Source organism: Geotrypetes seraphini, chromosome 9 (assembly GCF_902459505.1).
Source record: "Geotrypetes seraphini chromosome 9, aGeoSer1.1, whole genome shotgun sequence".
Taxonomy (NCBI): domain Eukaryota; kingdom Metazoa; phylum Chordata; class Amphibia; order Gymnophiona; family Dermophiidae; genus Geotrypetes; species Geotrypetes seraphini.
Genome location: NC_047092.1, coordinates 8847264 through 9056673, shown reverse-complemented (window position 1 = coordinate 9056673; position 209410 = coordinate 8847264). Strand labels below are relative to the sequence as shown.

The 209410-nt window shown below is 43.1% G+C and overlaps 1 protein-coding gene across 1 annotated transcript; it reads left to right on the top strand.

Annotated features, from left to right (window-relative positions):
* Positions 1 to 8613: 8613 nt before the first annotated feature.
* TAF3 (TATA-box binding protein associated factor 3) lies at positions 8614 to 187487 on the top strand. Its single transcript, XM_033959039.1, has 7 exons — positions 8614 to 8978; positions 12268 to 12510; positions 131503 to 133259; positions 142184 to 142266; positions 171785 to 172046; positions 184183 to 184289; positions 186898 to 187487. The coding sequence occupies exons 1-7, from the start codon at positions 8813 to 8815 to the stop codon at positions 187010 to 187012; spliced, it is 2733 nt and encodes a 910-aa protein (XP_033814930.1). The 5' UTR covers positions 8614 to 8812; the 3' UTR covers positions 187013 to 187487.
* Positions 187488 to 209410: the final 21923 nt, after the last annotated feature.

The window sequence follows — 209410 nt, the reverse complement described above, 5'->3', positions numbered from 1 at the left end:
GCTTTCACATGTTCATAATCAACCATTTCCCCCCCACCCATCCAATAATCATTCAATAAAACACAAAAACATATATTACCATAAAAACCTTACCCTATTCTGAATATTAATATCTTCCCACCCATCCCAAGTGTGAATATTCAAAAACTCAATTTATGACATAAATAACCCCCTCCCACCGCACGGCAGCCGCTAGTGCAGCTTTGTAAAAGAGGCCGTTAGTGGAGTCGGGTACATTATTCCGTTTAAGAACCTGAAACTTTCATGATATATTATGGGTGCTAAATAAAAGTGCTTCTCAACCAGTCCACTTGGATATTCAATGAATATGCATATGAAGAGATTTGCATGCACCATCTCCTTGTTATGTAAATCTATCTCATGCATATTCATCCTGCATATCCTGAAATTCAACTGGCTGGGTGTACCCTAAGGACTGGAGGCTGATTAGAAAAATGTCAGGAAAGGAACAACATTTACACTGGGTTTTACTAAATGGCGGTAGATGTTTCTGCTGCAGGCCGGCGAGGAAAGTGCTCTGACGTTCATAGAATTCCTGTGAGTGTTGAAGCATTTACTTCACCGGCCAGCGGGAGAAACCTCTACCGCTGTTTAGTACAAGGAGCCTTTAGAGACAAGACATTCAGGATCCAATGTAATAAACTATGTAGTTCACTGCACAGTTTTTAATGCAAGTAATTTATATAGCCAGTACAGTCAACAAATTGCAAATTGTGCATTAAAAATACACATAATAATTGGTGAACATGCTGTAGTGTAGAGTAAACAATTCAGGCAGGCCCCGAAGGGACAGTGTAGGTAGAAAAATACAATAATAAGAACATAAGACTTGCCATACTGAGACAGACCGAAGATCCATCAAGCCCAGTATCCCGTTTCCAACAATGGCCAACCCAGAATACAAGTACCTGGCAGGAACTCAAGAGTAGCAACATTCTAGAGCTCAGATTGTGATGTCATAATGCCTCATTCCACCAATGCCTAAGCTCCGTCCTCATCTGCACAAGCCTCAAACACTTTTAACATCATAAGTAGCAACATTCTAGAGCTCAGATTGTGATGTCATAATGCCTCATTCCACCAATGCCTAAGCTCCGTCCTCATCTGCACAAGCCTCAAACACTTTTAACATCATAAGTAGCAACATTCTAGAGCTCAGATTGTGATGTCATAATGCCTCATTCCACCAATGCCTAAGCTCCATCCTCATCTGCATAAGCCTCGAACACTTTAAAATCCTAAGTAGCAACATTCTGGAACTCAGATTGTGATGTCATAATGCTTCATTCTACCAATGCCTAAGAGCCAGCCTCATCAGTGATGTCACAATGGTTTGATTGCCCTATACTTGGCTCACATAAGTATTGCCATACTGGGACAGACTGAAGGTCCATCAAGCCCAGTATCCTGTTTCCAACAGTGGCCAACTAAGGTCCCAAGTAGTAAAACAGATTTTATGCTGTTTCTCGTAGGAATAAGCAGTGGATTTACTACTACTATTAATTATTTCTATAGTACTACCAGACGCATGCAGCGCTGCACAGAGTCACTAAGGATAAGAAAACAGTCCCTGCTCAAAAGAGCTTACAATCTAATTTCCCCAAGCCATCTCAATAACGGCCTATGGATTTCTCTTTTAGGTAGCATGACTCTTTACAAGTAATCCTGAGTTTCTACCCCCTTATCTGTTTACTACTAAACTGAAAAGTAATTTTATGTAGCCAATATTTCATAAATCCTGTCACCTTTTCATACATCCCACCTAAAATAACAGTATCATTCATCTTTCACAAGACAAAACTTATTTTAGTGATATTTTGCAAAGTCTTCAGAAGTGCCAGTTGCTAGCCAAGTTTTCTATGGCTAAACAAACATTGTTAGAACTGGCCTCGTCATCAGACCTGCTATTTAATATTTTTTTTGTATTTTACTCTGTGCTCATTAAATATTTATAACTTATTGTTGTTTCTATATCGGGAAGGGACCTGTCAGTTTGACATGTATTTCATGTTTTGATAAGCCCCTCGGGAATAACAACATAAAGGCTCCAAGAACTAACTATTCTTTCAGAACTGCAAAATGTCATTAAATGTGCAAAAAAAAGCAGCCAGTACAGGCAAAATAGGAATAAAAATGATCTTAGCTTTCATGTAGTGTAATGGCAACTGGAAACAAAGAAGATTAGCAAACTGTCATTTTTGTTACCGCATACAAAACCAAAGACAGTAGACGGGTCAGTATCAGTTGTGGAAGTGTTTCTTTAGTAAGCCACATGCCTAATATCCATGCTGAAATACTGAACACTGTTTAAGGGGTATTGCAGAATGTCATGTGTTAGAAACTTAAATGACTTTCCCAACAACAATAAAATCTTCGCACTTATTCAAACAAAAAGGCAGAGTGCTTAGAATCAAAGCTTGAAGGTTGTCTGTAAATCAGGCAAAATGCTTTTGAGTCAACCGTGAAATGCCTTTGTGAATCCTGCTAGCATATGGCATCACTGAGCATCTAATTAAGCTGTCTCATGCATAGTCATGGTTGATAGAAAACGACGAACAGACTGAAGATAATGTACAAGATGCAGGTGTTGTTTATTAGTAAATGCAGTAACATATACAACCTTATAGCCAACCAAGGGACCTGACACGGTCCGTGTTTCGGATAACACGCCTTCCTCAGGGGTCCATGGTGGTTAAGGTATAAAGAAAACTGCATAAAAGATAACAAACACACACCAATCACGATCAAATGGGGTCAAGCAAGTCTTACACAATGGCAAAAAAGGTTACTCCACAGTGGGCTGCAGGCTGAAATAGAGATCTACCAACCAATCGGCTATGCCCACATCGCTGGTAGATCTCTATTTCAGCCTGCAGCCCACTGTGGAGTAACCTTTTTTGCCATTGTGTAAGACTTACTTGACCCCATTTGATCGTGATTGGTGTGTGTTTGTTATCTTTTATACAGTTTGCTTTATACCTTAACCACCATGGACCCCTGAGGAAGGCGTGTTATCCAAAACACGGACCGTGTCGGGTCCCTTGGTTGGCTATAAGGTTGTATATGTTACTGCATTTACTAATAAACAACGCCTGCATCTTGTACATTATCTGCAGTCTGTTCGTCGTTTTCTGGTTGCTGTTGTTTACTGCAGACTACGTTGGATTTTCTTTCTCCCTTTTGTGCATAGTCATGGTTGATACCCTGAGAATTACTAGCTCCAGGACAGAACTTGAAATGGAAGGAATGGTAATAAAAAGACAAAATGAAGACTTATTTGCAGTGATAAACAGTAAGCAGCATAAATAAAGTATCCTTAACACTGACCAGGATGTTAGGGTACATTCCAATCCAATCTCATCAAGGCTGTATTTATACTCTTTCAACAAAACTACAATTCATGATTAAAATAGAAAAGAGTTGTCTTTGAATGGCAGGAATGACATGAAAGAGAAAGACTTAACGTAAAAGTATGTATGTAGAGGTACATTATGAAGATATTGGGTGTAACATTGGACCAGAGTCTAACCATGAAAGACCAGGTGGACTCTTTAGTTAGAAAGGGTTTTTTTTACTCTCTGGAAGCTTTGGTCCATTAGATCATATTTTGATGTTTCATCATTTAGAATCCTAGTACAATCCCTTATACTGAGTCAACTAGATTATTGCAATATCGCCTACCTGGCAATTTCCCAGAAGAATATGCGGTGATTACAATTGGTGCAAAATGTGGCAGTCGAGCTAATTTTTGGGTTGAAGAAGTTTGATCATATAACACCTTCCTACCGACTTCTACATTGGCTACCGATGGAGGCACGCGTGAAGTTTAAGTTGGGATGCTTTTGCTTTAAGGCACTATTCGGTTTAGCCCCTAAATATATAACTGACCTCTTCTCTTTCTCAAACAGACATAAGAGAAGCTCACACTTGAATTTTGTTTCCCCACCGGTTAAAGGATGTAAATTTAAAAAACACCATCAACATCTTCTCTCACATCAAGCGGCATTATGGGGCAAAGATCTGGAACAATTGCTCACGCCTACTACTTATAGAGAATTTAGGAAACACCTAAAAACATATCTGTTCCTGAAGTATTTAGGCAACTAACCTGTACAATTCTACTCCACAATAACTGATCTCTAGCGATGTTAATAACTAGCTTCTAACCTTGTTAATTCTAATTAATTTGTAACATCTTTTAACCATTGTAAACCGCAAAGAACTTCACGGTCCTGCGGTATATAAACTTATTATTATGGGCTCCTTTTACAAAGGTACGCTAGCGTTTTTAGCGCATGCACCAGATTAGCACGCACTACCTGAAAAACTACCACCTGCTCAAGAGGAGGCGGTAGCGGCTAGTGTGCGCTAAAACAGCTAGCGCGCTTTTGTAAAAGGAGCCCTATGCGTTTTGCTTCTAAGAATGTCCTGCGATCAGTTGCTCCAGAGTCAGAAAGCCAGCCGAAGACCATGGAGAAGATGGTAGATGTCATCATGGATACTCTGAAGAACAACAAAAGATGTTCTTGCATTTCTGTACCTAATATAGTGCTTCTCAATTGGGTCCTCGGCACACCCAGCCTGTCAAATTTTTGGAATATCCACAAGAAATAATGTGAAAGTGATTTGCATTTGCTGCCTCCTCTGTATACAAATCTCTCTTGTAATGTGGATATCCTGAAAACCTGAATGGTTGGGTATTCCCCAGAGGAGTGGGCTAGAAGCACTGACCTAATGAGTCAAAAGATTTTTATCCAGAGCCCTGCATTACATTGCCCGGACAATATCTAAGCATAGTGGTTCCTAAACCTATCCTGGGCGACCACCAGCTAGTCTGGTTTCCTGGATATCCACAATTAATTTGTATGCTGAGGCCACAGTGCATGCACATCTCTCATGTTTATGCAGTGTGAATATCTTGAAAGCCTGATGTCGGAAGCTCCCTAGGCCAGGGTTGGGAATTACAGCTCTAGCACTGTGTGTTCTTATTAATCTGGGAGTTTCTTGCCTGGCTAACTTCAGTCCCAAGAGAATGTTCAAGTCTTCCTTTCACAATCAAGTGATTTCCAATAAAAGTGTACCCAATCATCCAATGCAATAAAATTCATAGAATTGTCTAGCAGCTGCGGTCTTGATAGAATAAGATTATTTTACATTTATAGACCACTTAAATTGCATATAAATGATTAGCAATGAATATGTATAATTGAACTTAGGGTTACCATACTTGTAAAGAAAAAAAGATACATGACCTCACCCTTACTCCACCCATTTCCTTGGTTCCCCCTTCCTATTCTCTGTACCCTTTCAGTGCTTCTCTCTCCCTCCAACCTTCCTCCCCCCATGGATGCTTCTCTCTCCTTCCAACCCCACTCTCCTGTGGGTGCTTCTTCTTCCTTCTTCCAACCCTCTTCCCCCTCCCGCAGGTGCCCCTCACTCTCCTTCCAACCTCTCCTACTGTTTCTGTCTCCCCTCCCATCCAGCACTACTCTGCTCTATGCTCTTTTCTCCAGCACTCTCCATAATGCTTCTCCAGCCCTCCTTCCACCCTCCATGCTGATTATCCATCCCCCCTCCCTTCATCCATTCTGTTTTTCCAGCCCTCTCTCCTTGCTGCTGCTTCTGCCCCTTCCCTCATTCCCTCCCTCTGTGCTGTTTCTTCCCTCCCTTCTTCCAACACTGTTTCCTTTCACGACCTCTCTAGCCCCTGACTTTCCTCCTCCCTGGGCCCGGCCACTGTACTTGAATATGCAGATGCACTCCAGACTCGGCCCTGATCTCAACAGTTTTTCAAAACCCAGACAAAGTGCTGGGTTTTGAAAAGCTGTCCGGATGCCTGGACAGTCCTCTAAAAAGAGGACACATCTGGGTAAATCCTTCCTCGAGTCCGGGCCACGTCTAGAGGGCCTATGAGCATGTGCGGCCCTGAGCATGGGGCCTTCCAAAACCCAGAGAAACTGCCGGGTTTCGAAAATCTGTCCAGACACCCAGACAGTCCTCTAAAAAGAGGACATGTCTGGGTTTTCCGGGTAATCTGGTAACCCTACACATAACACAGTTTTTAAATTATCAATTCATAGAAACATGATGGCAGATAAAGGCCAAATGAACCATCTAGTCTGTCCATCTGCAGTAACCATTATCTCATTCTCTCTCTGAGAGATTGCACATGCCTATCCCAGGCCCTCTTGAATTCAGACACAGTCTCTGCCTCCACCACATCTTCTGGGAGACTGTTCCACGCATCTACCACCCTTTCTGTAAAATAGTATTTCCTTAGATTACTCCAAAGCCTATTATAAGAACATAAGAATTGCCGCTGCTGAGTCAAACGAACGGTCCATCGCGCCCAGCAGTTCGCTCACGCGGCGGCCCCCAGGTCAAAGACCTGTGCCCTAACCAAGACCAGCCCTACCTGTATTCGTTCTGGTTCAGCAAGAACTTGTCCAACCTTGTCTTGAATCCCTGGAGGGTGTTTTACCCTATAACAGACTCCGGAAGAGCATTCCAGCTCTCCACCACTCTCTGGGTGAAGAAGAACTTCCTTACGTTTGTACGGAATCTATCCCCTTTTAACTTTAGAGAGTGCCCTCTCCTCTCTACCTTGGAGAGGGTGAACAACCTGTCTTTATCTACTGAATCTAATCCCTTCATTATCTTGAATGTTTCGATCATGTCCCCTCTCAGTCTCCTCTTTTCAAGGGAGAATAAGCCCAGCTTCTCTAATCTCTCACTGTACGGCAGCTCCTCCAACCCCTTAACCATTTTAGTTGCTCTTCTCTGGACCCTTTCGAGTAATGCCATGTCCTTCTTCATGTACGACGACCAGTGCTGGACGCAGTATTCCAGGTGAGGGCGTACCATGGCCCAGTACAGCGGCATGATAACCTTCTCCGATCTGCTTGTGATTCCCTTCTTAATCATTCCTAGCATTCTGTTCGCCCTTTTTGCCGCCGCACATTGTGCAGATGGCTTCATCACCTCTTCATCCTATGCCCTCTCATTGCAGAGTTTCCTTTCAAATGAAAGAGACTTGACTCATGTGCTTTTACTTTACATTATTTAATGAATGATTACCCCATGTGGAAATAGCAGCACTAATTGCAACCAACTTTCTATAATTTGATAGCAGTCTTTCAGATCACAGATGATGAATCTCAGCCCACTCTGCAGACCTGCTTTAAAATTCAGACACCTTTGTAGGTTTTTATTTATGAACTGTTTCTCAAGTCCTGCTACATGCACAGAACATAAGAAAAGCCTTACTGGGTCAGACCAATGGTCCATCTAGCCCAGGATCTTGTCTTCACAGAGGCCAATCCAAGTCACAAGTACCTGACAAAAACCCAAATAATAGCAGCATTCCATGCCACCGATTCAGGGTAAGCATCTCCATCAAGTTCAAATCAGGCTAGGGTTACCAGACATCTGGATTTCCCCAGACATGGTAGGGTGTCCAGATGGCTTTTCAAAACCTGGAAAATTAAACACAACAAAAGAATAAAAGGAGACCCAACAATCCACAGTAGAATCAATCCAATGAGAAAAAAAGACTGTGGATAAATGTTCTGGAAAATGATTTATTTACTTTACACACAATAAAATTATAAAAATACAAATGTACACGTGTTTCGGCAAAGACGCCTTCCTCGGGACTCTTCTCAAAGAAAAGTATATTGCATTTAGTCTTTTTTTTTAATGTGTCTTACATCCTATGGACCCCTGAGGAAGGCATGTTTGCCGAAACACAGACCGTGTAGGGTCCGGTTGGATTATTACATTTGTATTTTTATAATTTTAATGATGTTTGTATTTGAACTTTTTCACGTAACTGTTATTGTAAGGATAATGTTTCTTACTTATGTTGCTATTACACTTCTCCCGTCGTATTTGCTGTGATAGGGGATTAACAGAACTGCAAATAGAGAAAAAACGCAAATAACTTTTCATATGTTGTTCGCTGTTTTCTATTAAAAACCATCGTGAATATGGTGAAACCACGAATAACATGGTGGACCGTTCCTGAAGGAGAGGCAACACACAGTGAAGAAAGTGCCGGGAATCAGCGATTTCTCTATGCAAGCTGATGTAATTTGGGGGGAGGAGCCAGAAAGCGAAAAACTGTGAATAATCGAAACCGTGAATGCTGAAACCCTGAATACGGAGGGAGACGTGTAAATATACTCTCTGTACAAAGTTTTCTTTTCCTTAACATTGGTGGTCGATTCTACTTCTTGGCTCTTATTTTGAGGACTTGAGCTGAAGTTAAGCGAACATTTTCTTATTATAGTAGAAGATTATAGCTGTATTTTATTTTCAGCTTCAAGTTTCAAGTTTATTAAAATTTTGATATAAATGCAATATCAGATATTTTCAATGCGTATAAGAATAAAAAAATTATTTTTCTATACAAGTGGATACTTGGTAAGATATTGAAAAATAATTTTTATTTTAAAAGTTTTCTTTTCAATAAAGCTACAAAGATTTAAAAAAAAAAAATCGGGGGTGCCCCCGGCGGGCCACCGTAGGAAGTACGTCCTTTGGCTCCGCCTCGTTACGTCACGTCCTGCGCCGCCCCAATCACTATAGCGACCCCCCCTTCCTTCAGAAGCCGCTTCCGCATCGGGCGCGTCACAGCTCCTCGGCGCGAGCGGGAGGGGGGGCGGGGTCGCTGCCGCCCCGCCCCCATCGAGCCGCTCGGCGCTGCCCTGGCACGGCCTGCCGAGCTCGGCCGGGACGCCAATGGCGGCGCGGGCTTAGCGGCGCCCTTCCTCCACCCCCCCATGAGGCCATGTGTGAGAGCTTCTCGCGCTCGCTGCTGCGCGTGTCGGTGGCGCAGGTGTGTCAGGCGCTGGGCTGGGACTCGGTGCAGCTCACCGCCTGCGACCTGCTCACCGACGTCCTGCAGCGCTACCTGCAGCAGTTGGCCCGGGGCTGCCACCGCTACTCGGAGCTGTGTGAGTAAGGGGGGGGGGGACTTGGCGTGCAAACGGGGCTACGTCCAGGGCCAGTTGGAGAAACACTGCTGCCTCAGCACCCTGAGGTGGTGGCTTTGATCCCGGCCCCGCTCCTTAGGAGCCTGGGCAAGTCACCATGGCTAGATGGTGAGCCCAGGGCTGATAGATACAGAGGAAAGGCGGTATATACCAACCTGATGGGAGTTGAGTGGCCTAGGGGTTAGAATAGCTGCCTCAGCACCCTGAGGTGGTGGCTTCGATCCCGGTGCCGCTCCTTATGACCCCTGGGCAAGGCATCATGGCTAGATGGTGAGCCCAGGGCTATAGATACAGAGGAAAGGCAATATATACCAACCTGATGGGAGTTGAGTGGCCTAGTGGTTAGAATAGCTGCTGCCTCAGCACCCTGAAGTGGTGGTTTCAATCCCGGTGCCGCTCCTTATGACCCCTGGGCAAGGCATCATGGCTAGATGGTGAGCCCAGGGCTGATAGATACAGAGGAAAGGCAGTATATTATCAACCTGATGGGAGTTGAGTGGCCTAGTGGTTTGAATAGCTGCTGCCTCAGCACCCTGAGGTGGTGGCTTCGATCCCGGCCCCGCTCCTTAGGAGCCTGGGCAAGTCACCATGGCTAGATGGTGAGCCCAGGGCTGATAGATACAGAGGAAAGGCAGTATATTATCAACCTGGTGGGAGTTGAGGAGTGGCCTAGTGGTTAGAGCAGATGCCTCGGCAGCCTGAGGTTGTGACTGCGATCCCGGCGCCGCTCCTTATGACCCCTGGGCAAGTCACTCTGCCCCAGGTACCATGGTTAGATTGTGAGCCCAGGGCTGATAGATACAGAGGAAAGGCAGTATATTGTTAACCTGATGGGAGTTGAGGAGTGGCCTAGTGGTTAGAGCAGCTGCCTCGTCAGCCTGAAGTGGTGGCTTCGATCCCGGCACTGCTCCTTATGAGTCAAGTTGGATAAAATCTTGTCCTGTAACTATGGCAAATTGTGACATGTTAACTGTATATTGTGTATGTTTACCTGTAACCCGTCCTGGGCTCTTTGGGAAGGATGGAATAGAAAACAAAATAAATAGTGACTAGAAGAGCTGCCTCAGCACCCTGAGGTTGTGAGTTTGATTCCTACTTGCAGCTCCTTGTGACTCTGGATGGAGTCACTTAACACTTTTTTGCTCCAGGTACAAAATAGTAGCTGTCTAAAAAAAAAAAATATGTTTACTGCTTTGGTTGTAACCACAGGAAAAAAAAAAAAGAGGTGCGAGTATATCAAGTCCCATCCCCATCCCCCATAAACCGCATAGAACTTCACGGTCCTGCGGTATATAAACTGTTATTATTATAGATTTGTGTTCTTTGGGCCAGGAGGGAAGTGATGACATCAGTCCTAGTGGCTGGATCTTTAAGGCTCATATTTACTAGGTTGTGGAGAAGAATTTGCTTGCCCTAGGAACGGATTGAAGTCTGCAAAATCCTGAGTGGAGCAGAACGGGTACAAGTGGATCGATTTTTCACTCTGTCAAAAGTGATAACGCACTCGAAGCTACAGGGAAATACTTTTAAAACCAATAGGAGGAAATTTTTTTTTATCACTCAGAGAATAGTTAAGTTCTGGAACATGTTGCCAGAGGATGTGGTAAGAGCGGATAGCGTAGCTGGTTTTAAGAAAGGGTTAGACAAGTTCTTGGAGGAAAAGTCCATAGTCTGTTTTTGAGAAAGACATAGGGGAAGCCACTGCTTGCCTTGGATCAGTAGCATGGAATATTGCTACTCCTTGGGTTTTGGCCAGGTAGTAGTGACCTGGATTGGCCACTGTGAGACCATGGGTCAGACCATTGGTCTGACCCAGTAAGGCTATTCTTATGTTCTTAAGTAACCTGAAGGGTCAGACCAAGGGGAGCACTGTCTGATATCCCTTGAAAGTACATAAGGCTGCAATGAGTGACCCGAATAGAGAGGGTAATGTGAAAATAAGAGGCCACCATCTACCCCACTGCACCCTTGCAGTTGACAGCTCATGGCGTCATAGTCTTAAGTAAGGTCAGTTATTAGATACCAAGGAGACCAGAGTTGCAGGAGAAAACTGCTAGGCCAAAGAAAGACATCTGTAGCTAGTTTAATATTTTATTTATTTTAATCATTTATATATCGCCTATATCCTAAGCCGTTTACATATGGGGTTTGGAGTTAGCTCATACTTTTTCAGTAATAGCTGTGAAAGTGAGTTACCTTCAGGTACAGCGAGAGTTTTCCTGTACTCAGAGGGCTTATAAACTCCGTTTATACCTAACGTAGTGGTGGGTTAAATAGTGTAAACAAGATCACAAAGTGTCACAGCAGGATATAATACACTCACGCAGACCTGCTTCAGCTCCTTGTGTTCCAACTATGCACCGGCACTCACTCTATTCAAAAAGAATTGAGAAGAATTAAATTTGTAGCAGGATATAAACCAGACTTCTTGGTTTCTCAGTCCACTGCTTTAGTTATTAGGTTGATCCCAGAATCCTTTTTTCCAGTAGTGGCCAATCCGAGTCATATTTATCTAATAGGATCCCAAAAAGTAAATTCTAGGCTCTGCTCTCTTCCTCAGTTTAGTCACTGTTTCTAGAGAAAGTACAGAATCCTAGTAGGCAAATTGGCCTGACATGAACTTAATTCTGTGTTTTCATTATGATTTGTCAGAACTTGGAAATCTGTATAGGTCCTTTCTTGAGAGCTGTGTAGAAAGCATATATAGTGTCGTCATTTGAGATTTATTTATTCAGTTTTGTATACCATTCTTCCAGGAGAGCTCAGAACGGTTTACATGAATTTATTCAGGTATTCGAGCATTTTTCCCTGTCTGTCCTGGCGGGCTCACAATCTGTCTAATGTACCTGGAGCAATGGGGGATTAAGTGACTTGCTCAGGGTCACAAGGAGCAGCGTGGGTTTGAACCCACAACTTCAGGGTGCTGAGGCTGTAGTTTTAACCACTGTGCCACACTCTCCCCATAAGAAAAATCTGGATGCTTTTGAGGATAATGCACTTAGGATCATGAGCATAGTGAACATAAGCAATGCCTCTGCTGGGTCAGACCTAAGGTCCATTGTGCCCAGCAGCCCGCTCACGCGGTGATCCAACAGGTCCAGGACCTGTGCAGTGATCCTCTATTTATACCCTTCTATCCCCCTTTCCAGCAGGCTCCCTGTTACCCTGAAAATGGGTCTGAGTTAATATCAGATAAACTTCAGATCTGATGAAAGCCCTTTTTTAATTAGATTTGTTCTTTGTTTTTCAGATGGGCGAACTGATCCAGTTTTGGATGATGTAGGCGAAGCCTTCAAGCTGATGGGGGTTAACCTCCAGGAACTGGAAGATTACATACACAGCATTGAACCTGTCACCTTTCCACACCAGATCCCATCATTTCCTGTCAGTAAAAACAATGTCCTTCAATTTCCACAGCCTGGAAGTAAAGATGCTGAAGAGCAGAAGGAATACATCCCCGATTACCTCCCTCCCATCGTCTCTTCTCAGGAAGGTGGGGTAGTTGTTTTCTTTCTTTCTTTCTTAGTATTTTACCTAAGAATTATTTCAGCATCCTGGGTATTGTTTACCACTTTGGAAGGTTGGTGATAAATGGAGTAAGAACGTTCTGTGATTTAAAGTATAGCAACTACAACCTCAGGTGGTGTATTTTTAAAACTTAGATTGCATGGAAACTTCCTCAGGGCAGAGAACATTGTCACCATTAACCAGTTGTGGTTGGTTGTCCGCAGCACAAGGAAATGATTTCCCTCTGTGACAAGAGGACATTTGAAATTGATTCCCATATATATTTTTTTCTTTTTGAGCATCTCCCTACACATTTTAAACACTTTACAGAGGAAATACCAGTTGACCGCTATTGGCATTCATTCACTTCAGTATCTGAACTTCAAGTTTCTAGATTGTGCCAAAGGATGAGAAAGTGTAAGTGTTCATTGGATCCTTTCCCATCTTATTTATTTCTTAATATCTCTTCTCAAGCTATAACGTGGCAGACTTAGATCCTACAATCCCTTCTCACTATCGCCCAATTGCTAATATACCTTTATTGACAAAAATGTTAGAATCAATTGTAGCCGGTCAACTTACTGGCTATCTAGAGAGATTTTCTTTACTTCAGTCATTTCAACATGGGTTTCGTTCTAATTTTAGTTCTGAAACCCTACTGATTTCTCTTCTCTCAAAAATTTAACAAATCAGTCTCCAAAGTAAATATTCTATTCTACTCCAGTTTGATTTATCTGCAGCGTTTGAAGTAATCCATCGTGGCATTCTCCTTCAGTTGCTTTCAGATATAGGTCTCCATCAGGCAGTTTTGGACTGGTTCTCTAAATTTCTTTTCTATCGTTCCTACTCAGTGAATTTTGAAGGTAATACTTCTAATTTCCGGCAGCCTCCTTGTGAGGTTCCTCAGGGTTCCCCATTCTCTCCAATCTTATTCAATCTCTTTTTTTTTTTATTATTTAATATTTATTGAATTTTTCAATATAATCAAGCATAAAACTTGTACAGAAAGGAAATTCAGCATGAAATTAATACAATTGAAAAGATATATAAAAGAATATCAAATATAAGCATAAATTTCTACTCAAGTCCTCAATCAGATCCAAGAGGGATAATAGGCGAATCAAAGTAATTATATTTAAACCAAGCAATAACTAGTTGAATGAGATTAAAGCACCCTTTCTTAAACTAAGCACTTTCTTTCTCCAGAGATGCAGTTGAGAGAAAGGTTGTCAGTTGAGATGGCTCAAAGAAAACATATTTATGAGAATGATAATTAATAACACATTTACATGGATGTCGCAAGTAAAAGGTCGCCCCCAGAGATATAACACTAGGTTTCCTTAACAAAAATTCTCGTCTCCTTCTCTGTGTATCCCTAGCCAAATCTGGGAACATCTGAATTTTACAACCTAAAAATTCTTTGTGTTTATTTTTAAAGAAGAGTCTCAGCAACCAGTTTTTATCTGGTGCGAGAGCTACTGTCAAAAGTAAAGTGGCTGGGGTCACCAATTCTCTATCAGACATTTCCAAAATATTAGATATGTTCATTAAGTCAGGTCCCATTTTCTGTTGTTGTTGGTCTTGAGTTTTATTTGGAAGGTAATAGACCTGCGTAAATGGTGGTAACGACTCTTCAGAAAGTTCCAATACTTCCGTCATATAACGTTTCAACATTTCCCTTGGGGCTATCATAGAAGCCCTAGGGAAATTTATCAGTCTGAGATTATTATTACGAGAGAAATTTTCCATTGCCTCCATCTTCCTTCTTAGGTTAGTATTGTCTTTAATTAATGAATCAGTAATTTGTTGGGAGACTTTTAATTCTTGACAGACATTCTGTACTGAAGTTTTTGAGTCCTCAAGTCCAGTCTTTAAATTTTTAATCTCAATTTCATGGTTATTAAGTTTCTTTTCTAATTGTTGTAGTTGTGGGTTTATAGATCTTGCCAAATTGGCCACAAGATCCCACAGAGAATCTAATGTAACCTCTCGGGGCTTCTCAATTTGAAAAGGTTGTAAAGGTTGTAATTTTAATTTGGTTAGCTCACCCTCTGGCAGCGTGTCTCCTACGGCAGTCTGTCGAATTCTCTCATCCCCCACCGCTTCCTCCTCAGTCTCCTCGCTCAGACTCCTCTGCACCGGCAGGGAGTCCTGCCACACAGTTCCCCCGTTGTTCTCCTTAGCCTCCGGGAGGAGGTGAACTCCAACCTCAGGAAGTACCTCCTCTCGCGGGGAACTGGTTGACTGAGGGCGTGGGGGAGGTGCCCTTACTTCGGGGCTCAACGATGTCTCCGGCCCCATGGAGAGCGACACAGATGCGCCTCCACCATGCGTCTCCTGCGGGGAACTCCCCGAAGCTGTCGGCGTGCCCTGCATTCTCCTCATCAGCTCCTCGATGTTTCCGAAGACGGCCGTTCTGGAGCGCTGCGAGGCTCCAGCAGCGCTGCGTCCCCTCATCTTCGGCATTATAAACCAGGTAAATAGTTGCAGTAGACAAAGATATTTTAAGGAGCTTCAGGGAGAGTGAAGCTCAAACAACTCCTCGTGCGGCCATCTTGGATCCTGTACCATCTTATTCAATCTCTATATGACCACCTTGAATATTTTTAAGCTGTCATCTTGGGAAACTCTATTCACTTATGCGGATGATATTTTTATATTGATGGAGATAGATCTGGACATTACTGACCTAGCATCTAAAGTAAATCTTTGTATCTCAAAACTTCAAGCCTGGGCTCAGTTTGTCTGGATGAAGTTTAACACAACTAAAACCAAATTATTATGGTTAGGCCCAAAATTGGACTGTCTCCTTTCTGTAGCTTTAGTTTCTGGATCCTCTCTACAGATTGAGTTTTCTGTCATGGTTTTGCGAGTCCTTTTTGACTCCTTTCTCTCTTTTAAGGATAAAATTAACTCTGTGGTTAAGAAATGGTTTTTTTAATCTACGTATGCTGAGGAAGGTTAGACATCTCTTTCATCATCGTCACTTTTCCACCTTACTTCACTCAATTATATTATCTCGCCTCGATTATTGCAATGTTATTTACCTTAGTATTACAAAAACTTGCCTTTATAGATTGCAATTAATTCAAAATACTGCTGCGAAATTGATTTTTTGGGAATGTAAATTTGATCACGTGACGCCGTTGCTTCACAGTCTTCATTGGCTCCCGGTTTGTTTTGGAGTTCAATTTAAATGTACCTGTGTTGTTTTTAAAATCCTATACGGTATTTTTACTCCTCTCCTTCCTCTATCTTGGAATGCTTATAGATTCTCTTTTGCAAGAGGTGACCAACAATTCAAATTATCTCTTCCTTCTAAAAAAGGGATTAAAGGAGTCAAGTCTTTTAGTCAATCTCTGATTTTTAAGCTATCCCTTCTACTTCTTTTAAGGAGTTCTGGTTTACTTAAATCTTTTTGCAAATCTTTAAAAACCACTTTATTTGCTAAACACTTTGAAAATGAACTTCTTCAAATTTAGTCTTGTTCTTTTATGGCTTTTATTTGTTAATTTAACTACTGTAAACCGAGTCGAGCTTTCCTTGAATGATGATTCGGTATATAAAGTCAAGCATTAGATTAGATAATTAAGTTCTGCTACCACTGCTCAGTTTTACTATTTCCTGTTGAAATGTGCCTTTTGAACTCATGATCCTTGTCATCAGAAATAACCATTAATGTATCAATTGTGTGCACAGATAATAGATATGTATGAACTCCACATTAGTTTTGATTTGGGCTGCTTTTCCAGTAATTTCAAAGACATGCGGCATGTGACTGTTTATACAACAGAATAAACCACTCTTCTTCCTAATACCACCATGGAATCATGCGTTCAGCGAACCACTAGCTAATGACTCCAACAGATACTGTCTACCTCATGACTCCTTTCTTCAAACCCTCTAGCTCTCTTGTAAGTATTCTCCCCTCAATGCTTCTTTCAATGTACCTTCAGCAGCTCCTCTGAGTTGAACCAAAGTACCTCTTTAATTGCTTAGTATGATTCCAAAAGGTCTTAATGTATCTCTAATGCACTCTTGAACTGTAACGACTATTCATACCTGTTCTGTAATGCATTTTTAATTCTCTAACTGATTAGACCTCTGTAGGTACAGTGTGACTTATAAATCCAAGATTAGATTAGAATATAAAAATCTACTGTTCATAGAGCATTGCTGCTAATGACTATAATTTCTTTGTGAAAGAGGTGTCGATGATGTGACTTACCCTACAACATAGAAACATGATGACAGATAAAGACCAAATGGCCCATCCAGTCTGCCCATCCGCAGTAACCTTTATCTCTTCCTCTTTCTAAGAGATCCCACGCTTTCTTGAATTCAGACACAGTCTATTTTCACCACCTCTTCCGGGAGACTGTTCCACGCATCTACCACCCTTTCTATAAAGTATTTGAGCTTATCACCTCTTAACTTCATCCTATGCCTTCTCATTCCAGAGCTTCCTTTCAGATGAAAGACTCGACTCATGTGCATTTATGCTACTTAGGTATTTAAACATCTCTATCATATCTCCCCTCTCTTGCCTTTCCTCTAAAGTATACATATTGAGATCTTTAAGTCTGTCCCCATAAGCCTTATGAAGACCACACAACATTTTAATAGCTTTCCTCTGTACTATCCTTTTTATATCTTTTTGAAGGTGCGGCCTCCAGAATTGTACACACTATGCTAAATGGGGTCTCACCAGGGGCATCAGTACTTTCTTTTTCCTACTAGCTATACCTCTTCCTGTGCACCCTACCTCCTAGCTTTTGCCATCACCTTTTCAACCTATTTGGCCACTTAAGATCGTCACATACAATCACACCCAAGTCTAGCTCTTCTATTGTGCACATAAGTTCTTCATCCCCAAAACTGTACCGTTTCTTTGGGTTTTTTCAGCTCAAATGCATGACCTTGCATTTCTTAGCATTAAATTTTAGTTGACAAATTTCAGACTATTCAAGCTTCACTAGGGCTTTCTTCATGTTGTTCATACCATCCGGGGTTGTCAACTCTTGCAGATTTTGGTATCATCCGCAAAGAGGCAAATCTTACCCAACAGCCCTTCAGCTATATCAGTTATAAAAATGTTTAAAAGAACAGGCCCCAAAACAGAACCTTGAGGCACACCACCAGTAACATTCCTTTCCTCGGAGCAATCTCCATTAACCACTACCCTCTGTCGTCTTCCATTCAACCAGTTCTTGACCCAGCCTGTCACTTTGGGGCCATGCTCGGTAGGACCACACCGACAGTAAAGATTTTCAGTGGGAAGTGAGTTTTGCAATTTGGTAGTTAAAGATTTGCTATAAGTTAGGAATGTCCCCCACTCTGTACAAACAAGAAACTTGCATTGGTTAGGAAGTATACACAGCATCCATTCCAATTTGTGTTTTCTTGTTCTCTTAATGAAAAAAAAAGTTAATACTCGGGAAATCTAAAAGGAAAAAAGAATAGCTGTGCATTTTCTGTAACTCAAGAAAGTGGTAGAAAAAACACCACAGTATTTCTTAGTTCCTCTTTCTCCTTGAGTAAATTGAGTTGTCCATGGCCAAACTGCCAAGTTGCTTGTTTTTGAAGAAACTGATGTCATTTTATAGATCTCTTGGCATTTTCTCGTATGCTAGAAAATGGAAACAGCCTTACTTTATTTAAACTTTTTCTGGTCTAGTTTTTAATAGATCTGGTAAATTATATGTATGCATTCTCGCCCTTTCCTTTCAAGATAACTTAACTTCTGTTATCTTTAATTATGTAGTAAGGAGACTGCTTTATTTTCAGGACCTCATTCTGTGATTGATGAAGGGAGGTATTTGGAGCTGCCTCTTCAAGACTCACACTACAGTTCTTTAATCCCTAGAGCAGGGGTCAGCAGCCCCTATGCCACTGGCCAGATATATCATGCTCATGTAATGGCATCACTATCATTTTCAAAATTCACAAACTGATTGTACTAATTTTGCCAAAGTAGGGATGGACCAATAAAAATGAATGGTGGAACCTTGGACAAGAGCTAATAAAACAAAATTTATTTTGATGATAAAGACAGTAGTCTAAAATCTCTAAAAGATGGTGGAAATTCAGAAGATAGGCACCGTTAATAGCGTCCACAGATTTACTGAACTATTAGGTAGATCTACTAATCATCATAATTTTGACCATTTGAGCCTGTTATTCCCAACTTATAGCAAATCTTTAACTACCAAATTGCAAAAGTATGGAACTCTCGTCTCACTGTTCCACAAAAATCTAAAAACATGACTTTTCAATAAGTCCCTGTTAGGGGCCTAAGGAGACTCGGACTTTGTCATTCTATTGAGTTAACATTTATTACAATGTTAGTTACTTAACTGTTTTAGATGCTTTATCTTTCATTAAAGGTATAACCGTATGTAACATGTATGATTCTATCCTATATAATAAAAAGCTAGCCGCGCATGCGCACTCAGACCTGCATGATCTGTCATCCCTGATCCGTAGGTCCGTGGCCAGAGTGCGTATGCGGCGGACAGATCGGGAAAGCACAGCACAGCCGGCGACTCCCCCCCCCTTCCGCCCTCACTCACTGCCAAAACCACCACCTCCTCCTTCTCGCCGGCTCACCCGATTCACCCGCTTTTAAAAATAAAGAGAAAAGTGCTGCACTGCGCTAACGCTGGCATTGCTGTCTTCTGTCCACTGCGGCCCGCCCTCTCTGACTACTTCCTGTTTCCGCTAGGGTTGGCCGCAGTGGATAGAAGACGCCGAAGCTAGCGGCTGTAGCCGCCGATCTCCGTTCCTCCGGGGGGGTGGGGGTGGGAGGAGAGGGTTCGCGGCCACTGAGCGCCCCCACCGAGAAGCCCTGCAACTTTCCATTGCCCGGGACCCGAGTCATTTGCCGCCCCCCCTCTTCCCTTACCGCGGGCCCGACTGGCGATTTAAACAGCGTGTCAGCAGTCTTCACACGCTGCTTCGGGCCCTTCTACTGCCCTGATTTGCTCCGGACGTGCCAGAGTAAATCAGGGCAGTAGAAGGACCCGAAGCAGCGTGTGAAGAGTGCTGACACGTTGCTTAAATCGCCAGTTGGGCCCGCGGTAAGGGAAGGGAAGGGGGGGGCGGCAAAGGACTCGGGCCCGCGTTTGTAGTCACGACTGTGGGAAGGGAAAGGGGGTAGAGGAAACGCTACAAGAAGAAAGACACAGGGGCAGGTGCACAGGGAACTGGTGTAGGGGGAGGGAAATGGAGGGGGAGAGAATGCTGCTTCGGACAGACAGACAGATGGAGGAAGGAACACAGAAAGAAAAGAAGAAAGACACAGGGGCAGGGAGATATACAGAAAGACAAACAGACAAAGGGGGCCAGGAACAGAGACAAACAGAAAGAAAGACAGCGGGAGTCGCGTCAGGAGGGGTGCGGGATGCCGCAGAGGGAACTTTTCCAATGGGTGCAACTGGGCGGCTGTCGGGAGCCTCTGATCAGAGGCAGAGCAAGGCAAGTGTATCATAGGGATAAGAAGGAGAAGGGGGGGAGAAAAAGGAAGGGATGCCTACTGCTGGACAGGGGGAGAAGGAAAGAGGTACTGATGGACAGGGGCGGGGTGAAGAAAAAGGAACGGAGGCCTAATGTTGGACAGGGGGAGAAGGAAGGTGCTGCTGGTCAGGGGGGAGGTAAAACAAAGTGAGAAGGGCTGCTGCTGCATAAGGAGAGCTGTGAAGGGGTGGTGGTGGACACAGGGGAGGTAAAAGAAAGGGAGAATGGACAGGGGGAGCAGGCAAGGGGTGGTGATGGACAGCCAAGGAAAAAGAAAGACAGAAAGAAAGAAAGCGGCTAAGGAGAGAGAGAGAAAGAAATAGAGAGACACACACACATATATTCTAGCACCCGTTAATGTAACGGGCTATAAGACTAGTATAGCAATATGCTTGTAATCCGCCTAGAACTCCGATTTGCGAGGATTCAGATTGCACATAACATTTCCATGTTTGGCACTAAGCGCCTGCATCTGAATGATTTAAAAGACAAGTGACTGTGATTGGGGATTAGGTCATTTTTGAAAGGAAAGAATCGGTATAAATATTTTTCTCTGCTTCGAGCTCTGAGAAAATTCAGTATAAAATCTTGTATTTTCTTGGAGCTTGAATCAGAGAAAGTATTCTAATTATTTTCTTTTGAAGATTGTTGTTGTAGATTTGTTTTATTGTAGACCCACAGTTTTTTTTTTTTTTTTTAATCAAACTTTTTTTTTTTTATTAGTTCTTCATTGTTCCACTATTTATTTTTATTGATCCACCCCTATTTCCTTGTCTCTTGGCATTCCCCCCGCCAACCCCCCCCCCAATCCCACCCCCCATACCTTGAAATCTTTGGCCGGACGGACAGGTGCCAAGCCCGTCCGGCAGGCCAGCCAGCTCAGGAATGGAGCCGGATTGGCCCAGGCGGCTCAAACCCCGCCCACAGATGGGGCCTGAGGCACCTGGGCCTATTCTGGATGGACCGTTCAGGTCTTTATCTGCCGTCATGCACTATGATACAATTCCTCATAGTTTGTGAAGCCGAGAAGAAATGCTCCCGTATGTATTTATCATGGATTTCCATCTTGTTTCAAGCCCACTTAGAGTAGACCATTCAGCATAATGACAGTATTCATAGCTAATGTAACTCATTTTAAAATGACATTCGAGTCTTTTTTTGTGTGTTTGCTAGATTGATGTGCTCTATATTTATCCACTGGGAACATAAGAACATAAGAAATGCCGCTGCTGGATCAGACCGGTGGTCCATCGTGCCCAACAATCCGCTCACGCGGTGGCCCTCTGGTCAAAGACCAGCGCTCTAACTGAGACTAGCCTTACTTGCGAACGTTCTGGTTCAGCAGGAGCTTGTCTAACTTTGTCTTGAATCCCTGGAGGGTTTTTTCCCCTATATCAGCCTCCCGAAGAGCGTTCCACTTTTCCACCACTCTCTAGTAGCAAACCTTATGAGCTATAGATGTGAGTATGGTATGGATTAGTTTAGACAACTTTTCTGCCATCAGTTATTGGCAGATGTTTTTTATATATCATAATCCAGAGATCATGGAGGACACTTACAGGGTAGTTTGATAAGAGGGTTCCAAACACTGCCTACAGTATCTTAAGTCTTTTTTATAAATAAAAGCAATAGAAACACAGTTTATGTCAATCACTATGATTTTTTATGAATCTAGGCCTAAATCCTCTGAATAATGACCCCAGAACTTTTATTTTCTGTAAATCAGTGTACAGCACTGCTGAGGCTTTCTTTGTGAATGATCTTTAAACAGAAAAAGTACTCCATTGATTCTCCAGCAGGTCTAGGAAATACTCTTGAACTTCCAGGATCCATTCTTAGTTCTGAGGAGAGTTAAGTCTCTAGAGCAGTTGGCTTCGGGTTTGTTTCAATCCCGGTGGGCTCCCACTCTAACTAATGTACCTGGGGAACTGGGGATTAAGTGACTTGCCCAGGGTCATAAGGAACAGTGCAGGATTCAAACCCACAACCTCAGGGTGCCAAGGCTGTAGCTCTAACCACTGCACCACACACTCCCCAAAACCAATAGGAGGAAATTTTGTTTCACTCGGAGAATAGTTAAGCTCTGGAACGCATTGCCAGAGGTTGTGGTAAGAGCGGATGGTGTAGCTGGTTTTAAGAAAGGTTTAGACAAGTTCCTGGAGGAAAAGTCCATAGTCTGCTATTGAGAAAGACATGGGGGAAGCCACTGCTTGCCCTGGATTGGTAGCATAGAATACTCCTTGGCTTTTGGCCAGATACTAGTGACCTGGATTGGCCACCTTGAGAATGGGCTAAAGGGCTTGATGGGACCATTGGTCTGACCTAGTAAGGCTGTTCTTATGTTCTTAACCTCCCAGTCTTATTGCTGTCCTCAGAGGGATCTGAAAATGCTGTATCCTAGCCCATTCTCTGCTCTCTTCCTTCAACCCCCCTAGCCTTCCTCCCCATCCACACCCCCTCCATTCCATTCCCTACCCCACCTTCCAGTCCTGCCCCTTCCCCCAATCCCAAAATGCAGCTTTTCCCGATGTGGATGAAGGCCGGACTCCTAAACGAAATATGTCCGTTAGGCCAGTGAATTTAATGTCTGTACAATTTATATGGAAGGAAGGTTAGATAGGTTTCTGTGTTGAGTTTTAACTTAAATTCGATATTAGTGCTGGCCTGTGAGTTTTGAAAACAAGATGTTGATATTAGAGTGTGAGTGAAGTAATGAAATCAGGAGGTGGGTGAAGAACATGAACAAGATTTGATTTGCAAAAGATTTTGTGTCTGGAATCAGTGAGGGGAAACTAGGACAAGATTTTCTCAATCTTTCCTTTATTTTGTTTCACCTCCACAAGAGTGAAGGGCCAAAGTAGGCCAAGAGATGCACCGCTAAAATGAATAAAGAGCAAATAAATTGATGATTAATAAGAGGATGGATAGAACCTATAAAAAAAGTACGTTCATCGTAGAAAACTTTTATAAAAGACGTGACTGTGCCATGTGTCAACACTTTGCATAAATTGCCACTTAAAACGATCACCATAGAAAAAAAAAATTCATCCATTGTTACAGCTTAATACTAGTTAATATCTAATAGCTTTCAGAATGTCAACCAGCAATTATAAATAGTAGAATATTATTGTTACAATAATTTTACCCAACACACTGTAGTGGATCGTAACAGAATCAACTACTGAACGCTGTCGCATCACGCAACTTAAAAAGTAACCGTTAACATTTAACTTCCCCCTTCTCCTATTGTATTTTCCTTTTTATGTATTCTTTATAAGAAATTGTAGCTCTTCCCTTTTTTCCCAATGTTTTCCGGTTATAAGATATACTAGTGTTTTAGCCTGTTACATTCGTTACAGTAACGGGTGCTAGAATAGCCCCACCTATACCCTGACTCTGACCCCACCCATGGCCCGCCTCTATCATGCCCAGACCCTGCCTCCCATTGATCCCAGTCCCACCAGCTCAGCTTTCACCATTTCCTGTGTACCCATTTGGCCCTCATAGATCCCCCATTGCATTTATCACCCGACAGGGTCTTTACTTACCCGAGGCGGCAGCAGCAGTCCTGACGTACCAACCTTTCCTCCCTCAGTGCCCCAAAGCAGCAGTGGTCCTACCATTTCCATCTCTCCCTTTCCCCCTTTCACACCCTCTACCATCTCTCTCTGACCCTGTTTCACCCCTTTTGCCATCTTTCCCTTTCATGTCCCCCCCTCTGTCCTCCCCCAAGACCATCTGTCCCTCCTGCCCCCTCCACACTCCCTGAAGTCTATCTCTCCCTATCCCCTACATCTCTCCTGGCCCTCCTAGTAGCCCCTCTGTCCTTCTCATCCATCTGTCTCTGCCTCTTTCTCCTTTCCTCACTTGAGTTCAACATCTCTTCCTTCTCCCACTCCCTCCCCCGAATCTGGGGGAAATCCACTGCTTTATTTTAAGCAGCATAAATTTGTTCTATTCTTTGGGACCTGTGGTCTGTCTCAGTATGGTAGCTGTTATGCTTCTCTGGCATACTTCCCTCCCTTTACCCCTCCTATGGTCTGGTATGTTTATCCTCTTTCCCAATCTGGCATCTCTCTCCCCTCTTTCTCTTCCCCCCCCCCCTTTTTGGTCTGGCATCTCTGTCTTTCCCTTCCCCTCCCCCTGCCCTAGTCTGGAATCTTTTCCCCCTCCTTCCTTTCCCTGGTCTGACATCTCTCTCTTCTCTCTCTCCCCCACCCCCATCCCCTTTCCCATCCAGTAGTCTTAACATCCCATTTCCTTCCTCTTCCTCCCATGGTCGTTATATATATAACAGAACATTATTCCAGTTATTAGGGCTTTTGTTAGGAAAAAGCACCTACTCTCTACTCTCACAAAGTAATTTACTGTAATTCTTCAGCTCGCAGCTTTTATCTTCCCCAGAGCCGTTCACAGACAACCTGTGGCGTAGTAAAGGGGGGGGGGGGGGGGTTGCGAGGGTGGTCAGTGCACTCCGGGCGCGATCTTCCTCTCCGGGCGCGATCTTCCTCTCCAACTCCCCCCTTTGCACTCCTACCCCTACCCCGTGTCCGCGCCTCTTCCTCATACCTTTCTAACTTTGGCGTGAGGAGCTATGACATCAGAGAAAGCAAGCGCCAAATCTGACGCAGGCGGCAGTAGTGTGGGTAGGCAGGGGACCTCTAGCCGCCGGCAGCCTGCAGCCGCCGCTGCCTACAACCGCCGACAGCCGCCGCGGCCTACAGCCCCCGACAGCCGCCGCGGCCGACATCCGCCTCGGGGGAGAGAGGGGAAAAAAAAGAATCACGCGCATGCACACTCCTACTTGCAGTGCCCTACATCTCACGGAAAACAGACGCACGCAGGTGGGAGTGCGCATGCGCGACTTAGCATTTTAGTCGGTGCATGTCTAATAATTTAAACAGTTTGTTTCCCAGCTATTTTAAATTATTATGTATAACGCTTTGTATCGTTGGATAAGCGTTTAATCAAAAATTTAAATCAACTTTGAAACAATATAAACAGATATTGGAAAAAGTATGTACATATGCACCCACTTACATGCTTTTTTTTAAACCTAATTTTCTGTGACCACTCCCTCCCTCCCCCCCCTCTCCCGATTCAGGAAAGCGCCATGTCAGATCTATTATGAATTTGATAAGATTTGTTAAAGGGTTTTTGTTTTTTGTTCTCTTGTCATCTGTGTATTTATACAGTTGAAGATCCTATTGCTAACCTACAAGTATGTTCATTTTGCTGCCCCTCAATATCTCTCCTCGTTTCTCTCTCCTTATACACCTCCCAGAGAACTCTAAATCACTCTTAGCGTTACCCTTCTCCTCCACTGCCAATTCCAGACTTTGTTCCTTCCATTTAGCTGCCCCCCCTATGCCTGGAAAAAATTACCTGAGTCTGTCCATCAAGCCCCTTCCCTTGTTTAAAAGCAGACTGAAAACCCACCTTTTTGATATAGTCTTCAATCCTAACCCTACTCCTCTGCCCTCCAACCCAGCCAACTGATTAACCGTTCCCCTTAACTGTATCCATGACATCCCTTTTTCCATTGTAAGCTCTTTGGAGTAAGGACTGTTTTCTTTGTGGCTGTGTGCGTCTGGTAGCGCTATAGAAATACTTAAGAGTAGTATTTATTATTTATGTATTTTCTTGGTACATCTTTTGATCTATCTTGGCCTTTCCCTCTTCCAATCTACAGTAAAAATACCAAAGAAGATGATATCACAAGAAATGTTGGAGGTCAGAAACTTGTCTTTTACTGGTTCAGCTAACTGGGCAGCCATAGCTATCTCGAGCTCGTAACCTGATGAAAAGAGTAAGGGATCTAAGCCTTAAACTCTGATTATCAGAGAATCTGGTATAGGAAGCTCAAGGCAGTGACATTCTCTCCTGTCCTGAGACTTCTGAGTAGCTTTCCTTTGATAGCCGTCTGATTTCCAGGTCATACTTAACTAATAAAAGGGTCCCAGGAATGTACTTATTACAAGAATAAAGTAGAGCATCTGTCAGTCTTCCAAAATTATACAACATTCTCAAAATGTTCCATGCTTGCTTTGGTTATGTTGTGTGTTAGTGCGAGTTCAATTTACCTAAGAGATTCAAGCAGATTCTCAGATTTTCTTAGTTTGCTGCACAGGTTTTGGATTTTCTGGGAAATGCTTATCTAATGTAACTCTCTCTTCTAGCCTGTTGGGATACTTAGGTGAGATCTTGGTGCTGTGTTTTGTTTCCATTAGCCTTGTCCTTGTAACTTGGTATGTAATACACAGTTTAGCAGTTGTCGTGAATACAGGTAATTGTGTCCTCTTAAACTTTCAGATATGTCTTCTGAATGAAGTTATGAAATATGCTGCAGTGAGTGGTTAATGCTAGATTTCTAATATTTCATTACGACACCAAATGAGTTTTGCAACTCCACCATTTCGCTGTCCTCAACGGAAATTGTGAACATTTTTTTGTCCCCCTGTATGTCCTAGTTTTCATATACCGTATTTTTCGCTCCATAAGACGCACTTTTCCCCCAAAAGTGGGTGGAAATGTCTGTGCATCTTATGGAGCAAATAGTGTCACAAACCGTGCAGTCTTTTAGCCGGGCGCTCCGCCCAGCTAATTTAGATCAGTGCCCAGCTGTCTGCCAGGGAAGCTTACAGTATATATCTTTTTTTTGCCTTTTTAAATCCTGGTGGTCCAGCAGTGTATCGGCGGGAGCGAGCTTTTCGCGCTCCAGCCTGGCCCTGCGCCGCTCCCTGAATGGCTACCGTCAGTTCTTGCGAATTCCCGAGAACTGACAGCAGCCATTCAGGGAGTGGTGCGGGCCCAGGCTGGAGCGCAAAAAGCTCGCACCTGCCTTGTGTGCCGCAGGCTGAGAGATCTGAGGCAACCATCCAGCAAGGGAGGGGCTCAGCGCGGGGCAGGAGCACATAAAGGTTGCTCCTGTCGATACATCACTGGACCACCAGGATTTAAAAAGATACGGGGGAGTGGGGGGTAAAAAATTGTTAGGCGGCTGGGACGGATCCCTCCTGTCCCAGCCTGCCACTAGACCACCCAGAGGGGGGGACAAGGTACAGAACCTGGCAGGGAGGGGGGCTGGGTGCAGAGCCAGGGAGGGGGGCTGAGTGCAGAGCCTAAAAAACTAGAGGAGTGCTTGTACCTTAAAGTCTCTCCTCATTTGTTAATGACAGTGATGTTGCTTCTTAATACTGCTGTTGACTTTACATGGTGGAAATATTATTCTGCTATATTTTATTAAATATATTGGTACACCATTTGGTTCAGAATATTTTTTTTTCTTGGCTTCCTCCTTTAAACCTAGGTGCGTCTTATGGTCAGGTACGTCTTATAGTGCGAAACATACGGTATCTGCTGATCCCAATGGAAGATCATATTGCTTTCCAAAGTTTGAAGGCCACCAGTGAATTTGTTTTCCCAAAATTATTTACTAGTGTTAATAATTTAATAAGTCTCAGATTAGTTTTTATTTAAGCAAATTAAAATTGTAGGTACATAAACCAAGCATATTGCAGCTGTGTATCATTGAGATTGGGATCAGCCTTTTGTAAGGAATGATTTTTTTGTTTACTTGCTATCCTATCCGATGTAGCTCAAACAGCAAGAGTGCATGTAAAGGCGCATGTTCAGAGATGACTGGAGGATAATTTCTCTTTGCTCTAAAAGCTGTATAAGGAAAGATAAGAATGTAGTGTCTCTTGAGTGTGTTTTGGGAAAGGGGATAGAGAGAAGGTTGAAAACAGGAAGAAGTTAGTGTGATCATTGATTTATAACAGTTTGCTGATGACTGTCTTCAGAATATTAGTAAAGTCCAGGACAGGTAAAATATGAGCAACATGTCTTTCATTTTCCTGTCTTTGGGTGGAATAAATACTCAGTAAAGTAGCACATTTGGAAGACTTCTCTTAGAATTTTTAAATGGAACGTGTTCTTCTTGAAATACTATTGAAAGTGTGGCTTTCTCATGCCACAGGGTTTGCAAAACCACTTGGAGGAAAATGAAGTACCTTTATAATTGAATATAAACTGAGGTTTGGTTTATATTCAGATCGACACCCGTGCACCCCCTCTCAGACCTGTTGCAGGCCTCTACCAGGCCTGCCATAAGACCTGATGGTCCAGCGGTGGGCTGGGATAGGAGGGATCTTTCCCGCCTCCTGTCCCAGTCGACTCTTAACAACTCTCACTTCTCTCCCGCCTCCCCAATTAGTAAAAAGTGTACCTTTAAAATCCCTGGTGGTCCAGCGGTGAACCGGGGCAAGAGTGATCTTCCTACGCTCCTGCCCCATGCAGAGCCTCTATCTGAATGGTTGCTACAAGTTCTTGTGGCAACCTTGTGAGAACTCGCAGCAGCCATTCAGATAGTGGCTCTGCACGGGGCAGGAGCGTAGGAAGATTGCTCCTTCCTTGGTTTACTGCTGGACCACCAGGGATTTTAAAGGTACGCTTTTCAATAATTGTAGAGATGGGAGGGAGAATTGTTAGTCAGCCAGAACAGAAGGCGGGAGAGAATCCCTCTTATCCCAGCTCACTGCTGGACCACCAGGTCTTATGGCAGGCCCAGTGGAGGCCTGCAAGGCATTGGAAGAGAGGGGGGTCAGGATGCAAGGAGGGAGGGGGGCAGGGTGCATAGCCTGACAGGGGAGGAAGTGAGGGAGGGGGGCTAGGTGCAGAATCTGGCAGGGGAAGGGAGGGAGATGGGCAGAGCCTGGCAGGACAGGCACTTGAATATAACCCCCCTACCCCACCCACTGGTTTATATTTGAGTCAACCTCTTTTCCTCACTTTTTTTGTGGGAGAAAGGTTACCTCTATTTATATTCAAGTATATACGGTAAATATTAACTTTAAGAGAACATGCAGACCCAGCTTGCTGCTCTTGTATTTTCATTGATGAGCAGACAGACTTGCTGGAGGTGGTGTATGCACTGGCACTAGGGAATATGTAGTCGGAGAGGGAACGAGTGTGTGTATGGGGGAGGGGGAGGAGTGCACACGGGGAAATGGAAGGGGGATGGAGACTGGGTCAAGTTGGTGGCGTTGCCGCTGTTTTGGGCTTGTCTGTTAATATAATAGCTTATATTGTAACACTGGCTGCCGAATTTAAAGATTAGAGTTGCATCTTTTTAAAAGTGGCTTTACCTCTATGTTTATAATTTAGTTCAGTGATGTCGTTGGCGAGACATAGTTTGTTTATATATTTTTTTCATATTGTTGTATTAATAGAATTTAAACACGGGAGCTTTTTTTGTGTTCTTTCTGAGCGTTGACTGTGTCTGGCAGGCTCACTTGGGAATCGTTAAGGGAAATAGCACTTGACCAGTCGTCAGTGAAATGAAAAACTCAGGAAGTCTTGGTGCCATAGGAAGGGAGAAACCCACACTTTTCATTTCCTCTGAAGTTCAAGAAATGGATTAACTTTAAAGGCTGGCAAGATGCAGTTCGGAGGCGAGTTCTGCATGTGTGGAGCCCAGCTCAGCAGTCTGCTAGCCACCAGTCAAGAAAACATTCTCCTGGTGGGCTGTCTGGTATCCTGTTGCAAATTAAATATGGAACAAGAAGACTCTTGGTTTTCTAGAAAACAGTGGAAAGCATCCATTAAAATACAATGCAAGCATCATATGCACTACTTGGTTTACAATCATTTTCTTATGAACACAAAATGGGGTGTGGGTATCTTCAAAATACCGTATTTTCACGCATATAACGCGCGCGTTATACACGATTTTACCGAGTATAACCATGCGTGTTATATTCGTGAGCGCGTTATCCCCTTTTTTTTTTTACATAGTCCCCCCCCCCCAACGTCCGATTCACCCCGCAGGACCGCTCGCACCCCCACCCCGAAGGACCGCTCGCGCTGGAACCCGCACCCCCACCCCGAAGGACCACTCGCACCCCCACAGCCTCCCCACCCCCCCCATCATGTAGAAGCTGCCTACCGTCGTCCTGCTGCTTCCTCTGCCAGCGGTCCTGCCCCTTCTCTTAGCCCTGCGTCTACGCTGCTTCCTCTTCCGGCGGTCCCGCCCTTTCTCTGATGTCAGAGAAAGGGCGGGACCGCCGGCAGAGGAAGCAGCAGGACGACGGTAGGCAGCTTCTACATGATGGGGGGGGGGGAGGCTTTGGGGGTGCGAGCGGTCCTGTGGGGGGGGGGAATCGGACGTCAGGGGGGGCATCAGGCTTTCAGGGTGGGGACAGGACTTCAAGGGGGAGAGGAGAGTCGGGGCGGGCGAAAGGAGAGTCGGGGTGGCCAGAGGAGAGTCGGGGCGGGCGAAAGGAGAGTCGGGGTGGCCAGAGGAGAGTCGGGGCGGGCGAAAGGAGATATAGGCGGTATAGGGGTGTGTGTGGTATATGAAAATTTATTTACATAAATTACAGTTTCCTGCGCGCTATACCCGTATGCGCATTTTACACGGGTGTGCGGTATATAAGTGAAAATACGGTAATAGTATCGGATAGATAAATACAGCATAATCTGCGTGGAGGTTGGTAATATCTGGAAGGGAAGAATGCAGCATGTTAGTAGAAGTGTTGGGATCTTAATCTCATTTTCCCTGGTGTGCTAGTGAAGCAATGAGGGTGAAAACAGAAACTGATATTCGATCAGTGAACAATTGTACCGCTGACAGCTAAGATGAAGTAGAGTAACTGGGGATAAGTTTCTAAACAGACTCCGACTCCTAATAAAGTTACATTTTATGTCATGCAAATACAGTACTTCCCCGATATTCACGGGGGTTCCGTTCCAGGAAGCCCCGCGAATCTTGAAAAACCGCGAATGCGGTTTTTCGTGGGGGAGACGGCACAGTGCGCAGCGGCCGCTAAGAAGGCAAATAGAATGCTAGGCATAATCAAGATAGGTATTACAACCAGAACGAAAGAAATTATCCTGCCGTTGTATCGTGCGATGGTGCGTCCGCATCTGGAGTACTGCGTCCAATATTGGTCGCCGTACCTTAAGAAGGATATGGCGTTACTCGAAAGGGTTCAGAGGAGAGCGACGCGTCTGATAAAAGGGATGGAAAACCTTTCAAACGCTGAGAAATTGGAGAATCTGGGTCTCTCTTCCCTGGAGAAGAGGAGACTTAGAGGGGATATGATAGAGACTTATAAGATTATGAAGGGCATAGAGAGAGTAGAGAAGGACCGATTTTTCAAACTTTCAAAGAATAAAAGAACAAGAGGGCATTCGGAAAAGTTGAAAGGGGACAGATTCAAAACAAATGCCAGGAAGTTCTTCTTTACCCAACGTGTGGTGGACACCTGGAATGCGCTTCCAGAGGACGTAATAGGGCAGAGTACAGTACTGGGGTTTAAGAAAGGATTGGACAACTTCCTGCTGGAAAAGGGGATAGAGGGGTATAGATAGAGGATTACTGCACAGGTCTAGGACCTGTTGGGCCGCCGCATGCGCGGACTGCTGGGCACGATGGACCTCGGGTCTGATCCAGCGGAGGCATTGCTTATGTTTTTTTGAGACTGGAGAGGGCAGCGGGAGAGGTAGGAGAGAGCAGCCGGAGTGCACTAAAGTCGAACCTCACTAATCAGGAGCTGCTTTGACACGCAGCTAAGAGATATAGAAAATGTTAGCATAAGCATTTGTGAGCTGAATCTCATATAGCAATTATGCCTATGGAAATCCAGATGTCTTATGTTTTTGTAAAGAGACTTATGGAAGAGTAGAGTGGTCTTTTTTTTTTTTAAGCATCATTTAGTTTTGCATTGTTTTTTTTTTTTGCGACAAATTATCCCTTAACCTTTCATTTTCACTTTCATGTATTCTCAGGTTAGACCATTGTCTCTCAAACTTTAAGCAACAAAGCAGTCAAGGCTTTGTTACCGTTTGGATCTTCTTATCTTTGCAAACTTAGATTTTCAGCTCTGACAGAAATTAAATTGAATAAAAGAGAATGACTGCAGATGGTGGATGATGAAATGCGTGTTTGCTTGTCATCTCTCGAGCCACATTTAGAGTTAAATTTGCACTCAAAAACAAGCTCATCCATCGCATTGATTAGAAATTCTATTTTTTTTTTTTTTTAAAATTTAATTATTTATAGACCACTTATATACTCAAGTGGTTTACATTCAGGTACTTTATCATATTTTCCTATCTTTCCCGGCAGGCTCAAACTCTATCTAATGTACCTGGGGCAATGAGGGGATTAAGGGCTCCTTTTACTAAGCTGTGGTAGCGTTTTTAGCGCGTGCTGCAGATTAGCGCGCACTAACCCCTGCCCTACGCGGAAAAACTAATGCCAGCTCGATGGAGGCGTTAGCGTCTAGCGCAGCTTAGTAAAAGGAGCCTTAAGTGCCCAGGCTCACAAGGAGCAGCGAGGGATTTGAACCCACAACCTCAGGGTGCTAAGGCTGTAGCGCTAACTACTGTGCCACACACTATCTACTTTAGTTTCACCATTGTTACAATTGCCCATACTTAACTTAAAGAACATTAAATAAATAACTCTCAAATTATTATTATTTTTTTTGTAATTTTATAATTTCAATTAAACTGTGCTACAAAAACATTTGCTCAGTTTAGTGTGGCAAAGCTAACAAAAGTTTGAAAGACACTGCCTTAGACAAATGGACCAAACTTTCTTTGACAGTAGAGGTTAAGCAATATTTCTCTGTTCCAATAGAGGGCACTCTTGTAGCACTGAAGACAAAGCAATCTCCATGCCATCCTAGGTGCTTTTTAAAAGTAATATTCTCCATGTAATTAAATTCCGTTGCTGGTATGATTAATACGGTGCTTTATATTTTGCAGCGGGGCTGTGGATGGCATTATTTTTCAGGCATTTGGTCAATATTGAAGACAAAGTTTGCTAATCAGGATGTTGCAAGTTTAATTACGGTTTATCCCAGCCTGCAAAATCAAAAGGTGGAAATATATATAACTGTAATGAGTTTGTTTTAGTTGCTGTGACTCAATTGTTGGATGGGAAAATGTAAAAAGTCCTAGACAGAGCTTGAAAAATAGAACTGATCTTAATTTAGTTTTTTAACCAGGACCATTAAAACTAGATTATCAGTCAAAAAGACCTATCGCTAAACCTACAGCCATAATACATTGTGTGTTTGTGGTGATCAAACATGTTTTGGTTTTTTTTTTTTTTAATATACTCCCAGCATATCAGTGAATTAATGTGTTTAATTACAGGTGATTTAATTTGATTCTCTTAGTCCTCTTTCTGTGGTTTGTACAGCTTGTACTTTTAATTTTAAAGTGTACATTTCCTAATTTAAATAAAGTGAACCAATGGCAGTTCTCTTTTTATGTTGCAGTTATTACAAACCTGCCATTTATAACGAATAAGATTTTAATGATCCTGTAATTTAATCTAATTAATATGTTTGGTATAGTAAGCATTCCCATCTGCCCAAAACCAAATGTAACTACATAAGAATGGCCTTACTTGGTCAGACCAATGGTCCATCAAGCCCAGTAGCCCATTCTCACGGTGGCCAATCCAGGTCCCTAGTACTTGGCCAAAACCCAAAGAGTAGCAACATTCCATGCTACCGATAAAGGGCAAGCAGAGGCTTCCCCCATGTCTTTCAGACTATGGACTTTTCCTCCAAGAAATTGTCCAAACCTTTCTTAAAACCAGCTGCGCTATCCACTCTTACCACATCCTCTGGCAACGCGTTCCAGAGCTTAACTATTCTCTGAGTGAAAAATATTTCCTCCTATTGGTTTACAAAGTATTTCCCTGTAACTTCGAGTGTCCCCTAGTCTTTGCAATTTTTGGCGGAGTGAAAAATCGATCAACTTGTACCCGTTCTACTCCACTCAAAATTTTGTAGTCTTCAATCATATCTCCCCTCAGCCTGTCTCTTATCCAAGCTGATGAGCCCTAACCTTTTTAGCCTTTCATCATATGGGATGAGTTCTATCCTCTTTATCATCTTGGTCGCTCTTCTTTGAACCTTTTCTTGTGCCGCTATATCTGTCTTGAGATATTGAACCCCCCCCCCTAGTTAAATTTATTTTTGTGGTGGATATTATTATTATTCTGCAGGCGCCTCTTAACCAATAATGCTGTTTAATTCACCGCTTCACCTGCAGTAACTTCACTGTTCCACAATTCATCATACTTCAACTTGAGAAGTGATTTTGCTCTCAGGCTTCCAAAAAAAAAAATCACAAAAATGAGAGTAAATGTAAAATAACATAAGCAGTAGTATAAAACAATTCACCCGATGGCAACTTACTGGCAACATAGAACAGTCACAATGAGCTCACAAAAGCCAAAAGACACCAGTGTATGCTGAAGAACGTGTCGCACTGTTGGTGGGGAGAAATGCAACTGGAAGTCATAAGTTGGAGTTATTGCTAATTGATAAATCTAAAAACCCTCGTGCTTTTTTTTTTTTAATAAATTTTTATTCATTTTTAAAACTCACAAAATATATTCATTTTATACTTTAACATCACTTAGTATATCATCAAATTATAGCTCTCATCAAATATCCCCCCCTCCTTTATACCCAGCAATTAATCATAAGCAAAAAAAAATCATAAAATATCCCCATCCCACCCTGGACGTGTATGAACAAAAAGGAAAAAAATTCATATTTATTCTATACATTAATTTCAATCTTTACAGTATCTTGTTAATGGCTCCCAAATAACCTGAAATTTCTTAAAATTTCCTTGCTGCATAGCAATTATCCTTTCCATTTTGTATATGTGACACAGAGTTCCACCAAAAGCTATAATTCAGCCTATGCCAATTTTTCCAATTATTCGTAATCTGTTGTCTGGCAACCCCTGTCATAATGAGTAGCAGCTTATTGTTATTAGAGGATATTTGACTTTTAGCCCTCATTGACATGCCAAACAATATGGTGTCATAGGATAATGCCACCAGATTATCTAGCAAACTATTTGACCCCATATTGATTTCCAAAAGGCAAATATCAGTGGACAATAGAATAATAAATGTTCTAATGTCCCAGCTTCAAGATGACAGTGCCAGCATCTATTAGATTTAGAACTATCTAACTTCTGTAAACGAACCGGGGTTCAAAATGCTCTATGTAACATAAAAAAAACCCTCGTGCTATCAAAAATGTACATAAGCTCCCACTGTTGTACAGAAGTCAAAAGAAAGCCCGAATGAATTGTGAAATTTTCCTCAACTGGTACGACAGTTGCTTCATACCGGAAGTGAAAAGATTTCAACTTCATAGAGGAAAAGAAGGAAACGTCATTTTATTGTTGGACAATGCACTGTCACATCCTATGGCTGAAAGCTTAGAGCGAGAGGAAGGTGGATTCAAAGTGCTTTTTCTTCCTCCAGATGTGACACATCTGTAATGCAGCCAATGGATCAAGGAGTTATTGTTTCCTTGAAGCAACTTTACAGGAAACAGTTGTTACAGAAACTTCTATTGGCTGATATTGATGAATGTGGTATGATCCAATTCATAAAAGAATTGACTATAAAAGATTGTTCATACATGGTTGCTAGTGCTTGGAAATCAGTTAAAAATCAAACCCTAAAAAAAATGTACGGAACATTATTCTAAACAAATCAGAAAGACATGGTGATGGAGAAGAACTTGGTGTCCTTAAAAACATCACAGAGGATGTTTTATAGGTTTCTGGCTGCTCTGATTGTGATGTAGAGCAGTGTTTTTCAACCTTTTTACACCTATGGACCGGCAGAAATAAAATAATTATTCTATGGACCGGCATCAGTCTGTGGACCGGTGATTGAAGAACACGGGGCTAAGTCGTGGCCAGACTCCACCCATCTCTACCCAATCTCCACCCCAGACCCCGCCCCCATAATAGTACTAATTGCACTTTGCACATCCCGTGCCTCATCTGGAAGCCTTCCCTCTGACGTTGCAACGTCAGAGAGAAGGCTTCCGGTTCAGGCGCAGGATGCCCGTAGGAGCCACTGCCCGTGGCTTTGTGCACTGAATCAGTTAGGAAGAGGGAGCTGGCTCGAAGATAACGCCGCATCGATCGCACCGTGGACTGGCGGTTGGAGAACACTGTTTTGGGCCTGATGCACGTGCTGGCCCTGTGGACCGGAAGGAAATTTCTGTGGACCGGCACTGGTCCTTGGACCGGTGGTTGAAGAACACTGATGTAGAGAATGTCAGCGAATGGATATGCAGCGATGAAATTGTGGAATCGGTACAAGACAAGGAGCAGGAGGAATCAGAAACAGATGACGACCAGCAGGTTACTGCTGATGTGGGACCAACACGTGCAGAAGCCTTTGACTGTTTCAATACAGCAATGACTTGGCTAAAAAAGCAGGAAGAGAGCAGTGTGACCCAGCTCCTTTGTCTGGAAAGTCTGATCTTGCATCCCAAAAACGAAAATCAGCACTGAAGCAATTAAGAATTACTTCCTTTCTTACAAATACAGTACTGTAGTTTGATATTTTTTCCCCTTTCTTGTTGAAAATAAAAAATAATGTTCAACATGCAACGCTCAGAATGTGTGCTGTGTTCAAAAAGGTATGTCCAATCTGGATTTCCCTTTAACTAGATTACGTCTGGATAATCGGTGAAGGAGTGAACTTGGTATTAGAGCCCCCACCAATTGAGGGTAAATTCACTCCCATGGTGTTATAAGTGGCTAGATATCCTCTCTGGAAACTTTGAATTCACCAAATAATCACACACATTTTTTCTCCACTAGAAATCAAAATGGGGGGAGGGCAACTCCTGAAACACAGTATGCACATTCAAGAAATCTCAGTGTTTTTGAATTACCATATTTTTCGGACCATAAGACACACCCACCTGTAGAAGAGGAAAAACCAAGAAAAAAAAATTTGGTTCAGAATTTTTTCTTCTTGTTTTTTCTTCTTCTACACGTAGGTGCATCTGGTGCTGGGAAGCCCAAAGCCCCTCCTTTCCCCTGTACCTTTTTTTTTTTTTTTAAATAAATCTTTATTCATTTTTATCTCTTACATCAAGTGAAGATACACATATTAAATCAATTTTTACAAAACACTTGAAACTACAATCATATAATCTTATAGAATAAGAATAAATACCCCCCCCAATGATCAATACTTAATTGACAATATTATACATATATCCCATCCCTATCCAAGTATAAACTATTCATGTGCTTAAGATGTCTGATCACTAGAATAAGAAATCAATGGTCCCCATATTTTTTTAAAGTTATGAAAATTTCCTTGTTGTAACGCAATCAACTTTTCCGTCTTATATATGTGGCAAACTGAATTCCACCAGAAGGTATAATTTAGCTTAGTATAATCTTTCCAATTTTGAGTAATCTGTTGCATGGCGACCCCCGTCAATATTAATAATAACTTATTATTATTTGAAGAAATCGGACTCTGAACTCTCATTGCTGTACCAAATAATATAGTGTCATAAGAGAGTCCAACATGATTTTCTAATAATTTATTAATTTGGGGCCAAATTACTTTCCAAAAAGCAATTACAGGGACAGAAAAAAATTAAATGATCTAACGTCCCAACTTCTAATCTACAATGCCAGCATCTATTGGATCTAGTGTTATCTAACTTTTGTAAACGTGTAGGGGTCCAAAAAACTCGATGTAACAAAAATAACCACGTTTGACTCATAGATGCTGACCTTGTAGACCTTAATCTCCAAGACCAAAATCGTAGCCATTGAGATGCAGAAATTGTCTGTCCAATCTCAATACTCCAAATATTCCTAAGGCCAGTTTTCTTTTTTTTATTTAAAAATCCATATAATAATTTATACCATTTTGCGGCTTGGTGTCCCAAGAAATCCGCCTGAAAGCAGAGGAATTGTAAACTATATTGAGTATTAAGACCTTTCCATTCAGGGAACCCTACCTGAATATCCTGCTTCAATTGCAACCATTTAAAATATTGTGTTTTGTTTAAGCCAAACTTATGTTGCAATTGTGAAAAACTAAGCAATGATCCATCTAATATAACATCATTCAAAGTTCTAATACCTGCAATTATCCACTGCTTCCAGACGATTTGAAAACCCCCAATTTTAATCTTGGAGTTTACCCAAATGGATTGATTTAATGATTTAGAAATTGGATCTTTTTTAATGGCAGTGGTCCAACGCGGTCTCCTGGACGGCTGCCTTTGTCTTAGAAGAGCAACACAGGAGCGCGACCTTTGCACTTCCTGTCTGGTCCCGTGCCGCTCTCTGATTGGCTGCAGTGAGTAACTGTCGCTCTTCTAAGACAAAGGTGGCCGTCCTGGAGACCGCGCTGGACCACTGCCACTAAAAAAGGTACTGGGGGGAGGGTGCGCAGTGTATTCGGTCCATAAGACATACTCCCTTTTCCACCCCCTTTTTGAGGGTGGAAAAAGTACGTTTTATGGTCCGAAAAATACGATATATTCTGAATCAAAAACAAACTTAAGAATAAGGTAAAACCCATACATCTGTACACTGGAGTAAATCATTTTCAGAAATAAAGAAAATAATGCACAAATGCCTGAAGAGTGCACTTGGGGAAGAAGATGCAACAGATAGGATGTAGCCATAGTGAAATATGTTTGCCTTTTCATACTTAAAAAGAATTTTAAAACCATAAGAAAAGATATGGGTCAGGCAAAGAAAGTAAACAATGGTATAACACATGGGAATAGAAAAACCATTGAATAAGAGAAAGCAGGCTGATATTTTGAGGAATCTAATTAGTTCTTTTTTTTTAAAGCTTTTCCCATGTCTTATAAAATCTTCAGTCCTGCAGCTTCATAATGTTACATGAGGCAGGTTGTTTCATTTATCTTTATTTGAGCTTCTTAGATAACTTACTGCAGTCTGGTCCATCATGACTCAACATTAATACTAGTAATACTGTTCCTGTATCACCTTTGTAAGTGTTATCACTGCCTGTTTTCCCCACGAGAGGCTAGAGGGGCCTTTTAGTACAAGACTGTTTGTATTCAGCAAGGTCAAGATAAAACTTATCTCCACAGATAACTCAAGTGCTGTAGGATCGATACAGTTTCAGTGAGATATTGCCAATATTTATTGCAAGGACCCTAATGAATTTTTGAACACGGTCAAAGGTTTGGATTCAGAGTTCCCTTTTTGTACTGGGAGACAAGGCGCCTGTTTCCTTGAAACTCCAAATCGTGTTGCAGAGCAGAAATCTACTCGTCTTGGGGTTGGATTATTGAGCAAAAACACCATCATGGTGGTTGGTTAAGGAAATCTTTTGTTATCTCAGTGTAGCTGACTTTTTTTGCTGGCTGATGTTACTCCTGGGGGAATTTCCCACAAAAAAAAAAGTAAAATTCCGTGCACAATATTTGAAAATTCTGCAAAATCCATACTTTCTTTGTAATCATTCTGATCTCATGATAAAAAAATGCTTTGTGATCCTTTGGAAATTGCGAACTATTAAAAAAAATGTTTTATTTTGTTTCTTTTAGATTATTGGTCCAATCTTTAATTCTATCTGCTCTTGATTATTGCAACATTATCTACTTAGCATCTTACAAGAAAACATTAAATCACATTTGAGTAATACAGAATACGGCGGTGCGTTTGATCGGTTCATAGTCTAAAGCGTGCGAGGACAAAGGCGCGCCGATAACCCAGCGCACACAACTGAGCGCAAGGCTTGATCATGCCAAAGAAAAACCGTATTTTAAAGGGCTCCAACACGGGTGTTGTTGGGGAACCCCCCTTCTTTACTTAATAGAGATCGCGCTGGTGTTGGGGGGGGAGTTTGGGGGGTTGTAACCCCCCTCATTATACTGGAAACTTAACTTTTTCCCTAAAAAACAGGGAAAAAGTTAAGTTTCCAGTATAATGTGGGGAGTTACACCCCCCCCAACATGGCAGCATGAGGCAGCACGATCTCTAATAAGTAGAGTGGGGGGGTTCCCCCCACACTCCCCATCAGAGCCCTTTAAAATACGGTTTTTCTTCGGTGCGATCAAGCCTTGTGCTCAGTTGTCTGCGCTGGGTTGTCGGCGCGCCTTTGTCCACGTGCGCTTTTGACCCGTCACCGTTTGATCTTTGGGTTAAAAAAATATGATCATGTGAGCCCTTTTTATCAGCAGCTACATTGGTTGCCATTTGAAGCGGGAATTCTCTTTAAATTCGGCTGCACTTGTTTTAAAGCTCATTTTGGTCTGGCTCCAGGATACCTATCCTCCCAATTTAAATTATATAAGTCGAACAAAAATACTTGTAATGTTTGCATGTTTATGTTTCCATCTGTTAAGGCTTGTTGCTATAAAAGATTTTTAGACAAGATCAGAGAAGGTTATCATGCCGCTGTACCGGGCCATGGTGCGCCCTCACCTGGAGTACTGCGCCCAGCACTGGTCGCCATACATGAAGAAGGACATGGTACTACTCAAAAGGGTCCAGAGAAGAGCGACTAAAATGATTAAGGGGCTGGAGGAGTTGCCGTACAGTGAGAGATTAGAGAAACTGGGCCTCTTCTACCTTGAAAAGAGGAGACTGAGAGGGGACATGATCGAAACATTCAAAATACTGAAGGGAATAGACTTAGTAGATAAAGACAGGTTGTTCACTCTCCCAGGTAGGGAGAACGAGAGGGCACTCTCTAAAGTTAAAAGGGGATCGAGTCCGTACAAACGTAAGGAAGTTCTTCTTCACCCAGAGAGTGGTAGAAAACTGGAACGCTCTTCCGGAGTCTTTCATAGGGGAAAACACCCTCCAGGGATTTAAGACAATGTTAGACAAGTTCCTGCTGAACCAGAACGTACACAGGTAAGGCTAGTCTCAGTTAGGGTGCTGGTCTTTAACCAGACGGCCGCCGCGTGAGTGGACTGCTGGGCACGATAGACCATTGGTCTGACCCAGCAGTGGTAATTCTTATGTTCTTATGACTCAGTTTCCAGTTAGGAAAAATGAATTCCTGGTTAAGTCCTTTGATTTCCCAAATTCAATCATATCATGCCTTTAGAAACTTATTTGTTAGATAAGTTTGTACCATGTTAATTTTCTTGATTCTGTTTAACATGTATGCTTCACGGATTGTACAGTCCTTCTTGATTGTTAACCGCCCGGAACTTATGCTTGGGCGGTATACAAGAATAAAGTTTATTTATTATTATGTTGTGCAGAATTTACCCAACGTGTGGTGGACACCTGGAATGCGCTTCCAGAGGACGTTATAGGGCAGCGAACGGTACTGGGGTTTAAGAAAGGATTGGACAATTTCCTGCTGGAAAAGGGGATAGAGGGGTATAGATAGAGGATTACTGCACAGGTCCTGGACCTGTTTGGGCCGCCGCGTGAGCGGACTGCTGGGCGCGATGGACCTCAGGTCTGACCCAGCGGAGGCATTTCTTATGTTCTTATTTCCCCATAAGAGCTGGCATCTCCCCTCCAGGCATGCCATTTCCCATGCACCTTCCTACATACCTCCACCACATTCCCATGGCATGGTCCCCCCCCCCCCCATATTTTTCCAACTCTCCCCCTCCATCTGTGTTTTTCCATACCTCCCTTATTCTCTCCCCACTCTGGCACAGCTGCACATCGAGCTGCTCTTCTGCTGTCCTGTGCTCGACTGTTCCTTTGAGCCTCTCGGTCTCCATGCAATCGTGCAACCTAAAGGACCTGTTGGGAACCAAGGTGGCAGAGAAGGAAGCAGCTCAGCCTATGGCTGTATAGCTCCTTCTCTTGCCACAGTGAAGTGAGTGTTCAGTGAGAGAGGGAGGCAGCTGGAAAGTAGAGTGCACAGAATTCTGCGCAAATTCTGCATTGGACTAATGGCAAGAATTTCATGTTTCTTATGTAAATAAAGCACCTGAAAACTAGGCTATTCACAAAAATGTAATGCTCCTTTCCTCATTTACTCAACCTCCAACCCCATTATGCTGTTCCTTCCTTGTATTAAGCTCTTGTAAACCGTGCCGAGCTCTATAATTATAGAGAGGATGCGGTATATAAACTTAAAGTTTAGTTTAGTTTAATCCTCCTCTTTATAGTTGGAAAGGTGTAACTTTTAGATTTTTTAGTTCAATAGATTTTTTAAAAAATTTTTTTATTTTCAGTTATCTTTCCCCCTCCTGCCGTTGGACTTTCCTCTACTACATGCAGTGCCATTTCCTGTTAGTTTATCTAGTCTGACTAAAGTACCCACTACCACTAATTTCATCAAGGGACTCAGTGCCTAATAGTTCTTTCCATATCCTACTCCCCCAAATTATTTCCTTGAAGAGCTTTCCATCTTCCTTAGCGCCTCAGCGCAGGACAAGTATGGCACTAAGAATTACACCTGGATTCTATAACCGGTGGATGCCGATCATGTATCAGTCATTTGAGGGCACCGGTTACAGAATCGGGCCTGATTCAGCCGGGCCTACATTTTAACCGCCTATCTTTGCCGCTAGACTGCAGCAACCATAAGCTGATCACAGTAAGGAATCTGCCCCCCCCCCCCCCGATCAGCTGAGCTAGCAGGGCTCCATGAAGCTGCAGCTTTGGGGAGGTCTGCTGGCTCAGCTGATTGGGGGGGGAGGGTATTTCCTTGCCGCTGAACTGGCTGTGGTGGACAGAGTACCCCCCCCCAAACTGGCAGGAGGGATGCCCACTCCCTCCTGCTGCTGGCACCCCTACACCCCTCTTTCTAGACATACCGTGTTTTTTGCTCCACAAGACGCACCTGACCATAAGACGCACCCTAGATTTAGAGGAGGAAAACAAGAAAAAAACCCCCATTCTGAACCAAATTCTCCCTGCCAGGCTCTGCACCCTGTACGCCCTCCCTGTCATTCTCTGTACCCTATTCCACTTCTGGTGGTCTAATGGTAGGCAGGGACAGGGCACAGAGCAGGCAGGCCTAGTGGCCTAGTGACAGGCAGAGACCCCACCCCCGAGGCAATCAAGCGGGCAGGGCCCCCCAAAGTGCATAATCTTTCTTCTCTTCTTCACTATCCATGTGTACCATTTCCTCCCCTTCAATTAAGTATCGCATCTCTGTATCCTTATTCCTCGCCTTTCCAGCATTATTCCACGTCCCTGTCCCTATGCTCCCTCCTCCTTCAGCATATCTTTGCTCTGTCTCTTTCCCTCCCCTGATTGCCCTGGTTCTTATGCTGGGATTGTCATTTCCTTCCTCCTGTACCCCGTAGCCCCCTCCGACTTCTCCCCTGTACCTTTAATTCCTGTGGCGCAGCTTGATGGGCCCGTTCCTCCATGTCCCGCCCGAACGCGAAGGGAGTCAGAGGTACGGCAGTGGAGGCAGCTGAGGCCCGGATGTGCCGCCCAGCGCTGCCACGGGGGAAGGGAGGAAGGAGAGCGGGAGGCCGGAACCAGCCGCTGCTGCTGCTATTGCCTTAGCCACTCACTCTCTTCAGGGCTGCGCTGCCATGCCGGGAATCCCAGTGGCTTCCAGTTACAATGGCTGCGGGGAAGCTGCTGTTCATGTGGGAAGCAGGACTTGCTGTTTCCAGCTGCTTCTCCAGCGGCAGAGCGACATGCAGGCTGTCTGCATGGTTGGCTGACGCAGCTGCCTCCTCTTCCCTTCTGTAGCGGCAGAGCGGCCCACAAGGCTGCCTTCCTGGTCCTGCGCCACTTTCCGTGAGAACGGAAGGGGTGTGGGACCAGGCAGGCAGCCATATCAGCCAACCAGGCAGGCAGCCTTGCGAGCTGCTCTGCCGCTGGAGTGGCAGCCGCATCCAGAGAGGGAGAGCACCAAAATTAAAATAAGGTATCTGGGGGGCTGGGGGGGGTGGTGGTTTGGGTATTCATTCCTTAAGACGCACCCTTATTTCCACCAATTTTTGGGGGGCAAAAAGTGCGTCTTATGAAGCGAAAAATACGGTATACATTATTCTTTGAAATTGACAAAAGTTTGTCTTAAATTTTTGAGTTTTTTTTTTCTATTTCTTTAGATTGTTTCAAATGATCTGCAGGGTCTCCTCTTTTAAAGATTCTTTGTACTTCTTGTAATGTGGAATCATCCGTTTTCCCTCTCTCTCTCTCTCTCTCTCTCTTTTTTTGCTAAGTGTTTACAATTGGTATTGATGAGATGTTTGTTAATGCATTATTATTTTTAATGTGTTTTATTGTATGAATTGTTCTATGTACGAGTTGTACACCACTCTGATATTATTTCCAGAGTCGTGCATCAAATATTTTAAACTATATCCACAGCTGGGAAATATTTTATGAAACTCTAGGATGGTGTATGTTTTAGCATAGTTCAGTGCTTCCTAAACTTTTATCCTACGGGAACCTATTTTAACACTTAAAAAAATCACATAACTTCAGAAGATGAGGAAAATAAAACAGCAGACCTCCCTTTCCCTTTTCTCACTCATCTATTTCCTCCTATTTCCATTTCCTCAAGGCATTAAGGTAGCCGTACAGGTTGCAATAGAAGAAGGGCCCTGTGTCAGTGTGCACTCGGATCCTGATGCTCTGCGTGAGGAATGTGAGGGCATCAGTTAGTTTCTCGCCTATGGCCTTGGCACTGGGGAGGACAAGGCTACAGTGGAGAGATTTATAAACTGTTTGCTTTAGCCATTACTAAGAAAGATGTAAGGGAGCTACCCTGCTGAAAAGGTTTTTTTAAAGGCAATAATTTGGTGGAACTAAAATATATCATAGTAAACTGGACGATGCAATAGGCCAAACAGACAAGCTAAAGAGCAGAAAATCACCTGGACCAAGTGGAAGTACACCTGAAAGAACTAAAAATGAAATTGTATTTATTATAACCTGTAACCTGAGATCATCAAGATCATCAGTGATACCTAAAGACTGGTGGATGACCAATGTAACACTAGCTTTTAAAATAGGCTTCCAGGGTGATTGGGGAAGCTACAGATTGGTGAGCTAGATGTCAGTACCAGGCAAAATAGTAGGAACCATTATAAAGAACAGAATTACTAAACGCTTAATGGGACAGAGTCAACCTGGATTTAGCCAGGGGAAGTCTTGCCTTATGAATCTGCTACGATTTATTGAAGGCACGAATAATCGAATCTAATCCTTAAATTTATATACCGGGTCATCTTTTAAAAATAAAAGCACGACTCAGTTTACATAAGATACTTATTGAAATGGAAAAGTCAGACATAGTTTACAAAAATAATAGACATTATAACAAAATCCAAATCTCAATAAAAAATAACTGAAAAAGCGTGTTTTTAAAGATTTTCTGAAAGTTGGAAGCAATGAAAGAATTCTAATCCCAACATGGTTCATTCCAAATAGATGTGAAAATATATACAAAGGATCGAGAAATATAACCTGGGGATTTTATTCTTTTAAGAGATGGAAAAAATAATTTATACATCTGAGAAGTTCTAGACTTTATAGATTGTAAGGAATTCAAAGAAATTGAAACTAAAGGCCCAAAAATTCCATGTAAGATTTTAAGTTATGCTCACACTGAAGAGCTTTTAAGAGAGGACACACATGGTTGTATTTCTTCTTACCATAAATTAGTTTGGCTGTTGTGTTCTGGATTAATTGTATCCTTTCTAAATTTTTCTTACTTAAACAAGCATCAAGAGAGTTACAATAATCTAATTGAGCTAATATAAGGCTTGTACCAGAATAGCAAAATGTTGTTGATAAAACAGATGAAACTTTCCTTAATATACGAAGACTAAAGAACCATTTCTTTGAAAGATTGTTAACCTGACAGTGTAGGGAAAGTGAGGAATCCAACAAGAAGCGTAATATCTTAGAAGAATACTCAATATTTAAAGAATCTTCAGTCGAGAGGAAGACGAATAAACATATGGATAAAGATGGGGCAGTTTATATTATATCTAGGTTTTCAGAAATCTTTTGGCAGAGCTTCTAATGAGGAACTCTTGAGGAAATTGCATCTAGTCCCATAGTTTTGTAATGTTTTCTTAAAGATTAGGAACAGTGTTACATGGCCAATTCTCTCAACTGAGAAAGGTGAATGGTAGAATACCATAGGGATATATACTGGAACTGGTGCTGCTTTCTAACATTTATGGAAATGATTAGTTAGATAAAAGATTTGCAAATGATGATAAAATTATTTGAAGTTGTTAAATCACATATGTGGACCATGAGAGATTGCAGGATGACCTTAGGAGATTAGAAGACAGGACATCCAAATGGCAGATTAAATATATGTCCAAATTACAGTTAAATGATGCTATACGTTTGGAGTTAGAACCCAGGGAAAGGATCTAGGCGATCTTGGGCAAGTTGCTTAATCCTCCAGTGCTTAGGTAGAAACTTAGATGCAGGTACAGTAAGCATTTTCCTATCCCCAAGTGGCTTACGATCTTAACATACCTTGAAATACTATTCCGTCCTATTCTGGAAAACCCTACCCTTTGACAATTAATATCTACAAGATCACCACTTGCACCTGTTCTTTTGCTTAGTATAACTAGGCTCTTCTCCTTTATCCACTTTCCTTCCTCCCCTCTATGCCCAAAATATCCTTTTCCTTCTACAAGTCGCCTAGAGCCTGTTTAGGTGTGTACCACACACAAATATTAGATTAGAAAAATGCATGAGCCAAATCCAGATTCCCTCTCCTTCCGTTCTATATGCAGAGTGGCTCAAAAAGAAGAGATTTTGTTTTGGATTATTCAAGTCAAAAGTTCCAAACTAAATCCAATGAAATACTGCAAGACTTGAAGCAAAACTGAAATTGCATGAAAGTCGTGAGATTGATCAGTAATCACAGGAGACATTTAATTGAAGTTACTGCTGCTCAAGGAGGTGCCATCAGTTACTGAATGAAAGGCCCATATATACATTTTACACAAGACTACTTATTGAGCCCTTGTTACTAAATAATCAAATTATTTTATTTTGTTTAAGCTATTTATTCACTTGTTGTTTTCTTCTCCCTGGAGTTACATTAGGATCTAATCATTTTTTCAATACAAATTGTGCTAAAATAAAGACCATCCTGGGAGGGAGGGATTCACCAAGTTTCGTAACATATATATTTGCCACTTTTTGGAGAAAAGTTATCTTTTATGTTGTCATGCTGAGGTTTGGATGGCTATAGGTTGTTTACAGCAGTGGTTCTTAAATCTGTCCTGGGGGACCTCCAGCCAGTTGGGTTTTCAAGATATCCCTAATAGATATGCATGAGTTAAATTGCCTATAAAGTAGGTAGTAGACGTGCAGATTTCTCACATGTATATTCATTAGGGATATCTTGAAATCCCAACTGGCTGGAGGTCCCCCAGGACAGATTTAAGAACATAACATAAGATGCCTTACTGGGTCAGACCAATGGTCCATCAAGCCCAGTAGCCTCTTTTCATGGTGGCCAATCCAGGTCCCTAGTACCTGGCCAAAACCCAAGGAGTAGCAACATTCCATGCTACCGATCCAGGCCAAGCAGTGGCTTCCCCCATGTCTTTCTCAATAACAGACTATGGACTTTCCTCCAGAAATTGTCCAAACCTTTCTTAAAACCAGCTACGCTATCCATTCTGGCGATGCATTGCAGAGCTTAACTACTGTATTCTCTGAGTGAAAAAATATTTCCTCCTATTGGTTTTAAAAGTATTTCCTTGCAACTTCGAGTATCCCCTAGTCTTTGTAATTTTTGACGGAGTGAAAATTTGATCCACTTGTATCCATTCTACTCTACTCAGGATTTTCTAGTCTTCAATCATATCTCCCCTCGGCCGTCTCTTTTCCAAGCTGAAGAGCCCTAACCTTTCTAGTCTTTCCTGATATGAGAGGAGTTCCATTGCCTTTATCATCTTGATCACTCTTCTTTGAACCTTTTTCAATGCCGCTAGACCAGAATTGAACACAATACTCCAGATGAGGTCTCGCCATGGAGCGATACATGGGCATTATAACATTCTTAGTCTACACCATTCTACAACTTTTCATCTCTAGGGTACTGATTCATCAGCAGAAACGTCAAAAAGCAACCTCTCTGCAGTGAGCTGCTGGTGTCCAAGAGGCCTACTGTGGAAACATTCACATCAGAGCCCCTGCCAGATTACTACAAATTATGTATTCTGCTGCATACCTTGTCATTGATTCAAGACAGAGCATGAAGGAAATACTTGGTGTATGAAAATTGCCAAGACCTGAGGCTAATTACTTTGAACACTTGTCTGTTGGCATTTAACAGAACATGGCCTATGTTTGTGGCATCTGTACTGAGTATCTTGTTTCAGTGAGATTGGCGCCATTTTAAGGATGTTTTCGTACATGACATGAATTAGGATCTGTAGTGGATATAGCACTGCCCTGAAAATGTATGATCATCTAAGATCTATGTGTTTGGCAGCTTGAGAAGAGTTAGAATAGCAGATTGGACAAACCTTTCTATGTAATCAAGGCTGTCTGAGCTGTTTCACTCCAGTAGTGAATAGTTGATGAGAGAGCTTTGGCGTGTTATGTTTGCTTATTCGCCTGCTAGTCAAGCAGAGGTAGGGGTTCAATGGTGAGCTGCTACATATGCTGTGATACAGTGGGCACAGATGCTGCAGTAGACTCTGAAATAATGAGGCATTACGCAAGAACTTGCTGGGTTAAAGCCAGTGATGGAATAAGCGTTGGTTGCTTCTAGTTAAAGGTTATCTTGAATGAGTAATGCCCAGGCAGTGCTAATCAAATATTCAGAGACAGATCTTTGAAATGCTTCTTTTAAATTGTTTAGTTACAAGTATCGCATAGAACTAGGGATAAATTATCAGGATCTAAAAGAAGAAGGTTCTTAGTAAGGAAGGTAATGAATTGTCACTGTCTTTAGGTAAGTGTTTAATTCTGCTTTAATTGTCGTCATGTTAACAAAGCACCTTGACTCTGCATAGCAAACAGAAGAACGTGGTCTCCTCATAACCTAAAAACCAATTTTAGTGGCTCAAAACCAATAAATAAGAAGATAGTGACATTTCCACGGTGGGAATGCCGCATCATTTCTATTTCTATTTATTTTGAATGGTATAAATTATAATTATGCCAATTATTATGAATTTAGGATATCTATAAACTTCATTTTAGCCTCTTGCTTTTGTCCTCAATATACTGGTATATTAGGCTAGACTTGATGCTTTGGCATAAATTCAATTCTTGCCTCTTGAGACAGAGCAGCACGTCAAATGCCAATTTCTGTTATTAAATCAGTTACCCACTATTATCGCCTATTAAAGGCAAATGCTAGATCAAGAAGATCTTTGTTTGATCGTATCAGAAATAGAGGCTATGGATCTCCAGGGCCCGCAGCCAATTGCCTTTAGAACACGTCTTGGCTGTTGGCCTGCTTGTGGGCTATCATTGATCCAATTGCTTCTCTCTTTCTTGATTTTTAATCTTTTTAATGACTACTTTTTACTATTTACTATTCTTTGTACTTATTTACTTTCGTTCTTTTCGTACTACTTAGCTCAAATGGCTGCGGGCCCTGGAGATCCATAACCTCTATTTCTGATACGATCAAACAGAGATCTTCTTGATCTAGCATTTGCCTTTAATAGGAGATAATAGTGGGTACACTTGAAAAAATGAAGGACATAAGCAGTGCCTCTGCTGGGTCAGACCAGAAATCCATCTCGCCCAGCAGTCCGCTCACGCGGTGGCCCATTCAGGTCAAGGACCTGCATAGTAATTCTCTATCAGTAACCCTCAATCCATTTTTCCTGCAGGAAATCATCCACTCCTCTATCTATACCCTTCAATACCCTTATCCTTCAGGAATTCATCCAAACCCTTCTTGAAACCCTGTAGCGTACTCTGTCGTATCACACCCTCTGGAAGTGCATTCCAGGTGTCCACCGCCCTCTGGGTGAAGAAGAACTTCCTAGTATTGGTTCTGAATTTGTCGCCTCTTAACTTTTCCGAATGCCCCCTCGTTCTTGTATTTTTTGAAATTTTGAAAACTCTGTCCCTCTCCACTTTCTCCATGCCTTTCATGATCTTGTAGGTCTCTATCATGTTCCCTCTAAGCCTCCGCTTCTCCAGGGAAAAGAGGCCCAGCTTCTCCAATCTTTCAGCATATGAAAGGTTTTCCATACCCTTTATCAGTCGCGTCGCTCTCCTCTGAACCCTCTTGAGTATCGCCATATCCTTCTTAAGGTACGGTGACCAGAATTGGACGCAGTATTCCAGATGCGGGCGCACCATTGCCCGATATAGCAGCAGGATAACTTCTGCCGTTCTGGTTGTAATACCCTTCTTGATTATACCTAGCATTCTGTTAGCCTTTTTTGAGGCTGCTGCTCACTGCGCCGACGGCTTCATTGATCTGTCTACCAATACCCCTAAGTCTTTCTCAAAAAAGTTTTGTGTCGTCTGCGAATTTTATAACTTCGCACTTCAGCCCTGTTTCTATATCATTTATGAAAACATTGAACAGCAGCGGTTCGAGTACCGATCCCTGTTGGACACCATTCGTGACCCCTCTCCAGTCCGAGTAGTGACCCTTCACTCCTATCCTTTGCTTCCTACCTGCCAACCAGTTTTTGATCCATCTATGTACATCCCCTTCCACCCCATGGCTCCTTAGTTTCCTTAGCAGGCGTTCATATGGTACCTTGTCGAAGGATTAATAATTAATAGTTAAATCAGTCACAACAGGGGTCTCAAAGTCCCTTCTTGAGGGCCGCAATCCAGTCGGGTTTTCAGGATTTCCCCAATGAATATGCATGAGATCTATTAGCATACAATGAAAGCAGTGCATGCAAATAGATCTCATGCATATTCATTGGGGAAATCCTGAAAACCCAACTGGATTGTGGCCTTCGAGGAGGGACTCCCTTATTTAGGGCCTATGATTCCAGGGTTCTAGGAGAAGCCCCAGCTGAGGTCTGTCACTATGTTAGCTATGCTGTGGGAGGAGAGAAAAATTGTGTCATTTTATTTTTTTAAAAATTATATATTGTATATCCCAAGATTCTGAGGGACTTTCAATCTAAACTAAACTAGCTTTGTATACTGGGTCTTCGACCAGAAAGGAGCTTGACTCGGTTAACAATAATAATTATAAAGACACAAAAGATGGAAAGAAAAAACAAAGTTGGGAAAAATGTTAATGTGGATGGTTTCTGAAATATCTTGCAAACAAAATAGTTTTTAAAGTTTTACGAAAAAATTGAAAAGGACCGGAGCCCCTTAAGATGAGAGGAATTTCGTTCCATAGATGTGTTAATTTGAAAACAAAAGATTGACTGAGGTTTTAAATCCTTTTTATTCCCTTTAAACATACGTTCTCCAAAACATATAACATAACTTAAAAACAAAATACAATAGCAATTTTTTATACCATCTGCATTAGGAGCTCACAAATGGTTTACAATAGACAAAATTCATGCAATAGCAAAAATACATAATTAAGCAACATAAAATACCATAGCAAATAAACGAATATCCATTAAAAAAATCCAATTCAAATTTTTAAATACTTATCAATTAGCCAACTCGTGGCAGCTGTTTTCAACAGCGAGTCTGCATGGGCTCCTGTCCCGGTTCACCTCTGGACCACCAATGCATCAAAAGGTAGGTTGTGGAAGAGTCGGGGAGGGGGGGGGGGATGGGATGCGAGAGGGATCACTCCTGTCGTGACTCATCACTGGACCACTGGATAAGGCAGAGCCATGGAAGTCCTGCAGTCAGTTTGGGAGGGGGCAGAGGAGGGCTCAAATATAAACCAAGATCCCCCCATTTTGGCCCAAAAATCTCAGTTCATATTCGAGTATATACGGTACATGTAAAACTATATTTAAACCAAATCGCCTTTAAACGTCTTCAAAACTCTTCAATATTGTTTGGAATTAGTCTCTGGACATTCAGCTGCAAGATGACCTCTTTTGTTGCTAATAGCAAAAAGTAAAAGCTATATATTTTTTTTACATTAACCCTGTTATTTCTAAGTATACCCAAAGCACTGCATGACTTTAGAAAACCAGTAGCCAAGTATGCAGTTCTTGGAACAGAAAGTTTATTTAGTAACACCATCATGGTCTCAACATTTTCCTCTGAGGAGGCACTGAATGTATTATCCTGGAAAGCAAATATTATTTTAAGCAGATGGGGTAACTTTCAATGGCTGTTGCATTGTACAGATGTCTCTTTCACCTCAGACTTGCCACTGTACTGTTAATTCTGGACCTAGAGAAGGAAGTGTCTTTTGACAGCTGCTCTGTTTTCACTAGCATTTCATTCTTTTGGCAATATGTGAAAGAAGTAGATTTGTCTGGAAGGCACTGACCATTTTGCTTTAGTTTGAGTTGTATCAGTTGTTCTTGGAAAAATTAAGTTCTATACTGCACTCAGACCATTTGCTACAGTGGAACCTTGGTTTGCAAGCATAATTTGTTCCAGAAGCATGCTCGTAAACTAAAGTGCTCCTATATCAAAGCAAGTTTCCCTATAGAAAGTAAGGGAAACTCGGATGATTCGTTTCACATCCCAAAAAGACCCCCCCCCCCCAAGGCCACTGGCGCGCTTCCACCCCACCCCCGGAAATCAGCATTGCCTGTCTGCCTGCCCAAACCCTTACCACGATCGGGCACTGGCATGCAGCACCAACCCACAGGACGTGCCGGTGCCGGAAGAGCCTGCCGCTGATCTCTGTTGGGCCTTGAGCATCTGCGCATGCTCAAGACCTTCTGGCTCCCGCGCTCTCCGAGATTCTAATGAGATTCGTAAGTGCCAATGTTAACGTCTCATGTTTTTCAACTACCGCATGCAACATGGCTTCCTCGATATTCACCATTAATTTTTTCTTTTTTTTCCCCCATAAACATGTCTGGTTTAGTAGTCAAGTGGTCTCGTAAATTGTGATCCCTGAAATATGCTATTCTCAGTCTTTTGAAGTTCAAAACAGGGGTGCATTTGCAAAATTCTCCAATGAGACCATAGTATAATTTGGAAACTTCCTTCAAATCTGAATTGAATCGTAAAATACAAGTTTGTTGGTCACCATCATCTTCTTTATGGACTTTAGGTTCCAAAATCCATTCACAATGAATTCACTTTGCTCTTTTGTACATAGGTCCAAGAATACTTTTTGAGATTGTTTGCCAAAATTTTAGAATGGTGTTTAAAATTTTCTATTTTAGGCAAATTCTCTGATACTGAAGGAATTGGGCAAAAGGGAATGTGTTAATGTGTTATAGCATTTTATTTAGCAAATAGGTGTAGAGAGTAGTGGATAAAATGCATCTTTGATATACAGTCGTTATTGCTACAGATATTTCAGAATTAAACCACTTTCAATTCAATTGATAGTCTGTTAAACTTTGATATTCTATATCAAGATATACACCTCTCTTTCTCTTGGAATAGCTTCCTTGTTATTTATCTTATGGGATGTAAGTTATTCTCAAGTACCCGTCTGATTCTTCGAACCTGTTGATAGCTACTTTTCCAGTCCTGCAGTCTTGTCAACCTCCAGATGTCAACTTTACTTAGAAAAGTCATTTATATTTTAATCTCCTAAGGGAAAGAGTAAAGAAGCAGTATACTGTAAATGAAACTTGCATCCTTGGGGAATGATTATACTTAATTTTACTTCCCTTCCCACTTGTGGGGTTTGTCGTCATCTCTCGGTATACAGTTTATTACCCTCTCCAGCTATGTTATTGATTGTATATTCATGGTGAATGGTTTTCTTGAGATTTTAATGCATTCTAATTAAATCAGAAGATTGCTTCTATCCCTTCTTGTTGCATCTAAATATTTACTTGGGTGACTTACTGCTAAATAAAACTGCACAAAGCAGATGCATACCATATTTTCTCATGGAAAAACTAGAACATTCTATTTAGGGACATTTTGCCTACCCCAAAGGTATAAATCATGCCCCAAGGTAAGCATTGTGGGTAAAAAGTTCTAGAACAAGGAGTCATCGAAGGAAGCATTTCTTCACAGAATGTGTCGGGGACACAGTGATAAAAAGGACTGGTTGAGCTAAATATATATCTCTAATAGCAATAGAGAAATGAACCATTTTTATTCTTGCCCATCACTGGCTAAATTCAGAGGGAATTAACTAGTTTAAAAGTTTACTAAGCATTGCCATGTTAGAAGCAAAACAGCTGTTCAGACTGGTTTATCTGATATTTGTTTTTCCAGTAGTGATTGTGCCCTTGACAGTAGGCTTTTATCGAATTGACCTTCCTACATCATTGGAGGCCCCGCTCTTCCATATAGAATATCTGACTTTCAACCCACATTATTATTTTTTGATAAGTCCTTTGGCTGTGAATTGCCACCACTAGCAGAGTGTTTATGACCAGTGCAGCAGGTGGAAAATAAAAATGCTAATTATGAAAAGTAGCTTTTTGTCATATTTTGTATTATCTTTCTGTATTTCTTGTACAACCTCACACGACTCCTGAACTCTCGAGTAGTCAATTGCATCTTGCAAGAATAGGAAGCTTCATTTGCATAGCTTTGCTCTTCCTTCTAGACCAGTGGTCTCAAACTCAAACCCTTTGCGGGGCCACATTTTGGATTTGTAGGTACTTGGAGGGCCACAGAAAAAATAGTTAATGTCTTATTAAAGAAATGACAATTTTGCATGAGGTAAAACTCTTTATAGTTTATAAAACTTTCCTTTAACAGTTAATAAGACATTAACTATTTTTTCTGCGGCCCTCCAAGTACTCTATTTTTTCTGCAGCCCTCACATTTAAAGTTTAATATCTTTTCTTTCTCAAAACTGGCACATATCAATCACTATATTGAAAATAAAATCATTTTCCCTACCTTTGTTGTCTGGTGACTTTATTTTTCTGTGCTTTCAACTATGTTTCCAGGGCCTTCTTGTCCTTTGACTGTTTTTCTCTCCGTCTTCACTTTCTGCCTTGCATCCATCTTTGGCATTAACTTAATGTTCAATTTTTCTGCTTTCTTTTCAAAATCTATGTTTCCATGTTTTACCTTCCCTTCCTATCTCTCTCTTCTTCCGTCCTATTTCCATGGTCTGGCATCTCTTTCCTTCCTTTCTCTCCCTCCCTCCTTCCTTCCTTCCTTTCCCCTGGTCTGGCATCTGTCTCCTTCCCTTCCCCCATGCCCTGGCATCTCTCCCTTCCCCTCCATGGTCTGATATCTTCTTTCCTTCCCTCCCTCCCATGAACTTGGCTTCTTCTCTTGTTCCTCTCCTCTCCCTTCTTCCTTCCTTCCCTCTCTTTCCCTAATTGGGTGCAGCAGCAACAGAAGCAGCATTTCCCTTCCCCCTTCCCCTGTACAGCAGCAGCAGCATTTCCCTAGGGTCCCCCTTTCCTATATAGCAGAAGCATTTCTCTTTCCCCTCCCCTTTTGTTCTCTTCCTTGTGGAGCAGCAGTGTCTGGCCGGCTCGTTCCGTTCAAAGCCGCGGGTGGCGGCTCCTTGCGAGATCCGCGCCTGCATCTGAAGCCTCTCTGATGTTGTGACGTCAGAGAGGCTTCCGATGCAGGAGTGGATAGCGCAAGGAGCCGCCAACCCGCAGCTTTGAACGGAACGAGCCGGCCAGACACGCTGCTGCTCCAAAAGGAAGGGAAAGGGGAAGAGAAATGCTGTTGATCGCGTCTAGACCGCAGGCTGCAAATAGCACCTGGAGAACCACATGCGGCCCGCGTGTTTGAGACCGCTGTTCTAGACTGTCCTCCAACTTCCAGTTATCTTCCTTACAAGCAAGACAGTAGGAGGTCATCTTTTCTTTTTTTTAAAAAAAAATTCTTTATTCATTTTTATACTTTCAACAAGTGGATTATAATAAAGTACAAACATATACACTTTAATATCACTTTTTGATCACACATATATTGAATCATAATATAATCTTTTCTGCTTCATGTTTATTTTTCTTTTAACTTTAGTAATTTGCATGATTTATTTTTCGTGCTGCAGAGGATTCGGGAGCTCGGGGACTGTTCCCTTGTGAGCATTGGATAATGGGTTTGAGTGCAGGCTGCATGGCGGTTTATCCAGGATCGGGGCCAACTTCATTCCCCTGCCTCCCCTCATCCAACCCCAATTTGTGCACATAGGCCCGAGAGGCAGACAGTTGTTAGCATAGCTTACCTATTGAACTTGTTCATTCAAGCTAGAAGTCTGAAAGTTTGCAGTTTTTCATCTTATGTATTGGTCTCCATTCTGGTGGATTATTATCAATTTCTGAAAAAGTGATATGGGGAGGTTTCCAAATTTTAGTTGACTTGACATGGAATGACCCATAAGAGAGAGAGAGATGTATGTCCTATTTCTTCCACTGTATGCAAATGGGATATCCTGAAGACTTGAGCAGCAACCTTGAAACAGTGAATACCTATTCCATAAAGAGAGAATGGGGAAACAGCCTTAGTATATGTCTCCCAAGCTTTATCGCCGGCTCACTGGCTGCCTATAGCCAAATGTTGTGTCTTCAAGGGCCTGATGCTAGTGTTAAGATCATTGCATGACATGGCGCTGGGTTCCATGGTGACCAAGCTTCCTCAATATGTGCCAGACAGGACCCTCCACTCCCAGGATGAAATACACCATAAAAGTCCCCCTGGTCTTGCCCTTCAATTGCAAACCTCTAAATGACGTTCCTACTCCCACTTCATACCGAGCCACTGGAATCAACTGCCCCCACAGATCAGATTCCTCGAAGGACTCCTGAACTTTAGGAATGCAATAAAAACATACCTCCTCACCTAACTCCCTTGCCCATAACCAGTGGATTACAAAGAAATATCTATTGCTACTAGATCCTTGGCATGTATTGCGTTAGGAAAAAAACTTGTACTGAAAAATTTTTCACTGTAAAAATGGCAAATTGTAACCTGTGTAGACTATATATTATGTATATTGGTATTAGATCCCTAGTATGTGTCAAGTTAAGATAAAAACTTGTATTGAAAAAACTTGTTAAACTTGTAACCGACTAACTATATGTTATGTATGTTAACTTGTAACCTGTTCTGAGCTTATTGGAGAGAACGGGATAGAAAACAAATGAATTAAATTAATAATTCCCCTAATGATCTGTGACAGACCTTCAAGATGGGGACAACAGAGGGACAGAGATGAGAAATTCTCAGATGCTAGCTCTTAAGTTCTGGTGCTAGCTCCTAAATTCAAAGAAAATGTCGCTGCTGGCTTTAATAATATAATTTCCTGAGTGTGTGAAAGTCCTGGTTTACAACCAACTACCCTGAAATATATTTTTGTTATAACAGTTGATAGTAGTGAGAACTCCTGGGTGCCTAGTCTCTTAGGCAACTTAGGTCCAGATGCTCAAAAATAGCCTGTGAAAGTAATAGTGGTTAAAACTAGTCTTACTTGCATGGGTTCTCTGGGGCTTCTACCGATAGCAGTACCATCCACCAAGAACCCTTGCGTTTTCAAGACTGGTTAGCAAATATCCCTTGCCTAGGGGATAAACTTTTCGGCGATTCCATTGAAAATGCAATGAAAAAGCTTTCTGAGCATGAAAAATCTTTTGCCTCATTGCTCAGGCCTAAAGCTAAATCTTCTACCTCCAGCGGGTACAAATCATCTTCCTCATACCAGAGGCATTATCCCCCGAAGTCTGCGCCTTACTCTAGACCGCCACAGAAGAAGCAACACCAAGAACGTCCTCAAAAGGCTCAGACACCTGCTTCGTTCAAGCCAACTCAGCCTTTTTGACCATCTTATGCAGAGCATAACTTCAGTCAACATCTCTCTGTTTCCCCCTGTTCCCATTGGAGGCTGTTTAATCCACTTCAATCACCACTGGAGATTAATCACTTCCGATCTCTGGATTATCACAATCATACAAGAAGGTTATTCTCTTCTTTTCCTTCACGTTCCCCCAGATCACCTGCCAAGAGAGTTTCCTTCCAACCCTGTGCAGGCCTCCCTTCTTCTCCAGGAAGTCGAAGCTCTGCTTGTTCTTAATGCCATCGAGAAGGTTCCTCTGGAGCAGCAGAATACAGGATTTTATTCCCGGTATTTCCTTGTTCTGAAGAAGATGGAAGGTCTCCAACCGATATTGGATCTCAGAGCTCTCAACAAATTTCTCGTGAAAGAAAAATTTCAGATGCTGTCTCTGGCGTCCTTGTATCCCCTTCTGGATCACAGTGATTGGTTATGCTCCCTGGATCTCAAGGAGACTTATACTCACTTTCCCATTCATCCAGCCTCTCGATGGATGAATGGGAAGGATGGAATAAAAAGAATAGAGCAAATAGAATGCTAGGTATAATCAAGAAGGGTATTACAACCAGGACAAAAGAAGTTATCTTGCCGCTGTATCGGGCGATGGTGCGCCCGCATCTGGAATACTGCGTCCAATATTGGTCGCCATACCTTAAGAAGGATATGGCGTTACTCGAAAGGGTTCAGAGGAGAGTGACGCGTCTGATAAAAGGGATGGAAAACCTTTCATACGCTGAGAGATTGGAGAAATTGGGTCTCTTTTCCCTGGAGAAGAGGAGACTTAGAGGGGATATGATAGAGACTTATAAGATCATGAGGGGCATAGAGAGAGTAGAGAGGGACAGATTCTTCAAACTTTCAAAAAAATATAAGAACAAGAGGGCATTCGGAAAAACTGAAATGGGACAGATTCAAAACAAATGCTAGGAAATTCTTCTTTACCCAGCGTGTGGTGGACACCTGGAATGCGCTTCCAGAGGACGTAATAGGGCAGATTGGACAATTTCCTGCTGGAAAGGGGATAGAAGGGTATAAATAGAGGATTACTGCACAGGTCCTGGACCTGTTGGGCCGCCGCGTGAGCGGGCTGCTGGGCACGATGGACCTCAGGTCTGACCCAGCAGAGGCATTGCTTATGTTCTTATGTGAGTGAGAGGGAAAGAGATGGTACACATGGGGAAAGGAAGAAGAAAATTAGGCATAGAGAGGAGTGAGGTAGAGATGCATGGGGAATAGAAGGATGAGAGGGAGAAATGTTGGATATGGTGGTGGAGAGGGAACAGAGGAATAGATTGAAGGAGATGCAAGGGGGAGGAATGTTGGGCATAGTGATGGAGGGAGGGATGTGGCATGGTGTTGGAAAGGAGTGATAGAAGGAGAAATGGGCATGAGGCTGGTGGGCAGTGGTGAAAAATGCTGCACACGATTCGGGGGTTGAGAGAGGAAGAAAAGTTGTACTCCTGGAGGGATAGAGAGAGATGTTGGTTGGGGAACGGAATGAGGTCTGGAGGAAAGGAAGCATGCAGGAGGCAGAAAGAAATATTGGATGCACAGTCAGAAGGAAGTGCAACCAGAGACTCATGAAATCACCAGACAACAAAGGTAGGAAAATCACTACAGTAGTAACAAAGGTAGGAAAAATGATTTTATTTTCAATTTAGTGATCAAAATGTGTCAGTTTTGAGAATTTATATCTACTGTCTATAATTTGCACTATATTTGTCTATTTTTATGTAGTTGTTACTGAGGTGACATTGCATCTTTTAAGGTCATCTGTCTTGACATCTTTGAAAAACCCTGAATATAAATAATTAACATTTTCTCTGCGTACAGTGTGCTTTGTGTTTTGTTTTTTTAAAATTTTGTGGTTGCCATTATGTATTAATAAGATTATATTGTGTGTACATGAAAAATGGATGGAAGAAATTGCATTACAGTTAGTACTATTATTATGGGGGTGGAGTCGGGGACGGAGTTCGGGTAGGGGTACTTGGTTGGTATTTGTTAGGCTTAGGGGGTACTTGGCTTGAAAAGGTTGAGAAACACAATCTAGCCCACTTCCTATAAAAACTGCTTAAAAGAGAGCCAAATCCCGATGTGTCCCTAATAAGGGGAGAGATTGGATAATCCATAACGGGGTTGATCTCTTTTATGGTCATGATCCCATTTTAACGGGAAAAAGGAAAATTCAATCCTGATCCCTAATTTGCTGTATGTGCCTCTGCATCTGGCCCTTGTACAGCATGAGCAGCAGAGCTTTTGTAATCCCACACTTTCCATAAAGCCGTGTAGGCCAATTTATGGGGTCCCTGCGTGAACTGATGATATGGCATTTTCTTCCTCACATGATAACGGCCCTTAATGTGAATTTGTGACCCACATTTGGGGTTGTGACTCATTTTGGGAAGTCTAGAATAGAAGCAGTTCAGAGAAGGGCTGTCAAAACAGTGCAGAGACTGCATACTAAGTGACATTTAAGGACTGTAAATGGGTGGGCTGGAAAAATAGGAAACTTGAGTGCCAGCCAGAAGTTTCATGAGCTGGAGTAAATATCTACTTTTTAATTTCTGTTTTTCTTCATTCTGTTTGTGCTGTATCCCTCGCTTTGCTCTTTGTCACTTTTCGGAGGTGGGTTTGCTTTTACATTCCTTTCTTCTCTTTCTTCCCCTTCTTCCATTCTTAGTTTCACATCAGTCTGCCAGTCTATATAGGCAGTGCCGTCTCTTTCTTTGTATGGACTGGTGTCGATGACATCTTTGGACTGCGGTTAGGTCTCCCTGCATGATCTGGCAACGGTGGCTGCTTTGGTCTCTCCTTCGCTGTGCTGCTTGATGACAGACATCCACAATGAAAATTTTGGCTGCTCGGACTCCTCTAGAGTACACAGGGATAGAAAATTCTCAGGAGAGAAGAAAGAGAAGGGGATATGAGGCATTTAGATACTTCAAGGAATAGGGGCATAACTACCATTGAGCGAGCTTGGTAAAATGCCTGGGGCTGCCTGAAATTACATCCCCTTCATCTCCTCTTTCACGCTCCCCTGGCCCTCCCCCCAGGCCAGCATCTATCTGCTCACATTCCACCCCCCCCCCCCTCATCCGGTTCTCCAAACACAGGTGGGTCACAGCAGATGCAGCACTGAAAGCTGCTCTCTGCCCAACGGAACCTTTTCTCTACCGCTTTTCGCCCACAGGAAGTTGCATCAGTGAGGCGGGACATGGCAGAGGAAAGGTCCTGCCGAATAGAGAGCAGCACTACCTCTACTGCAACCTGTTGCAGCATTTGGAGGACTAGTGGGGAGCATGGGTAGACAGATGCTAAATCAGCATTGGGAGAGGGAGGTGGAGAGATACTGGCCCCAGTCATGGGAGGGGGGAGCAGAGAGAGTAAGGAAAGAGCAAGAGAGACCTACATCAATGGAGAAGAGAGGGAGAGACATCTGGAGCATAAGGGAAGAGAGGGGTAGATGCTGGACTGGAGAGAACGGAAGTGAGAGAGAGCCACACAGACTGGACTGGGGAAAAGATGCTGGCCCAACAGAGGGAGGGAGAGATGCCAGACTGTGGGTGGAGGGTTAAGGGGCACAGAAGGAAGGGAGGTTAAAGGAGTGAAGCTAGCTATGAAGAGGGACAATGACACAAAAGAAATGTTGGTTCTGGAGGGAGCATAAAGAGAGGGACACAGAGGGATGAGACTGTACAGGATGGATAGAGACACACAAGATGGTTGGTGGACATAGAGAAGATATATCAAAAGGACAGGAGACACTGGCGAGAATGAGAGATTTTTTAAAAAGCATTTTTTTTCAGAATGTATTAATTGTAATGTGTCTGCTTTGGGAAATGTGCCATCCTCCCCTTGTCCCTATTACCTTGGGAGGGAGGTGTGTTGGGGGCCCCATTTAATCCTAGCTACGCCACTGTCAAGGAGATGTATGTGTAATGAAAAGAAGCAGACTTCAGTGAAAGGAATTTTAGCATAAGAAGACAAAGCTCACAAAGAGTGCTGGATGTATGGCAAAATTCACAAAAATATGGGATACGTTTATAGACTGCTTGGGACCAAATTTACTCATGCATGCTAGTAAATCAAGCTGTTAATTGAGAGCAATAATAATAATAATAACTTAATTTTTATATACCGCATATAAACAGTTCAGAGCGGTTTACAGAGGAAGAGACTGTATACAGACAGCGATATTACAGGTAAATTGTAGGTAAAAGCAGAAATTAAGCTGGCTGGCCCTTCCTTTAACAATACTATAATGAGCAGACAAGAGAAGCCTGGTAGCCTCTATGTCGGGGGTGTCAAAGTCCCTCCTGGAAGGCCGCAATTCAGTCGGGTTTGAGAATTTCCCCAATGAATATGCATGAGATCTATTTGCATGCACTGCTTTCATTGTATGCTAATAGATCTCATGCATATTCATTGGGGAAATCCTGAAAATCTGACTGGATTGCGGCCCTCCAGGAGGGACTTTGACACCCCTGCTCTATGTGCTGGACCATCAAGCCTAGTATCCTGTTTCCTAAAGTGGCCAACTCAGGTCCCAAGTAGTGAAACAGATTTTATGTTGCTTATCCTAGGAATAAACAGTGGATTTCCTCAAGCCATCTCAGTAATGACCTATGGACTTCTCTTTTAGGAAATTATCCAAACCTTTTTTAAACCCTGCTAAGCTAACTAATTTCACCACATTCTCCAGCAATGAATTCCAGAATTGAATTTCACACGTGAAGAAATATTTTCTCTGATTTGTTTTAAATCTACTACTTAGTAGCTTCATCACATTTCCCCCTAATGCTAGTATTTTTGGAAAGAGTAAACAAGCAATTCACATCTAATTTTCCAAGTTTATTTCAGTTTTGATATACCACTAATTGTGTATCTGAGCGGTGTACAATTTAAAAATGGGAAAAAAATAAAAATGACTTATTTTATGAAAACAAGACATTACGATGACATATAGGAAACAAGAGAGCCGGGGGTGAACTACATAGTATTGATGGTAAAGGAAAATACAAAAGGGGAAGGTGAAAATCTTAAATCTGTCAGTAACCATCATGATACTGTACTAATTAGAGGTTAGTAAGCATCTTAGTTTCTAGTCATATCATTGAATAGAAATGTTTTAAGATTAGAGTTAAGAAGGATATGGTGACACTCGAGAGAGTCCAAAGAAGAGCAACGAAAATGATATGGAAAACCTTCCATATGCCGAGAGGCTGGAGAAACTGGGGCTCTTTCCCTGGAAAAACGGAGACTTAGAGGGGACATGATAGAAACTTACAAGATCATAAAAGGTGTAGAGAGGGACAGATTCTTCAGACTGGCCGGGGAAACAAGAACAAGAGGGCACTCAAGAAAATTGAAGGGAGACAGATTCAGAACGAATGCTAGGAAGTTCTTCTTCACTCAGAGGGTGGTGGAAACCTGGAATGCACTTCCAGAGGAAGTGGTAGAGCAGAGTACGATTTTGCGTTTCAAGAAGGGGTTGGACAGGTTCCTGAAGGAAAAGGGGATTGAGGGATATAGATAGAGGGGGTACTATACAGGACAAAATGTCTTCAGTAGAGGATCACTTGCAGGTCACTGACCTGGGGGGCCGCCGCGAGAGCAGATTTCTGGGCACGATGGACCTTTGGTCTGACTTGGTAGAGGCGATGCTTATGTTCTTATGTGTTAAATTTTGTAAGAGATGTATCAAGACGCATCTACTCCACTCAAGGTTTTCTAAGTTTGGCTTAAAGGATGGTTTTATGTCTTCATTATTGTCTGTCTGTGTTTAGTTTTATGGTTATGTATTATGTCATAGGTTTGAGTCTTGACACAGGCTTCATAGCCGAAACATGGCCGTGTCAAGTCTCCTTCCATTGATTTTTTTTTTTTAATTTTAAATTTTTCTTTACTATATCAACTGGTAGCCTTCTTTGACTTTGTTACCCCAATTTTTGTGGGCCTTTGTTGGTATACATGGACATTTTTCTCCTGTTCTTTTTCTCAGCCTCTGTTTGCTGTCATATTCTAGATTTGTGTTTTTATTTTCTATCACTTTCACTTAGGGTCATGTTTCCTCTTTTGTGTTGTCTCACTCGCCACTGAAAATCTCAAAGAAAAAAAAAACGACCCCCCCCCCCTCAAAAAAAAATAAAAAAAGTGGCCCACTCTAAATACCAGATCGGACATATTGTTTATTGATCAAAAATTCTATGCAATAAAATACTGAACCAACATGTATTGATGAAAAGGAGAGTTATCTTAGAGAACATTTTCTTATGGGCCACTTACGCACCTCAAAAGTGCCATTAATTGACAGGTGCCCTTGGGGCTCATTTTCAAAAAAGAAAAACATCCACAAGATAATGGTTACTGTGGATGGGCAAGCAAAAAACTCCCATCTGGAGCACAACACAGCAGGGTTCAGTATTCTCGAATCTCTGGTACCCTTGCACAGTTGAGTGTGATTAATATTCAGTTCTGTTTGCCATATCTCGAAAGAGACAGAATTTGAGAAGGTTTAAGGAAGAGCGACCAAAATGATAAGAGCTGGAACGCACCTCTTAAGAGGAAAGGCTAAAATGGTTAGGGCTCTTCAACTTGGAAAAGAGACGGCTGAGGGGGGATATGATTGAGGTCTATAAAATCCTGGTTGGTGTAGACCAGGGGTGTCAAAGTCCCTCCTCGAGGGCCACAATCCAATCGGGTTTTCAGGATTTCCCCAATGAATATGCAAGAGATTTATTTGCATGTACTGCCTTCATTGTATGCTAATAGATCTCCTGCAAATTCATTGAGGAAATCCTGAAAACCCGACTGGACTACGGCCCTCAAGGAGGGACTTTGACACCCCTGGTGTAGAACAAGTAAAAGTGAATCGTTGTTTTGTTTTTTTTTTCTCTCTCTCTTTTTCAATAAGTACAAAGACCAGAGGAAACTCATTGAAATTACATGAGTCTTTACAAACATTCTGTTCATCTATCATGTCTGACAACTCTTCCTTTTCTCTGCAGAAAGATGATAAATGAGTAAAACTTTGGATTGAATCATATTAACTTTACTCTTTCTCTGCTGGACCAGCCTTATCCTTTCTTTCAAAAGATGTTGACTGACTTCACATTATTTTAAAGGACTTCTGATTAGGACCCCTCAGTTCACAGAGGTAATACTTGCTCAGAGACACATCTTTCTGGACCTCATAATCTATTATTCTCCATAGATTTAGATTTTAAGCAACAAGAGCGTTCATTGCCACCTTCTCCTGATATCGGAGGCCTCCAAACATATCCTTGGGAAGTTCTCAGATCTAGATTTGGAATTAATTCCAAGACAATGGCAGCCACTTCTGATAAGAAAGTTTTCAATAGAATTTTTTTTTCTGGCCAACCCCTCCATGCTTCCACTTAGAATGAAGACAATGTCTGTCCAAGATTTGTACAATGCATGTCGGGAAAGGCCTCCTTTCTTTTCCATCAGGAGATAGAACTTTAATCTTTTGACTTTGAACTAAGATACCTGAGGCCAATGATGGTGTCTCCAGTATAAACAACCGCTTCACGTGTGGCAACGAGTAACAAAATTGTACCAGGTCAGCTGAACTACTTTTCTACATCTAATTCAAAATACTGCTATTAAGATCATTACCAATTCAAAAAAATATGACCATGTTACCCCTCTTAAAAAAACGCACTTTAGTGGCCGATCCCACATAGAATATCATATAAAATTGCTCTCCTAGTATTCAGATCCCATACATTTAAAGATCCAGCCTTCATAGATAAACTCCTCATTCCACATGACCCTTTAAGAGTGTTAAGATCTGCTACTCGGCATCTTTTCGTGGTGCCCTCACTAAAAATCATTGGTACCCGTCGTGCAACTACCTTTTCCGTAACTGCCCCTATATTCTGGAACTCACTGCCTGTGCATATCAGAGCAGAGCAAAATCTAGATAAATTTAAAGGAGCATTAAAGGGCTTCCTGTATAAAGATGCTTGCGAACAATGATTTTTTCCCTTTATGCTTCTCTGAGGTGTTCAGCGACAAAGAAGGTTTTCCTACGCTATCCCTGTTGTTTACCCCTTGAATGTTTTCTTTGCTATATTGTAGTTCTCCCCTCATTCATTTTGTTTAGATGTGTGTCAAGTTTGCGAATCTTGTTTGTTCTCGTCTATAATTTGTAACTTTTGTAACCCATTTTTGAATGTAAAACACCTAGAATCTAAGATAGGCGTTCAATCAAATTTTTAGTAAACTTGTTTAGTGGCTGAGTTTGCAAGGAAAGTGAGAGTATAGAGGGTTTTCCCAACATATCCCCTGGAAAAGACCTCTTTTGTGAAAGAAGGTCTTCTCGGGGGCAGTGTTTGTGTTCCAGGATTGCAGTTCAACTATATATGATGCAATACATCCACAAGAGCATGGCTTAACTACCCAGTTGCAGGCCAAATTAGCTGGCATTCTATTGGATATGAATGAGTGTAGCGCACAGCTTATCTGTTGAGCTTATGATGTCTGTGACATCTCATTTCTAGAATTTCAGAGTCTGGATATCCAATGTAAGTCAACAACTTATATATGAGTGACACTTTGGTGACAAAGTTAAAAAAAGAGACTGTAAATGCTAGTCATTGTATTATTACAACTATGAAAGATTGTACTCTAGATGAGCTGCTGCCTCTTAGTATCGAAGACTTTGCTACCTTGGGAAGAAGCCTTTCATACTCTTTTCCAGACAACCACAAACTTCCTAGTATCAACCTCTTCTCCTAAAGGCTGCAACCTGAAGCAACCACTGCTGTGCAACCTAATCCCTTTGACTCTTTTGGGTATGCTGGGTTCCTTTTAGAAATGCACCTTCAGCCTCTTGTTACAGGGAGTTGGGTACAGATTTTTCTTCAGGAGTGGCAGATTCTTGGGTATCCCTTCTTGTCTGATCAGGCTACTATCCCCACTTTAATAATAAGCAATACTAAGCAATTCTTTGAATGTGTTATATGCCACCACAAAGTGATAATAAGTTGGTCCAGTACAATAGTAATCAGTTCCTGTCACTTTCTCCTAAAAGGGATTTGGATTTTGCTCAGGCCTTTTCAGTAGTAGTTAAAGGCAAGTTGCATCCAAGTGCGTTAGGTAGTTCTTAGCCTCCCAGTAGAGCTCACAATCTTAAAGCATTGGAGGGTTAAGTGACTTGCCCAAGATCACAAGGAAGTAGTATTCTCACTTATAGAAGTGCCTTTGCTTCAGCTACATCAATGTACTTCAGCCTCGTGTCAACCCACACTGTTTTCACCAAGAGCCTGACGATTCCAGGGGTCTCTAGTTTTTTCTATATTTCAATGACTGGCTGCCGACCTCTATCTGTACCCTGCAATCCCTTTCGCTTCCAGGAAGTCATCCAGTCCCTTTTTGTCCTATCACCTCACTTGGAAGCGCGTTCCAGGTGTCCACCACCCTCTGAGTGAAGAAGAACTTCCTTGCATTCGTTTTGAATCTGTCTCCTCTCAGTTTTTCTGAATGACCTCTTGTTTTTGTTGTCCCCACTAGTCTAAAGAATCTGTCCCTCTCCACCTTCTCTATGCCTTTCAAGATTTTGTAAGTCTCTATCATGTCCCCTCTTAGTCTCCGCTTTTCCAGGGTAAAGAGCCCCAGCTTGTCCAACCTTTCGGCATATGAAAGGTTCTCCATTCCCTTTATCATCCTTGTTGCTCTCCTCTGGACCTCTCAAGAATCGCCATGTCCTTCTTAAGGTACGGCAACCAGTATTGGATGCAGTATTCCAGATGAGGGCGCACCATCGCTCGATACAGTGGCAGGATAACTTCCTTCGTTCTGGTAGTGATACCTTTTTTGATAATGCCCAACATTCTGTTCGCTTTCTTTGAGGCCGCTGCACATTGCGCTGCCAGCTTCATTGTTTTATCCACCAATACTCCCAGGTCTTTTTCTAGGTTGCCTTCCCCCAGTACCCTCCCTCCCATCGTATAGCTGTACATGGGGTTCCCCTTCCCTATGTGCAAGACCTTACATTTCTCCACATTGAAGCTCATCTGCCATCTTTTTGCCCACTCACTCAGTTTGTTCAGGTCGCTCTGCAGTTCTTTGCATTCCTCAACAGTTCTGACCCTGCTGTAGAGTTTTGTGTCGTCCGCGAACTTGATAACTTCGCACTTCGGCCCCGTTTCCAGATCGTTAATGAATATATTGAACTGCAGCGGTCCCAGCACTGACCCCTGTGGGATACCACTCGTGACCCCTTTCCAGTCAGAGTAGTGCCCTTTTACTCCTACCCTCTGCTTCCTCTCCGCCAGCCAATTTTTGATCCATCTGTGCATGTCCCCTTCCACCCCGTGGCTCCACAGTTTCTTCATGGGGTACCTTGTCGAAGGCTTTTTGAAAATCCAGATATACGATGTCTATGGGGTCACCTTGGTACAATTGTTTGCTTATCCCCTCGAAGAAATGCAGTAGATTCGTTTGGCATGATCATCCTTTACAGAAACCATGCTGGCTTGTTCTCATCAGATTATTTTTTTCTATATGCTCATTGATACCTTCCCTGATCAATGATTCGGCCATCTTCCCCAGAACTGAGTCAAGCTCACCGGTCTATAGTTCCCCGGTTCGCCTCTTGAACCTTTTTTGAAGATAATAAAACCAACAATACACACAGTGAAATAGTCGGATAGTAAAAAAAAATACCAACCCATTTAAAAAAAAACCAACCCATTTAAGCAACCAGCGCTCAAATATACTACAGGATCCTCAATTCCTATACTTCATATTATAGCAGGGATAGGCAATTCCGGTCCTCGCGAGCCGGAGCCAGGTTAAGTTTTCAGGATATCCACAATAAATATGCATGAGATAGATTTGCATCTCAAGGAGGCAGTGCATGCAAATCCATCTCATACATATTCATTGTGGAGATCCTGAAAACCTGACCTGGCTCCAGCTCTCGAGGACCGGAATTGCTTACCCCTGTTTTACAGAATAAGTACCTTATCCCAGGACAAGCAGGCAGGTATTCTCACTAGTGGGTGATGTCATCCGACAGAGCCCCGATACGGACATCTTGAAAGCATGTCTTGCTTGAAGAAACTTAGAAGTTTCGAGATGCCCGCACCGCGCATGCGCCAGTGCCTTCCCGCCCGATGTACCGGGCGTGTCTCCTCAGTTCTTTTCTTTCCGCGGAGCTGAGAAGTTTGTCTTCATTCTGCGCTGACTGAATTTCAGTTTTTTGCCTTCTGTAACCCGCGTTTTTGTTTCTTTCTTTGAATTTCTTTCACTTTGAATTTATTTTTCTAAAAAAAAAAAAAAAAAAAGTTAAAATTATTTCTTCCGGCGGTTCGGCCGGGCCGGCCTCGTGGCTGCGGCCTAGCGCCTTCGACCTTGCAGCGTCGATTTTCCGGCCTATGTCCCGACCAATCACCGGTTTTAAAAAGTGCAGCAAGTGCCAGCGTGCGATTTCGTTGACGGACCCGCATCGACGCTGCCTTCAGTGTCTTGGTCCGGAACACGTTCCGAAATCGTGCCGGCCTTGTTCCACGCTCACTGCGCGCTCGTTTAAACGGCGCTGCTTGCTCTGGGAGTCGATGTTCAAGATGGAGACTGCCAAGGATATGTCTGCTTCTACGTCTGTTGAGGTTTCGCCGGTCCATTCGAAACCTGCATCGACGACTCCTGCATCGAGCATCGTGAAGCCAGCATCGTTTGCACCGGCTTCAGCATCGAGTTCAGCATCGGCGCCTGCCTCCGTCTCCTCGGTTCAGGTACCGCCTTCAGCTGTCCCTCCCGTGGTCATTAAAGTGCCTAAAGCTAGCAAGCAGAAGCACTTGGCCACGAAGGAACGCGAAGACCGTGCAGGAGGACCCCCTTTCGGTGCGGATCCCTCCATATCGGCTTCACTTCGATCCCTGCTAGAAGCTCAGTTTGTCGAGCTTATGCAAACTATGGGACCCCGGCTTATCGCCAACATTCAAGGGGAGAGTCCGACCCCGATTTCAGGGGGCGGTCCGCCCCCTCCCCCTCCTCCTCGTCGTTCGATCTCTCTGCTCGACGAGGGGGATCGGCGGAGGGCGGCGGAATCCTCCAAGAGGGCTTCCCTTCCTGAGATGCCGCCTTTGGAGCCCATCACACCTCCACGACAACAGGGTGCTAGGGCGGCTCCGGATAATCGTAGTCCTGGGCATACTGCATCGCAGGAGGAGTTCTTCCGCACTCCATACCAGACATGGGTGGCGCTGCGTGAATCCGCATCTCTGCCACCTCTGCGATCCACTGCGTCGAGTCCTATCCATTCCTTTGAGGCTTCGAAGGATCAATCGATGCATAGAAGATCTCGTTCTCCATCCCGTCACCGGGAGGGGCATCGATCTCGGCACTCTTCTCGGCACTCCTTACGTCATTCGGAGGTGTCTCCGCAGAAAAAGATGCAGCGTTTGGGGTACTCCTCGTCGGATGTGTCCCAGCCGGAGGGACCAGAGTACGAGGAACCATCTACCTCCTATTCTCCATGCCGATCTCAGCTCTCCCTAGACCCGGAGGCTTCCACTTCTTCTAGTCCGTCTCGTCGGCCGGCCTTGGCAGACCAACTGTCTTTCTCATCCTTTCTCCGACAGATGGCGGATGACTTGGATGTGACTTTGGACACTGGGTCTAAATATTCTAAAGAGTATTTGGACACCATGCATTTGCCTCACCCTCCGGCGGAGACACTTCGGCTTCCTCTGCATAAACTGCTGGACCAGACTTTCATGCGCTGTTTTGAGACACCGTATTCTATGCCTGCAGTTCCCAGTAAACTGGATGCTCGATACCGCATCGTTCACCACAAGGGGTTTGAGGGAGCTCAACTTTCTCATCAGTCCCTTCTAGTCGAGTCCTCTCTCAAGCGTTCTCATCCCTCCCAAGTCTACGCTTCCGTGCCTCCGGGCAGGGAGGGGAGAACAATGGATAAGTTTGGTAGACGTATCTATCAAAACTCGATGATGGCGACTCGAGTGCTCAATTACAACTTTTTCTTCTCTTCGTACTTGGATTTCTTCTTGCCGGTGCTCCGCAAGTTCATTCCTTTCATCAATGCTCAGGCTCGTTTCCAGTTTGAAGAGGTGGTGGCGACCCTGTCCCAGTTACGTCTTCAACTGATGCAATCCTCCTACGATGCCTTCGAGCTCTCGGCTCGAGCTGCGGCATGTTCGGTCGCCATGCGTCGCCTGGCGTAGCTTCGAACCATCGATATGGATCCGAACCTCCAAGACAGACTTGCAAATGTACCTTGTGCAGGAGCGGATCTGTTTGATGAGTCTATTGAAACTGTTACTAAAAAGCTGTCGGACCATGAAAAGTCTTTTCAGTCCATTCTGCGTCCTAAACCGAAGCCTCAGCAGTCTCGTCCCTCTAGACCGCCTCAAATTTACCAGCGGCGTTATCAACCGAGGCAGACTCCTCCTGCGAGACAGCCTGCGAAGAGACAGCCTCCTCAAAAGACTCAGCAGAAGCCTCAGATGCCGGCTGCACCCAAGGCTACTCAGCCTTTTTGACTCTCTTCCAGGGAGCATAACCGACGTTCTGTCTTCCCCTGTTTTTCCCATAGGGGGTCGTCTCCATCATTTTTGTCATCGATGGGAGTCAATCACCACGGACCTTTGGGTCCTTACCATCGTAAGAGAGGGATACTCTCTTCATTTCCAACGGGTCCCCCCGGACCACTCTCCAAGAGAGTATCCTTCCAACTTAACGCAGACCGCTCTTCTTCTCCAGGAGGCTCAGGCTTTGCTTCGGCTTCGGGCCGTCGAGCCGGTCCCGTTAGATCAGCAGAACCAAGGGTTTTACTCCCGGTATTTCCTGGTCCCGAAGAAGACGGGCGATCTGCGGCCCATTTTGGACCTTAGAGTCCTCAACAAGTTTTTGGTCAAGGAGCGGTTCCGTATGCTGACCCTTGCCTCTCTCTATCCCCTCCTCGAGCAGAACGATTGGTTATGCTCTCTGGACCTCAAGGAGGCCTACACTCACATCCCGATTCATCCGGCCTCCCGCAAGTTCCTCAGATTTCGGGTGGGACATCTACATCTGCAGTATCGAGTGCTTCCATTCGGCCTTTCCTCTTCGCCCAGAGTCTTCACGAAGTGTCTGGTGGTGGTGGCCGCTGCACTCCGGAACATGGGTCTCCAGGTGTTTCCATACCTCGACGACTGGCTCATCAAGGCACCGTCGGCTCCAGAGGTCATTTCGGCGACCTTGACTACGATTTCTGTCCTGCAGAACTTGGGCTTCGAGATCAACTTTCCCAAGTCACATCTTCAGCCCACCCAGACTCTCCCCTTTATCGGGGCGGTCCTGGATACCATCCAACTTCGAGCGTTCCTTCCTCCTCAACGCATGGATGCTCTTCTTCTGCTCTGCCAGTCGGTGTCTTCTCGCCCGTCCATCTCAGCGAGACACATGATGGTCCTCTTGGGTCACATGGCATCCACAGTTCATGTGACACCTTTTGCCAGACTACATCTCAGAATTCCTCAGTGGACCTTGGCATCTCAGTGGACTCAGGTGTCCGACCAGTTGTCCCGCCACATTGTAGTCACTCCTGCTCTACGGCAGTCTCTTCTCTGGTGGATGACCTCTTCGAATCTATCCAGAGGTTTACTGTTTCACTCTCCTCCCCACCAGAAAGTTCTCACCACCGATTCATCGAACTATGCATGGGGAGCTCATCTGGATGGTCTTCGCACTCAGGGGTTCTGGACCAGTGCGGAACGACTCCATCAAATCAATCTTCTGGAGCTCAGAGCCATCTTCAATGCTCTTCAAGCTTTTCAACATCTGCTTCACGACATGGTGGTCCTAATTCGCACCGACAATCAGGTCGCCATGTATTATGTCAACAAACAAGGGGGCACGGGCTCGGCCCCTCTTTGCCAGGAAGCTCTTCGAGTCTGGGATTGGGCGGTCTGCCACAACACCTTCCTCAGGGCTGTCTACATTCAGGGGAAAGACAATGTCTTGGCAGACAAATTGAGTCGTCTTCTCCAGCCTCACGAATGGACGCTCCACTCCGACCCTCTTCATCAAGTCTTTGCACTGTGGGGGACGCCTCAGATAGACCTCTTTGCAGCCCCCCACAACTTCAAACTGCCTCAGTTTTGCTCCAGGATCTACACTCCCCATCGCCTCGAGGCAGACGCTTTTCTACTGGATTGGGGGAATCGTTTCCTATATGCGTTTCCTCCTTTTCCTCTCATTCAAAAGACTCTAGTCAAGTTGAGATCAGACCATGCCACCATGATTCTAATTGCTCCTCGGTGGCCCAGACAACCTTGGTTCTCCCTTCTACTTCACCTCAGCAGCAGGGAGCCAGTACTTCTTCCAGTGTTTCCTTCACTACTCACTCAACATCAAGGTTCACTTCTTCATCCCAATCTGCAGTCCCTCCACCTGACAGCTTGGTTCCTTTCAACATAACTCCTCACCAGTTTTCTCAAGCAGTGAGGGAGGTCTTGGAGGCTTCCAGGAAGCCTGCTACTCGACAATGCTACTCCCAAAAATGGACTAGATTCTCCTCCTAGTGTATTTCCAATGCCACGGAACCTCAATGAGCTTCCCTTTCTTCTGTATTGGACTATCTTCTACACCTCTCTCAGTCTGGTCTCAAATCTACCTCCATACGAGTCCACCTGAGTGCTATTGCGGCTTTCCATCAGCCTCTACAGGGGAAACCTTTGTCTGCTCATCCTGTGGTTTCCAGATTTATGAAAGGTCTTTTTCATGTCAATCCTCCTATCAAACCTCCTCCTGTGGTTTGGGATCTAAATGTTGTCCTGTCTCATCTAATGAAGCCTCCGTTTGAACCACTCAACAAGGCTCCTCTTAAGTATCTCACCTGGAAGGTGGTTTTTCTGGTGGCCCTCACGTCTGCTCGCCGGGTCAGTGAGCTTCAGGCCCTTGTTGCGGATCCACCGTTCACTGTATTCCATCATGACAAGGTGGTTCTTCGTACTCATCCGAAATTCCTGCCTAAAGTGGTCTCTGAATTTCACATCAACCAATCCATCGTGCTTCCAGTGTTCTTTCCAAAGCCTCATTCTCATCCTGGGGAAGCTGCTTTGCACACTCTGGACTGTAAACGTGCTTTAGCTTTCTACTTGGATCGCACAAAGCCTCACAGAACTGCTCCTCAACTTTTCGTCTCCTTTGATCCGAACAAGTTGGGACGACCTGTATCGAAGCGCACCATCTCTAACTGGATGGCGGCTTGTATCTCTTCCTGCTATGCCCAGGCTGGATTATCCCTTCCCTGTAAGGTCACAGCCCATAAAGTCAGAGCAATGGCAGCCTCTGTAGCCTTCCTCAGATCGACACCGATTGAGGAGATTTGTAAGGCTGCCACTTGGTCCTCGGTTCATACGTTCACCTCTCATTATTGTCTGGATACTTTTTCCAGATGGGATGGACAGTTTGGCCAAACAGTGTTACAAAATTTGTTCTCTTAAAATTGCCAACTCTCCCACCATCCCATTGGGGTTAGCTTGGAGGTCACCCACTAGTGAGAATACCTGCCTGCTTGTCCTGGGATAAAGCAATGTTACTTACCGTAACAGTTGTTATCCAGGGACAGCAGGCAGCTATTCTCACGTCCCACCCACCTCCCCTGGGTTGGCTTCTCAGGCTAGCTACCTGAACTGCGGAGACACGCCCGGTACATCGGGCGGGAAGGCACTGGCGCATGCGCGGTGCGGGCATCTCGAAACTTCTAAGTTTCTTCAAGCAAGACATGCTTTCAAGATGTCCGTATCGGGGCTCTGTCGGATGACATCACCCACTAGTGAGAATAGCTGCCTGCTGTCCCTGGATAACAACTGTTACGGTAAGTAACATTGCTTTTTCAGTAATCTTTTAAAATTATTGAAGTTTTCCTGCTGTCGTATAATATAGTACGGAGGAAGATAAAATTTACTGTGGTCATTCTTGTATTGTCCTTTCTTAATGCCTTTTTTGTTTGTGTGTGTGTTGCCAGTTGCAAGAGATTCATAACTCTATTGTTTGTAAAAACATACATTTTGATATTTTCAGGAAGTGAGGGGAAGGAGTCCTCTGGGCACATTGGAAATATTGGTTGATTAATGTGTATTGAAGCTAATTTCAGCTTCTGTTTCTCACTGCCTAGCTAAATTGAATGAGAAATTCCAGTTGAATTACCTCCCGAGAGAGCTTTGGGCTCCAAAGCTAAAAGCTAATCATTTTAACTATGTTCCTCTGGGAATATGAATAGAAAAAAAGAATGCATCTGAAAAGTTTGCTTGCGTTTTGGAGAATGCTATGTCCACTGAACTTGGCTTTGTTGTTAATGGATAATTGCCAGCATGAGTGAAAAATCTTCTTACTCTGCTACTACAGTTTTATATTGCATGAATAAGAATCTCAGTTAAACTACTTAGGACAGTATTCTTCAATGCAAGGCCCAAGGGCTGGATGCAACACCCAGAAACTTCTGGAGCAGCCCCCCATTGTCTTTGGGATCCCCCCTTATTGTGTATATTATATATGTTAACCTGTAACCCGTTCTGAGCTCTTTGGGGAAAACGAGAGAGAAAATTAAATTTAAAAAATACTCTGCTTCTCTACCCAGACTCAGGATAGAAATACATGCTTGAAAGACAAGGTATTTCTCATGCATTTGGAAATGCTCACAACTTTAAGGATACCCCCCCCCCAGTGAAATTGTAAGGTAAACTGATGGGGGTGAATGTCATTCATACACACCGGTCAGCAGTGTTGTGGCCCAGAATGGAAAGTTATTTGGTGGCGGTTCTTCAGCTCATTAAAATCCAAAGTGGACCCAGCTTAAAAATGAATGAAAATCACTACTTAGGGGCTGGTGCTTTCCATCTAGGTTTAAATGTACAGTGGTACCTTGGATTACGAGCATAATCCGTTCCAGGAGCATGCTCGTTTATCAAAGCGAGTTTCCCCATAGGAAATAATGGAAACTCGCTTTGATAGGTTCCCACCCGCCCCCCTTCCCGAGGCCAGCAACGCTGCCCCCCCCCCCACGAGAACCGGCATTGCTCCCCCCAAAGGCCCCCCCCCGCAAACCGGCACCCTCCCCCCCCCGCTGCGACCTGAGGTCCCCCCAACCCACCTGAACCCTCTTCTTACTTTGATGTAGCCTCCGCACCGGCACCAGCATGTCCTGTGCGTTGGTGCCAGTGCCCGAAGATCTGCCTCCTGTGCTGGGCCTTGAACATGTGCATAAGCTCAAGGCCCAGCACAGGAGGCAGATCTTCGGGCACCAGCACAGTACATGCTGGTGCCGGTGCGGAGGCTACATCAAAGTAAGAAGAGGGTTTGGGTGGTTGGGGGGACCTCAGGTCGCGGCAGGGGGGGTGCCGGATGGCGGCGGGTGTGTGTGCCGGATGGCGGCGGGTGGGTGCAGATCCTGAGGGGAAGGGTGCCGGTTCGCGCGGGGGGGGGGGGGGGGGGGAGGGGGGGCACTCGCAAATTGAGGCATGCTCGGTTTACGAGGCACCAAGTTTGCAAATGTTTTGCTCGTCTTGCAAAACACTTGCAAATCGGTGCACTCGTAAACCGAGGTACCACTGTACAGCCTTTTTCTTTTTGGAGAACGAAGAAAATAGGTTAATATTTTAAAAGATCAAAAAAAGTGTGCATGCAAATTCGGCTGTAAACTTTCATTTTAAACACGGTGTTTAGAAGTTAGTTCCCTCAATCTGCTTATTTTTGGAAGTTTGAGATGAACTGAAGCTGTGCCAGAAAATCTGTTTTTCATCCCAAAGCTACATCAAGCAGTCCTCGCTCCATGCAGTAATATTTTGATTCTTGTCTTTCCATATACAAGGTCGAATCAAAATTTAAAGGCAATTGTTAAATTATGTGATAACCGGAACAGAGCTAGCAAAATGCAACATATACTGTATACTCATACATTGCCTCTTGGATAGTTCATCCATGCAAGGTACAAAACTCAGCCTTTAATCATGTGTCATCTATGAGGTCAGAAACATGGACACGTCATTGGAACAACATGCTGTAGTGCCCTCCTCCAAGAAAATACTGTTAACCTTCTTTTGGGACATGAAGGGGCCTATTCTGGTGCATTTCCAAGTGCACAGGCAAACATTAAACAGTGAAAATCACTGTGCATTGCTGCAAAATGAACTTAAACCTGCAATTCGTAGCAAAAGAAGAAGGTTGTCCAAAACAGTCTTGCTGCACCATGCAGCAGCAACAAAAGACACAGTGCAACAGCTTGGGTTTGAACATCTTCCACATCCTCCTTAGAGCCCAGATCTGGTGCCTAGCGATGATCATCTCTTCGAGCCACTGAAGGAGACGCTGTAAGGTTGCTGATTCACCTCTGATGATGAAGTAAAAGAAGTGGAGTTCACCAGGCTTTGGGAGTAGCTGAAAAACTTCTTCTACAGGAATGCAGAAGCTAATTGAACGATACAACAAATGCGTTATCTTGCAAGGGTACTGTGTGGAAAAGTGATATGTTCAGTTGCTCACAGTTACTTCTATTAAAGCCGTTAAATGTATTTTTCCTTTACTTTTTGATTTACGCTCATACATTGCATTACTTGTTGCATGATGGCAATGTAATGTTTCTCTACAACCAATCTTTTTCTCTTCATCTAACCTTAGAGAAAAACTAAGAGCTTCAATTAATACTTACAAAGTCTGTTCTGTTTTGTGTGTGTGTGTGGGGGGGGGAACGGGACATTAAATAGAAGAGATGGTAGATTATATTTATTTAGAATATGCTTTCTGCTCATATTGTTTCTTGGGAAATCAGAATTAGTGTAAGGCACAGGATTTCAAACCTGTCTTTAGCCTGTGGTTCTCAACCCAGTCTTCATAACATAGCATGACACTTTTTTATTCCGCAAAATCTTCTATTCAGGTAACAAAATAAGAAAAACTATACAAACACAGTGAGCTTCGTAATCAATATAGCAAACCATATCACCCAGCCATCATTACTTCCCAAGAAATTTTTCAAACAGATAACAAACTAAACTAAAACTAAACTAAACCTTAAGTTTATATACCGAGTCATCTCCACGGAAGTGGAGCTCAACACGGTTTACAGGAATTAAAAGCAAAGAGAGGAACTACAATGGAAGGAGAGAGGGCTTGGTGAACAGGGACGGAAGAGGGTACTTAGAATAATGGAGAGGGAGGGTGTGGTTACATTTTGGAGAAAAGCCAGGTTTTCAGATGTTTTCTGAAATGTTGGAGGGAGGTCGAACTCCGAAGATGGGCCGTAAAGCTGTTCCACAGCTCGGTGATCCTGAAGAGGAGGGATGTACCAAGTTTTCCTGTATGGGAAATGCCAATTAGAGAAGGGAAGGATAGTTTGAATTTCTGAGTGGATCTGGTGGAGTGAGTGCTCGAGAGCCAAGATAGAGGAAAGAGGGGAGGAAGGATGCCGTGAAGAGATTTGAAGGTGATACAGGCGCATTTGTAGCGAACCCTGAGGAAGACTGGGAGCCAGTGAAGCTTAGACAGAAGCGGGGAGACGTGATCGAATTTGCCTTTTGCGAAGATTAGTTTAGCTGCGGTGTTCTGAATCCGCTGAAGTCTGAGAAGACTTTTCTTTGTTAGGCTTAGATAGATGGAGTTGCAGTAATCGAGTCTGGATAGAATGATGGATTGGACAAGGACAACGAAATGTTGTTGGTGGAAGCAGGATCTGACTTTTCTTAGCATATGGAGATTGAAAAAGCATTTTTTTACTAAGGAGTTGATGTGGTCGTTAATGGACAATGTAGAGTCAATGATGATTCCCAGAACTTTGCTAGAGTGCTCAAGCTGCAGATTGATGCCAGAGGAAAGTGGGATGTGGGAGGGTAGCTGATCCAGTTTCGGGCCAAGCCAAAGTAGTTTTGTTTTGGTCTCATTTAGTTTCATTTGAACGGTGAGGGCCCAGGATTGTAGTTTTGTTATACAAGATGAGATGTTATCAGAGAGGTTGGTGAGGTTAGAGTCAGTCTCAATAAGGACGAGGATGTCGTCGGCGTAGGTGTAAAGTGTCTCCGAGGTGGAAAGTTGGAGGAGTTTCAGGGAGGACATATAAACATTGAAAAGAATCGGGGATAGAGGTGAACCCTGAGGGACTCCGCAGATCGGTTTCCAAGGGGAGGATGACGTACCCTTCATGTTAACGAGGTAGGAGCGGGAATGTAAGAATTTTGAGAACCAATCTAAGACCGTGGAATTTATGCCAATTTCAGAAAGTTGGAGGATTAGTATGTCATGGTGGACAATGTCGAAAGCTGCAGAGAGGTTGAATTGAAGAAGGACAGCAAACTTGTTGCAGGAGTGAAGTTGTTGGACCTTTGAAATTAAAGAGGCTAGAAGGGATTCAGTGCTGTAGTTGGGTCTAAATCCATGTTGGTAGGGTAGGAGAATGGAGAATCTCTCGAGATAGGATGAGAGTTGGGTGGCTATGATGGACTCCAGCATTTTGGTCAGGAGAGGGATGTTAGCTATTGGGCGATAGCTGGAAGGAATGGAGGGGTCAAGGTCAGCTTTTTTCAAAAGAGGGGACAAGGAAATGTGTCCCATTTCTGTAGAGAAGAGGCCTGAGAGCAGGGCGGAGTTTAAGATTTTGGTGAGACATGAAATGGCCTGTGCTGGAATGTTCTCGTATAGGTAGGAGGGGAAAGGATCCAAGGAGCAGTTGCAGGCTTTTAACTTGAGGCAGAGTTTAGAGACCTAGGAGTCGGAAACAAGCTCGAAGGCGGTCCAGGATCTATCGGCTGGGATATGGATCGCCTCGATTAAATTGGGGTTGGAGGTAGTGAGCACCAGAGAGTTGTAATCGGGTGTTGGGGGGAAGGAGCTTCGTAAGGTAGTCACTTTCTCATTGAAGAATTTTGCTAGATCGTTCGCGGATGGAGAAGAGGGGAGTGGGGAGGAATCGTGTTTAGAGGATATGGAACGCCAAATGTTGAACAGAGTGTTGCTTTGGTTGTTGGAGCTGGAGATTTTGTTGCCGTAGTAGTTCTTCCTTGATTTTTTTAATTCGGTGTTGTAGAACTTAATGGAGGCCCTCCAGGACTGTCTGTCCCTGGGGGATTTGGATTTTTTCCATTTTCGTTCAAAATAAGAAAATAACAAAATCTCAACCATAACCAACTTAGAAATCAACTCTATCCTAGTACAATCTCTAATCCTAAATATCCTAGACTATTGCAACATCCTCTACCTCCCCTGCCCTGCAATAATGATTAAACAACTACAGACAATTCAGAATACAGCTCTGAGACTCGTCTATTCATTGAAAAAACATGATCACATTACTGAGGCATTCATCAATTCTCATTGGCTTCCAATCCAGGAAAGAATACAATTTAAATTCTACTGTATACTATTTAAAACTATAAATGGAGACAGCCCAACCTACCTAAACGACCGCCTCATCCAAACCACTTCTACCAGGCATAGAAAAACACACACCCCATTCACTTACCCCCCAATCAAAGAAGTAAAACGGAAAAAACTATACAACAGACTACTGGCCACTCAGGCAGCAAAGATAGACAACCAAGTCTCCAACCTATTGACAACAACCCCAGACTACAAGATGTTCAGAAAGGAAATAAAAACTATACTCTTCAAGAAATCCCTTAATAAAGCTTAATACCATGATAAAGCTTAACCCCCCTCTTACCATCCCCTCCCTAACCCCAGATCCTACTTTTCCCTCTCTTGGAAACCTTCTCTGATCTAACATTGTAACCCTTCTTTCATAACTCTTTTTGTAATCCGCTTTGAACCGAAAGGTAATGGCGGAATAGAAATCTGTAATGTAATGCAATAACATAAATATAACATAAAATTCTATTTATATACTGCTATGCACCTGGTAGTTTGGTGTGGTTAACAGAATTATCTAAAGGGTGAACAAAGGCAGCTCTGCACCCAGTACTCTTCCTGCCTCCCCTCCCTTGTCAGGCTCTGCACCCTTCCTTCCCTCCCCTGTCATGCTCTTCACTCTCACTCCCAAGCTCTGCCCTCTGTCCCCCCCTCCCTTCCCTATCTTCATACCTCTGCCAATCCCTGGTGGAGGTGCAGCAGGCAGGAGCAAGCTTTCCAAACTCTGCTAACCTGCAAGGATCCAGTTTCTTCAGTTGAGCAGCAGCGTGATTTGGCGCTGCTTCTCGGCGCCGAGCGGCTTCCTTACTGGTTCCCTTGGTATGCAGATCAATCTCATGTATGTTTCTTGTGCATATCCAGAAATCCCAACTGATTGAGTGGCAGGAAGGTGTGGCTGACTGGTAGAGCAGCTGCCTCTGCACCCAGAGGTGGTGAGATCAAATCCCAGTGCTGCTCCTTGTGACCCTGGGCAAGTCACTTAATCCTCCAGTGTCCACCACTTTGAAATGCCAAAGCCACAAAAAAGTGGTATACAAGTCCCCCATTCCCTCTCCTTTTCCCTACTCTGAGAACTGAGTTCAGAAACTGCTTTTAGCCAGTTAGGTTTTTCAGGTTCTCCTCTGTAAAATGCATGAGATGAATTTGCAAATAGGGTCTGCAATGTATGCCGATTTATCTCCTGCATTGTTCTTGTAGATTTGGGTCTTATACAGGTCCTGACTGAATGTCGGCTGGGACCTGCTTAAGCTCCGGCCACTAACACCATTGAACCCTGGATATTTAGTGTTTGCTCAAACATGGCCTGGAACAGAAGATCCATGGGCTTATTCTGCCCGTGACGGTTAACATTTAAAAAATCGCTGACTATCAACCAGATAGTTCATTGACATTTTCTAGATTACAGTTTATTCAAGTAAGCCAGGATAAAGGTTTTTCTCCATTCAAGCATTTATTATGTTTTATTTTCAGTAAAAGATTTATAACTTTAGAAGGGAGGAAAGGAAGTAGGAGACCAAAAATAAAATTGAAATAATGGTTTTATATAAACAGTAAATGAAAGGATGTGGCACTGGGAAGCAGGCGTGGGAAATGTGTGTTCAATGTAGGGGAATTGGGTTAGGGGAGAGAGCAAAATGGCTGGCCTGGGGGAGTGGAGCTTTGCTATATAGGAGACATGAAAAGGTTGAGAAGTTTTGAGGAAATTTTGGCAGGAAATGTGGGCTGAAGACTGAAAAGAAATGAAAGATTACTTACATTTTGTTTTAGAACCATTAGGGAGGCTATGGAAGGGCGTATATTACTAGAATTGAAATAAGCTGTACCCATGGTCAGTCTTTCAAAAATACTCATGACAATTGGTAATAAAAGTCATTGCCTCTCAACATATAAGGTGCTAATTTTTGTTCATGAGTCCCCTATAAACAGGGCTGTGGAGTCGTTACACCAAACCTTGACTCCAATTCTATTTTTCTGCAGTCCAACTCCAACACTGACTTTAACTCTGTATAGTAAATCTAAGAGAAGTTGATTAATTACAGACACAGGATATTGCTTTTTATACAAAATTAGGACTATTATTTGAAGTTTGAACAAAGAACGTGAATAAAAAAATACTATCAAATAAAAATGAAAATATGCAACAAACTGTTACACATTTAGGGGTGTTTTTATTAAGGTGCGTTAACCGATTTAGCACGTACTAAATGCTAATGCAGGGGTAGGGAACTCCAGTCCTTGAGAGCCGTATTCCAGTTGGGTTTTCAGGATTTCCCTAATGAATATGCATGAGATCTATTTGCATGTACTGCTTTCAGTGCATATTCATTGGGGAAATCCTGAAAACCTGACTGGAATACGGCTCTCAAGGACCGGAGTTCCCTACCCCTGTGCTAAGGCATCCATTATATCCTATGGACATCTTAATATTTAGCACGTGCTAAATCAGTTTGCACACCTTAACAAAAGGACCCCTTAATCTTTTTAATAGTAAATCTTTGAAGAATTTGTCCTCAGATAAAGAATTGCCCAGTGAGATCCTCCGCCTTTAGATGCCCTCAAATCTAATCTAATTATTCTTAGAGCAGAGAACAATCTCTCAGTACTAACACGGGTGGGCTGCAGAGCAGTAACCACCAGGACAATATCTAATAATTTCAAGATATAACTTAAATATACAAAGCTCTTTAGATCCAGGCAAAAAAAAGTAACTTTTTTAGAGTTTTTGTTGTCTTCTCGACTTTCTGAGAGGAACATAGAAACATATTTCTCTCTGAGAGGTGAGGAGACAAGATATTTCTCTGGGTAAGTATACATTATTTTGCTCTGAACTTTGCTAATTTGGGGGGGATAAAAGTTAAACTGTAGGTTCCTTTATAAAGATAGTTTTAGATCTTAAAAGAGCAAGCTTTACTTAGCTAGTTTGTATAGATTAAAAACTTACTACAGTTTTTAAACTTGAACTTTCTACATATCTCTGGCAGGCAGGATCTGACTTTGTCTGCATTCCCTCCCTCCCTCCCCACCCATCGCACACCCATCCTTCTCTAGCTCATTTCCTTTACTTATAGTCTTAATTTAAATTAAGGTGCAGGTGCAGGCTGACACAGCAGTGAGGGCGGGTGGACTAGCAGCAGGAGCGGAGGAGAACCGGAGGAGGAGTTAAGGGGAGCGGAGAAGGCAGGAGAGGCGAACAGAAGAGGCGGGTGGTAGCTCCGCCCACTGCCGACATCACACCCGATTTCTCTCTCTCTCCCCCCATAAAAGGGGACGTGCCAACGGAGTTTACTCAGCACTGGGCCAGCCGAAGGGAGTGCAAGCACGTGGAGAAGCAGATCGGAGGATCCGCAGGAGAGTGTGCTTGATTCCTATTACAGGTTAGGTGCAGGCTGACACAGCAGTGAGGGCGGGTGGACTAGCAGCAGGAGCGGAGGAGAACCGGAGGAGGAGTTAAGGGGAGCGGAGAAGGCAGGAGAGTTGAACAGAAGAGGCGGGTGGTAGCTCCGCCCACTGCCGACGTCGCACCCGATTTCTCTCTCTCTCCCCCCATAAAAGGGGACGTGCCAACGGCGCGCAGCCGTTCGGCGCACGGCGAAGGCGAGCGGCAAAGGCGCTCGCCTTAGCGAGAGCGCCTTTGCGAAGGGCCTCAAGAAGGGCACCAAGAAAGGGCTAGCAACTCTAGCCGGTCTCTCAACTTATCCAACTTGTTAATTATCCAACTGACTTCAGTCCTTCTTTAACTTCTACCAAGTCTTTACACTCTCTACTTTCAGCTTCTTATCTAACCAACTAGCTACTAAAACTTCCCCACTAAACAGGCAGACCTCATAAATCTCACTATCCCCAAACCACTTTAATAGGCAGACTCTTTTAATCAGGCTGACCTCTCTGGCACACTAACCAACAGGCTACCTTAACTGACAATTAACTAACTATAAACTAACTATCTCTATCCCCCCAATCTCAACACTTTCTGACCAACTCCTAACATCCCCCATTCTAATAAATTTAAAAAAAACCCAAAAAAAACCACACAATATAAAATTAAATAAATAAATAAATAATAATATTAACTTTTTGTAAATGGCAGGTAGAACTAGAAGCAGCAAGACTTCAATCAAAACAGGCAGTGTAGTCACAGGAAGTACCCAGGGGATGGCTATGGTTCGAGTACAGATAGGGGAGGAACCAGGACGGAGGGCAGAGGTCTCTGTACAGACCGAGGCCATCCCCTCAAAGACGTCTACAGTCTCAACACAGATGGAAGTAATGGATCAGCCGGACAAAGACCTTCTGCTAGAGCTGAGGAGCCTGAGAGAGGAGGTTCAGCGCCTAAGGAGCATCCGAGACGACGAAACCTTCATCGATGGAGTCATCCAGGAGCTATCTCAGATCGCGGATCAGGACCAGGAACCTGTCAGGACCACCCTGGGAACACCCAAAGCATCCAAACCCGCAAATTTGAGACCAACTGCTGGAATGCAAGAAGTAGCTGGTGACGCTGACTCCTGGCAGCTGGTGATTTCCTCCACAGGGAAACGCAGAGGACCTAATTCTGTCTCTCTCTCTCACATACAGGGCAGCTCTACATCGACACCACAAATCATCCTTAAGAACAGATACCAGCTGCTACAGGAGGGTCCTGACAACGAGGTACAGGAAGATGTTCAGCAGATGGTTCCAGAGTCAACAGTTCGACCCACCCCTAAGAAGCGTAGAGTGGTGGTCATCGGGGATTCGCTGCTAAGGGGCACTGAGGGACCAATTTGTAGGCCGGACCTGCAATCAAGAGAGGTCTGCTGTTTGCCAGGGGCCAGGATCCGGGATGTAACCGCTTGCCTTGACAGACTCATCAGGCCCCGAGATCACTTCCCCATGATCCTCATCCACGTCGGGACCAACGACACCGCCAGGAGCACCGCGAACAGCTTACCTGAAGACTTCAGGGCCCTGGGTGAGAAGCTGAGGAGAATGGATGCGCAGGTGGTCTTCTCCTCGATCCTCCCGGTAAGGGGCAAGGGCAGTGCCAGGGAGGATCGCATCCAGAGGGCTAACGACTGGCTGCAGGGATGGTGCAGGGAGATGAATTTCGGATTCCTGCACCATGGAGATGCATTGCAGGGACTACTGGGACAAGACGGGTTACACCTGACCAGAAGAGGGAAGAATGTCCTTGGACACCGTCTAGCCCGCCTACTTCACAGGGCTTTAAACTAGGTAAGTTGGGGGAGGGTACGGGCACAAATTACCTACCTGGTGTGCTAAACTGTCAATACTTTTATGAGGCTGGGATAAGTAGTATACACACTATCGAGTCTAGGGAAGGTTCACATTACAATTCGGGGTCACATTGTAATTCAGGATCTAGGAGGACTACACATTGCGATTCTGGGTCCGGGGAGTGTACACACTGTAATTCCTGGACTAAGGGCAGTACACATTGTAATCCTGGGTTCAGCAGGGGTATACACATTGCAAATTTTGTGAAAGGAGTTCAAGTAGCCCATGCGGGAACTCCCCCACAGGATACACACATTTCCGTTTTTGAGATAGGTACACACTGTAGCTCTGGGTCTGGGGAATCCGGGTCAGGTACAAGATATAGCTCTGGGTCTAGAGAGAATACCAAATATGCGAATAATGCTAAAAGTGTCCAAGTAACTCAAACAGGAATATCCCCACTAAGACATAATAAAAACACAACATGGAAGGCTATGTACGTTAACGCACACAGCTTGGGAAACAAGATACTGGATCTGGAAACAGAAATAAGGAATGCCGACCTGGATGTGGTGGCAATATCTGAGACCTGGCTCACAGACTCACATGGGTGGGACATGGTCATACCAGTTACAACCTGCTCCGCCGGGACAGGGAGGGTAGATTGGAAGGTGGTGTTGCATTATATACAAAGGATGACATTAAGATCACAAGGATCACAGATGTCCAATACACGGGGGAATCCCTTTGGGTTAATTTGGCCAGAGGGAAGGACAAATGCCTCTATCTCGGCGTTATTTACAGACCCCCAAGACAACAGGATGACCTGGATATGGAATTGATTGGAGATATAGAGAATATCACCTTGCGTGGGGACACGGTATTGTTAGGTGACTTCAACATGCCTGATGTGGATTGGGGCACACTTACCGCTGCTTCCGGCAGCAGCAGGAGGCTATTAAACTCTTTGAAGGGAGCACGTCTCAGGCAATTGGTGTTGGACCCAACAAGGGATCAGGCAATACTGGACCTGTTGCTTACCAATGGTGAAAGTGTCACAGAAGTCTCGGTGGGAGACACATTGGCCTCAAGCGACCATAACATGATATGGTTCAATCTTGGGAAAGGCTTCACTAAACCTGCCACACTGACCAAGGTCCTCAAATTCAAGGACACAAACTTCCAAGAGATGAGTGACTTTGTTCACCAGATGCTACAAAGCCAAGCAGAAACCGATAGTGTGGATGAAATGTGGTCGATTCTGAAAGCCACCATACAGGAAGCGACAAACCGTTATGTTAAGCTAGTAAGTAAACACCGTAGAAACAATAAACCACAGTGGTTCACTGCGGAGATCTCAGACCTCATCAAAGAAAAGAAAAAAGCATTCATCTCTTACAAACAATCAAGGGAACAGGACTCCAGGGCAGAATATCTGACCAAGTCAAAAGCCGTCAAAACAGCAGTCAGGGAGGCTAAATTCAACATGGAGGAATCTCTAGCAAAGAACATCCAGAAGGGAGATAAATCATTCTTCAGGTATATCAGCGACAGAAGTAAAAACTCAGGGGGAATAGTACGTCTAAGGAAACCAGACGGAGACTATGTGGAAAAGGACTCAGAAAAAGCCCAACTGTTAAATGAATACTTCTGCTCTGTCTTCACCCGAGAAGCTCCGTGGCATGGCCCTCAGTTACAGACAAGGGCTGACTCAGTTGACCCATTTAGCGATTTCAAATTTACGCCCAACAGTGTCCACGTTGAGCTGTCCAAGCTCAAGGTTTACAAGGCAATGGGACCGGACAACCTGCACCCCAGGGTACTCAGGGAGTTGAGTGATGTCTTGGCGGAGCTGCTGTCGGCGCTTTTCAACCTCTCCCTTAGTTCAGGTAGCGTCCCGTTGGACTGGAGGAAGGCTAATGTCATTCCACTCCACAAGAAAGGCTCCAAGACAGAAGCGGCAAACTACAGACGAGTGAGTCTCGCATCAATAGTGAGCAAACTAATGGAAACTCTTATCAAACACCAATTAGATACGATCCTGAATGAAGAGAACCTACGGGATCCCCGTCAACATGGATTTACTAAGGGGAGATCCTGCCAATCCAACCTGATCAGCTTCTTTGACTGGGTGACGGGGAAGCTAGATGTTGGAGAGTCCCTGGACATCGTATACCTGGACTTTAGCAAAGCATTCGATAGCGTGCCTCATCGCAGGTTACTAAGCAAGATGAGTTCCATAGGATTGGGCGACACATTGACGAAGTGGGTTGGGAACTGGCTTGGAGGTAGGGTTCAAAGGTGAATGGAACCCCCTCTGAAATGACGGAGGTGATCAGTGGAGTATCCCAGGGCTCTGTCTTGAGCCCGATACTGTTCAATATCTTTATAAGGGACTTGGCAGAAGGGCTCCGAGGTAAGATAACATTATTTGCCGATGACGCCAAACTAAGCAATGTAGTGGGCAAAAGCACAATAGATAAAAATTCAATGCCCGACAATATGATGCATGATCTACTCTTACTAGAGAGCTGGTCTAAGACATGGCAGCTCAGCTTCAATGCCAAAAAATGCAAAGTTATGCACCTGGGTACCCAGAATCCATGCAGGACTTATACCCTTAATGGCGAGATCCTAACAAGAACAGTTGCAGAACGAGACTTAGGGGTGATCGTCAGTGAGGACATGAAGGCTGCCAATCAAGTGGAGCAAGCTTCTTCCAAGGCAAGACAAATCATAGGTTGCATACGCAGGGGTTTCGTCAGCCGTAAGCCTGAAGTCATTATGCCTTTGTATAGATCCATGGTGAGACCGCACCTGGAATACTGTGTGCAATTCTGGAGGCCACATTACCGAAAGGATGTGCTGAGGCTGGAATCGGTCCAGAAAATGGCCACCCGGATGGTCTCGGGACTGAAGGATATCCCGTACGAAGAACGGTTAGATAAATTACAGCTATACTCGCTCGAGGAGCGCAGGGAGAGGGGAGACATGATCGAGACGTTCAAGTATCTCACGGGCCGCATCGAGGTAGAAGAAGATATCTTCTTTTTCAGGGGTCCCACGGCAACAAGAGGACACCCGTGGAAAATCAGAGGCGGGAAACTGCACGGTGACACCAGGAAATTCTTTTTCACCGAAAGGGTGGTGGATCGCTGGAATGGTCTTCCACTTCAGGTGATTGAGGCCAACAGTGTGCCTGATTTTAAGGCCAAATGGGATCGACACGTGGGTTCTATTCGCAAAGTAAAGGCAGGGGAGGGTCATTAGGGTGGGCAGACTGGATGGGCCTTGGCCCTTATCTGCCGTCGATTTCTATGTTTCTATGTAAATATTCAATTATCCTACTTAGGACAACAGGTGAACAAGTTATTACATATTCTTATTACTTTTCATTACTTGTTAAGACTCAAACACTAAATAAAGCATACAAATTATTTTAAGGCTCTCTGTACCAGTCTAACATATCCAGTACCTTAATAGGATTTAATTAAGCAGCTCAATAATAAGATGCAGGCAGTAGTCCAGCAGCAAGAGGGATGCTATCCAGTCTTTTGCCCACCAGGAGATTCAGATTTAATGTCCTCTTGCACCAAGGATCCATCTCCAGGGAGTTCAGCCCAGATATGAGGAGTTAGGACAGCTGTTGTAGTGGGAGATTCGATCATTAGGCAAGTAGATAGCTGGAGGGTGTGAGGATCACCTGGTCACTTGCCTCCCTGGTGAGAAGGTGGCGGACCTCACGTGTTACTTAAGATATTAGATAGTGCTGTGGAAGAGCTGGCTGTCTTGATACATGCATCTATTAATGACATAGTTAAATATGGGAGAGAGGTTCTGGAAACCAAATTTAGGCTCTTAGGTAGAAAGCTGAAATTCCGATCCTCCGGAGTAGCATTTTCAGAAATGCTCGTTCCACGCACAGGACCCAAGAGGCAGGTAGAGATCTGAAGTCTCAATGCGTGGTTGACTCGATGGTGCAGGGATGAGGAATTTAGATTTGTTAGGAACTGGGCTACCTTCTGGGAAAGGGGAAGCCTATTCTGAAAGAATGGAGTCCACCTTAACCGGGATGGAACCAGGCTGCTGGCGCTAACGTTTAAAAAGGAGATAGAGCAGCTTTTAAACTAAGATGGGGGGGAGGGGGAAGCCTACAATTGCTCAGGAGCATATGGTTTGGTGTGAAGTATCCATAAAGGTACTGTTGAATTGGAACATTTAGGGAGTCCCAATAGAGAAGTTTCAAAAATGATGAACGCAAGCCAAGAGTGCTAAAGAGGGAATCAGAGTAAAGATGGCAAGTTATCCCTGTCATCTTCTCAGCAGCCTGTAGATACAAGGAAAAAAAAACACAATTTGACGTTGGAGGGAAGGTTTCTGGTCAGCATTAGGAGCCACTGTCCATGGCTTTTGTCAAGAGAAACGAATGGAGCTGGAAGGAGGAGGGAGCCAGCCAGAAGAAGGTAAATACCCGCGGGAGAGAGGTGCGAACCTGAGACATAGAATGGAGGGAGGGATGGAGAGAGGGGGTCATGTTGGAACACAGGGGGAAAGGGGCACATTGAGACTTGGGAGTGAGAGAGCACAATCTTGGACAAAGGATGGAAGGAAGGAGGGAGGGGGCATGACCTTGGGCCATAGAATTGAAGAATGGTGCTGAGGTGGGGGAGGAAATAGAAAGGGAGGAGAGTGAGTTAGAGATGAGAGGGAGAAATGTTAGATGCGGTGGTGGAGAGGGAACAGTGGGATGGATGGAAAGGGATGCAAAAGGGGCTTCAAGGAGGTGGGAAGAATACTAGGATCTGAGTTATATACAAATTCAACTTAAGAATGGTTTAAAAAACGGAACCAGTTCTTAACCTGGGGACTGCCTGAATTACATAAACACTGAAGTTAGAGTTGTTATATTCCCTGAATGTGCTAAAATAGTTGGTAGCTCTTTTTCTCAGGCTCAGTGTAGACCATTTTTTCAGATTTGCTGGCTTGGTGTTCAGGTAGTAATGATTTCAGTGAGAATATAAAAATGATGCAATGAACGTTAACCGTATATCAGCTGTTTGACATTTTCTCACATTAAATTGAGTAAAATGAACAGGTAAAGCAGAATGCGACTGTGAATATTTTTTGGAGCTTTTCCAAGTATAAACGAAGCCTGTGTCAGAAGTCAGGAATCTTGAATGAATGAACCTAATTATCCTCAGGGCACATGTTGGCCACTCTTTAAAATTCTTATAAAAACAAAGAAATTAATTATCTGGTATGAAAATGGTTAGAAGTCTGTTGGCAAACATTCAATTAACTTTTTAGTGCTTGCAGTTTAATGTTGTGTTTTAACCGGCCAACCATGGAGAACGACTTTCCTTTGAAACAAGGCTGAAGTGCTGCTTTGCTGAAATGGTCCTGAAGAGTTTTCCCATGGTCTTTGAGTCTGATCGCTTGTTTATATTTTACACCTGGACGTGGCCTGATGTATTTTGGGTGGCTGTTTTATATGCAGAAAAAACCCTGAAAAGGTTAAATCTAATCATTCATTGCAAAACATTTAAGTAACATAGCACTTACCATATACCGTATTTTCACGCATATAACGCACGCGTTATACGTGTTTTTACAAACCGTGCATAACCTTGCGCGGTATACGCGTGAGCGCATTGTACAAAATTTTTTTTACATAGTTCACCCCCCCCCCGACGTCTGATTCACCCTCCCCGCAGGACCGCTCGCACCCCCACCCCGAAGGACCGCTCGCACGCACCCGCACCCCCACCCCGAAGGACCGCTCGCACGCACTCCCACCCGCACCCCCACCCTGAAGGACCGCTCGCACCCCCACAGCCTCCCGACCCCACCCCCCCCATCATGTAAAAGCTCCTACCGGTGTCCTGCTGCTTCCTCTTGGCGGTCCCGACACCCGACACGATCGGGGCAAGAGGGAGCTCAAGCCCTCTTGCCCCAGCCAACCGCGGCACCCCAGACACGATAGGGCAAGAGGGAGCTCAAGTCCTCTTGCCCCCCCCCCCCCCGACTCGATCGGGGCAAAAGAGAGCCCAAGCCCTCTTGCCCCGCCGACTCCCCAATTCCCCGACAATATCGGGTCAGGAGGGAGCCCAAGTTCTCCTGGCCCTGGCGACCCCCCCCCCAATTAGTTGTTCGGGCCAGAAGGGAGCCCAAACCCTCCTGGCCACGGTGACCCCCTACCCCCACCCCGCACTACATTACGGGCAGGAGGGATCCCAGGCCCTCCTGCCCTCGACGCAAACCCCCCTCGCCTACGAACCTCCGACCGCCCCCCCAGCCGACCCGCGAACCCCTGGCCGACCCCCACGACACCCCCACCCCCCGTACCTTTGTGTAGTTGGCCGGACAGACGGGAGTCAAACTCGCCTGTCCGGCAGGCAGCCAACAACGGAATGAGGCCGGATTGGCCCATCCGTCTCAAAGCTCCGCCTACTGGTGGGGCCTAAGGCGCTTGGGCCTATCAGAATAGGCCCGGGAGCCTGAGGCACATGGGCCCAACCCGACCATGTGCCCAAGGCCCCGCCCCCAGGAGGGACCTAAGGCTCCCGGGCCTATTCTGATTGGCCTAGGAGCCTTAGGCCCCACCAGTAGGCGGAGCTTTGGGACGGATGGGCCAATCCGGCCTCATTCCGTCGTTGGCTGCCTGCCGGACAGGCGGGTTTGGCTCCCGTCTGTCTGGCCAACTACACAAAGGTGCGGGGAAGGGGGGTGGGGGTGTCGTGGGGGTCGGCCGGGGGGGGTCGTGGGTCGGCTGGGGGGGCGGTCGGATGTTCTTGGGGGGGGCGGTCATTGGGGGGAGGGGGGTTTGCGTCGAGGGCAGGAGGGCCTGGGATCCCTCCTGCCCGTAATGTAGTGCGGGGTGGGGGTAGGGGGTCGCCGTGGCCAGGAGGGTTTGGGCTCCCTCCTGGCCCGAACAACTAGCGGGGGGGGGGTGTCGCCAGGGCCAGGAGGACTTGGCCTCCCTCCTGGCCCGATATTGTCGGGGAGTTGGGGAGTCGGCGGGGCAAGAGGTCTTGGGCTCCTTTTTGCCCCGATTGTGTCGGAGAGTCGCGGGGGCAAGAGGGCTTGAGCTCCCTCTTGCACCGATCGTGTCGGGGGTGCCGCGGTTGGCTGGGGCAAGAGGGCTTGAGCTCCCTCTTGCCCGGATCGTGTCGGGGAGTCGGGACCGCCAAGAGGAAGCAGCAGGACACCGGTAGGAGCTTCTACATGATGGGGGGGGGGGGTCAGGAGGCTGTGGGGGTGCGAGCGGTCCTTCAGGGTGGGGGTGCGGGTGCGGGTGGGAGTACGTGCGAGGTCCTTCGGGGTGGGGGTGCGGGTGCATGCGAGCGGTCCTTCGGGGTGGGGGTGTGATCGGTCCTGCGGGGGGGGGGGGGGGCGAATCGGACGTCGGGAGGGCATCAGGCTTTCAGGGTGGGGACAGGACTTCAAGGGGGAGAGGAGAGTCGGGCGGGCGAAAGGAGAGTCGGGGTGGCCAGAGGAGAGTCGGGGCGGGCGAAAGGAGAGTCGGGTGGCGACGGGAGAGTCGGGCAGCATGCGCGGTATACGGGTGTGCGCGGTATATAAAAATTTCTGTACATAAATTTGTGTTTTTCGCGCGCTATACCCGTGTGCGCGTTTTACACGGGTGCGCGTTATCTACGTGAAAATACGGTATATTCGAATATAAACCGACCTGAGGCAACCTTTTTCTCCAAAAAAAGGAGGAAAAAAGGTTGACTTGAATATTAACACCCCACCTCACCGGTTTATATTCAAGTGCAGTGCCTTGCCTGGCTCTGAACCCTTTTCCCCCTTCCTCACTGCTGTGGTTTCTGCATCCAGCCCCTTCGCTTTCGTCCCTGTTCTGCCAGTCTCTGCACCCAGACCCATTTCTGTCCTGCCAGGCTCTGTACCCTGTTCCCCCTCCCTCCCGATGACTTCACTAGGACTGCCATGATACCTGGTGGTCCAGCGGTGGCTGGGACAGGAGAGATTTCTCCTGCCTCCTGTCCCAGCCAATTCTAAGAAATTTTTTTATCTCCCTCCCACCTTCCCCTTATACCTTTAGTATCCCTGGTGGTCCAGTAAGGTTGCCCTGCCACGAGTTCACGGCAGCCAATCAGCTAGCAGCTCTGCACAGGCAGGAGTGATGAAAGGTTGCTCCTGCCGTGATTCACCGCTAGACCACGTGGGATACTAAAGGTATACGGGGAGAGGCGGGAGGGAGATAAAAAAATTTCTTAGAATCAGCTGGGACAGGAGGCGGGAGGGGTCCATTCTGTCCCGGCCACTGCTGGACCATCAGGTCTCACGGCAGGCCTGGCAGAAGCCTGCAACAGGTCCGGAGGGGAGAGGCGGGTCAGCGATGACCTGAATATAAACCGAGACCCCCCCCCCCCCCCATTTTTCGGCCCTAAAATCTCGTTTTATATTAAAGTATATACGGTACTATATAAATCTGCAGACCTTACAACCTGAAGAAAAGAACAATTTAGAATCATTCATAAGAACATAAGAATTGCCACTGCTGAGTCAGACCAGTGGTCCATCATGCCCAGCAGTCCGCTCACGCGGCGGCCCTCTGGTCAAGACCAGCACCCTAACTGAGACTAGCCCTACCAGCGCACGTTCTTGTTCAGCAGAAACTTGTCTAACTTTGTCTTGAATCCTTGGAGGGTGTTTTCCCCTATAACAGCCTCTGGAAGAGCGTTCCAGCTTTCTACCGCTCTCTGGGTGAAGAAGAACTTCCTTACGTTTGTACGGAATCTATCCCGTTTCAACTTTAGAGAGTGCCCTCTTGTTCTCCCTACCTTGGAGAGGGTGAACAACCTGTCTTTATCTACTAAGTCTATTCCCTTCATTATCTTGAATGTTTCGATCATGTCCCCTCTCAATCTCCTCTGTTCGAGGGAGAAGAGGCCCAGTTTCCTGTTTGGGCCGTGACCTGTTTGGGCCGCCGCGGGAGCGGACTGACGGGCAGGATGGACCTATGGTCCGACCCGGCGGAGGCACTGCTTATGTTATGTTCTTATGTTCTCTAATCTTTCACTGTACGGCAGCTCCTCCAGCCCCTTAACCATCTTAGTCGCTCTTCTCTTGACCCTTTTGAGTAGTACCGTGCCCTTCTTCATGTACGGCGACCAGTGCTGGACACTCTACTCCAGGCGAGGGCACACCATGGCCCGGTATAGCGGCATGATAACCTTCTCCGATCTGTTCGTGATCCCATTCTTTATCATTCCATTCTTTATCGTTCCATTCTTCTTAGCTCTGTGTTGGCTACCGATATTCTGGAGGATACAGTAGGAGGTAGAGCTCCTCTTTCTGTAAACATTGAGTGCAAGCTGGGTGGTTCAAGGGTGTTTGCCTTTTACAGATACCCTTTGCATATTAGTGGCATCTTGTAGAAACTGCTGGTTTTATGACCTGAAGTACAACAAATGTTCCCCCTTTACATTTGTGAGGTATAACTAGGGTAAAAAGGAGAGGTAGCATATTTGTTTTAAGAGAGTAGTTTTATTGTAAACGGGATCTTATATTTTTATTCTGTATGTATTTTGTACCCTGCCCAGTATAGTAGCTAGAATAGGTAATAAATCTTAATAAATATGGCAAATTCATAAGGAAGAAACCCATTTTCTTCCACGGAGTGGTTAATTACATAGGAAAGTGTACAGGAGTTCTTGGAAGCAGAGAGAATTATCAGAGCGACTGCCTGGAATGCAAAGGTTGATCTCCAGAATACAAATAAAGTATTCAGCTTGTTGTTCTGCCTGACAGAGCTGGCGCATTTAGAAATGCTGCGATAAATGCACTGATAATTTTGAGGGGAAAAAAGTGCTGCCGAAGTAAACCCGATGGAGCCCCTAGAGAGTGTCCAGTTAGTTAAAATTGCATTGCTTGGTTAGACACACTGAAATTAGACAGATAGAATTTGCTTAAGTGAAATTACATGGCGGGTGATTAAAAGCTCTCCTGGGAGTGGGTGGTTATCGCTTTTCTCTGAAGTTACTTGAATAAGTGCTTCAGCAGGTCTTTCTTCTGTGTTTGCTTCTTTTTTCCTTTCCTTCCCTTCCCCTGTTTTTGGAGACAGCTGCTAACTGGTGCCTTGTAGTTCTCTAGTCTGAAGAATGGATGGGTGGCTTCAGTAGTCTGTTGCCAAGCCACTAGCTAGTATCTGCTAGTTAAAAGCAGGGTTCTCTCCTCACTTTGGGCTAGATTCACAAAGCAAACCGATCGTGTACCGATTGGTTTGTGACCCCTTAGCGACCCCGGCCCGATTCACTTACCTGTCTTCCGACCATCCTCCGATCTGCGCATGCAAATGAGAGCAAGGCCATGCAAATGTAGGCAGGGATGCGATTCACTAAACTTTTTTCCTATTCGACTGTGCTCACAAAAAGCGACTTCTCAGGACCAGTCGCTGAAGCCCTTTGCGACTGCCCTGCCTTCTGCAGCCCTGCTCTCTGCCCTGTCAGCCCCGATCTCTTGCTGCCCCGAATGCCTCCTGCAGCCCTGAACGTGCCTGCCTGCCTGCCTCAACTCTTCCACCCTTACCCGCCCTGCAAGCCCATGGTTTTAACCTGCGGGCTTAAGCGGGTTAAAACCACGGCTCCCAAAAGTTCCTCAATCGCCAAAAAAAAAAATCTATTGCCGGCCCTGAGGTCCAGCAATAGCATTTCTGTAGGCTTTCTTGCGGCCCTGGCTGTGCTAAGAAAGAAAAAAAAAACCAACTCCGACGGCATGGAGGTCCCGCGCATGCTCAGACCATCTACAGATGGTCTGCGCATGCGCGAGGATCGCTATAGCACGATCCGTGCCTGCAGATGGGGGGCATTCCTCTGACCGCCCTCATCTGCATGTTAAAGTTTACTGAATTAGTCGGACCTGCCCGAATCAGGCCTGATCCGGCAGGTTAGTGAATCCTGCCCAATGTACCTATCTAAGTTTAGAGGGAAGGGTTTCCAAATAACATAATCTGACCTCATAGTAATTCAGGTAGTGACAGATGAGCAGAGCAATCCTTTCAAGTGAGCGTTTGCTTTAAGTTAAATGCTTCATATGCAAAGTAGATTAGATTGATTTTAGAGGCGCCTGGCATGGGGGGAGACTGTTGGTATGCATAGCTTACTCTTTGTGACTCAGACTTGTGTGAGGCTCCTTTTGATGTCACAGAAATCGACTTACTGATAAGAAAATGACTGCTCGTCTTTCTGTTAAAGTAAAGAGGAAAATGATCTGTCTTTAAGCCATTACTCATTCAAATAGTTAAGATTTTATGGATAGAAAGTTCAGCTACTCAGGGGGACTATTGGGTGATTATCATATCATTTCATGGTCCGCATTTACAATTTTATCGTTATGTTTGTAATTATAATGCAAACCCTGATGCTGTAAATAAAAGCCAAAAAAACAGATATTTGCCAGTCCATGGATTCTTGTCAAAGGCTGCCGTTCCCATAGACGTAGAACACATGTGCCTCTGACTGTGATGTGTCTCTTTCATTTCCTAAAACAGAAGAATACTTAATGACTTACAGCGGAACATTGGCTGGGACCCAATAAAATCTACTTCATTACTACATTTTGAAGGAAATGTTTTATGGACACAATTTACAGGTCATCTTAATGTTAAAATTTGGCTGTTACGGGGTAATGTTTCCTATGAGCTTCCAACATAATCTTTCATAAAGAGGCACTTGCAAAATGCTGTTCAGAATGTCTGAATGAAAGTCCAGCTCAAGGCAATTCACAAAATGGGCTAATGTTATAATAATGGAGTTAATTCTTTAAGATTGTTGAATGGCTTAAATGCTCAGAATTGGCAATATTTTTTCTCATGCTGCAGAAACATAAGAGATCATCAACTCGGTTCATAGACAAAACCGCCGAAGACAAAGGCGCGCGCCGACAACTGAGCGCAAGATGGAAGCGCGCACCGAAGAAAAAGAGTGTTTTTAGGGGCTCCGATGGGGGTTTTTGTTGGGGAACCCCCCCACTTTACTTAATACAGATCGCGGCGGCGTTGTGGGGGGTTTGGGGGGTTGTAACCGCCCTCATTATACTGGAAACTTAACTGTTTCCCTGGTTTTTAGGGAAAAAGTGACATTTTCAGTAAAATGTGGGGGGTTGCAACCCCCCACAACACGGCGCGATCTGTGTAAAGTGGGGGGATTCCCCCCACCCCCCCCGTCGGAGCCCTTTAAAACAGTCATTTTTTCGGGGCGCACCTCCGTGTTGCGCTCAGTTGTCTGCGCGCGCCTTTGTCCCGGCACGCTTTTGACCTGACACCCATCAACTCAGTACCCCACACTTAATCCTTTTTACAAGGTTTTGCTCACCTCAGAGAATTAATCCTGAATATGACAAAAAATTGAAAACAAATTTGTTGTTAGTCATTACAGGCCCCGTTTACTAAAGGGCAGTAAGGACTGTTTATTAATTGCCAAAGTTAATGGATGTTAACCACAGAACCTCAATGTTAACTATTGGGAGCATTCCCAACATCTTTCCAAGAGAGACAGTATACCATCGATGTTCTGTTTAACTGTGCCTGATCTATGGCGTCAACAGTCAATGCATAGTAACAACCTTCATGCTAACTATATGGCACAGTCCCCACTCATGTTGTACCCAGGCTATAAAATGTTAAGTCATCTTTGTTCATGGCTCCAAGGTGGTGGAATGCCCTCCCGAAGGAACTAAAACGAGAAAAAGAAAGGGACTACTTTAGCCAATAAAACAACATAGAGGAAACAGTTGGCTAGTCCCCCCTCCCCCCAAATCAGGAACTCGATAGAAAGAATATCAATAAACCAAGGGCTGAAGCCTAGAAAACTAGACTCTGAGGAAGATAATACTTCAAAGATACAGATACATGTATGTCGACTATATTTTGTTGAATAGGCCAAACTCCTTAGGAGGTGTGTAAATAGTAAACCTAGGGCTCCTTTTACGAAGCTGCGTTAGCGGCTTTATCGCAGGCAACTTTTTAGCACGTGCTAACCCCCAAGCTAGCCGAAAAACTACCGCCTGCTCAAGAGGAGGCGGTAGCGGCTAGCGCGGCTGGCAAATTAGCGCGCACTATTACACGCGTTAAACCGCTAACGCGGCTTCGTAAAAGGAGCCCCTAATATTAGATGTGAATATAGGTAGGACAATTGATTGGTATGAAAATTTGCAAATAAGGACGATCGATGTGCCAGTAACATAAGTAGGATGATAGATTATGCCATAATTATGCCGATTTTAAAAAATGAACTTTCTCAAAATTATGAAGGGACCAGTATCCTACATCTTAGACAACCCTATGTTTTGAGCAACCTCCCTGCTCAATGATTTACACTGGGCTTTTGATTTTAATAAAGTGGTTGTAGTCTCATTTAAACCTTTCCACAGCATTGGATCTTAGGAATCATTCTTTATTATTAGCTAGACTGCAATCCATTGGTCTTAACTGACCAGGTTTGGAATTAGTTTATCTTTTAATGCTCAGTTCCCATTCTTTACTCTTCCTTACCACAACTGTTAGTCTGTGGGTACTTCAAGGATCAGTATTATCACCCCTATTATTTAACATCTTTTTGAGTCTGCTCACTACAGTTGTTGAGGACGCTGGCATCTCTGCTTATTAACGAAAACAAAAAAGAATCCAACCAGTTTGCAGTGAACAGTCAAACGAAGAAAACCAAAAGGAAAAAGACTGCAGAGTGGATGTACGAAGTGTCAGGTTATTTTATTGTGTTCTTATTAAGGACAGGTTGTTCACCCTCTCCAAGGTAGGGAGAACGAGAGGGCACACTGTAAAATTGAAAGGGGATAGATTCCGTACAAACGTAAGGAAGTTCTTCTTGACCCAGAGAGTAGTAGAAAACTGGAACGCTCTTCCGGAGTCTGTCATAGGGGAAAACACCCTTCAGGGATTCAAGACAAGGCTAGACAAGTTTCTGCTGAACAAGGACATATGCTGGTAGGACTAGTCTCGGTTAGGGTGCTGGTCTTAGATTAGAGAAACTGTGCCTCTTCTCCCTCAAACAGAGGAGATTGAGAGGGGACTTGATCAAAACATTCAAGGTACTGAAGGGAATAGACTTAGTAGATAAAGAGAGGTTGTTCACCCTCTTCAAGGTAGGGAGAACGAGAGGGCACTCTCTAGAGTTAAAAGGGAATAGATTCCGTACAAACGTAAAGAAGTTCTTCTTCACCCAGAGAGTGGTAGAAAACTGGAACGCTCTTCCGGAGGCTGTTATAGGAGAAAACACCCTCCAGGGATTCAAGACAAAGTTAGACAAGATCCTGCTGAACCGGAACGTACGCAAGTAGGGCTGGTCTCAGTTTGTCCAGAGGACCACCGCGTGTGCAGACTGCTGGGCACGATGGACCCCGGGTCTGACTCAGCAGTGGCAATTCTTATGTTCTAAAATAAAATCAATTCTGGAAATCTCAATGATGGTTCTCTTGTGTGAAGTGCAGGACCTGACATGGGCCGTGTTTCGAAGAAACACTTCTTCCTCAGGGGTCCGGTTGAAATAGAATCACAATTATGGAGAAGCGTGGATTTTAAGAAATCGGTGGACAGTGGAAAAAGCCGGATTATGTCCTGCAGCGGCTGCACAGTGTGAAGCTAGTAGCAAAAGTGAGACACCTGAGGAAGGAGTGTTTCTCTGCAGTCTTTAATCTCTGCTTATTATGCAGATGACATTCTGCTGGTTATTGATTTCCTTACTCCAGATCTCTTACCATTTCAATATTATCTCAGACTGGTTTCCTGTTGGCTTTCCGAGACTAATCTAATTCTAAATCCCTCAGAAACAACAGCTGGCTGGTTTATGAACTGTCTCGCCCCTCCATCAATTACTTCCGCTCTTTTTTGGTTCTACTGTTCAGCTTGTAAGCTCTTTAGAATATTTAGGCAAACATTTGGATAATCGTATAACTTTTGAAACTCGTATTTCCGTAATAATCAAACATTGATTTATTATTTTTTCTTGCATCAATTCCAATCAATATTTTCTCTCTCAACCTTCTAGCCCAGTGCACAATTCTGTGAGTACTGGTTCTTTCAAGACTTGATTATTGCACTATCTTCATGTAGGCTGGCTACGGTATAACCTACACGAAGATAGTGGTGTGATGGTATAAATGGGGATGCTCCTTGAAACAGCTCTCTGGCGAGGCGCTGAATTCACGTCGGAACCCCAAATCTAGATAAGATAAGTCATTTGGGGCTATAAGATTAATTTAATTTATAAATAAGCACAAGAAATATAACGATGACCGATGAGGAGGTTGGTTACGGTATAACTCTAGCTTTACATGAGATATGACGCTGGAGCGTAGCCACTGAGGTCATTATAAGTTATAAATTCAAAATATCCGTTGATTGTGAAAATATTTATTGCTCATTGAAGTATCTAGAAAAAAAGAGATTCTGATGAATTGAATAATATATTCGATGCAACAGTGAGTGTGGCAATCATTTACTACAGCTTCACTCAAAGAACATTTATCTTTACAATACTATAGGCTGAAATATACTGTGATTTCCAATGCTCGCTTTCCTATTTGACATGTATTTCTTTCCCCTTGTCCCTATCGTTCCAGTACGTCTATTCGTAACAGTGTCTGTCACCCTAATTCATTATTTTAAACTTGGAGACTGCTTAGAATCCCGATAAGCGGTATCTCAAATTTTAATGAAACTTGTAAAGTTGAGGATATTGTTATTTATTCTGTTGTTTTAGTTTAATTAATGTGCTGAATCAGATTTCCTACTTTGAGTTTATACTTTTCTGAATATTTATGCCACTTTTCTGTCTTTGGTTTTTATTTGTATTTTAATTGTATACTACTTTAATGGCCCTTGTCATAAGAGTGGCATATTACATGTCAAATGAACCATAAATCATTAGATCTGGTGTCCTGAGCTAACTGGTTTGGCTTTGGAATTAAGTGAATGCGCACTGTCTTGTGTTCCTCTTTCTGCCATTACCTATGCGTAGTTTTGAAACCCACTCACCTGTACTCCAGCCAGTCGTTTTCTTCACTTGGATTATATTATATTATTTCTCTTACTTTCTCTGAATTTACTCTTTATGATTCCTTAAGAATTCTGGTGTGTATCTCTTCCGTCTCCCATCTCATTCATGCTTTTCTGATGCAGGCTTTATATTGGCTTCCGGTCAAATATAAGAAGTTCATCCATAGATGCTACTATCTCTGATCTCTGTAAGTGAAGAAAACAAGGTGGTTCATAATCACATAGATGCATCAGAGAGGAAGCTTCTCATGTGTAAGCTTTACTGTGTGACAGGACCTCCTTAGAATAGAAGTGTGGCCTAGTGGTAGAGCTGCTGCCTCTACATGCAGAGGTTTTGTCAGCAGGAGACCTGAAGTCATGATGCCGCTATACTGGTCCATGGTGAGGCCTCATTTGGAATACTGTGTTCAATTCTGGAGACCACACTACCGGAAAGATGTGCTGAGAATCGAGTCGGTTCAACGTATGACCACTAGAATGGTCTTGGGGCTCAAGGATCTCATGTATGAAGAAAGACTGAATAAACTACGGCTGTACTCACTTGAGGAACGAAGAGAGAGGGGAGACATGATTGAAACGTTTAAGTACATCACGGGCCGTATCGAGTCGGAAGAAGATATCTTCTACCTCAAGGGACCCTCGACCACCAGGGGGCATCCGCTGAAAATCAGGGGAGGGAAGTTCCATAGCGACTACAGAAAATACTTCTTCACTGAAAGAGTAGTGGATCATTGGAACAAACTCCCACTGCAGGTGATTGAGGCCAACAGCGTGTCAGACTTTAAGAGAAAATGGGATATTCACATGGGATCCCTAAGGGAGTAAAATAAGGGGGGGGCGGGTATTTGGAATGGGCAGACTTGGTGGGCTATAGCCCTTTTCTGCCGTCTTTTTCTATGTTTCTATGAATACTAGAGCTGCTCCTTGGGACCCAACAAGTCACTTAATCCTCCATTGCCCAGGAACATAAAACTTGGAAACTATATGTATATATGTAAACCACTTTGAATGTGGTTGTGTAACTACAAAAAGTCCCAATTCCTTCCCTTAATACCAAGATACCATTCTTCTCTTTCCTCATAGGAACAAGCTCAAAATCCATCCTTTTGTGAAGTATCCATAAGGCATTCTATTCTAGGGGAAGGGTTTCCTGGGCTCTATACTAGAGAGTTGTGCGGGGACAGAAATCCCACCCATCCCCGCCCGTATCCTCTCCGTCCCCATCCATCCCCGCAAGGAATTACCTTCATCCCCGCCCATCCCCATAAAAAGCAGCAATTACTTCTGACAGGATCATCAATTCCACAGTTTCTTTTGTGTTTGCGCTGCTGTTTTCCTTGTGGAATCTCTTTGGTGGAACCCTTTTTTTATTTTCTGTTCAGGTAATTAACTGATGTGTCCATTATATTATATGGACGAACCCTGCTTCTAAAGCCTTCCATTCCCTTGGCTAGAGGGGGGTCCCCGTGGGAGTCCCGTGGGTTAGGGAGATATTCCCGCAGGACCCACGGGATTCCCAAGATCCCCGTTCCCGTGCAGACCTCTACTCTATACAGAGGCATTTTTATGCCCTCCCCTCTTTTTTTTGCCTAATTATGCTTCTCTATGTGCACCATAGCATCCTTCCTGTTCTGGCTGTCACCTTATTCACATATAATCATAGATATTTTCATGTCTGTTCATAAACAGCAGTGACAACAAGAGTAGATAAGCCAAAGGAACATATTCAGAAGAACTTGTATTCTTGTGGAGGATGTACAAAAAAACAAAAGCCTGACACAGGCTATGTTTCGCCCACGTAAGAGCTACATCAGGGGCTCAAGGAAACCTGAAGGTGTAAAATAAACTGCATCACCAACAGGATTGAACCATGAAATCCATAAGATGGCAGTGCCTCGCAATAAATCAAACTCGCCAGCTACCACAGAAAAAGGTTAATAACATTTTTATTTAGCCTGCAAATTTACATAAGATCATAAGAATTGCCATACTGGGACAGACCAAAGGTCCATCATTTCCCAATATCCTGTTTCCAGCAGTGCCCAACCCAGGTCCCAAGTACCAGACATAAACCCAAAGAGTAGCAACATTCCAGAGCTGAGATTGTGATGTCATAATGCCTCATTCCACCAATGCCTAAGAGCCAACCTCATCAGTGATGTCACAATGGCTCGATTATCCTATACTTGGCTCACATAAGAACATAAGAGCTGCCATACTTGGATAGACCACAAGTCCATCAAGCCCAGTATCCTGTTTCCAACAGTGGCCATCCCAGGTCTCAAGTACCTAGCTAAATCCCAAATAGTAAAACAGATTTTATGCTGCTTATCCTAGGAATAAGTAGTGAATTTCCCCAAGCCATCTCAATAATGGACTATGGACTTCTCTTGTATGAGAGAGAGAGGGGAGACATGATCGAGGGGAGACATGATCGAGACGTTCAAGTATCTCACGGGCCGCATCGAAGTGGAAGAAGATATCTTCCTTCTCAAGGGTCCCACGGCAACCAGGGGGCACCCATGGAAAATCAGGGGAGGGAAACTGCACAGTGACACCAGGAAATTCTTTTTCACTGAAAGAGTGGTTGACCGCTGGAATAGTCTTCCACTTCAGGTCACTGAGGCCAGGAGCGTGCCTGATTTTAAGGTCAAATGGGATAGACACGTGGGATCTCTTCGCTGAGTTAGGTGGGGGAGGGTCATTGCGGTGGGCAGACTAGATGGGCCGTGGCCCTTATCTGCCGTCTATTTCAATGTTTCTATGACCATGGAAGAAAGGGAAGAGGATATACACAACATACCGGAAGCCGACAGGCTATATGCAGGAAACGAAGACGGGAAACTGACAGGGCTGACGGTCAGTCTAGAAGAGGTATGCAGGCAGATTGATAGGCTTAAAAACAATAAATCCCCGGGACCGGATGGTATCCATCCGAGGGTAATCAAGGAACTGAAAGGGGCTATAGCTGAACTGCTTCAACTAATAGCCAATCTGTTGATCAAAACGGGAAGGATTCCGGAAGACTGGAAAGTGGCGAATGTTAATGCCGATCTTCAAGAAAGGTTCAAGGGGAGAACCGGGAAACTACAGACCAGTGAGTCTGACTTTGGTACCGGGAAAGATGGTAGAGGCGCTGATGAAGGACCGCATCATTGATCACCTTGACAGATACAATCTGATGAGGACCAGCCAGCACGGCTTCAGCAAAGGAAGATCTTGCTTGACAAACTTGCTGCACTTCTTCGAGGGAGTAAACAGGCAGATAGACAAGGGTGACGCTCTTCTGGAGGCAGTTATAGGGGAAAGCACCCTCCAGGAATTCAAGACAAAGTTAGACAAGTTCCTGCTGAACCAGAACGTACGCAGGTAAGGCTAGTCTCAGTTAGGGCACTGGTCTTTGACCTAAGGGCCGCCGCGTGAGCAGACTGCTGGGCATGATGGACCGCTGGTCTGACCCAGCAGCGGCAATTCTTATGTTCTTATAGGAAATTATCCAAACCTTTTTTAACCCCTGCTAAACTAACTGAAAAATATTTAAATTTGTTTCAGTTCATCAGGATGGGGAATGTCTGGCTTTATTTCACGTCATTTAACCAAAGCTAAATCAAAAGAAAACAGCAGCAGCAAAATAGTGTCAGGTCTAAGGCCTGTCCTGTCCCTCATCCAACCAAAATTTTAAATTGCACATTGGCCCTAGTTCTGTACTCATCCCCTCTCTCCCCAGGGTGTAAATCTGGCAGGAGAAATTCCCAGTCACTCCTGGCCTGCTGCATCTGTTTTCCAAAATCGTGCCATTTTGAACAATAAACAGCAAGACAGGATCATCTAGGAATTGATATGCCTGATTTACACCCTGGAGTTAGAAGAGACAGAAGAATTAGGGATAATCTAATTTTGGCCATTTGGGTGGGCAGAAGGGGGCTGGTCCTAAACTAGGTTTTAAATTCTGTTTTGTTTATTTTGTTGAGTAAATGAACCAATAAGGAACAAAAATACCATTTTTTAATTGTGTCTTCTATTGGGTAGTACTGGTTTAGTTACAGAGGCTTTTTTTTTCCTTTTTACCCTTTTTGGATTTCATTTTGGATAAATGAAATGAAATTGGAAAACAATTTTTTTTTTTAATATGGGTTTTTGTTTTATTTTGTCTTGTCTGAAACGTCCCACCTTGCCTGTTGCCTCTTAGGAGTTGTGCCCATTAAAAATGAATCCATTTTGTTTTGTTCATTTAAATTTACCTCACCTTTTGGGGAGTGCTGGAAAAGTGGGGGCTCTCAATGCCTCAGATGTGAACCAGGGATCCCCTCTCTGTTTCCTGTTCCAGAGACTGCTAATATGCCCCCCCCCCCGAGAGTCTTCTGATGGGAAATGATTCTTCATCCACAAGAGATGTTGACTTGCGTTTTTTTTAATAGCTACCCAGACAGCTGTAGCTCTATTCTCAAGTTTAAAAAAAAGAAAAATAATTTATTTTATTGATAGTTCAGCTTACAAATTTTTTTTAAAAATTGAAATTCCTCTTGCTTTCCTAACTGATTTTATTTACATTCTGGGACATTCTTGATGTTTCTACATAGCCTCATCTAAGATATTCATGTTTGTTTCAGGCCCTCATCGGAGCACCGTGCACATTGAGAAGGGGTGTGCTCGTAAGAGAACGGGCACACCTATCATACTAGTACTGCATAAAAATACTTGCAGTAAACCATTGGGCTCATGAAAGGTGGCCTAAGCATAGGATTGTGAGAGGAAATAGGAAAGGCAGGATCCAGCTGGAGCACTCCTGCCTTCAGGTTATTTTATTTATTTGGTTTTCTATGCCATCCTCCGAGGAGAACCCAGAATGGGTCAGAAGCGTACATACATAACAAAGCCTGGTAAAATATAACACGACAAATATGACACAGTGTGACACAGCAAGACGAGCATTGCACGACAAACATAGGATGGCAGCTTAGCATGGCAGACAGTCATACACAAACAAGCATGGCAAATGGTAGGCATAGAATTATATATACAGTATAATCTCGTTATAACGGACTCGCTTATAATGGAACCTCGCCTATAGTGGACGAGGTCCTCTGGTCCCGGCCGAGCGCCTTTATAAACATGCAGAAAATCATTGCTTATAGCGGATTCGCATATAACGGACTTTCGGATATAACGGACAACTAATTTGGTCCCCAGAAACGCTTTTAGCTGTAGTTTTGTTCGGCTATAACGGACACGCAGGCTTCGCCTACAAGGCGCGTGGTGTGCCGGTGATATAGTATCAAAATGCAGCCCTGAAGAAAATGACAGAGTATTTTTATTTCCAGTACAGTACGACATAATGCTTTAGAGTTTAGAACATCTTTTAGTGTCCTGGTTTTGCAATCGTTTCCTGCCATACCAATGTTTTGCTGAGTTTTGTTCTTGATGTTGCTCATATGGTTGTGCAGTGATTGTTGTTCCTTGATTAAATGTTGTTTCAAGTTGTCCTAAATAAAGTTTTAAAAAGATGCAACTCTGGATATAACGGACTGTTTTTCCAGGTCCCTTGAAGTTCATTATAACGAGATTATACTGTACAAGCATAGCATGGCAGATCTCTGCAAACATGGCATGGCATTATCTATACTAGCATAGCATGGCAGACATTGTATTATGTATGGTGAACGTAGTATTTTATTTATATATATATATATATATATATATATCATGACCAGTTGAAAAGGAATTAGAACTAACATTTTGAACAAAAGCTATAATTTTGTTTCAACTCATCTGGTGTTGGTAATGAGGTTTTGTTAGGCACGTCGAGATGCTGGATAGCACAGACGCCACCCATGAATGGCTTCTAAATCAGATGACAGACAAGAGGATATAACTGGGGGAAAACAAAATGTCACCCACTGTACTGTTAAAATGGAATGTCCTCCCTAGGTACACGGGTGGAAACGGTTCATGTTTATTATTTACTGCTCACTTCTGGCGCCAGACTGCGACAACAAAGAGAAACTGCTGGGAGCCAAAACATTTTGTTTTTGTTAAGATGGATGATTTGCCTGCTTCCATAATCTCTATGATCAAACGGTACTTTAGCGCAAGCAGCATTGTAGGAGGTGGCTGGTCTCTACTGAGGCGTGTGGTGAGGGACTGCGCATGTCCCTTCAGGGCTTTGTCGTGCTGCAGGCATCTTGAAACCAGAAATTGACATACCAGAGCCCTGTAGTGGAGCCGCTCTGACCTGAGCTAGCTATGCATGGATTCCCTTCAGCTGTTTATATCTTTGGGAGTTCTTTTGCTTATTAATTCCAGTCTCAATCAACAGCTCTGGGGAATATAATCCATTTCTTCCTGCTTTTGCCCGCAGGAAGTAAGAGGTCACTGTCCTTGTTATGACCTCCCCCCCCTCCAAATGACGTGATGGTATGTCATGCTGCTCCTGTCATTCTGGACCTCAAATGGCCGGCACTTTGTTAAGGTTGTAAGGTACACAGAAACCTGCTGAAAACAAATAGCCTTAATTTGCTTGAACAGTAAACACAAAACATAGCTCTATAAACTCTGTGCACTGAACCTAGCTGACGTGACCTGTATCAGGAGAAAACAAAAAATGATTAAGCCTTATAAAAATAAATGAAATAACAGAAAATCAAAAATGGATGTACAGCTTTATTGCTAACACTGACAGACAATCTTCCCAGACCTGTTTAGTTATATACCATATTTTTCGCTCTATTAGATGCACTTTTTTTCCCCAAACAAGTGGATGGAAATAAGGGTGCGTCTTATGGAGCAAATACCCAAAGCGCACCCCCCCCCCTCCTGTTACCTTATTTAAATCCTGCTGCCCTCCCTCGCTGGACGTGGCGCCCTTCCTTGCTGAGATTGGCGCACAAGGCTGGCTGGCTGCCTGTTCCCCGCCGCTTTCCCAGAGAACTGATGGCTGATGTGGCTGCCTCCTCTTCTGTTCTCTTGCCTCCATAAACCTATTTAGCAGAACGCTTTGGAGACGTCCAAAGCCCGGCTAAGTCCTGTCCAGCTAACTCACGTCTGTCAATCGCCCAAACCACGCAATTGAAAAGCAGGCATTGTAGCCTGCTTTTCAATTGCCTACAATGAAGGTGTTAAGTAGATGCACTCGGGTGCTCAGAAATATGCTAATTGCACTAGAGAAGTCCACATCGAAGCCTCTCCCATGCTACGCCTACATCAGGATCAAGCCTACTTTTTAGATGCAGCTTTCTCCGATGGGCATCCACAAAATTGTAGATGCCTATTTGTAGAATCGTGTCCACCGTTTGGGCATCTAAGTACCAATTAATGCTGGTTAAACTCATTAATTGGGCTTATTATCCACTTTATTTGGATGCCTAAGCCGGTGGACACCTACAGTTAAACTTTCTTTACAGAATCTTCCCCTAAGGAACCATTTTACTAGTGCTTAGCCCAAAAAATGTGGGCACCCCTGGTCTACACAATCTTATTTTGCACTTACAAAGCACTGCATGAAGGATCGCCTCCATATCTCACTAGTCCTCTCATCCACATCAGTCTTCACGGGTTATTGCCTCTTAGTTCCTTCCTCATCCCACAATTGCCTTGCATCTACTAGACGATGTGCCTTTTTTTTCTATTGTTGTAGCCAATTGGGATGTGTTTCCAACTACCATTCATGTTGAACTATTCCTTTTGCAATTTAAAAACATGCTTAAGATTCACCTTATTACCCTGGCCTTTGACATCTCAGATTAAAGCAGTCATATGAGAGGTGCTGGCTAGACTTTCTCTTCTGACCTCACTTGCCTCTTTTTTTTTGCTTGGAATGCATGTTCTTTTCTTTTCTATAAAAATAATTCCTACCAGGTAAAGGTGGTTCCCCCGATCTACTGTTCATCTATACAGACTCTTGGTACATTGTGTTCAGGGGTATTGCAGACATGAAATATCTGCTGCAAAAATATTGTTGCTGGTGTCTTTAATGAGGAAAAAGAATCATAGCAGGTAAAACAGGATGAGAAATATTCTGACTCTGTCCTCTAGAAGGGGGTTAGGATGTAGTGAGGCTGATGTGTGCTAACCTCTGCACTTGATTACACTTTAGCATGGGTTCTTTTTGCATTGTTTTGGCTTTTCTATTAAATATCAATGCTCGGTGGCCTGGATTAGCCACTGTGAGGATGGGCTACTAGGCTAGATGGACCATTGGTCTGACCCAGTAAGGCTATACTTAAGTTCTTATATCCTTGAGGCTTATCATCTGCTTTTCTTATGCAGGGGTTTTGCATGAGATCTAAGGAGTAATAAAAAGTTAATTTGCTGTTTCATACTGGTTTCTTCTCTTGTGTCAGCATGAGCTACTTACAACTTTTTTCTTGTTTAATTGAAGCAGATCAGTAGGCAATCTAGTGCACAAAATGAAAAGAAGAAAATAGTTGGGGGATGAAGAGCTCAGGTGATCTTGTCGCCAAAAGTAAGGATAAGTGGAAGGTGCCACAGCTGTAAATTGACAGGCAGTGTGTTCAGCTGCAGAAATTTTCATGATAGAGGCAGTTCCCGGGTTAAGAATGAGTTCCATTTTTTTTTTAACTATTCTTAAGTTGAATTTGTATGTAACTCGGATCCTGTACAGTACACAGTCTATAAAAATATTATACATTAAAGAACATTAAACATTAAAAGAAACAGTCCTCAAAATAAAGTACCGTAGTTTAAATAGAAAAAAAAGATAGGAGTTTACACTTTTGTTCTTCATCCGTTCCACTATTCCCCGTCCATCACCACATCCAACATTTCTCCCTCTTGCATCTGTAGCTCACACCGCGCCCACCACCATATCCAATATTTCTCTCTCCCTCCTTATGCAAAATTTGCCTGTTTCTTCATTTCCCCATGTGCACCATCTCTTTCTCACTCAGACACCCATGCCCAACAATTCTCCCTTTCTATTCCCTCCCCACCTCAGCATCTCTTTCCCTCACTCTTACATCTTATATACCAAGTTCAAGCTCCCCTCCCTCCATTCTGTCCCAAGTTCATGCTCCCTCTGGTTTGTGCTCCCTCCCTTCCTTCTGTTTCCAACACAACCCTACTTCTCCCTTCCTGTGCCAACGCAACTCCTCTTCCTCCTTTCCTGTCCCAACATGACCCCTCTTTCTCCCTTCCTGTCCCAGCTCAACCCTCCTATTCCCTTCTGTGTCTCAATGCAACCTTGCTCTTCCCTCCCTCTGTTCTGCTTCCCAAATCCATGCCTCACCCCCTCCCAGAGGGAAGGCTTTCAGGTCAGTCGTGGGCCACATGTAGGGGCTGCGGCTTTGCAAAGAGAAGTGCGGTTCGGAGGAGGGAGTCGGCCAGAGGAGGTAAATGCCTGCAGGAGGGAAGGAGGCAGAAATTTGGGACACAAAATGGAGGGAAGGATGACATGGAAGAGAGGAGGGTGGTTGTGTTTGGACTTGACGGGAGGAAGAGGGGGTGCGTTGGCACAGGAAGAAAGAGGCAGGACCTTGGTTCGTAAATATGATTCCGACGTAAGTCGGACGTTCTTAACTGTATCCAATAATATTTATGTGCAAAATATACAGACTGAACTCTGAGGACTTTCTTAGAGATCAGACTCCACAGGTGACCCTTGATGGGAGGAATGCTGGCATAGTGCCTAACTCAGTAAGCTTGGTTCGAAGAGAGAGATTGTAGAGGCTCAGCATTAAAGAGAGTTTTCACAGCCTGTGAACTACTGTCTGCCTCTGCCCACCCACTTCTATGCTCAAATTAGTTTTATACTACTCTTAAATGGCCCTTCATACTTCTCCAGCTGCTCTTAGCAAGGACAATCTGCACAAACCTGAAACACCAAACCCTCTCACCAGGATCTGGAAACTCACCCTTTTCCCTGCAGTTGAAGAGGTATTGAGGAAGGATCTGCCCTGGTAAGGAGAAAAAAACATCCATTGGAATATCTTGCCTGCTAGCATGTAAACTTGGATTTCAGTTCTCTTTAGCTCAGCAAACTCAGTTAGGCAGTAGTGTAGCCTTTAGAGTCTTTGTTAGGGTTTAATATCAAACAGTGTTTTAGCCTAGATTAGTTTTTTAGGTTGCATTTCAGGACTTAATATTAGATTAGGGTACAAATAGCTGTTGGGGAAAGGCTCTAGTGTTAATTTAATTCCCTCTCGCCCACCCCAAGACAGAGATTTTTTGATTTATAGGCTCTTCAGCCAACCAGGAACAGGGCATTACTTTGGTAGGATTTTTCTGCCCTTTCTTTATTCTTCCAGGTGTAAGTACTTCTGCACCACAGTATGGCTGGGAAACATCATATCATCAAAGCTGCTGCTCAGGTTACAACTTCTGTCTCTGTGCAGACAGAAAATATCCAGGCAGAGAGAGTGGTTCCATGTGCAAGCTGTCTTCAGCTTAAATCTCTCATGAAGGAAGTAAAGGAACTGAGAGAGGAGGTGGCAAGACTGAACAGCATCCATGAGAATGAGGGGTACATTGATGAAATGGTTCACGAGGCATCAAAGATTACCAGCAGTGGGGAAGAAGAAGCTGTGGTGAAGGAAGACAGCTAGACTTAGAATACAGAATTTTGCAAGATTGGTATCCCCCTTCCCTTGAACTGAAGATCCGGTATGCTGTCCTGGAAGTGAGGAGATGAGAGCATCCCAAGGAGAGGAAGGACCAAAGCTTGAATCCCAACAATTACTGGATCCATGACCACTAGGTGGCGTAAGGTAATGGTAGTTGGCGATTCCCTTCTGAGGGGTATAGAAGTATCCATCTGCAGACCAGACATGAAGTCACAAGAGGTATGCTGTCTGCCTGGTGCCAAAATCCAAGATGTTATGGAGAGCTTGCCGAAACTCATCAAGCCTGATGACTATTATCCGATGCTGTTCATCCACATTGGCACTAACAATACTGCCAGATACCCCATGAAAGGATCAAAAGCAACTTTGTGGCTCTGGGAGAGAAGGTGAAACAGTCAGGTGCGCAGGTGGTATTCTCGCCCATCCTCCCTGTCAAGGCTAAACGCCAAGGCAGAGAAGCTCGCATCCTGGAGATGAATGCATGGCTACATGAATGATGTCGAGAGTGTTTTGGCTACCTAGATCATGGGATGATTTTCTAATGGCTGTTGAGCAGGGATGGTGTGCATCTATCAAAGAAGGGAAGCAGGCTAACTAATCTACTGAATAGGGCTTTAAACTAGAAGTGATAGGGCAGGGTGATCAAAGCCTCAGGTAAGTAAATCACTGAATACCTCTACATGGATGGAAAAAGGGGACAATGTCTGAAAAGTATGGGAAACAAGATTCTGGATCTAGAAGCTGTGATGGAAAAAGATGTGTTGGATATAGTGGCAATCTGTTCAGGAAAGACAGGGTAGGAAGAAAAGGAGGAGGAGTAGCAGCGTTGTTATATTAAAGATCATATTAAAGCCACACAATTGCAATATTATTATTATTTTTTTTAACTATTGTAAACTGCATAGAACTTTATGGCCTTGCAATATATAACCTGATTATTATTATTATTTACATTGGTGTGATATACAGTCCTCCTTCACAGACAGAAGAAATGGACAGAGATTTAGTAGTAGACATTCAGAATATATCTAAAAAAGGGGGAAGTTTACTAATAAGTGATTTTAACATGCTGGATATTGATTGGGGTATCCCTATTGCAGGGTCTTCTAGAAGTAGGGAGATCCTGGATTCTCTACAAGAACTGTTCCAGCAGTTGGTAATGGAACCTTTGCAGGATGGGGTCTTACTGGACTTAGTGCTTACAAACAGGAAAAGTATTTTTTATGTTACAATGGGTGATCATCTGGCATCCAGTGATCACTGCATGGTACGGTTTAATATTAAGATGGGTATAGAGAGGGCTCATTCAAAAGCAAAGGTTCTAGACTTTAAAAAAACTAATTTAGTTCGGATGGGGGTTTACGTCAAGGAATTGTTTGGATGGGAACGTCTGGAAGGAGTGGAAATGCAAAACTAAAAGGAGTTATTATAAGGGCGCCAAATCTTTTTGTGAGGCAAGTAAGTAAAAGTAAGAGGTAAAGAAGGCCACTTTGGTTCTTAAAAGTAGTAGCTGAAAAGGTAAGGAATAAGAGGTTAGCTTTCATAAACTACAAAAGATCACAGAAAGAGGAAGACGGGCAAAAATATCTGGAAAAGTTAAGAGAGGCTGGTCGTGTAGTCAGGAAAGCAAAGATGCAAATGGAAGACAAAATAGCTGACACGGTAAAACGGGGAGACAAAACATTTTTTAGATATATTAGTGATAGGAAGAAGTGCAAAAATGGCATTGTGAGACTCAAAGGTGAAGGGGAGGAATGTGTAGAAGCTGATAAAGAAAAAGCCGAATTGCTTAACAAATATTTCTGTTCTGTGTTCACGGCTGAAGCGCCAGGAGTGGGACCGCAGAAGACAAACTTGAATAGGGATGGAGGAGTAATAGACCCTGATCGATTTTCAGAGAGTTGTGTTCGTGAGGAGCTAGCTAAAATAAAGGTAGACAAAGTGATGGGGCCGGATGGTGTACATTTGAGGGTGCTGAAGGAACTTAGGGAAGTTCTGGTGGCTCCGCTGACTGACCTTTTCAATGAGTTTGTAGAGTCCGGGAGTTGTACCGGAGGACTGGAGAAGGGCAGATGTGGTCCCTCTCCATAAAAGTAGTGTAAGGGAATTACAAGCTGGTAAGTCTGACTTCTGTGGTAAGCAAATTAATGGCAACGCTTTTAAAACAGAGAATGGTGAAGTTTCTGGAATCCTGTGGATTACAGGATCGGAGGCAACATGGATTCACTAGAGGTAGGTCTTGTCAGACAAATCTGATCAGTTTCTTTGACTGGGTGACCAGAGAATTGGATAGAGGGATTGCGCTAGATGTGGTGTATTTAGATTTTAGCAAAGCCTTTGACAATGTTCCACACAGACGACTAATAAACAAACTGAATGCCCTTGGGATGGATCCCAAAGTGACAGGCTGGGTCAAGAACTGGTTGAGTGGAAGGTGACAGAGGGTAGTAATCAATGGAGATTGCTCTGAGGAAAGGGATGTTACCAGTAGTGTGCCTCAAGGTTTTGTTCTTGGGCCTGTTCTTTTTAACATTTTTTATAAACTATATTGCTGAATGGCTGTCGGGTAAGATTTACCTCATTGTGGATTAGATGAAAATCTGCAGTAGAGTAGACACCCAGGATGGTGTGAATAACATGAAAAAAGATTTGGCGGAGCTTGAAGAATGGTCTGAAATTTTGTAGCTAAAGTTTAATGCTAAGAAATGCAAGGTCATGCATTTGGACTGCAAAAACCCGAGGTAATGGTACAGTTTAGCAGGACTTGGGTGTGATTGTATGTGATGATCTGAAGACGGCCAAACAGGTTGAAAAGGTGATGGCAAAAGCTAGAAGGATGCTAGGGTGCATAGGGAGAGGTATGGCCAGTAGGAAAAAGGAGGTATTGATACCCCTATATTAGACTTTGGTGAGACCTCATTTAGAATATTCTGGAGGCCGCACCTTCAAAAAGATATAACAAGGATGGAGTCGATCCAGAGGAAGGCTACTAAAATGGTGCATGGTCTTTGTCATAAGGCGTATGGGGACAAACTTAAAGATCTTGATCTGTACTTTGGAGGAAAGGCGGGAGAGGGGAAATACGATAGAGACATTTAAATACAATCAGCAAAAAAATTGTTATTAGCCTAGTGGTGGAGATACCCCATGAAAGTACATTTATAATAGGTGGAGAAAAAGCCTCAACTTATCAACAATATACGGATGGCAACCCAATGAGTTCTTAAGCCAGTCCTGCTCTGTATCATAGGCAAAAAAACTCCACACGTTTCAAAATGTAACTTTTCAAAATGGGACCAAAGCCACCACTGTGCACAGGGAGCCAGAAAAAGAACAAAATAGTTCACTTATCTTCTGACGATGTCAACAACAGCAGCGAGTAGATCTTCCTGCTATAGCACTTCTCACGCTGACAAAAGACAAGGAACTGGATGTCACCAACAAGGCTCTTGTTTCGCCAAACATTTAAATACCTACGTGACGTAAATGCGCAGGAGTCAAGTCTCTTTCATTTGAAAAGAAGCTGTGGCATGAGAGGGCAAAGGATGAAGGTAAGAGGTGATAGGCTCAGGGGTAATCTAAGGAAATACTTTTTTACAGATAGGGTGGTAGATGCGTGGAACAGTCTCCTGGAAGAGGTGGTGGAGACAGAGACTGTGTCTGAATTCAAGAGGTCCTGGGATAGGCACGTGGGATCTCTCAGAGGGAGAAAGAGATAATGATTACTGTGGATGGGCTATTATATCTGCCATCATGTTTCTCTGTTTCTATATTTAGCATTCACACAAATGCATAGAACGTAAGCACAAGCAGCGCTTCATATCCTGGTACAATCTTGCACAAAATATTGATTCTGCTGGTAATTCATGCCAAATGCAGTAGAATATGGGTACATTTGTTACCTTGGCACAATGTCCCTTACACATATTTTTTTGCAAGCATGCCGTATGTATGCAGTTTGTTTACAGCATTAAACATAACATTTTTTCGGTGTGTAGTCATGGCCTGAAGTCCAACACAAAATTTCCTAAGACACACCTTATTGCATTGGCCCTTGTGTGTAGTTTTTTTTTAGATATACTCGTATATATTTATAAACTCACTCTTACCTATAATATTGCTAATCTGTTTTCACTAGATCTCTTTTTTTCTTGACATATCTAAGGGTATTAATTTGCTATTTTGATTGAAGTTGGTTCAACTGTCTGTAAATTATTATGCATGTTATACTTATTGGCAATGTCCAAGATAGATAGTTATAGGACTTGGAAGAAAAATGTCAGTTTTCAATTTACAGTTTACTATTCACAGAAAAGAAATTCAGCATCAATATAAATGATTGATTTTCATCATCTTTGTTACCCTCATAAAATGTTGCATTGATAAAAGACACAACTTGCTCTACTGAGTTTTATGTAGAGATGATTAGTGCATCTTTCAAATGGACAAAACTTGATTAAATAATTATTCAAATAATGGTCAGTAATAGAATACAAAGGGGTTATCTCCTTGCTAATCCTCAAGTAATAGAATTGGTGTATCTCCGATTTTTCTCTTAGCTGTTCCCAGTGTACTGAGGAAAGAGACAAACATGATTATGAGAAATAGGGGGAGTCACTGGAGGCAGCCAAGAAAAGGCGACCTTATCTTAAGCAATTAATCAAGAAACTCATATTGTGGGACAATTATTCAAAGCTAATTCTAAAATTGCTTTAGAGCCCCAGGTCCTGAGATTTTTCTAGAATTTTGTCAAGGTCATCGAGAGCACTGAGGGGGAGGGGGAAGATCCCTGCAACAGAATGAAAGATCGTCATGAAAACGTGCATATTTGCTTAAAAAGGAACTGATGTATAGGGCTGCAGCCTAAAGCCTTACTGATAAAATTGTTTTTTTTTATCCCTTATTGTCCATGCTACATCAGTCCAGATAAGTGGGTTATGTTCCCCTGCCAGTAGATGGAGCCATAAAAAAAAAGGTCAGGGCAGATTTCAATCTTTTATGGAGGGCTGGTGTTACCTTCAGCAGATGGTGCAGACATGTAACCTGATGCATATAGAATGAGAAGGCTGCTTCCAGGAAATCTGTAGGCCCAGGTTCCCAATGGAAACAGTCCTTTAGGGCCGATTTCCCTTCCCCCCCCTTGGGAACACTCTCAGGATATATATTCTCATACCAATGGTTCAACTGCTAGCTGGTTCCCGGTGACTTCACCATTGGTCCAACAGCAGGAACTACACTTTTCACTCCGTATTCGCTGTGATAGGGGATTAACAGACCCACGAATACGGAAAAACCGTGAATAACTTTTTCATATGTTGTTCACAGTTTTCTATTAAAAACCATCGTGAACATGATGAACCCACGAATAACATGGTGGGAGACCTGGCCTGTTCCTGAAGGAGAAGCAAATCGTGGTGAAGAAAGTGCTGGGAATCGGTGATTTCTCTATGCAAGCTGATGTAATTTGGGGGAGGAGCCAGCAAGCTAAAAACCGTGAATAATCGAAACCGCGATTCCTGAAACCGTGAATACGGAGGGAGAAGTGTACTGATAGCCACTCTCCCTCTATCTTTAGAGAACATTAAAAAAAAAGAGGTGCTTTTAATTCTCAGATTTGTCTCCTCTGGTGCTCTGTTAAATTTGGACTTGGGGGTCTGAATACTATATCATTTATATTCCGCATATCCTACAATTCTGTGTGGATTACAAAATTATTCAGGTATTCAAGCATTTTTCCCTAACTTTAAATGTACCTAAAGTCTAAAGCAGTGGTCTCAAACTTGCGGGTCTAATTGGTTTACATTTAGGTACTGCAAGGTACAGGCGGAACAGAGGTCACTAATGTAATGTAATGTAATTCAGGTACTCAAGCATTTTTCTCTGTCTGTCCTGGTGGGCTCATACGCTATCTAATGTACCTGGGGCAATAGGAAATAAAGTGACTTGCCTAGGGTCACAAGGAGCAGCACAGGATTTGAACCCACAACCTCAGGGTGCTGAGGCTGTAGCTCTAACCACTGTGCCACATACACTGTATTATACAAACAGCATTAGCATCATACCTCTATTATTCGAATGTTTTAATGCATGGTCTTTCCAGCGTGCAGGTAGTAACGGTTGCAAAGAAAACACAGATGACTTCTGTACACCACATTTTTTTTGCAACACGGTCTAGAATGAGCTATGAAAAATGTGATCTTTGGGATCTACTGGGTACTTGTGGCCTAAAAAGTGGTCACTGCTAGAGACAGGATGCTAGGTTCAGGGCTTGGTCATATGCTCTTACAGGCTTTTCCTTCCACAGAAAACAACAGGAGCTATGAAGCAGAAAGCAAGGCCCAAAAACGCACTTGTGTTCCGATCAGAAGTAAATATTTGGGATGAAAGCGTCAATTAAATGTTATTTAAATGTGTGGGTGGTGGGCATTGCTGAATGCCCCCATAACTATTTCAAGCCATGTCAAACATCTTTTGTCGTCCCCAGATAACTCAATAAACCCTTCTACAACAGTTGATTTTTGGGAAACCCTACCATCTGACTCACAACTAAACAGAAGGGGCAGCTGTGAACTGAGCCCTAAAATATTAGCATAGACAAAATAATGATAAACCAATGCATTTATTGAGCTGCCTATTATGATGGCTTCATACAATGACCTGTAAAAGGGTCCCATTTCCCTACCACTCTGCACAATAAAATACTAAAATGCTACATAAGCAAGCCAACCTGAAATGACACCTAGAATTATAAATGGCCTAATCTATATGTTAATACTGTTGTATCATAAAGCTGCAGCAAGACCTAGATAACAATATGACTTTGGGGTTTCTATGGCTACATCGTAAGCTACGGTGCCTGACAGGGTGCGCTGCTGACACCATGCAAGCGTTCCAAGGGCTTTGCTTTGGTTATTTATAATATGATTCGTGATAACGACAACATCTCCTATTTCTACCCTCCTCAGATGCAATAAATTACTATCGTTAATCACCAGTCTTAGTTCAGCTATGATTGCAACAGCGCAATAAGCTTAGCTATGGTAATCCTGTGACTAAAGAGTCCTTTTTTTTTCAAGACCTGCACACAGTTCAATCTTTTCAGATGACACCGACATAAACTGATTCTAAAAACAAGGGCAAGAGAGAGCCTGTTCCACTTAACTATAAGAGGTCAACTCCAGTAAAGCACTGATTAATCAAAATGAATTTTAGCACAAAAAGCACAGTTCCCAGCAAAACAAAGTGGCAGAGCAAAGACTTTACTGGCTACAGACTGGTTGTGCTTCGCTGTTTTCACAAAATCTGTTTCATTAGGTCCCATATAGTACCGATAGCCCAGTAAATTTATAGGAGAGCCAGTGATTGGGATTCTAATAGAGTAACGATTTTGAAGTGTTTATCCAGTTTGCAATTTATTTTATGTTATGTTATGTTGTTCACCCTCTCCAAGATAGAGAGAACGAGAGGGCACTCTCTAAAGTTGAAAGGGGATAGATTCCGTATGAACGTAAGGAAGTTCTTCTTCACCCAGAGAGTGGTAGAAAACTGGAAGGCTCTTCCGGAGGCTGTTATAGGGGAAAACACCCTCCAGGGATTCAGATGGGTGAAAACACCCTTCAGGGATTCAAGACAAAGTTGGACAAGTTCCTGCTGAACAAGGATGTGTGCTGGTAGGACTAGTCTCAGGGCACTGATCTTTGATCAGAGGGCTGCCGCGTGAGAGGACTGCTGGGCACGATGGACCACTGGTCTGACCCAGCGGCGGCTATTCTTATGTTCTTATGCAGTTCTTAAACTTCACTGGGTAACTGCCTCCCAGAAATGAGATCTATCCCTGAACTGGAATCTTATGTAATATTATATTGTAACACTGTGAATATTAAACTGTAACCCGTTCTGAGCTCTTTGGGGAGGACGGGATAAAAATCGATAGGTTCAGAAGACTTAATTCTTAAAAGCAAGGCTATCGGGAGAAGGAGGCCTCTTTATTCAAACAAGATCTCTCATCTCAGCCCATTTGAATTTCCCATCTTATGTGTTTGAAAAAACTTAACTTGCTCTAAAGCTTTATATGTCTAGTTAAAAATTGTTAAAATCCCATTTGTTCTATTAAACTAAACCTTAAGTTTATATTACCTCATCCTCTCCATAGAGATGGTGTTCGGCAAGGTTTACAGCAGTGGTCTCAAATTCAAACCCTTTGCAGGGCCACATTTTGGATTTCTAGGTACTTGGAGGGCCCCAGAAAAAAGAGTTAATGTCTTATTAAAGAAATGACAATTTTGCATGAGGTAAAACTCTTCATAGTTTATAAATCTTTCCTTTTGGCCAAGTCTCCAATAATAATATTGTCATTTATAGCTAAAGAGACATATGATCAAGAAACTGTTATTTTACTTTTGTGATTATGATAAACATACTGAGGGCCTCAAAATAGTACCTGGCGGGCCGCATGTGGCCCCCGGGCCGCGTGTTTGAGACCACTGGTTTACATGAATTTATTCAGGTACTCAAGCATTTTTCCCCGTCTGTCCTGGTAGGCTCACAATCTATCTAATGTACCTGGGGCAATGGGGGTTTAAGTGACTTGCCCAGGGTCACAAGGAGCAGCGTGGGTTTGAACCCACAACCCCAGGGTGCTGAGGCTGTAGCTTTAATCACTGCGCCACACTCTCCCCTTTATGTACATGGAGACGAGATGGGTAGGACAAAGATTGGCTAAAGTCAAGGCAAATATATACCGTATGTATACTTGAATAAGATTTTAAGAACCTGGTCTAAATTGCAGTGTGTGCAGCAGGTATGGTGACCGATTACACTCACTCCACAGGTATGAAAGGCTCGGGCCAGGCTTTCAGTTGTGGGTGGGGATGGGGGGGTTACTACTTTGAAGGCTTCCTGGTGGGTATCATATCTCGCAACTTATTTTGACAAGCGTACAGATAGTGATGCTGTTCAGAGGACCTTAGAGGTCTCACTTCTTTTTTAAGTACTCTGAACCATTTTTTTTTCATAGGGCCTTGAAAATCAAGTGTAGAGTTTTCAATTTAGCCCTATAAGGTGCAGGTAGCCAGTGCAGATTTTGCAGCATCCTGAATTAGATAGAAACATAGAGTATGACGGGAGAAAAGGGCCATCGGCCCAACAAGTCTGCCCACTCGAAGAACCCTCTCTCTAAGAATTTCCCGGAGCAAACCCACTCCAAGAACCCTTCCTCAACAAGAACCCTCTTTTTAAGGATTTCCCCAGAGCGAACCTACATGTTTATCCCATCGTCCCTTGAAGTCGAGTGCGTTACTGGCCTCAACTACCTGACATGGAAGACCATTCCATCGATCAACCACTCTTTCGGTGAAGAAGTATTTCCTGATGTCACCAAGAAATCTCCCACCCTTGAGTTTGAGCGGATGCCCTCTGGTTGCTGATGGAGCTGGTGCAAACTCTCTTGATTTGACCAATGTACAGGCAGGGCAGAATTCACCCTTTTTAGGGCCCTGGGCAAACAGTTATCTTGTCGGGCCCCTCATTGTAATTTAAATATATTTTGAAGCTCTCACAAATGGAGCCTTGCATGATTCTGACTACAGAGGAAAACTGGCAGAGAGGGAAACGGCAGGTAAGACTGGCTCCCCTCCCCTATGCTCCCTAACATCTTTCTGGCTTTCACCCATTTGGCCATCTTCATCGCATACTATCACTGCCAAGTCCCACTCCTCTGTGCGCAAAAGTTGTTCACCCCCAAAACTGTACCATTCCCTCGGGGTTTTCCCTAAATAACTGGTATCCTTTTGTTATAGAGTGGAGTTGTAAAACATGCAGGTACTTAAAATGGTAGCTTGGTTAATTGCTGTTAGTTTGCTTCTAGGAAGATGTATCAGGGATTAAAAATGCCATCTTAGAAATGATTGTAATAGGAGGCTGTGACTTTTAACTTTATTCGTGTTTGTCAAAGTGCTCATCTCAAGCATTTTTGCAGATCAATGTGCTGCTGTTACAGAGGAGATATTCTGACTTTATGCATGAAGGTACATGAAAACCAAAATCTGATTTGGTACTTAAGTATTTTGCTGGAACGCCTGTATGTACAAAAATATTATGTATTAAATTCATCCCTTAGTGCACAGATTCCCCTCTGATACTGCATATTGCCAGAAAACAAACAAAAGCAAGCGTAAGAGATTTAAAAACCCTGATTGGAGGAGAGTGTGGTGTAGTGGTTAGAGTTTCAAGCTCAGCACCCTGAGGTTGTGGGTTCAAACCCTGCACTGCTTTCTGTGACCCCTACACTGCCCCAGGTACATTAGATAGATTATGAGCCCTCTGGGACAGATATTGAAAATGCTCGAGTGCCTGTGTGTAAGCTGCTTTGAATGTGATTGTATAACTACAAAAAGGTGGTATAGAAGTTTGAATCCCTTTTCCTGATGTCATAATACCTCATTCCACCAATAAGAGCCAACCTCATCAATGATGTCACAATGGCTTCACTGTTCCATACGTGGCTCCCTTCAGATATTGTATTGGAGGAGAGTGTGGTGCAGTGGTTAGAGCTACGGCCTCAGCACCTTGAGTTTGTGGGTTCAAATCCTGTGACCCTGGGCAAGTCCCTTAATCCTCCACTGCTCCAGGTACAGTAGATAGATTGGGAGCTCACCAGGACACAGAGGGAAAATTATTGACATGCCTGTATGTTAACCACTTTGAATATGGTTATAGAACTACAAAAAGGCGAAATACAAATCCCAGTCTCTCTTCCTGTACTAATGAATTAAAACATCTGGGCCCAGCTACAAGGGATAATAGCAGCTTTTATATCTAACTAGTCTTTAAGCCCATTACATTAACGGGTGCTAGAATAGAGTGTCTGTCTGTCTGTGTTTCTTTATCTCTCTCTCCTTGGCCGCTGTCTGTGTCCTTCTGTCTCTCCCCCTCCCCCCCCCCCCCCCCGAGCAAAGCTGTCTGCCCCCAGCACACACCTCCCACCCAAAGCAGCCCCTTTTCCCTCTCTCTATCTCTCCATGGCCCCTTCTGTCTCCCCCCAGCACACCCCTCCCCCAAAGCAGCCCCCTTTCCTTCTCCCTGTCTCTTCATGGCCCCTTCTGTCTTCCCTCCAGAGTAAAACTGTCTGTCCCCAGCACACCTCCCCCCCAAAGCAGCCCTCTTTCCCTCTCCCTATCTCTCCATGGCCCCTTTCCCTCTCCCTCTGGCCCCCTGAATTAATCCCCCTGCTTACCCTCCCTCCATCCCGGCGTCTTCTGGCCTGCTCCTCTTTAAAGCAGGCCGTGATCGTGGTGGCCGGCCCCAGCGAACTTCGCAGGCCTCTCCCTAACCCAGAAGCACGCTCCCCTCCGACGCGATCCCGTGCGTCAGAGGGAATGTGCCACCGAGGCCGGAAAGTGGCCCGCGAGGCCTGCCAAAGCCGGCCATGATCGCAGGCTGCCCTGAAGAGGAGGATCAGCGGCAGCGACAGCAGCGGTGAGCGAGGGCGGGGGGTATGGTCCAGCTTGCTTTGGGTTGGTGAGGTGAGGGCGGGAGGTCTGTTGAGCTTCCTTCGGGTTGGTGAGGGCGGGAGGAGGGGAGTGGCCAGAGTGATCATTGGCCAGGATCTAAAATGGAACACGGCCACGGATCACACACCATGGCCGCAGTAATCACGCTTTTTTAAAAGCGCATGCGCCACTGACCTTTTATTATATAGGATGTTTTGCAGAGCATTGCTTGTAAACTGCTTTAGGCTTATGAGACCGCCGTGTCTGTGGGTCCTTCCATATAACTCTTCTGCTTACCCAAAACCCAGATTCATGAGCAGGCATAAATGAAATGTAGAAGAAAAATACATAAAATCATTCCAATTTTAAACTGTTCACTAGGCAGCCAATAAAGAACCTCTGGCTTACGAGTGATGGAGTCATAAAGACTAGCCACATTTTTTTGTTGTTTTTTGTGACGGGGCCTCATCAAAGTAATAAAGAGCATCGCAGCAACCTAGGTTACACATTACTAACCCCCACTTTTACAAAGCCCTGTTTGGTTTTATTGCCAGCCATGGCGGTATTTGCTGCGACGCTCATAGGAATTATATGAGCGTCGGAGCTAATCTTCGTAATTGGGGGAGGGGGTGGTAAGTTCTGCACAATGCTTTGAAAATTCTGAGATGGAAAAAAATTCCTTTAACTGGTAAACTTGTCTTGTTAAAGGCGAAATTTGGGTAATCTGGAGAAATTTAAGAGTAATCTAAAAACTTTTCTTTTTAAAGATGCCTTTGATAACTAATTAGCCAGTTCTCTGGCTAATTCTATTTCTGTTGTATAATACTATGGAAATTTTCCGTTTCCCCTGCCTTATGTATTTTCCTTGATTGTTCTGCTTTCCTTTAAATATTTTGTAGTTCACTTCCCTTCCTTGTGTTTATGGGTTTGTTAAGTCTGTTAATAGTTCTGTATGGACTTAATGATTGTTAAATATTGTATTGTTCCCCAAATATTGTAATTTTTATTATGTTCATCGCTCAGAAATATGATTAAGCGATCAATCAAAAACCTTATTAAACTTGAAACTTAAATATTTCTGAACAAGACTGAAAATATTCACGTTATGACTTATCAGATTTCAGAGTTGTTAAAACTGAGATAGTCATCTTCATGGGGTCACCAGCTCCAGATATTTCTGCTTTATTGAGAGAAACTGTGTTTTCTGTGAAGCTGAAGGTTCTGGGAGTCCTTTTTTTTTTTTTTTTTTTTTAGATAGCATGTTAACCAAATTAGCATCTTGGCACTACCATCTTTGTTTTCACTTAGAACAATTGGGTGTTTGAGGCCGATTCTTACAGATGGGGACTTTCAGTAGTACAATCCTTAGAACTCAGCTGTCTAGATTACTGTGGTGTGCTGTACCTCGGTTCCCCAGTTTCTATGTTAAAACTGCTGCAGATAATTCAAAATACCACTGCTAATTAATATTGGGCTTGTGGCACTGGCAGGAAATATGTCCCTTGTAGCCCTGTGAACTTCTAAAAGCTAAGTTACCATTTCATATTCTGCTCTTTTCACTGGTTTTCAGCATTATATCTGCTTAATTTCTCTTCTCCTCCCTGTTTCTTACTAAAAAAAAAATATAAAAAAGCACAAAAAAATCCTTCTCTTTCCTCTGTTAAATCTTATTTCTTCTTCCTGCAGTTTTGTTTAAAATACTGTGCTTTAGGTGGTATAGAGCCTATATTTCTGGTGTCTGTGGCTCAGGGGGACTAAAGTAGGGAAAATCCTGTTATAAATCCTGTGTTTTAGGGTAGCACTGATAGAACCTGCGTTTTTGTTTAAAATACTGTGTTTTAGGTGGTATAGAGCCTATATTTCTGGTGTCTGTGGCTCAGGGGGACTAAAGTAGGGAAAATCCTGTTATAAATCCTGTGTTTTAGGGTAGCACTGATAGAACCTGCATTTTTGTTTAAAATACTGTGTTTTAGGTGGTATAGAGCCTATATTTCTGTCTTACCAGTATTCAGCCATTGTTTTCTGCTGATTAGGTGGAGAAGGGAGGGGTTCTGTTTTACTTCTAAGGTTAATTGCATTATCTTTGGGACATTGCTGAAACAAGGCTGCCCTGTGAACTTCTAAAAGCTAAGTTACCATTTCATATTCTGCTCTTTTCACTGGTTTTCAGCATTATATCTGCTTAATTTCTCTTCTCCCTGTTTCTTACTAAAAAAAAAATATAAAAAAGCACAAAAAAATCCTTCTCTTTCCTCTGTTAAATCTTATTTCTTCTTCCTGCAGTTTTGTTTAAAATACTGTGTTTTAGGTGGTATAGAGCCTATATTTCTGCCTTACTAGTAGTCTTACTTATAGTCCCACCAACCCCAGGGACCACTATTCATATATAGAGACCCATATAATCAGGACTTCACAACCAATCAAGATGACCTTTATTCTATGCAATCACTGTGGTGCTTTAATTCCAAGACATACTATTTGGAGGCTTAAGGCTTGCCCCATCTGTCTTCAACTTGCCAGTATTAAGGAGGAGCTCTGCAAACTTAAACAGGAATTGAATACAATTAAAGCAGCTTCCATCACTCCACAAAATCATACCAACTTACCACCTCTACCTCAAAGAATAAAACAGCCCAGGAATAAATGGGTCACAGTAGGCTCAGGAAGACTGCGACATGTAACACAGAAACATCCACCTTCACTAATATTACCTCTACAGAATTCCTTCGCTCCACTAGTGCACTGCGATACTCAGGAAAACAGAAGGGAGGTGGGACTGGAACCAATGAAGGAAACTCAAGAGAACAAGAGCACCCTAAGTACAAATAAAAAAGCCAAAAACAGAAAACTATTACTGTTGGGGGATTCCATCATCAGAGGCATTAACCTTGGAACACAGGGCGAGGAGTCCAAAATAGTGAAATGTCTTCCAGGATCCTCAGCTACCAGGAGTTCCAGGCAAATACTGACTATAGTTAAGGAAGAAACTAAGGATTTTAACACTGATGTTGTTATCCATCTGGGAACAAATGACCTGGCCAACAACTCCACACTTGCAGCACAGAAAGCTTTTCGGGAGCTTGGTGAGGGCGTGAAACCTTTTGTAAAGACTTTAGCTTTTTCTGAAATACTGCCTGCATATGGAAAAGGAGAGCAAAGAGTGAAAAACACAGAGGACTTTAATAGATGGCTCAGAGCCTGGTGTCATCAAGAAGGCTTCAGGTACATAGGAGGATGGGGAAATACATGGAAGGACAAGAAGCTATATTGCACTGATGGGCTACATATTACTACAGCAGGAAAAAGAAACCTTGCAGAGAAATTTAGACAATATTTTTCCAGGCATTTAAACTAGAAGGTGGGGGTGGTGTATGTACGAAGGACAATTATAAAGACCACCCCCGGCAAAAGAAAAGATGTGATAGTAGTAAAGGCTGCAACATAAGCAATATCAGCAACTCATTTCTTAGTATTGCAACGGAAAGTGAAACGACACAAAAATCCATACGAAGAAGGAGATTATCGCTGAAAAATAGCTGGAAAGCGATGACCACAAATGCTCGCAGTCTAAGCAACAAAGTTCATGATCTGCAAGCCCTGATATTAGAGGCAGATCTAGATATTGTTGCTATCACAGAGACATGGTTCAGTGAATCACATGGATGGGATGCAAACATACCGGGATATAATCTTTTTAGGAAGGACAGAGATGGTCATAAAGGTGGAGGAGTAGCTCTCTATGTAAAGATCAATATCCAAGCGACCGAAATGCAAGGGACCTGGGGAGAGGAAGAAGCGATATGGATTGCTCTGAAAAGAGAAGATGGAACTTCTATCTACGTGGGTGTAGTCTACAGACCTCCGACTCAATCGCAGCAAATTGATAAGGATCTGATTGTGGATATCCAAAAGTTTGGAAGGAAAGAGGAGGTTCTGCTGTTGGGAGATTTCAACCTGCCGGATGCGGACTGGAATGTTCCGTCTGCGGAATCGGAAAGAAGTAGGGAGATTGTGGATGCCTTTCAAGAGGCTCTGCTCAGACAAATGGTGACGGAACCCACAAGGGAAAAAGCGATATTGGATCTGGTCCTCACAAATGGAGAGAGTATCTCTAATGTTCGAGTGGGTGCTCACCTGGGTAGTAGCGATCATCAAACGGTTTGGTTTGATATAACGGCTAAAGTGGAGAGCGGCCGCACGATACTTAAAGTCCTAGATTTCAAACGTACGGACTTTAATGCAATGGGAAAGTACCTGAAGAAAGAGCTGTTAGGATGGGAGGACATAAGAGAAGTGGAAAGACAGTGGTCTAAGCTGAAAGGAGCGATAAAAATGGCTACGGACCTTTATGTGAAGAAAATCAATAAAAACAAAAGAAAAAGGAAGCCGATATGGTTCTCCAACCTAGTGGCTGAGAAAATAAAGGCGAAAGAGTTGGCGTTCATGAAATATAAAAAAACCCAAGAAGAGGAGAGCAGAAAGGACTACAGGGTGAAACTGAAAGAAGCCAAGAGAGAGATACGTTTGGCGAAGGCACAGGCGGAAGAACAAATGGCTAAAAATGTAAAAAAGGGAGATAAAAATTTTTTCAGATATATTAGTGAAAGGAGGAAGATAAAAAATGGAATTGCTAGGCTAAAAGATGCTGGGAACAAATATGTGGAGAGTGATGAGGAGAAAGCAAATGTGCTAAACAAATACTTCTGTTCTGTGTTCACAGAAGAAAATCCTGGAGAAGGACCGAGATTGTCCGGCAAAGTTACACGAGAAAATGGAGTAGATTCTGCGCCGTTCACGGAGGAGGGTGTTTATGAGCAACTTGAAAAACTGAAGGTGGACAAAGCGATGGGACCAGACGGGATCCATCCCAGGATACTAAGGGAACTCAGAGAGGTTCTGGCGAGTCCTATTAAAGACTTGTTCAACAAATCTCTGGAGACGGGAGTGATTCCTGGGGATTGGAGGAGAGCGGATGTGGTCCCTATTCATAAAAGTGGTCACAGGGATGAAGCAGGAAACTACAGGCCGGTGAGCCTCACTTCAGTTGTTGGAAAAATAATGGAAGTGTTGCTGAAAGAAAGGATAGTGTATTTCCTTGAATCTAATGGGTTACAGGATCCGAGGCAACATGGCTTTACAAAAGGTAAATCGTGCCAAACGAACCTGATTGAATTTTTTGATTGGGTGACCAGAGAGCTGGATCGAGGACATATGCTAGATGTAATTTATTTGGATTTCAGCAAAGCCTTTGATACAGTTCCTCATAGGAGGCTGTTGAACAAACTTGAAGGGCTAAAGTTAGGACCCAAAGTGGTGAACTGGGTCAGAAACTGGCTGTCGGACAGACGCCAGAGGGTGGTGGTTAATGGAAGTCGCTCGAAGGAAGGAAAGGTGACTAGTGGAGTCCCTCAGGGTTCGGTGCTGGGGCCAATCCTGTTCAATATGTATGTAAGTGACATTGCTGAAGGGTTAGAAGGAAAAGTGTGCCTTTTTGCAGATGATACCAAGATTTGTAACAGAGTAGACACCGAAGAGGGAGTGGAAAATATGAAAAAGGATCTGCAAAAGTTAGAGGAATGGTCTAATGCCTGGCAACTAAAATTCAATGCAAAGAAATGCAGAGTAATGCATTTGGGGATTAATAATAGGAAGGAACCGTATATGCTGGGAGGAGAGAAGCTGATATGCACGGACGGGGAGAGGGACCTCGGGGTGATAGTGTCCGAAGATCTAAAGGCGAAAAAACAGTGTGACAAGGCAGTGGCTGCTGCCAGAAGGATTCTGGGCTGTATAAAGAGAGGCGTAGTCAGTAGAAGAAAGAAGGTGTTGATGCACCTGTACAGGTCATTGGTGAGGCCCCACTTGGAGTATTGTGTTCAGTTTTGGAGACCGTATCTGGCGAAAGACGTAAGAAGACTTGAGGCGGTCCAGAGGAGGGCGACGAAAATGATAGGAGGCTTGCACCAGAAGACATATGAGGAGAGACTGGAAGCCCTGAATATGTATACCCTAGAGGAAAGGAGAGACAGGGGAGATATGATTCAGACGTTCAAATACTTAAAGGGTATTAACGTAGAACAAAATCTTTTCCAGAGAAAGGAAAATGGTAAAACCAGAGGACATAATTTGAGGTTGAGGGGTGGTAGATTCAGGGGCAATGTTAGGAAATTCTACTTTACGGAGAGGGTGGTGGATGCCTGGAATGCGCTCCCGGGAGAGGTGGTGGAGAGTAAAACTGTGACTGAGTTCAAAGAAGCGTGGGATGAACACAGAAGATTTAGAATCAGAAAATAATATTAAAGATTGAACTAGGCCAGTTACTGGGCAGACTTGTACGGTCTGTGTCTGTGTATGGCCGTTTGGAGGAGAATGGGCAGGGGAGGGCTTCAATGGCTGGGAGGGTGTAGATGGGCTGGAGTAAGTCTTAACAGAGATTTCGGCAGTTGGAACCCAAGCACAGTACCGGGTAAAGCTTTGGATTCTCGCCCAGAAATAGCTAAGAAGAAAAAAAAAAAAAAAAAAAAAAAAATTTTTAAATTGAATCAGGTTGGGCAGACTGGATGGACCATTCGGGTCTTTATCTGCCGTCATCTACTATGTTACTATGTTACTGTTCTCCATTAGAACCCAGTCAGATCTCTGTGCAAGCTTCTTTTTTAAATTCATATAGCTTTTTATGCTATAGCACCTTATTTCTGTACCTTACCTTGGTCCTGAAGTTTGACTGTCCAAGGCTGTTGTACTCAGAGGGTGTGTTTCATTTATCTAAGCCAGGAGTGTCAAAGTCCCTCCTCGAGGGCCGCAATCCAGTCGGGTTTTCAGGATTTCCCCAATGAATATGCATTGAAAGCAGTGCATGCAAATAGATCTCATGCATATTCATTGGGGAAATCCTGAAAACCCGACTGGATTGCGGCCCTCGAGGAGGGACTTTGACACCCCTGATCTAAGCCCTCTATGTTCTAAGGTTCTCTTTGCAGAGACCTGTGCATGTTGCTTCTCAATTTCAGGACCAGAGATGAGGAATCGCCTTCCAATAATTTCATATTCCTTGGTGGACACATCAACATTTAGGAGGTAGCTGAAGGCAATTTTATTTACACAAGCTTATGGTTTTCTCTTTTTAGCCCTGTCTTAAGAAGTTGCCTCCGCTGAGGCAGACCAGAGGTCCATCTCGCCCAGCGGTCCTCTCCCGCGGCGGCCCATCAGGCCCACTGCCTGAACAGTGGTCTCTGACTAAATTTTATAAATTACCTCTAATCCTATCCCTATAACCTTACCTCTACTCTTGTCTTGTCCTGTCCTGTGGGTCTGGTATTTTCTGGTAGTTGATTTTGTTTCTTCACTGAAATGATTTTATTATGTATATATGTTAGGATCTGCATGGTAATCTGTGGAATATAAATGTTATTTATAAATAAAATAGGCTATTTGAAGATTTAGATTGTAATCCCTCTGGACAGGGCTCTGGACTACTGTCTGACTTAAAACTCCTACTGTGAATAGTAAATGTAAGAGAAATTTTATAAATTACAGAAACATAAGAGATTTTTTTATGTACAAAATTAGGACTAATGGACCATTAAAGGCTCCTTTTACAAAGGTGCTTTATGGCCTTAACGTGCGGAATAGCGCACGCTAAAATGCCACGTGTGCTAGCCGCTACCGCCTCCTCTTGAGCAGGCGGTAGTTTTTCAGGTAGCATGCCCTAATCCAGTGCATGTGCTAAAAACGCCAGCGCACCTTTTGTAAAAGGAGCCCGAAATATATTTATTTGAACAAAAAACCTTCAGAAAATAATATAAATATAAAATGACAAATTTACCATATATTATAATGCTGTACGTTTTTATTTTGAAGCTGGTCTGAGTTGGTACGTTTTTACCAACACTGATCCCAACTCCTCAGCCCTCCCTATGAAGAAAGAGAAAAATCTACCGTACCCGAATGTATCTCACGTTGAGTTACCACTGAAAAGGAGTGAGCTGTATTTAGAACATCCTTTTTGGAGGGGAGGAGAATTTCCTTTGTTTTCTGTCTATCTGATGACATGTACAATTCTGATTTTACTTTCTTCTAAAATGCAATATGACATCACAGCATGATTTATGTAAATACAGATGCATGTAACCTTGATAATATAAGTTATTTTATGTCTGTACATCTGAATAACGGCTGCTTTTTCTTTCTACAGAGGAAGAAGAGGAGCAGGTTCCCACTGATGGAGGAACGTCAGCTGAAGCCATGCAGGTTCCTCTGGAAGAAGAAGGAGAAATGGAAGAGGAGGAGGCTGTTAATGATGAAAACTTCTTGAGCAAAAGACCATTAGAAAGTCCTGAAACTGTGGAAATGCCCCCTCTGAAACGACCTAAAATCATTGGCGGTAAAGGAGACATTACCGAGGAAGCACTGGAACCTCGAGAACCTCTTAGTTCAATCAACTCTCAGAAGGTGCCTCCCATGCTTTCCCCAGTTCATGTACAGGATAAGTCGGACTTAGTTCATGTATCGCCAGAGCCACCAGTGCTGGCTTTGGTTTCAAAATCACAAGTTCCAGCTCTCAAAACCTTAGACTCAAAAGCATTATTACCTAAAGCAAAAGGAAAAGTGAGTTCACCAGGACAGAAAACGAAATCACCTAAATCAACTCAGTTGACAGCTGTTCTTGGAAGTCCCATGCATTCACCAAAAACTGGTTCCAAAGAGAAGAAGTCACCTGGACGTGCCAAAAGCCCCAAAAGTCCTAAGAGCCCCAAAGTTCCAATGCATGGTCCACAGCCAGCAATTAAGGTGGAAACGCCTACTAGGACGCCTTTGACTATATTAAGTGAAAAGATGGGAAAAGACAACATACAGTTAAAACTGGAGCCAACATCACCTGAGCCTGAAAAACTAAGTGGTGAGGATTTGTCTAAGAAACCAGCAGTAGCAGATAAGACTATTGAGGATTCGATAGATGCTGTGATTGCTCGGGCTTGTGCTGAATGGGAACCAGATCCATTTGAGTTCTCCTCGGGTTCAGAATCGGAAGGTGATGTTTTTACCAGTCCAAAGAGACTCACAATTTCAGAGCCTATGACTCCTAAAGTGACAGTCCCGACAAACAATATAAATAAGGGAGGGAGTACGCCTGTACCCACATCAGGTGGAACATCTAGCTCTGACACTTCTTGGACAATGGATGACTCTATTAATGAAGTCATTCGAAAAGCATACATAGGCACTTCTTCAAATGTACCAGTCATTCTCCCATATTTTTCTTCTCCTTCTGCTTCTCCTCCAACTCCTGAGCCTCTGCTCAAAGTCTATGAAGAAAAAACCAAGTTGGCCTCAGTTGAAGTGAAAAAGAAGCTGAAGAAAGAGCTTAAGACAAAACTGAAAAAGAGAGAGCGAGATAGGCAAAAGGACAAAGAGAAAAGGGATAAAAACAAAGATAAGAACAAAGATAAAGAAAGGGATGCAAATAGAGAATCAAAACTTCTATGGAAAGATATGTCCAAAGATGTAGACTTTGATGCTCATAAATTCAAAATGAAAGATTCTGATGATGTTGATGCAAAAGTAAAGCTCAAAGATGGCAGTGCCAAAAAAGAAAAAGAAAAGCATAAAGATAAGAAAAAAGATAGGGAGAAGAGCAAGAAAGATAAAGAAAAGAAATTTAAAGACAAGAACAAGGAAGACAGACTGAAGGCTTCATCAGCGCCTCTTTTGTTGACTGCCAAAGACATAGCTCTACCAATATTCAGCACGCCTGGTGCTGTGAGACTTCCATCTTTACCATCTATGCTGCCATTACTTCCTGATAAATTGTTTGAAGAGAGAGAGAAATTGAAAGAGAGAGACAGGAAAAGAGACAAAAAGAAGAAAAAGAAAGAAAGGGAGAAAAAGGAGAAAGAGAAGGAGAAAAAAGAGAAAGAAAAGAAGGAAAAAGAAAAACATAAACATGACAAAGTAAGATACATTGTTCCGAGTCCTTTGTGGTTTTCTCTTTTGGGGCCTCTTTTTATAACATGACACCTATACATAAACACCTATGGGCCTTTTACAAAAATAGACACCCAGATTCAGTTCCAATAGCATGCTTTGAAGCAGATGGAAATTGTGTGTGTGTGTGTGCGCTCTAAACCAGGGGTAGGGAACTCCGGTCCTCGAGAGCCATATTCCAGTCGGGTTTTCAGGATTTCCCCAATGAATATGCATTGAAAGCAGTGCATGCAAATAGATCTCATGCATATTCACTGGGGAAATCCTGAAAACCCAACTGGAATATGGCTCTTGAGGACCTGCTCTAAACCAGGGGTATGCAATTCCGGTCCTCGAGAGCCACAGGCAGGTCAGGTTTTCAGGATATCCTCAATGAATATACATGAGATAGATTTGCATCTCAAGGAGGCAGTGCATGCAAATCCATCTCATACATATTCATTGTGTATATCCTGAAAACCTGACCTGCCTGTGACTCTCGAGGATCGGAATTGCCTACCCCTGCTCTAAACCAATGTTTCTCAAGTCAGTCTTGGCGTACTTATTCCCTTACCATTCAGGTTTTAGGATATCCATAATGAATATGCATGAAAGAGATTTGCATTTAATGGAGGTAGTACATGCAAATAAACGTCATACTTATTGTGTTGTGGATATCCTGAAAACCTGATTGGCAAGAGGGTACTCCAGGACTGACTTGGGAAACACTGCTCAAAGCATGTAGGGGCTCTTTTATGAAAACATGCTCAGCCCATTTCTTAACAAAAGACTTCCCCTTGTGCTGAGCCTATTTTTAATAAGAATATAAAATGTGGGGGTTTTTCTTTAATGTGGGAGCACTTACTGTCTTCTATTTAGGAGACAAGTGCTCCCTTGTTAACTCAGCATTAGCCAGCTAGCTTATAAAGAAACATGACGTCAGTCACTCAGCAAGCGGTGCGGGGGCAGGCTGGATGCCGAAGAGAATCACGGCTGCCCTCCACCGCTGGAGATTTGCTGTCCGCTGTCCAGGGGGCTCCAATAAAGGTACCGGGGGTAGGGGGGATGATGTAAAGTAAAGTCTGTATATAAGCTGCCCCATATAACTAGGCCGTGCAAAACCCATGTATAGGCCGCGGCCTAAATATGGGGAAATACAGTATGTCAGTCATGTGCCCATTCGAATGAATGGATATGCTCATTTGGAGTTGCATCGACTCCTAAGGCCTCTTGAAAAAATACGTTTTTAATAGTTTTTTGAATGCCTTATAATTCAGTGAGAATTGCTAACTATATAATTCAGTGTCTTATATCCTGCAATTCTCTCCAAGGAATCTATGCGGCTAACAATAAGTCTTAGATCAAATTTTTGAAGTTATATCTTTGGATCAAATCTTGTAGTTAAGGGAAGAGGTGAGGAATAGGAGGTTTGGTTATAGAGAGAGAAGTTATGTCTTCAGTTTCATCTTGAAGTAATGACATTAATCTATGATTTAAAGCCTGTTTATATCTCTGAATTGTTGGAATTTGACTTGCTTTGCAAGCAAATGTGAATTAGTTTTGTCATCTACTTTGGAATTGATCATTTGATCTGACGCCTTTTTGTTTTCTTAATTGGTGAAATTTGTATTGACTCGATATACTGATATTTTATATTGGGGGTAGAGTAAAACCTCCCCAAAGTAGCTTCTATATAGAAGTGGTTTTATATAAACCTACCGGCCCTCAGAAATGCTACCAAGTGTTCAATAACTTTAATAACACTTGGCTTTATGCACCATATCGTCATTGGGTCGCTTCCTTACTGATACTGTTATTATAAGTTAGCTATATAAATAATACTTAGCTTGGGTAGTAGAACAAGAGGGATGAAATTGCCAACATGTTTCACCCTTAGGGGGCTTCCTCAGGGCTGTGATCCTTCAATTTAACTGTGGTTTCACGACGTGGGCACCCAAAATGTGATCTAAAGTCATGTCTATGTTATATGTGGAAATCATAGGGAAACAAGATTTTATGTATGTGATATGTGATCCGCATAGTTGTAGGCGATATACAAATTTTTTAATAAATAAATAAATCTTAGATACGTTGGCAGATTGTTTCCGGATAAGAGGTCGTTGGTATTTGAAGGTGGCCTCGAACATCTTCTGTCGAACTTGTTAAGGTGATAGGAAGGATAATTTGAAGCATTATGTTGTTCGTGAGTTGAAGGAGGTGTGTGGGACTTAATATCGGAAGTTAGTCCATTCGAGTTTTCTCCATGGATTGCTTTGTGAACCGTGCAGGCTATCAGAACGTTAGGTATTTAGTTTCTAAAGTGAAATTCATATTGATTGATTTACAGTGGTACCTTGGATTACGAGCATAATCCGTTCCAGGAGCATGCTCGTAATCCAAAATGCTCGTATATCAAAGCAAGTTTCCCCATAGGAAGTAAGGGAAACTTGCTTTGATATGTTCCCACCCCAAACCTTCCCCCCCCACCACGAGAACCGGCATTGCTCCCCCCGAAGGCCCCCCCCCCGTGATCCGGCACCCCCCCCCACCGCCCTCGGGCACCTCCCGCCGCCACCTGAGATCCCCCAACCCACCTTACTTCCCTCCGCATCGGCATCGCCGGCATCAGCATGTCCTGTTGGCGAAAATCTTTTTCTTGTGCCGGGCCTTGAGCATGCGCGCATGCTCAATACCTGAGAGTTCACGACTCTCAGGCCTTGAGCGGGGGATCGCTGGGGGGGGGAGGGTGACGGTTCTTGGAGGGGCGCTCGTACAGCGAGGCAAGCTTGGTTTACGAGGCACCAAATTTGCGAATGTTTTGCTCGTCTTGCAAAACACTCGCAAAGCGGTGCACTCGTAAACCGAGGTACCACTGTAATTTGTTTTCCATCCTGTTCTCCCCAGTGAGCCCAGGATGGGTTACAGGTCAACATACACAATATACAGTTAGGTTACAGTACAAGTTTTTCTCCTAACTCAACACATGCTAGGGATCTAATACCAATATCCATAATATACAGTTTACAGGTTAAATTAGTCAGTTACCGTGAAGATTTTTCAGTACAAGTTTACATAAGAAGAACATAAGCAGTGCCTCCGCCGGGTCAGACCATAGGTCCATCCTGCCCAGCAGTCCACTCCCGCGGCGGCCCAAACAGGTCACGACCTGTCTGAATCACTAGAAGGGGCCCCCTTGCCACCTTGGTTTCCCATTGAGTCCTATCTTCCCATCGAAGTCCTAACCCTTCGGTCTTGCACATGCACGACCTGTTGGGTTTCTATACTTATTACCTGGTTAGCTTTCTATACCTGTGTTACATCCCAGCACCTCTCTCAGTATCCCACGATCCCTTTATCCCTCAGGAATCCGTCCAATCCCTGTTTGAATCCCTGTACCGTACTCTGCCTGATCACTTCCTCCGGTAGTGCATTCCAGGTGTCCACGACCCTTTGGGTGAAAAAAAACTTCCTTGCATTTGTTTTGAACCTATCTCCCTTCAGTTTCTCCGAATGCCCCCTCGTACCTGTTGTCCCCTTCAGCCTGAAGAATCTGTCCCTATCCACCCTTTCTATGCCCCTCATGATCCTGAAGGTCTCTATCATATCTCCCCTGAGCCTCCTTTTTTCCAGAGAGAAGAGCCCCAGCCTATCCAACCTCTCGGCGTATGGGCAGTGTTCCAGCCCTCTTACCAGTTTCATTGCTCTCCTTTGGACTCTCTCAAGTACCGCCATGTCCTACTTGAGGTGCGGCGACCAATACTGAACGCAGTATTCCAGATGTGGACGCACCATCGCTCGATACAATGGCATGATGACTATCCTAATGGGACACAGATCAAGGATCTTGTATCGATGTACATTTCTTTGTAATCTAGATACCTTTTGTTCAAGTTTATTTGATATACCACCTATCAGTAGAGATCTAAGCAGTTTACATAGTAGTGAAATAAAATGGTTGAAAAAGACAAGGACAGGTACAAAAATAAAGACAGCAGTGGAAAGAGGAGTCTCTTTCCCCATTGCTTCAGCATTCGGAGAGCAAGCCAAGGAAGCATCAATCAGATGGTGATAGATCAGCTGTCCAAGTAGAAAGTCTTAAGTGGTGCTTTTGTTTAAATTGATTGAAATGAAATGAAAAGAAGACTTGAAACGAAGAAAGAAAGTGGTCACAGGAGGTGAAGTAAAATGCTTTTATTGACAATAGCCCAGCATAGCCACATTTCACTTATACAAGGCTGCTTCAGTGGAAACAATTGTTAATTAGACAAGTCGGGAATTAGAAACTTGAATTATTCATAAATAAAAATGCACCTAAATCTGATCCATAAAATCATGCAATAAACGAGCAGAGTAAAATAACCTGGTGACGATAGCCAAATTATGTTAAGAACATTGAAATACACGTAAAACCAATGAAATATGGCCATTGAAATAAACATATAGTACTTAATATATGGTGGAAACAAACACACTGGGATGCTTGCTGATTACCAGTACGTCAGGGCCATCAGCACCCAAGCACGCTACTGCGTAGGCATGTGTCACTTCCTGAATGGCTGCTATCAGTTCCACGAGAACTGATGGCAGCCATTCAGGAAGTAATGCACATCCACGCAGCAGCGCGCTTGTGCGCCGCTGGCCCTGACATACCAGTAATCAGCAGGCAGCCATCCAGCGAAGCACCAGCGACCACCACAATTAGGAAGTATCGTGGGCCCAGGCATTAGCACGCTTGTGCGCTGCTGGTCCTGACATAATCAGCAGGCAGCCGTCCAGCGACCACCACAATTTAAAGGTACGGGCGGGGGGAGGGGCTCTGGGACAGAATTTAAAGGTGCCAGGGGAGGATATGTAAAAGTAATGATTGATGGGGGGCTGGGACAGAATTTAAAGGTGCTGGGGGGTATGTAAAATTGATGATTGATGGGGGGGGGGCTGGGACGGAATTTAAAGGTGGCGGGGGGCTTGGACAGAATTTAAAGATGCCGAGTATATATTAGTAAATAATTTGGTTCAGAATGGGTTTTTTTCTTGTTTTTCTCCCCTAAATCTGGGGTGCGTCTTATGGTGAGGGCGTCTTATAGTGCGAACAAAACAGTAATTAAATTATAGTAGTATAGCTGTATAATAGTTTCAGGGAAAAAAATCTCAAAAGCACACGTCTCGGGCGTGTGTACTAAAGACATATCTTATGCACACTTGTTGAAAGCCGACACACCTCCCCTCACTTCTCCATCCAATAGTTTTAGCACGCCTATGATTGACACAACAGCCGTATGTGACATGCGCCGATGACGTGTGCATATATTGTGCTCTTATAAGGCATGCCCACGATATGCATGCCTATGGCATAGCTTTTTCCCGGCACATACGCACATTTATGCCTCTTTCAATGAACCATTCTGCACATGTACCGATTGCCATCACCAGCAACTGATCTCATGTAAATTTGGCGACCTTCCTTGAACCTCATTTGTCTGCGCAGTTCTTCGAGAATGACTCGTCTTTTTAAATTGTTACATTTATGGCCATGACAGTGGCCCACTGAATTTTACTGATGATATTAGAGAATCCTGCCCTCACTGTTTTCTTGTTTGGTTGGTTCTGACTTGTATTTGTTCACTATAGCCAAGTTTTGCAGGCGTTAGTACAGTCAAAATGCCAGGTTTTCATTGAGAAGTTATGATCTGTATATCAGCTAAATACTTGTGGAAATTTCTGGTCTAAAAGTGACATTGTATATAAAAGTTAGCATAAACTTCTGTGATAAGGAAGGAGTAGAGGAGACGTCCTTCACTTTGTCATCTCATCTTCCGAATATCAGCAATTGCCATTGGTTATGGAACGAAAATATTGGCTTTTCATTATTCCTGGGTTCATGTCCCTACCCTCCTTTCTGCCTTCTGAAGTTCTGTAAAAATCAGGAGGGCATCTCTAGGCTATATATTTGCCATATTTTGGCTTATAGAGTGCGTTTGTGGCGATCTCCATCTCCACCACCTGAAATTTACTCTCTGAAGGGCCTACATTTCTTGGAAAGGTCAGGCAGACTACAAGTTGAGACTGGGCGACTTAGGGAGAGGGGGAGCTGCATGTGGAAGAGTTTCAAGTTTTAATTTAAATGTGATATACCGCAAAACAAAAAGATATCAGTGCGGTGTACAGTAGGTAGAATGTTGGAATTTTGATTTCTTTTGATATTTTATTTTCTTAGTCCATTCATAGTGTCCTCAAATTTAAATTGATCTTTGTTTTTTAGTCTCTGTTTTAGTTGCAAGTTGTGATTTTAAAAAGTTTCCCTCTTAAACCTCAAATAGTTTTTTTGCAAAGCTGCTCTCCTGGTGTCCTGGAAAAGGATAGAGTTTTCTCATTAGGGTGCCCTGAGGTATGTGGCAGAGACTAAATCCTTGAAGATTAGCAATAAATGTAGAATGTGACAATAAGGAGCTTATATGACCGTTAGCATTAGTTTAGGTGAAAGAAGTGTTGCTTATATATAAAACTGGGAAAATCGACTGACTTTGTATTTTTGCTTAGCCACAGAGACTTATATTGCTAAAGTTTCCTCTTTGATGGTTGTGGAAGGTTGGTAATTGAAATGCTCTTCTCCTGGCCCTGAGGTCGCACCCTGGCTTCATATGCTAGGTTTTCATTCTAACACAACAGCAGCTCAGTATAGTTCAGAGATATCAAAATGACTTGGATTAGTTGGCAGAAACATTCAAGTTGTGCTTGTGACATGTAAGAACTACCTTGCCCATGATACCTACGGTGTTTAATAAATTATTGGGGGGGGGGAGAGTGACACAGTAGTTAAAGCTACAGTCTCGGCACTTGGAGGTTGTGGGTTCAAACCCACGCTGCTCCTTGTGACCCTGGGCAAGTCACTTAATCCCTCTATTGCCCCAAGGTACATTAGATAGATTGGGAGCCCACCGGGACAGACAGGGAAAAATGCTTGAGTACCTGAATAAATTCATGTAAACCTTTCTGAGCTTCCCTGGGAGAATGTATAGAAAATTGACTAAATAGTCTGAATAGTTTCAGCCTCTGATAACCAGAGCTGGTATTGTGATGTCATAATGCCTCATTCCACCAATAAGAGCCAACCTCATCAGTGATATCATAATGGCTTGATTGTCCTATACACGTCTCCCGCCGTATTCGTGGTTTCAGCAATCGCGGTTTCAATTATTCACAGTTTTTAGCTTCCTGGCTCCCCCCCCCCAAAAAAAAAAAAAAATTATATCAGCTTGAATAGAGAAATTGCTGATTCCAAGCATTTACAGAGAAAATTGCTAATTCCCAGCAATTTCTTCACCGTGTTTTGCCTCTCCTTCAGGAACAGGCCAGGTCTCTCACCATGTTATTCGCAGTTTCACCATATTCATGATGGTTTTAAAAGAAAACAGTGAATAACATATGAAAAAGTTATTTGCGGTTCTGTTAATCCCCTATCACAGCGAATACAGAGGGAGATGTGTACTTGACTAACTGTTGCTACATTTTGATTTCTAGAGTGGCGCAGTGGTTAAAGCTACAGCCTCAGCACCCTCAGGTTGTGGGTTCAAACCTTGTAACCCTAGGCAAGTCACTTAATCCCCCCATTGCCTCAGGTACATTAGATAGATTGGGAGCCCACTGGGACAGACAGGGAAAAATGCTTGAGGACCTGAATAAATTCATGTAAACCGTTCTGAGCTCCCTGGGAGAATGGTATAGAAAACAGAATAAATAAAAAATGGTGCCCTTCAATTTACATTAAAGGATGTGTATTATGCAGTTAATATTTTAAATAATAGAAAATGCAATGCAAGTTAAATTCAGGGAACAAATACTGTGGACCTGATCTTAAATTATGAGCAAAAGTAGGGCGATAAAAGCATCAACACCCTGGAAGTCTATTTGCATAGTTTTGACCACCTCAACTCCTTGGCTAAATCATGCTTTCTCAGCCTCCACATGCTGAGGAAAGTAAGATCCTATTTTCGCCAACAACATTTTGCTGTCCTTGTCCAATCCATCATCCTCTCCAAACTAGACTACTGCAATGCCATCTACTTAAGCCTATCAAAAAAAAGTCTTCAAAGACTCCAGCTACTCCAGAATACTGCAGCCAAGTTGATCTTTGCAAAACGCAAGTCTGACCATGTCTCCCCACTCCTAGCCAAACTTCACTGACTCCTAGTGATTTCCAGAATCTATTTCAAATGTTCCTGCCTGGCTTTTAAGATCACTCACGGCATCCTTCCTCCCTTAATCCCACTATTTTATAACTCCTCGAGTCCTGATTCTACCAGAACCGCCCAAAGGTATAAACTATCCTTCCCCTCTCTACACGGTATTCGCTATGCAGGCAAACTGGGAAAATCCCTTCTCTTCAGAATCACAGGTCTTTGGAACGACCTTACTACCCCGCTGCGGAACCTGGGCTCCCTCCAATTATTCTGCAAGCAACTGAAAACCTGGCTTTTCACTAAAATGTAATTCTATCCCCCCTTACTCTTCTCTTCTATATATAAGTTCATGTAAACCTTTTTTTTCCTTCTCTTCCTATATTTTAAGTTCTTGTAAACCGTGCCGAGCTCCACATCCATGGAGATGATGCGGTATATAAACTTAAGGTTTAGTTTAGTTTAGTTTAAGATCATCCACTGTCCCAGTATTGCATTTCTTGTGAAGGGAGAAAGTGAAGCATATGATATCTGAAAATCTCAGCTACCGCAAATATCCTTACTGATATGCTCAGAGGGTCTCAGAATATGAAGCTTAGTGCAAAACCTTTTCACATCAGCTATGAAATAAAAATTCACCTTATTCTGGTGCCTGAATGCATATTAGGAGTGTTCAGAAAGAAATCTTATACCTTTTGAGCATGATTATCAACTCTTATTTTGTGTTCCCTTGAACAGGTCAAAGTGGAGCCAGTTGCTCCAGCACCTTCACCTGTTATTCCCCGGCTGACACTCAGGGTGGGTGCTGGCCAAGACAAAATGTAAGTACTCAATATTTATGTGAAAGATTTTCAAGAGTGACTACCGTATTTTCTCGCATATAACGCGCGCGTTATACGTGGTTTTTACGTACCGCGCATACTCTTGCATGTTATACGCGTGAGCGCGTTGTACAAATTTTTTTTTACATAGTTCCCCCCCGACGTCCGATTCACCCCCCCCCCCCCGCAAGACCGCTCGCACGCACCCCCACAGCCTCCCGACCCCCCCCCCATCATGTAGAAGCTCCTACCGGTGTCCTGCTGCTTCCTCTTGGTGGTCCCGACACCCGACACGATCGGGGCAAGAGGGAGCTCAAGCCCTCTTGCCCCCCCCGACTCCCCGACACGACTCCCGTCTGTCCGGCCAACTACACAAAGGTACGGGGAAGGGGGGTGGGGGTGTCGTGGGGGTCGGCCAGGGGTGTCGCGGGTCGGCTGTGGGGGCGGTCGGAGGTTCTTGGGGGGGGGGGGCGGTCGTTGGGGGGAGGGGGGTTTGCGTCGAGGGCAGGAGGGCCTGGGATCCCTCCTGCCCGTAATGTAGTGCGGGGTGGGGGTAGGGGGTCACCGTGGCCGGGAGGACTTGGGCTCCCTCCTGGCCCGATATTGTCGGGGAGTTGGGGAGTCGGCGGGGCAAGAGGAATTGGGCTCCCTTTTGCCCCGATCGTGTCAGGGAGTCGGGGGGGGGGCAAGAGGGCTTGAGCTCCCTCTTGTCCCGATCGTGTCGGGGGTGCCGCGGTTGGCTGGGGCAAGAGGGCTTGAGCTCCCTCTTGCCCCGATCATGTCGGGGGTGCCGCGGTTGGCTGGGGCAAGAGGGCTTGAGCTCCCTCTTGCCCCGATCGTGTAGGGGGTGCCGCTGTTGGCTGGGGCAAGAGGGCTTGAGCTCCCTTTTGCCCTGATTGTGTTGGGGAGTCGGGACCGCCAAGAGGAAGCAGCAGGACACCGGTAGGAGCTTCTACATGATGGGAGGGTCGGGAGGCTGTGGGGGTGCGAGCGGTCCTTCAGGGTGGGGGCGCGGGTGGGAGTGCGTGCGAGCGGTCCTTCGGGGTGGGGGTGCGGGTGCGTGCGAGCGGTCCTTCGGGGTGGGGGTGCGAGCGGTCCTGCGGGGGGGGGGGGGTGAATCGGACGTCAGGGGGGTGGCATCAGGCTTTCAGGGTGGGGACAGGACTTCAAGGGGGAGAGGAGAGTCGGGGCGAGCGAAAGGAGAGTCGGGGTGGCCAGAGGAAAGTCGGGGCGGGCGAAAGGAGAGTCGGGCAGCATGCGCGGTATACGGGTGTGCGCAGTATATAAAAATTTCTGTACATAAATTTGTGTTTTTCGCGTGCTATACCCCTGTGCGCGTTTTACACGGGTGCGCGTTATCTACGTGAAAATACGGTAATTTCCTTTAGAATCCAATGATAGATGAACACTTTTTCAAGATTTCTAGACTAGACTGTTCTTCCAGAATTATAGTTGTGTTTTGCCAAGTACTTGCATATAATATATGTAAACTATGTGGATTGTACCCACAGAAAATCCATGACTCTTTGCCCTTTGATCAAATTGAACTAGTGTATTTATGTTTTATTTCAATACAAGGGTTTTTTTTTCTCCCTACTTTTGAGAAATTGCTTGGTACGAAGAGATGGGAAGCAGAATTATATAATCTGTATTTCCTGCAGCAGATTATCAGGTTGATGTGTGGTGGATTGTAATGATCTGGTATAGATTCAATAATTTATTTCAATTTTTCTTTCAAATATTTTTTTCTTAATTGAGATTTTGAGACCTGCCATCAGCATCAGTCCATACACAATTAGAGCCCTCTTTTTTTTTTGGGCTGAAGTGCAAAACTTCTACCTCGTTAACCATGTTAATTGCTTGGCATCAGTGGCATTGCAAAGGTGAGCGGCGCCTCTACCACGCTCTCTTCCCTGCTGTGCACACGCATTCCATCCCCGTACCTTTTTAACTTGAGCGCGAGCAGCCACCACTTCCTAAGCGCAGGTCCCAGAAGTGATGTCAGATAGAGCGTCAAAGCCAATGTAGGCAGAAAGTTGGTGGCTAATCATACCGAAGTTAAAAAGATATGGGGGAAAGAAAGGGCAGACGCACAGAAGAGGAACCAGCGCCCCAAGCAAGATGGCGCCTGGAGCGTACCAACCCCTCCTTACTATGCCATTACTTGGTACACTTTGGTAAAAGGGGCCCTTGATTAAATAAAAACCACTTTACTGTTGCATATGCAATTCAGAAGCTGATCTTTTGAGTTGGAAATCTGTGTACAGTCAAACCTTGGTTTATGAGTGCACCGGTTTGCGAGTGTTTTGCAAGACGAGCAAAACATTCGCAAAATTGGTGACTCGGAAACCGAGCTTGACTCGATTTACGAGCTCTCCCCCACTGCGATCCGGCATCCCCCCCCTGCCGCGATCTGGCATCCCTCACGCACCCACCCACCCACTCAAACACATTGGCTTACCCCCATCTGGCACCAGCACAAACGCACAGGAGAGAGCGAGAACTAGAAGGCTTTGAGCATGCGCAGATGCTCAAGGCCCAGCAAAAAGAAGACAGCAGATCTTCGGCCACCAGCATGTTCTGTGTGTTGGTGCCGGTGCCAGAAGGGGGTAAGCCAATGTGTTTGGGTGGGTGAGTGGTTGCAATGGGGATGCCAGATCGCAGCCGCGGGGGAGAGCGACGCGAGCGGGGGGATGCCGGATTGCGAGGGGGGGAGATGTGGAGCAGCGCCACTGGCCTCGGAGGGTGGGGGGGTGGGAACGTATCAAGCGAATTTCCCTCAGCTCCTATGGGGAAACTCGCTTTGATATACGAGTACTTTGGTTTACGAGCATGCTTCTGGAATGAATTATGTTCGTATATCAAGGTTCCACTGTATTTAACTTTGGTTAGAATTCAGTGATACTTGCTGGACCGTGTGCTTTTCACTGATGAAGTGTGTGATTTTGCACTTCATTAAAAGGAAAGGGATCCTTAGTAGGATCAACACTCACAACCTCTGTTTTCCCTACTGTGTCCACTTCCTCTGTTCCTCCTCATGTTAAACTGGTGGATGTACAAACCAATCTATCAGTGGCGTCTCTTTTGCACCATGGCAGCATAAGATGTCCTGACCTAAGGAGATATATAAACTCGACAATCAGCAGTCACAGGAAATCTGGTCAAGATAATGTCTTCACATTAACCACTTGGAGCTCAGGGCAATCTCATATGCCTCTGAGTATTCTATCACCACCTTCACAGTTCCTCGGTGCAGATTCAAACAGTCAAGTAGCAGTATTTTATTTAAACAAGCAAGGCTGTCTAAGCCTTTGCCAAGAAGCAGCCAGATATTTGGGACTTTGCTGTAACTAACCATATCCAGGTGAAGGCCACAGAATCACTTGCCCAAGAAACTCAGCAAGGTGGTCCCTCGATGCAATGCTCCTTTCCATCTTTCAGCATTGGAAAACACCTCAGGTTGTCCTTTTTTTGACAGCAACAACTTTCTTGCTACTGTTCCATTCTTGCTCTCACTCAGCTTTTTGAGCCCATGTACTGCATACGGCTTCTACGGAACAGTTTCTTTCCGACTGGCCTTTTTATCCACATATCTTTACCATAGGACTTCATAGGGACTCCTGAAGAAGACATTCTGTCGAAACATGGACCGTGTTGGGTCCAGGGTCCAAAGCTTTTCAGCGGACTGCGTCCTAGAGGTTTTTATGTGGTTTGCCAAGTTTTAATATTAATAAATCCATCTCAGGAACATCATTTCTCCACATTGTTTTTTGTTCCTTCTTGGATATGTCTGTCGAGATCATTGGGTCAATTATCTTGTTTCCATTCTTGCTCTCCACCACACTTAGCTCCAGATGGTTTGGAGGTTTCTCTGTTTATCCTCCAGTTCCTTTCACACTGAGAGTTCTGCACAAGTTCCAAAAAACCCCAAAACAAAACCTGAGTCACCTTGATTCTCAGCACCTTATTGGTCTTTACAGAACCGATTCCCTTTTCTAAGCCACTTCTCAGTGCTGGTGGCTCTACAGGAGGGTCCTCTTCACTCAGACCTGAAGTCTCTAGCCCTCACAACCTAGAAATTGAGCAGTCATAGCTGCCCATAAATTCTCCTCAAAGTGTACCTTATTACACGTCATTTGGTGACAGTACTGCAGTGTACCACCTTTAATGGCTTGGCCTTCAAACGTCTTCTATTAAAGTACTCTGTACTCTCCAGTGGATAACCTTTCAGCCTCATAATCATATATGGTGACTCATTTCATAAAAAGTCTGCTCGATGTAAACCTTCCACTGGGTCCTTGGTTCCCTCATAAATTCTTCTTTGGGACCTCCTAAATGTGGTTGCAAAACAAGAGACTGGACAGTACTCTAGGAATTACAATGTAAACAAATAGAGAATATAAGTATTGCCAGAAGATGTGGTAAGAGCGGTTAATGTGGCTGGTTTTCAAATCGTTTGGACAAGTTCTAGAGGGAAAGTCCATAGTCTACTGTTGAGACAGACATGGGAGAAGCCACTGCTTGCCCTGGTCGGTGGCATGAAATGCTGCTACTATACGGGGGTTTTCCCGGTACTTGTGACTTGGCTTGGCCTCCGTGAAGACGGGATTTCAATGCTTTCCTAAAACCCTGGCTAGCAGCTTCCCTTCAGTCCAAATCCTGTGCTACCCTTCCTAACTTACCTGCAAAAAGTCTCAATTTAATTACATCTCTTTACAGATGAATTCATCTCCCTCCTCCCAAGCCTACTCCAACCCAATGTCATGCATAATAAACAAAAAACCTCCCTAGGCTGCTTATTTGCATTCTCACTCCTGAGCAAAGAAAAAAACACATTTCTCCTGCAGTGCAGACTTATGTTGCATTTGTTGGCAGAATGTAAAATAGGGGGGTGGAGATCTCGGACTAGTTTCACTGACCACTTGTAGAGTGTATTTTACTTTTCAGAAACCCCCTGGATAGTAATAAATGAAGGGTCATGGTGCCAGGGCCTCAGGGGGGGGGGGGTAGTTCCAGTGGAGCAGGAGAGAACTGGCAAGTCAAAATAAACCCTTAACGTTTGGAAACACATTGTTAACCTGTGATGTGCATTGAGTAGTGAAGGGTTCGTGAATCTTTTCACTACATTTATGAGCAACATTGAGGGGGGGTTTTCTCCCCTATCTGTGTGAAGATCCTATTTCCATGTAGTCTTTTCCTTTGAATAATGTAACTGGAGTGTTAGGTTGTTTTTGATGTTTGGATCCATTTTTGCCGTATAATATTTTTAGGGCCATTTTTTAATACCATAACAAATATATAATATTAATAACTTTATTTTATTAGTTTAGTTTACCAGCAGGGCACCTGATCACAGTTACACCGCTCCCCCGATCCAGCAGGGGAGAATACTTTAAATATATATTTTTTATTTCTCTTGATACTTATTTTTTATCTCTATTTTTTATTTATTTTACTTATTTATTTTTAATTCTATCTTTAAATGTATTTATTCATTACTTGGTAGAATACTCATTTCTATCTCTATCTCTGTCTTTATATTCTATCTTTATTTTTCATAAATTGTCTCTTCAGGTACTTAAGTTAGATTGTGAGCCTTTGGGACAGTTAGGGAATTTCCAAGTACCTATCTTATTTATTTTTATTTATTGTATCTTTTAATGCATTCATTTTTGTAAACTGCTTAGAAACCTCACGGTTATTAGCGGTATATAAGAATTAAATTAAATTAATTAAATAACCTATACTGGTGTTTCTCAACACACAGTATGGGACGCGAGCCACTTGTTTGGGGGTACACGGTAGTGCTGCCTGATTCATTTGAATCGATTCACCAGTTCACTTTGGTGAATCGATTTTGAATAGATTCATTTCTGCCGGGTCAAAGCAGTAACAGTGGTGAACAGGCTGCTCCTGACCTGCCCCCTGGGGCCTTCTCTGTGCTGAATCACTGATGACATCATTGGTAACATCCCTTTCGTCAGAGAGATCTCCATTGACCAGGTAGAAGACACGGGGGAAGGGACAGCTCGTTTCGGATTACATGCATGTTCCCAAAATGGATGAATTTTAACTGGGCCAGTTTATAATATTACTATTCGTATATTAGACTCCTGCATTGATATGCAAATAAGCACTAATTATAGCATTCATTTTTTTATGGAGATAATGTGCACATAACATCTTATTGAGTATCATCATGCTGGTGTTTCGCTTTCTTGTCTAGATCCCAAGGTCTAATAAAAACTTAGTAAAAATTGAATAGCAAAATTTATTGTCCCTTTCAGGCATAACTAGAATGGAGTGGACACACTATCCAAAAACAGTGAACCCACCATGTTTTTTAGTGAGTGGTATTGTTGGATTTGTTATCATATGAAACGGACATTAGAGCTTATTTTGATCATTCAATGACTGCCTAGGAGAAGATAGCAAGATGGTGCTTGCAGTGTGAAGATGAAGAAGTGCATGGGATTGAGCTGTAAAGTCTTGCTCTGTGGTAGAGAAAGACACAGGGACAAATTTGTCCCCGCAGGAACTCAATTACCCCCGTCCCTGTCCCTGTCCTTGCCCCATTCCTGTAAGCTCTGCCTTAACCACACAAGCATCAAACACTTATGATTTTAAAGTGTTTGAGGCTTGTGGGGATGGGAAAATGAGTTCCCGCGGGGACGGGGAAAAATCTGTCCCCATGTCACCCATGTCATTCTCTACTCTGTATCCTCATCAATAATGTGTGATCTTAATCAATTTTTGATGGATCGTCGGCTATTAATGCAGCAATCCTTTATGTCATGTTTGAGAAATAACTGCTGAGATCATCATGTGATCCGTACTTTTATACTTTCTTACTTATTTATTTTTTCTTTTATAAATTATTTTTAAACTGGTTTTATATATACAGTGGAACCTTGGTTTACGAGCATAATTCGTTCCAGAAGCATGCTTGTAAACCAAATTGCTCGTATATCAAAGCTGCTCCATACCCCTCCCCGCGATCCGGCATCCTCCCCCCCCCGCTCGCGTTGCCCCCCCCTCCACCGCGATCCTACATCCCCCCCCCCCCCCGAGCATGGCAGTGACATCCCTTACCCCGACTGGGCATCAGTGCCGGTGCCCGAAGATCCTCCCTCTTCTGGCGCGGCCTGGGCTGGGCGGTGCGTCGGAGATCCTCCCTCTTCTGGGCTGGGCCGGGCTGGACTGGCTTTGAGCATTTGCGCATGCTCAAAGCCTTCTGGTCTCGCTCTCTCCGATCGGAGGGGGGGATGTAGGATCACGGGGGGGCAGACTCGAATGGGGGGGATGCCGGATCGCTGGGGGGGGCGCTCGTACAGCGAGGCACGCTCGGTTTACGAGGCACCAAGTTTGCAAATGTTTTGCTCGTCTTGCAAAACACTCGCAAACCGGTGCACTCGTAAACCGAGGTACCACTGTATTTACTTTCTTAATAACAACACTTATCTTTATAAGTTGCTGTTCTTATATGCGGCTCCTGTCGGCTGTATCAAGGCCATCTGCGTTTTGCTATCATACGCCGTCATCCAGTTATAGCTAAATTTTAGCAATTTCAGACCATTTTTCAAATGTGGCTAGGTCCTTCCTCATTCACACCCTCAGGGGTGTCTGTTCCTGCAGTTATTCCTCAAAATGCTGCATCAGTATCCGACGATCCATAAATAAGTGATGAAGACACTTCAAAAATTGATCGCACATTATTAATGAGGATAGATGTGTATACATATAAGTGTGGTTATTTAAGTTTATAGCCAATTGGATACTCATTCTCTACTCCGTGACATTGTTGACACATTTAGCAGTGGTCTTGCAACACATCTGTTTATAAGTGTTATGGTCATTTCACTTGACCAGTAGTTAAATTGGCAGGGCACCATATTTTGTCCCACATCAAATAGCGTATGGCCTTGACTCTCCAGAAGAAGATGTGGAAAGCAGCTTGATTGTTATCAAAGCGCTTCTGCTTTACTTTGGAACAATTGCAGGAATATCTGTGCCGTTGCCAAATTAGAAGAGTTCAGAAAATTTACTGATTTCCATTCTAATGCAATTAGAGCTAATTTTGTTCTTTAAATGAATTAAGAGTCAATCAGTAAATCTTGCTTATCTCTAGGTCCAGTTCAATAACTTTTTTTTTTTTTAATTTATTGGAAAAGATCTTTATCCTTAATGGGTCTTGGTCTTATTAGTTCATTTAGGTTTTAAAGTATTTATGGTCAGCTTTCTATCTATGATTTGACTGATACATTAGGGAGTTTTCTTTGCAGTTTTATCAGGGCACCAAATCACTAATTGAGTTAATAAAAGTAAGTGCTTAAGATTAGCTTATCTACAAAATGCTGGTGAGCACTTTCTAAATGTGAATGTCTAGTAAGATGTGATGCATTTCTCTTCGCTGGATGGACAAAATAGCTATTTGTACAGTGATTACTTGATCGTGGCCAATTTCTCTTCATCCAATCATATCACACATCTGTGCACTTACTATGATAAATGGATGAGAGAATTATAGATTTACCACAAATATCAGATTTAACATTTTAGTTGATCCGTTATCTATTCAAGTTTCACAATGGAAAAGTAAGCGTTGGACCCAAAGGAAGGATCCCTGTTTTGCCAGCAGCAGTAGGATGCTTGAAGAATTCACATAATTCACCTGGGCCCAGATGCACTAAAACCAGCGATCGTCGCCAAACCTGTTTTAACAGCTTTAGCAAAGATCGCTTTTACTGGCCTGATGCAGAAAATGGCTCAATGTGGATTTTCTGCACAATCGCTCATTCCCTGATATGACCATGCAAATAAATGCATTAACATTGAAATGCCATGTAAATTAGCAGAGCGATTGATGCTCTAACATGGCTTCCCAATGCACTAAAAAAAGTGATTGCTTTTAGTTATCCAAAAAAGCGACTACCTGGGAGGGGCCTTAGACGTCTGAGCCAATCAAGGCCTTAGGCCCCTCCCCGTGCATCACATGATGCTCCGAGGAAAGAAGGCCCTGCAGTTAGGATTGTCGGACCTTGAAGGAGGAGGGACCATGCTTCCCTCCTCCTTCCAATGCAAAAAGTTACAAGGGGGTTCTGGGAAGCATCCGGTGGCAGGAGGGAGTGGGCTTCCCTCCTGCCAATTTTCTTTTGAGGGAGGGGAGGAGGTCATTTCACGGTAGTGGTTCATGGGGACGGCCATTAGTAGGAAGAGGGGGGGTGTTTTGGTTTTTTTTAAATGGGGCAGATATTGTTTGTGTGTAACATGCACAGCATCTGTGACTGTTAAAAAAGGAAAAAAAGGTTTCCTGCTCCGAATAGCTGAATGGCAGAAGGTTGCTTTCGGGGCTTTCCCTGCCTCTCATCCCCAGCATTTGTTTCCTTTCTTCCAGGTCTTTCTCTGCCTCTCTCTCTCTCCTTCCTTCCTCCCTCCCTCTTTGGTCCAGAATCTTTCCACCTCATTGCAGTCTCTTTCTCTTTTCCTTCTATACACCCCCAAGTTCAACATCTGCCCCCTCTCTTCTGCCTTCCCTTTGTTTCAGGTCTATCTTCCTTCTGTTAACATTTCAAGTCCTCCCACCTTTGTTTCAGGTCTTTCTGTATCTCTCACTCTCGCAGTCTTCCACCTCCCCAGGACCTGGCATATGCATATCTCTCTCCTCGGTTAAGGGTGTTTCCTCTCTCTGCAGTCTCTTTCTCTCCCTCTATACCCCTCTAGTCCAGCATCTGCCCTGTCTTCCCCATCCCTTTTGGTTTAAGTCTACTTTCCCACCCCTCCTCAAGGTCCTTTTCTATCTCTGGCTACTCCTCCTCTCCCCCACCCCATATCCAGATCTAGCATCTCTGAAAATTTTTTTTAAAAGTTACCGACAAATTCATACACCCTTTTCTCTGTAATATCAACCATAACCCCCCCCCCCAAACTCGCTCACATTCTTCTTTTTTAAACTCCCTGAGCGCAGAAACATAACCAATCGTACCACAAAATCACCCTATACTGAGCAACAGATGCTTCTCTGAGCGCTTAACTCCTGCGCTATAGTGTCCAACTTCTTTTCGATTTGAGTCAGGGTTGCCAAATACAAATTGTTTATTTATATACTGCACATATCCCAAACAGGCTATTCTTTTGTTTTTATGCAATTCAAAAAGACATGGGGTATACACACAGCATCCCCCATTTGAGAAAAGAATAAAATATAGTATACTTCCAATCAAAGCAAAACATAATTCCCTCCCACACACACACACCAAAAAAAAAAAGAGGAGCTCATGTGGTAGGGGAAAAGAGGTTATCTGCACAGTGAGAGGATAACTTACATGGATCAGCAGGTTCAACTCTAGAGAACTTTTCAAAACCCACCGAACCGCTGAGGCTGTCCTGCAAGATCAAATAAAGGGGGTGGCTGTCAGTTTCACTGTCATATCTCCTCTTCCTCCTCAATTACCTTCCCCAATTTGACCTTCCATTCGACCCCTCTACATACAAAATAATAAAAAGGAGGCAAGGGGGGGTTGAACAGAATTAAATAAAAGCAGGATCGGACTTAGAAGTCAGCGGCCCATCAGTAACATAGTAACATAGTAACATAGTAGATGACGGCAGATAAAGACCCGAATGGTCCATCCAGTCTGCCCAACCTGATTCAATTTAAATTTTTTTTTTTTTTTTTTCTTCTTAGCTATTTCTGGGCGAGAATCCAAAGCTTTACCCGGTACTGTGCTTGAGTTCCAACTGCCAAAATCTCTGTTAAGACTTACTCCAGCCCATCTACACCCTCCCAGCCATTGAAGCCCTCCCCAGCCCATCCTCCACCAAACGGCCATATACAGACACAGACCGTGCAAGTCTGCCCAGTAACTGGCCTAGTTCAATATTTAATATTATTTTCTGATTCTAAATCTTCTGTGTTCATCCCACGCTTCTTTGAACTCAGTCACAGTTTTACTCTCCACCACCTCTCTCGGGAGTGCATTCCAGGCATCCACCACCCTCTCCGTAAAGTAGAATTTCCTAACATTGCCCCTGAATCTACCACCCCTCAACCTCAAATTATGTCCTCTGGTTTTACCATTTTCCTTTCTCTGGAAAAGATTTTGTTCTACGTTAATACCCTTTAAGTATTTGAACGTCTGAATCATATCTCCCCTGTCTCTCCTTTCCTCTAGGGTATACATATTCAGGTCTTCCAGTCTCTCCTCATACGTCTTCTGGCGCAAGCCTCCTATCATTTTCGTCGCCCTCCTCTGGACCGCCTCAAGTCTTCTTATGTCTTTCGCCAGATACGGTCTCCAAAACTGAACACAATACTCCAAGTGGGGCCTCACCAATGACCTGTACAGGGGCATCAACACCTTCTTCCTTCTACTGACTACGCCTCTCTTTATACAGCCCAGAATCCTTCTGGCAGCAGCCACTGCCTTATCACACTGTTTTTTCGCCTTTAGATCTTCGGACACTATCACCCCAAGGTCCCTCTCTCCGTCCGTGCATATCAGCTTCTCTCCTCCCAGCATATACGGTTCCTTCCTATTATTAATCCCCAAATGCATTACTCTGCATTTCTTTGCATTGAATTTTAGTTGCCAGGCATTAGACCATTCCTCTAACTTTTGCAGATCCTTTTTCATATTATCCACTCCCTCTTCGGTGTCTACTCTGTTACAAATCTTGGTATCATCTGCAAAAAGGCACACTTTTCCTTCTAGCCCTTCAGCAATGTCACTTACATACATATTGAACAGGATTGGCCCCAGCACCGAACCCTGAGGGACTCCACTAGTCACCTTTCCTTCCTTCGAGCGACTTCCATTAACCACCACCCTCTGGCGCCTGTCCGATAGCCAGTTTCTGACCCAGTTCACCACTTTGGGTCCTAACTTCAGCCCTTCAAGTTTGTTCAACAGCCTCCTATGAGGAACTGTATCAAAGGCTTTGCTGAAATCCAAGTAAATTACATCTAGCATATGTCCTTGATCCAGCTCTCTGGTCACCCAATCAAAAAATTCAATCAGGTTCGTTTGGCACGATTTACCTTTTGTAAAGCCATGTTGCCTCGGATCCTGTAACCCATTAGATTCAAGGAAATACACTATCCTTTCTTTCAGCAACACTTCCATTATTTTTCCAACAACTGAAGTGAGGCTCACCGGCCTGTAGTTTCCTGCTTCATCCCTGTGACCACTTTTATGAATAGGGACCACATCCGCTCTCCTCCAATCCCCAGGAATCACTCCCGTCTCCAGAGATTTGTTGAACAAGTCTTTAATAGGACTCGCCAGAACCTCTCTGAGTTCCCTTAGTATCCTGGGATGGATCCCGTCTGGTCCCATCGCTTTGTCCACCTTCAGTTTTTCAAGTTGCTCATAAACACCCTCCTCCGTGAACGGCGCAGAATCTACTCCATTTTCTCGTGTAACTTTGCCGGACAATCTCGGTCCTTCTCCAGGATTTTCTTCTGTGAACACAGAACAGAAGTATTTGTTTAGCACATTTGCTTTCTCCTCATCATTCTCCACATATTTGTTCCCAGCATCTTTTAGCCTAGCAATTCCATTTTTTATCTTCCTCCTTTCACTAATATATCTGAAAAAATTTTTATCTCCCTTTTTTACATTTTTAGCCATTTGTTCTTCCGCCTGTGCCTTCGCTAAACGTATCTCTCTCTTGGCTTCTTTCAGTTTCACCCTGTAGTCCTTTCTGCTCTCCTCTTCTTGGGTTTTTTTATATTTCATGAACGCCAACTCTTTCGCCTTTATTTTCTCAGCCACTAGGTTGGAGAACCATATCGGCTTCCTTTTTCTCTTGTTTTTATTGATTTTCTTCACATAAAGGTCCGTAGCCATTTTTATCGCTCCTTTCAGCTTAGACCACTGTCTTTCCACTTCTCTTATGTCCTCCCATCCTAACAGCTCTTTCTTCAGGTACTTTCCCATTGCATTAAAGTCCGTACGTTTGAAATCTAGGACTTTAAGTATCGTGCGGCCGCTCTCCACTTTAGCCGTTATATCAAACCAAACCGTTTGATGATCGCTACTACCCAGGTGAGCACCCACTCGAACATTAGAGATACTCTCTCCATTTGTGAGGACCAGATCCAATATCGCTTTTTCCCTTGTGGGTTCCGTCACCATTTGTCTGAGCAGAGCCTCTTGAAAGGCATCCACAATCTCCCTACTTCTTTCCGATTCCGCAGTCGGAACATTCCAGTCCGCATCCGGCAGGTTGAAATCTCCCAACAGCAGAACCTCCTCTTTCCTTCCAAACTTTTGGATATCCACAATCAGATCCTTATCAATTTGCTGCGATTGAGTCGGAGGTCTGTAGACTACACCCACGTAGATAGAAGTTCCATCTTCTCTTTTCAGAGCAATCCATATCGCTTCTTCCTCTCCCCAGGTCCCTTGCATTTCGGTCGCTTGGATATTGATCTTTACATAGAGAGCTACTCCTCCACCTTTATGACCATCTCTGTCCTTCCTAAAAAGATTATATCCCGGTATGTTTGCATCCCATCCATGTGATTCACTGAACCATGTCTCTGTGATAGCAACAATATCTAGATCTGCCTCTAATATCAGGGCTTGCAGATCATGTACTTTGTTGCTTAGACTGCGAGCATTTGTGGTCATCGCTTTCCAGCTATTTTTCAGCGATAATCTCCTTTTTCGTATGGATTTTTGTGTCGTTTCACTTTCCGCTGCAATACTAAGAAATGAGTTGCTGATATTGCTTTTGTTGCAGCCTTTACTACTATCACATCTTTTCTTTTGCCGGGGGTGGTCTCTACATACACCACCCCCACCTTCTAGTTTAAATGCCTAGAAAAATATTGTCTAAATTTCTCTGCAAGGTTTCTTTTTCCTGCTGTAGTAATATGTAGCCCATCAGTGCAATATAGCTTCTTGTCCTTCCATGTATTTCCCCATCCTCCTATGTACCTGAAGCCTTCTTGATGACACCAGGCTCTGAGCCATCTATTAAAGTCCTCTGTGTTTTTCATTCTTTGCTCTCCTTTTCCATATGCAGGCAGTATTTCAGAAAAAGCTAAAGTCTTTACAAAAGGTTTCACGCCCTCACCAAGCTCCCGAAAAGCTTTCTGTGCTGCAAGTGTGGAGTTGTTGGCCAGGTCATTTGTTCCCAGATGGATAACAACATCAGTGTTAAAATCCTTAGTTTCTTCCTTAATTATAGTCAGTATTTGCCTGGAACTCCTGGTAGCTGAGGATCCTGGAAGACATTTCACTATTTTGGACTCCTCGCCCTGTGTTCCAAGGTTAATGCCTCTGATGATGGAATCTCCCAACAGTAATAGTTTTCTGTTTTTGGCTTTTTTATTTTTACTTAGGGTGCTCTTGTTCTCTTGAGTTTCTTTCATTGGTTCCAGTCCCACCTCCCTTCTGTTTTCCTGAGTATCGCAGTGCACTAGTGGAGCGAAGGAATTCTGTAGAGGTAATATTAGTGAAGGTGGATGTTTCTGTGTTACATGTCGCAGTCTTCCTGAGCCTACTGTGACCCATTTGTTCCTGGGTTGTTTTATTCTTTGAGGTAGAGGTGGTAAGTTGGTATGATTTTGTGGAGTGATGGAAGCTGCTTTAATTGTATTCAATTCCTGTTTAAGTTTACAGAGCTCCTCCTTAATACTGGCAAGTTGAAGACAGATGGGGCAAGCCTTAAGCCTCCAAATAGTATGTCTTGGAATTAAAGCACCACAGTGATTGCATAGAATAAAGGTCATCTTGATTGGTTGTGAAGTCCTGATTATATGGGTCTCTATATATGAATAGTGGTCCCTGGGGTTGGTGGGACTATAAGTAAGACTACTAGTAAGGCAGAAATATAGGCTCTATACCACCTAAAACACAGTATTTTAAACAAAACTGCAGGTTCTATCAGTGCTACCCTAAAACACAGGATTTATAACAGGATTTTCCCTACTTTAGTCACCCTGAGCCACAGGCACCAAAAATATAGGCTCTATACCACCTAAAACACAGTATTTTAAACAAAACTGCAGGAAGAGGAAATAAGATTTAACAGAGGAAAGAGAAGGATTTTTTTGTGCTTTTTTTTTTTATATTTTTTTAGTAAGAAACAGGGAGGAGAAGAGAAATTAAGCAGATATAATGCTGAAAACCAGTGAAAAGCTGAAATATGAAATGCTGAAATATGAAAATCTGAGTAACTTAGCTTTTAGAAGTTCACAGGGCAGCCTTGTTTCAGCAATGTCCCAAAGATAATGCAATTAACCTTAGAAGTAAAACAGAACCCCTCCCTTCTCCACCTAATCAGCAGAAAACAATGGCTGAATACTGGTAAGACAGAAATATAGGCTCTATACCACCTAAAACACAGTATTTTAAACAAAACTGCAGGTTCTATCAGTGCTACCCTAAAACACAGGATTTATAACAGGATTTTCCCTACTTTAGTCACCCTGAGCCACAGGCACCAGAAATATAGGCTCTATACCACCTAAAACACAGTATTTTAAACAAAACTGCAGGTTCTATCAGTGCTACCCTAAAACACAGGATTTATAACAGGATTTTCCCTACTTTAGTCACCCTGAGCCACAGGCACCAGAAATATAGGCTCTATACCACCTAAAACACAGTATTTTAAACAAAACTGCAGGAAGAGGAAATAAGATTTAACAGAGGAAAGAGAAGGATTTTTTTGTGCTTTTTTTTTATATTTTTTTTAGTAAGAAACAGGGAGGAGAAGAGAAATTAAGCAGATATAATGCTGAAAACCAGTGAAAAGCTGAAATATGAAATGCTGAAATATGAAAATCTGAGTAACTTAGCTTTTAGAAGTTCACAGGGCAGCCTTGTTTCAGCAATGTCCCAAAGATAATGCAATTAACCTTAGAAGTAAAACAGAACCCCTCCCTTCTCCACCTAATCAGCAGAAAACAATGGCTGAATACTGGTAAGACAGAAATATAGGCTCTATACCACCTAAAACACAGTATTTTAAACAAAACTGCAGGTTCTATCAGTGCTACCCTAAAACACAGGATTTATAACAGGATTTTCCCTACTTTAGTCACCCTGAGCCACAGGCACCAGAAATATAGGCTCTATACCACCTAAAACACAGTATTTTAAACAAAACTGCAGGTTCTATCAGTGCTACCCTAAAACACAGGATTTATAACAGGATTTTCCCTACTTTAGTCACCCTGAGCCACAGGCACCAGAAATATAGGCTCTATACCACCTAAAACACAGTATTTTAAACAAAACTGCAGGAAGAGGAAATGAGATTTAACGGAGGAAAGAGAAGGATTTTTTTGTGCTTTTTTTTTATATTTTTTTAGTAAGAAACAGGGAGGAGAAGAGAAATTAAGCAGATATAATGCTGAAAACCAGTGAAAAGCTGAAATATGAAATGCTGAAATATGAAAATCTGAGTAACTTAGCTTTTAGAAGTTCACAGGGCAGCCTTGTTTCAGCAATGTCCCAAAGATAATGCAATTAACCTTAGAAGTAAAACAGAACCCCTCCCTTCTCCACCTAATCAGCAGAAAACAATGGCTGAATACTGGTAAGACAGAAATATAGGCTCTATACCACCTAAAACACAGTATTTTAAACAAAAATGCAGGTTCTATCAGTGCTACTCTAAAACACAGGATTTATAACAGGATTTTCCCTACTTTAGTCACCCTGAGCCACAGGCACCAGAAATATAGGCTCTATACCACCTAAAACACAGTATTTTAAACAAAACTGCAGGTTCTATCAGTGCTACCCTAAAACACAGGATTTATAACAGGATTTTCCCTACTTTAGTCACCCTGAGCCACAGGCACCAGAAATATAGGCTCTATACCACCTAAAACACAGTATTTTAAACAAAACTGCAGGTTCTATCAGTGCTACTCTAAAACACAGGATTTATAACAGGATTTTCCCTACTTTAGTCACCCTGAGCCACAGGCACCAGAAATATAGGCTCTATACCACCTAAAACACAGTATTTTAAACAAAACTGCAGGAAGAGGAAATAAGATTTAACAGAGGAAAGAGAAGGATTTTTTTGTGCTTTTTTTTTATATTTTTTTTAGTAAGAAACAGGGAGGAGAAGAGAAATTAAGCAGATATAATGCTGAAAACCAGTGAAAAGCTGAAATATGAAATGCTGAAATATGAAAATCTGAGTAACTTAGCTTTTAGAAGTTCACAGGGCAGCCTTGTTTCAGCAATGTCCCAAAGATAATGCAATTAACCTTAGAAGTAAAACAGAACCCCTCCCTTCTCCACCTAATCAGCAGAAAACAATGGCTGAATACTGGTAAGACAGAAATATAGGCTCTATACCACCTAAAACACAGTATTTTAAACAAAAATGCAGGTTCTATCAGTGCTACTCTAAAACACAGGATTTATAACAGGATTTTCCCTACTTTAGTCACCCTGAGCCACAGGCACCAGAAATATAGGCTCTATACCACCTAAAACACAGTATTTTAAACAAAACTGCAGGTTCTATCAGTGCTACCCTAAAACACAGGATTTATAACAGGATTTTCCCTACTTTAGTCACCCTGAGCCACAGGCACCAGAAATATAGGCTCTATACCACCTAAAACACAGTATTTTAAACAAAACTGCAGGAAGAGGAAATGAGATTTAACAGAGGAAAGAGAAGGATTTTTTTGTGCTTTTTTTAAATATTTTTTTAGTAAGAAACAGGGAGGAGAAGAGAAATTAAGCAGATATAATGCTGAAAACCAGTGAAAAGCTGAAATATGAAATGCTGAAATATGAAAATCTGAGTAACTTAGCTTTTAGAAGTTCACAGGGCAGCCTTGTTTCAGCAATGTCCCAAAGATAATGCAATTAACCTTAGAAGTAAAACAGAACCCCTCCCTTCTCCACCTAATCAGCAGAAAACAATGGCTGAATACTGGTAAGACAGAAATATAGGCTCTATACCACCTAAAACACAGTATTTTAAACAAAACTGCAGGTTCTATCAGTGCTACCCTAAAACACAGGATTTATAACAGGATTTTCCCTACTTTAGTCACCCTGAGCCACAGGCACCAGAAATATAGGCTCTATACCACCTAAAACACAGTATTTTAAACAAAACTGCAGGTTCTATCAGTGCTACTCTAAAACACAGGATTTATAACAGGATTTTCCCTACTTTAGTCACCCTGAGCCACAGGCACCAGAAATATAGGCTCTATACCACCTAAAACACAGTATTTTAAACAAAACTGCAGGTTCTATCAGTGCTACCCTAAAACACAGGATTTATAACAGGATTTTCCCTACTTTAGTCACCCTGAGCCACAGGCACCAGAAATATAGGCTCTATACCACCTAAAACACAGTATTTTAAACAAAACTGCAGGAAGAGGAAATGAGATTTAACAGAGGAAAGAGAAGGATTTTTTTGTGCTTTTTTTTTATATTTTTTTAGTAAGAAACAGGGAGGAGAAGAGAAATTAAGCAGATATAATGCTGAAAACCAGTGAAAAGCTGAAATATGAAATGCTGAAATATGAAATTCTGAGTAACTTAGCTTTTAGAAGTTCACAGGGCAGCCTTGTTTCAGCAATGTCCCAAAGATAATGCAATTAACCTTAGAAGTAAAACAGAACCCCTCCCTTCTCCACCTAATCAGCAGAAAACAATGGCTGAATACTGGTAAGACAGAAATATAGGCTCTATACCACCTAAAACACAGTATTTTAAACAAAACTGCAGGTTCTATCAGTGCTACCCTAAAACACAGGATTTATAACAGGATTTTCCCTACTTTAGTCACCCTGAGCCACAGGCACCAGAAATATAGGCTCTATACCACCTAAAACACAGTATTTTAAACAAAACTGCAGGAAGAGGAAATGAGATTTAACAGAGGAAAGAGAAGGATTTTTTTGTGCTTTTTTTTTATATTTTTTTAGTAAGAAACAGGGAGGAGAAGAGAAATTAAGCAGATATAATGCTGAAAAGCTGAAATATGAAATGCTGAAATATGAAATTCTGAGTAACTTAGCTTTTAGAAGTTCACAGGGCAGCCTTGTTTCAGCAATGTCCCAAAGATAATGCAATTAACCTTAGAAGTAAAACAGAACCCCTCCCTTCTCCACCTAATCAGCAGAAAACAATGGCTGAATACTGGTAAGACAGAAATATAGGCTCTATACCACCTAAAACACAGTATTTTAAACAAAAATGCAGGTTCTATCAGTGCTACTCTAAAACACAGGATTTATAACAGGATTTTCCCTACTTTAGTCACCCTGAGCCACAGGCACCAGAAATATAGGCTCTATACCACCTAAAACACAGTATTTTAAACAAAACTGCAGGTTCTATCAGTGCTACCCTAAAACACAGGATTTATAACAGGATTTTCCCTACTTTAGTCACCCTGAGCCACAGGCACCAGAAATATAGGCTCTATACCACCTAAAACACAGTATTTTAAACAAAACTGCAGGAAGAGGAAATGAGATTTAACAGAGGAAAGAGAAGGATTTTTTTGTGCTTTTTTTAATATTTTTTTAGTAAGAAACAGGGAGGAGAAGAGAAATTAAGCAGATATAATGCTGAAAACCAGTGAAAAGCTGAAATATGAAATGCTGAAATATGAAAATCTGAGTAACTTAGCTTTTAGAAGTTCACAGGGCAGCCTTGTTTCAGCAATGTCCCAGTCTGCCTTAGGAGGCCTGCGTTCCGTCATCAGCTCATCTCCCTCTCCCCGTCCCTTACAACTTTCTTTTTTGCTTCCCTAAGCTGTGAATTTCGACTTTTTTTAACGGAACTGGTGGGAGCGCATTCTCTCATTATACAAAGGCTGTCACCGCTCAGGGAAGGGAGCACAGACTGTACAGTCAACGGCAGCGCACACACATACAGACACCTATACACACCTCTCACACTGATGAAAGCTACTGGTAAAAAAAGAAAAATAACCCACTGGTTCACCTCCAAACCTCCTCCCTCACTCTCCAGGCTCCTACCCTAGCTGCTGGCCGTCTGCCCCAGGACTTCTCCATTCCGTGGGTTGTAAATGAAGTGCTTCTAGTCGGCGCGGTTCTGTCAAAGGTTTTTTGCTCTCCTCTTTGGCCATGGTGGGCTCGCTAGTGTTGGCGCTCTTCCCGGCATGGCCGGAATTTTCATTGGCTCAGCTAGGGCACAATGAACCGATTGCAAATGACCTCAGAGTTCTAAGGTCATTTGTGATTGGCCTGTTGTGCTTCAGCTGAACCAATGAAAAAAACCCCTCAGCAATAGGCGGTCTGGAACCGGCCAAAAAAGCAGAGAGATTTGTGAGCTCCTGTAATGAGAACCCTGTCCCGTCAACTAGATTTTGAAGGGTAGTTGCGGTTTCACTATTAACAAGTGTCGTTCCAGACTGTCTGTCTGAAATTCACAGCTGGGCGCTCACTTAAATTAGCCAGGCGGAGCGCCCGGCTAAAAGTCGCTAGGGAGAACACTGCATAAAGTCTGGCCAGTAACGCCATCATGTTCCAAGTTAGTGGAGTTCCCATTGATGCCCTCCTAAGCCCAATCCTACACCAAATCACCATATATAGGATACAAACTGTAAGAGTCTGTCCAATACCACCTTAGTTCTTTAATTTATACCATTGATTTTCTAATTAGAAATCCTCTTTATCCCACGCTTTTTTGAGTTCCATCACCGTTTTCCTCTCCACCACCTCCCTCGGGAGGGCATTCCAGGCATCCACCACCCTCTCTGTGAAAATTAATTACCTAACATTACTCCTAAGTCTTCCTCCCTGCAACCTCAAGTTATATATACTCTGTTCCATTTCTACCTCAGTTTCTTAAATAAGTTCATAACAGCATTGAGAAAAATGCTTACGTACCACCATGGTAGTGTTTTCATGGTAGTTAGATATCTGTGCTTTTGTAATGGCCATTTCTACATCCACGAGCCAGAACAAATTTGTTTTCTGAAGTATAAAATTAAAATCTGTGCTGATTGAGAAGCATCCTTTAATTAGGATAAATTAAATGGGTGATCTTAATTTGGCAAAGGTTAAGTAAATATGCTATCCTGTTCAATATTTCTTATTCTTAAATAATGCTTATTTGTCCTCAAAGGTAAATAATTAAGCCATTGTGGAAGAACTTTTGAACTTGGTATATCCTATAGTGGCCAAGAGCCTCAGTAATTCAGTCTGATAATTTAGCTTACTGGCTCCATACTGTTTGCACACAATAGCCAAATAAGGGGATCATTAAACTCCCTGTCTAGGTGTATCCAGATTGCATTTGTCTCTAACCATGGCTCTTTATTGACTTGTCGAGCTGTGGGCTTGCATTTCAGACCAAGCACCTCCCGACCCTTTCTATTTATTTCACTGTTTTGTAGTGGGGAAACAGGTAAAGAAATCCTTCTTCAGGTTCTTCCTCTTGCACGTTTTTATGAATAAGACCAGTGTTTGCAACAGTTAGGGCACCATGACACAAATCCGCCAAGAGAAGTAATGCAAGGAGCAGGAGGTTATTGTGGGACCTACCTAGGGGCAGTCTTGGTTACTCTGAGAGAGATTGATCTTTCAGCAGAGAACTTCTTAACGGACTTAAGTAAGAAAGGGAAAACTTAATAGGACAGATGGAATAGTGTGGAAGAGGGAAAGCCTGTGACGGAATGAAACCATGCAGAATTGGCAGTGAATGTGCAAGGGTGATCGTGATTCTTCAGTTTAATTATAAATTGTTGAGAGGGGTGTGATTTGTGGTTTTTCTGTCTTAGTTAAATCAATTATATTATCTCGTCTTGATTACTGTAACGCTATCTACATCGTCATTACAAAAAATTTGTCTTCATAGATTACAATTAATTCAGAATACCACTGCAAAGCTGATCTTTGGAAAACGTAAATTTGACCATGTGACCCCTTTGCTTCAGAGTCTTCATTGGCTCCCGGTTTATTTTAGAACTCAATTTAAATGCGCTCGTATTTCTTTTAAAATTCTATATGGTATCTTTAATCCTCTTATTCCTTTATTTTGGAACGTTTACTGATTCTCCTTTGCAAGAGTTATCCAACAATTTAAACTATCCCTTCCTTCTAAAAAAGGGATTAAAGGAGTCAAGATCTTCAGTCAATCTTTGGTCTTTAAATTCTCTCAACTCTGGAACGATCTCCCCCTTTTTTTTTTTTAAGGAGTTCCAGTTCGTTTCAATTTTTCATTAAATCTTTAAAAACTACTCTATTTGCCAAACTTTATGAAAATTAATTCTTTTGAAATTTTGCTATTATCTTTTATTTATCATTTGTAAATCATTCCCTATTTATTTAATCGCTGTAAACTGAGTCGAGCCTTCTCAGAATGATGACTCGGTAGACAAAGTTAAGCTTTAGTTTTAGTTTATTGGCTTGAAAGTTAATTGAAGGGGGCACAAAACTGAAGGTTCATTAATGTATTTTCTACCCTTGCACCAGTCCTCTCAGCAGAAACATTTAACTAAATGTTTATTAGAAAATAAATGCTCAAGGCTCTGAAAATTCTCCTCAACCCCATATCTCTATCCACCTTATTAATTTAGTCAACTGATTGAATGATGAGCGTTTGGGATTCCAAAACAAATAGCAGAATAGCTAATATAAATTATTAGAGGTCCTGGTGAAAATGCGCATGACTGAGACTGTCTGGCTTGTTATAATCAGGGACCTGGGAGACTCTCTGATAATGCCAACTACCTACTTGAGTAAAGGTTAATGAAGCTAAGGGGGGACAGGTTCAGGACTAATGTCAGGAAGTTCTGCTTCACTCAGAGAGTGGTTGACACCTGGAATGCTCTCCCAGAGGAGATTATTGCGGAATCTACCGTCCTAGGCTTCAAGAGCAAACTAGATGCATATCTCCTTAAGAGAGGCATATAAGGATATGGTGGAATATAAATTACGCCAGGTGTACACCTGGCAGGGCCTCCGCGTGTGCGGATCGCCGGACTTGATGGACCGAAGGTCTGATCCGGAGAAGGCAGTTCTTATGTTCTTATGTTCTTATGTTCTTAAATTTCAGTTTTGGTTACAGTGCCAAAACTGGCCCCAAATTCTTTTTTCTGCCTGGTTTTGTTTTTGGCTGAAAGGTTATTTTACTTTTCAGTCATGTTTTTAGTTTTGGCCAAAAATGGCTGTGTGTTTTCAGTGGAAGCTGAAATTTGTGCTTTGTCCTTTTTCTCTCCCTTCCCCTTCCCGAGTGCTTTCTCATCCTAACCCTGGGCTTATCTTACAATTCCTGGTGGTAGTGGTGTAGTTGTGGCAGGAGTGATCCTCAGTTACTCTTTCCCATTCTGGCTTTGCTCTCAAAATGGCTGCCATGTCTAGAACATTTCTCCTAGCCTGACTAGACCATCAGGGAATGTAAGGTGATCTGGGGGAGGGCTACTTTGCAAGTAATGCAGTTATGATCTTTTACAATAACTCATATGCTAAAGTGTGCCAAATTAATGCTTTTGATACAAAATTTTAACATAGAAATTAGCCTCTCTGTGGAGTTATGACATCAGCTGAAACTCCAAGTGTGGTACAAACAAAGTTGAGGGGGGGGGTGTGGAAGAGAGAAATATGGGACTCTCCACCTCCACCTCCCACCATCTGGATCCCTATAGAACCAACTCTGGAAAAATGGAGCTGCCAAGCTCAACCAGCAGGTCTGTTAACCCGTCCTTGGGATTAACAGCGTGAACAAAGCTCAGTCTTGAGGGGCTGGATGCCATGGACTGCACCCTGGGGAGCCATGCCAACAATAACTTAAGGGAACCTGCTGCACCAGTCCAACCTACACCGTCTGCTGGAGGGAGAGAAATGCTGAAGTGTTGCAGGCTGCACCACTGTCTATAAAGGTGAAGTCACTGAGACTGTTCAAACTCTCTACCTCCTATCTGCTTTTAGGGGAGCATAACCCATCAGTATGGACTGGTCTAGCAGGAATCAAGGAAAGAACATTATCAGGTAAGAACAAATTTTAACACAGCTTTGTTACAATGGAATTTGAGTAAGCTATGTGCTGATATTTTCCCGAATCTTTGTGTACAGTCAGCTCATGAGCAAAATTTATTTTAACATAAGGCGCCAATGGTAATGTACAAAATTATATGCAAAACGCAAACTAAAACTGTGTACAAACAAAGCCTAGCACATTTCATTACATCAGTCCCAAATGTTCAGTGTTTGAATTGTAGCCCTTTTTTTTTTAATTGTCTTTATTAGCAATTGCAAAGGGAACATACAACCAGGATCAAAACAAGCATAAAAAACATAGCCAGCAGAGAAAACAGCACACGCTTCGCTGTCTGTTATACCAGGGGGAGGGGCTAAGTTTGCGTATCTTCTACCCCTGCGGCGTGCGTGGCGGTGGTGGTGGCGTCAGCAGGGGAAAACTCCGGCAGCTTCCCTTTTGTTATAATTGTAGCCCTTCTGATAAGTTATTTTACTCCATTTGATAGGACGATAAGCTAAACCTTAATTCCAGAAGCATATAAATTCCATGTTAGTAACTTTGTGGTAGTGCATAGAATTTTATAAATTGTGCAGTAGATTTGTTAGCAATACATTAGTTCAATTTTGAAGCTTTCTTATGTATTTATTTGATTCGTTTTCTATCCTGTTCTCTGCAATGAGCTTAGAATGGTTTGCAATTTGCCATACTTGCAATACATTTTGTTCATCCTAATTCAACGTATATACAGAGATTTAATTCCAATAAGCAAGGGATTAGGTGAAAAGGTAAGTTTTTATTGCTTTACTAAAGTTCCGGAGTCCTTCAAGGGATCTGATCTGCAGCAGCCAATAAAGCAAAGACGACGCTAGGAATTATTAAAAAAGGGATGGTCCATGGTGCGACCTCCCTAGAGTATTGCGTTCAATTCTGGTCGCCTTATCTCAAGAAAGATATAGTGGAACTAGAAAAGGTTCAAAGAAGAGCGATCAAGATGATAAAGGAGATGGAACTCCTCTCGTATGAGGAAAGAGTAAAAAGATTAGGACTCTTCAGCTTGGAAAAAAGACGGCTGAGGAGAGATGATTGAAGTCTACAAAATCCTGAGTGGAGTAGACCAGGTACAAGTGGATTGATGTTTTTTACGCCATCATAAATTACAGAGACTAGGAGACACTCAATGAAGTTACAAAGTAATATTTTTAAAACTAATAGGAGAAAATATTTTTCCACTCAGATAGTTAAGCTCTGGAACGCGTTGCCAGAGAATGTGGTAAAAGCAGTTGGAGAAGACAAGATCAAGGTAGTGGCTATACCGGTGTGGGGGTAGTGGAGCATAGCTGGAGGTCAAATGAGGAGGTTTACTATTACTATTTATCATTTCTGTAGCACTACCAGGCATATGCAGTGCTGTACACCAAAACATGGAAGAGACAGTCCCTGCTCAAAAGAGCTTACAGTATTTATTTTGACTATTTACTTTGACTGTGGAATTTTAAGGAAGGTGGATTACTGTCAGTGGTGAGAGTGGATATTATAGAAAAGATCTAGGTCACAGTAGAATTCTTGGTCTTCACTCCCACCAACAAATCAGGTTTTCAGGATGTCCCCAATGAATATGCATGAGGTTAAGGCAAGAAACTTAGAGGCATATGTGTGAGAGGTTTCATCAATGTGAATGTTAAAATTCCTAAGAAGGAGGGGGGAGGGAGACAACGAATCAAGAAAGCCAGAAAGCAGGAGTCAAATTGGATGAGAAAGGAGGAAGGGGGAGGTAGAGGAGGGGACGGTCTGAAAATAGTCTGCCCACGATATGAACTTCCACAGGGTACGTGTTTTTTACCCACATTTTTAATGGAGGTGTGCCCAGGGCAGTGGTCAGTCAGGCAAAAACAGCATGTGGACTGTTGGAAAAGACATTTCTACAGAAATGAATGCATGCCCCTCAACCGGGAGAAGGAGAGAAGATTTTTCCTTTAGTTGATTTCAAAATGAAAGTTCAAGCTTAATTTAAAAACTGCAACTTTGCAGCTGTGCAGGTAGTTTGAAAATTGTTCTCTTAGGGCAGAATTTACCAAAAAACATTACCTTAATATTGTGCATCGACCCACATTAATTTCAAGGTTGTTGTTTTTTTTTAACCACAGCTCCTGTTTTATGCAGTGGACCTATTTTGGTTGAGATCAAACTGATATATATAAATAAATTAGCAATATATTTTATTTAGACATCAACTTGCAAAGTGCTTTTGTTTTAATTTCCTCTTTGGTTCTGTGGCACCAGCCTCTCTCTTTGTTTTCTGTCTGTTAATAAAGAAACATTGCAAGGAATTTGGATTTTTACTTAAAATGTATTTTTATTTGATAATTTCCAGAGTGGTTTTGAATTGTATATATAAAGTGTTTTTATGTGGAGGGGGGATCCAAGATGGCGACGGAGTGAGTCGCGTCTACAAACTGCTCCTGCACTTTACTGGCAAATTACATTTCCATCAAAAAGTTTTACCTTTTACTATGCCTAAGCGCAGGGGCAAACAGAGGGGAGACATGATCGAAACATTTAAGTACCTCACGGGACGTGTTGAAGTGGAAGATATTTTCTTTCTCAAGGGACCCTTGGCCACAAGAGGGCACCCGCTCAAACTCAGGGGCGGAAATTTTCATGGCGACACCAGAAAGTATTTCTTCACAGAGAGAGTGGTTGATCATTGCAACAAGCTTCCAGTGTAGGTGATCGAGGCAGACAGCGTGCCAGACTTTAAGAATAAATGGGATACCCATGTGGGATCCCTACGAGGGTCAAGATAAGGAAATTGGGTCATTAGGGCATAGACAGGGGGTGGGTAAGCAGAGTGGGCAGACTTGATAGGCTGTAGCCCTTTTCTGCCGTCATCTTCTATGTTTCTATGCTTCCAGCCTCCTCTGCTACTTCGGTGTTGCGGCAGGTGGCAATAACAGTGTACGCCATCCCGGTTAGAGTGGGCTTATCCGCAGACCGAGGTGGGCAGGCCTCAATCTTAGAAGATGAGGTGTCGCTTAGCCCATTGGAGCCTGGAGTTCCTCCGCGTCCTGGGAGGATGTCGGGGACGCCGGAGCTGATGTCTCCGTCGGCGTTTTAGATCTCACCCCTGACCCCCGATGTGATACATAGCTTGTCAACTTCTCTACAGCTGACATCAGAGGACGGAGGAATTGAAACCTGCATTGAAGCAGGGAAGGAGGAGGTGGAACCCATTGGGGTAGTTCCTGGAATATCTTTTCCTGCTCCTTTAACAAGACCTGAGGTGATTGACATGGAAACGATTTGGAGTGGTTTGGAATCTCTACGTAAGGTATTCTCTCAATTTGTTACCTCAGTACAGAATACTAACAGTCAATTTAAAACTTTTGAAAAGAAATTTCAAACACAGTCCGATAGAATGGACAATTTAGAAAAATCAATGGCAGAAGTGAAGGTTTCCATTAATTCACAAATGAAGGAAAAGTGTTTGCTTACTAGGAAAATGGAAAATTTGGAAAATGCAAATAGAAGTTTGAACCTTAGACTTTTAAATTTTCCTGTTTCCAAATTTCAAACATCAAGAGATTTATTTCATTCCTTCTTAAAATTAGTACTGAAATTTCCTGAAAATAACATGCTATATTATTTGAATTTTCCTAAAGAAGATAGAGGCAAAAGAACCGTACCAGGAGATTTGGACCTCACTGGTATGTTGGAAACATCTCAACAAGAAGAAATAGTCACTAGAGCAACTTTATTGGTAACCTTCGTTTTTCTACAAGACAAGGAGGCAATTCTTTGCCTATTCTATAAGACTGATAATGTGGAATTTCGTGGTTCAAAATCTCAATATTTCCTGATATTTCGAAATGGATGCAAGCCAGACGGGAAGAAATTCCTGGCTTATCGTCAGTTAACCTTGAGTATGGGAGCAACTTTTCAGTTACATTTTCCTTGTAAATGCTGCCATTACCTATCAAAGTATTAGATATATATTTTATGAACCTGATCAGTTGAACTTTTTTCTTGAGGCTAAGGCAGCTGGAAGAACTTCAGCGCAGATACTTAATTGAATCCAACTACACTCTGTAATGTGATTAGGTATCTATGAATTATTCCTGAAAACCAACTTCCCTTGGAGGTGATGGATTCTCTCTCCCTAGACTGTGGACTCTGAAATTAGTCACTAATGTAGAATTATTTTATAATTTGTTTTTTTTTGTGTTTCTTATTTCAATTGTTTATTTCCACTAAATTGTTTAACAATTTGTAAAAGAATATAAATAAATAAAGTGTTTTTATTTATTTGTTGCAAGTCGCTTATGGGCTAAAATGGTAGAGTTTTGGTAGTGAGTAACGGTCATCTTTACTTAGGCACTTCTCCCACCTCACAAACGCCACCCAAAAACGAGCACACTTTCGAGAGAGCATTTGGGGTGCATACCTAGCTGAGTAAAGGAGAGGCTGACCTAAAGAGGAGCATGACTCGGAAGGAATGTTTGGGATGTGTTATGTACTTAGAGACTTAAGTAAGTTTACCTTTTATTGTATCGTATCTTTTAAATGGTTTTATTATAACTCATCTGAAGGTTTAACGATAAGGTGAGCAAAAATACTGTAATGTATTAATACAATGAAGGGAACAGAAGAGAGATTTCAGAATAAGACCATAAGAACCCAAGGAAACTCAGCCTCTGACATCAAATAAGAACCGGAAGGCTCCTCCAGTTTACCGTTTCATTGTGTATCTTTTTTGGCCTTCTCTTTAGCAATGTTTTAGGTAAGGCTGTCATCATGTTAATGTGTTTTGTGCTGCTATCAGAGTAGATCATGTCTTTCATTTTCTGTGTGCATGATTCAGAAAGAAACTCGTATCTTAGAATCTAAAATCCCTTTATCTTATGAAGCAGTTATTTGTGGAACTGTGTTGCATATCAGGGATCCGTTAGATAAATATAAAGGTCGACTGTTCCTAATTATGACAGGTACTGGAAAAATTGGGACCATCTTAACTTTACATTCTGGTGGGCAAATTTATGCTTGATATACAGATATGAAAAAATGATTGCAGAATCTTTAGGGAATATAAAAATTTTCAAGCTAATATGGGGTCCATTGACGTCTTTTGTTGATCTATTGTAGATTTGATTTTTATGGATATATTATGTGCACATCCAGGGGGAGGGAGGGAGGGTAGATTTATTTTTAAATGATTCTCTGAATTCTTGTAAAATTAACGTATGGGTTTCTTTATTAGTGCTTATTATCTCTTATGGATATGAAATGTATATCATAATGAGCTTTTTGAAGATTTGATTATTAAATTAAAAATTTATAATAGTTATGGGATAGGGTGGGGGGAGGGATATAGATTGATTTGTTTCTTGAAAGAGTATTAAGTGATGTCTTAAATATAAAATGTATTTAATTTGTATTGCACTTATTGAAAATATTGAAAATGAATAAAGAATTAAAAAAGAAAGAAAAGCTCAGGCCTTTTTTTTAGTGTGAAAATATACATACTGAACAGCTTTCTGACTCTCTCTCTCGGTTTTAACCGGCAGCGTCATCAGCAAAGTGGTGCCAACGGCAGAGGTTAAACCATCGACACCTGCTCCACCGTCGCTGCCTTCCTTGGCTTCTGCGCCAGTGCTGGTGACTCCCCCTCTTCCTCTGCCTCCACCTCCTGTCTCAGCTTCTCCTCTTCCTCCTCAAGTAATTGCAGCTCTTGCCGCAGCGCCGCCACAGTCCCCCATCATGCCTTCAGCAGGAGGTTCCAAAGGACCAGTCAGGAGCGTGGTAACGGAAACCGTCAGTACATATGTGGTATGTAGTATCACCCTGCACATTCTCTGTGGGACTGAATGCCAAGAAAAGTGAAACGTAACAACTTAAAATTGCAATCAGTGGGCAAAGCAGTACCAGTCATTCCAAATTTATTTGTGACATGATTGTGTGATCTTTGCAGTTGTGACGCAGACCAAAACCCTTTTTTCAATGAATTCCCATTTACTGTGTAAACCATTTCCCGATTCCTTATTCCTGTGCAGGAAAAATCCAGCTACAGTGAACTCCTCCCATGGTGCAGAGAAACTAATCTGGATAGGGCATGTCATGTTCATAGAATACCTCCTTCATAACTGGTTCATATAGTTGCTAATTTACAGCTATGTATAAAGAGCCAGATAGAATATTAGTGCAAGTCTGGGTTCCTTTCGACACTGCAAAATGAGATGTTCTTGTCTTATGTTGGAGTGAAAGCTGTGTCTTCAGTATACGAATGCCCTCGCATAGGCAGGGGCAGTTTTTGTGGCCAATAGAAGAGGAATTCACTGTACTTATGTGCACACTAGATTTGAACAGCATTTTGTTTGAAAATGTCAAAGTATCTCCTGTCCTTCTGAACTATCGCTGTCTTGGTTGCTGCTCTGGAGAACCTTCTCTTTGGTTTGGGCAGAGAGGATTGCCCCTATGATGTCTCCTTTATGGAGAGGAGATAAGTCTTCAGTATACAGTGGTACCTTGGATTACGAGTATAATCCATTCCAGGAGCATGCTTGTAATCCAAAATGCTCGTTTATCAAAGCAAAGTTCCCCATAGAAAATAGTGGCAACAACAACGATTCATTCTAGAACCTGGGGTCTATAAATGTCAGGTGCCGGGTGCTGCAGCGCCATCTCCTCCGTCGGTCATCTGAAGAAGAACCCCACAGTGCCGCTTCGGGGGGGGGGGGGAGATGCCAGCCGCCAGAGAACCCCGCAGTGCCTCCTCCATCCGCCGTCGAATGCCCCCGTTGGATGCCTCCCGCAAGCTGGAGAGCCCCCACCCGAGCCCATGCAGCTGAGCGCCGCCCCACCCGCACGCCGCACATGACACGCAAAACACCGATGATTGATGCTGTGCGCGTCACACGCAACGCGGAGGCGGGACGGCACCCGGCCGCACAGGCCCAGAAAGAGGTCCTCCAACCTACGGAAGGCACCCGACGTGGAAGGCTGGCCGGAAGACAGAAGAGGAATCCCCCGGATCAGCGCTTCCTGGATTGTAAGTGCTCGTTGATTGGGGCAGTGCTCGGTTTGCGAGTCAAAAGTTTGCTGAGTATTTTGCTCGTCTTGCAAAACACTCGCAAACCGAGGTACCTGTACTTTTACAAACCTCATTTTAAGCTAGCTTGGTTAGCTAGCACAGACATCCTGGAAGAGGCGCTGGAATGCCGGCCTAACTGAGGCCTTGTAAACCCTGAGCTAAGTTAAAGTTGTATTAAAGGCTCCTTTTACAAAGGTGCGCTAGCGTTTTTAACATACGCACCAGCCGAAAATCTACCGCCTGCATGGCAATTTAGCGCGTGTTAAGGCTCTAGCACGGCTTTGTAAAAGGAGCCCGAAGTGTCCCCATGCATTTGAGATATGCACTTCCCCCTCCCTATTCGCGGGGGTTAGGGGCAGAGCCGGCCCGCGAATATGGGAAAAAAACGCGAATAATATTCAGGCCGGTTCTGCCCTTATCCCCTGCTTTCCCCGGCTATTTTTAGCCCTATAAGCCCCACCTGGTGGTCTAGCGGGTTTTCAGGCAGGAGCGATCTTCCCACACTCCTGCCCCGTGCAGATCGCTCACAGGAAATGGCTCGAGAGACTACAGGAGCTCAAGGCAGCCATTTCCTGTGAGCGATCTGCACGGGGCAGGAGAGTGGGAAGATCGCTCCTGCCCTGAAAATCCGCTAGACCACCAGGTAAGGCTTAAGAAGGGGGGGGGGGGGGCTTACAGGGCTAAAAATAGCCTGAAAAATGAAAAAAAAATTCTGGTCAAAAATTGCGACTAACCGAATCTGTAGATACAGAATTTGCAAATACAGAGGGGGAAGTTTACATGACTCTTCTCTCAGGGTTTCCGAAGCTGGCATCGTGCTTGTCGCAGGTTTCCAGGTCTCACTGCGTCTCGTCAGGTAGAAAAGACAAACTACAGCATACCCTGAAGAAAGCCACAGCATGGTGGCTGAAATGTCGGTTTCTACCTGACAAGACGCAGTGAGACTCATATTTTCCTGAGCAGACTCGCTACGGTTTCAGTTAGTTAACGTAAGATGTTGATGGGTGACTTTTTGAGTAGACCCATCTGCTTCTTGGTTGCAAGAAATTTTCCCTTTAAAACTCATTTTGCTTACAATATTGGCTCCAGGCGGGGTCTGTTCCCTTCGACAGTTGGCTCACTCAGATGATTGAGCTGGCATGTTTCGAACTCTGCTATCATAAACGCTCCACCAACCCTGAGGTGTTGGCCTATTTGTCCCTTTGGAGGGTGTTTCTGCGGTTACCTCTGGTCTTCCGGCTTGGGGGGGGGAAGGGAGGAGGGGGAATGACTGGGGAGTGTGAGTGGGGTTTGTTTGCTTGTTTGACTGCTATGTGTTGGTTGGTATGTGTGTTGTCCCTTGTGTAGGGAATTCCTGGGGAGGGATGAGACATATTAGAAACTTTGAGGCCAAAAAGAGAGGCGAGCTGTTTTTATTCTCGGTTTTCTTGGTATATTTTGCACTTTTGTTGCTGACTGCTATGCCCTTGTACTGATTGTCAGTGTTTGCATATTTCCTATTTCATTATGGAACCATGCTTTATTTCAAGAATGCTTATCCCTCACAGCATCTCCCGATCTCTCCGCTCAACGTCGCAAAACCTTTTAACCGTCCCCTCTTTGAAAATTATAGGCATTAGAAGACACGATCTGTTTTCTGTGATGGCCCCACAACTGTGGAATGCACTACCACAGTACATTAGAGAAGAAAAACACATAATTTCATTAAAAAAAGCGTTAAAAACTTATCTTTTTAAAGACGCGTTCAAGATCTAATAACGAGACCTAACACATGAAACTTTAAACCATTATTTTGCTACCTTCCTTCTTGTTTTTCCCTCTTTTTGTACTAAAAATTGTAACTTCTCCCCGCTATCCCCATGTCTCATGTTTGTCTTAGAGTTAAAAGATGTGTATTACCCTGTTAGTTTCACAACCTATGTTTTTATAAAGCTATACATCGCTTAGTTAATGGAATAAGCTATTTATCAAATATGAATAAAAACTTGAAAAACTTGAAAAAAAAAAATCATTTTGCCGGCAGGTAAGTAGGTCACATTCCGACTTTTCCAATAGCTTCACTGTACAATTGGGTATTAACATTTTATTAGCGTTCCTATTTCATCATACGATAAACTGCACAAATCAAAAGAACCTAAACCTGACTTTAAAGAGTTAAACTGTCTTGGGGTGCAGTATGCATGCGGCATGTGGAATTGTGAGAAGTCTCCTCTGGTGTACTTGCCCTTTAGCGTACCTTAGGAGAAATGTGACAAACTGAATGGAAAGTTACTCAATAACTTTTTATATCCTCGATCTTATCAGAGGAGTTTGGCTAATAAGTAATAACAGTGCAATGCAGAGAGTGGCCTACCCAAGCACACCTAGTCTGAGCTGGATTAAGATGGTCTCTATCCAAATACACTTCCCGGTATTGGGGAGCAGGACAGAGCTCACTCAGTTCCTTGATTCTTAGAAACATCAGGAGCACGCAATCGGTGCGGATGGCCATCCTACAAAAGTTGCTGTGGTAATACTCCCCATCAGCTTAGAGGGGCTGTGTTTCGCTTCTCTCTTCTGGATCTGCCACTTCCCATGTTACTACGCTTTGTTTAATTTGCCCAAAAGAAGGGATAGGCCAGAGCACAAGCACGGGAAGCACAGGAGAGACAGAGTGATGCCAAAAGATGGCGCATTCTCCGATTCACAGTGGTTTTACCGGAGAAGCACCAGGATCAAATCTACTTTTTGTTACTACTTAGAGCAGTGGTTCCCAACCCTGTCCTGGAGGACCACCAGGCCAATCGGGTTTTCAGGCTAGCCCTAATGAATATGCATGAAGCAAATTTGCATGCCTATCACTTCCATCATATGCAAATCTCTCTCATGCATATTCATTAGGGCTAGCCTGAAAACCCGATTGGCCTGGTGGTCCTCCAGGACAGGGTTGGGAATCACTGACTTAGAGGAAACGTCTTCCAAACTGCAAACATGCAAAAAAAGAGATTTTTAACTAATGTTTGAGATGTCATGTGATAAAATCTTTTAACAAAGTAATATGTAATAATAGCTGACAAGCTTTGAAAATGTCATCACAGCATGGGGGGAGATACAGTATATACATAGCATATCAATTTGAGACATTTCTTTTCTTTTGAAGCAGTGGAGTCTGCTGAGAAGTTAAATACTGTAACATGAAACTACAGTGGAACCTCGGTTTGCGAGTAACCTGGTTTACGAGTGTTTTGCAAGACGAGCAAAACACTCAGCAAACTTTTGACTCGCAAACCGAGCACTGCCCCGATAAACGAACACTTACAGCCCAGGAAGCGCCGCTTCAAGGGATTCCTCTTCCGTCTTCCCGCCAGCTTTCCACGTCAGGTGCCTTCCGCAGGTTGGAGGACCTCTGTCTGGGCCTGCGCAGCCAGGTGCCGTCCCGCCTGCGCGTTGTGTGTGACGCGCACAATGTCAATCATTGGCGTTGTGCGGGTGGGGCGGCGCTCGGCTGCGTGGGCTCGGGTGGGGACTCTCCAGCATGTGGGGGGCATCTGATGTGGAGGGCTGGCCGGCGGATGGAGGAGACATCCCTCTGAAGCGGCACTGCGGGGTTCTCCGGCAGTTGGTGGACATTAGAGGCATCCCCCCCCCCCCCCCCGAAGCGGCACTGTGGGGTTCTTCTTCGGATGACGGATGGAGGAGACGGCGCTGCAGCACCCGACAGGTACAGACCCCGGGTTCTGGAACGAATCGTCGGCGTTGCCACTATTTTCTATGGGGAACTTTGCTTTGATAAACGAGCATTTTGGATTACGAGCATCCAAGAGGTTAGAAAAGCAAAAGGGAAATATGAAGAGGGGCTGGCCAGGGAGGCGAAAAACTTCAAGGCATTCTTCAGTTACGTAAAGGGGAAGCGACCAGCGAGAGAGGAGGTGGGGCCGTTGGACGATGGGGATAGGAAGGGAGTGATTAAGGAGGATAAACAGGTAGCTGAGAGGTTGAACACGTTCTTCTCGTCGGTTTTCACGAGAGAAGACACATCTAATATACCGGACTCAGAGGAACTCATGAGCGGGGAACAGGCTGAAAAATTGGAACACATAGAGGTAAGTAAGGAGGATGTCCTCAAACAGATAGACAGGTTAAAATGCGGCAAATCGCCGGGCCCGGACGGGATCCACCCAAGGGTTCTGAAGGAACTAAGACAAGAAATAGCGGGCACAATCCAGCATGTTTGCAACCTATCCTTGAAAACTGGAGAGGTACCAGAGGACTGGAAATTGGCGAATGTCACACCTATTTTCAAGAAGGGATCGAGGGGTGACCCCGGGAACTACAGGCCGGTGAGCCTGACTTCAATTACAGGGAAGATGGTGGAAGCTATGATCAAGGACAGTATTTGCGAGCACATCGAGAGAAATGGCCTACTGAGAACAAGCCAGCATGGATTCTGTAAGGGAAGGTCATGCTTAACGAATCTTCTGTACTTCTTCGAGGGAATAAGCAGTCGGGTGGACAATGGGGAACCTATAGACATCATTTACCTCGATTTTCAGAAGGCTTTCGACAAGGTGCCACACGAAAGGCTGCTTAGGAAGCTGTGGAACCACGGGGTGGGAGGGGATGTGCACAGATGGATCAAGCACTGGTTGTCGGGTAGACTGCAAAGGGTCGGAGTGAAGGGCCAATATTCTGACTGGCAGGGAGTCACGAGCGGTGTGCCACAGGGATCGGTGCTGGGGCCGTTACTCTTCAACATATTTATCAATGACCTGGAAAAGGAGGCAAAGTGCGAGGTTATAAAATTTGCAGACGATACCAAACTGTGCGGTAGAGTTAGGTCCAGGGAGGAGTGTGAGGACCTGCAAAGGGACCTGGACAAGCTGGAAGACTGGGCAAACAAATGGCAAATGCGCTTTAACGTGGAAAAATGCAAGGTCATGCATATAGGGAAAAAGAACCCGTTGTTCAACTACAAATTGGGGGGGGCATTGTTGGGAGACAGCAGACTTGAGAGAGACTTGGGTGTGCTGGTGGATGCATCACTGAAGCCATCTGCACAGTGCGCAGCAGCCTCGAAAAAAGCCAACAGGATGCTGGGCATCATAAAGAGGGGCATAACAACCAGGACGCGGGAAGTCATCATGCCATTGTATCGAGCGATGGTGCGTCCACATCTGGAATACTGCGTTCAGTATTGGTCGCCGCACCTCAAGAAGGACATGGCGGTACTTGAGAGAGTCCAAAGGAGAGCAACGAAACTGGTAAAGGGGCTGGAACACTGCCCATACACCGAGAGATTAGATAGGCTGGGGCTCTTCTCTCTGGAAAAAAGGAGACTCAGGGGAGATATGATAGAGACCTTCAAGATCATGAGGGGCATAGAGAGGGTGGATAGGGACAGATTCTTCAGACTGAAGGGGACAACAAGTACGAGGGGGCATTCGGAGAAACTGAAGGGAGATAGGTTCAAAACAAATGCAAGGAAGTTTTTTTTCACCCAAAGGGTCGTGGACACATGGAATGCGCTACCGGAAGAAGTGATCAGGCAGAGTACGGTACAGGGATTCAAACAGGGATTGGACGGATTCCTGAGGGATAAAGGGATCGTGGGATACTGAGAGAGATGCTGGGATGTAACACAGGTATAGAAAGCTAACCAGGTAATAAGTATAGTAACCCAATAGGTCGTGCATGTGCAAGACCGGAGGGTTAGGACTACGATGGGAAGATAGGACTTAAATGAGAAAACAAGGTGGCAAGTGAGCCCCTTCTGGTGATGCAGACAGGCGTGACCTGTTTGGGCCGCCGCGCGAGCGGACTGCCGGGCAGGATGGACCTATGGTCTGACCCGGCGGAGGCACTGCTTATGTTCTTATGTTCTTATGTTCTTATTAGATTAATGTCTTAATCACGTATCAACCCTATGAGTATAAAAAGTGCAAATTATTTAAGTTCTTTTAAACAGTGTAAATAAATTATATAAACTGTATGTGACATAAATTTATATAACTTATATGTGACATGACTATCATTTGATAAAAAAGGCAACACTTAGCTTGCTGTATGGTGAAACCTAGACCTGAAGGGGCGTTGCCTCCGCAATTATAGTAACGCACAAATCAACATAGTACCTCGGGAACAAGACCTATAGAGTATATGCTTATCTAAGCTTAGTTTTTCCCATCTTTTGGCAAGGCAGCGTTGGTTTTACAATTCCCCCCGAAGAAGACCCGTGTTAGAGTTGAAACGTCTGTACAAAATAATGGCATCGGGAGCTTTTTCATTGTATCAACGTTGATGGTGGCCTTTTTTATCAAATGATAGTCATGTCACATATAAGTCATATAAATTTATGTCACATACAGTTTATATAATTTATTTGCACTGTTTAAAAGAACTTAAGTAATTTGCACTTTTTACAAATAGGTTTCTTCAGGTTTTGCTTTTCATGAGTTCTATGTACACTAATTAATTAGGTCTTAAGTATATCAACTAATTAGGCTTTTATGCATAAGCACTTTACATATTTAAGAATCCTTCAATCTTAAACCACCATTTTTAATAGTCAATTTCACAAAATTTAGTGTTCATAATATTTATAGGATATTAAATGCAATTAATTAATTCGATTTTTTAATTTCAATTTTAAAGTTAGTATTCATAACAGTAAGTTTAATAAATTGAGTGATTATAATAACTATAGGATATTAAATGTAATTTATAATAATAATAAACAAATTAAAAGAAAAATTTATTGTGGTAGGGGGTGGTGGACATAAATGATTATAATAATATACAAGACAGGAACCTGGAATGGTGTATATCATAAGAAATTCTCAAGATTGAAGTCTGTATAATTTATGATATGTCCACTACATTTTTCTTTGAATACTCAATAAGGATCAAAACTTTACTTACATTATGATTTAGATATTTATGATGACATTTTCATCTAGATTTGTTATATTAAATGCCATTTTGGTTTTCACTTAAATTCAAATGATATTAGAATTGATGATTTGATCATGTACCGATTAACTTATCTTCCCTTTATCTTATTTGCGTAATCCAAGGTATGGCATCATAAGAGGAATCAATTACACTGGATGCATAAAATGTGCTCTAGCCTGAAAGTCTATCCAGCTTAGCTTAGGGATAAGTCAAAGCCCCAAACTAAGCATTCCCTTTAATTAAAATGCATCAGATATAAGAAGAAAGTAACTTGATTGCTTCCAAACATTTGGATCTACTTATTTCAAACCAATAATAATAACAGTTTATATACCGCAGTACCGTAAAGTTCTATGCGGTTTACAATAATTAAAAAGTTACAGATTGAGTAGTGCTAGTGGAGTTGAGATTTAGCCGTCAGCTATTTTGGGGAAAGATTGTTCAGCCTAAGTACTTTTGGAACAAATATGTTTTTAGGTTTCTCCTAAATTCCCCATAAATATTCGCGAGCATGAGTAATTATTTCAGATCTTTACGCAGCCTGGTAAGAGAAGAGATGTTGATGATGTTTTTTAAAATTTATATCCTTTAACCAGTGGAGAAACCAAATTCAAGTTTGAGCTTCTCTTAAGTTTCAAGTTTATTTAGATTTAATGGTTCGCTTAATAAATTCTAAGCGAATAACATAACAGTTAAATTGGGATAAAACAATTATATAAAAAAACAAAAAGAAACAGGGTCAATACAGACTAACTATACAGACAAAACTGGAATAATTGGGAAAGAACATAAGACGATTGGTTGAGAAAGAGAAAAGGTCGGTTATATATCTGGGGGCTAGGCCGTAAAGTACCTTAAAGCAGAAACATCCAAATTTGAATTTCACCCAAGCCTCCATTGGCAGCCAATGCAGGAGTTACCATGGTCGAACTTCTTCAGACCCCAAATCATCCTGATCGCCGCATTTTTCACCAGTTGTAATCGTTGCAAGTTCTTGGAAATTGATAGGTAGACTACATTACAGTAGTCAAGTTGGCTCAGTATAAGGGATTGAACCAGAATTCTGAAAGATGCAGCATCAAAATATGCTCTAATGGACCGAAGTTTCTGACCAATGAGTCCACTTGGTCCTTCATGGCTAGGCCCTGGTCCCGTATTACACCTAGTACCTAGTGTGTTAGAGTTGGTTTTCCTCTGATAAGCCGTATTATAAATATAGGGTCCTTGTGTTCCAGTTTTGCAGAGTTTAAATCAGTGTTCTTGTCCCTAGTTTTGCTCAGTTTTGATGAAGTTCAAGTGACTTTCTCCTACAGAACTTTCCTTAGCAGTTGTCTGATGATGCAGAAAATGACATAAAGCTGAATTTAAGCTATTAAGTTAAGTTCAAGTTTTTCAAAATTTTGATGTATCGCAATATCACTAATTCAAAGCGATTTGCAATTTAAAAACAGGGTCTTAATTATTAACTGCAACTGACACACACGAACATGACACACCAATACATAAGGGAAGTAGGGAGAAGTGCAATAAGCCTAGTAAAGGACACATGAAAGGAAAGTACAGAAGGAGGGTAAGAAATTTTAAAAGTAATGATAAAATGGAATAGAAAATTAAGAACTTTTTTTTCAATTTCTCGGAGCCTAAAGACAGACTACATGTGAGTTTAAGCAACAAATGGGATCAAAAGCGACTGATAATTAGGTTTCAAAAGCATCCTTGTAGTACAGGGATCTCAAAGTCCCTCCTTGAGGGCCGCAATCCAGTCGGGTTTTCAGGATTTCCCCAATGAATATGCATGAGATCTGTGTGCATGCACTTCTTTCAATGCATATTCATTGGGGAAATCCTGAAAACCCGACTGGATTGCGGCCCTCAAGGAGGGACTTTGAGACCCCTGTTGTAGAACTATTCTGCAACCCAAGTCCCTAATTTCTGCAGCCGAGAATAAATTACTTCTAGTAATGACTGGGATTGCTATACAAATGATTGCAAAAAACTGGAAGAATTGCGATAGACTGAATCACACCTTTTGGTGGGAATCCCTGTGCTTGTGTTATTGATACGAATGTATGAATTCAGAAATAAAGGGTTATGGTAAAAATTTGAATAAGATTTGGGGCCCTTTAGCAGATTTTGTATCCACCAATTGGACTCCAAGCCTTCCATTTTATTAGAATTTACACACATCCGGATTGGGAGGGAGGAAAAAGATGTTTATATTATTATTGTTAGTAATAAGTGCTGTTATTTGGTGCCAATTGTTGTATTTTTGTATGCACTTTGTATGTTATTAAAATGAATAAAGACTGTTTTTAAAAAGTTGAGCAAATGTAACTGAAAAGCTTGGGCTGTCTGTGCACAGACATTTCAAACGTCTCATCTATAATAGAGATGGGCACAGAAATGCCTGTGTTTCTTTTTTTCTTTTTAATCTTTATTGATTTTCAAACTTCGACAGTGCAATACAATTAATTGAACATAAAACGCACTACACAAGTAATACATAAAACAATCATTTTCTCCCATCCTCCCAATTATTAATACAAATATGACATATGATGTGATTACAGTATCATAATTAAGTAATTTAAATACTCAAAATACATTTCCCTCCCCCCACCCCGGATGTGTAAGGAAATCTAATAAAAGGAACATTATTGCGAGGTAACAAATGTAGTCAATGGGCTCCACACTTTATTAAATGAACTACTAAACCCAAACCTTCCACATTCATTCTCTCATATTTATGTGTGGTACACACATTTGCCCACCAAAATGCGTAATTTATTCTGTCGTGGCTCTTCCAGTTGTGTGTAACCATTTGGATAACTATATCCGTCATGATCAAGAAAAGACGGCTTTTATATTTTTCCAAAGTAGGCTTAACGTGTAGTAACGTACCACAAATTATGGCTTCATAAGTTAAGGGAATAGATGATTCAAGAATAAGATTTATTTGTCCCCAAATTGACCTCCAGAAATTAAGTATCAATGGACAAAAATATAACGGATGATCCAACGTCCCTATATCAATATGACAATCTATTAGACTTAGAACTATCTAGTTTTTGTAAACAAACTGGGGTCCAAAAATAACCATGTCTGTCTCATAGATGCCTGTGTTTCTGTTTTGCTTTTCGTGTCATTTGTTTTCACATGAAATGGGGGGGAAATCTGCTGCTTTTCTTAGGACAGTAGCAATCCACAGTCGCACCTGCCCCAGTTGTTGGTGACGGCTCTCTTGGTTTATGCTGTAAAAGTCGAGCTGCCAGGGCAGGCCCTGTTAATTTGTTGTAAAGCACAGACCACAATGGCTGTTGACGTTGTTTTACTGAACCGGAGAGGCAGCTTCTGGCTCTCATCCCTACCCCACCAGATTGGGGAGCAGAAATATGGTGGTTGCCAAGAGTCTGTCGTACTCAAGAGCACATCGGGACCTGGAACCAGCAGCGTAAGAACAACCGGGGATCACTCCTGCCCCTGTGAAGATTAGTTAAGAAGAGTAGGAGATTTTGCAGGGTGAGAGTTTGAAGAGGGGGGCAGGATTAAATTTTACAATGAAACAAAAGCAAATGCATTTTCATTTCTTTTTCTTTATTATTAAATAACACATGCAATAAAAGAAGAAACGTTATTTCCAACTAAAACAAGACTCCTAATCTGTCATGGTTTGAGAGAGAAGGGGGGAAGGCTTTTCTTAGAAGCTTTGGACATTAATGGGTTTATATAAGGATCTCTTCATAAAGGCTGTTAATAAATCCCAATAAATAAGTGAAATTTTCTCAAATATTAAACAGATAAGAATTATTGTTTGCTTTTGAAATTCAGCTCAAAATAGTGAACCTAGGAGTATACTAGGAGCATTTTCTGTTCCTTCAACAATAACTCAGATGTATATTACAAACATATTGATCTGTTGATCTGTTGCCTATGGTTTTCTTTTAGATCCAGGATCAGTGGGGAAACAAAATCTGGATCTGTCCAGGCTGTAAAAAATTGGATGATGGCAGTCCAATGATTGGTTGTGATGACTGTGACGACTGGTACCACTGGTATGAAGTACTTTTCAAGTTTATGCAAACACATATAATATTATTTCAAAGCGAATTACATATATTAAAATCAGGGGTAACAGAAACTCATAATTATGCTTACAAGGACAGATTCTGAAGACAGACATACAGAAACAGGAGGAGAGGGGGTAGAACGACAATATTTTAGAGAAAGGTGACATTAAAAGGTAACATGATAGGTCAGGGAAGAAAAAAAGAGTAGATCGGTTTTAAAATAAAATAATGAAAATGAATTCCAATGATGATGATATCGTTGAATGAAGGATTTAATTTTCGAAGGCATCTTTATAAAGAGAGGTTTTCAATGAACTTTTAAACTTGTCTAATGTGGGTTCTTCTCTAATATATCCTGGGAGTGAATTCCATAACTGTGGTGCGATGACCAAGCAATTGTAGAGCCGTAGACCAAATGAAATCCTTATTAGTAACCCCTCAGTTACACAAAAATAGTTAAAGTGACCAATTGGGGAGTTTCTTTATGAGCAGACACAAACACTTGTAAGGTAATGCAGATCATAGAACTTATAGCAGTTGGAGCAGTGTATTGCAAAGTGTGGGCCGCGACACTACCGAGGAGGAAAGTCGTCCACGCCGGCGAGAGGCACGTCCTGTAGGAAGTCAGAAACATAGAAACATGATGGCAGATAAAAGCCAAATGGCCCATCTAGTCTGACTCTGCTCCTGTCCCCGTACCTCCCAGATCCCTCCTCTGAAGCAGGTCGCGACCAGATTGGCCTCCACGCATGACCTTAACCTACCGTCCTATTACAGGGGTGTGCAAGCCAAAAATGAGTTTAGTTTTCCCTGTCATTTATGAGGTTTTTCCATTTCTTTCACGGAGGTGGTGGTGTTTCAGGGGCAGTTGTCAATAGGACACAGCGTTGACCGGTAGGGCCAACTGTTTGACAGAGTATTCCTGTTTTGGGTTAAAAGTGACATGGCAATGTTTGTTTCAAAAGAACGTGTAGCTGATGGCCAGTAAGATCAGTTGGCCAGTGTGGCTTACACAGCTGTAAATAAAGATATTTGCCAGCTGTCAGCCATATGCACTTGACCACCTGCAGGATATCACTCCTTATATTCTTGTCAGTTTGGTTGTCTTCTATTTTCGGTTCTTTGCTATTCTGGGTTGACTTTTTTTTTTTCTCTCTAAAAGTTCCCTTACTTAAACCAACATCCTGACCATTCCCTTTCCCAGCCCTGGAACCTATGTCTTTTACCCCTTCTCTCTGTCCCAGACTTGCTTTCTACCAACAGGGATGCAATGGGATATCCCAGGGGTGTCAAAGTCCCTCCTCGAGGGCCGCAATCCAGTCGGGTTTTCAGGATTTCCCCGATGAATATGCATTGAAAGCAGTGCATGCCCATAGATCTCATGCATATTCATTGGAGAAATCCTGAAAACCCAACTGGATTGTGGCCCTCGAGGAGAGACTGACATCCCTGGGATATGCCCTGTTGCTTACACATCAGTCTAATATTCAAAGTCAGTCATGAGTTCACCAGAATTCATCAACAGTCTGTTAATCCCTCAAACTACCCATCGTTCTTTACGTTCCTCAAATCAAAACTTACTATCTACCCCTTCGCTAAGATACATTAACACCATACCTACTAGTAGTATTTTTCCTGTTATGGCTCCTACAATCTGGAATTCAGCACCAAATCACATAAGAGAAATTACATCCCTCGATAAATTGAAACGCAGCTTAAAGGCCTTTCTTTTTAAAGATGCTTACGATGTATGACAGTCCTTTTAAGGGCCGTAATGGAAGTCTGTTCCCCTCCATTAGCCTGTGGTTTAGATAATTTGCCTGTTTTCCCTTCCATTTGTTTTTTACCCTCTTCCCATAAATATTGTACTTCTACCCCAGTTACCTCTCGTATCAGTAACTCATTGTCAGTTCGTCAGACTGTTAGTGTTATTGTATTGAAATTTATTTTTAATATATGATTTATAATTTATTTATTACTCTATGTAAAACTGCTTTGAAATTTGATAGTAACATAGTAGATGACGGCAGATAAAGACCTGAATGGTCCATCCAGTCTGCCCCACCTGATTCAATTTAAATTTTTTTTTATTTTTTCTTCTTAGCTATTTTTGGGCAAGAATCCAAAGCTCTACCCGGTACTGTGCTTGGGTTCCTACTGCCGAAATCTCCGTCAAAACCTACTCCAGCCCATCTATACCCTCCCAGCCATTGAAGCCCTCCCCAGCCCATCCTCCCCCAAACGGCCATATATAGACACAGACCGTGCAAGTCTGCCCAGTACTGGCCTTAGGTGGTATATAAAATTTTTAATAAACCTGAAACCTAAATAGCTTATCTGGCTTTTCAGCTCTTACTATTGGACAAAAAGTCCAACTAAATAGCCTGATGTAGCATGTATAAGAAAGGGGCACAGTAAGGCCTGGTTTCTGTTTAATAGCTGAATATTGCTGCTAATTTGTAGTTAAACAGATAATGCTGGTACAGAGACTGTGCTATGGTATAGATATAGAACATAATTCTGGTCCTTACATTGAGGGAAGACGAGCATTGTGAACATACGCTGATACGTGAACTTCTTGTGAAACTTACAGGCCTTGTGTGGGAATATCAGATGCACCTCCAGACGAAGAGAAATGGTTCTGTCCCAAGTGCAATAGCAAAAAGAAAGATAAGAAACACAAGAAGAGGAAGCATAAAGCTCACTGAGATCTCCGAGATGAAACTGTGTTCCATCGTCCTTTGGGGCGACCCCTTGCACTACGTTACTGCTTCTTCCTTTTACAGATTATGGATCTTGAATGATTCGGGAACATCAAAGCAGTGCACACTCTGGTTAGTATTTTGGCCCAAGTGAGCTACTGTATGTGACAGCCTCAGTGTTGCGTTGAATCTACCGAAGAAAAGGTTTTGCTAGACGCAGGGTGGATGTTGGCATAGCACCTATTTTAACGATTTTGATCGGTGGTGACTTACCAGAAATATCTTTTTTTTTTTTTGCTGCGATGTTCACAAGTGGACTCCTTTCCGCTACTTCAATTTTTCATTCACTTGTTGAATGAATGGATACAAAGTGTAATTTGCAGTGACTATTTTAAAGAGAAATTTGGATATGATTTGACTTTTTTTCATTTGTTTTCACCTGCAATGTCAGATAATCCTATAAAACAGTTATCAGAAACAATATATGTGATATGGTATATGGTTTTTGTTATCAAACTATATGAAGCTTTTTTTTTTTCTTTTTTTAGTGTTAATATGCATAAAAGCTGTTTAAATTCTTGTGAAATATATATTTTATAAAAAGAAAAGTTCTATTGTTTACCATTCTTTGTTAGTAGTTTTGCTGCGTTTTAATACATTCTGAAGTTCTACGTCCTTTGAAATCCTGGTTCATAATTTTCATCACTTCCATATATATTTCACTAGGGAAGTAGGGTGTAAAACACACTAACACCCCCCCACCCCCTTTTTACAAAACTTAGAACTGGCCACGGCAGTAATTGCTCCGTTGCTCATAGGAATTCTATGAACGTTGGAGCTATTACCACCGCGACCGACGCTAGAAACCATGCTACAGTTTTGTGTACATACAAGTTATTTATTTTACTCAAATTTTTAGGCAAGTTGGTATCATTTTATCTGTAGTGGAAATGCAAAATAATATTTTTATGAATTTGCATACACTAGTAAAGTATTTGCAGCTTTAGAAATCCAAGGGACGGACATTAGAAGTCATTTTAAAAAAACTTTTACAAGTAAAGCTCAGAATCCTGATGCTATCCCAGAATCCATACTGAAATGACCATTATCAACGTCTGATGCAATGGCTTTACTGCGGATCCATTAATGTGTGGAATGCTGATGGATAAAAAAAATTTCTATATAATCTTCCCCAAAATGAAAACCCAAAAATACTAAGAAAAATAAATTTGAAGCACAAAAGTCTACATTAATTTTTTTCATTTTTTATCCTACACAATTCAAACTGAACCCAGGAAAAAAACAAGCTTTTCCTGGCAAGTCCTAACCACAAGCTAACAAATACCTCTTTGAAATTAAATGGGTTAATCTACCCAATCAATTCTACCATCAAAATCCTTGGCTTCATCCTTGATCGGTGCCTGACTTTTGAAGACCATACTAATGCTCAGGTTAAAAAATGTTTTTGCACCCTCTGGAAACTTCGTACCATCAAACACTCTTTTCGACTGCTGGGTCAATCTCTTATCTTAAGCACCTTAGATTACTGCAATATCATATACTTAGGATCCTTTAAGAAAACCATCAAACGATTGAGAATCATTCAGAATACTGCCATCCACCTCATTTATGGTTTCAAAAAGTCAGATCATGTGAGCCCGTATTACAGAAAACTACACTGGCTGCCGATGGAGGCAAGGGTCATCTTCAAGTTTGCCTGCCTCTGCTTCAAAACCATAACAGGTTCATCCCCAATCTACCTGTCGCACCATTTTGAATTTCCAGGCACCACTTGCACACGTAATGCCTATCTGTTTGCCTTCCCCCCTCCCTGAAGGACTGAATCTACAAGAGATTCCTTGATAGAACACTGTCATTCCAAGCGGGCAAATGGAATAAATATCTATCCACCCTCATTTCAAATTCACTCTCCTACCAATCCTTCAGGAAATCAATTAAAACCTATCTCTTTGATAAATTTCTCTGATTCCTTCCTGCCTCATTGTATCTCTGAAATGCTTCCAGATATACTTGACTACTCTCGGCTTGCTAATGTAATTTGAGTCTTTTCTTAACATCGCTATCTGTGTAGTCTTTTCCTCTGTAAACCGCTCTAAACTGCTTGTGGTATTGCAGTATACAAAATAGAGTTGTTATTATTATTAATCTGTTGAAATTATTCTAAAAGAATGATAAAGAAATTTAATAAGTAATTAAAATATAATTCACCAAACAATATATATATGAGGTCTATTCAAAAAGTTCCAGGACAGTTGAATGTGCGCCAATGGGAATTCTTTTGAGACGCGCACAAGTAACCTCCTTTTTTACGTTTTTTGATACCTGTTTTCATCTCTGAGCTACGGCGGTTTTTGTGATTAGTTATTTTTCATCATGTGCGACCTTTTTTTTAAAAATTGGGTAAGACTGCTACAGAAACTTATGAAATGTTGAAAGTGACTTATGGGGAACATGTCATGAGTTGTGAAAGGTGTTTTGAATGCATCAAAATTCCCAAATTTTGCACAAAAACATGATGACAGTTCTTCCCCAGCTGCCTTGCTCTCCTGACTTGGCCCCTGCTGACTTCTTGTTTCCTAAACTTAAAACCACACTGAAAGGAAAGCAATTCGACACCATCGAAGACATAAAGCAAAATTCGATGCAGCAACTTTTGGCGAGTCCTGAAGATGTGTTTAAGGACTGTTTCCAGAAGTGGAAACAACATTGGGGAAAAGTGTATACGTAGGGAAGGGGACCCAATGGAATAAGTTGTAAGATTATTTAATACGTTTTTATAAAATCCGTCCTGGAACTTTTTGAACAGACCTCGTACAAATAAATGATCAATAAAAAAATAGAGATCACATGCTAAACTACTTGTTCATATTAAATCAAAATGTTAACCATGCACAAATGTTATGTTAGTCAGATTTTCTATTTCGCCTTTACCTGTTCAAGGTCGGATTACATTGCAAGAAATTGGTTCAGTTACCCAGGAAGTTACAATGGACAGTTTAATTTGACCCAGACGTTCAAAAGAGTCGTTGCTAGTACAAGTACAAATGCTTGCAAAAAATAAGAGGAAATTGGGTTGAATTCAAAATATACCAATCAGAAAAAGGCATCAACATTTCAGCCCATTAATATCATCCCTGTTCAACAGAAACCTCTCCCCCCCCCCCCAAGAAAAAAAAGGTGCAAACGAATTGCATATGCAATTTACTTAAAAGTTCTTTGGATTAACTGAATAATTGAATGTCTTCATCCATTCTTCAGAAACCACTACGCGTATCCTTAGGCTCAACGTCCAACGTATGTATCCTTATACTCGCTCAAACCAAGCCTCTGGTTTTGCCCCAAAACACAAGGCTTCATCATGAACCAACACTAAAAATAAACAAGGGGAAAAGCAGTTGTTCAAAAGATCATGAAAATTAATTGAAAAGGAAAAAAGAGCACTTCAATGTGTCATCATCCAAGAAAAGGAACCGAGTCTTTGAAACTGAGGGCTCCTTTTACGAAGCCACGTTAGCGGCTTTATTGCACGCACATTTTTAGCATGCGCACTAACCCCTGCGCTAGCCGAAAAACTACCGCCTGCTCAAGAGGAGGCGGTAGCGGCGAGCGTTAAACCGCTAACGCGGCTTCGTAAAAGCAGCCCTGAGTTATTTAGCTGTAACATAGTAAATGATGGCCAATAAAAACCTGAGTGGTCCATCCAGTCTGCCCCAACCGTACTTGCTCCATAAATTAATTGAGTTACAATGGTCCTTTTTCTTAGATATTTCTGGACCAGAAACCCAGAGCCCTGCCCGGTTGTGTGCTTGGGTTCCATCTACTGGAGTCCATCAAAGCTCACTCCAGCCCATCCCAGCCATCGAAACCCTCCCCAACTGAATGGTCATATACGGGACACAGGCCGTGCAAGCCTGCCCAGTACTGGCCTTTCGAAGATGCCAATTCAGATGCAACAAGCCACATCTTTCTATCATTTCATTTGCCAGAAATATGCCTTTTCAATTAACAAAACTTTTTAATTATAAATAGAGCCCAACCGACATTGTTGCCTCATTTCTCAAGTAAGCGTGCACTTAGCTTGGTACCTTTTCTTAGATTGCAACACAGAGAGCACCAAATATCTTATTAACCCTTTCAGGACCAAGGGACATATTTGGGTCCTTTTTCTTTAAAATCCTATAAATTTTGATTGGGATAGTCTACAGTTCTAAATTTGATATGTACGGATTCCATATGATACTGCCTTTATGTAAACAAACTGGTTCCGACATTCATTCATTAGCGTCGTTGCCAGATTGACGAGAAGATTCACTTGCCACACTGTCCATAAGCCAGAAGTTTGATTTTTTTTTAAAAAAAAATAATGATATTTCACAAAAAAAATCAATTTTTTGGCATCTGCAAGCCCTTTTTACTATAAAAATGTCGTCAAAACCACAAAAATTGGCCTACGATCCTTATGGTCCTGAAAGGGTTAACCAAAGCATTTGTCACTAAGAACATAAGAAGTTGCCTCCGCTGGGTCAGACCAGGGGTCCATTGCGCCCAGAAGTCCGCTCCCGTAGCAGCCCATCAGGTCCATGACCTGTAAGTGATCCTTTGACTAAAACCTTTCAATCCTCATTATTCTTCTATCTATACCCTTTTATGACCCTATCTCTACCTCTATCTATATCCCTCAATCCCCGTATCCTTCAGGAACTTGTCCAATCCCTCTTTGAATCCCCTTAATGTACTCTGTCCTATCACAGCCTCCGGAAGCGCATTCCAGGTGTCTACCACCCTCTGAGTGAAGAAAAATTTCCTAGCATTGGTTCTAAACCTGTCCCCTTTCAATTTCATCAAATCATCTCCAAAACCATAAAACACTGGCTCATGTGCATTTGAATAGCTGCAAAAATATCAGGATGTCTTTTTTAAGTGCCCACTCAATTTCACTACCTTAACATTCAAGAGTTGCCAGCAAAATATATTTCATTTCTTACCTAAATACATCACAGACCCCCACATAACACTGATGGCCGGGGTCCAAGATATTTGACTGCATTGTAAGTGAGTGCGTGTTATATGGGGATCCAAAGAAGAAGAATAGGAAAAAGCCCCGTTTCTTGTGTGTTTAATACCATACCTCAGCTGGCTGCAGAATTTCCAGCATCTTGCCTCCGCCATTGAGTTCAAGCAGCACAAGCCATGGTACTTAAGTTGACCTGGAAATGAAAAGACTCTGACCCTTAGGAGCAGAGTCCATAGGTTTATGGGTGCAATGAATTGGTTTCCATAGCTTTGTCTCTGGAAGTGTTTCAATGATGAGAAAAATGCAATAATGTGACTTTTTTTATAGTCTAAGACTATAGTGTTGAAGGGGATTCTTCCTCAAGCTTTGATTATACTCTGTGCACACTGGTATGGGGAATGAGCCATGTAGTTTGCTGTTGCTGGCATCCATTGCATACAGTAGACCTCATTTTTTGTTTGTTTGTTTGGGGGGTGGGAGAGAGATTCATTCCAGAATAAATGCCCAGGGCTGACTCAAGAGATTGTGGTGGCCTGAGCCAACTTGCATAAGATGCACAAATACTGTGCTACTTCCTAGTTTAATATAAAACTTTCTGTATGTAGGAAGGAATGGATCTAACATTTGTAATGTAGGTTCTGTGGAAGAGGTACTAGCAAAAATTTAAGAAGAGGGATTGTATAGGTCAGCCGGAAATTAAAACAACTGGTCCAGATGTGTAAATGAGTTTTTAATTTTCCATCTATGGGAAAAATGCTTAATACATGTGCTCCATACTATATTAGAACTTCCTTCATCAGGACCACACACACATATCCTGTGGATACAAAGAAGATACAGATAATCTTAAGGGCGGGTGCAATGGTTTTGGTGAGGAATTTGCAACTGTGCTAAACTGGATATTACTTGTGTTGAAAGAATTACATATCTAAAACCAAAAAAACAGTATTAAGACCACAGACAACCCTGTCCACCCCCCCCCCAAAAAAAAAAACAAAAACAACAACCCACGAATATTCAAGGAGACAACTACTGCTGCAAATTTTGTGGAGAAACACCTTATTAAATAGGAATTTCCTACTAATCTATGTCACAGGATTGTGTGGAGAAGATTGTAGAATGGATGAATGATCGTGGCTTAAAGTTGAATGTGAATAAAACAGGTGATGATTATGAAAAATCGTAGGGATGACTGGGAGGTGGAGCGGTTGAATGTGATGGGAGAGGAACTGATGGTGAAGAAGGAGATGAATGTGTTGGGAGTACGTTTGGACAGTTTGCTGTCTATGGAAAGCCAACTATTGAAGGCAATACAGGTAGGATATATTCAGCTGAGAATGTTGTATAAGTTGAAACCGATGCTGCAAGATTATGATTTTCGTACTGTAATGCAGACACTAATTTTAAGTAAGGTGGATTATTGTAACGCACTATATTTGGGGGTTGTGAAGGTAAAGATGAGAGCGTTGCAGTTACTTTTGAATTCTGGAGCATGGTTGATTACTGGTGCGCTGAGAATAGCTCATAAAAACACCAATTCTCAAACAATTGCATTGGTTACCGATTGCATAGGGTGCAATACAAAGGATTGTCAATAGTGCAACAGGTAGTGTGACCATGTTTCTCCTGTAGTATTAAAGGGATGGTTTGAGATCTGTCGCCTACGAAGAACTTTGAGATCGGAAACAATGTATGCAGTTGGATTCAGTCAATTATACATTCAAAGATTGGAGATGCTACTGGGGTGGGGGGGGGGGGGTCAAGTTTTGGAATACTCTGGCTGGAACTTTGCGGTTATGTGCATCCAGATTAAGCTTTAACCCTTTCAGGACCAAGGGACATATTTGTCCCATAACTTTAAAATCCTATAAATTTTGATTGGGATAGTCTACAGTTCTAAATTTGATATGTACGGATTCCATATGATACTGCCTTTATGTAAACAAACTGGTTCCGACATTCATTCATTAGCGTCGTTGCCAGATTGACGAGAAGATTCACTTGCCACACTGTCCATAAGCCAGAAGTGTGATTTTTTTTTTTTTTTTAAATGATATTTCACAAAAAAAATCAATTTTTTGGCATCTGCAAGCCCTTTTTACCATAAAAATGTCGTCAAAACCACAAAAATTGGCCTACGATCCTTATGGTCCTGAAAGGGTTAAGAAACTATTAAAAACATACCTCTTTGTCAGTGCATTTATGTGAGAAGGTTTGACTAAGGTTAGGAGATGAGGCTTGTGGTAAGTCAAGGATTTGGTTTGTGTACTTTGATGTTATTCTAAAGTTATGTAGGATTTGCCTTTATAACGACTGTCGGTATTAAATTTTTATGCATGTTTCGTATGTGAACCGCATAGGTTATATGCAGTATATAAACTTTTGAAATAAATAAATGTCAACTATATAACAATTCAGAAGTCAAAGAGTAGGACAGGAGGTAGGTAGAAACCACCAGAAGAGACAGAGACTTCTATTCTGCCTATATCTTGCAGTTCAAGGCGGATTACAAAAGAGCTGACTGGACATTACCAATGAAGATACAATTTTATTTTTTTTTTGGTTACATCTCCTCCTGCTTCTCTTTCACTAATTTGAATACATCTTTATCTATATTTTTTTAAAAATCTATTATTATGATATAAGTAGTGTAAGGGCCTGCAAAAATATCAACGGAAAATGACATTCATTTTAACAGAATCCATCTCACCATCTCCTCCCCTGTCCCCCAGTAATATTCCTTTTCTCAGCCTCAAGAGAGCAAAACTGTGTGCTGCTATACTATGCATTTGTTTTTCCCAGGACAGAGACCAGGCTTGCTATGCATATAGACAGACAGACCCAAAGGTCCCCTGTACCCGAGTTGCAAGCAAACATATGAAGGTCTTCTTCACTTGCCTGATGGGTCTCTTGGCAGGCTGTTAGCAGGATTGTTTGCCACTGTCCTCCATAGTCATTTGTATCTGCTGACAAAGTCCAGATATTGATCTACCCAACAAAACATGGATGGTGGGCACACGTTTTCAGAAAGATGGTATGCATACATGCACAATCACAACTGCACACGTAACCACAAGGTCCGACAGAGGACAGCAGCGTACGCTTGGTCTTCAAAACCCACTTTATTAGCAACCAAACATAAAATCAATGCATACAATGGTCTCGTCAATCATAAAATCATGTGGCAGATCATGGACTTGACACAGACCATGTGTCGGCTGGATTGCCTGCATCAGGAGTCCCAAAACAGGTAAATGCAAACCAAACTTTTTAAGTCAAAGATACAATATGCTAAACACCATAGCTTGTAAGCTCTTCTGAGCAGGGACTCTCTATTGTATGTTAAAATGTACAGTGCTGGGTACGCCTTTCGGAACTATAGAAATAATAAATAGGAGTAGTATTCCTTTGGCTTGTTTTACCAATGTAACATTCCTCTATCAGAGATTAGAAAGACTAGGGGACACTCAATGAAGTTCCGTGGAAATACTTCTAAACCAATAAGAGGAAATATTTTTGCACTCAAAGAATAGTTAAGATCTGGGACTTATTGCCAGAGGATGTGGAAATGGCAGTTAATGTAGCTGGGGTTAAAAAAAAAAGTCCAGACAAGTTCCTGGAGGAAAAGTTCTTAATCTGCTATTGAAATAAGCATGGGGAAATCTTGCTACTCTTTGGGATTCTGCTAGGTACTTGAGACCTGGATTGGTCATTGTTGGAAGCAGGATCCTGGGCTAAATTATTTTTATGATAAAGAGAATAGAGCAACTCTAATTTGAGGAAAGGCTAAAGAGACTAGGAGTCTTCAGGTCAGTGAAGAAACTGCTGAAGGCAAAATGAAAGAGAACAGGAGCCATTCCTTAAAATTCCTAAGTAGTATATTAAGTGAAAATGTTTTTTTTAACTCAATGTACAATTAAGTTCTGGAATTTGGATACTTGTAATAGGGCCAATGTAAGAATATTGGGCATTCTAGGTGAACTGGTAACTTTCTACCAACCTCTCCCCAAGATATGAGGAAAGGCTAACGTGGCTAGGGCTCTTCAGCCTGGACAAGAGATGGCTCAAAGATCTATAAAATACTGAGGAGTGGAAAGGGTAGATGTGAATTGCTTGTTTACTCTTTCCAAAAATACTAGGACTAGGGGGGGGGGGAGGGCATGTGATGAAGCTACTTAGGAGTGGATTTTAAAAACGCAGGCGAAAATATTTATTCACTGAAGCCTAGATTCTATAAACGGTGCCACTGTCGGCTGCCCCTTAAAAATGGCTGCCTGTCTTGTCATTGGCATTCATGCAGAATGCTGAATCTACGCTTAAAAAGGTATAATCTATTTGTGTCAGCAGATACAGGATCACACAGCTATTGATGCCCCAAAATTTATATATATATATACTAGTGTTTAAGCCCGTTACATTAACGGGTGCTAGAATATATGCCTGTCTGTCTGTCTTTATTTATGTCTCTCTCCCTGCTCCTGTCTCTTTCTGCCTTTCTTTCTGTCTCTCCCTCCTGCTATTTTTCTCTCTCTCTCCCTGGCACCCTTTGTCTGTCTCTCTGGTCCCCTGTCTGTCTTTATTTCTGTCTGTCTCTCTCCCTGGCCTCCTTTGTCTGTCTGCATTTCTTTCTGTCTCTCCTCCCCCCCCCCCCCCCCCCCCACTTTCCTTTGAAGAAGCAGCAGCGGTATTTCCCTTCCCCTCCAGGTCCCTGTGAAGTAGTAGCAACATTCCCCCCCCCACTCCCTTCTCCCCCCCCCCCCCCCCCCCCACTTTCCTTTGCAGAAGCAGCAGCGGTATTTCCCTTCCCCTCCAGGTCCCTGTGAAGCAATTCCCTTCTCTAACTGTGAGCTGTCCTGCTCCGTTCGGCCCCTCCCTTCTCTTAATGCAATCTGGCCTGCTCCGTTCGGCCCCTCCCCCTTACCTTCCCGCGGGCTGGCCTGCTGCGGCCGAAGGTTTTTGTTTCAAGTTTTAAAAGTGCTCCTCTCACGCTGGGATCGCGTCAGAAGGAACGTGCTACCGAGTTGGAGAGCGGCCTGCGAGGTTCGCTAAAGCCGGCCACCATTGTAGGCTGCTCTTTACAGGAGGATCAGCAGCAGCGGCGGCGGCGGCAGTGACGAGTAAGGGCCGAGGTGTGTTCCCTGCCGAGGATGCGGGCAGGGAGAGAGCTTGCCTGGCTTCCAGGGTGAGTGAGGGCGGGAGGAGGGGAGTGGCCAGAATGTTTCCTGCCGCTGGGTTGGCTGCCACGGGTCACACACCACAGCGGCAGGCAACACGAAATCCTAAGTGCGCATGTGCGCTTAGGGTTTTATTATATAACATAGCGATCCACTTATATACCGCTATGTCTTTCAGTTCTAAGCGGTTTACAAGGGTCAAGAGCGTGAGCATACACAGTGAATACAAGCGCACGTATTAGAATTTATCAAATAAACAGGTCTTCAACATCTTTCTAAAAACCTGATAAGAACTAGAACCTGATCCCAACTTACCGAAGGTCTTATCCCAGCACACTTGAGAGGCTAAGACTCTCTAAAAATAACTGTGGGAAACGACAATAAGTTCTTCTCACGACTCACCAATAGGACCCCTGAAGAAAGCAACAGATTGCCGAAGCACGGCCCATGTTTCACTGCGCGCATCAAAGGCATGGTGTGTTATCACTAATTCCTTGACACAGACTTCATACTTTTTGTATATTTGACTTTTGTTACAGTCTTTTGAGAAATAAACACTTTATCTTAAACTACCCTGTAACCCCAGAAACTTGTGTTGCAATTTGTGTGGCTTTTTTGTGTCTCGATTTTGTCGTGGAACATTGGCCCTCTTTGGTGGCTTTTGAGCACCATTTGCAGAATCCTTTGCAGCTTTGGGAAAAGGTAGGTGCCAGAGTTTTCAAAGCCTAGACTTCCGACACCTACCTTTTAAGTGAATTGTGCCTATGGAGGCATTAACAATGCCTACCACCACCCCCAGCTACAGTGGCATTAGGCATCATATTGCGACTGTATGGACTTGAAGCATGTGCCATTTTTTAAGGCTCCAGTAGGCGCTTACACTTTCCCTTTTAAAATGATTTTAAAAAATTTTTGACAACAGTATTTTCAACTTTCAACTAGGCACCGGTAAGGGGCAGGGGGATTGTGTGATGCGGCGGGATGGCGTGGGCATCTCTCCTGCTGTGGATGGGGGCAGTAGTATTGGGGGATTTTGCAACGTGGCGAGAGGGAGTGGGTATTTCTCCTGCTGCCAGGGGTGGGTGTTCAGAGGTTGTGCAAGCATGGCAGGAGAGAGTGGGCATCTCTCTTGCCGATCTTCAATTTGTGTGAGTGTGGTTTTTGTTGTTTGTTTTTTTGCGGGTGTATTCTGCACATGTGTTGATCGCTGTCACCACCACCTCATCTCATGTAAATTTAGCGAGCCTACGTGAACATCCACAAACCTTATTTGCATGTGGGGTCTTTTGGGAATGAGACACCTTTTTTTTAAAATTGTTACAATAGTGACCTCGGTAGCAGCCTGTCGGATTTTACCGTTAAGTTTTGAGAATCTTCCCCTTAAAAAGGATAGAAATGCCATTTCCTGTATGCAACCCTGGAGATGTTACTGTCCCATAAGGATTTTTTTTTTTCTTGCTCTATAATGGTTCAATTAAAAACACACTGTGCAATCATTTCAAAGCTGCTGTTAAAATTAAAAGAAGAAGAAGAAAAAAATTCATTCCTAGATCTTCACTAAGTTATTTTCCACTTCAAAAGAGAGGGAGGTCTGAGAAGTTGGGAAACTGGGTTGGATTCCTACCAGGGTGTGCTGAAAAGTTCTCAGCCCAACCAACCAACTTCCTCAATTCGGAGCGTTATTTTGCCACTGGAGCTGAAAAGAGCGTTATCTTATTTTATTAAGTGCCAATTTGCAGAAACAAAATTCTATGTTTTGACATCGTTTCATATCATTAATTGAACCATATCCACATCATTCTCATCTGGGTAGGGTTGAGAACTTTTCAGCACCCCCTGGTAGTGTAAAGAGTTTCAATCTCTGGTAACCAGAGCTGATACTGTGATGTCATAATGTCTCATTCCACCAATAAGAGCTAACCTCATCAGTGATGTCAGAATGGCTAGATTGTCCTATACTTGGCTCACTTTTATGACATACCAGGGGGTGCTGAAAAGTTCTCAGCCCAACCAACCAACTTCCTCAATTCGGAGCGTTATTTTGCCACTGGAGCTGAAAAGAGCGTTATCTTATTTTATTAAGTGCCAATTTGCAGAAACAAAATTCTATGTTTTTTGACATTGTTTCATATCATCAATTGAACCATATCCATGTCATTCTCGTCTTGGTTGTAGCTCCTTGTGACCATAGAAAGGAATATCAAGTCCTCTCCCCTTTCCTTTAATTGGCCCGAAATTTTATTACAGCTATTATTTCTTGCCCCAGTGAGCGTTAACTGTGCCAAGTGACTCTGCACACAATCAGCTGTGGGGGTGGGGTAGGGCTCTCCATCCCTTTCACCATCCAAAGAGATGCGTGGAAAAGGAGGAGACTCCTACCAGATCTTCAGTAGCAGGTCCTTGGAGAGCGTGTGGTGCAGTGATTAGAGCCACAGCCTCGGTACCCTGAGGTTGTGGGTTCAAATCCCACACTGCTGCTTGTGACCCTGGGCAAGTCACTTAATCTCCCATTGCTCCAGGTACATTATATAGAGTGTGAGCCTGCCAGGACACATAGGGGAAATAGTTGAGTACCAGAATGTAAACCACTTAGGCTATAAGTGGCAAATAAATAAGATACCCAGGCCTAAAAGCAGGGGCTATAGATGTCGATTTCAAAGTTCAGCTCAGCAATTAAAGTCACGTCTATCGCTTCCTCATTAGACCCCCTCCCCCTTTAGTCTTTCTGGGGTGGGGAAGGGGGAAAGATGTCTTGCATTCCTCCGACTTCTCCAATCTTCCTTCTTGCAATAGCGGTCGAGAAAGCCGGGATCTGCCACGAAAGTTCCGTCCTCCGTTATTTATCGCATGGAACGGTGACCATCAGTCATGAAAACTTAACAAAGACGCTATTCAGTTTATCTAGAGGCAGCTAAACAAACGTATCTTGCTCTTGCGTTATCTTCCCCTTAACAAAACATTATCGGGGATGTTATAAACATCAGCTATTCGCACCCCCCTTTATCTTTCCAGAATGATAGATGGAGAGTTCCTCAATTAGTGCAAAGGGTTCAGGTACCTGCCAGAGGCTCTGCATGCGAGGATTATAGCGTAGAGCTATGCGTGGCACACAGGCGGACTGCCTGAAACCGTTTAAGAGCAAACCGAGGGTGCAAAGACCCTACCTCTATCTACGTGGACGGCTCAATTAGCCTTAATGCTTACTTGGGTTTCCCACTCTGGCATGAAATCGTAATGTAAAGCCAATGTTTTAGGGGTTGTTTTTGGTTTCCTTTTGTGTTTTTTTTTTTTGCAAAGTGAAGCACACAAATGTCCTATGCAGATACCTAGACCCACTGTATCATTTCCTCTACCATAATCTCCCCAATCCTGAAATGTCCCGTCTAAATTAGATTGTAAGCTCTTCTGAGAAGGGACTGTCTATTGTATGTTAAAATGTACAGCATTGCATACGCCTTTCAGCGCTATAGAAATAATAAATAGTAGTAGTAGGATTTGTAGATCCCTGCATCCCCCTGTTTATTGAGGAGGGGGGGGATCACTTTACACGTTCATGCAGGATTCCAGAAGTGCAATTCCTCGGGGAGGGGGGGGGGATTGCAAATATTGGATGAATATGGTTTCATAAAGTGGAGAGCATGGATCAATTCTGTTAGGTTTGTTTTCATTTTGTTACATTGTGCAAAGATGAAAGAAAAACCATCTGGCCTTAACAGGCATTTCTTGGTTTTCAAGTGTTTTCCCTAGGTTGACATATAGACGAATTAAAAAAAAAAAATAATGATAATAATAGGGGGAGACTGGGGTGGAGGAGGGTAGTTAGCCAGATAGGATTGCATATTTTCAGGGCTCTGGGCTGCAGAAAAATCTAGCATTATTCGGAATAACATTTAGCACTTTATAGTTGATTTGGGGGCCAAAGTAATACTTGGTAAAAGCACGTTTCTAATTGAAATATCATCTTAGCGGAAATAACCCTGGCCTAATTGAATGCCTGCAAGATATTTCAGGTGAAAGAGAAAGTTTTGCTTCCAGATAATGGAATATTTGATTGCATTTGAGTTTGGATGGATTTTGGTGCACTGTAGCTGAATGACCTCCGATGGGTATAAAATAGGATGACAGGTCGTCTTATGGCTGGGAGGTGTTTCATCCATCTCTCTTCCACTCTCGCGAAGCCCCTGAACTCGATAGAGAGAGTGCTGGGGGGGGGGGGTCTTTCACACAGCCTGTTTCTGAGACCATTTCTCCGTTTTGTACAAAAACACAAAGAGCATTGAAAGGGCTTTTGTGCATGCGGAATGCTAACGAGAAATCCCAATTCCTGCCTATATGCTCAACGTCTTATTCACAGCATCAACAGTTGTGAAAGGTCGGTTTTAAAAACATTTTTTTATTAAATATTGAAATTAGTGAAGCATAGCCGGGCCAAAGGCAACCTTGAAAGGAAAAGGGCCAATCCCCGATGACACAGACCACCTACCACAGTGGCCTGGTTCAGTTGCATGCCATAATTTTCTTGTCAGGTTACCCTTGGGGGGGGGGGGGTGGAGAAGAGGGGTTCTACATTTCTCATCACTCTCAACCATTTTTGGATTTACAGAGCACTAGGCTGGCCTTGGCTGTGACATGTGTTGGGTCTTGTGCTATGAGCTGTGACCTGAATAAGCAACTTCGTATCTAGGTCTCTGCTCAGTAGGTTTATTTTTGAGAATCGGATGGTTCTGGGAGGGGAGGGAGGGAGAGGAAGCATCAAGGGGCTTAGAGGAAAATGTGGGAAACCCTTACTTCTTAAAGTCTTGGGGGTGGGGGGGGGGGGGCTCCATGACTATAGATTCAGAAGAAGATTCTCAAAACTTTAATGCGGTCGCTAAACTGTTTTCCAGTTATCATTTTAGCGGCGGATTATCAAAACGGATTATCTCTGTCTTTAGCGAGGTTTCTAGCAGTCTCCAACAGCGGCATGCAAATGTGCTCTTTAACATTGAAATGGGCCCTCCGGTGGATTCTTAAAAATCGCCGAGGCATTTTCGAAGAGCGGTGTCGGCTTTTGGCGACAAAAAGCAGCGACTGCTGCGGGGGGTGCCGTTACAGTGCCAGCACTTGTGTTTTGACTGTGTATCTCCATATTTTATAAGTGAAGGGTAGTAAAATCTCGCTTCTTTTGAGCTTTTGGGAGAGACAGGCATGTTTCATGTGCGCTTGTTTAAAAGCCAACGTTTCTTCTGGAGCGTGTGTACGATACCCTTGTCTTGTGTGTTTCTGGCTGTGGGTCTTGATTAAATTTAACATATCCGTTCCAAATCCTATGGGAAAAGAAAGCCGGAGGAAGGCGACTTTCACTCGTAGGATCGGACAGTAACGTGCAGCCAGCTTAAAGCAGTTGCACTTCAGTTCATTGAGTTAGTCCAATAAAAAAAAAAGGCATCACCTTATTTCTTTTGGGGATTTTTTTTATTTTTTATATTACCTTGGAAACTGGACTGGCCCGGCCACCACACCATTTCACTCAAATCTGTCGTTTGGAAGAGCTTGAGGACAGGTACCTCCCCCCCCCTTAAGTCCCTCCAGCACGTGCATGGATTGAGGAACCGCTGCAGAAATCTGCCCAGAGGCTGGATGAACGAAGGAGATGCAGCAGCTGTAGAGAGAAGGTTTGAAAGTCAGAGATAACAGAAAAACTTGCCTTTGTGGTTTGCGATTATACCAAAAAGACTTTCAGAAGCACAGCATGGGGAAGAAAACAGTGGGGACAGATATGATATTTGCAAATATTAACCCCTTAAAATAAAGGACTTTTTTCTAGAACCTGCTGAAGGAGTCTGGATTCCAGACTGAATGAACCTCGAGGCAGCCGAGAGGGATTAACATAATATGGTTACTCATTTTAATGTTGTCTGCCTTTTAAGTTACTATTTGATAGAAACACAAAAGACAAATAGAAACTGGTGATGCGAAACCTGCCCATCTAAAGATATCGGCCGGCGATCTCTCTGGAACAGAAACCCCGGGCCTTTATTGTGTGCCATAATAACTGGCACGGTTATTACATATTCTAATGATATCACGGCAACAAGTGCGGACCAGTTTTCTTGTTATGTATGAAAAAAGGGAAGAATAATAAAAAGTTTAATAAACGCGTGCTGGGTTGTGGATGACTTTGTGACGACCTTTGTTGCAAATGGCCTATGCATGCGGAATAATGGTCTCCTTGCAGAGAGGCAAATGGCTTAGGACTATCATTGCTGCTATGGCAACCATCAGAGTCCCCATCTAGCCGAGAGAAATGAGTTATGAAAAGGCTCGAGTGAAGAAGGGATTAAAACATGATCCCGGGGACAGGGTGTCAATCAAAAAAGCCGCGCACAAATTGCACTTCTGCAGCTTACAAAACTATATATACATGTCTGTGTGTGTGTGTATATAATAATACTATATAATATACCATACTATATAAAGTGTAATGTAATATATGTATGTTGAGGATAACTATGGCAAACTTTAACCTCTGAACTCCTTAGACCCCCTAGTATGTATAGAATTAGGACACATCCTTGTATCGTAAAATTGTTCTGTTACTGTCGTATTGTGTAACCTGTTAATTCTATTTTATGTATGTTTAACCTGTAACACCTTCTGAGCTCTTTGGGGAAAACGGGATAGATAGAAGATGAAAGAAATAAGTATATATATATAAATGGTGAAAGCAAGCTATTCCTAATTCTATTTTCAAATGGTATCTTATGCTTTGTTTTTATGTGTGGGGTGGGTGGGTGGGGGGGGAGGGTCAGTGATTCATTTACACCATCGCAAGTTATATCTGTGAGAAAGGAGTTCAAGGAGAATCCGGTGGTTCCCACGCCAAGGCATCCAAATAGCAACCGATTCGTGGGGTCTGCGGAATCCTCGTTTTATCCCCCCTATATCTGGGTGGGGAAAGAGGGAGTTTGTTCTAAGCGTGAAACATAGAACAGTACAGTGGGGAGTTCTGTACTGGAAAAGGCTTATGGGGGGAGGTTACCCCTCTGAACTTCCGACACGATGGGATGCCATGATCACCTTGTACCAGTGCCTCGCAAACTTTCCGGCCGGCGGCATACTAAATCCAATGCCCCGGCCGGAAGGCACCCGGAAGTGTGTGGGCATTGACGCGATGACATAATGATGTCGTCGCGTCGATGGCCGTGCATGCACGGAGGCCCATCTGGCCGCGACCCGCAATTGGAGGGATCCAGGAGGTGTGGGGAGAGATGCCGGCCACGAAGAGAGTCATCTGCGCCGGCTGACTTCCCACAGGATGTGCCTCTCGCCGCGAGAGGCGCATCCTGTAGTCGGGCAGCTGGCGTGGATGACTCTCCTCTTCGCCAGTGTGTCGTGGCACACCAGAAATCTCAGGAGGCGCACTGGTGTGCTATGGCACACGGTTTGCGATAACAGCGCGATCTGGATAGTCCCTGTTGCCGCCCTCAACCACCCCCACGCTTTCACTCATTACCCCACTAAATAATAGTTCAACACACACACAAATATGAAAAAATAGCCACAGTTCTATTAGTTAACATTCCATATATTAACATCCATTCAATTATTCATAAAGTGACATCAACAAGCTCCTCCCAAGCGACTAGGTGTACATTGCAAGATATTGCCCTTGACCCCGCCACATACAGCAAGAGTCAGGGGTGGCATGACCACATGCCCCATTAACCAGGTCACTTGATCCCCAAGGCACAACGCCCAGCCGGCCCACTGCTCATCATTGGATGAGCCCCAGCACGCAGCAGCTCTGGAGACCCGCCTTCCCGAGCTACCATCACAAGCCCAAAACACGGACGGGACGGGTGGGAAAAAGCTGCCCTGGAGGACCCTGGAAGGAGCCGAGTCCTCCAAGGTCCTGGCTTTATAGCCTTGCCCCCGTGCTGTCTATCCAACTCCTGCGCCAATCCCCTTGCAGACTCTTGGCACAAAGACTACCCCTGTCCTATCCTACCTACAGCTTCCCCCAACTTGTCCCAACGGGTGACACACAGGCCTCCCAGCCCCGGGTTACCTTATGCCCGTCGAGACAAGCTCTCAGGCTACACTATACTATGGTGGCGGGGCAGTGGTGGGTCTCTAGAGCAGGGGTGTCAAAGTCCCTCCTCGAGGGCCGGAATCCAGTCGGGTTTTCTGGATTTCCCCAATGAATATGCATTGAAAGCAGTGCATGCAAATAGATCTCATGCAGATTCATTGGGGAAATCCTGAAAACCTGACTGGATTCTGGCCCTCGAGGACCGACTTTGACACCTGTGCTCTAGAGTATTAATTACACTGCAAAGCAGGTATGCTTTGTCATTTGTCTGAGATGGGGTGTCCAGGTAAGACATAAACTGTCCACTGGTCGTATACGTTTGCTGCGTCCTTGTTCCAGTGCGTCTCTGTGATCCAATGCTTCTAACAGTACAATTCACAATTGGACAGAGAAGTCGATATTTCTGAAGAATTGGGAGTGTTAACCCAACGTATTCCTTCTTGGACGCTGTGATGGACTTTGATCAGTATAAGGGGTGCACAACTGCCAATGTACCCACATAACTGGAACTTATGCTACTAAAACTATATTAAGTCATTTATATATTAGAAATCGTGCATCGAACATGGGGGAGGAGGAAGGAGAGGCTCAGAGATCGCAGGTAAATTGAATTCATCTCTATGTTCCGCATTGTCTTTCAAATCTTACAGATGCTGCAGAGAAAAATACAGATGTTTGAAATGGGTAAAGAGAAGAAACATTGGGCAAGAAGAATTGATAGGGGTGATCTTTCTTACACCACATTTCACCGCCCTCTTTGATCAGATTAACCACATTCTCCAGTAAAATCAGTGAAATCCTCACACTATAGAACTTACTTTACACCAGGAGTGTCAAAGTCAGTCCTCGAGAGCCACAATCCAGTCGGGTTGTCAGGATTTCCCCAATGAATATGCATGAGATCTATTTGAATGCACTGCTTTCATCGTATGCTAATAGATCTCATGCATATTCATTGGGGAAATCCTGAAAACCCGACTGGATTGTGGCCCTCGAGGAGGGACTTTGACATCCCTGCTTTACACTGAAAGCATGATCCTATATAACAGGGGTGTCAAAGTCGGTCCTCGAGGGCTGCAATCCAGTCGGGTTTTCAGGACTTTCCCAATGAATATGCATGAGATCTATTAGCATACAATGAAAGCAGTGCATGCAAATAGATCTCATGCATATTCATTGGGGAAATCCTGACAACCTGCCTGGATTGCGGCTCTCGAGGACCGACTTTGACACCCCTGCTATATAAGAATAAATGCTTGGTTAGTTTCTATCCATCTATCCACCCAACAACTTCCTAAACAATGTGCTTGGAAGCCAATAACCTGTAAAGTTAGAGTTTTACTGGCTCTTGGAAACAAATACCAGCTCCTGACCTTTTTGTTCCACCCTTTTCTATAAGTAAGAATAATCTTTATATAAGGTTCAACAACTTAGGATCATAAATTGGCTATTAAAACATTGCATACTTGGGAGATTAGAATTTAACACTATAAGAATCGCCTTACTGGGTCAGATCAATGGTCCTTCTAGCCAGTATCCCGTCTTCACCATGGCCAATCCAGGTCACTGGTACCTGGCAAAAACAAAACCCCAAAACCAAATAGTAGCAACATTTCATACAAAATCTCAAAGAGTAGCAAGATTCTGGAACCCCAGAGAGTAACAAGATTCTAGAATCTCAAAGAGTAGCAACATTCCATGCAACCGATCCAGGGCAAGCAGTGGTTTCCCCCATGTCTGTCTCAATAGCAGATTATGGACTTTTCCTCCAAGAACTTGTCCAAACCTTTTTTTTTTTTTAAACCAGCCATGTTAACTGCTGGCAATGAGTTCCAGAGTTAAACTACTCTCTGAATGAAAAAAATATATTTCCATTGGTTCAGAATTTAAAGTTCACTTTTTGCTCCCCATCGTCCCCAGCCACGTGACAGAACCTGCAAAGGACTTTGAGAGTCACCCGAGTGAGTTTTTTTGGGTTTTTTATTCCGGTTTTTGCTAATGCTGCCTCCTCGATCTGGTTGTGCTTTTGTTTCCACGGGCTCCTGCACAGACTTAAATCCATAGGCGCTGAAGGCCGAACCACATTGCCTTGACCGATTCTGCAGTTTCGCACACATTCAGGAGCACGTTCCAGCACAGCAGACACTGAGCAAGTCCAGCTTGAAACCAAAGCTCCATGAAAGGAGATCACAAGAACCTGATAGCTGCAAATTTGCTCTTTCCAAAGACTTTTTGGGCATAGTAGCCCAGCTCAGGAGTCCTTGGAGCGCCAGGACGTCGCCAAGAGGGGTGTAAACTTTAAATGTTACCTATTTGTTACAGAGATTGCAATTGAATCGAGTCATTTTAAACTCTTTTTTTTTTAACCCTTACAGATGTTCACAAACGGTCATTCATTAGTAAAGCAATAAGCCTGCTAATGAAATCTCCAAATTCAAGAGAAAGTACAATTTAGCTAGCAACAAAGGGAAATGGTCTCTCTCTAGTTCCCTGCCCTGAATGCCTCGGTTCGTCTAACTTTACAGTATCCATTCATTTTTCATTCTGCTTCTAAATCTTAGATAGCCATCAGACGACATTTCGTTCTAAATAAACTTCTCTCTGTTTACCGCCCTGTCAGATAATGCCATATTTTCTGCTTGTCTTCTTCCATCCCAATTTTCTAAGAAAAGAAAAAAAAAACCCAAGCAGAAAAATTTAACTTTCACTGTCTAAGAATATACGGTACAATTATGATGTTCTAAGCAGGGACCATCAGCCCTATTTAGGACTAATTTTATTCCTATGTTGGAAATGGATGCTCTAATATTTGCCTTTTGTTAAGAACATAAAAATAGCCTTAATGGGTCAGACCAAAGGTCCATCAAGCCCAGTAGCCCGATCTCACGGTGGCCAATCCAGGTCACTAGTACCTGACCAAAACCCAAAGAGTAGCAACATTCCATCAGAATCCCAAAGAGTAACAAGATTCTAGAATCTCAAAGAGTAACAAGATTCTAGAATCCCAAAGAGTAGCAACGTTCCAAGCTACCGATCCAGTGCAAGCAGTGGCATCCCCCATGTCTTTCTCAATAACAGACTATGGACTTTTCCTCCAGGAATTTGTCCAACCTTTTTATAAAACCAGCTACGCTCTCTGCATTTACCACAACCTCTGGCAATGCATTCCAGATCTTAACTATTCTCTGAGTGAAAAAAATATGTCCTCCTATTGGCTTAAGCAATGAAAGCCCTATAAATTAATGCCACTTAAAGTTCTGTGCCGCAGAGAAATGGCGTCGATGAAATGTTCCATTAATTATTGACTCAGGAAGGGCCTTATTCCCCACAGAATCAGAGCAGAATGGAGGGAACCAGGGTCTTGTATCCCCACATTAACAAACCTTTTAATCGCTCCATAGACCGACAGATAAGGACCGAATGCCTTCAGCGGGTTTACAGTTACTTTCGAGACAATAACGTCATTTTGCCATGAGTCAAACAATGCAGGGGGAGGGGCAGAAAATATTACCATAAAAGGTGGGAGCACTTCCTAGATCGCACATCCCCCCATTACTATGAATATCTGCAGACCAATGGATTTAGCCTAATCCCATGACCAAATTGCTTATGGTTTTATCTTCCAGTAATTAAAATAGTCTCATTTTATGTGGGTGAAATTGAGATTTCTCTCCGATTTCTCTTTCATCCTTATAATGTTTGCATGAGTGACAAGTATGGGAGAAAGGCCCAAGCTCCTTCCCCTTGTACTCACTAGTGCCAGCTGCTCGGTTTGCAGTCTGACTGGTGCCGGGGGGAGGGGGGGAGATGCTGAAAAGTGCTCAACCCAACCAAGAAGAGAATGACTTGGCTATGGTTCAATCAATGATCCAAAACGACAAAATAAAACAGAGAATTTTGTTTCTGCAAATTGCCACTTAACGAAATAAGACCACACTCTCTTCAATTTCAGTGGCAAAATAGCTCTCAGAATTTAGCAAGTTGGTTGCTTGTGCTGAGAACTTTTCAGCACCCCCTGGTATATGGGATATGTTAGTTATAATCTGGCAGTTATCTGGCTTGCCCCATGATGCTCAACTCATTCTTTTAAGTAACTTTGAATTTATATATCTACAATGTAT

Excerpts from the sequence above, each read along its gene's own strand:
- TAF3 (XM_033959039.1), top strand. The coding sequence starts at position 8,813 with ATGTGTGAGAGCTTCTCGCGCTCGCTGCTGCGCGTGTCGGTGGCGCAG. Across the intron at positions 8,979-12,267 it reads CCACCGCTACTCGGAGCTGT|ATGGGCGAACTGATCCAGTT; the intron begins GTGAGTAAGGGG and ends TTTGTTTTTCAG. Across the intron at positions 133,260-142,183 it reads AAAAACATAAACATGACAAA|GTCAAAGTGGAGCCAGTTGC; the intron begins GTAAGATACATT and ends TCCCTTGAACAG.